The sequence below is a fragment of the Ixodes scapularis genome, unplaced genomic scaffold (assembly GCF_016920785.2).
Source record: "Ixodes scapularis isolate PalLabHiFi unplaced genomic scaffold, ASM1692078v2 PGA_scaffold3__209_contigs__length_174095766, whole genome shotgun sequence".
In the NCBI taxonomy this organism is placed as follows: Eukaryota; Metazoa; Arthropoda; class Arachnida; order Ixodida; family Ixodidae; genus Ixodes; species Ixodes scapularis.
This window is the reverse complement of record NW_024609868.1, coordinates 5,017,111-5,305,468: the sequence shown is the minus strand read 5'-3', so window position 1 is coordinate 5,305,468 and position 288,358 is coordinate 5,017,111. Positions and strand designations below refer to the sequence as shown.

General features: G+C 46.0%; 7 protein-coding genes and 1 long non-coding RNA gene across 10 annotated transcripts; 6 read left to right on the top strand and 2 right to left on the bottom strand.

Annotated features, from left to right (window-relative positions):
- Positions 1 to 38,470: 38,470 nt before the first annotated feature.
- On the top strand, positions 38,471 to 38,871 carry LOC120836950. The gene is made up of 3 exons (XR_005714757.1): positions 38,471 to 38,502; positions 38,564 to 38,620; positions 38,842 to 38,871. It is a non-coding gene; the product is annotated as an uncharacterized LOC120836950 (long non-coding RNA).
- A 10,809-nt stretch (positions 38,872 to 49,680) lies between these two features.
- On the top strand, positions 49,681 to 52,395 carry LOC115315718. Its single transcript, XM_040206072.1, has 3 exons — positions 49,681 to 49,686; positions 51,102 to 52,098; positions 52,220 to 52,395. The coding sequence occupies exons 1-3, from the start codon at positions 49,681 to 49,683 to the stop codon at positions 52,393 to 52,395; spliced, it is 1,179 nt and encodes a 392-aa protein (XP_040062006.1).
- Positions 52,396 to 61,345: 8,950 nt separating this feature from the next.
- On the top strand, positions 61,346 to 88,717 carry LOC8051304 (pancreatic lipase-related protein 2-like). Its single transcript, XM_040206067.1, has 7 exons — positions 61,346 to 61,394; positions 62,012 to 62,196; positions 65,537 to 65,668; positions 71,861 to 72,166; positions 77,362 to 77,614; positions 78,637 to 78,828; positions 88,485 to 88,717. The coding sequence occupies exons 1-7, from the start codon at positions 61,346 to 61,348 to the stop codon at positions 88,715 to 88,717; spliced, it is 1,350 nt and encodes a 449-aa protein (XP_040062001.1).
- A 5,948-nt stretch (positions 88,718 to 94,665) lies between these two features.
- Positions 94,666 to 135,621, top strand: LOC8027462 (sushi, von Willebrand factor type A, EGF and pentraxin domain-containing protein 1). Its single transcript, XM_040206073.2, has 15 exons — positions 94,666 to 94,782; positions 95,627 to 95,836; positions 96,925 to 97,098; positions 99,146 to 99,319; positions 102,705 to 102,890; positions 106,702 to 106,784; positions 108,255 to 108,396; positions 112,369 to 112,539; positions 115,289 to 115,471; positions 116,259 to 116,444; positions 120,566 to 121,051; positions 124,614 to 124,880; positions 130,778 to 130,857; positions 134,353 to 134,476; positions 134,585 to 135,621. The coding sequence occupies exons 1-15, from the start codon at positions 94,704 to 94,706 to the stop codon at positions 135,619 to 135,621; spliced, it is 3,582 nt and encodes a 1,193-aa protein (XP_040062007.1). The 5' UTR covers positions 94,666 to 94,703.
- Positions 135,622 to 143,762: 8,141 nt separating this feature from the next.
- LOC115327197 (sushi, von Willebrand factor type A, EGF and pentraxin domain-containing protein 1) lies at positions 143,763 to 150,562 on the top strand. The gene is made up of 4 exons (XM_040206068.2): positions 143,763 to 143,948; positions 146,350 to 146,526; positions 147,204 to 147,407; positions 150,092 to 150,562. Exons 1-4 carry the CDS (start codon positions 143,942 to 143,944, stop codon positions 150,361 to 150,363), a joined length of 660 nt encoding a protein of 219 aa, XP_040062002.1. The 5' UTR covers positions 143,763 to 143,941; the 3' UTR covers positions 150,364 to 150,562.
- A 17,354-nt stretch (positions 150,563 to 167,916) lies between these two features.
- LOC115324435 (neuropathy target esterase sws) lies at positions 167,917 to 235,339 on the bottom strand. Its single transcript, XM_040206082.3, has 31 exons — positions 234,995 to 235,339; positions 234,849 to 234,930; positions 233,921 to 234,015; positions 233,783 to 233,862; positions 231,634 to 231,771; positions 228,661 to 228,820; positions 226,030 to 226,110; positions 225,912 to 225,973; positions 224,478 to 224,625; positions 221,286 to 221,442; positions 218,244 to 218,347; positions 217,320 to 217,514; positions 212,810 to 212,962; positions 211,942 to 212,075; positions 209,778 to 209,909; positions 208,507 to 208,630; positions 207,823 to 207,872; positions 205,594 to 205,657; positions 198,161 to 198,233; positions 197,604 to 197,726; positions 195,544 to 195,776; positions 193,107 to 193,289; positions 190,895 to 191,170; positions 188,966 to 189,029; positions 186,969 to 187,091; positions 180,130 to 180,246; positions 176,310 to 176,461; positions 174,621 to 174,875; positions 170,044 to 170,137; positions 169,858 to 169,919; positions 167,917 to 168,376 (listed from the first exon to the last, which is right to left on the bottom strand). Exons 1-31 carry the CDS (start codon positions 235,115 to 235,117, stop codon positions 168,311 to 168,313), a joined length of 3,903 nt encoding a protein of 1,300 aa, XP_040062016.1. The 5' UTR covers positions 235,118 to 235,339; the 3' UTR covers positions 167,917 to 168,310.
- Positions 235,340 to 235,620: 281 nt separating this feature from the next.
- LOC8039443 (histone-lysine N-methyltransferase SMYD3) lies at positions 235,621 to 246,079 on the top strand. Of its 2 annotated transcripts, XM_029985036.3 has the most exons (12): positions 235,621 to 235,847; positions 235,926 to 235,989; positions 237,749 to 237,859; positions 240,257 to 240,326; positions 240,407 to 240,534; positions 240,600 to 240,667; positions 242,647 to 242,755; positions 242,841 to 242,948; positions 243,529 to 243,607; positions 243,684 to 243,870; positions 244,552 to 244,660; positions 245,263 to 246,079. In XM_029985036.3, exons 1-12 carry the CDS (start codon positions 235,744 to 235,746, stop codon positions 245,377 to 245,379), a joined length of 1,254 nt encoding a protein of 417 aa, XP_029840896.2. In that variant the 5' UTR covers positions 235,621 to 235,743; the 3' UTR covers positions 245,380 to 246,079. The 2 variants fall into 2 exon arrangements, with proteins under 2 accessions (XP_029840896.2, XP_040062015.1); XM_040206081.1 differs by having other exon boundaries at positions 237,749 to 237,923; positions 240,407 to 240,667.
- A 5,774-nt stretch (positions 246,080 to 251,853) lies between these two features.
- LOC8039444 (high-affinity choline transporter 1) lies at positions 251,854 to 287,195 on the bottom strand. 2 transcript variants are annotated; one of them, XM_029985037.4, is made up of 9 exons: positions 286,611 to 287,195; positions 271,322 to 271,533; positions 270,530 to 270,637; positions 266,839 to 266,994; positions 261,869 to 262,017; positions 260,862 to 261,011; positions 258,229 to 258,358; positions 256,139 to 256,356; positions 251,854 to 255,399 (listed from the first exon to the last, which is right to left on the bottom strand). In XM_029985037.4, the coding sequence occupies exons 2-9, from the start codon at positions 271,497 to 271,499 to the stop codon at positions 254,719 to 254,721; spliced, it is 1,770 nt and encodes a 589-aa protein (XP_029840897.1). In that variant the 5' UTR covers positions 271,500 to 271,533; positions 286,611 to 287,195; the 3' UTR covers positions 251,854 to 254,718. The 2 variants fall into 2 exon arrangements, with proteins under 2 accessions (XP_029840897.1, XP_042148157.1); XM_042292223.1 differs by lacking the exon at positions 270,530 to 270,637 and having other exon boundaries at positions 286,611 to 286,954.
- Between the last annotated feature and the right edge of the window lie 1,163 nt (positions 287,196 to 288,358).

Sequence of the window (288,358 nt, the reverse complement as noted above, 5' to 3'; positions counted from 1 at the left end):
CGCGAACGTTTTTCCTATCGAGCGCACCGAACGCTCGGGAGGTTCAGACGGTGCGCAGTCTTCGTTGCTAGCAGCCGTACTCCGCGGTGCATCTTCTTATTGCCGAAGACCCAGTTGCTCGCAGCGGACAAGAAGCTGGCGCTTCAATTCAGGGTCCATTTTGCGCGCAGTTCGCACAGAACACAGAAGCTACAAAAGGCTGTAATATGCACCGGAAGTCGAGACGCCGCGTCCGTCGTTCAACTCCGCAGCCAAGTCAATCCAAGAGAAAACCCAAGAGCTAGGGGCGGGGCGTACTCCTCCGCGCAAGGCGAAAGAGCGAGAGTTTCAAATATGTAGAGATTGTGACTCCGACTCAATTGCATCCTGTAACGTAAATATTGCTAAAACAATTATATTTTTTCGTGGAAAATTTGTTTTCTGACATGCTTGTCCCAATTAGGCTGTTAAAATAAAAACTCTTTTTTTCCTTTGCAGTTACCGTTTAAGGAGCAACCCCACCATGGAGGCCGTTTTTTTTTTTTTACGCTTCATAACTTTTTATTTATGCAGTCTACAGTCATAAAGTTAATGTCAAATGAAAGAACTGCTTTGTTACTATACTTTAATGTCTCGATGTTACGTTTATTCTTAGTTGTTCATTTATTATTTAACTTTTATTAGACCACAGGTTTTGATACTGAATTTTTTTCTCGACTTGTAACGGCCCAATGTCCGCGATACTTTACGTGAACGGTCTGTTGAATGTAGTGAATTAAAAAAGTAAGCAATGAACTATACAGAGGATGTACATTTTTAAATAAAAAATCAATTTTAATGTGGTGTTATTTTCTCGTGCTATAAAAACGGAATCACGTCAACTAACGAAAATAACCAGGCATTAAATTAGGGAGCATACTTTGATATTATTTTCCAGAAACTGCATATTGAAAGATTACACGTGAAGTTCAGTATTCAATCATAAACTTTTCCCATTCAGTTACGGCAAGCTTCAGTTTTCTAATATCAAATACAGATGGCAACACGTGCTCAAGAATAGCTTGCTTAGCATTTGTCGTCATGTTCCCCTAGGAACGCCACGTAAGAGACAGAAATGTCACCAGATCTGTGTGTCAGGTGCCTGCAGGATGCACACAGTGGGCGAGCCAGAGTTTTAAAAACAAGTGCGAAGTTGCGAATGGACAACAGCTGCTTTTACGTCCGTTCCACTGCACATCGGTATGCCCAAATGAAATTCGCGCCGTGAAAGGGGTTCCGACGGTTGCGATCCCTCCATGTTGACAAATTATTTTGTTTTTACAGAGGAGCTGTTAAGGGCTGGTTTCGCCTGTACCGTGCCCGAGGGCAAACAAATCTTGACACAAAACTCTGGACAGCTACCGCGCCATCTATGGGCGACGGCGGCAACCAGACAACCGGTTTTCCGGTTGTCTTGTTGCCACCGTCGCTCCTAGATGGCGGCAACTTTTCGAGCCTTTCCATGGCTTGCCATTTTGTGGCCGGCCATTACTTCATTCCCACCACAGCACAGCTTCGCTGATCTTCCTTCTTCACCAGAGTAAAAAGGCTAAAGGTTTATCTTTTATCAATTGCAGGAATTATTTTCGCAATCACACTGTAACTTGTCGGAAGGGTGCGACTATATTTTTTTTCTCAACCATTTTGGTGGCTTTTAACCGCAAATGATATATATAAAAAAATATCGGTGGCTCTGAGGCAAAGTACTGGCCTACGGGTCCCCCATTTGAAAGATTTCAATCACGTCCGAGTTGCCCGCAATCTGACGGAGGCCTATTACTGAGAAGGCGCCCTGCGATCGAGATGTCGGTTGCACGACAAAAGATCTCCAGTTAATAAAAAAATTAACACTCTGTTTGTTTTTTCGTTTGTTTTTTTTTGTTCTTTTTTTGTTTTTGCTGGGGCGTTTTTGATGTTTTTTGTTGGTTTGACCCCACGATCTGAATTTTTACTTCGCTTAACCTTAGATCAGGGCGCAGCTAACACTACGGGCCGATGAAGCCAATCAAAGAGCGCCCAAGTTGCACGGTCATGCAGTTCGTTCTTTTTTGTGTCTGTGCGATCATCGGCTACACCAAAGATAGTGAATACGTCGTGACATTCCGTCTTGAAAATGGGTACTTGCGTTTGTTTTTGTTTGTCTTTATATCTGTTGGCGTTCTTACTTATAATGAAACAGGGAATAGTTGTTGAACTTCTGGAAAAATATTCTATATTAAAAAAAACAAAAAAAAACATTTCCATGCGAATGAATAAAGAACACAGAAATTAGAACAATTGTAGCAATTATCCTTTTATGTGTCTGATCGTCGATTACCTGGTTATTCGTAGAGACGCTAACTGTTCACCTTGATATGGAAAGAAAGCCCCGACTGCTCTGAAACATTTTTTTATTTATTTATTTTTGTTATTGTTATGTTTGTATTGCGAATATTTTTTTCTTTCCATGTTGTCACAAAACAAATTCATCATTTTTACTCTATATTGCAATTAGGCGACCTTATTTCGTTTCCTAACCGCCTCAAGGTCAACGAGGCAAGGTGCTCTGTGGCCAGAACTCCGTGGCCGATATATGATGCACGACACACCTTCAAACCTTTGTCGCGGCGCCGATTCCTGATAGATATTTACCGGCGAAACTTGCTTTCGACGAGTTGTGCCTTTTTCCTGCGGCACTGTGCTTCCGCAAAAATTTCCACGTCTGCTCAACGGTCTATCCACTATCCTTCAATCAGAGCCAAACAGAACTCGGCGTTCTGACGGCACCACAACCCCTGCAAAAGTAGCAGACCAAGTTACACTCCGCATTCGCTGAGCTGGAACTCTGGCGTTTACGTGTAAACACACTGATCTCTATGTCTATTTGTTGGATCGCGTTTGACCAGCTCCTCCTATGGACCGGAATGCGGTCACTGGCGGCCATCTTTAGGTAGAGTTGATGCCATATTACTATGATGGCCATCTCTAGCCATCATAGTAATATGGCGGACAGTGCAATGGCGGCAGTCTGCCATAAAATAGCCGTAGATCTAGTACACGGTACCGTGGGTGACATTTCGTGCTTGATTGAAGTTGTTCGACGAAGCAGATTCTTGAAACCCGGCGTGAACGGTAGCCTCATCTTTGAGGACCCGGCAAAAGTTCTACGAAAGCGCAGCACCGGGGGAAAGCAGCGCAGCTCGCATCAAAAGCAGACTCCGTACCGTCGTCTGCTTTCGATGCTTCTTTCGATGCGACTTTCGATACGTGCTGTGCTGCTTTTCTCCCTGTGCTGCGATTTCGTGAAACTTTTACCAGGTCCTCAAAAACCGGACTACTGTTCACGCCGGGTTTCAAAAACATGTTTCGTCAAATAATTTTAATCAAGCACGCAATATCACCCACGCTATTTTGACCGCAGCCTGCCAACCCACCTGCCAAAACGCTACCTGCCATGGATGGATGATAGTGGCTGCAGCAGCTTACATTGGCTAGAGGTGATATAACTCTACCTAAAGATGGCCGCCAGTGACCGCATTCGCGGAGCGGGCAAACGCAATCCAGCAATTGTCATAGAGATCAGTTTGTAAACATATGACCGCGGGAGCTACCAGGCTTTCTCCCTAAATGGCTTTGTTTTATCACGCCGAAACTCGGACTGAAAACCTAAGTACGGACCTACATGGCATAAGAATACAAAGTCGTAACCTCCCTTAACCATTATTCAGACCCCTCTTAGCTTTGTCTTCATTGTCATAGAAAGTTGTCCCCGAGTGTAGCTTTGTCTTTATGTTTGTTCGGAGTTTGGACTCGCAGTACTTGAGGTACGCCTACCAGACGAGGCCATCGTGTATGACGCTCCGTTTGCCATGGGTTTTCGGTGTGACTGCAACTCTATACATTGCTGCTGACACTTTTTTTAGAACCAAAGCTATTCAATAGCAGTAAATTGTGACTATTTTTTCGGGAAGAGACGAATTCTTCGTCGCCATCATACACACTGCTGCGGCTATAGAAGAGATACCTTTATGTAGAGTTACCAGAAGCATCGTTTTGGCTGGGACAGTCCCGTTTTAGAGATTCATACCTGCCGTCCCGTAATTTTGTCTCAATGAATGTGGTTCCTACCAAGAGTGAGATGGGTTCTTTTCACGAGTGATATGGATGACCGTATGCAAGGGCGTCGACGTACCCTAATAATAATAATCTTTATTTTTATTTAAAGAAATGGTGGAGCAAAAGAGAAAAAGCTTCAACAAAAAGATTGACTGGCCCTCAGCGTCATCGGCAGCCATTGAGCAAACAGTTTTCGTGAAATTAAAAAATCAATCATGTAAAGAAAATTATACATTAGCAAATGGGATAACAGAAACAAGACTCGGTACGCTCAAATATATAGTAAGATGTTACGCAACTCTTTAGGAGATATCGTTTCTAAATTTCTATTTTTTGCTTCGAAGTTGTTTAGAAGCTTTGGAATTAAATACCGAATCATACGCTGCCCATAAATTCATCTGTATGTGGGAACTTTCCAGTATTCGTTATAGCGGGTCAAGTAAACCGTTTTCTTTTAGAGCGCAGCTCTTAGGCGCTTGTTTCCGGCTTTCCCCGCTAAATTTAGCAGAAAATTTTACCCGCTAAATTTAGCGGAAAATTTTCCCCGCCAATATCAGCGGAAAATGTTCCCCACCAAATTCAGTAGAAAAATTTTCCCCCTAAATTTAGCGGAGAAATTTCTTGGCTAAATTTAGCGGAAAATTTTCCCCGCCGAATTTAGCGGAAAAAAGTTGCCCGGTAAATTTAGCGGGGAAATTTCTTGTCTAAATTTAGCGAAAAATTTTCACCTAAATGGGAGACGAGCAGGAGAGGAGGGGCATAGCCTCCTCTCCGTACCTTCCCCTCCTCCTCCTCCTCAAGAGCTGCGCTCTAATTCGGCGTTACAGGGGATTGTAATCGTCCTTCAATTTTTCTCTATTGCAACTGTCTCGTTTAAAAGAACACTTTCTTTTCTGTTTTCATTCTTTATGGTGATTAGAAGTCTATAATCAAATAAGTTATGAATTTTTAATGTTTGCAGATTACTAAACATGGCCTCAGTGTAAGAGTCATAAGGTGCGTTGAAGATAGCTCTCAACATTTTTTTTAAGCAGATAAATATTGTTGAGATTGGATGCCGTGGGTGTGCCCCAGGCATGGTTGCAATAACTCAGGAGTGAGTAAAACAGAGCATGGTAAATAATTATTTTCACGCGAACTGGTAGAATTTGGCTGTGGCGATACGTTAAACAAACGACACATGACAGTTTGGAAACCAAATAATATACATGGCTATCCCATGACATATTTTCAGAAACAAAATACACCTAGTGTTTTAAAATTATCCACCATCTCTATCGGATTTTAGCTAAATACTGTAGGCCTTGCATAAACATTTGTTTATTTTTCGGACGAAATAAAATAGCCTTTGTTTTTTCGGTGTCAATACTTAGTCCATTTTCTTTTGCCCAGGCCGCCAATTTTGACAAAGTAAAACTAACAGCATCCACTAGTTCATCGCTATTTAAAGAGGAAATAAACATACTAGTGTCATCTGCATAAATTACAAATTTAGCAACAGGGTCTACATTACCAATATCATTTATATACAGGTTAATTAGAAGGGGCCCAAAAATACTTCCTTGTGGAAACCCTGAAATAATACGCTCTTTATCGCAGGAATGACCTCTAATGACAAGATATTGGAAGCGGCGACTCAAGTATGAATTTAAGAGTGATAACGGCAACCCTCAAATACCATGGTAATTAAGTTTACAAAGCAGCATTTTCTGATCCACGAAATCAAAGGCTTTTGTAAAATCTACGAACACGCCAGCAACTGTTCTTTTTTTTCTTCAACGTTTTGTAATATATAAAGCAATAGGTCTAATTCCGTGGAACGAATTTTTTTGTAACCAAACTGCGAAGATGAGAGTAAATCGTGCCTATTCGCAAATTGTACGAGACGGGACTGTATTAGATAAGGATCGATAATTGGGCGAGTTGGTGAGAGTTTATGTTGAAAAACAGCGCGACTGGGACGAGGACACACAGAGACGAAGAGAGCACAAGACAAAGCGCTGACTAGCAACTGGTTCGTTATTAAAACATAAGGAAGGATGACAATGAAATGAAAAAGTGAAAGCCGTTTACAACTCCCTGTAACGCCGAATTGGAGCGCAGCTCTTGAGGAGGAGGAGGGAAGGGTACTGGGGGGGTCAAGTGACCTTGGGTGGGGGTCACGTGACCTAGGGGGGTCACGTGACGATGACGATGCCGATGACGTCATCAGTAACGATGACGATGCGGATACCGATGACGTCATCAGTGATGATGACAATGACGATGCGGATGCCTTTGACGTCATCAGTGATGATGACGATGACGATGCGGATGCCGCTGACGTCATCAGTGACGTCACTGATGACGTCATCAGTGATGATGACGATGACGATGCGGATGCCGGTGACGTCATCAGTGACGTCACTGATGACGGCATCAGTGATGATGACAATGACGATGCGGATGCCGGTGACGTTATCAGTGACGTCACTGATGACGTCATCGGGGTCACGTGACCCCGGGGTCACGTGATTTGGGGAGCCACGTGACCTTGGGGGTCACGTGACCCTGGGGAAGGGGTCACGTGACCTTGGGGTGACCTTTGGGAGTCACGTGACCCCCGATGACCCTTGGGGAGGGGTCACGTGACCTTGGGGTGACCTTTGGGTCACGTGACCTTGGGATGACCTTGGGGTCAAGTGACCTTGGGATGACCTTGGTTACGCCGACGGCGACGCCGACGCCGCTCAAGCCGGGAACGGGCCCCTAAGAGCTGCGCTCTAAAACATGGAGTCAAATGTTCGCGCGCTTGCTTGGCGCCTCGTGGAATATGCCCCTTTCTCCTATTTTCTTTTAGAGCGCAGCTCTTAGGGGCCCATTCCCGGCTTGAGCGGCGTCGCCGTCGGCGTAACCAAGGTCATTCCAAGGTCACTTGACCCCCGAGGTCATCCAAGGTCACGTGACCCCAAGGTCACCCCAAGGTCACATGACCCCTCCCCAAGGGTCACGTGACCCCAAGGTCACGTGACACCCAAGGTCACGTGACCCCTCCCCAGGGTCACGTGACACCCAAAGTCACGTGGCTCCCCAAGTCACGTGACCCCCAGGGTCACGTGACCCCCGAAGACGTCATCAGTGACGTCACTGATGACGTCACCGGCATCCGCATCGTCATCGTCATCATCACTGATGACGTCACCGGCATCCGCATCGTCATTGTCATCATCACAGATGACGTCATCAGTGACGTCACTGATGACGTCACCGGCATCCGCATCGTCATCATCACTGATGATGTCACCGGCATCCGCATCGTCATCGTCATCATCGCTGATGACGTCATCAGTGACATCACTGATGACGTCACCGGCATCCGCATCGTCATCGTCATCATCACTGATGACGTCACCGGCATCCGCATCGTCATCGTCATCATCACTGATGACGTCATCGATATCCGCATCGTCATCGTTACTGATGATGTCATCGACATCGGCATCGTCACGTGACCCCCACCCAAGGTCACTTGACCCCCCTCAATACCCTTCCCTCCACCTCCTCAAGAGCTGCGCTCTAATTCGGCGTTACCGGGAGTTGTAAACGGCTTTCACTTTTTCATCCGATTGTTGACTGGTGTTCTTCTTTCCTCAGGAGCTTGGGTTACCCTGAATCCAAAAACTTCATCTCGCTGGGAGTCATAGTCACCGAAGGTTGGCTCACACAGGAACTGTTGCTCTTCATGCTGTTGTAGGTTTCTACCGTCTCTCGACTTGTTTGGTCGTGGTGTAGAAAAATATGCTGGTCTTTTCGAACTGTGGTTCGCAACCGCAATCCCTGCGATGCACCGCTAGATGTGAATTAGCGGTGCCTCTCAAGGAGCTGTGGTGCTCTCTTAGTCGGATGTTTAAGCACCGGCCAGTCTGCCCGATATAACAGCGCCCACAAGAGAAGGGAATGCGGTAAACCACGCCTTTGACGCACGACACGAACTTCATCCCATGGTTTACCTTACATGTGTTATATTCCGATCTTGCTATCCCCTCCCGGCGTGCACGCACAGCGAACATAATCTACTTTGTTTTTGGCTGCAAAAACAACGTTCACCTCGTATCTGGACGCGACTTTTTTAAGACCGTGTGAAATGCGGTGAAGATAAGGAATGACGGAAGCTTTCTTTTTTTCTTTTTTAACTGGTTCCTCCAGCATGAAATTATAACTATTCTTTGCGAGTTTTATTAAACTATCGCATGCTGATGCAATAATTGAGTCTGGGTATCCTGAATCCCTAATCCTTTGAATCTGGGAAGCGAAGCTAACGCCCATTGTGTGAACACATGATTTTGTTAAAGCGGATTTCAAACAGGAATACACTATTCCTCTTTTTACGAGCTTCTAATGCGCTGACTGGTAGTTTAGCAAACTCTTTGATGTTCTAGGATGATACAACCAGCAAATATGTTCTATTGTAAATTCAACGAGGAGATCTAAAAATTGAATTCGACTCTCTTTTGGGGTCTCATAAGTGAACCTAAGGCCTTGGCCAAGCTCATGGAATACTTTAGGGACGTAATCTAGTGTTTTTTCGCAACCGGAGGCTTCAACAAATACCAAAAAATCATCAACATATCTAAAGATCTTAATGGTGTGATTTTCCAATTTTTGAACTAGAGCTCTACCTATTTTCCCGAGGAAAATATCGCTTAGTACAGGTGCTACTCTTGACCCTATACAAAGTCAGGTGTTTGTACTCAAGTCAACCGGGTGTACGAATTTCGATTAATAAACCTAAACGCTCGAAGCATCGTAAATAAAACTGATAAACTTGAAGCTGCTGTTTTGAATACCCAACCTGATATTATAGCAATGACAGAAACTTGGCTATCAGACAGCATTCTAGACTGTAAAATCACGCCCCCAAACTATACGATTCTGCGCAAGGATAGAGGTTCTCGCGGTGGTGGAGTAGCGATTCTTGTAAAAAAATGACATTGTATGTACCCCCTTACCCGATTGCCCAGAAATTGAGTGCCTGTGTTGTAAAATTGCTTTTAAAAATACGTGCTGCTATATACTTGTTCTTTATAGACCTCCCACTTCTACTTCAGGGTTTTTCAAAAGAATGTATAATAATATCAATGATAATATTAATGTGAGCAGTAAGATTATAATTGCAGGTGACTTCGATCTACTTTCTTTAGAATGGTCCTCTCTACCGAAATGTACAAAATCTTCCCTCGGCGCAGATATCCTTACAGATCTATGTTTTCATTGTAGCCTCACCCAAATAGTTACTGAAAATACCCGTATTCAGGGAACGTCGCAATCAATGCTCGATCTCGTCTTTGTCACCGATCATTTCCTGAAAGATGAATACAGCGTAGAAGTTTTAAATGGCATATCTGATCATGAGATGGTTTTATGCTGCTTCAAAACGAACATGCCAACTTCTGGCAATCCCCAGATTTGTGAGGTTCTAAACTTTGACAGAGCAGATGACGTTTGCGTGTTCGACTTTTTTGGTACACACTTCGACAACTTGCTTATACTGTCCAAGAGCGACCGTACCACTGTAGATATCCTCTGGAACGACTTCAAAGCGGCAGTTAACACGTGTGTCTCATGTTTTATTTCACAACGAACTAAGAAAAACCCTCGGATAACGCGAGAAATCATTCATGTGAAGCGCAAAATAAATAGGCTTTGTAAGAAGGCTAAGAAAACCAGAACTCCTCTAAATAAGAACAAAATGGCATTACTCAACAGCGATCTTGGACAAAAAATCAAGTCGGCTAAATACAAATTTTTCAATATCACTCTTCAATCGTTTATTCAATCTTCACCCGTCAAATTTTGGAACTATGTCAACCCAAAAAACAAATCAAGTCTAGAAACGCTCTTCGGTGACAAAGCAAATCTCGCAAAAGCCTTCAATGATTTCTTTTTCAGTCTTTACAACAGATAATGGTAATGCACCCACATTCGCGTCCAATTCCCCTGTCTTGGCTGTGAATGACGTTGTAGTTACCAAACAGGGTATTTTATCTCTTCTACTCAACCTGAACACAAACAATAGTGGTGGGCTGGACGATATACCAAATAAATTTCTAAAAAGATACGCCGAATATGTAACAAAATATCTTGTTATAATATTTACACAATCACTTAACAAAGGGCAACTTCCTAAAGACTGGAAGTTAGCGAAAGTCATCCCCATTCATAAAGCTGGAAACAAAAACGAATTCGCGAACTACAGGCCTATCTCCCTTACCTCAACTTGCTGTAAATTGCTCGAGCACATTGTTCTGAAGCATGTCTCCACCCACATCGAGAATAACCAAATACTTACTCCATATCAGCACGGTTTCAGACGTCACCTTTCAACAGTGACGCAACTTATTGAAAGCATTCACGATTTTTCCACTACCATAAACAATAGAGGACAGGTTTACACCATATTCATTGATCTGACAAAAGCTTTTGACAAGGTATCTCACCCAAAGCTATTGTTTAAGCTAGAATCTATACTAGGAGCAGGAAAAATTCTCAAGTGGGTTGAAGACAACCTTTTAGATCGCTATCTGTACGTAGCACTTAATGCGCACTCATCATTCAAAGGCAAAGTTTCATCGGGAGTCCCACAGGGATCAGTACTGGCACCTTTTTGTTCCTAATATACATAAATGACCTGGTCAAAGATGTGAACGTAAAAATTCGCCTCTTTGCTGATGATTGCATACTTTATTCACAACTAAATAACCAAAATGACCAGATTAACCTAAATAATGCGCTTCAACACATCATAAATTGGTGCCATGATTGGCAGATGGAAATAAATTCGAATAAAACTGTATTTATTACCATAACCAATAAAAGACAACAATACTCCTTTCCTTACCAGATAGCCAATAACCTCTTGGAACAAGTCGGTGAATACAAATACCTCGGCCTCAACATAAGTCAAAATTTGCGTTGGGACTCACACATTCACTTTACAACAAATAAAGCTCTACACTAACCAAGTTTCCCTAAACGAGTCTTAAAATTTGCATCCCCTGCCACTAAATTACTAGCCTACAAAACTTTAATACGTCCTATGCTTGAGTACGCCAACGTCGTCTAGTTCCCCCACACAGTCTCCGTCATCAATAAGATTGAAAGTTCAGAGAATGGCTGCGAGGTTTATTCGCAATGAGTATAGTAGGCGCGTGTCTCCCTCTAAACTTTCCAGGCAACTGGGTTTCTCCTCTTTAGAAAAGAGAGCAAAAATCGCTAGACTTAAATTTTTATACGAACTAGCCAACGATCATTTCAACCTACCAAAAGAAAATTACCTCATCCATACAAGCAAACGATCAACACGGTACAACCATGGCAAGCTTTACGAGAAAGACGTCGCTCATAATAACTACTTTAAATTCTCTTTTCCCCCGAACCATTAGCGAATAGAACCACCTGCCTCAAAATATTGTTCATTCCTCTTCTATTGAAATCTTCCTCGATTACGTAGATGCCCACTTTTCATCATAAACTAATATTTTATGCTGTTTTTAAAAGTGCAATGTATCCATTGTATTGAAGTTGTTTACTAATTTTTCATTCTTGACTTCTATATTTGCTTTGAATATTGACCTGTAAAATGTGTGTTGAATATTTTTTTCCGCTTGTAATATTTCAAACTGTACAACCCTACAACAACCCAGAATGGGGTTAGTAGTATTGGAAATAAATAAATAAATAAATAAACATCACGCATACAGTCCTGGCCCAGGTCCCGATTTCCCAGTCGGCCGCCGTATCTGTGGCAATTGCCCCCCACACGCCCCGAATCTGTTTGAGGAGATTTTGAAGGAGCCGTGGCAGGCTGCACGCGCGGCTGGCGGCAAGTCCCCTGAAATGATTACTTCGCGGAATGTATCGGGGTGCAGCGGATCACAGCGACCGAGAATACACGCTTCGGCAAAAGGCGTTGATGTTGTTTGTTTGTTTTTCAATTGTGAGAAAATATTGCGCAGTTTGTGGAGCAAGTGAAACTTCATTGTTGTTGCCCCGCCACAAACAACTTCTTTGACAGCGATATTATACGTCGCAAGAAGACTTTCTGTTGCCTGTGCTGCCGAATCGTAGGAAATTTCAAATCTTGCGTGAAGGAGAAACCTAGCTCCAAAGGGCAAGGAGCTTAGCCGAATTATGACGGAAATTTGTAACGCTTGAAATTCGGAACGAAGAACCCTGCGAAAAATTAGAACTTTAAGAGAACTCTATGCGAAGGAGGTGTAAACAATTACGCTGTGCAAAATCGTTGTGAAGCCGTCACATCAATCCGGTAAAAAAAAAACACCCGGTGATTAAGTTAACCTATACACTTTAGCCACGCACATATGCTTTGTATACACCAGGAACAGGCATCACTTGTAATATCCATGCAGACTCTAAACTAAGCAGTAAAATTGGAAGCAGCTTGAGTTAGAATCTCTGGACAAATAGATCCGTGCTAACTCGCTCCTCTCTTTCTTTTCATTGCTGTTATGATTACGTCGTGTGTTTTCTAACGGTTTCGCGATAAAAGTACAAATTTTACCGCATGCTTACCTCCCGCAGAACAGCGTCAATGTATTGGCAAATATGGACGACCTCTGACTCAATCTTGCCCTGCGCAAAGCTGACCCCAACTTAAGCTATCTAACTGTACTCGCTTGCGGTCTTAGCGTAAAGGGCTTTAATCCGAAGGAAACGCCACCTACAAACTTCAAGCGGTGAAGCTAGAAAAGCGCAGATTTTCATTAAATTTCATAAATAACTGGCACCACCTGGTGAAAAACAAGGTTCGAGGACTCCAAGGAAGAAACACTGCGCTCGTTCAGAAAAGAGAGGGAATAAGCGTAACAAACATTCGGGTCAAAAATATGTCGGAAAAGTGACAGAATAAACTTTGGAGGAGCCTAATCTACGCCACTGCATCTCAATGGAGCCAGGAGGTGTCGAGGGAGTGCCAGCGCTCGCTTGAGCACGTGCTCACGCATTTTCATACCAGAACCTCCTAAACCTGCGATTTCCAAACATGGTCCTTCTGTTACGCTCTTTTTATTATTATTATTATTAGTAGTAGTAGTAGTAGTAGTAGTAGTAGTAGTATTAGTAGTAGCAGTAGCAGTCGCAGCAGTAGTAGTAGTAGAAGTAGTATGTTTTATATATATTTTTTATTTATTATTATTAGCATTGTCCTACTTGCGTACATGAACTTCTTTTACTAAGACCAGTACATTGTGCCGCCCAGATTGAGTTGGTGTGGACGAATTCAATGCACCTAATGATAGTCCCGTGGTTTAGTCATAACGACAAGATGCGCCTGGCCGTTTCAATATTTCAGCATGGAACCGGCATGAAAAATTGTCCCTTACTGGCGAAACACTCTTTCTCAAGCGTACAAAATAAGGAAATAACTCTTCTTATTTTTTCTTTTTTTTCTTGAACTTCTGTGACAACGAAAAAAAAAAACAATCTGAGAACTTGGAAATTTTTCGGAAGAGTAGGCGAAGAGAAAAGTTGGGGTGATAAGGCGTCATTAGCCATGCAGCAGCCGTCGTGCCTGAAGGACAAAGAGGGAGAGAGACGGAAGGCTAGACCGTGACCTTGAAAACTGGAAAGAAGCCGACCGACCACGTCTGGCGTAGAGTCACTAAATAAGCTATAGCGCTTTCAGAGTACCGTATTCATTTTCTTTGGCATTTTGCCGACAGACCGGTCGCTCTATTCAACAATATTCTGGTTCGCTGCGGCCTCATTGGACAGCGGCAGTCACGTGAGGCGCTATCATCATCATCGCGTTTTTTCAACACCACCATCTTGGGTCCAGCGATCCGCTGCCTTATGCTGTTTTACTAGTGAGTTTTAGTAGACCGTGTTTCCCGCTCCGCTCAGCCCCTCCGCTACCCGGAACTCTACAGCCAAGGCCATCGGCGCGCAGGCGCAGTGGCGATTCCGCGCTCCGCTCTGCAGAGCGGCTGCACGAAAACGATCTACTAAAACTCCCTACTGTTTACTGAGCGCGCGCGCTGAAGTCCGTCGCTCAGCATGCATTTTTTTCCTTCTCACGTCGAGGTACGAACAACGCGACCTTGATTCGCTGCCACAGCTGCGGCTACGGCAGCTGGCGCAGGCGACGGCTACAGCTCGGCTTGGCTCAGCTACAGTCACTCCTTCATCTACGCTCGAACCCAAAATGGCGGCGCCTGACGCGCTTCAGACGCGTAGTTTGGAAGTTTCAGTACTCTGAAAGCGAAGCTTCATTTAGTGACTCTAGTCTGGCGGTTCCTCGCAATTTCTTGGCTCCCTTTCTTGGACAAGATTGCTTTACGATCTCTGTTACGGCTTTTCATCTTGAAAGTTCATCTTGCGGAGGCTGCACTCGACAGCGGCAAACGTCCTTGCTGTGTCAAGAAGCTATTGTCTTGACAGTCGTCGTACGCGGCGTTGCACCCACGTGTTTAAAGCAGAGACGGAAAAAAGGAAGCGAAAATGTTCTGACGACGCAATCGTAACAATAAAACGAAACGAATCTTTGGTAATACGACGTGCTAGGGAATTCTTTCGAAATGCAGGAGTTACGGTCGCGTTTCGTTTATTCACATGACGAGAACGTATTGTTCTCGTCTCTGACTGTCTTTGTCCTAGTCGCGCTGTAACTTATAATGCGAACGTATTGTCGGCCAGCTTTCGCCTCTCTGATTCCAGATTTTAAGAAAGGTACTAGAATTCAAAGCACGCGCTGAGGGGTGTACAGTGAACCACTCAACCAATGAGTGCCAAGAACAAAATTGCTAACGCTTATAGTTTCACAAGGAAGGTAAAGTGCCAACAAGCGTGCCTAAGTTTTTGCTTTTCTTTTAAGTCCCGGGTGATTTTAACTTAATTTTAATTTTCCTGGTGGGGGAACTTCTGACGTTCTGTAAGATGGCAAAATCTTGAAATTCATAAAAAATATAACTAATTTATTGGTGCCTATTGTATTGACCTTAGAGTTGTCAGACATTAAACAAAAAAGTGTGAAAGCTTATGACTCCCATCCGAGGTAACCATGGCTGACTTGCTCCATTCAGCGGGCTCGAAATGATACCCCATTGTATGCCTCAAAAAGAGTAGGACTGTTGGTCTCATTCCTTTTGAGCAAGATGGGCCCTACCCAGTCATCATGCGATAGCACACTAGCAAACTCGTCTTTTATGCCTATAGAGTACAAATAGGGTATAAACTGCCATTCACGGCCAGTTCTTCGAGGTCTACGCAGCACACGTTGTAAAACCTCTTCATACATAAACAGAATGAGGGCGCAGATAGCTGGTGTACGTTTACCATTATGCGAATACATTTGAGTCTGGGTGTGTAGAAGTAGAAGAGAAGAAGTCAGTTAGACTACGCCTCAAACTCAGCTAATAAGTTAAAAAATTGTTTTGCTTGCACGTTTGGACAGCCTTGACGTTGGTACGCCTCCACGGGAGACCGGTCTCTTGCGCTTGTGGTCAAGAGATCCAATGAGTCAAAAGATCCAATGTGGGTCAAGAGGTCCAACGAGTTCAGAGATCCATCGAGTCGAAAGATCACGGCAAGTCAAGAGGTCCAACAAGTCAAAATGTCCAATAATGGATATTTTGACCCGGTGAATCTTTTGACTCGTTGGACCTCTTGACTCGGAATCGGTCTCTTGGGACTCCGAGTCAAGTGGTCCAAGGAGTAAAAAGATCCAACGCGTCAAAAGATTCATTATTGGACTTCCTGACTCGTTGGACGTTTTGGCACATTGGACCTCTTGACTCGCCGTGGATCTTTTGACAGGTTGGATCTCTTGACGCGATGGACCTCTTGACCCACATTGGATCTCTTGGCTCGTGTATGACGGGTCAGGAGGTCCAACGCGTCAACACATCCATTATTGGACCTTGTGATCCGATGATCCGATGGACCTATTGAGTTCCTGTAGGATCACCGGGAAAGAGAGGGGGAAGGGGGAGGAGGCTTCCAAGACAGTTGGAACAAGAAGAGGAGGAAAAGGAAGAGAAGCAAAACATGGATAAATGACGGCTTTCTGGTGGCAAGGAGAAACGTGAGGGCCACTGGACTGTAGTGCAACGGGTGGCATCCCGCAAAAAATAACAAAGTAACAAATAAAAAGCAACAGAGGAGATATGAGAAGAGGATACAGACTCACAACACCCGAGATGACAACACTCCGTCTACACTAAAATCCACTAAAACAGATCTGATAATAGGTGAAGTTGTTATTGCCACAAGCATCCCCGTTCGTTGCTGCACACTTATCATCTTGTCTCAGAAAGCAGTATGTATTTTTTTATGTTTCTTTCACCTTATTTGACCTTGTTTTAAAACCTACTTACTTTTTTGTAGTCCAACTTCTAGGGTTGGCCTACTTTATTTGTGAATTCTAGCCAGGTTATCTGACTTTCAGTCACCCTTTTTGTGAGTCAGCTTTTTGCGTACGCTTCGAAAACGGTAATAGTCTTCCGTTCCTCTTCTTGTTTTTACCCCAGCAGGACGCATGTTATCTCAAGCAGATATTTTTAAAAATAAAACATGATGGTGACTGACGTAGACTTGATATTCTGGGCTTGAGGAGAGAGTGAAACTCGTGCGTGGGGCCATAACGCGGCTTTGTTCTCTGCTCTTCGCTGCCGTGTGGCATCAGCGGACGTCTATTTGGAGAACACCGCAGTACCCTACTCGGTTCGTGCTCCGTACGTTTTTGAACGCCACCAAGAAAGGTACACAGACAAACGAGCGTTTACACTTCCTTGTTTTAACCAACACTTACAAACCTTTGCGCTAAGACCGCAAGCGAGTACAGTTTGGTAGCTTAAGTTGGGGTCAGCTTTTCGCAGGGCAAGATTGAGTCAGAGCTAGTCGTCCATATTTGCCAATACATTGACGCTGTTGTGAGGGAAGTACGCATGTGGTAGTGTTTGTACTCAAGACTCTTATCGCGAAACCGTTAGAAAGCAGTCGACGTAATCATTACAGCAATGAAAAGAAAAAGAGGAGCGATTTAGGACGGATCTATTTGTCCAGAGATTGTAGCACAAGCTGCTTCTATTTTTGCGGCTTAGTTTAGAGTCTGCACGGAGATTACAAGTGATGCCTGTTCCTGGTGTACACCATAAGTTAATGAGCGTGGCTAACGTGTATCGGTTAACTTAATCACCGCGTGTTTTTTTTTTTTTTTTTTTTTGACCAGTTTGATGTGTAGGTTTCACAGCGATTTTGCACAGCGTAATGTTTTGCACCTACTTCGCAGAGAGTTCTCTTCAAGCTCTAATTTTTCGCATGGTTCTTCGTTCCGAATTTTAAGCGTTACAAATTTCCGTCATAGTTCGGCTAAGCTCCTTGTCCCTTGGAGATAGGTTTCTCCTTCACGCAAGATTTGAAATTTCTACGATTCGGCAGCACAGGCCACAGAAAGTCTACTTGCGACGTATAATACTGCTGTCAAAGAAGTTGTTTGTGGCGGGGCAACAACAATGAAGTTTCACTTCCCCCACGAACTGCGCAATATTTTCTGACAATTGAAAAACAAACAAACAAGATCAACGACTTTCGCCGAAGCGTGTATTCTCGGTCGCTGTGACCCGCTGCACCCCAATGCATTCCGCGAAGTAATCATTTCAGGGGACTTGTCGCCAGGCGCGCGTGCAGCCTGCAATGGCTCCTTCAAAATCTCTTCAGATTCGGGGCTTGTGTGGGGCAATTGCCACAGATGCGGCGGCCGACTGGGAAATCGGGACCTGGGCCAGCACTGTATGCGTGATGCTTTAAGTCTGCGCACGTTCGCGAGCAGCCGAGCTTCAAAAATCTGCTCAACTTTGGGTGGGCGAAAAACTTTACGAGGGCACCAGTCCGGTAACCACGGGTTCTCCTGTGTACCACCGAAGCTAATGCCGGCCAGCGAGCGGCGGCATTTGCTTCGGGATCACTTTACCAAGGAGGTTATATGAAAACTTGATAGAGTGGAGGATGCTCATATCTTACAATGGCTGGGGGTGACGTCTTACTGTACCTTTATTTGCTCATTCAAGTGCAAAACAGGAGCCAACTATGCTTGCTGTATTCGTGTTGCATGCCGTTACCAAAAGCGTCGCTGAGATCGGCGTTCCACGATTGGTCAAACGATCACTATGACGTCTTGAGTATGATGAATTCTACTTTCATTAATGCAAATAAGAACAACTTGAGATTGTCCACCTTGATGGTTCCGGTTTAAGGACGAGGCGACTTCAAGCTTCCGCCATGCCTTTTACACACACCGTCGGTATCGTCGCTGGCAATAGATAATCTTGGTTATGACGTCACAAATATGAAGCACCGAAATGTCTATACTTCGTTTCAGCTTATGTCCGAGCGCGGCCGATGTTATGAGCCGAAGGGCCAATCAAACAGCGAAAGAGGCACAACGTCATGGCATGCTCTCTGCAGTTGAAAGGACTAGCCGGTATTTGCCGTTTCTCTGTGCGGGCTCCTCCACCGGCTAGTCCTATCAAGCGCAGAGAGCACGCCATGAGGTTGCGCTTTTTGCGCTGCTTGATTGGTCCTTCGGCTCATAACATCGTCCACGCTCGGACAGAAGGTGAAACGAAGTATAGTTGCCAGTACCGCACAAACCGGCATTGTCGTGCTACTTTCCCTGCCAAGATGACGGAGCGCTCCGTTCATTTGTATGGCGCGCCGCCATCTTGCCTTGGCAAGCGGACTCAGCACTCCACTAATTGTTTATATAAACTCGCGATGACGAGTGGTTAAGCGCAAAGCTATCTGCCTTTGTCTCTACTCACTGCTCGAACGCAAACGCCGAACACTTGAAGCCGGCGCTCAAAAGCGTTCGAACACTGGATAAAGAAGAGGGCAGCCATCTTCAGCACTTTCAACTCCTCCTCTCCCTCAGTTTCCACTCGTAGAGGGCGTCTGACCCGTCCCAGCGTAGAACTGGGAGTTAATACAGGTTGCCCGGGAATGTCCGGCGCTCAGCCAGTATTATTCGTTATTGTACTTTGAAATGGAAGCCGTCTACAACTTCCCGTAACGCCGAATTAGAGCGCAGCTCTTGAGGTGAAGGAGGGGGAGGTGCGGAAAGGGGACTATGCCTTTCCTCCTCACCAGCTCGCCTCCCATTCAGGGAAAAATTTTCCGCTAAATTAAGCGGGGAAAATTTTCTGCTAAATTTAGCGGGGAAGATATTCCGCTAGATTTAGTAGTGAAAAATTTCCGATAGATTTAGTGGGGAAACGTTTCCGCTAGAATTAGCGGGGAAAATTTTCCGCCAGTTTTGGCGGGACAAATTTCCGCTAAATTTAGTGGGCAAAATTTTCTGCTAACTTTAGCGGCGAAATTTACCCATCATGCAGCGCGCGGTTACGCCGACGATGATTCCGCTCAAGCCGGAAACGGGTGCCTAAGAGCTGCGCTCTAAAATGTAATTGAAAGTTACTAAACTACTCAGAAAAGTACTTAAACTACATTAACTCGAGTAGAGTAGTTGAACTACGTACAAGTCTAATTCAACTTTCGGGTGGTTATATGTTGAAAAGGGTACGATACATTATTCCTATTTTGTTTGGGGTTTCTGGGCTCTGACAGGCAGAGTGCAGAAAAGGAGTGAACAAAATTACGGGAAGATCCATTGGTGTATTAGAAATTACGCTAGCATGACCCTTGGGAAACGCATCACATGTCCACCTTGCTAACACTGACCCCGTAACAAGGCGACAAAGAGCCAGAAAAAAAAATACAGAAAGCAAAAAAGAAATCTAAGACAAAGAATTGAAGCGGTAAACGTTAGCGTCTCCCAAAGGTGGACGTGTTAGGCGTTTCCCAAGGGTCATACTAACGCATCCTCTAAGAATTCAGCAATGAATTTTCCTCGAATTTTTCCTTACAAACTCAGAGGCAGCAACAATGCCTGGGGGAAATCATGTGATTGATGACGTCACCGGGAGTTTTCGCGAACGATCACAATGCAATTTGCCTGGGAGTCCTGGTTACGAAACGTTGTTATATGCAAGGTAAGTTATCAACGATTTCCACCTCCAGACTGAAGTTGACTGCCTCCCTTCCTAAAAGTTCTTTACGTAAAGTACAAAAACTTATTTAATACGCCTCTCCCCGACCCCCCTGGGGCCCATTCCTAGATATTTATTGCAACTACGACCTAACTGGTAATCTTGAACGGGCTCTGTTGCTCGCGAACCTGCGCAGGCTCAAAGCATCACGCATACAGTCCTGGCCCAGATTTCGCAATCGGCCGCCGTATCTGTGGCAATGCCCCACACACGCCCCGAATCTGTTTGAGGAGATTTTGAAGGAGCCATGGCAGGCTGCACGCGCGCCTGGTGACAAGTCCCCTGAAATGATTACTTCGCGGAATGTATCGGGGTGCAGCGGGTCACAACGACCGGGAATACACGCTGCAGCAAAAGTCGTTTTTTTTTTTTTTTTTTTTTCAATTGTCAGAACACATTGCGCAGTTTGCGAGGGAAGTGAAACTTCATTGTTGTTGCCCCGCCACAAACAACTTCTTTGACAGCGATATTATACGTCGCAAGTAGACTTTCTGTGGCCTGTGCTGCCGAATCGTAGGAAATTTCAAATCTTGCGTGAAGGAGACACCTTGCTTCAAAGGACAAAGAGCTTAGCCGAACTATGACGGAAATTTGTAACGGTTGAAATTCGCAACGAAGAACCCTGCGAAAAGTTATAACTTTAAGAGAACTCTATGCGAAGGAGGTGTAAAACATTACACCTTAGTGACGGATATCGAGCACCGGAAACGGAATTCGCTTCATGCATGAGCCTAAGCAAGTATATCTTTAAAATCCAATTTAAATTTGATGTTTTAACATTCACTATTGCGTTGTCATTTATATTTGTTCGTAAAATTGGCACACGCGGGGCTGATAAAGCAACACTCGGTCACGGATTTCTAGGAGATTCGTGTTTATTTTTGCTCCGGACGTAAGTTCTATAATCTATTCCTGCTTTCTTGTTCTCGAAAGTGCCTGTTCATTGTCGCCCCGAGCGCGCGACGATAGAGCCATCTTTGTTGAATCTTCCAGGTAGTGACGCACCCTAGATACGAAGCCGCCCGCGACCTTGTCGAGTCAGTTTCTAACTTGTGAAGAGCCTAAGTCAGTCTCGCTCTCGCTTCCGCCAAATTGCCGTCCGTTTTTCCTGCTGCCTGGACGCTCGTACTTTATTTTGTTTGACACGGATTCGCTGATCAAGCCTTTATTTTCAGTTCACTATTCATGCTCTCGTCGCCTTCCTTCGTGACATTTCTGGTGGAGGTGCGGGGTACCGCAACCCATGAAACGTACCTCTCCGAGGCCTCGCAGCGCAAGCCCAGCCCCGGCTAGGAAGACCGTCCGTGGAGACAACCGAGACCCGAGGAAGCCGCCGCACTAAGAATCGACCCCGAAATTCGGACTTCTACCGGACCCCAGAGGAAGAAGTCGACGACACCAACTATGACCTCCCGGGGCCTGCAAACTGAGACTCCTGCCGCTGCCTTCCCCGTTATTTACGTGCCCGTCGCCCCCCGTGCGCCGACGCCCTTCCACGGCAATGTCCACGAGGACGTCGAGGACGTCGAGGACTGGATCAAGCACTACGAGCGCGAGGTACACCACAACGGATGGGCTGCCAAGCAGTACCTGGATAACCCCTACTTTTCGCTGTAGGGTACTGCGTGGTACTGGTTTGAGAACCACGAGGCTTCGCCAACTTCATGGGACTTCTGCGCGGCCGAGTTGAAGCGGACCTTTACGAGCCAACACCGACGGCAGCGGGCGGAGGATCTACCTCAAACATGGATTCAGGCCCCCAACGAGAGCGTAACCAGCTCCGTTGAAGATGTGCTACGCCTAAGTGCACGCGCCGAGCCGCAAGCCATCGACAAAAAGAGGTGACGATTTCTGGCGTGAAGTTTGAAATCTTCAGCAGACTTATTCGCAACCCCCCGTCGGCGGTCCGCTGCAGGGTGACCGCCAATGAAGCCAGCAGTCCTCCTGCACCCGATCGCGCCCCCGACTGCACCGTTCCAGCATATTGGAATATATCGACTTGTACCTTTCCCGCCGTCGACGCAGGGAAACCGTTGAATAATCGTGGCAACCAATTATCTCACCCGGTAGGCCAAGACAAAAGCACTCCCGTCGGGAACCGCCGTGGAAGTAGCCAAGTTCTTCGTTGAGTTTATCGCCCTCCGACACGGCGCTCCCCAAGTCCTGACTACGAGCCCCAATGGACCTTTTCCAAATACCGACGGCACCAGGCTGTGGCTGCACGAACTAAAAATCAAGGAAGTGACCTACCTGCGCTACCATCGATAACGGGAGCTACGTTACCAGTTGCTTCGCTCTCTGAGCAGCGTCGCGTGTCCAACGCAACGAGGTAGGCCTAGCGCGACGAAATCCGTAGCGTCCACCCAAACGTCGTGTTTTTCTTTCCGTCCACTTTCTTTTTTTGTGTAACACAATTATATATATGCTGCAATTACGTGTTCTACTCGTCGATTTACAGCCTCATTCCGAATTTCCTCGATTTTTTCGTGCCGACTTCCACCGCTTGGCATCGGGCGCTCGCGCGTGCGCAGAACGCTTCTCGGAAAAGGTCCATTCATGGCTCAACTGACACAAAAGGTACCCTGCCTGAGCCATACCGACCACCGCCGAACCACGGCATACTACCCGCAGACCAGCAGGCTGACGGAGCGACTAAATAAGACCATCGCCGCGACAAGATATTGATGTACGTGAACATAAAACACAAGACGTGGGATAAGGTGTTGCCCTACGTCACGTTTGCGTACAACACGACGTTGAAGAAACCACTGGGATTTCACCTTTTCAGCTTCTGCACGGCAGAAAGGTGACAACGATGCTCAACGCCATGCTGCCCCACGACCCGACGGACGACGGCACCGACGATGCCCAGCTGGTCACCCGACGGGCAGAAGAGGGTGTGGGTGTGGACGTCCATTCGCCGCCGCGGCCTCAGCGAGAAACTGTTAGAACGCTGCTTTGGACCCTACAATGTCTTTCGCCGCCTTGGGGACTTGAACTGCGAGGTACTCCGCGACGAAACCCGACCATCAGGATGCCGCCAGCCACGACCCGGAGTCGTCCATGTAGTTCGACTCAAGCCGTTCTACGCGACTAAGGATTGTGCCACTGCACGCTTATTTCGTCTCACCGTAAACTTTTCAGCCATTTTTGTTTTCCTTTCGGGTCGCATGGCGACGATGTGCTCTTAAAGCGGGGGGGGGAGGGGGGGGGGGGTGTAGTGCCGCGCGCCGGGCCGAAAAGTAACGCCCAATCACGGACTTCTAGAAGATTGGCGTTTATTCTGGCTTCGGACGTGTTCTCTCTCATTTATTCCTGCTTTCTTGTTCTCGAAAATGCCTTTTAATTCTCGGCCCGGACGCGCTACGCTCGAGCCTTCTTTGCCCAATCCTCGAGATAGTAGCCGCGTTCGATTTACTTAGCCCTCCTGCACGAGTGCAGAAAGTGTAGGGCGGTGTACTTCCGGTCGTATCTAAATACACATACCAGAAGTAGACTGCCCTACACTTTTCTGCACCGGTGCAGGAGGTGTAAGTAAATCGAACGTGGCTAGTGATGCACTCTAGATAAGAATCCGTCCGTGATCTTGTGGAGTCGGTCTCGCTCTCGCTTGCTGTTACGCCGCAAAATCGCTGCCCGCCTTTCCTGCTGCTTCGGCGCTCGTTCTTTATTTTGTTTGACACATGTTCGCGAATTAAACCTTTATTTTCAGTTCCCTGTTCATCCCCTCGTCGACTTCCCTCGTGACAATATTGCCTGCAATGACCGCATAGGTTGATACGAGAGCGTTCCTATTGTGATATATTTCAATACGCTGATCGATGGTCTTCTTTTTTTTCTCATGGGAACTCAGCTAATTTTGGAAATGCGAGAATGTTTGATATCGCTTTGTGCACCTTATAGGATCATGACCAAAGTATAACTTTGGAATGACCCCTGTATCCATATTAAAAATAGCATAAAAATGTAATCACTATAGTAAGTTACAGGTCAAGGTAGCGGCAAATGCCCCTCAAAGGGAATCATATAACCCCATCGTTTCCGTGACGTCGCAGGCAACGCGCGAAAGTGTCCTTATCTTCCGACTTTGACTTAGCATTGAGGAAGGCACGAGAGAAAGTTTAGAGTTTTCCCCCTCCGAAATATACTAACAAAATACTTGTGATGCAAAAGAAAATATTGCGAAGTATTTGTAACGTGTCATACGATCACCCTAGCGAACCTCTCTTTAAACGTTTAAATTTGATGCCTGTAAATAGATTATATAAATATCGTTTATCCATGACCTATAAATCCGAAGTACTATCGGGGAAAAATGAAATGCGAACAGAGGAGCGCGCGGCTCGCTGTACAGGCTGCGCCGCCTGGAAGTGAACCTAGGGGCGAGGGTGCGTAGCCTACTTCGATGTGTTCACGCCCCTCGATTGGCGCTCGCCCAGCTTCGGCAGTGCACCTCTCAGGGCGCTGAAAGCTGTCACCGCTATCTTTACCTGCTCGGCGAGTGCGGCGAGCTTCTTTGCACCGCACGCGCTGAGCCAGCAAAGATAGCGGTGATAGTTTTCCGCGCACTAAGAGGCGCACTGCTGAAGCTTGGGGAGCGCCAATCGAGGGGCGTGAACACGTCGGAGTAGGCCACGCACCCTCGCCCCTAGGCTCACTTCCAGGCGGCGCAGCCTGTACCGCGAGCCACGCGCTCCTCTGTTCGCATTTCATTTTTCCCCGATAGTACAAACAAATCTTCATGCCCTTAGTGAATTGGCGTCTCTCTCGCTAAGAGTAGCAACATATCCTACTCGAAACACAGAAATTTGGACGCTCCCTATTTGCAAAACTAACTACGGTGAACAAATGTTAAAGTATGCACTTCCTCGACTGCTTAATTTTCTTGTTACTCACAACATTGACCTTCCGACAACATCAGTAAAAAATCTCCGAGCATTTTTTTCTTTTCCAAATGTGATTGCTTAGTTGTAATGTTTCATAAACTAAAGTTTTGCTGAATTGTATAATGCTTTGCTTGCATGTGCTTTGATTTTGTTTGCCTTTTATATATAGTCGCACCTTTTTTGTAATATTGTCCTGTTCTTATCTCTGAAATTGTTATCTTTTCTCTTGGTTTTCTTTTTGGATTACTTGTGCCACTGCTGCCATGTGTAAGGAGGGGGGGCCGAGGGCCCGTCAAGCTGCATGATGCAGCTTTTTTCCTCGGTCTCCCTCCGTCATTTGTGTTTTGACGGAAAATAAACATTATTATTATTATTATTATTATTATGGAGTGATAGTAGTAGTAGTATGCGTTTTGTGGAGGGGGTGGAAAAGCCGACTGTTGTTGGGGCGTACTTTCTGGACACTTCATTAGCTTGGTTTTAGGGCGTGCCTTTTGTTTGTCTTTTTAGAGGTGATACTTCGTTTTTTGTGCTTTGGTTTTGGGTGTTTTTCAGGCTGATTTTCTTCTTTTTGTTCTCAATTGCGCCTATATATGGCACCGTTGAGTCCAATAAAAATTTAGTTGCGAGTCAGCGGTCTGTCCGTGTCCTTCTTTACCCTGTCCGTCGTTTTTTGCGCTGTTTTAACCTTTTAAGTATGTCATACCAACTTGCCCGGGCTTCAACTTTAGCAACATTTATTTCTAGTACATTGGGCCCTTTTAATTGTTTCTCTGTTCTGCCATGTTACATAGTCGCCATTTACGCCATCGCCGTTTACAATGCACGAAGGTTCTCCTATCTCGACCGCCACAAGCAGCTTCCGCCAGGGACCTGCTACTCTTCGGCTGTTTTAAACCTTCACAAGGACATGGGGTCAAAATGTGCAAGTTCCACTCGTCAGAATGGCACCGACAGGCTCGCTTCTACGAAGAGTACCTTTTCCTCATGCTTCAGGGTACTACAACAAATCCCCAAAAGCAGGAAGCGGCGAGAATTCCGCGATCTTGCTGATGCCACTGCGGAATTTCGTTGGCGGCTTACGCTTTCGGAACTGCGGGCTTCAACACCAAGGAGGGCCTCGCCAAACAAGAACCCCGTCCACACTTTGGGTCAAGTTTTCCTGCCGGAGAGCATCCGTCGTGTTCTGGACCAAGGTCCAAAATATGCCGTGGAACCAAAAAAGTCGCGGACGGAGCTTCTGAGCCTCGTCAGGGGTGTTGCAAGGAAGGTTCCAGAAACTGAATCTGAGAGGTGCGTCTCAGATGGCGTGGACGTGTTGATCAGGCGAAGTCCTTTTGCTGCCAAGGTTCTTGTCAAGCAAGCGGTGTCTTTTTGGAAAGATAACTCGTTGTCTCTGTTAGCATCGAATAAAGAAGGGGGGGGGGGGGGGGGGGGGTTCCTGGTCCTCCCAGTTGACCTCTATAAAGTCAAGGCACGAGAAGCTATTTCGTATGTGTTCCAGTCTAACACCGACATCTCCCTACTAAAGGTTAAATCCGAGGTCAGAAAACTCTGTAGAAGGCTAAACCTGGATCAGCTTGTCAAAAGAATCGACGCAGAAAAGGAGCAAAGTTTAGAATTATTCTTTACTGCTAAGACGCATAAGGTAGACTGCCCTTTGCGCGTTATTGTCTCGGAGGCCGGCACCTGGCAAAAACCTGTCTCATTGTTCCTACAAAAAGGATTGAATTTGTTAAAGACTGACGATTTTTTTCTTGTTAATAGCTCTGACGAAATCATTTCGTTTCTTAAGGAAAACCAACACACTGGTTATATGACCTGCTCGTTTGACATTAAGGATCTTTATTACTCTGCCTCACGATGAACTTCTTGTCTGCATTCGTGATTGTATTGACAGGTTTGGTGCTGTTGCTTACCGAAATACGGCTCGAATATCAGTAGAAGGTTTTATAGAGCTCCTTGACGAATACCTGAGGTCGACCTTTGCGACTTGGGAGAGTGCTATCTACTTGCAACGTCAAGGAGCTTGCATTGGATCTTGCATCGTCCTTGTTCTTAGAGACTTGTTCTTAGCAAGCATTGATCGCATCATTCTAGAACACCTTGAGGGTGCCAAGGTTGCAAGAGTTTTCCGCTATGTAGACGATTTTTTAGTCCTGTTGGAAACTGACGTCTTGTCCTTTCATTCATCGATTACTCATATTTTAGGCATCTTTTCTAACTGTCTTTCGACACTTGTTTTAACTCATGAAGTACCTGAAGCCGGATGTATAAGATTTTTGGATTTGACATTAACAATGTGCCCGGACCATGCATGCTGGGCTTATGAACCTCGGGCCGGCAAGCCTCTTCTGCCCTTTGAGTCTGCACATTTAGAAATTGTAAAACGTGCAATCGCGAAGACCTGCTACACACATGCTTTGCAAAGGTCTTGCTTTCACCTAGCTTCGATAAGCAAACTGAACGCCTCACTGTCGCTGGGTTCCCCTCACACGTGTTGACAGCTGTTACTGAGTCACTGCTCAAAGAAACCAAAACTTGGCCTGAGACGAGCGATAGCACTTCCAGCAGTAGAAAAGGACGAGAAAGAAGAAAATTCGCCGTTATTCCGTCTATGCATGGCGTGGCCCATAATCTCGAACGTATTGCAGGCAGATGTGATGTGGACATTTTGTTCACCGCTTTGGGTGAACAAAATGGAGTGTTTTAATGTTCGATTAATGTTGCTTCCCATTTTCAGTTGTTGGTGGGGCTGCTGCTAGCTGGCTCAGAACCACATGCAGTTGGATGAATCGCTGGAGTTTTTCTGCTCCTTGCGGGTAGTGATGCAGGAGAGGGATCCCATCTTGAGAAGCTGCGTCTTCTATGAGCAGAGAAAACTGAGGTTTTTGCAGTTTAGGAAATGAAGTGCAGGAGTGGTGGGCATCAGAAAGCGAGAATCGGTGAAGCCCATGGGCGTCTTCAAAGTGGTCCTAGACGCCGTCCTTGACGTCGTCCTCGAAGTCGTCCTAGACATCGTCCGTAAGGACTTGTCGTAGACGTCGCTCTGGACGTCGTCTTCCAGAACCTCGTTCTCGGCGTCGTCCATGACGCCGTCCTTGACGTCGTTCCTGATGTTTGTATGGCGTAGGAAACCGTACCATTTTCCTTCTAATTGTTCTCACTAACAAAATTTGTTCAAGGCTACCGCATTTCATCGCGCTGGGTGGATTAAACAAAGTTGTAACAATTTCTTTTTTTTACATTTTGGAATAGCCGTCTTGTTTAGTGACGATGACTGTTCAGTAAACTTTTAGTGTAGCAGTAATAATCAGATAGTGTAGTTATTTTCATTCTGTGCAGGCAATTTCGAAAAGTAAAACATTTCCACAAGTCATTTTTTAGAGCGCAGCTCTAAGGCGCCTGTCTCCGGCTTGAGCCGCGTCACCGTCGCCGCCGCCGTCGGCGTAACCGTGAGGTCACGTGATCCCCCCCCCCCCCCCCACCCTCCGAGGTAATGTGACCCCCCCCCCCCCCCTCCGAGATCACGTGACCACCTGAGGTCACGTTACCCCCAAGGTCACGTGACCCCTCCCCCAGGTCACGTGCCCCCAAGGTCACGTTACCCCCCCCCCCCCGCCCCCCCCCCCTCCCCCCCGAGAACACGTGACCCTCAGTACCTTTCCTTCCTCCTCAAGAGCTGCACTCTAATTCGGCATTACAGGGAGTTGTAAACGGCTTTTAATTTTTTAAAGCTTGCTATGAAATGAGTCTTGTTATGGGTGTTAAGGCTACACCATGTTAAATTTGGAAACAGTGATGTTAGTTGAACAAGACTGTCATAAAGCACCGGAAAAAGTCTCGAAAACTGCATCGACACCGCGGTAGCATCTTGCGCTACCAAGTTTGTATCGCAAATAAATATCACCGCCGGAAAAAAACGGTTTATCACAGTGTTGTACAATGTACTCGACAAAAGTATTTAAGTTTCTAAATACCTGCTTCATAAAGTATTTAAAATACTACTCAAGTTACCTTGACTGTCAAGTATCTTGAGTAGAGTACAAATACTTAGAAATGTAATCCAATTCCTTTTGAAGATACTTCCGCATTGCGTAATTTGTATCGACGTCAGTGACAACGACAATTATACAACTTCTCGAATTTGGGTTACCAGAGTAGTTTATTAGCACGCAACAACACAAAAGACAAAAGAAAAAAAAAAGTATCGTAGGGCTATTTTATGCAGTCATATTGTAAGGAGCAGGATATTGTCACGAATGACAGATGATGAGGCGGCGAGTAACTCTGGAAACTAAATGTTTCATGGGGCGAACTTGTACCCAAAACAAAATAGAGAAAGGCGAGCATCGCAGGCGTCGATGTCGGCGAAACGGCAGGAGTGAGCGCTGGTGCGAGGCTGACTTTGGACCACCACTCGGACCACCTTTTGTACCCGCGTGGGTTTCTAGAACATTCGGCGTAGAAACTTCGGCGCGTAGAGCATTCATAACTCGATCAGACGACAAGGTTCTCGAACTTACGAGAATGTCAAGTTGAAACAATAAATAGAAGAGGAGTCCACTCCCTGGTATCGAACCTGGAGCCTCCGCGCGAGAGCCTCCGCGTGAGGACCAAACGCGGTAACCATTCGGCCACGCGCTCGCTCGGCAACACGCGTGGCAATATCGCTGATAGATGTTACAAAACATTTCTGGGAGGAGATCAGATCGTGGCGCCCCAAGCAGTTAACTTTAAAACTACATGGATGGGGACAACAAATACTATGATTCAACGCTCGGCTGACTTAACCGAACGTGGCGTCAGCGTTCGGGTGGAGTTCGTGTTCGCCGGTGAAGGGGAGGAGGGGCTCTTTGGTTACCACTTCGGCCTGCATGATCAATGCAGCATGCATGGTGCCCAGCTCAGCACAAAAGCCGAAGTGGGTCAAGCTCGCATTCTCTGACGACTGCTTTCGGGGTAGATCCGGCACTTAATGTCGCTTCGTCGATTGTTAGTATTTCTTACATTACGCTGTGCCCCACGCTCTATTAAAAAAGATGTCATAAACATGCCCACAAGGCCTGTGGGCATGTGCACAGGCCTTGTGTTGGGTAAACACCGAGGTGTGGGGTGACAAACGGGTCAGAGCGCCTCACCAATAGTGACATCGCTGAATATCATGTCCTGCGGCGCACCTTAGACCCATCGTTTAACTACAATCCATATTTTCTATATGGGGAGTTCACTGTAAACGAACTTGGGATAGGGATATGAGTGAATGGATAACAAAGAGAACCCACATAATAGCCTTGGCAGTGGTTGCACCTTCTTCAAGTAAGTTGCGTTGAGAAGGGCACTCAACGTCGAGGGACACATTGTTGGCACCTTGAGAGGTCATCCAGCTTGTAGTTCGTTTCCTGCACTGTACTGTACAGTACTCTGCGTATCAATGTTCGCTTACAGACAGTGTTCGTGAGGGCAATAGGTGATGGACCGACGACAAAAAGAAAAGAAACAAAAGAAAACCTCGACGTATTGCCCGAGCGGGGTCAAATATACAAAAAGCAAAACAAAAATGTGTTTTGTGTGTGTGTGTGTGTCCACTTCCCATTTTTTTCTATCTGTTATTTTCTTGTCACTCAAGTCTGCATTGTTGTCGTAGGTCATTTCCCGTTCTGCGTTGGGCTCAGGGTGGCACCTTTACTTCCGTAAACCCACACCTTTTGCTTGAGCATTTTTTGGGGGGAAACTCTATGAAAACAAAAGGCGCCTTTGGGAAGGCGAGGGGAAAACTTTCATTGTACGTTCTTTGGGCTGAAATATGATTCAATATTGGCAAAAAAAGCGATGATTCTACGAGCTCAATCAAAGTCACCGTAGCTAATCGGAGCTAGCAACAGGATTTGGTTTCTCGAAAGAATGTTCACTTTTACTCAAACCATGCTTACGCCACTTCATACCGAAAATTACAGACGTTTATTATTCCCTTTAGCGCCGAATTAGAGCGCATCTCTTGAGGAGGAGGAGGGAAGGGTACGGCAAAGGCGGAGGAGCATGCACTCCTCTCCGTACCCTCCTCTCCTGCTCCCCTGGAATTTAGCGGGAAAGTTTAGGTAAATTTCCCGCTCTTGAGGAGGGGGGGGGGGGGGGGGGGGGGGGGGGGGCGGAGTACGAAGAGGAGGGTGTGCCCTTCCTTTTCCTCCCTATCCTCTCCCTCTCCCCTCCTCCTCCTCCTTTCTTGAATTATTTCGATTTTGCGATATACCTCGCTAAAGAGTTTAAGAAAGACATATATATACACAGGGTGTTTTTTTGTATTCTTTCAGATTTATTTTTAAAAAGCCGTGAAGGCTACAATTACGCGGTTTGTGCAGGTGAGTTTTACGGCCGGGGGTCATAGTATAGGGAGATAGTCGCAACTATCAGTCTTTTAAATATTACAAATAAGCATATTAGAAACTTGCTGAGCATCATCGAAAACCCCTAAATCAAATGCCGGGGCAGCACTCCACGGCGTTCTGTAAAAACGCTTCATTTGGACGCGTTTCTAGATTTCGGTTTCTGATCGGGAGCGCCTCTACGCGCCCGCCGTCCTGCTCCCCAGTGGCTGAGACGCGCAACAAACGTGCGCCCTACTTCCCTCCACTCTACGAGGGAGGCGAGGGGGTGGTTTCGCGCCGCGACCACCGGAGAGCAGGACCGCGGGCGCATAGATCCGCTCCGATAAGAAACCGAAATCTAGAAACGCGTCCAAATGGAGGCTTTTTACAGAACGCCGTAAAATGCTGCCACCACAACTATTCCAAAAATAGTTGATTTAGTGGTTTTCGGTGATGCTCAGCAAATTTTCAATTGGAACTATATGTCTATTTGCACTAATTAAAAAGTTAATTTTAACAAATCTTAGCTAATTAGCTGACTAATAGTTGCACTATCTTCCTATACTATGTCCTCTTGGGCGTATAACTCACCTGCACAAACTTCCTGAGTGTAGCTTTCACGGCTTTTTTAAAACAAATCTGAAAGAATAAAAAAAAAAATCCTATCTATATATATTGTGCGTTTCTCGCTCACCGCTTGTCCGGAGAAAGGAAACGTAGTTCTCACATCTGTCTCTATGTCTAACTTCTGCCGGCGCCAGGACACAAGACTGCACAAGCAAGGCGGGAGGACCAGACAGCGTTATAGTCAACACTTTGACGAAGCACGTGATACTCTCGATGTCATCCTACTTGCTCTCGGCTCTGTCGAAGACTGCTCGGCATTTTTGATTTCCTCAGCATTAGTCTTGAGCGTGCTCCCCCGAGATGGCACAATAGAACAGCGACTGCACGTCAATCGGGGCCAATAGGATGTTTTCCTGCATGACTGGTATGAGGTTCTTCTTTGTCTTGCACGAAATATTTGGTAATTGCCGTAGGTTAGAGAAACAGAGCTGCCACGAGCAAGCCGTTGTCAACCTTGGCGGCACACAATTTACCAACTTCGTCTGATGTGCCACAGAGATCGGTCGGTACAGCACAGACCTGTACACATATAGATGGCCACTTGACTGACGAGTTACACCACGTTTTCATACGTGCCTCCCTGCGATCTATGAATGGTGATTGCACTTGCCTGCACAACGGGTAGCTGGCATCTCCCTTTCTCTCCTCTCCTTCTCCCTCCCCTTCCTCTCCCTCCCTCGTGACCGTAGTGACGTCACTCGTGACCCTCGTGACGTCACGTGTGACGTCACGAGGGGCACGAGTGACGTCATTATGGAAAACGTCTCATAATGCAACGCGCGGCGTCGCCGAGGGCGCTCAAGCCGGAAACGGGCGCCTAAGAGCTCCGTTCTAAATTTACACCAGTACACTTAAGACAGCTCACGTGTAGGAAAGTGATTTTACAATTTTACAATTTTAACTTTAAAATTTTACAATTTTAACGTTAAAATTTTACAATTTTCAATTTCATAATTTTTTTTTTCTTTTTTTAGGACGCAGAGGTTAGGAACTGCTGCTGTTCCGCGTGCTTTAAGTCACCCTTGAAGAAAAAACCGGGTTGGGTCTCGAAACGTCGGGTTTCCTTTCGAATTTCGGTTGGAGCTGGATTTTTCGGACTTTAATTATCATCCAACCAGGCAGATTTCTGCCGAATATGTTTCTTTTGAAGGAACGCGAAGGCATTATAGTCCCGCGGGAGAAATGTTTTCGTGTAATGTTTCTACGCGTAATAAAGTTTTCGACGTCGTATAGGACGACTTTCTAGAGATCGATGCCAAGTACAGTGCCTAGGACGACCTCTAGGACGACGTCGAGGACGACGTCTAAGACAACTTCTAGGCTCGCTTGAATGTTCTTTGTTATTTCCATCAGAAAATTAAGGACGTTTACAATTCCCCGTAATGCCGAATTAAAGCGCAGCTCTTGAGGAGGTGAGGGTACGAGGAGGATATCCCCTCCTCCTTCTCCGTACCCAATCCACGTCCCCCTCCCTCCTCCCTCGTGACGTCACTCTTGAAGGCCTCGTGAAGGTCACTGTGAAGGTCGTGACCTTCACGAGTGACCTTCGGGACGTTACTCGTGACCCTAGTGACCCTCGTGACGTCACACGTGACGTTACGTGCGACTTTAATATGGAAAACGTCCCATAATGCAACGCGGAGTTACGCCGACGGCGACGCCACTCAAGCCGGAAACGGGCGCCAAAGAGCTGCGCTCTAAAAATGCTAAGAGTTTCCTTGCTAATCATTTCATAATCTGAACTTCAGACGTGGAATGCCATTTCAAACAGGTCCATGGTAGCCAACTAGGCGAAAGCTAGTGTGAATAATAAAAGACAGCACGTTGCTTTACGTAAGTCCGCATTTCTAATCGAACATCGTCGCGTCCGTACCTCCTAGTCAGCGTCCTTCTTTTCATCTTCTTCGAAAAGCTGGTGAATCTTCTGGTGCCTACATGGGAAAGATGAGGTATCAGTCAATCAATCAATCCGTGTTTTATTATGCGCCAAACCGATCGTAAGGCCTTAGGAGGGTTACACTCGCACGAAGCGAAAGACAATCGGACCAAAAATATTTTTAGACTACAAAGTGAGCATCAGTATTACACTCTTTCTAAAGCATGCAATGGTAGTGATAAGGTCCACGTCAGAGTTAAAACACTTGTCATTGATGGTCCGCATCCCAGTTAACGAAGAAATAGATTCTAAGTTAGAAAGATAAAAGTAACCAATTTTGTCGCTGGGGAACATGAAGTGAGATCCTACTCAATAACAGTGGGTAATCAATAGCAAAGTTGAGCAGTTTATATATATATATATATAAATATATATATATACATATATATATATATATATATATATATATATATATATATATATATATATATATATATATATATATATATATAAACATGTCGCGAACCAGTCGTCTAATTCGAAAGAGGCGAAAGAGCAAGTGTATCCAATAAGCGCACATAATCATAAAAAACTCTCCCTCCAATATGAAGATCATAGATCCTTCTTACAAATCTTCGCTGTACGCATTCTATCCTTAGCATTTGACTGACTCCCAACGAATTGCACACAGTAGAAGAAACGTCCACGCTTCATAAAACTAACGACCGAAATATGTGCGGTATGCAGGTGTAACTGCGGAAATTCCGGGTAATGCGTGCAATTACGCCTAGGATGCGTAATGAATCATCGGTAATTTCCGAAACATGATAAAAATTGAGCGGTGAGTCAATCAAAACACTAAGGTCACGTACAACTGAACATGCTGAAATATCTGAGTCGTGCAATTTATATGGAGGAACAATAACATCTGTTTTACGGGAGAAAGTTTAAAATCTTAGTTTTGGTGTGGTTTAAAAGGAGCTACATCGTTTTGGGACAGTTCACAGTCAGCAGGCGGGCTGATACTACGATAAATTCTCACGTCGTCAGCAAACTGTAGCATCTCTGAGTCACTAAAAATATTGAAAAGCAAAGATCCACGGTTTGACCCTTGGGGGTTTCTAGAATTTATAAAATGAGGATATGATTTGCATCCTAAGTAGGACACCAGATTTGAGCGATCATTAAGGTAGCTGCCAAACCAGTCGCTAAAATACGAAGAAAGACCCATACTAAACATCTTGTTCAACAATAGATTGTGATCTACTAGGTCAAACGCCTTAGAACAGTCAAAATAAATAACATTAACCTGACCACGGGACCCAACTTTTGAACTCCTAAAAGTTACACGGTTAGTCTCAACAGAACGTCCCCGACAGAAACCGTGCATTGGTCTAAAATAAAGACTCAGATGCTTAAAATAACTTTCTCAAAAACTTTGAAAAAAACAGAAAGCAGTGCAAATGGTATAATTATCGACACACGAAGAGCTTCCAGATTTGTGCACGGGCACAACCACAAGATTTTTTCACACCCGTAGAAATGTACTTGTCTTTCATGACATATCAAAACTGTACTGCAGCGCAGTGGTCAAGATACCAGAACACCCTTTAACAATGAAGGCAGAGACATTATATCTTCCCGACATTACTCTTTCGGGGCAAGTTCTTTTATGGCCGAAACCAGTTCATCAATCGTGAATACAAGAATTGGCATAAGAATAATATTATCAAGACAAACGGCCGTGTTGTTAAACTGGGGAACATTGAGGTTTACTATGGGAGGCACTCACTTGATCGAATGACGTTTTAGCGAACGCCCACGTTTCATCGAACGACACTTTAGCGAATAGTCGGACGCCGCGAAGCGGCGTTTTCGGGTGGGCCAAGTGAGTTCATATTTTTGTAATGAGTTGCCGTAGACTGTCGCCGCGAAGCGGCGTAAAGCGCAGCGCGACGGATGGGTTAACGCGCGCCCCCGTTATTCGCTAAAACGCCCATTCGCTCAAATGTCGCCGTTCGCTAAAATGTCATTCGCTCTTGTGATATGGACCCGGTTTACTATAGATGAGGATGTGTTCAGCGAATAAATTGCAGACACTCACAGTTTGAGCCAGAGACGTGACCGGTCACAGTCTTCAGAGTTATAGCCTCAATTGCACTGGATGATCTACTGTACACTGTTAGCAAAAATAACACGCCCAGACGTGTAAACCGTTGTCCCATAGCGGACACGTCGAAACGTGTTCGTTTTACACGAGGCCATCTGTGTTTTTCGTCTACACATGAGGTGCTGTGTAAACTTAACACGCTACACCGTGTCTGCCTTCCGCAAAACCGTTTCGAGCGTGTTCCTTATGAAACATGGCGGCCAGCGGCCGAGAACAGGCGAGAGACGAGCCCAGCGAGCCGCGCGCCTTTCAGCCGAATTGAAAGCACACAGGGCGCGTTAGTTCTCGTTCGATGTCTTTTATACACAGTAAAGTCAACCTCAGGACACAGAGCGAGTTGCGCGGCCGCAACACGGTAGGCGCCACCATCGAGGTGTACAGTAGCGCTCGCGTGGTCGGAGGCGCTCATTACTAAAAAATAAACAAAACAATGATAATTGAAGCTTACTGTTAGTTCCATAATAGTCACTTACTACTCAACACAAAATCAAATGAGTATAATTAAAAATGTAAAATATTTTTCTCCGACTTTCCGTGGCTTTCTTCTGTTGTCGAGTTTAAACCGAAACCGTTGCCCGCACGCTTGCGCGCTTATGCGCCTGCGCGATGCAAACCCGCGGCCGTTTCGCCCGGGCTCAAGCGCCGGCGCGCCGGCTCCCCCTCGCCCCTCTCCCAAAAAGAAAAAAAAAAAAAAAGAGAGATAGCGAGAAACAAACGGATTTATCTCCATCGCTCCGCGCGGCGCGTTCCGTGGTTTTTGGGGTGGAGTTCGTAAAGTCGAACTCAGTTTTGGTTTCCTCTTCATGAACTCGCTATGTCGAAGGGGGGTCATTCTGTGTGTTGCGCGAAATGGTGCCTGAACAGTGCAAGGGACAAGAGGCACCGTTTCTTTCGAATACCCACGGACGACAGGTGAGTCGGAAAGTTTGTATCAGAAACTGAACTAACTTTACAGGCACAGATCCCTGTGCTGCTAGTTCGTGTTTGCTTTACTTCACATATTTGAACATCAAATATATGATTTTATTTAGATTCATGCATTCGCGCATAGATCAACACGCGCAAAGCGTGAATATACGATCGCTATTATATACTCTAGACTCTACGTATTCTTTTTCGTTAGACATTGGATCGCGTACTTCGTGTTCTCCTTATGGGAAGGCATTTACATCCAAGGAAGATGTGTGTATTGGAGAACATAAAACTTTGTGTTCGTCACCCGCCTTCAGCATTAAATAAACAAGAAGATATTTAAAAAGAAAAAAAAAAATGACTGCGGGATTTAGACAGGAGTGAACGGGGACTCAGTTCAACAGGGAGGAAAAGGGATTTAATTTCACGATATTTAAAACATTCTTCAAATTTTTACATGTAGACATTTTTTATTTTTTGAACGCAAAATATGTTTAAAAAATACCAAACCGGGAAAGGACGGAGGGAGCCGTTTGGCGATTCTCACTTATGACATGCGACATTACATAAAATATGTTTTGATCGGTTATTCACACTGAAAAATAAATTTAAAAAAAAAAGTTTTTAGATGTCGTCGTGTTCGACGCACTGTGAAATAAAAAAAAAAAAAGGTTTTGTTGAATTTTTGTTTGCATTCTTTTTATGTGTTTAGCCCTTAGATATGACGAGCAAAGCGACGATTAATGTAGTGCTGAGCCTTAAAGTGTGCTATAAACCAGTAACTTATGACAGCCGGTTTTTGATATTTGCAACCTGTCAATTTTGGATGAGCCCCAAGCGTCTAGAAATTTCTACCAAATTCTGCTCAATATAATTAGAGAACTTGCCTGACTAGATTAGATGCACTACCCTAAAAAAAAATGAGTATCTGTCACCAAAAGCTTGGGATCGAGTGTGATTTAAAGATATCACGGATAATTATCCAAACTTGCCGTCCTTTCTAATTTTGCTGAGATTTTATTTCCTTGAAACGAAAGATGTCTGAATGTTCAAACAGAAGTGTTGCCTTTGTGCAGTATATGCCACAATTAGCATATCAAAAATTTAATAAAGATAAAAATAACATGAATATACCTTACAGCCTGAATTCAAATAAAATTCCCCACTATATGAATTATTTTGCTTATCAAGAGTTTGAAGATAATTTAGCAGGGTGAATATATTGTTCTGTTACTAATATTGATTAAAATTTGCAGATTTGAAAGGTGGCTCTCTTATGCCAACAGACCCGACCTCCTGGAGAAGCCTAGGAAAGAGGTAAATAAAGCTTTCCGGCTTTGTTCAGAACACTTCTCAAGTGACAGCTTCTGCAATGGAAAAACCAGATTGAAGGCAGATGCAACACCCTCCGTTGTTGTCACGAACATCAGAGTCCGGGCCCTTGTCACCCCTGGTATGTTTTCTGACTTCAGCAATCTGCTGCTTGAGCTGACGACTCTTTTGTTATAATTTAGGCTACTTCAGGGACCCACGCAGTGACGTGCCCGAGCCTGTTGCTGGCCCAAGCAAGGGTAAGTACTTTCATTTACCATACCGATGCATGCAGAAAAGAGAGGGAGGGCAGTAATGAAAAAAAAATTATAATAGAACTGGGCAGTCCAAGCTTTGGTTTTAAAAAAATACCATTTTCTTTGCCATCCTATCTCAGCCAAATAAATAAGGAAGAAAGCCTAATTCTCTCAAAAACAATTGAGACCTCAATTAAATGAAACTATCATTGTTCCTTGCACAGGCTCTCCTTCCTCACTTCATGCCCTGGAGGAACAAGGGACTGCACCAGAAATGGAAGCTGGCATGGAGTGCTCACTGCTTGACACAACAGATGATGGTGAGCTTTACTCAGCAATATGCTCATTACAACTAGTTTTACCCCAAATGGGATAGTCACACTTCATATGCCCTATTTTGTGTATCCATGCAGATCCTCATATGATGGACATGGACTTAAGTGTCCCACAAGAACCGAAAACGCCAGAAACACAAGGTAAAGTGATTATTGGCACAGTGCACGGCCAACAAAATCTACTGTAATATACCGAGCGAGCGCCCACTCAAAATTTGAAGATAATCGCGATAAATAGGGGATGGGTGCATGTGAGGTCGTCAATTTGACATACTGTATATGTACTGTGCATATTTTTTTCAGATATTTCAAGTTTTTGGGGGTGGGCACTTAGTGCGGAGTGGGCGGATGCATGGTACTCTACAGTACCGTAAATTACCTGGCAAGCACCCACTCAAAATTTAGAGATAATCGCGAAGAAAAGGGGGATGGGCACTTGTCCGGTCGTCAATTTTACATATAAATGTACTGTGCATATTTCTTTCATATCTTAGAAATTTGTATATGGGCGCTTAAATGTGGAATGGGCGGATGTGTGGTATTCTACGGTAGTGATAGAGGCAATCTTGCCCGTGGTAAGCTTTATTGAAAACAGCTATGGCATGGGCTTGGCTGGGGATAAATAAGGAGAGGAGTCCTACGCTTAGAGAAAATCATTCCGCATTTTTTAATCTAAATTTTTTTAGGGCTATTTCTTTGTGAGTGTGTTGTGACCAGGGACATAAAAGCTGTTCTGTTACATGAACTTTTGTTTTCTATGCAGGTCCTAAACTTATGGAGACTAGCTCTGATGTGCCCCAAGAACCAGGAGCTCCAGAAACACAAGGTATGGTTTCCTTAGGCGCAGTGCTCCCTCCTGCCGGTCGGGCTTGCATCTAACATGATCAACAAACTCTAGTGGTGTAAGCTACATTGCATGTGGTAAGCTCCCAAGAAAGCTGACTGTGGTGTGGGGTTAAAACAAGAGTCTAAAGCTTAGGACGTACCTTACTAATGATTTTTTTCAACCAGATCTTTTAGCCACTTTTCTCCTCTGTTAGCGTGTCGTGACTAGGGAAACCAACATTTATGTTATTTTATGCAGATCCCCCCAAGGTAGCTGTCAGTGCGGACAACGAGGTGCCTGGCCCTTCCCACGGGGGCCATAGGACTCCCGTGGTAACTCCAAAGAAGGCTGGGCGGAGGGGGCGGGTCTTTACCCCCCGAACACAGCGACGCCTGACAAAGCTTCGGAGTGCAAGCAGCAGGTATCGGAAGGCCCTCAATAGGCTAAGAGGAATGAAAGGTTCCAAAAAGGTGTCGAGACAGGAAGCCCTAAGGAACATTAAGGACTATGTCCCAAAAGAGCTTTTTAAATTGCTATCAGCCCAGGTGCAGCTCAGATCTCCGAGCAAAAAAGGGAGGAGGTGGTCTGAGGAGGTAAAGCAGTTCGCTCTGAACCTTTACTTTCACGGGCCAAAGGCCTACAGGGTCCTATCTCGAGTGTTTGAGCTGCCCACGGAAAGGTCCCTCAGAAGGTGGCTGTCATCCATCTCTATGAAACCAGGAATAATGACTTGTGTCCTAACTAAGCTCAAAAGTATAACTGAGAATTGGCAGTCCACTGATCGGGTATGTACTTTAATGTTCGACGAAATTTCACTGAGGCGGCATTTGCAGTACGACATTGCACATGATGTCGTAATTGGCTTCGAAGATGACGGCACCAGAAGGACCAAAGATGTGGGCAGTACAGCACTCGTGATACTCCTCGCTGGTATTGTGAGGAACTGGGTGCAGCCTGTGGCTTTTGCCATCTCGAAAAGGCAGACAAATTCATCTGCTATTCGGACACTCTTGATTGGCATCATAGAACAGCTGCAAGAAGCAGGTATTACTGTCAAAGCTGTAATCTGCGATCAAGGGACAAACAATGTCAGCTTGGCTGGTCTGCTAAATGTGTCGACCGATGAACCATTCTTTGAAGTCAAAGGCACGAAGGTTTATTTCCTCTATGACACGCCACACCTGATGAAGTGCACAAGAAATAACCTTCGTGCTCACAAATTGCAAATCGGATCAGAAACTATTGATTGGACTTACATTGAAACACTGTTCAAAGTGACTCATGACACTTCTGCTGACAGCATTGCTGCACCTAATTATCATCTAAAATCCAGATTGGCAAAAAAACTAACGGAAAGACACATTTATCGGAAGCCTTTCAGTGACATGAGAGTCAAGTATGCCACACAGGTGATGAGTGAGTCAGTTGCTGTGGCACTCTTGACTCTCCTTGCCATCGGGGAATTGCCAGCTGCAGCCAAACCAACAGCTGACTTCCTCGAAAGGATGGACAAGCTCTTCGATTGCTTAAACAGCTCGGTTGTCAAGCAACCGGGGGACAAGCTGCGTTATGCAATCAAAGAGCAGTCCGAACATGCCTCCTTTCTTGAACAGTGCCTGCCTTGGATAGACAGCTGGAGGTTTGGTTCTGCAGACAAACGGCAACCCCACACTATCAAAGGATGGCAGGTCACAATCAAGGCTGTTCTCCTCCTATGGGGCGAACTCCACCAAGATCTTGGCTTTGACTCCCTCTTGACCCGCAGATTGCAGCAGGACCCGCTCGAGAACCTTTTTGGGATTGTTCGCCAGCAGCACGGCTGTAACGACAACCCGACTGTGTTCCAGTTCATTGCCGGGCTGAAACACATTATGCTTGGGAAGTTGTTTAAGCTATCCGAGAGTACGAACTGTGAGGACGACACCAGCTTTCTCCTGGCCGAGTTGAGCACTTTTCCTGTGTCTGTCCTCACAACAGGAGCTGCCCAACTCGGCCAGGCGTCAGGTGATGAAGCTGTTCAGGTCTATCCGTCTGTCAGCGACACTTCTCCAGAGGTCCCTGACATAGTAAAGGACAATGTTGTCTACTATGTCAGTGGTTCCCTGGTTAAGTCATTCCTTCGAAGCAAATCCGCAGACTGCGTCTGTGAGCGTTTCCTGACAGACGAAGGACCTGAACAGCTCCACGGTTCACACCAGTTCTACAGCCTGCTGGCGGCGAACAATGTTCCAGAGAGCCTTTTTGGGGACCTCACTGCACCTTCCGATGCATGTTATGAGTATGTGCAGCAGCTAGAAGCTCGGTTCCTAAAGAAGATTGACTCTCTGATACACCTTGGTGAGGTATGTCAGACCATCTCTAAAACCATCACAAGTGAGACTGCTGTGTTCTGTAGTAAAGAGTGTCATGAGCGGTTTGTTAATATGTTTGCTAACACACGTCTTGGGTGGTATTTGAAATTCCGTAACCAGTCATTTCATGAACAAAAATCTAAGCACTCTGTCGGAGCGAAGAAAATGAGGAAACTGGCTCACTAGGCTCAATGTGTATTTCACCAGTATTCTTTGCCACATGCAGCACCACAGCAATACTTTGAGGATTAATTTTGTGTTCTGCTACGCCATATAAAATAGGAATAATGGAAAATAGTTCAATGCAAATCCCACCTGCACAGTTACTATAGGGAGTATTCACTGGCGGTCATAGCTGAGCTCGCTGCCGCTTTCTTACCACCGGAGAAGAGAGAGAGGGGAAAGATGCTTTTGGTTCGAGTTTTGAGTGGCAAGTTAATCTTCTATAATTTTCTGGAGGGAGAACAGCGACGTTTGGGGAAGCCTGGGACCTGCAAAGGAGAGTCCTGGTGATGAGAGCACTTCTCCTTGTCCTCTTGTCGAGCGGTTGCCCGAGAGCTGACGAAAAACTCTTCCCGGGCATGCGCTGTGAGCAGTTACCTCAAATGTGGCGTCTAGTGAATACCTCTTATAGTGATTTTCACCTCAAGAACGATAGAAGAGTTTGGCTTCTAACAAAGCACTGCCAATTTCCCCTTTTATCGGGTGAACTTAGGTGCTTGTATCTGCAGTTAAGATCACATATTTGTGACTTTAATAAACCATACACATTTCCTATCCAAAAGCATATATTCTTTTTCTGATAAGCTTTAAAAAGAACTTTGTGCAGAGACTAAAATATGTATACGTATCACTCAATTTTTTTAATGAGGATGAAACATGATGCACGTTAAAGACCCCAGGTTTGTCGTCATACTGCGCTAGCAAACATTTCATCCACTATGAGCATAGGAGAGACAATTAAAAAACACGGTTCCCACCCCGAGACGAGGAGAAATGAAATAAAAGACAAGACACCTTTCTCGGGGTTTAGATTATGTTTCCTAACCACCTTGCCTGCTTACTTTCGCCCCTTACAGTTCCCACTGTGCAATTAAGCAATCAAGGCAATATTGCCGCACGTGTGGCAGACTTGGCTACGCATTTGGCAGCCACGCGGAGGAGCGGGTGTCAAATTTTGCTTAACTCGGTCCTTTCTTTTATATCTGTACTTTGCTGGAAGGTCCTAGCTCATTCTCAGCTGTCATTGTGCGTTCTGATTCGGAACATTCCTGCACATATTGCATGTATAAAATCAACGGTAATGTTCTATTTCGTGACAGTCGCTGCACAATATGCTTGGTATTTGTTATTTTTAGTTTGTAGGCACAAGTTGGTTTATTAGGTGTTTATTTTCAGTTTTCAATACATCCGTTACTTTCCATCTGTTTTGAAAACATGACTGGCTGTGCTGCAGAAGTATGGGTTTGCTAGCTGCTGCACATACACTTCTGTCGAGGCACTCTGGAGCTAAAAATCGGTCCACCTGCAGCTAAATTATGGAACTGGTGCTAGTTGGCACCAGTTTATAATCCGGCGGCAGGTGGACTGATTTTTACCTGGTTTTTCACGCAATGTCGTCTATTTATAAAGGGCCAGGTTATAGTTTGTCAACAGGAACGCAATGACCCAGGCCCAACACCTGTCTTTTAATCAAGCTATTCAAAGAACCGCTTTTTTCTTGTCCATTTAGTTTTAAGCTGCATTACGCTCCACTTGTCTTTGAAGCTTCACAGTATGAAGGTTTTCATATTGTTAGGAAAATGCTTGCAACTGAAATCACCTTTTTATGTGGCACCTGTGTAATTGAACCCCCCCCCCCCCCCTAAAAAAAAGCACTCATATTTAAGTGAAACCTTTGGCAATACTAATCAGCACTTTTAATGTCACTTGTAAATTATATGTATAGCGTGTGCATATTTTAGTACAAGTGCATTTGAATACGATGTATGTACAGTATGTGTATGTGTTTCGATCTATATGTACAGTATCTGCGCATTTTAATGTACTATGTGTACTGTTTGTGCACACCTCAGTGATATATGTATAGTTTGTGTGTGCTTTTCAGTGATATATATATACAGTGTGTGTGCATATGACTGTGATGTATATAGTTTATGTATATTGCAATAGGAGTGCATCGTCAGTGTGATCTTGTACATGATTATCATATTGCCATCTGAATGCTTAAATAAACATCGAGACAATGCTGCATTTGTTTCGATTCCCTGAAAGACGCCGATGACAGCTCCGTCAGGATACGGGCTGTCAGCTGCTGGGCGCAGGAAATCTGCGACACACGAAAAGACCAAAAGGTAGGCAAGGGCAAAACTTACAATTCTTCGTCATGAAAAGTAACACGGAACGCGCGAACCGCAAATTTTTAAGCAAAACTTACCGCAGGAGCGGTACTTGCGGTACCGTGGTAGGGAGCAGCATGACCAACTGAGGCCATATGCCACACGGCAGAACAAAGCGGGACAGGGAGTCCGCGACATCGCCGCCGACGGCGGCGATGTCCCGGACTTTCAGTTCCGCTTAGTTCCACCGTGTAGCATAGGGCCCGCTGGGAAGCTGCGGCGGTATGTGGCTGAGGGCCGGCGCCATGTTGGATTTTGAGCGGCTTCGTCTTCGCAAACGGCTAGGAAGCCGCTGCACGCAGCTGGATGGCGTCAAAAGTCACAATTAAAACGTCACTTTTCCATTTTATGAATATAATGCTTGCTTCTTATTTTAGTTTCACAATCTACCGATATAGCAATAAGAGGCCGATTCATTGCAGTAATGAGCGCCTCCGACCACGGAAGCGCTGCTGAGCGCCCAGTTTTCTCAGAAATCGACTCCATTGGGTCTATGGGAGTGACCGGGCACTGGTAAAGTCTCCAAGCGGCGGACGTAGCTACTTGCAAAGGTACGTACGTGCGTTGTCGGCGGTCGGCGGCGTCAGTAGCTTCAACAAACCGCTAGACACAAAAAAAAAAAAACGAATGCCGAACTTACATGGATAAATAACTTGAGCAAACTATTTAGAATTGGGCGGTAACTTGCGCCACCTATCGAGATTTCTAGCAGCCTGTTTTTAAAAAAAAAACGAGTCTGTTAACACTGCGAACGACCACGACTACACAGCAACCCTACATACAACGCAGGCAACACAGCACACAGCTACACAGCACCGACATGTACATAAACACAACGACCGACACTACGCCCGGCACTTCCTACTGGACTTGCATTTCTCCCCGCGGCGCATATAAGCTTGACATGTGCGGGTGAACTCTTTGGTCGCTGACCATTACAGATTTTCAGAAGAATACACAAAACACGGCGCAATGGACAGCCGTGTGTTAGAACTGTTTGCATTTAAAAAGTATGAAGGCAAAATCTATAATGTTAGTCCGTTGCAATAAATAACGATATGTTAACAATAAATCTTAAACCGGTCATGAAAAAGCTCAAATTTTTGTTATTTTCTTGCTTGACCAGTGTTATGAGCAGTCCGACTAGCTTGAATCAGATAGGAAAACAAATTATTGGGATTTTGTCATTACGTATACAATAAATGAAAATGATCCTTGCGCAAAGCATTTTTTATATATTTTTGAGAAGGACATCCGGACATCCGCCCAACACTTCACTTCCGCTAGTTGCAGCAGTTCCAGTACGGGAGCAGACGCCTTCACTTTTGGGGCGTTTTGATGCAGTTTGTTGTCGTATGTCGTGTCGGTGTCGAGATGAGCGGTGGGGCTTGAGAGTTTGAGACCGGTGTTATTCGTGAACACTGGTGTGGGGCGCTGATGCGTCTTTTTTTTTTTTTTATACTGCCACCACCCCGAACTTGGAAGATACACGGGCCCGTAGCAGTGCATTATGCTGAATCGCGAGCTCCTTCTCTGTTGACGTCGCTTTCCTGGTACCACTTGTGGATACTGCAAGCGTTTAAACAGTGCGCACCGTCTCGCCTACATCCCCGGTGACGTACTCGACCTGTTGAAACTTATTGCTTCCGTCATTTTAGAGTACGCAAGGCAGTTATCTCGTTGGTCTGGTTTCGGTTATAAAAGCAAGGCAAAACGCTCGAAGTTCCCGCCCTCAGTACACGTTGGACATCTTCCACACTTTGACACCGGATAACTGAATAAACGAGGATTTACATTCACTTCCGAGGTTACTCTCGCCGCTTCCTCACCGTTGAGCAGCAGGATGAGCTTTCGACAAGCCGCGGATGAAAATATTGAGCATCAACAGCCCAAGCGCACTCGGTGCCGATGCGGGCGACGCGGGTTTCTGTCAACCGGGAGGCCAGCACAAACCGTGACCATTCCAGCTCTTCGTCATGACACGGTGTTGCAGAGAGCAGGGTAAAATACAGTTTCGCGGATCACCGAAACAAACGACTGCTATCTTAAATCTTGGCTTGTAATTGCGCGTTTGTAGTAGATCATCTTATTCGTTTTGCTGGAGAGACGCAAACGACGGGCATAACAAAATCGCTTGCATATTCTGCATATCTCACAAAAGCATTTACCCTGTCACCTTGAGAATAGCGCGAAACACGGAGTCTGCACCGTCCTAAGCTTCCCGTTTTTTACCTGCTTTAGAGCAGTTTGTACCTGCTAGTAGATATGCCTACTGAAACTGAAACAGGGCAGTGCCAGAGAGAAAGAGACAAAGTTGAGAAAGCTTGCTCGCTCTCCAATTTCTCAACTCTCAAGTGATTGTACCATAATAAATGCACCAACGCGTCTTCATAAATTAAGAAACAGCACTACGTTCACAACATAAAAAATGGTCTCAGTACATGCATCTGTGGGCAGGTAGGAAACCTTGCCCTAATTTATTCACGCCGCATGATTGGCGCAACAAACTCGTTGCAGGACCGAATCATCTACTCGAGCGGTGTGCGTCGCTATGCAAACGCAGTCCAACACGAAGCATAAAAAACGGCAGATTTAAGACTACAATCCGGAGTCCATTATTCAATTAAAACGACGTAATTTTGTTGAAAACGCCCGCTGCTTCTTACTCACGGTATGTGTCGGGATACTTCCACAGTTTGAAACGGAACGAAGGAAGATTTACTTTTAAAAACGCTCGCTGCGTCCTCCCGGACCAGCTGGACCGGATCAGCTGACGACGACGGGACTGTACCCGTTGAACCTCCACCACGCAACAAACAATTTGCGCTCCGTGTTAAAAGCGTGGTTCAAACAGACCCGGAATACAAAGCACCGCACCACACATGACGAATGTTTCAGCTCTTTTTCGCATCGCCGGGTTGCACCAAACAGAACGAGATCGCCGAAGTCAACGCCGCGCTGTCGTGAACCTTGGCTTGTGGTTGCGAACTCGTGGACCCTGTGACTCCCTTCGCTTTCAAAGCACACACGACGATTACGAATGCTACTTTCCGTCTTCCAGGAACATCACAGGGGCACTTCTCCGGTCACGTCTTCACTATGTGCTCGCAAACTCCGAAGCTCTATGCGAAGCTTCTCGCGTCCCGTCAAACCAAAACAGTAGCGGCGCCATGCGCACTTGCCAGATTTTCTCCGGTCAAACAAAAACAACGAAAGCCAACCGGCGCTTGCTTCCAGCGTACATCGGCGTTGCGCTTGCGCCGTGGCCAGATCGCTTGCAGTTGAAGGTTGATGCAAAAACGAAACCAACTGCAATGTCACGTGTTCACATCGAGGACACGCTTTTTATATCCATTTTAACTGTTTGGAACGAATAATTAGACCCATAACTTTATTTGTGGTGTCTAAGAAACTGTTATCAGGACCCCTAAACTAAATACAAACATGGGCGACATGAGCGAAGCCGCGTTGCCGCATTGCCATCGACCAGAAGATGGCGGCGAGCACGGTAAGCGTGGGTTTCGCCAACGTCCTGCGACATGGCGCAATTGCTTTTGGTGCATATCTGTCTCCGAGACATGCTTCTTTCACCGGCATTTGTCTCGACGGTCCTTTCTAAGTGTGTCCCCAAGCATTCCGGTGCTTCGATAGCCGGCAATGCCGCGGTCGTCGCCGGGGGCGATGCGTGTTATCGAGGTCGGCTGCACGGTTATGCGTGTATGACCGAACCAAAACACGTTTTTTACAACCTCGCATGATTTCTGAACGAATTATCCGTTACTCATCGTGTAAATGTATGGTAATTTGTGTAAATAGCGTGTTTTTCACCCCAAATATTCGCCAAATACACGGGACTTGCTAACAGTGTACCTCACATATTCCTAACGTCGGTCAGGAGAACGGCTGAGGTTAGACTCATTAGAGTCGTGCAATGGGTGTTTGTCTCTTTTAATCAATCGCCTCACCATAGAGCGGTGCTCCTTGAATAAAGAGTGCCATTTGTCCAAGCCGGATGTTTTATATCTCTTGTGATAACTCGATTTCAAACCACTGCCCGCCGGAGATCACGTTAGAACCACCAAGCACTTCGGATACTATACTTTACCGGTAAAAAGCTCTCCAAAACAGACTCGACAATATCTGTCAGCCGAGAGACGGCACAGTCAACGTCGGTATATTTCAAAGCAGTGTCCCAGTCAGTATCGTTCAGATGCCTGCACTGTCCCAAGTAGTTAGCACGAGCATATTCAAACACAGGAGTCTCTATGTTTCAGCTATTAAATGAAAAGGAGGCCGTAGACCTTTGCAAAAATTGACTTCTGCGCGCTGCCATCTTTGTCTGCTGGGCTGTGGGACGCCTTCTGAGCATGCGCTGTTGGTCTACCGTGCGGTATGTCGAATGCTGCGCATGCGTCCACAGCTCGGTGGCTCAGCATTTCCCGCCCGGGCGCTTCGTTCGAGAGTGTCGCTGGAAAGGTCTAAAAAAAGGAGGTGCCACTTATCAACAGAAAGGACTGAATCGGCAACAGCGCCCTGTGAGGACGCTCTGAGGTTAGTCATACACAAATCAAGGACATTACAGGCAGCATTTACGGCACGCTATTGTTTTCTTTATTTGTTTTCCGGATTTGATCCATCCGCAGAGGAAGCAGAGATAAAGGCGCGATGCCCGAGCGGCTCTGTCCCCTTCAGTTCATATAGCAGAAATATGATTACAAACAAGTCACAAAAAGAATAAATAACACGGACGCCATTGTCATAAAAACAGATAGAAACATTCATTATAGAAATATCTAAAAATACATGGAATACAATGGCGCAACTCAAACAACTACACAAGCGGAAACCTTGAACAACATGGTGCGTCATGCTTTTCATAATCCAGAAAACACAATAAAATAAATATAAGGATAAATATAGACACCAATTTTTACATATATGTATAAACATTATAAGAGAAATATATATGAAGAAATATAAATAAAATATAAATTTATTTATGAAGGGCGTTAAAATTCACGAAATTGAGTAATTCCTGTTCACATCCAGCGCTCAGATCCGTACTGGACATTGTTCTAATCCCAGTTAATGCCAGGTATATTAAAATTCCCGAAATTAAATATTGTACACTGAAAAGTCAACAAAATTAGAAATGTGGGTGAGAGCATGACCTAGCGTGACAGAGGCATTACAAGGAGGAAAGTAATATTTTCCGATAAGCAATAAGCTTTAAACTGATTTTTCTGCTAGGGGGCGCAAGCTACCGGCTATTATAAATGGTACAACCGGTTAGGTCCGTTGGTGACTCGAGCTTCGATCCAAACGCATTCATATAGCTCAAGGTCAGACCGTCGAAAGCACGATAAAGATTTGCGTACTGCCGTAAGCACGCGTCTCCCCAGAGTGGAGATGGAACCTGTCGACTCGCGATCACATCTAAGAGCCCAGTGCGAGAATACCGACAACTAGAGATAGATACGGTTAGCCAATTTTCAGTGATACGCAATATATAAAAATGCGAGATCAAGACCGATGCAAAGAAGCTGTCCGACTTTGTTCACAATCAACGCACATTTTGATAGTAGATTTCTGTACTGCTAGTTTTGGTACGTTATCGGTAGTTTCAGAAGATGCGGAGTCAAACATGTAGACTCCCAAAAGACCTAAATAAGCACCCTTCGGGCTGCTTATTTAGGTCATATAAGTAGCGGTGCCACTTATATGGGAAGAAGCATAATTACCTTATTTGCTACGAAGCTTCTCACAGGTGAAAGAGCCTACCTCCAATGCGGAAGGCACAAGTTCACTTAGGACCTCACACGTATAGTACAGACGGATGAAGCCTCGAGAGGGACAGGGCACAGTTAGCAGGTAATCGAGGCACCGAAGACAGATGGCAGTCTTTGCGCTCGCCCAATCCGGGCGGCGGACAACGCTTGGTAGAACTGAAGAGTTTGTACCCGTCACCTCGTTCATCCAGTCCTTCCGTATTTTCAGCGGCACTCGGAACCGGCACGGCAGGGGCAGGTGACTGGCAACATGTTTGCGGTGCTCAGTGGAGCCAGGCGCGACGACCAGCGCCTTCAAATGAGGACGAGGCGCAGAAAAAGCGTTCCTTCATGCCACCTTGACGCAGGTACACTTTAAGAAACGTCTTACACCCACTTGGTCCTATATAATGCACCTAAAGTGTTTAAGTTGGACGTACAGAGCATAACTGACGGCCCCAGCGTTTACGTGGGGCTTGATAAAGGTACGAAATAACTAATTAAAAAGCTGAAGTGCCTATCAAAGACCACAAAAAGAAAACGCGGGTTTTGCGGTAGGGCCAAGAAAACTCTGATATCTATCTATATATATATATTGTAAGGAAGAAGAAGTGGCACGGACAGACAGGCAGGGGTTTGACCAAGCGCGCGCTCGGCACGGGCGCTTCTTGAATGCTGTACCGCCATTCATACTGGTCGCATTTTCCTCCTATCTTCTATTAAATCTCTTTTATCAACGTCTCAACACTTGGTGGAGGTGCGCTAGCGATCCCCAACCTGATCATCTGGTAATTCCGACCTGGAGCTGCGCAGCGGACGGTCGACTCTCACAACCATGAACGACGATAACGGGAATGTAAGAGACCAGCGCCCCACCAACACTTCAACGGTCAAAACTCGTCAACGTGACCCCCAGGATTTCACCGGTTCAGCCGACGCTGACGTTCTGGACTGGCTCAAAAATTACGACCGGGTGAGCCAACACAACCGTTGGGACGACACCATCAAACTCGCCAACGTCGTATTTTTCCTCAAAGGGACTGCACTCCAATGGTACGACAATCACGAGGAAGAAATTAATTCATGGGATGCGTTCAAAACCGCCTTCGCAGACGTCTTCGGTACACCTGAACGCAGAAGACAACAAGCGCGGGACAAACTCTCCAGGAGGTACCAAGCCCCCTCCGAAACATCGACGTCCTACATCGAGGACGTCCTTCGCCTCTGCGGACGTGTCAACGCAGCTATGCCGGAGGACGAAAAAATCAAGCACCTCTTCAAAGGATTATCCCAAGAGCTGTTTTCCATCGTCGCACCCAGGTCACCTCAGACCGTGCAGCAGCTCATTGCAGAATGCAAGCATTATGAAGACCTTCAAAGTGGTCGGATCTCCAACACCGGATTTGAACGGCTCCCTGAAGTTTCAACTACAACTGCCGACACTGACCTCCCCAATCTCATCAGGCGAATAATTCGAGACGAACTACGCGACTTCTTGGGATCCCTGCGCCTCTCAGCCAGTTCTTCCATCTCGCAACCCGAGGCGCCTAAGATTGAACAGGTAATCAAAGACGAACTTCGTGCTGCCCTTCGTCCTATTTCTTCGTCGTCTCCCACATGCATGGCACCATCGACTTCCTCACCACCCATCTGCTCTTTACAGCACTCAGCACCACACATTTGCGCTCTGCAAACTTCTCATAACGTCTCAATTCCATCCACACGCTACCTATCACCCCGGCGGACAGAGGAATGGCGCACTCGAGATCAACGTCCGATATGCTTCTACTGTCACGCCCCAGGTCATATCATCCGCTACTGCCGACGCCGCATGAATGCTGAAGCCTACAGTCGCACCCCACAGAATCAAACTCGACACCCTGACGACCACGACACGCGCCGAAATTTCGACAACCACGGCAGTTCCAGTGACCGCCGCAATTTTGACGACCATCGCAACACACGTCCCTTTCCAGCTGCTGAATTCCGACGTGGTCGATCACCCTCCCCCTATCCTCGACGAAACCGCTCCGTCTCGCCGTTCACTGACGCTACTACCGGACTTCCGTCGTCAAACTAAGCAGCGCAGCCTGTCTTAACAATGGAGGTCAGGCTGCACTACCGTCTCCGGTCCTAAATCCTCCTTACCTTGGCCCTACAACTATTACCGTCTACATTGGAGAAGAAAAACTTTTAGCATTAGTTGACACAGGTGCTGCAAAATCCTGCATTTCTAATCAGCTTCGCCGCCGTTTACACAAAGTGCTCACCCCTCCACCCGCTGGACATTTTCTACGGATGGGAAACAGTGAACTTGTGCAACCTCTTGGCTACTGCACCATCCCTATTTCTATCGGAGGCACTTCCTATATCATTTTGTTTACTGTACTTGCTAATTGTGTCGTCGACGTTATTTTGGGATGGGATTTTTTGTCGGCCACCGAGGCATTCATTGACTGCGCCAGCCGCGAACTTCATTTGAGCACTCGGCAGACTAGTTACGACGTGTACGAAAATTCACCCATTTCGCTTCACACCGACGACGATTACCTGTTGCCCCCCCTCTCCGCTATTGCTATCACACTCCTGCCGGACCGTCCATTCGAAAGCACCACTGGTTTCATTGAACCCATTGCCAAATTTGTCGCAAAAAAGCCAGTTATTCTTCCCTACTGCATCGCCACGACAACTGAAGGACAAGTTTCTCTTTTCGTCACCAACACATCTACTGAGTCGCAAATTGTTCCCCGTGGTGCACGTTTGGCCACTCTAACATCTCATTCTTATACCACGCTTGCAACGCTCTCTGAACTTACATCTACGAGGCTACCGTCAGCTGCCCAAAGCACCGCCGCACAAGTTGCTAAAATGGTAGACTCTAGCTTGCCTCCTCACCAGAAGGAAGCCCTAACAAAGCTTCTTGTTTCGTATGAACAAATCTTCGATTTTAATAGCCACTCTGTAGCTCAAACTTCGGTAGTCTCTCATTACATTGACACCGGCACAGCATCTCCCATTCGAAGCCGCCCTTATAGAATTTCACCCACCGAACGTAAGGCCGTCGACGATCACGTCAGAGATATGCTCCAAAGAAACATAATCGAGCCTTCATCCAGCCCATGGTCGGCCCCTGTTGTTCTCACCAAGAAAAAAGACGGATCATGGCGATTTTGTGTAGATTACCGTCGACTTAACAAGATCACCACTAAAGACGTCTATCCCTTACCTAGAATCGACGACACCCTCGACACTCTTCAGGGATCATCATTTTTTTCGTCCATGGACCTTAGAAGCGGTTATTGGCAGATACCCATGGCCGACGCCGACAAGCCAAAAACTGCTTTCGTTACACCCTCCGGCCTATACCAGTTTAATGTCATGCCGTTTGGCCTGTCCAATGCGCCTGCCACGTTCGAACGCATGATGGACACCGTGCTACGGGGTCTCACGTGGAGAACCTGCCTTTGTTACCTCGACGACGTAATTGTTTTCTCCGCCTCATTCAACGAGCACTTGCACAGGCTAGAAGAAGTGGTGAATTGCTTTCTCACCGCCAATTTGCAACTGAACACAAAAAAATGTATTTTGCAGCTCGCCAAATTCAGGTCCTCGGTCATATCATTAGTGCAGATGGCATTCGCCCTGACCCATCTAAATTACAAGCTGTTTCCGAATTTCCATCTCCGAAAAATCTAAAAGACCTTCGGTCCTTTCTCGGCCTTTGCACATACTTCAGAAAATTTATACCCGGATTCTCCCACATCGCTGAACCTCTCAACACGCTACTCCGTAACAACACCGCTTTCCAATGGAATCGCCCTCAAAGCAATGCTTTTCAGGCCCTGAAAACCGCCCTAACGACTGTCCCAGTGCTCGGCCACTTCGTTCCTGGCTCTGACACTGAGATACGTACAGACGCCAGTGGCCATGGCCTCGGCGCCGTACTGGCCCAGAACATTTCCGGTGTCCAGAGAGTAATCGCCTACGCCAGCCGCACATTAACGAAAAGTGAACGTAACTATACCATAACTGAACGCGAGTGCTTGGCCGTTGTGTGGGCGATCTCGAAGTTCCGTCCCTACCTATACGGCACACACTTCACTATTGTAACCGATCATCACGCCCTATGCTGGTTATCCACCCTAAAAGACCCTTCAGGAAGACTCGGACGTTGGTCCCTGAAACTCCAAGACTATAACTACACGATTCATTACAAATCTGGAAAACGACACCTTGATGCTGACAGTCTTTCCAGATGCCCCCTTCCCCATGGGTCGCAATGTTCGAACTCCTCCGCCCACGAAGACACAACTGCTGTCCTGAGCTCCGTCAACATTGCAGAAGAGCAACGGTTCGATTCTTTATTGCACCCCATTATTCAATGCCTTGAAGGTGCTTTGCCGCATCCTTCTGTGCAAATTCAGCGCCGTGCTCGTCTTTTTCAACTCAGAGATGGCATACTTTATAGGCGAAACTACGACACACAACAAGGACGGCCATGGCTTTTAGTGATTCCCCGCCGACTACAAAAGGATCTTATCCAAGCAAACCATGACGACCCTACAGCTGGCCACCTTGGATTTTCTAAAACTTACTTTCGCATCCGAGGCAGTTACTTTTGGACAGGCATGACCCGCAGCATCAGCAAGTACGTTCGAGCGTGCCACCACTGCCAGACCAAGAAACGTCCTACCACAAAGCCTCCAGGTTGCCTACAACCCCTTCCCCAACCGCACCGCCCATTTGAACGCATCGGAATTGACTTCCTTGGCCCCTTTCCCCAATCCATTCACAACAACAAGTGGATACTTGTTGCGATTGACCATTTAACACGCTACGTCGAGACGGCCTCCGTTCCCGCCGCTACCGCCCACGAAGTCGCAAACTTTTTTATCCACTCGATACTGCTGCGCCATGGAGCTCCACAATACATAATCACCGATCGAGGCACTCCCTTTCTATCCAACGTGCTCGAAGATGTCCTCCGCCTTTCTTCGACTGTTCACAGCGTCACAACAGCCTACCACCCACAAACAAATGGATTAACAGAGCGCTTCAACCATACTATCGCTGACATGGTTTCAATGTACGTAGCCGATCATCACGACAATTGGGACATCATCCTCCCCTACGTAACCTATGCATACAATACTGCACGACAATCTACCACGGGACACTCTGCCTACTACTTGCTCTATGCATCCGAACCCCTAACACCTCTTGACACGATATTACCCTACCAACCTGACGACTTCATGCAACCCTACCCAGAGGAGATTGTCTCCAGAGCAGAAGACGCCCGTCAGCTTGCCCGCATCCGCACCCTTAAATCCCAGCAACAACAAAAACTGCGCTATGACGACCGCCACCTCCCCACTGCCTATAACATAGGTGACGAAGTCCTCTTGGGGTCTCCCCGGCGAGCACCGGGCAAGTGCGAGAAGTTTCTCAAACACTTTGTTGGCCCTTTTCGTGTCATCCGACAGCTTTCCCCAAACAATTATGAAGTCGAGCCCGTTACGCCGCACCGCGACCTTCGCTCCAAGTCCTCCGACGTGGTACACATCAGCCGCATGAAGCCCTATTACCGCCAAGACTCATAATCTAAACGCGCCGGATGACCGGCGCTTACAACACCGGGGGGATATTGTAAGGAAGAAGAAGTGGCACGGACAGACAGGCAGGGGTTTGACCAAGCGCGCGCTCGGCACGGGCGCTTCTTGAATGCTGTACCGCCATTCATACTGGTCGCATTTTCCTCCTATCTTCTATTAAATCTCTTTTATCAACGTCTCAACACTATATATATATATATATATATATATATATATATATATATATATATATTGTACACGTAGATCGGTTATTTTAACAAGTATTACGCGGCTTCATACACGCGGCTTCATAGCCGAGTGGCTTCATAGCCACTCGGCTATGAAGCCGCTCGTGAAATTTCGTATCGTCAGGTCGACGTCAGTGCGCTGTACGTTGAACTGAAGTTTTGGGGTGTATAGATGGGACAAGAGGTTTAAGTATTACACCTCGTATTTCTGAAAGTGTAGGCCAACTCGCTGTAGCCCCAGTGGAACCGGTGGTATCAGGCGGATTTTTTTTCGGTAAAGCACACCATCATCAACGTACAATCTTATATTGAATTTGATACAGTGCGCAAGGTCGTTTATGTAAACAAGGAACACTAGGGGTTCAGACACGGTTCCCTGGGGCACACCGGATTTGACAGAAAGAGAAGAACAAGTGTACCTCGTGACATACTGCGTTCGGTTGGTTAGGAATGCTTCTATCCAACATAAAACACTCGGTTCGACTCCCACTGGGTGTAATTTGAGAAGAAGACGTTTGTCTTCTTGTTGTTGCCAACATTGTTTTGGTCACGCCTTTACCTACATAAAGCACACTTGTATGCACCCCCTCCGTCAGTCATGCAGATGATGTAGTGGTCCGATTGAATGTTAAGGCATTTGCAATGAAAAGAGCGCTCGCATATGCCACTACAAACGAGGAATTGTTGCCGACCAAAAAACTGGGTGGAGCACTTTCCGCACACGTCCGTAACCCTCATTTTATTTATTTATTTATTTACAATACCCTCAGGGCCATAAGGCGTTAGAGAGGGAAGTGGGTGTTAAGTACAATGGTTGATACTGCTTCTCGGAATCTGATGAGATCCTGAATGGTGACGATGTCTTCGGGAAGGTCATTCCAGTCCACAATTGCATCAGGAAGAGGGGCGTGCTGATGTGCTGTGGAAAAACACTTTGGCCGGGCTATTTTATTGCAATGATCGAGTCTGGAGGAAAGATAAGCTTGGTGGGGAAAGAAGAGACTGATTAAAAACTGGTGAATGAAAACTTTATGCAGAAGGCAGAGACGGGATATTTTTCGACAGGTGAAAAGCAATGGGAGAGAGAGATTTGATTTAATGAGGGAAACAGTAGAAAAACTGGAGTAATCAGACTGAATAAAACGCGCAGCACGGTTTTAAACATATTCAATGTAGTCTGTTAATGTGGCTTGATGAGGGTGCCAGATTGAAGATGCGTATTCTAATTCAGACCGGACTAGGGCAAGATAAAGGAGCCGTTTTAGTTGAGAAGGGGCGGATCTGAAATTGCGACGAAGGAAACCCAAGCTTCTGTTAGCGGAACTCACAACTGAATTAATATGGTTTTCCCAGGAGAGGTTTGAAGTTAGAAGAACGCCGAGGTATTTATACATATCCGTGGGTTGAAGAGGGATGCCATTGAGGAAATGAACAGGAGAGGTTTGAAAAGAGGAACGAGAGAAGCCCATGCATTTACATTTGCTGACGTTAAGCGTCATCTGCCAGTTAGTACACCAGCTCTAAATTAGGTCGAGGTCATTTTGTAGGGTTAAAGAGTCATGAGGGGATGTTATTTTTCGGTAAAGGACACAGTCGTCGGCAAATACGCACATGGATGAAGATACCTGAAGAGGAAGATCGTTGATGTAGATAAGGAAAAGTTACGGACCAAGCACCGTTCCCTGAGGCACGCCAGATGTTACGGGGGCTAAAGTAGAAGAACAATTATTAACATGAACTAACTGATGACGCTGAGAGAGAAAAGATTACATCCAGGAGAGAACATTATTATCGAGGTTTAATGAAGATAGTTTTAGAAGCAGTCTTTTATGCGGAACTTTGTCAAAAGCTTTAGTGAAGTCGAGAAATACAGCGTCAGTGGGGTAGCCAGAATCAAGGTTTGCGAACAGGTCGTTTGTTAAGCAGAGAAGTAGGGTTTCGCAGGAGTAGTTTCTACGGAAGCCGTGCTGCGCTTTGTTAAAAAAGGAGATAGAATCAAGGTGAATAGATAGTTGCTTGTGGATTACGTGCTCAAGTATTTTAGAAGGTACAGAAGTTAGAGATATTGACCTATAGTTTAAAGGAGAAGATTTATCACCGCTTTTGTGGACCGGAATGACCTTGTCGATTCTCCAATCCTCAGGAACCGCCGCCGTATCTAACGATTGTTGAAAATTTTTTGTTACAAATAGGCTTGAGGAATATTTAGTGCTTTGTAAGACCTTAAAATGTATGCCGTCACCTCGGGAAGAGGACATTTTCAGTGACTTAACAATACTAACAATACCTTCGTAATCAGTACAAATGGGATCTATAGGTAAAACATTGCTAGTAATAGGTAAGGACAGTGTTAAGGGACAGTGGGTGGTGAAATGGGAAGAAAATATATGATTAAGAACTTTGGTACACTGATAAGTCTCGATAAGGTTCTCAGAATCATCAGTAAGCGCTAGTGGGGAGTATGGTGCATGATTTACAGCATTCCAAAATTGGCGCGGGTTGTTTAGTAGCATAGATGGAAGGGTCTTCTGGTAGAATATACGCTTCTGCGGCTGTAACATAATTTTATATTCAGTGGCGCATTCATGATATTTAGACCAGGATAGAGCAGTGTCTTGTTTTTTGGCTACTCGAAAACGTCGTTTTTTCTTATTGTTAAAGGTTTTCAGTAAGCGCGAATACCAAGGGTTAGAAGACCGGAAACTGATGTTAATAGTTGGAACATGAGCTTCAATGAGTTGCAGTAATTTGTTTTTAAAAAGACACCAATTTTCATTTATATTCCTATCGTCAAAACCCTCCAGGAAGACTGAGAAATAGCTTGAGAGGTCCTGGTTAAGCTGCTCATAGTTCCCCTAATTATATAGCCTTATTTGCTTGGTCAACCTGACTGGTTCTGGTGCTTGAAATCCTAGGTTAAAGAACACTGCTTTGTGGTTCCTGATGCCTCCAAAACCGGTAAGAGAGGCAATAAATTTCGGATGGTTAGTCAAAAGCAAGTCTAATATATTTGAACATGTGGTGGTTACACGGGTAGGGAAATAAATCATCTGGGAAAGGCTAAAATCCAGGCAGAGACTGATAAAATCGCGACACTCACCAGAACTTCCACTACCAACAACATCTGATAAATTCCAATTTATCTCACGGAAGTTAAAATCGCCTACTAAGAAAACAGAATGGCCAGTATATTGTGTGAACAAAATTGACTTCTCATCATGCAAATGATGAGTTGCCAAAATTGGCAACTCATTATTCCAGGAGGGAATAACGGGGAGTAAGGACAAACGATTAAGGAACCGAAACTTGTGGAAGCTAATTAAGGTATTTTTGCTGCGTGTTCGTTTTGACGGTGGACTGCTCCATGTCTATACATTCACTTGTTCAAGATGAGCAGGCTTCTTTTTCAGTTTTGATGGTGACACTATTTCTGTTTACACACGACAAAAAAGAGTGAATTTTCATTTTCTTGTACAGGATAAGGTCCGGTGTAATGTAAACGTAACAGTTTTTTTTTGTGTCGTTTAAACAAAAAAAAACACACATGAGTGGCGTTCTGTAGTAATGCGGAGCGCCAAGCTCTTATTGACTGATTAAAAAAAATGGTGGGTAGACCTCAAGGCATCTACCATTGAGGTCAACCCACTCCTCTTCTAATCAAAACCAATCAGAACTCGCCGTCGTTCTGACGTGACTGCAACCCCTGCGGAAGATGTAGACGGTTTGCTCTCCGGGTTGGGCCATATAAGGAGCTTTAAACGCTGCTTGCTGTGTAGTCTCCGGTCGTAGATTTAAAATATTTGCTCAAGATATTTTACATGTTCGTATTCACTTCGTTGTTATGTCCATTTCATCTGACGGTAGGCAGCGTATCGTGCCCTAGGCCCGTAGGCAAGTTCGGCAGTAGCGAATCAAATTTAAGACTTCAGGGCCCCTCGGGTAGATGACGAACTCGGTAATCAACAGATAAAGCTTCTGGTAATCTGTGTGGTATTCTCGCTCTTCAATAATGACTGCCTTATCGGTTTGTGCTTCGCTGGTCTCCCAGGGAGTGACACAACACAACGAGAAGACAGCGAATGGGTCGGTGCCTCCCGGTCGCCCGTCCTCGAGAGCCGGTAGTCCGGGCCCACCGACCCTGGTTGTCGTCCGTCGTTTAGAGCGCGCAGTCGGAGTCCGTGCCCAGGCCTGCGAATCGTCCTTCCCACGCCAGCGCTGCGTAGGCTAGCTACCCCGGGCTATCACAGCCCGAGCCTCGCTGCGGAACCACTCCGGGACCGTCATGGCCCAGGCCGGTATGTCCATGTCCAGGGCTCGCCGTTCCCTCCGGTCTTGCTCCAAACCTCGCTGGTGGAGCGCTCCGGGGTTCGCCATGGGCCAGACCAGCCAGAACGGCTCCGTCGTTCCTGCCCGGCCCCAGCCTCGCGCGCCCTGTCTCGCGCCAGCTCGTGTCTTCTTGGCCCACCGCCTGTCACGTGCCCTCCGCCCTGTCTTCTTCCACCCTCGTCTCCCACAAGCTTTATGTATTATTTTTGCCAAAACTAAACTAAACCTATGTACACCCTCCTCGATTTGCCAAACAACACTCACACGACGAATAAATATTAAATAAGTTGCGAGCTAGTGTTGCGCAACAGGCTCATTCCTGTTAAGAGGTGCGCCAATAGCCTGTTGCAACATAATATCGGCTGTGGAAGCTCTGCCTGCATTGCAAGCTTTTCTTTCATAACACTTCCGCGTCTCGTGAGAATGCTCTGCTAAAAGACGTGTGAAGGCAACGAAGGAGCGCCTCAGGCGGAGCTCCTTCATTTCCTGCGGTGCAACAAACATTTTTTTTTTTTTGCGATATTAATTGTTCACCCATGCGTGATCGTATGGCGTCTTTGTCAACATTCTTCCACAATAGAAAGAGTGGAATCCTGTTGTAGCTCAATCATTCTACTTCGTAGGGGGAACAATGCTAAAGCAGCAAATAAGGTGTGTCTCCATGTGACAGGAAGGCAAACTCCGTAACAATTTCGCTTTCCTGCGTCGAGAGCCCGATGATGTTTATAAATCACAATCAGATGTGTTTTACAATAAACAATCCAGTTCTAAGAAGCCCTCGGTGTCGTCGTGTTCTCTCTCTCTCTCTCTGTCATTGAGGCGCTTAATGTTCTTTCTTGGTACTCCCATTTATGCCTATTCGGTGAAAGCAATCCGCGATCATGATTTTTCGGTGTAGTATTGGATGCAGTACAAGATCAACACTCAAAGGTAAGCACTTTTTTATGCACTACGATTTAGATTTTTATCTTAGCATGTTTTAAACATTTGTGATACCCTTGCCATTTGATGAAATAAGGCGCAATCAATGTCATCGAAATTAATCTGCATTGATCAATCCGTAGTGACCTTTTGTAGCAGGCAACTCATGACAAGCGTGCTAATTCAGTAAAAGTTGTCATTATTTGTACTGAAATATTTTCTCACTTGGAATAACTGTTGGTTTATAAATCTAAACGAATATTCTTTTTTAAACAACCGGACAGAATAAACACAAATTCGGGACGCAAACAGACGATACAACTTGAAAGAGTTGTATCGTCTATTTGCGTCCCGAATTTGTGTTTATTCTTTCCGGTTGTTTAAGTATTACCAACACGCTGGTTTTTAATGTTAATTCTTTTTTATTTACCTATTCAGTAATAATAATGATTCCACAAGGAATCGCTACAAAAAAGTAGTGTTGACAAACGCCATATAGAAATATATAGGTCAACCTTCAAACATGTTATTCTTGGGATCTGGCGCTCAAACAAGTTAATTATAAATAATCTTTAAGGATTCTATAACACAATTGACAACGCATTGACATTACTGTTTCTTTTTAGTGATAATTTTTACGATCTTGTTTCTTGTCCTGCGTTGCGAAAATGACGCTGATATGGAGCCAGACGATGTTCTAGGCGAGATAGATTTGCTTAATCTGAAACGATATGAGGATGTAATGAATGAACAAGATTTGGAAGACTTCGAAGAAGCGCTTTGCATATTCATCGCAGAAGAGGCTGAAGAGGCAAGTTTGTGTTGGCTTCTTTTATTTTGCACACCGTGAAATTGCTTAAGCACAGGTGGAAACCTTCAATACGATCCTGAAATTAAAAAAATTGTAGAAATTGAGATAAAATTGATACACCTTCATATTTCCATTAAAGTGCTCCCAGCAAATATGTTTGTCCATAATGGCTCTGGATATAACCTGATTACTTTGAATCAATTGTGATAAAATTGTTTTTGAATAGCCCGGATATAACCAATATTCGTAGACTAAAAAAGTGGTGCAGAAATAAAAACAAAAGTCTGCAACCGATAAGGTTAAAAAAAACTGCCTAACAAGGACACTTTAATCCCAAGTCCTCTTTTTTCCTTCAACTTAAACCAACATAAATGCAGTTGCATTGTCAGGCTTTAAAGTTTACCTTAGCCCTTGACTACACCATCTACGCTAAGCAAAAATGTTCCAGAAGACGAAACTAATGGAGATAAAAAAAACTACGCCGACTGGACGTAACAAAAATAATCGTTTAATCAGACGTTTCCTACATCAGTCAGATATAAACCGTGATATCAAGGTGACGGGAATGAGAAGACACGACAATCAATTGTGCTATAGGTACACTTCGTACACTTCGATTGTACACTGCGAGAAGGGGACCGCGGTTGGCGATGCAGGCCAGTGAATTACTTTAAATGCACCACGACTCTGTAACTTCGTAGGACCCACCTTTGTTCATGCGTCAAGGTTGACGGATTCCTGAAGCAAAAATTGTTACCCATTGTCCAAAAATTATCAACAAGTTCAAGCTTTGACTTTGTGGCATGAGTGGCTTTCGACAAGCCTTGCTTGTCTTCTTTAAGAAGGGTAATACGTTTTCGGTTGGTCTCCCCAATATACGGCGGGTCACAGTTCATGTACTACGATTTTTAGACAACCCCATACTGAGACTTTGAGGGGTTTCGCCTTTCGGCCTGGCTAACCAGCGGACAGAGGGGCCTTTGAAATGTCTTGTGTAACTCTCATCATATGTTTGAATCCCGGAGGAAAACTCACCACATTTGTGTGCGTCTGGAGAAAAGCTCACTAGAGTTTTCGACAAACCGGGAGAAAAGTTTACATGATACGAATTGTTATGTAAGGTCGTCATTACTGTTTTAAATTGTAACCAAATCTACAAGTGCCTCTGATGCAGCCGGTGCCCATTTCAAGGGAGGGTGCTCTGCTGCAACCTACGTTCCGCTTTCATGTCGACCGTTTTCGCGTGACTATTTAAATCTGACGTAGCCGGGACGCAGAAAATATCAGCGTACTTTATTTCCGATATAACAAGATATTCTAATTTAACTAGTAACTTTGTAAATAAATTGTGAAATGTGTGAAGTTTTGACAATGCGACCGAGGTATACGGCAGCCGAAAAATACTTCAATTAAATAAACATAGATCAGTTCAGTGAACGCCCGGTTTATAGATCTTAGGTGAGCTTTTCTTTGCATCGGCCAAAAGGTCGGTGAGCGTTTCTTCGCATCCGACGTTTTGGCGATAAGCTTTTCTCCTGTGAGCTTATCTTTGGTGAGCTTTTCTCCGGTTAGCTACTCCTCGCCGCCCATATGTTTGCCTTCTACGGAGAATGGTTATTATGGTAACATGTGAACGTTAGAAATAACAGCATGAGTAATTTACTATTCAAAAGGAAATAGTGCAAAATTATTACGTTCGCGGCTAATACTAGGCTCGCTTCCCGAGTCTGTACTGTATACAATGCTCGTGTCTTTTGATCCGCACATTGCACGTGGCGGCCCATTTAATTTGAGCAAGGTGCCTAGGCCATTAAACAATAAAACACGAACACGAATCCCCGTGACAGTGACCATCACATACACAGTTGCAATTTGGTATCAGAATTAATTGGGGACTAGTTGGTTGAACATCTAGACGGTGGTTTTAAAAGCGCAAAGGACTAAGAAGAGCTGTCCCCTCCTTCTCTTCTTAGTCCTTTGCGCTTTTAAAACCACCGTCTAGATGCAATTTGGTAGGCGCATTTTAGAGTACTCTCCTCATTGGCTGAATTCGCTTGCAGGAGAGGAGTGAACGCTCCTTTGTGTTATGAACAGAGGAGTGCAACTACCATGGTCATTGTCTAAGAGGGGAAAGTTTAATTTATGTATTATAAAGTGTATCTAGTTACTATCGTAATTAGGAGTTTAGGCACTTCCTTCCTACAACTTCGCCAGTACCAAATGGCAGACTGCAAAATGTTTAGCTACACTCGCGGTCAGCTTTCTGTGGAAATCCGAAGAGAGGAGGAAGCGAGCGTACAGCGGTTGTTGCACCCTCTCGCCTAACATTGCCTGCATTGCCACAGAAAGCTGACCGCGAGTATTGGCGACGTGAGCAATCGAAAGTGTCGCTGTGGTCGGGCCACTACAATTGGGTGAATGCTGAGTATGACGCCAGCGTAAATGAGTGGAATGTAGGTACTTCAATTTTGACGGTGTTGGCAGTGTTTCTTTGAGACCGCTATGATTTCACGCTTCCAGAATGCTCATTACAAACACCATTGAGCTTGCTGTTCATAATGTAATGCCGTCACGAAAGGTAACCGCACGAGGGCGCCACCGAAACATCTCGCCACTAATAGTAGAGATTCCTTTTTATATTTTCTTTGTACATGGCTAACTTTTCAAGATTAACTAAATCTCTGTCCAATGGCGACTAGTGAAAGCAGGAGCTTTCTGGAATTGTACACGTTTCAACTGTATGTCCCCGTATTTAAACGCTCCTGATTTCAGTATATATTGGCAACGTGCGCGATCAAAAGCGTCGCTGTGGTCGGCCTTCCACGATTGGCCGAATGCTGACTGTGACGTCAGCAAAGGTTTTCTTATGGACAGAAATAAGAGGAATGTAAGAACTTAAATTTTGATGGTGTAGGCAGTGTTGGTTTCAGAGCGCAACGAGCTTCCACCATGCTAATTATAAACGCCGTCGAACTTGTTGTTCGTAAGGCAATGACGTCACGAGAGTAAACCATAGAAGGGCGCCACCAAAACACCTCGCCGCTAATACTCGCAGGAGATTAAAAGTGATGCTTCTTACGTAAATACAAAAACAAATATTTTGCAGTGCTTTTTATACATTCAAGGTATGTCCTTAATAAATAAAGAGGTTGGCATTTTACGCGTGCACGCTACTACTAAAAAACGTAAACTTGATTCCCTTGTAGTTATCATAATCTAGAGTTTGAATGACAGTTTGATGTGCCCTTCACAAGACACAAGACCGATAGGGAAGCTAGACATTGTAGTTAGAGTGCTTTTTTTTTCCTCTGAACTAACACAATACATTTCTGATTACTAGATTGTTGGGAAATTCAAGGAACTTGGAGAAGCCGCATCAGCTCTCCAAGAAATAACGCTAAACAAGACTGCCACCCGGTTTAAACGTGCGGCCTCGAAATCGAAGCTTGAAGCCGGACTTCTCTTTCTTCGGGTAAAAACCTCTGGAGCCTAAATTTTTACCTCGAAGGCATATCCTCATTATTGTTTTCTTTTTCTTTTACCTTTATGCGTTATCGCAAGTAGCAGAAGAGCGGGGTAACGCCAACCGTTGGAGAACACTGGCCACCCACACTTCGAAAAATAGCTTCTGAGTTCACTCAGAAGCTATTTTTCTGAGCAAAGTGCTCAGAAAAATAGCTTCTGAGCAAAATAGCTCAGAAAAATAGTTCTGAGCAAAATAGCTCAGAAAAATAGTTCTGAGCAAAGTGCAACTGCGACAGACTGGCCGGCCAGACGGCGAGAGAAAGAGAGAGAGAGAGATCGCGTTGTCATGCTGGAAGAGAATAAAAGGGGGGGGGGGGGGGAGGAGAGCGCAGCGCGCAGCCAGACGGCGAGAAGCGCGGAGCCGGAACTAGCTTGCCCTCCACCGATTGGCCGGGACACAGGAGCGCCCTACTACGTCACCGCGCGTTTTTGTGCGCGTTGAGAAAGAAGTTGAAATCAACCAACTTTTTTATGCGCGCCCGGAAGGAGCGAAGAAGTGGCGCGACGTCACGAAAATACGTCACATCCGCAGCCGCACGACCTACAGGCGCAAAAAGAAGCGTTGTAGCGTTGGTTTGGATCGCGCTTTATTCCCCGTTCAAATGTAGCGCCAGCGGTCCGAACCAAAGGCCAAAGTTACAGCACTAATCGTTTTCTCATCCAAAAGTTAGAAGTAATTTCTTGAAATTTTTAGTGGGAAAATGGGAACGATTTTTGCCCATTTTCGGTAACTGGCATTAGAAAGCTCCACGTATTCGAAAGCCAAGTCGGCGGCCATTTTTCAATCGAAATTTTCACAAAAGAAGTCATAACTTTTTAATAAAACAGCGGTTAGCGCTGAAACTTTGGCATCTGATGCGAACCGCTGACGCCATATTTGGGCGGAGAATGAGTGTTTTTCGATGTGTAGCTGATTTTGCAGTAAAAAAAAAAAACCACAAAAAGTTTGAGGTACACTTTGTAGAAGGGTTTAAAGGCTCTGAAGGTGTTCCGGAGAGAAATGTAATTTCATACCGTTTTTTCCAGAGTTTCAAAGCTCTGGCACAGAAGTTCAATGTAAATGTCGTTTTTAAGCCGGATTTACGGGTAAACAGTCTTACACCGTTTGAATCTGAGCGAGAAAATGGCTGTGTAAAGAAACGTTTGGATTACCCAATTAGTTGCGTCCAGGATATGTGTACCAAATTCCGTTCGATTGTGGATTCCGCTACGGGAGCCAGACGGGTTGGTTTCGTAAATGGTCGCCTCTTAGAACGCGAAAGAAGTGTAAAAATGTATCTCCTTCATTTGAACTAGGCAAACGCATTGCGGAATGTAATGCGTGCTCTCCATTATGGGAAGAGACTCCAATCTTGTGTAGAGGAAGTTATTAATTTTGAAGAATCTTAAGAAAGCTTTAAGTTTAAGGGGCCACGGACGTTGTGAAAGCCAGCCGTCTATATTTGAGCAAACACATAAAAAGCAACTCCTGTTATGAACTTTCTTTTGTCGAGGGGTGGATGGTCGAGGCAGGGGGGGGGGGGGGGGGGGGGGTTGTTTTTCGCTTGGTCCATAACTTTGCCCAGGAATAACCTTCCTGGCGTTTTGGCGGCGGGTTTGTGGTGTTAGTGCGGTCAGTCTGTCTGGCTGAGTTCCACCTAAAATTTTAGGGGGCATATCTTTTTCCTCCTCTCCTTCCTGTCCGTGTAGACGGCTATCCGCAAGTTCCAGCTACGGAGGCGCCCCTTGGTGTCCACCTTTGAAACATCAAGTGGGTGATTGGTTTCGCTGTATATACGCTCGGAAAAGAGGAACGTGGTGCTAATGAAAATATATACCAACTATTAGCAGAGACAAGGCGAATACTAAGCGCCGCCGCGTGCGCTAAATAAAGGTCCCGAAACCTCTACTTGTTTTTTGTTTGTTTTTTTTCTATTTGTGTGAGACGGCATTTTTTGCACACGATCGGCCCGAGCCCTTCCCCAGTAGAATCAGGATAGGTCTTGCTTAATGCGGTGATCACGTCGTGCACGATAACAAAAAGAGAACTACACAATTAGTTTACTTTACATGTGACTGGTCTCCCGGCACGGCGGTATGCCCTCCTGACCGCTACGTCGGCGCGATCAGCGCGCCTCCCATACTCGCTGGAACTTGCGGACACGATGCTGTTTTCTGGCGAATTGAAATTTTTAGGAGTCTTGTCTTTTATTTCTCAGTGTCTCAAGGTATAAATTATAAAGGGAAACATCATGCTCGTGCGTTGTGCCTGTGGACGTCGCATTTTCTATCGTCTGATTTTCTTTCGAGCTTTATCATTCGCTGATATCAATCTATTACACGCCGTGATTGGTTGTCTGTGTTCTGCGAAAAAGTTAGTTCGGAGACATATTTTTTTCTTTTAATGCGTGTTTCAGGATATTTTTGCGTTGCTGGCTTCTTCAAGTCAGTAGAACAACCTGCAGGAAGTGCCGAGTCATTCGACCGATGTGTAAAGGAGAGATTGCATGCTGACTGAAAAAGTGTACTTTTATTATTTGATTTACATGGTATTAGAATTAATATACTTTCCACGGTAAAATGCTTATCAGCATAAGTCTCTACTCACATGTTTTTATGAACCTTATCGAGGGATGCACAAACTTAATTTTTGCCCTTCACTTGGTGGATTAAACTAACAATGCAGTTGCTGATGAGGAAATGGGGTTCACACCGAGGACAACAATTTGGTGAGGGTGAGCGGGTTATTTTAGCAGCGTTAGTACAGAACGTGTGACTGCAGCGGATAACATTACGGAATGGTGTAAGTCTCTTCACAAGATCATAATTTCGTTAATTTAAGAAACAACTTGTCTAGTCTCACCTTTATAACTAGGGCTCCGTGTTTTCGGAGTTTATATTTTTTTTTAAATTCGGAGGGTGTTTTTCGGAGTTTATTTTTTAACGAAAATTCGGTGTTTATCGGAGTTTATTTTTTGTAAATACACCATTTTCCGAAATTCGGAGATTAATTTCGCAACGTTTTCTATTAAAAAATAATCAATATTAACCGGATGCAAACGTATGCCACATAAAAAATAAAACGCGCTTGTATCAGTCAAGATTTCTTCAGTTGAATTTGGCGTTGATGACATTGGGAGTACTAATTTGTCCCACGACAAAAGTCGCGCACAAGTGTGGTTTCGATAAACGTCGATACCTTAAAATCAATAAACTGCCGGAGGTAGCCGCAAGGAAGCTCGTAGTCATCCCATCAATCTATCCCGCGGCCGCGCGAGGTGGAGTGGTTAAGAAGGATATAGTAGAGAAGTTTCAACTGCCCCTCTTCCCTATTTTATAAAATCTCTGTGGTCCATGCGCTTTCACTGTTACCCCCAGAAACATACCCTCTCCTTTCTCTAAATCCCAAATCCATTGGCCCAAACTGGAAACCAAAAGAGTGGCTTTCGTCGTGACACGAATGGTACTATGACATGTTTCCCTGAACCAACCTTGACGAGACAAGCTGCAAGACCCCCTTTTGAAAATGGTCCGAGGCTTGAAAGATAATTATGGTGTCATTTTCCCAGGACCATTGATCCTGCGCTGCTCAAATTGAAAGAAAAAAAAAAAAAAAACTTTTTCTTGTTGCTGGGGGAGGGGGGTTGGGGTGGGTGGCATGGACACATGACAATTCGGAGTTTATCGGATAAATCGGAATTGGCAAAAATTTTACCGGCGGGTGTTTTTCGGAGTATTTCGGATTTATCCGAAAACACGGAGCCTTATTTATAACTAACACTGGTCTTGCGCTAAAGAACAAAAAAAAAAAAATCAGATTCATCTTCGACGGTGTTGTGACGGAGTGTATTACCGACTCATTCGGTGCTGTGCGTGCGGGCACGTGTGTGTGGGTGGGTGTCCCATTGGTGGCGTTCGCGCCAGACTACGAAGAATCCTCGCCTCGCGGCTTTGGGTAGAAAAGAGGACAAAGAGGAAGGACCGCAAAAAGGGCGGTTAGCCATCGCAAGCCTTCGGACGGAAAACGTTGTAGCAGTTGTCTGTGTCGCGAACTCAAGCCGAGTTTAGATAAAGTTATATGTGCCGGAGCTAGCGCTGGGTACTGTCTCTCCTCAACGTTGGGCCCCGACGACGGTGTGTGTGCAGCTCCTAACCAGAGTCTTCACAGTGTTGTAATTTGTTTTTCCCTTTAAATATTAAAATAGTGCACCGGCCACCGTATATTTAATACGTATGTTTATCTACTTGTCGGGTCAGTAGCTAGCTATGAGGCGCAACACCTTGAAGCGCTCACCGACACTTCTTTTATGGTTATTTCTTGCGCAGGATTAGAAATATAATTCTCGTTCATGACGGATGCCATGAACAAGAATATCCCACTCAATGCCCCAATCTCGTTCCCAATAAACCATATGCGAAATTACTCAAACGTCTGGCAACACTCTGTGCTCTGCCATCTTTGTTGCATTGAGATTCCTCTGCTGCTTATCAATTTCGTCGCGCTGTCGGTAGCTATTGAGCCCCACTGCTCACCGTCATTGATCCCCACCCGCAACTGCGAGCTAAGGGTTAGTATCGTTTTACGCTCTTCTTATGTGTCGTGCTCGTCGCCCCGCCGGAAGCTGGATCCTCGCCGCAACCAACTTGGCGGACGGAACGCTTCAGCTCGAAATTTGACTTTAAGAGCCGGCAAAGACACTGGCGCGGCCGCCTGGTTTTCGAAAGCGCTTCCTCTGCGCGAGTGCTTGAGCCAGCGAAGGATTCTTTGGAAACTCCGCTTTCGCGCCCTGCTCTTTGCCAGCACCGAAGCCAACTGGTGAGGCGGAGCATGTACTTCGGAGCTCCACTAGATGGCACTACCTGTGCCTTTCGCATATGGTCTATTGCTGAGCGCGCCTTGAGCGCCCCATGCGGAATTTTCAGAACTTCAGAAGGTGATCCGATTAAAAGCTTGAAACGCCACAGTATCCCGTGGCTGCGAGCCATCGCACCCATGTTTCGAATATTATGCCGCTGCATGCGCCATAATAGTCTTATGTCGTCGTCACCTCATTTTTGTTCGAAACAAAAGCTCCGCTTCTATAACATGTTCCCAAATTTAGCTTTTTTTTTTTTTTCTCTTTGCATTGCGTTTCGTCTTCAGTTTTGCTTCTCAGCTCTTTGTTACCCTAATCACCTGTATGCTGCAAGCACTAACTCTTTTGCTCCTCGACTGCACGACCTATCTATCGCTCAGCACGAGCATCGTCCAAAAATAAAACTATAAGCTCGCGCTTGTAGTTATCAAGAAATACAATTAAAATGTTTTATTTTACTATTTTTCTATAAAAATTGTCACAAAAACCAAAACTGTTTTTTTTTTTTTTTCTCAAGACACGTTGATCTCAGTTTATTCTCGAGTAGATTGAGCAAAAGGGCAACGACAGTGTGCTTCTTCTTCTGTTTTATAGGGAAATTTCAGCAATTTGGCGGAGTTGTTCTTTTTCTCATTTTTGAATCATATCAGGTAGGGACTGCAAGAGAAAGAAACCAGATAGAGCAAAAGATGTCTCTGGCAAATCTGCGTGTTTTAAAAAGGCAGATAGCACGAGGCCCCTTCTCTCTGGGAAATCTCTGTGGTGGATCAGAAAGGCTCGCCTACCTTGCAACGTAAAACAAGATTGCTGCTTTTTGTTTTCTCGCTCTAAACGCTTAAACGATGGCCTGGAGTGTTTCCGTTTTCTGTTGGCCCTCGACCATTCTTGGGTGGACTTCGTGGCAACCATCCATCCTGGAACGAGCTTGAGACCCTTGAATTAGTTCATAGTACCTCACCCGTGTGTCGATTACGTTATCTGAAAGTTTTGTTTTATAGATAAACCACGCCGCCCGTCGACCGGTTTCTCATGTTGCAGTATTGGTCACCATGTCTGTTTAACGTGGCTCACAACCAGCTAAAGGAGCAAGTATTTTATTATGTTTAACCAGAAGTTTAGACTTTATTGTTCTTATGAAGCTGGCAATAACTGCTAATTTATCTTAGTAAGATAAAGTACAAACAGCAAACATATTCGCAATAAAACATATTCGTTAGAGTCAATAGCAAAACGTCTAAGTATCATTAGTGGAGGAGCCTAAAACAAAAATATATGTTAACTCTGATATGTTTCTTATGATACAGGTGGCTGAGGGTCTATTCGGTGGTTCTGACACCGAGTGTTATGGCAAAGTCGGATGCTTTACAAAAGGCGACAACCTGACTCTTCCCGCTGGCCTCCCAAGCACTCCCGAGAGTGTCGGCACAATATTCAATCTTTATTCTAGGCAACACAAAAACGAAGCTGTCGTAATTTCTCAATCTTCGTCTCAAAAAACCTTAAAAAAATACTTCGGCACCAGGAAGGACCTTGTGTTTAAAATTCACGGTTTCGGACAAGGTGGACACAGCACGATGCCCATTGAGATGAAAGACGCATTTCTCGAAAAGGTAGGTATTTATGACAATATTGTGCTTCTGTGGCTTAGACTATTCCAATCATCTTTGGAAGCAACTGCACGGTTAGCCGCGGGACGAGCCATTCGGCCACTACTGCCGCTCAATGACTTGACAGATTCACCCAACTTTTGTTTCTAAAACTTCTGAGTGCGTACAGAGATGACCAACCAAAGGCTATGCAAAAATAAATTGGCTTTTACCTGAAATACAACGCAGCTCGCGCCTCCTAAACAACCGTTGGCCGCTAAAAAAAAAAAAAGTCCTGGGTTTGTTTGTTTGAAGCGCTAACCGCGGCTAAAGTTAGCCGCAGTACCTAGGAGAGAGATTTAAATCACGTGACTGGCTCGGTAGGGATGCGGGGAAACATGGCGGTGCCCCGGTGAGTGAGCGCCGCTCGCTTTGGAACTAATATTGCTAATATGTCGTAGTAGCTGTAATATCGGGCGCGTTAATCAGCAACGAATGGTGCAGGAGGCTTTCGCTTTGCCTTACCTCACTTAAATCGCAAAGCATGGGCAATGATTTCGCCGCATTTTTTAGATAATCTTTCGATTCTGGCCATTCCTAAGCCTAAATGAACGCGATAACTGTCGGCATGGCATCGTCTTTGGACGTTGCCATGCCGACTTCCCTTAAAAATCATGATGTTTAATCATTAAAGTCTGATCTCACCCTTGCTGTGGCTAAGATGAAGACTAGTTACTAGTTACTGCTAACTGCAGGCTGTCTCAATCGGGAGCACTCCAATAGTCTCGGGAAAGGTCCTACGGTCAAATATCGGACCGGGCAGGTTTTTTCAGTGGCCATCAGTGCCCTATAGACTCAGGCAGTGTTGTAGATCTTGCCGGAAAAAAGTGACGAAATGCGTGGCTCGGTACTTGCAAAATAAAATAATGCATTACCGACCTACGTTCCCTCAAAATAAAAGGAACGCGTTACCGTTACCGATTGAAAGTAGCGCAAGTTACTTTTGAGTTTCTTTTTATTTATAAATTTACGGTAACACCGTTTTCTTTCTTTTTCTTTTTTTTTCTTTTTTGTGCAACATTGTCTTTCAATCTTCTAACAAAGGGCGCGGGCCTTTTTTTTTAAGCAAGACTTTTTTTCGTGGGGAAAAGGCAAGCAAAATTTAGAAGGCTTCTGGGATGATTGTAATAATTTATGACTTGACGCCTCGAGAAAATTAAAAACAAGACAGTACTGTGCAGTGGGGGTGCCCAGACAAATGGCACGTTATACTACGTTCCACTTTAATTGCAGACGCAGTCGACGATAGGAGATTATGGCACCAATCAAGAAGCGTCAAACGTCCAAGTCACTGGGCCTTTTTGTTTATGATTGGTTCAGCGATGGTAGAACACATACAGAAACATTTCGAACATCATGATGCTGCGCGTTTGACGCTCTCTGATTGGTCCCATCAACTCGCAGCGTCGGCTGCGTCCATACGTCAGGTGAAACGAAGTATAGAAACACAAACTAAATTTAAGTGTACTTTTTTAAAGGCTATCGGAAAACAAAAGGTGTAACGACTAACGTAACCATGTTACCGGTTAATTAAAACAAGTAACGTAATTCCGTTACCCGGTAGTGGTTTGAAAAAGTAACGGGTACGTTATACATTACAGAGGAGGGTAGCGCGTTAGCTCCAACTCTGACCCCAGGGCAGGGAACAGGAGGCGCCTCGGTCGGCTGCTAGTCAGCGCGGCTGGTGGCAAAAAAGGGCAACTTCGGGAAGGTCGCATCACCGTGCCATTGGACACGAGCGCTGCGTCACAGTTCGGAACGGCGCTCGAATATTTGAGCTCGAGATGATCGCGGCTGCCTCTCAGTTGCGAAAATTCTCCATAAGACGGCGCCTCTTGTCAAACCAAACTTGATTGCCGGGCGGGTAGAGGGCGCGAGTTATGCTCATTTTCAGGTAGAAAGAAATTTATCTTCGCATAAATCTTCTGCAGCTTGGAGACTTCCACCAAAGAATATTATATCTAAGCTGAAGGGTAGTTCACGCACCTGCGTTTGAGTGGGACTGGGTGTATTTCAACATCTAGCGGCCACTTACGATGAGAAAACCGGTACACTGGCGCCACCTATTAGAAAGCCCTGGAATACTTTTTTCCTTCTTTAATACAGGAGTATATACTAAAGGTTTTGCAGTATTCTGCGAGATGAAATCTGCCAGCTATCTTTGAGAAATGATCGAATATGTAATTGTCAAAATTATTTAAGCCCATGGTAAAAAGAAATATTATGCGTCAAAAATATAGATATATTGCCATGCGCGTTGGCGAGCAAGCACGTGTGTGGCCGAGTGGCTAACGGGCCTGACTGTCGCGCGGAAGTCAATCGTCGCAATCGACATAAAAAGCCCAGAAAATAAAAAAAAAAACAGAAAAAACTTCAGATTGTTTTTTTTACAGGGCACTGTTTCTTGGTCTCCGTATTCGCCTAGTTTCTTGTGTAAAACTCGACAAATGACTGTTTGTGGGCCCTGTGGGAAGTTAAAAGTGCGGTGTACTCTCCGGATCGCACGACGTGGCACCTCGGCGAAAAATCACTTTTTTCATCAAGCATGAAAAACACCTCATGTATCATTATATACGTTATCACTAAACCGCATCTAACACATAACATTGTATATTCCAGAAATATCCGTAAATTTAATTTTCTGCAGAACATTCGGAGCTCCAAGCACTGTTATCTACGAAAGAGGCTCAGTGAAGGATGCAGCCAGAAATGTTAACCCCAAATTGAAACCTGCGAGTTTAAAACTGAGGATGATGTCCCACGTGTCCGCATCATTCTCAGAGCGCCATCCTAGATTCTATGTTTAATAACTGCAATCTTCTGTTACTTGCAGTCATTGACTCTACGAGTGCTCCGAGGCAAAGTGGGCGCATAGACATTATTTTCAAACTCAAACTCAAACTCAAACTTTTTATTTCTCTCCGTTTGGAGAGTTTGGAGAGGGGAGACAGAGAAAAAAGCAAATCAGTTGTTGCTTGACAAGCCTCTGCCTCCCCACAGCAGCGAAAGAGGACAGCATGTACATACACATAATGGTTTTTTTCACCATCACACTTATAGCACAAAAATAAACAACATTAGATGGGGGAGGGGAGAGGGGGAAAAGTAATCAATTTAGCCAAGTTTACAAATTCAAGGGGCACTCTCTCACAAACATGGAACGTACTTTTTTTTAATTCAAAACTTCTACATTCAACTCACTCAGGCGATTTAAAAAAACGAGGTACTATATATTTCAACGTCTAATTACCGTAGTTTATTCTGGAGTGCGGCTCTAACCATGCGTCTGCAGACCTAGTTTCATAGGTAACCTCCCTCATCCTAAGGTTGGAAATAGACATGAATATATTTTCTTTTTGGCAAAAAGATCTTTTCAATGCAAGAAAAAGTTTATAATAATGCTGATTATGAATCTGTACAATATTCAATTTACTAAATAATGGACTAGTATGTCTATTATACTCAGTATTACATATAATACGAACCGCTTTTTTATGTAGAGTATGTATCAGTTTTATATGCTTGTAGCGGACGTATTCCCTTCATACCAAGAAGCAATAATTATATTTCGAGCAGAAGAGGGAATTATATATAAGAAGCATAACCGAAATCGGTATGATGTGGCGATATTTGTACATAATACCTACAACTCTTGATAATCTTTTACATGTCTGTTGCACAGTCTCGTCCCATGACATGTATTGATTAAATATAATTCCGAGAACTTTTACGCTTTCAACTATATCTACACAGTGTGTTTCAAGAGAAAGAATGGACGTATAGAAACAGTTTGTATTTCGTGATCTAAATAACACGGCTTTTGTCTTACTGCCATTTATTTTTAATGGATTTGAATTTGTCCAAGTATTTAACTTTTACAAATTTATAATTGCGGCACTTATAATTTGATCAGTATCATCACCTGAAAAGAATATACTGGTATCATCAGCGTAAATAATGAGACTTACATTTTTATCAATATTTACGATGTCATTAATGTATAGATTAAAAAGAAGTGGTCCCAGAATGCTCCCTTGCGGTACACCGGCAGTCTGTTTCCTAAGATCCGATTGTTTTTTTTATTATTATTTATTTCAGCACACTGGTATCGATAACTAAGATAACTTCTAATAATATCTAAAGCAACGCCACGAATGCCAGAATATGCAGCTTTTGAAGTAACGTGTGATGACTGATCCGGTAGAACACCTTTGAAAAATCTATGAATACTCCGAGTGCTAATAACTTTTTTTCAATATTGTTTAAAATTAATTCCTTTTGTTTTAACGAGGCAAGTTCGGTAGAGAAATCCCTCCTAAATCTGTATTGACAGGGCGTTAAGATAAAAAACCTTTCGCAGAAACTATACAGCCTGTGATGTATTATGTTTTCTAGAGCTTTTGAAAATATCGGTAAGACAGAAATCGGTCTATAATTTTCGAGGTTGTTTTTATCTCCAGCTTTATATAGTACAGATACCTTTGCTACCCGCATTTTTGGGGGCAAAGTTCTGTTCTCAATTGCTAGATAAAAAATATGTGTTAAATAAGGAACAATCCAACGCAAACATGCTTGATAGGTTTAATTTGCAAATCATATATATCGGAGCTCTTACTATTTTTTAAGCTTTGGAAAACATAAAATACTTCATGTTCGTCAGTTGAAAACAGAAACATGCTATGTGAAACCTTCTGGACATACCTAATGGCATCCACACAGTGTACACTCTGGACAAGTGTAGCAAAATGATCACTAAACGTTTTGGCCAAAGCAACCCCTTAGATTGTTGTACCGCAAGAATGCTATACAGTGTCTATATCACCTCCTACAAGCGGGTAGAGGTATCCGTTATAAATTTTGCTTCCCGAAGCAAAATTTATAACGGATACCTCTACCCGCTCGTAGGAGGTGTCTGCTCTTGCCCAGTACGTCCTAATTCACCTCGGAGTTGAGCGACCGATTTCAATTACGCTTAGTCTTATAGCAACGCAGTCTAGGGACGGCATAACCCCACCTAGTCAGTCTACAATCAGATCTGCTTAAATAAATTGTAAACGAAGCTTCTTCCAAGCATTCCTTTTATGCATCATCTTATCATTTTGACTCTATAAGTCAATTGACACAACTGTAGACATTTTAGTTGTATTTTTTCTTTACAGATAGATTGCAACTTCGTCGTTGTACTGTGGACTGAAGGTGCAAAGAAACCTTTGTACAATATCGCTGCAGCAAACACGGCCCTTGTTGGAAGGCAGATTGCGTTGCTTCTTAGGAAGCTAACCGAGGAATTTCCAGAGACTGTTTTAAGTTCAGACGTTCACTTGATTGGCTTCAGTCTTGGTGCCCATATCGCCGGATTTTCTGGAAGGACCTTTACGTTAATAACAAATAAAACTATAGGAAGAATAACTGGCAAGTATATTTTATGTTGATACAGTTATGCCAGAATTTCATACGAATATAAAAGTGGCAAGATTTATTTTTTAACAAAGACAGCCGTGTAGAAGTGTTATTGCAGAGACGGCCTGGAATATTAACAAAAAACGTACACGTTTGTGAAATGTGAACATGAAACAAATCAGTAAAGGCTGTCAAATGAATATAAAATAGAGTTAAAAACAAGCAAGTTAAAAATCACAATCTCTTCATGAAATAAGCGATCAAACGTTAATAGAGAGTGGAAGTCTCAGGTAATACATGACACTCAGTGATTGTGCGAGGAAACGAACTAGTATTTCTTGTAATTGGGTATACATTTTTTTCTCGTTTAATTGAAGAATATACGAGAGTTGACACTTCCTTGGTGCTTCCAAAAATCGATTTTTGTCAATTCCCGTCGGGGTGTTAAACATAGCGTGCAAAAACTTCAAGCGCAGGTTTCTTCGCCCTAAAATTAGGGGTTCCCATCCAATTATGTTTTATATCTTTCACGCAGGCATTTCTACTCTATTTTTTTATGTAAGTCTTCTGACATGGATCATCATTTTTTTACAGATTACCATTAAGGTACTTTTGGTGCGGGTCCCACAAAACACACGCGTATTCAAATTGTCGTTCTCACCAAGCAGCAAGAGGCTCAATTTTCCGGCAGCACTACGCAGGTTATAAATAAGAAAGTTTAACGTACGATTAGCTTTTTTAATGGATTATTTTGCAAACGTTATTCAACATTAAGTGTTGCACAAATCCCAGATGCTTACATATATGCCTTGTGTTAGTGGGAAAACGTACTTACCACGTACTCACATCTAGTTTATTATCGGATTAGGTTACATCGTTGAGTTGGAACCTCATGGCGGTTGCGTGGTTTTAATATTCGCTTCTAGATTTCATCTTAGGGTGCGTCTGCACCACATACGAGTCCCATGTGGTTGTCTCTGGGCGCAAGAAAAACAAATAAATACTAATTGTATATTACATAAATTGTTTTTCAGGGCTCGATCCAGCCAACGCCTTGTTCACAAACTCGGGTGTGCAGTTGAGACCCAGTGACGCAGATTTTGTAGACGTCATTCACACCAACAGGGGAAAGGCCTCCAGTGGAAAAATGGGGATTAATAAGCCATGCGGTCACGTCGACTTCTATCCGAATGGTGGATCAAAACAGCCGGGGTGCAGCTGGCTCGGTACGTTTATAATTCTTAAGTTACTATGTTTTTGTTTTTCAACTGGAAACGCTCTTTGGCCCTGTGTTCGGAATGTTATGAAGCCGAGATAAAAGCGTGGACTCGAGCTTGACGCTGGTTGGTTTTGAGTGGAGGAGAGAGGGGCGGGGGAAGGGGGGGGGGGGCAGTTTAGTAGAACAAGCTTTTGTGCCAGGCGGGAATTGAACCCAGACCATTTAGATTTTTAAACGAGTGTCTTTCCAGCATATCACGACACACTTTTATTTTTGTTTTTTTCTCTTTATTGCTTGCATACACCATACAAAGCATATATTTAGAAGACGCAATGGCATTCCAGTAAGCGCACAAACTGACATTTACAAATCTCGGCAGCACACTTCGGCTCTCATGAAGTCATCAGACGGATCTTAAGGTAACCAGGTCGTCTAAAACTGGCAACCAATCTGGAGTTTCTTCTAAAACGGAATACATTTCTCTAAGTTGGCTCATACTCGGAGTAAAATAATAACACGCGGTCGCATATCAATGTCGGCGTCTCGCACAGCCAGGCGACTTTTCGATAAAATGTACAGGCCGAGGACCTTATGATTATATCACATGGAACAGACTCTGCTTTCTCGACTAAGAGGAGAGATATCCCACGTGTGTCTAACAAGGGCGTTTTTTTTTTTTTTTTTTCGAAGTCCGTTGCAGAATTTTTTAATAGAACACAGCGTCCCAACTGTCCAAGATCCAGTTTTCAATGGGCTCAGGTTGCTTACACAAAAAGGCAATTTACAGTCCATGGCACAAAGGTATCCTTGTGCTGTATACCCTTGTCTTAAGCGGAAGTGTCCCGTTTTGTAAATTAGAAGGGAAAGTTTTAATGTGTGTTCGTGTCAACATTTTCGTTACAATGCGAGAGACAGGATGTCCCTCGGCACGTACGGATGGTGCGCGTTAATGGGTAACTCCGCTCCATTCCGAATATTTTGAGATAATGAGCGATCTCCCATTAAATAGCTCGCGTAAAAGACACTACGTCATTTGCTTCGCAAAAAATAAAATATAGATTGTTAAATCTAATTTTCCACTCAAGCAGAAATCGAAACCCAAACTGCGGCTTCGACCGGCAACAATGGCCTCGGGCCGCCAAGAACATGGCCATCACGTGGTACGAGATGTCACGTGATCCTCTATGCAAGTGTCGTCTGCTCCGCAATCTTCACCGCGTTTTTGGTGTCTACGACATTTGACGACGTCTGCAAATCTGCGGCATAAGTCTGCGCACGTAGTGTCCGTAGTGTGAACGAAAGAGATAATAACCACAAACTGTGAGACGACAACGGCAGTTGTTACGCGGGAGACAGCGGTAACCTCGGCGAGACGGCCGGACGGCTCCCAAGAAGCACGCTACACAGGCGCGTTACGCCCATCACGTGGACAGCGGGGAGCGCCGCGAGGGAACGTTGCTGACATCACCCGTTACGCTTGCCCGGAAAAGTAAAAACAAGCAAAAGGGGGCCATGGTGATAACCTTTAGCTCAAAGTTGGCTTATGCCCGCGCCGTAGCCTTGACTGCGCTGTTGATTGCGCCTCAATTGGTCCGCTCGGGTCAGCCGATTTCGGCAACTTGGCGAGTTGCAAAGGTTGCCGGACTGTTTAAGAAGCATTTAGACAGAACTAGGTCCTAATATTCGACATGTGGCCATCCCGTGTTACACTAAAAAAAACGGTACTTTTTTTTTTTTCTAAAGCCAGAAATGAAGCTGAGTTGCCCTTTAAACTATCTGATGAAGAGCGTCGTGAACATAGGCATCTGTCGTCAGAAAACTAAGAGTATCGCCACACGTTTGTGATGCCAGGACGTTTCACATGTGCAACGCAATTGAGAGGACGTAGGCTGGGGCGACTTTGTTGTTCATGCTTGGGTGAAACAGCGCGCAAGATTTACACACAGAAGGCAGGCACGCAAAAAATCACACGTATATAGCGCTGACTAACAAACGTTTGTATTTCTTCTTTCTCTGATCATCTTCTCTCAGTTAAACGACACATTAGAGAAACGTATGCGGTGAGGATTTAAGTGTGTAGCAGACAGCCTGCTATCATCATCGAAGGGACCATCAAGCCAAGTGCACGGGCTCGCTTGGCTGGCAGCTCGGGCGTTCGGCACCGTATGTCCTGGCGGCTGGACATGCTTAGTTTCGGCTCCTCGAAATAAATATATTTGCCGTCTGATCGAGGTTACAACATTGGCGACGAAAGCCAAGAGCCCCTGATGACCAGCGGCAGATCCAACGACCGAGACGTGGGAGACAGCAGCACCCACCGCTTCCATGGCCCTGGGGCGTTCGACTCCGACAATGAGGAGTGGAAGCTCTATCAGATTTCAAGCTTGCTTGGACGTCGCGAAAATAACCGCCGACGTCGACAAGAAAAATTTATTGATAGCTTCACTTGGATCGATGACGTTTCAGCTGCTGTACACCCTGGTTCAGCCTCAGAATTTCTCCGAGCTGACGTATCAAGACCTCGTTACACGGCTGCAGGACCACTTCGCTCCGAGGAAATTCAAGGAGTTCGAGCCAGCCAAGCTATTTTCGGCGCGTCAAGAGGAATCGGAGAACGTAAAGGAACTCCTCGCAAGATTACGGTCCATTATTGCAACTTGCGAATATGAGACCAAGACCAACGCCAGGCACTGTTCACTCTTGACGGCATTCATTGTTGGCCTTCACGATTCCCGCATCCGGGCACGCTTGGTAATGGAGAAGCACTTGACGCTAGACACTGCACTGCGGCTGGTCGAGTCTTATCCCAGGGCTGAAACGGAGTCCCTCCAATTGAATCGTCCTGACCAAAATGCGCTGCACGTCGACAAAGTAAAGCATCCTGCTTCTACCCCAGCCGAGTGTTTCCGGTGTGGCAACAGCAACCACGTAGAGTCTACTTGTCGATATCGGAATGAATCCTGCAACAGCTGCGGCAAGCAACGCCATATTGCAAAGATGTGCCACTCCAGCGACTGCAACGAACAACAAGGAAACCGGAAACGGGACGTCAAAATCGTCACGAGCGTTTTCGCTATTCACGACAGAGACGGCGAATTTGTCACCTATCTCTACCAAGGAATCCCCGTTAATCTGCAAGTGGACACCGGTTCCAAGCTGACACTACTGAACATTGACACCTGGGAGAAGCTCGGATGCCCGCCACTCAAGAAAAGTGAGTGCAACCTGTGTTGTTTCAACAACCAGGCAATTCCTCTCGAGGGACAGTGCGTTCTTAACGTCACACTACACTCTTAGAAAAAAGGGTCAATAGTCCTCCCTAAAGGGAGAAACGCTCTTGACACATATGTTCCTTCAGAAAGGGAGAAACTTTCGTCCCTCAAGCAGGGGAGCAAAAGTTCCTCCATCGACTGCATCTCATTATGGCGGCCACGAATCGAGCAAATCGAGCTCGATAAGGCTTAACGAGAACACCAAGTCTATTGTACGAAGCAAGAGGAGCAGCAAATAAAAACGTAACACGAGTTTTCCGCGAACTGCATTTATTTCCGAAGTTTCTTTACCCCTGCAGGTAAAGAAACTTACGTTTCGAAAGCATGCAATCACTCAGTCTTCTCATCGTCAGCACTGCGATGTTCAACGGAGACAACCGGCACCCAGTTCGCGCACTTTATGTCTTACCTTTGCTATTCCTCGAGCCACAATTCCTTCCTCAACCGTTGCGTCAACCGCACATCACGGAGGAGTAAAAATCATTCGCCCGCAAAACCAAAAGCCGCTCTCAAAAAAAAGCAAAACCGAAGCAACCTCTTGGCTTAGCTCAGCACGGTAACACGAAATTATGGCGCAGCCGCGTAGCGTAAAAGAATGTTAAATCGCTTGCCACAAGATGGCAGGGTCAAACAGAGTAATCGCAAGTAGCTAGGCTAGGTGGCGCTAGGTACCGCCCAATTCATGTTTTACAAAAAATATTTTAATTTTCTTACGCTACAATTGCGTTTCCTTTTCTTTGGGAATCTCTAACACATGTAGACACGTTACGCACACTACAAGCGTAAGGTGAACATATGTTGAGCGCATACACAGGCATCGCACATACAAACATCAATACAACAGCCACAAGAGCACACTAACCCGATCACTACTCCCAAACCCTGCGTTTCCGTCTTTCATACTGGTCGTTTTGAACGTACGGAATTTTTCAGTGACTCCCTAAGCAATAAAAAACATTCCGAACATGTTCATTTTTTTACAAGCAATGTTATACATCTGAGACTATTTTTAATGGCTCAGGGGATTAATCTCTTATTAAAAAGAAAACGCTCGATCATGCCGTAATTATTTGAAAACCAATAAATCGAGCCGCTCCAATGTGGTTCCAAGCCATGAGTTTGTTTTCCCGCACGGCCCTTCGTAGCCAGTATTTATATTGTAGTGTTTGTTTTTCTATTTGTGGTGTTCGCGCACGGCTGCAATTGCCGTCTTGAATTAATCTTTGTAGAGCGGATATTCACTCAGCTGGAAGTGATGCTTCACGGGCAGAGAAATCGCTTTTCGATCAACTTGAATGCAGTCAAAGCCGCGATTTGCGGCAACTGTTAAAGTGTACGGAGCTACGCCGTTGCGAGCTTGAACACTTCTAGCGCTCACCCCAGCGCGCCACTCGGAGGGCAGTTTCTACAGGAACCTTAATATATTTAAACAGTAAAATAAAGGATAGCGTTTTTTGTTTTTTTTTCGATTTTACCTGTTTTTTTTTATGCTAAACTTCCGTTGTAAATATACGTACATTTCCGTCATACTTTCGTACTGTTCAGTCTTGTCCCCAGAGCGCAATCGCTCTCGGGGACCGACAGTCACATTGGCCACTGTACATATATAGGAGCTTACCGTTCAGACCAGCGTTCAACATGACTATCCACACGTCGATCGACTGCACCTAATCCCTCAAGTGGTTTTAAACTCTTTTATGTAAAGCGGAATGTCATCCTGCGACACCCCGCCCCCTCCGTACACGGCCCGACCAGCCGCATCAATGCCCGACAGTTTACGTCATTTCATCTTGTTGTTACATCACTGATACGCGAACACACGGTCACATCGGCGACAATTCCAGTCTTCTGTTCACAACCCACAACACTGCCATCACGATGTCGCTGACACGCAGAAATACAGAACCACGTTGACGATGTTGCTGACACGCAGAAATACAGAATCACGTTGAACGCCGGTTGGCACTTGGCACGGGACAACACCACCGAACTCAGCATGAAAGGCATCCAGGCAGCCGGCAGGAAAACCTGCCTTCCTTGGACGCAGTTCCCGCGATTTCCATAACGTCGAAAACGTCGACACAGTTCCTCGTGGTTTCGCTGCTGTAGTTCTGCGTGTGTCCCGCAAATCGGAGACGGCCACGTCCGTCTTACCCAGTGTATGTAGCGCTGGCGCTGCTAGCACTGCTCCGGAACTTCGCTGTTTCTAGCGGCTTCGTTAGATCGTTTGATAAAATTTGTGGTAAAAACGTCAATGCAACCGAAATGTTCTGCACGTTTGGACTACAACACGGAATTACAGGCGGCCTTCGCTGCCGCTGAAGCTCAATCAACTCAACATTAATTTATTAAACAACGTGCGCGATGTGCTCGAAAAACGAAACCGAAAGAAGATGAGTCGGGTGGGCGAAAGCTTTCTCCCGTCTGCCTGGAGAAGGAGGAAAACGTCTCGCTGAATAATAAGGACTTTAATTTTCCTTTCATCGGTCAGGGTTTGTTTATGTGTGTTTTGTTAAATAAAAAGAAAAAGAAAACTTTACAAAAAAAAAAGGAAAAAAAAACGCTTTTCTAGAGATTGAATCTTTGACCACTTGGTCAGTAGCGCGATGTTTTACCCCTGCGCCAACTGAACAAGGAGGACCTCGCCCTCCTCCTTTCACCTAAACTGCCGTTCCTCCCTTCTCTGGGCAACTTGTCCGCAACAAGGAGGAACAGTCGCTGTTGCTACCTTTCTCCTCCTTTTTTTCTTAGAGTGAAGGCCAACAGACCTCTGCGTTGGAAGCCGTGATGACAAAGAGACACACCGACTTGCTTGGAAGAACGTCGACTGATGCGCTCAAGATTGATCTGAACCGATTGTTTGCTAGATCCGTTGAACTGACTACACGCGCCATGCTGGAATCAATGCTCACGCGATTCTCGCGCGTGATCATCGACAGTTTTGGCTGCTGCACGAAGCTGAAAGTTCAGCTACAGTTAAAGCCTGATGCAACACCACGCTTCTTCAAGCCGAGGCCTATTCCGTTCGCGACACGTGCGGCGGTAGAAAAGGATCTGCAGAAACAGATCAACAACAAGGTTATTTCACCATTTGAAGTATCCAGATGAACAACGCCAATCGTGGTAGTCCACAAAGCTGACGGTTCAGTCCGCACTTGTGGAGACTTCAGCATCACCGTAAATCCTCAACTGGACATCGCTCAGTATCTTCCACCACGACCTGAAGAACTGTTTGCCAAGCTCAACGGAGGCAATCGATTCACGAAATTGGATCTCTCCGAAGCGTACCTTCAGATGGAACTAGACGACGAAGCCAATCAAGCCCTTGTAATCAACACCCATAAAGGACTGTTTCAATTCAATCGAATGCCTTTTGGAATTGCGTCGGCACCAGCCGTGTTCCAACGAACAATGAACCAGGTCACTGCAGGTCTTGATGGCGTGGCTTGTTATCTAGACGGCATCATTGTAACCGGGAAGGACACTTCCGATCATCTTCGGAATCTGGAACGAGTCCTCGAGCGCCTCAAAGAATACGGGTTCACTATGAAGAAAAGCAAGTGCAGCCTTCTTCAAGAGCAAGTAGAATATCTCGGACAAGGGATTCACGGTGAAGGGTTCAGTCCGTCCCATAAGAAAATTTCTGCTACCCTCAACATGACTGAGCCCAAAAATGTCAGCCAGCTGAGATCTCTTCTGTGGATGATCCAACACTACAGTACGTTCCTGCCAAGCTTGACCGAGATATCCGCACCACTAAACGCCGTTCTACGAAAGGACACTGCCTGGAACTGGACCTCCGATTGTGTGGACGCTTTTGACAGGATCAAACACCATCTATTAGCAATTGAAGCTGTTGCCCACTTTGACCCTGACAAGACGATCTACCTTGCGGCAAATGCTTCATCAGAGGGAGCTGGAGCAGTGATCTACCATAAAATCAATGGAAGGGAATGTCCCATCGCTCACGCCTCGAAGATACTTACGAAGACGGAGCGGAAGTATGCCCAAATTGAGAAAGAGGCTTTGGCAATCATCTTTGGTGTACGTAGGTTCCACCAGTATCTCTGGGGACGCACGTTTGTCTTGTACACAGATCATCGACCTTTGACCACCATTTTTGGACCAACCAAGGGCATTCCAGCCACTTCAGCTAACAGACTTCAACCTTGGGCGCTAATTTTAATGAATTACGCTTACACCATCGAGCATGTTCCAACCGAAAAGTTTGGAAACGCTGATGGCCTGTCCCGGTTTGCTGAAGGCCCTGATCAAACCTTTGACCAAGAGATGTCACAACAAGGTGTGTTTTCCATTCAATTGCAGTCTGAAGATGTCTTCGCACTCCACAACGAAAGTCTGGCAAAGCTTCCCATCAGGGCAGCTCACATCGCCAAGGAGACAGCTAAGGATAAAACGCTCTCTCAGGTTCGCACACAGATCTTGGAAGGATGGCCAACGAAGATCGTTGACCCAAATATTCAACCGTTCCACAAGAAAAAAGCAGAACTTGCCGAGCTCGACGGTTGAATTCTGTGGAATGCTCGAACGGTAATTCCTAGCAAGTTCAGGCCATATATCCTCGATCTGCTTCATGAGGGTCACATTGGCCAAGTGAAGAAGAAGATGCTCGCGCGATCTTATGTTTGGTGGCCAAGAATGGACCATGAAATCAAAAAACAAACTCAACAGTGTGAAAAGTGCGCATCAATATCAGACACTCAACCGCAAGTCCTTTTGCATCGTTGGGAAGATCCAGGAACACCCTGGCATCGCCTTCATGCAGACTTTGCAGAATTGGACCAAAAGCACTACCTTATCGTCATTTATGCTTTTAGCAAATGGCCGGAAGTCATACCGATGACATCTACAAAAGCATCAGCAACCATAGATGCCTTCAAAGAAATATTTCAGCACCATGGTCTTCCACAACAGTTGGTAACGGACAGTGGACCTCAGTTCATTAGTTCCGAATTCGAGTCGTTTCTGGTTCAAAACGGCTTCTCACGCCACCGTATCATCTGAAATCAAATGGTCAAGCCGAGAACTTCGTGAAGACGTTCAAAACCGCTCTTCGTCGCGCAAAGGGAAAGGACAGCCGGAAGAGCCTGCAAGACTTCTTGATGCCATGCCGCATTACCCCTCATATATCCACTGGGAAGGCCCCATGCGAACTTTTGAACCAGAGACACTATAGGATGGTGCTTGATTTGGTAAAACCCTCGGCCAAACCGTCCAAGTCTCCACAGATCTGCCACTTGAACTCGCGCTCGTTCGCAATTCACCAAAGCGTCTGGATCAAGCACCCTCTGAGAAAACAGCATTGGATTAAGGGTGTGATTAAAAAAAAAGGTAGGCAGCATGATTTTCGAGGTCCTGGATGAGAACTTTAAAGTTCGCCGTGTGCATGCTGACCACCTAAAGAACAGAGTCCCATCCGACGCTTCTGAAGGCCGCCTGTTTCCGGTCAGCAGAAGTTCACCGGTGGAACGCACTGCGTCTCCAACAGAATTTCCAACTCCAGCAAGCCCAGGAGGTTTACACCGTAATTTGGTGCACATTCCAAGGTACCCTCAACGAAGACGCATGGCACCGGAGCGCTTTCGGTCTTCGTAATCGGGGAGATGTAGTAGATAGCCTGCTATCATCGTCGAAGGGACCATCAAGCCAGGTGCACGGGCTCGCGTGGCTGGCAGTTCGGGCGTTCGGCACCGTAATATTCTGGCGGCCGTTTCGGCTCCTCGAAATAAATATATTTGCCACCTGAACCAGGTTACAACAAAGTGTAAGTTGATAAAGAATGAAAATAATAAGTGATATTACGAATAATAAGTAGTAATAATAAAATTAGTAAAATATATTTTTAAACGTAGTATTTCATATTATTTCAATTCTTTTTTACTTTTTATCCCTCATCAACTTACACTTAAATTCTCACCGTATACGTTTCTTTAATATGTCGCTTAACTGAGAGGAGAAGATCAGAGAAAGAAGAAATGCAAACCGGAGTTGTTAGTCCACGCTACGTACGTGTGATTTTTTGAGCGCCTGCCTTCTGTGTGGGAATCTTGTGCGCTGTTTCACCCAAGCAACACAATTGCCTAGCAATTTACTATAATTAGGTTTAATTGAAAACGAGAAATCTCAGGTGGCACTTCGTAATGAGGGCCAACGCCCTCACCCCCTCCACTATTTTGCACGCACACACACGCACCCACGCACACACACAAACACACACACACACACACACATATATATATATATATATATATATATATATATATATATATATATATATATATATATATATATATATATATATATCCAGTATAAGTAAACCGACTTATGATCATCACTCTAATATCAGTCAATTCATAACTTTCCTTTTCAGACATTGGCTGCAGTCACAGGAGAGCGGCGGAGTATTTCGTAGAATCACTGACGGACGCGACTTGCAAGTTTGTGTCTTATTCCTGCACCAATGGGCTGCAGGACAGTGTGGGCGCGTGTAAAAAAAACCGAAGTAACAAATCCGAAATGGGATACAACAGCAAGGACACACTAGGACGGGGAGCGCAGATGCTGCCAACAAATAGAAGACCCCCGTATTGCAAAGTGTGGTAACGAGAGTTTATTAAAATTTACACCCAATCCATGTATGATTATATATGGCACCAAATAAAACACCGAAACTGTATTCAAGCAACACAACCACTTACTTTTCAATTTATTTGCCTGTTGAGGTGAATTTCGTCGTTCTTATTTAGTCCCAACTTGCGAGGAGCTGAACTCTAATATACAGCGTTTAACTTGTCTGAACCTCCTAAACTTAAGCCTAATCACAATCAGGGCAATGAACCGACTTAGAACCGGACACGAAACGTGGAAAGACACCGTTTCTATTCACTATAAGTCTGACGTTAAAATAAATGTAACAAAACCGGGTGACTGGCACTCGCTCGACACGAACCGAAATCGAGTGTCGATGAACCCGAACCGAAACAAACGCGCGAACACCCTTTCCGGTTAAAATGTCACTACCAAACAGTTATGCAGTAAGTATGTACTAGCTTTTGATTCAATACCCAGCACCGTTTTCTTACTGCCCGCGCAAAACAAACTTGAATGATAGCCGAACAGCGGACAAAGAGTTCTCAAATATGAAGTGAGGAGGGGGGGGGGGGGGGGGGCAGACAAGACTGTCGTTAGCTTTTGAGGTGTCATGGACAAGGGAGATGAAGAACACTTTTACGGTCCGGTAGACCTTAGTACATATCTCCATCAGACATCGTGGTTGTTCTTTCCGATATTAGATTTTTTTTTTCTTTCAATCAGGATATTTTTTGTGATATAAAAACTCTCGCGAAAAGTATTGTGACACATATACTAACAAAAAAAAACATGTGTGAGGAATAAATATATCGTTTCCGCAGTATGCAAAATGACTACAAAAACAATACATTCCGCTGGAAAAAAAAAAATCGCGTGGTATTCGTGAGTGCGTTGCCTGCAAACAAATCCGGAGAGAATACAGCGTGTTCGCGCCACGTCCGGCCGCCATGACGAGGGAGAGAAGTGCTTCCGGTCTCCTATGTTTACTTTGTGTTTTGGCTGGGGGCGCGGCGGCTTTTGGCTCACTAGCGAGCAGTTGCTCGAAAGCTCCACTCTAAACACCCGTCTCCTGTTTCTAAGTTGCTAATGCGCACCGGCACGAACACACCGGGGGCAACGAATTGTGCAATGTTGTCAATAAATGCTTTTGAAGTTGTGTTTTTTAAAGATCTAGAATGTTTTGGTCGTCATTTCTTGCACATATGAACCTGACCATTTTTTTTTTTTGCTTTTATTTTAGAACGCAGCTTTTAGGCGCCCGTTTCTAGGTTGTGCGGCGACGACGTAACCGCGCGCGTTGCGTTATGGGACGTCAAAGTTTCCCCGCTAAATTTAGCGGGGAAACTGAATCGGCGTTGAGGTCGGTCACATGACGGCAATTTCCCCGCTACATTTAGCGGGAAAACTCAACCCGCTAAATTTAGCGAGGAAATAGACAGTCTTAGTATAGCGTTGCTGGGTCTTACGTACGCAATACGTAATAAAATAGCGTGCACTAAAAATGACCTGCACGGACCAAATTTAGTTGTGCGTTACTTTTCCGAGTGAATACCCCGGATAATCTTTTCTATTCAATTCGCCAGAGCCGTAAATTTCACGTGCTTATAGCGCAACCATGCTCCTGGAAAGAAATATTAGACAGTTTTAGTATAGCGTTGCTGGATCTTAGGTACGCAATACGCAATAGTATAGCGTACGCTAAAAATGACCTGCTGGGACCGAATTTAGTTGTGCGTTACGTTTTCGAGTGAACGCCGCTCATGATCTTGGTTAAATTTGCTAGAGCCGTAGAATTCCGCGTGCTTATAGCGCAACCATGCTCCTGGAAAGAAATATTGAAAAAGAAAAAGTGTCCAATCATTTTATTTCAAATTAAACCAAGTCACAGCTGCTTCGTCAAGCGCGCTTTTCTGCGGGGTACAGAGGCTACGAGTACGAGTGCGTAGCCAAATTCAATCACGGGGCCTCCGTCAGCCGTCCCGTGGAAACGGCACCTTTTATCGATGCTATCGCGGAATGAAATTCATGACCCTGATGTCCAGTGCATAGCGAGAACTTCGGCGATTTCTTTTAGAGTCGTTCGTCCGTCGGCGATGAACTGTGGGAATAGGCTTAGCGTTGAGCAGATCGCAGCGTCGACGCACACTGCGAGCGGCGAACATTTCCACTGTGCACTCCTTCAGCTGCAGGGCGACCTGATTCAACCGCGGTAGGTCCCAGAAAGAATCGCCGAGCTGAACACCACGCAATTTCACGTAACACAGAACTTCGAAAACACCACGTCGCCTTTGCTGCGCCAGTCGAGGCAAACACCATCTTGAAACTGGCGCTCTCGTTGGCTCCGACATCTCTCGAGGGCGTCCCGCAAGGCCCGCTAGCCAGCAACGCAAAATCCCTATCGTTGCGTGCGTACGCAATACGCTAGCCCTTCTATTGCGTTCTGCGCATGCGCACTCACGACCCGCAATCTCCTTGCATACGCAAAGCTATAGCCTACGGTCCACTAAAACTGTCTAATGTTCGCTAAATTCCCCGCTAAATTTAGCGGGAAAATTTCACTGAATCTCCCGCTAAATTTAACGGGAATATGTCCCCGCTAAATTTAGCGGTTACATTTTCGATAAATTTAGCGGGAAATTCTGCTACATTTTTTTTTTAATTTTCTGCAAAATGGGAGGGGAGCAGGAGTGATGGAGGGGAGGGGGAGGCGGGGCATACCCTCCCCTCTTCCCCTCAAGAGCTGCGCTCGTTCCGAGTGATATAAGTGCACTTGTGGTTATTTCTAGCTATGCCCCTGCTGGGGTTCCTCAACTGCAAATCACCTGATGTCTACTACTCAACCATAAAAACTCGTTTGAATCTCTAATAAAGAGACAAAGGTTTGTCAAACGAGGGAACTTAAGTGCGTGTCTAGCGGGTAAGCTCAGAATAATGGATATTGAGTTCTTAATGATAAAACCCATTTCTAATGAGTAAATATAAAATAATGTACATTGAGATTTTAATAACGGATTTGAAAAACTTGTGAATAAACTCGAAATAACGTATATTGAGTTCTTAACAATAAAACTCGTTTGCAGATATAGCGAAAAAATTCAAAATAATGGATATTGAATTCGCAATAGCCAAACTAAATTGCTTATCTAGTGAGTAAATTTAAAATAACGAATATAAAGTTTTAATGACCTAACTCAATTTTATACCTAATGAATAAATTATATATATATATATATATACGTATATATATATAAACGTCAAAGATCCGTACTTTGAAGTTGCTATACAAGGACGTGTGTTGCATATATAACGACAGTTTCCCCGAGATGCTCGGCGAAAATGTCGTCATGTTTCCAAGCTGCAAACTAGCTTGAAAACATGTACATTTCGAGCTGCATCCGACTTCATACATTCTAAAACCGAAACAGGTGAGAAAAGTATATTCCGTCAGGCGAACACAATAATGATATACACACAGACACACACACAAAGAAAAAACAATAAAGAAGCTTATATGGAAGCATTCAGGAAAAATTACAATTAGTTACAATTACAATTAATTAGAAGAACATGGCGCAAATATAAAAGTAGAAATTGCTGAATTTATTGAAAGTAACAGATTCTTCTGAACTGGGTAAAAAAACTGTGTGGATCGACTGAGCTTCAGTTATTTTGCCGCTTCACGCTTCTGTACTCTGGCATGATTGGGCGACCTAACAAAAGAAATGCAGCCCGATCATAACATAAAATACCATAATCTCTGCATGTAGTGCTTTGGAGAGATAAGCAAATATGCAATTTTATAGACAAACGGCGTCTTCCAAGAGCGCCCGATGGAGAAAGCAGCCGATGCAGAAGTTTTCTCCTCCAGTTGTCGACCGACGGCCGTCCGCTTTTTTCGGCACAGCGCCTCCCATTGGCGCTGGCCTCGCTTTTGCCACTACTCGTACTTCTAGAACGCTGTAGTTTGCATGCAGCGGGCAGCGGGCCGTGCGTCTCTGGAAAGACCGCAGCCATTCGCGGCGCGGGCTGGCCGGAACGCCTCCGCGGGCCGGAGTTAGGCGACCCCTGCCACTGAGAACACTAGAGTAGAGAGCCCGTAGAGAACACCCTGGTACGCTGCCGCCATCTATGAGGTGACCCTGGAACTGTAGTTCACTAGAGCGAAGGGTTTGCGACATTCGATAGATCAAATGTACGCACTATCTATGACAAATGGTCCTTCGTAACATTCCCAACCGTTTTTCTTACTAAGAAACAAATAATGATGCGGAAAAACAAAAGGAAATATGCGGAATTACCGAATGTTCCCCGATAGATGGGCACACGGTCGTAGGCGGTCGCAAGTGTGTGAGACAGACTTTACAGCTAACTGGGGCAGAGGTGCTCGTTAGGTCCAAGAGATGCAGAAGGAGCACTGTTAGGGTGGACTTCACTGCTTTGCACCGGGGTGTTCGGAGAAGTGGCTGACAAGGAGGTGCACTTCGGTTTTGCCAGGTGGACTCAGAAGTCTGGGGGTGGGCGCTGGATATGTTCTCTGCTTAGGTCTCAAACATTTCAAAAGTTGCGGGTCTGTGACCTGGGCGCACACTTGCCATTTTCAAGTATGGAAATTATTTGTTTTGATTAGATTTTTATGCTTCTTTTTTTTTTCAGATTCGGCACATTTTTTTCGTTTTTTATCTAAAAATATTTTTTCTTTCGGTGGTACACGTTAAAAGCTTACCGATATTATTTTTTACGTGGTTTGTTTTAATTTTGTTGTTTTTGTGAGTGCTGGAAGAATATTAACAAATGGTAGTGCTCAGCATGGGGCAACGTCACGCGGAGCTCGTAACTGCCAATCGGGAAACATGTCATTGGGACTAAAATGTAGCCAGATAAATTCATAAAATAGCATTTTTATTTGTCACGGTCGCATGCACAGCATTAAAATTATGACTAAATATCAACAGTAACTGGTTATACCCAGCATCAACAACCCTTAGCAGGCAACAACATATTTCACTGGTCATCTAGATCGTAATTACTTTATTGAGTGTAATTAAAAACACAGTAAAAAATTGTCAGATTTTCTGGACGCCGATTAATTCTGTTTATAACTGTCAATTTAGAAAAATCCTGAAAAACTTACCACGGCAGGTTGATTCTAGCCTTTCGTACCTGTGTATTTACACTCCAAATTGGCACACTGAAGAATTACAGTAGATCAAGGTGGATAAAGTGATCAAATGTGAACAACCGGTACCACGTTTTAAACCACTACATAATAGACAAACTCAGGAAACTGGCTGTGATGCTTGATTCTCATCATTAGTTTTGATAAAAATATTGAAAACGCCATCATACATGAGAAAACTGGGGGCAGTTCGGACAATCAAAAGAATTGAGTCACTTTCACATCTTCAAAAAGGGCAACGAACTTTGCACTCAAAGGCCGAATACGAAAAACAGAAGGTTAACTCCCTGGACAAATTATTGTTGAACCGTTCCCCAACATAACATAGCCTGATCCCAAAGATATTTCTGGCCACTCTATAAGGAAGTGCGTAGTTGTACGAAAATGTATGCACAATAGTACACTATGCACCGATCAATGTTATCATACATATCGCAGAAGAAACACGCAGCTAGGTTTTAAATTAAATGTAGGATTGCTCGCAACTTCGCGCTCAGCTGGTGGTGTCAGTAACCAGCTTCGCAAATCCCGCCATAGAAATAAGCGCCATTCTGATAGTCTTCGAAAGCGGAACTGTTCTTCTAAAAATTTCGCAAGAAAGGAAAAAGAGGGGGGAGGGGACCGAAATTAGACTCTGCACATCAGCGCAGTTGCGCGCCCGCAAATCTCGTCCCCGCCTTGAGCGGGCGTCGTGTTTCAGTTGGCGGCTATCGCCGATAATCTGCCGCAAGCGCAACAGGACGGCAATAGGGCTTTCTCGGTGGCTCGGAGCGACCTTACACATCTGAACTCCGTGCGACGGCAAGAGGTTCGAAGCTCTCCATGAAGTGCTGGACGTTCCTGGTTCTGCAGGTGCTCATCACAGCCGCTGAGGATACCTCCGTGGCGCCCCAACAGGACTGTAAGCAATCCTTATTAACCCTTTGCCTACCGCAAATATTTTGAAAAAAAAAAAAACGATTTGAAAATACCGAATTCTTTTATGTGCCTTATAAATTTAGTATGCAATCCAAAGGCCAAAAACAAATGCCAAAATATTCATCATATGAGAAATCTTTCACCAGACTGCAAAAGAAAAAGGAATTAAAGTTCCGCTTCACTGCATTACCGCAGAGAGTTCACGTCACCCTGCACGCAAAGTGAACGCAAAACGTGGAGGGGCTGGAGGGGGATTTTCTACATTGATTCTAGTCCAATGCCGACGCGCCAACACGATGTCCTCATCGAAATCGGAGTCATCTTATCTAAAATCCAATAACTCAGCTGTATCGCTCTCGCTGTTCGATGAAAGAGTCATTTCCTCGTCTTCTTTAATCTGAAGAGACGTACGTCACATTATCTTCGTTTTCGCCCCAATTTTGAGGCAAGGTCGTCACTACGAACGCAGCGACCAGAAGTTGACGACGCCATTTTCAAAACCCCCGTTGTCTGCGTTGGACCAATTTTCTGCCAAATTCATAATGTACCAGGATTTTATTTTCCGCGAAGCGCCATCCATCCACGGCAAAGCTCACTAGAAACACGTCGACGAGCCCAGCTCGTCTTCGGGAGGAGCGGTCCAAACAGTGTGCACGAACCCAGGCTAAAGATAACCTTTATGGTGCAAGCTCATTTGTTTAGGTTTATTTGTTACGACTGTCACCGCTCACGAAAGGAACACGTTCGCGACAACGTAAACGCTGCTGACTCCCTACAGGATCTGGATCGTACTTGTTCAGGATGCGTTCTTGCTTTGCTCCTCCCAGACTGCCCAGAGCCTCCGCACGAACGGATCCTGTACAGAGTCCACGAGGACGCCGTGGGAGATGACGGCGCACTGGCCCAGGGCAGCGTTCTTCGCTACCGCTGCGGCGCTGGCTACGCGTCCTCGGGTCCGATCAGTGTGTGGAGCGTGACCTGCACGAGGTCCTACGACGGAGTCTTGCACTGGGTCCTCCCGGACCACGACTGCAGACGTAAGCGGTATTCGAATCTTACGAAGCAGATACACGGTAAGAAACTGACGAAAAGGAGCAGACGAGAGGACGTCGGAGGGCCGAGCTCTGACTGGAAGGATTAAATCGGTACACGCAAAAGGATGGTTGCCTTCGTCTCCAGCCAGTTTCAAGTAATCACTCTATAGGTTTAAACAACTTTTAACGTTTCTGATACACGTCGGTGATCAGTCAGAGCTCGCTTCAAACTGAGCAGAAACCAGTTTTAACGCAGGATGTGTCTGTGGACCGGATATCATGCAAAATAGTGTTACGCTATAGAGCGTAATAAAACACGCGGGTCAAGGCAACATAAAGCGTACATAGCCTATACCTAGGGACGCATAAACGAGCGTACTTAGTTATAATTAATCGTACGTAAGCGTAGTCAGCTACATTCACCAATCGCTGCAGCGGGTATCGAACCCCAAACCGTGCGACCCGCAACGCAATGCCTTTGCTCGCGGCACTCTACGGCCCGAGGGATGCTGCGGTAGTAGACGACTGTTGGCGCGCGCAGCCGTGGCTTCCGAACGACAAAGCTCAGCTCTTCACGTTATCCCAGGACGTCACGTGTCCAGAATAAATGTAAACCTGTCTCGGATATTCTCATAACCCCGGAGAGCACATGAGTTTGCTGTACGTGGTGCAACACACACCGAAACAACCCAAATCATTCTGTAACGAACCGTAACAAATCACAGTGCCGCAGTTAGACTGGTTACGAGTATATCTAAGACAATGTCCGAGGCGTGTTTCTTTCATTGTATGACACTCCCGTTACTTCAGTCCTCCAAACAGCGCCTGCATATATGTTGAAAACATACATATATGCATACAAGCTAACATGGCTTCGAACATCCGTGAGGAGTGCCCGCAGATACTCATGTAAATCATGTCAGCGGCGGACACAGTGTCCTTTTTGTGATGTACGAGCGGCGTTGAATTAGCGCGCGCATAAGATAATGCGTTCACGACAGGTTCCGCGCTCTCGGGGTTTCTCGGAATTAAAACAGACAAGTTCCAACGTTGTCAGTCTGCGCAAGTCCGCAAAAGCCTCGTTTCCGCAGCCATCTCGTGCGGCCACCCGGGGGACGTGCGGCACGGCCGGCTGCTGGGTACCGTGTTCTCGTTCCCGAATCGTGTGACGTACGAGTGCGACACCGGCTACCAGTTGGTCGGCACCGCCGACCTGTACTGCCAGAGCGACGGAAACTGGGACGCCCAAGTTCCCGGATGTCGCAGTGAGTACGCAGTCCCACCCTCGACCGCAATGTGTTCTTTTTTTTTCTTTTTTTCTTTTCCCAGCGGAGCTGTAAAGGGCTAGTTTCCCCAGGATCGTGTGCCCCGCAAAAAAAAATGAAGACACCGAACTCTGGACACCTACCGTCATCTATGAGCGACGGCGGCAAGCCACGTACCTGGTTGCCACCGTCGCTCATAGATGGCGGTAGCCTTTTCACTCTGGCTTGCCAACTTGCGGCCCGCCATTACTTTCCATTGTACAGCTCCGCTGGTCTTCCTTCTTCACCAAAGTGGAAAAGCTGAAAGTTTTTTTTTTTTTCGTTATTTCCCTGTGTAGTATTTAGACACCTGCTTTAATGCTCGAAGCAAAAAAAAAATTACAAACAAAACAAATAGAGATTTATTTGATTTCAATCACTGTAGCTAAAAAATAGTGATTCTCTACCAGTGGATTAATTTTTCAGCATGGCAGATATATCTATAAATTCGTTCGATTATTGATAGCGATGCGGAAAATGTTATTACTGTGAACGTAAAGTACAGTTTAATTAACAACGTTTTATCGCTGCAGCCCCCGCCATGCTAGAAAAACAAACTTGATTTCCTAAATTAGTTATAAAGCTTTGTTCGATTTTTTATTTCGAGTTATCGCTTGATTGTAGTAGGAAAATACATTTCTAGTCGGCCTTTTTTTCATTTCCGTGTTTATTTTATTGTAATAGGACGGTTACATTGCTGACAAAAGTAGTGTAAGGTAGAGTTCAAGCCCAACCCTCCGATTGTCTCGAAAGAACACTTTTATTTTTTTTGTGTGTGTGTTTAGTTTTATACAGGAATAATATTTTTTATTCGAAACAAATTTTTAAAAAAGACGTCTTTACTGCTACGTGAATGCCGTCTTCACGATATGTTTCTTGAGCTCGGCGGACATTCGAAGTGCGAACAACTGTCACAGTCTGGTGAGAAATTAAATAAAATTTGTTCATTAACTTTATAATTATTGGTTTTATCGCGTATGCACGTTATATATATTTAAAGTTTGATGACCGCGCCTCGGGGTTCCTGTTGAATTTTATTTGGAAAATGCTATAACACGAATATTGGCTACCAGGTAATTGATTCCGATGTTGATTCATCGTCCAGTCAAGTATTGCTTCCATCCCAATTACGGTAATCAAAAAAAAAAAAAAAAAAACTTCGCTCTTTGTTAGTTTTCCGTTCGAGTTTCGGTTCCTCTACTAGAGTTTCTGGTAGAGGAAGTACAGTTTCCAACAATATGAAAGATTCATTCGACGAGGTAATTTTTGTCAGCTGTGCCGAATTGGCTGCGCTTGACGTTTTTACCGAAAGAGGCAAAAAGTGCAGATCGCCTTGAAGGAAAAATTGCTGCGTTGTCTCCAGCCTGGCAGCGGTCTTTAGCGAGTGGCTTTCCCTGCTCAGACTTCATGGAAAAGTCCATTGGCGGCCTCCAGGATAGCGCTTCCATCAGATAAGGCGCCGTTCGCCTGTTCCAAACTACATTAAAGAGCACTGCACTCTCAAGAAAAGAAAAAAAAATACGGAAAGCACTGATCTCTCTAAAAAAATGAGAAAAATGTCTAGAGTAATTGTTTTGCAGAAGACGAGACAAGAAATCACGGCGAACAACACAAGGATCCCCCCAAGTGGCAAAGTTCAGTATACAGTTAGGGCAAACATTTCGATACGCGCAGGGACAATGAGCGTGGCGTTTCACTTAATGTCTGATCGCAATACAAGCAGTCGTCATTAGCTACGATCCTTCTATTTTCGCCACGACTGGATGCCTCCGCGTTCTGTAAAAAAGAAAACGCACATAGTTTTTTTTTTTTTTGTTTTAGAATGTATGACACACGTCGGTGTCTCGTCTAGAACGCTACGTTTTTGGTGAGACAAGGGCAACGAAGATTTAACGAAGTTTTTTTTTTCCTTAAATTAAGAAGTCACTTGTATTTGGCGGATGAGGAGCTCAATCAATGATGGATTATATGGTGGAACCTACGATTTTTTTTTTCTCTCATCCGACAGTCGTGACCTGCGAACCCCTGGAGAACCTTGCCAACGGTTTTGTCGAGACAGAGGGCAATGAGTACGGCTCGACTGCTCGCTACCAGTGCGAACGGGGATTCCGACTCCAAGGCGAGGCGGAGCGAAAGTGCGGACCGGATGGACTGTGGACGGGCTACGCTCCTACCTGTCAGGGTAAGCTGTACACACTTTGCCGTTGGTTTAGGTATATAATAAAGTACACACGCGATTGAGATGTAATTCAAATTCACCACTCACTCATAAACGAGCGCACTTGATCAAGCGTTGAGCCAAGACCACCCGGGCTAATCAAAGCCTGCCAGCGAACTATTTCGTACAACGACAACAATAGAGCTTTTGCTGAATTACCCAAGCATCAATTATAATGCTGGAAACGTAGGTACAAGTGCTGCACGCATTCGCCTTATCTGTATTAAGTATTCGAAGTATGCAACCAAATTAAGACCTTGATGAACGCGCGTGCAAAGTGTCATTTGTTTTGAATTTTTACTTTAGAACAGTTGCTACATCTGAAGGTAGTACGCGCAGCGCGTCTAACTGCATTCGCGCTCGCTCCCTGAGCCATGGGTAATTCAGCACTATTGGGCCCGAGCCCAGTGCCGAACGTCCTGCAACGCGTTGATTGGACACGAGGCCAATTCGAATGCTGACGCAGAACTCGTGTCCAATCTGCGCCCGATTTCACTGTCGAAAGGCTGTAGTACATAGGCTTTTATTACTCCAGGTGGTCTTGGCCGAGGACGCTTGGTTTGCAGTGGTCGTCGAACACCGCGCTAGCTATAACATTCCTGGGTTGCAGATTTGTATTATGTCGATACGTCGAATGTACTCGTCGATTAAATTAAAAACCTCGTTTTACCTGGTGAAACAAAAACAAAAAAGAAGCCACAACAACCATAGTTTTCCCAGATGCCAAATATGTTTTGTTATGGCCGAGCCTCTTATTATCGTGGCGATGGGGTTGATGAGGTTTCAGCATTGGCCGTTAGGAAGGTTGGTGGGCGAATCCCGAAGCATAGGGCCTGAACATGATAAACCACGTCCTGCCTTTCATTGAGTTTAGGAAGATGCGGCTAGAAGGTATCTGAAAATTCGTCTTGAGCGCTTTGGAACGCAAGGAGGTCCACGCCAACCAAATGACAACGTAGAGAAGGCGCAGGGAACGCAAGATGACGAGGCAGCCAACCGCTCGTCGTCGTTGGTTGAGGTAGGGGGGAAACAAAAGCTCGTGGGCGCCTTTGAAGAGGAAACAAATGCACCAGGTACGCAAGGAGCAGATAAACTTTCACGCCGTATATTTGGCCTTAAACAGCCTCCAACAGGAGATAAAGTAGCACGCTTTACTGGCTGATATTTCTTTGATCACCATATAGCAGTTTTTTTAGAGCGCAGCTTTTAGGGGCCCGTTTCCGGCTTGAGCGGCGTCGCCGTCGACGTCGGCGTAACGCGCGGTGCATTATGGGAAATGTACCATAATGCACAGCGCGAGGCCTCCCAGGGTCACGTGACCCCCCCCCCCCCCCCCCCCCCCAGGTCACGTTATTTCTCCGAGGCCAACTGACCCCCACCCCCGAGGTGTCACGTGACCCCCTCCCCCGAGGTCAGGTAACCCCCCCCCCCCCCCCTGGAGGAAATTGAAGAATGAGGGGAGGAGAAGGATAAGGGGGTGAAGAGCAGGGAGGAGGGGTATACCTTCCCCCCCCCCCCGTACGCTTCCATCCTCCTCCTCAAGAGCTGCGCTCTAATTCGGCGTTACAGGGAGTTGTAAACGGCTTTCACTTTTTATATAGCCAATTATAAATGAGGTGTGTGTCACCCTAGATAGACTAATTCATTTATGAGAACGAGTTTTGTTGTGACAGTAATATGCATCGATCCTTGTTTGAATCGTCGTAATATTAAATGGGGTATTACCCTGTGCACTTCCTTGTACGTCAATGTTTCAATGTTTTTGCGACCAACGAAGAGAATGCGCATGTGCGGGAGAGTGATAAGGAGGTACATGGAGAATAAACTTGCAAAATCCTCTAAGAGAAAACGATCCAATGACTCCAATATTGAAAGCCCGACACTCATCCACTGCGCTTCGATTTTTATGTTGTTTTTTTTTTTTGTTTTTTTTTACAGAGAGTAAGATAAAAACATTTCAAGTGCACTAATGTTACGATGAAATTCGTTGGCAAGATCGCGGGACGCCCGTCCGTGGGAAATTAACATTCAGATGGAACAGTTATATGAAACAGTTGTATGAAAACAAATTTCGTAGGCATCGACAAAAAACATTTCTCGAATTTCCGCAACAGTCCCTGAACAGTTCAATAGACAGTTTTAGTATAGCGTTGCTGGATCTTACGTACGCAATACGCAATAGTATAGCGTACGCTAAAAATGACCTGCTCGGGCCGAATTTAGTTGTACGTTACGTTTTTGAGTGAACACCGCGCATTATCTTGGTTAAATTTGCTAGAGCCGTAGAATTCCGCGTGCTTATAGCGCAACCATGCTCCGGGAAAGAAATATTGAAAAAGAAAAAGTGTCCAACCATTTTATTTCAGATTAAACCAAGCCACAGCTGCCTCGTTAAGCGCGCTTTTCTGCGGGGTACAGAGGCTACGAGTACGAGTGCGTAGCCAAGTTCGATCACGGAGCCTCCGTCAGTCGTCCCGTGGAAACGGCACCTTTTATCAATGCTATCGCGGAATGAAATTCATGACCCTGATGTCCAGTGCATACCGAGAACTTCGACGATTTCTTTTAGAGTCGTTCGTCCGTCGGCGATGAGCTGCGGGAATAGGCTTAGCGTTGAGCAGATCCCAGCGTCGACGCACACTGCGAGCGGCGAACATTTCCACTGTGCACTCCTTCAGCTGCAGGGCGATCTGATTCGACCGCGGTAGGTCCCAGAAAGAATCGCCGAGCTGAACACCACGCAATTTCACGTAACACAGAACTTCGAAAGCACCACGTCGCCCTTGCTGCGCCAGTCGAGGCAACCGCCATCTTGAAACTGGTGCTCTCGTTGGGTCCGAGATATCTCGAGAGCGTCCCGTAAGGCCCGCTAGCCAGCAACGCAAAATCCCCAGCGCTGCGTGCGTACGCAATACGCTAGCCCTTCTATTGCGTTCGGCGCATGCGCACTCACGACCCGCAATCTCCTTGCGTACGCAAAGCTATAGCGTACGGTCCACTAAAACTGTCTAATAACGTAACGTTTACGGAGTACAAGACGCTGCAAAATGCTACCGCATTTCAAGGGCAATCTGCGGAGCGATTCCGGTAACAATAAACCCTTTTCAAAAGTCCGCGCCAACGCCTGTCCGCCATTGCTCGCTCACCTACTCCGAGCGTGCATTGGACACGAGCGTGACGTCAGCGTTCGGCGAAGACTCGGATCAAGTCACGCGCTTCGTGTCCAAGCAATGGCGGCCGCCAATGTTGCTCGATGGACTTCTGAAAAGGATCTATTGTTTCGATAGTACTGCCTTATTTGGGAACCTCCACGCTATGTTCTTACCACTGCACTTTTACACCCTCGTAGAGGTGACCTGTCCTGCTCCTGAACCTCCCGATGGAGGCTTCAGCGACATCTCCAAGGACGCTGGGCCCCAGAGACTCGGCACCGTTGTGCATTACTGGTGTCCCCAGCTTCTGATGCTTGTGGGCTCGAGATCGAGCACCTGCCTCTCCGTGGGCGTCTGGTCATTTGACCCTCCCAAGTGCAAACGTTAGTATATACCCGTTACTGCTACCATAGAAGGCCGCGCTTCGGGGAGTATGGACTTTATTTTATTGTTTACTTTTGCCGTTTCTTTTCACATAGAAATGCAACTGACAAGAATTCCGAAGGAACCCTTTTCAAAAATGCGCTCCATCTATACTCCATTGGAAGTTCGACCGCACAGTAGCTGCGGGAACACGAATGCCACTGTAGCGCATCGAGTCGATATGTGACGATTGTGATTGGGTAGAAGGAAGAGACAAAGGGACGGGGAACGTGTGATTGTTTTTTTTTGTTTTTTTTTTTTCAATTCGATGCGCTACTGCCGCATCCGTGTAAACGCACCGCGATCCTGCTCTTTTTTCGTTTTGCGTTTGATTGGTTTAGTTGGTTATACCAAACCCACAACGAGAACGAGCGCCGTGACGATTCACTTTTGCTGGTGCTTGATTGGATCCACCGAATCGTACCGTCGTCTGCGGTCGAACAAAGTGAAACGGAGTACAGCAGCTGCTGCGGCAATAGACCTTTTCCCAAATTCTGAAATGATGCATAGATTATGCGCAGCCGCCATTCGTTGGTCTCATCACTTCCGGTGTAAAGCCCGTGATTGGTTCCGAGTTGGCGCCGAGCACTGACGCAGCACTCGTGTGGAATGCGCTCCGATCCGAGTACACTCCGAACGCCGACGAAGCGCTCGTATTTAATGACTGCTCACGGTGCATGACCAACTAATGGCGGCCGCGCGTTATCTATGCATCATTTGAAAGTTTCGAAAAGGGTTTTTAGCAAGGAGGTTAGAAGTGCTAGGAGGGGCAAGGAGGTTAGAAGTACTAGGAGGGGGCACGTTGCAATATTGGTGAAGCCTAGTCATAAAAAGTTCAAACGATTTTGTGCCCAGCGTGACCGCAGATCTCTCTGGCGATTGGTGGGCGTGACATGTCACGTGTGAGATGGATGGTTGATTGTAGAAGGACTCCTGCAGGTTTGCGCGCGCTCCGTCCGGTAGGTTTTATCACATCGAAGTCTAGACTGTGGTGTGTTCTAGCACCCCATAGCAAGACGAAGGCTAGCTACGGTCACGTGATGTGGTCACGCTGGCATGGTAAGTGAGGTGAGTAAGGAGGAAAATGAGAAAGAGGCGAGGCGTCAAGGGAGCTTGGCTTGTGGAGGCTAGGCGGCCGACGTCATGCCCTCTCCTACCCTTCTATTCTCCATGAGGAGGGGACACGTTGCAATAGTGGTGAAGTCTAGTCATAAAAAGTTTAAACAATTTTGTGCCCAGCGTGACCGCAGATCTCTCTGGCAATTGGTGGGCGTGACATGTCACGTGTGCGATGGATGGTTGATTGTAGAAGGACTCCTTGCAGGCTTGCGCGCGCTCCGTCCGGTAGGTTTTATCAGGTCGAAGTCTAGACTGTGGTGTGTTCTAGCACCCCATAGCAAGACGAAGTCTAGCTACGGTCACGTGATGTGGTCACGTTGGCATGGTAAGTGAGGAGAGTACGGAGGAAAATGAGAAAGAGGCGAGGCGTCAAGGGAGCATGGCTTGTGGAGGCTACGCGACCGACGTCATGCCCTCTCCTACCTTTCTATTCTCCATGGTTTTTAGACACGTACTATGAGTGTTGATTGGACGCGAGGGCTGCGTCGGCATTCGGCGGGAACTCGGATACAGTCCCACGCTTGGTGCCCAAAAAATGGCTACCGCCAACATTGCTTGATGGGGTTTTGAAAAGGGTCTATTCGAGATTATTTAGGACGAGACTCTCGTGTTTTCTAAAAGTCTTAAATACACACTGAAATTACCCGAATGGTTTTGTGTTGCGGTTGTTAGCATGCGCCAGAGGGAATCAAAGAGAATTAAACGTGAGTTGTAATTGTCTTCTTACCGGAATCTCTGGGCTATTCTTGAGATGTCTATGAGACTACCTTGTGACTATTTTGTGTTGCCCGACCTGTTTACAGACCAGATACATTATATATGATTTTAAAGAACCTGCCATAACTATAGACTGAGTTTTTGGGTTCGTGCTCAATTGGTGTTATATACTACATTTATTTACTGTCATATTCTGTTTTTATTTTGGAAAATTTACTTTAAAAGATTGTAATTTACTATTTCACAATGTTTGACTTATTCTATGGCTATTTTATTTTAAATTAATCATCATGAACATGTTTGTTGAATAGGCTATCTCATATTAAACCCTGTAAGCCTAAAGAGCGTGAAACTCTTATTAAGTTATTGTTTAGGCATGCCGCATGGTTTTTACATGAAGGAAAGTAAGAAGCATATCAGGTCCTCATTCGCCTTTTCTAGAATTGCATGTTCTGCCTTTGAATGAGGGTCATGCTTCTTATCTAACGAAAGAAAATAGAGTTTGGAATCGTAATGAAGAATGCGCAAAATTAGAAATTTCGAAGTTAACACAGCAACCTTTCTTCCATTTGGGTGCACCCAAACTTCACCACGAGGTCGCTGAGCTATGCATTACCCAAAGTTCAGGAATCAGTTTCTAGATATTATAGATTATATATTTTTTATCTTTGCTTTCAGTCATTTCGGTTTCAAAACTGTCTTATAGACAATTCTTTATGGCGATCTTTTTCCTCTAAAAGCTCTGCATCTCCAATGGAGGCTATATCTGAGAAAACTCTGAAGCAAGCCTTTTAATACAGAACATTTATAAAATGCGTAACTAGAACTGATGGGCATCCAACTAAAGTTTATCGCCCTAGCTTTGTTGTAGAAGAATAACAAAAGTGGGGACGGAAAGGGGGGGGGGGGGGGGGGGGGGGGGGCGGGAGTAATAACCTCACCACCGCCGAAAAGATATATAAAAATGCTAGACAAACCACTTGACCATCTAGAGTAAGACGATGAATCACTAATTGGTAGCCTCTGATTATAACTTTATGAGACAGAAGATGTCTACTAAAGTTATCCTGCGTCAGGGAGCAGAAGGTGTCCCGTGAAGCAGCAATAATTAAGGTGTTTCCAAGAAAATAATTTATTTCAGCGTACGACGACGCACATCCAATGGCACTTTCATGGTTCCAAGAACCCTTCCCACCAGCTTAAAACGAATCCATCGGTATAAAGCCTCGGCCGTCTAGAGCGGAAGAACGCAGAGGATAAGCGGGTGCACAAACCCGTATTTGATTGCCCCCGCATCGCGCAGACAGCCAACAATAGTCGACCGCAGTATCTGCGCTTTATAATGCAGGAACGTTCCCATAGACACCCGCATACAAACGTGTGCTGTGTCGACGGTGAATAAAGAAATAAAAAAAAAAATGTTTATTCCACTTTCTTACGCTGTAAAGCGTCGCGGTGGCTGAGTTTTGACGGTGAATTATTAAAACGTAGTGCTGTAAATGACTTTACTTTTGTGAATCTAATCTTTTGCGACCTTCTTTTTCTTTAGGTGGGGATCTTAAAATATCTGGCAGGCACTTTTTTTTTTAATTTAGAGAGATATGTTATATATACCGATATACAAGAATGAAAGAAAGATTAAAAACAGTTAGGAACAAGGACAGACAGCACAGTTCTTGTTTATACCGATATATTCGCGTGATTCATTTTTTCCGATGTATTAGCGAAAAGTCGGTCCAAGTAAAGATTAGGTCATTTAGAGTATATCTTCAGACTAGTTCGATGTAACCGTGACCTATAGCACTTGCAGCCTCTATAGAGCTGAGCGTACATCCTGCCAGGATGTGTCACTACGCGCACACTCAGGATTACTACGCAATTCCGTCTTCAAATCCTCCACTGACTGACTGACTGTGAAACAAATGTTCCCTACAGCTCCATGTGAAGTTCCGAAGCTTGGAAACACGCTCATAGTGGAAGAGGAGACGTCTCACTGGGGCAGGAGAACATACACTGAGGTATAAAATTCGTCCAGCACGGAAAAAAAAAGAATAGTAGTTTGCAATGTGGACAAACGCTCGTGAACCATTTCGGTCCTGTTCAGAAATTAGTCAACTTTTATTTTTGCTAATTTTTGACGCGAATCATTGGGCTTGCTTTTAAGGTTTTACGAAAAGAAGAATGGCCTCATTGAGTGCAGCCAGCATGGAGAGGCTGCCGGCTGTGAAGTCTTTATGCAGAGCTCAAGTTCGTCTGCTACTTCCACAGGGGTTGCGGTGACGTCATAACATCAAGCTCTGATTGACTCTGATTGAAGGAGAGTGGGTAGACCTCAATGCTAGCTGCCTCGAGGTCTACCCACTATCCTTCCAATCGAGCCAATCAGAACTCGGCGTCTTTCTGACGTCACCACAGGCCCTGCAAAAGAAGCAGACGAGCTTGCGCTTCACATAGGTCCCATTTTACGGATGGTCCGCATTTTGCGTAATATGGGGCGTGAGGTTTTAGGCATTCCCTGTCTATTTGGGCACACCGCCTTTTCTAGGATTTCCGCGTGGTCTTTGAGCTACGAGTATTGGTGTCTTGTATAGGGACCGAGAGCTTAAAGGCCGACGAACAGGCAGAAAGAAGGAGACTCTCCCTCAATTCCTCCTCTCCGCTCAAGAAAGGAAGCGACCTTACTCCTTTCTGCGGGGAGTAGTACTAGTACAGAGACCCGCTCCTGTAGGGAGAGGAGGGAGAAGAGAGCGAGAGGGAATGAAGAGAAGGAAACTGGGAACCGGTTTTCTGCTCGGCACAAGACAATCCTGTAGGTCGGCCTTTAAGAAACGCGTCAATTATTATCCTCAAGCATCTTAGTGTAACTGGTGTAACTGGCAACGCCTTGTTCGGCGTTCTCTTATCGCCGGCAATCTCATCGGATGTGATCATGAGATGCTGGCCTTCGCTTGGTTGGGTCTGCCTTCCGAAATTTAAGAACCCAAAATGAAGCAACCCCCGGTTAATACTAAACAAAACTTGAAGAAAAAAAAAAGGAAGCGCTATCGCCATTTTTTAACCGACCGCAGCATTCCACGATAAGACTATTGCTATCGTTCGTTCGTGAAACACGTGAAAAGAACAATGAATACCAAAAATTCAGGCTATGCTAAAATGTACAAAAATATACTAAGCACGAAATGCACGTCACCTCCATGACCGGGTGCCAATCGTGAGAGCGATGTACATTCGTTACAACAAAAACACCAGATTTGATGTCCGCTTCTTACGAGCTCTGTCCTCCAAGCCCATATCGCTGAACAAACAGTCTTGCGTGCTGGTGCATCTGGCAACGCCGACTGTATCCGAACTCTTCTTTACATTTTTACGTAGCTTTAAAGCCTCGCCCTTCCCCTCGGTTCCACTAGTTATGATCAGGAAAGATGTTCCTCTCTTCTTTATTTATTTCTGCTTGAGATTCGTGAAACTCTCTTGTCTGCCTTCTTTAGATTCCTCCCGGCACTCAACTACTGAATAAGGATAACCTATTCCTCAAATGCGAAGAGGGATACGAGTACAACGGTCGGAGTTTAACTCCCCTATCTTGTCGTGATGGCCACTGGGATCCACCCCAACCATGGTGTGAAGAGAGTGAGTACGTTTTGGTTGGTGCTTTCCTAGCGCAGTCGGGGCGTGCAATAACGAGTACGCATTATTTTTCATTAATGGTGGAAGAGCCTGTTGGTGCGGGTCAAGATTGAAGAAAGAGTAAACACGTAGGACGAAGGCGACACGAAGAAACGTGACAGATGTGGTTGTGTCGTCTGCGTCCTACACGTTTATTCTTCCTTGAATCTCGATTATTTTACGCTGCATTCCTTAATTGACACATATGAGGGTGGTCTAAAAGTTCCGCTCCCCTTTCCCCGATCACCTGTCTTCAACTTTGAACCTGATTCTTCGTCCTGCTTAGCACGTACACTGAGCTCCATGCTGCCTTGAATCCCGACTAAGAGTTCGATCGCGCGCGCTGAAAAAAACTCTTGTAACTGACAGTATTACACTTCATTTCGGCTTAAAGGGCACTCAAGTGTTTCCTGAAATACGGTCTTTTTTATGGAACAAACTAAATCGACGCGCCCTAAACACAGGCCGCTTTATCTGATGTGTCCAAAAAAGGGTTCTGTTGCGATGTTTTGTCGCGTTTTAATAAAAAAAAATCGCCGCGCACGATCTTCATTTTTTTTTTTTTATTTCTAGGGACGCTTAGGGTTGAGTTGTGTTCATTAAAAGTTGAGCTCAAACTTTTTTTTCTATCTCTTTAACGCGGACTATCCAAAAAGAATAAAAACGCGAGTAGGTCTTTGACTGGGTGCTTCTAATGCGCGATTTTTTGTGCAGTCGAGACGCGATCAAACGCAAGGAGCTCGTGTCAGATTTAGGCTTAGAAAACCGTTGGGTCCAAGCTAGAGCCACTAAATAAGCTATGCTTAAGAGTATCGACACTTGTGGGATTTCCCTTGCTGCTACCCGTCTCGGGGAATGACACAGCACACCGGTTGAACAACACGTAAACATTTAATGAGCGCCATCGCCTGCGCCGCGATCCCAACAGCCCCCGCGCGTACGGCCCTTTATCAGCGGCGGAGCGCCACTCGCGTGGCCAGTTGCCCTTGGCCCCCTCGTGGTCAAGATGAACACTCATGGTTGTCGGGGGACGCCTTTTTCGGAGATCGATGCGGGGCAGTGACGTCCGTGACGTCACTGCTAAAAACGCAACAACAAACAAAATTTTCTTCTTTTTTCCTTTTTGCGCAGAGTTTGTTGCGGGTTGTTTGTGTCCAGTGTTGGGGCGGAGGGAGGCGGCGGTTGCGGGTTGCGATGTGTTATCTTACGCCAAAAATGTACGTATGACAACAGCTCCGGAATCGTCTTTCTACGATCAAATCAACATGACCGACAACGCCGCTCAGTTACTTGGTCGCGACGACCAACGGACATTTCTTTTCCTACGTGCTCTTCTCGCGAATCCCAAATTCAAACAGCAAAAAAAAAAAAAAAAAAAAAAAAGGAAGGAGGAAGTATACTTGAAACCGGCCACGACGAACACAAACGCTGGATCCACAAACACCCGGGAAAAGCTACAACGGCAACGATGACACCGACCGAGCGAGCTCGGCAGAATTTAGGCCTAGCCGGCACTCCGACTCGGCGCAGCGTTGCCGGCGTTGCTCGGACGGTCCTTGGGCAAGACCGTCTGCCCACGACCAGCTGGCTTGCTGAATGGAATACGCGCCATCGCAACCCTTGTGGACCCTTCCCGTATTATAGTTTGATCGCTGACCTCAATTATAGGTGAAGAGGTCAATCTCTTCCCCTTGTCATCTCCTTGTTTTTCCGAGGCAGGGGTGACGAATACTGTCGTCGAAAAGGGACTGTCATCTATTCTATCTCCTTGTTTTGTGTAATATGGAGCTCAAATAAACGCCGTATGGATTTCCTTCGCAAAACGGTATGTACGCACGTACACTTTGTTATTAGTATGCCATTTTTATTCTGACACGACTGTACGTCACTGTCGAGTAACAGTTTGTGGCAGCTACGCAATGCCGGTCCCAGCTTTCTTTGCCGAGTTTCACGTCAGTATCGAGTGGCAATTGTAAAAAATCGGCCCCGAAGCACTTCGATCAAACGCACGCGTCCGCTGCGAGTGTGCAAAGGTATTTACGTGGCTCTTGTTGACACTCTCGTAGTTAAAACTTTTAACGTCGGCTCGCTCCTGCACCTCCGAGACTTGGAAAAACGCCATCTACGTCGCTTTGCAAACTACTGGCACGGGCCGTCTTTTACTAACTATGACAGTTGTGTTGACTTCGGAGGAACAAGCTGGGAGCAAACTCCGGAGAAGTGCGCGGAGTGAAGGGGTGAAGATGTCAAGGTAACAAAATAGGTACAAATAGGTCTATTTGACGAAAACCGGGCATGACGTCACGAACGTCAAACTACTGCTCTGCTTTTTTTTTTTTTTTTTTTTTTTTTTTTTGCTCTGCCCCGTATCGACCTCCGAAAAAAGCGTCCCGATTGTCGGAGGGGCAACCTGGGCCAAACGCTTGGAATCCCCATGTTGCCCACACACTTCAGCCGTCTTGGGGTTTAAAATCATGGTTGACTGTCATCTGAATCTTCGTCTGAATCGCAAAAAACGCTTTTCCGTTCTCCAGAAATGTGTTAAAACCGTTCGCAACAGAGCAATTGGATATCAGCTGAGCTTCCTAACACCGTATCTAGAGTTGAAGAAGTCGCATTTTTTAACTGTGACGATCGACAGTTGCGTCTGCTCTGCAATAAGCACCAAGATGGCGGCGCCCACTAGCAGATCGGGGAACGGAGTGCCGATACTCCAGGCGTAGCTCACTTAGTGGCTCTAGTCCGAGCATATGAAATCACTCGCGAACGGTACGGGCTTCTGGCCGGAGCCATTTTCAGCGTTCGAGCATGTGGAGCGTGCTTTGTTCACAATCCGAAGCGAAGAACATGTGTTTCGGAAAAAAACGACAGAGTGAGAACGGCAAGGCGTGTTTTTGGAACGCCCGGCCTCCGGTACGTACTCCATGTCTTCCACTGTGCTTTGACTGCGAACGCGTGCTTGGTGTATGTACACCAGACGCCGAAGCACTGTCGAAGGTAGGAAGCTCGCGTGGGAGGCGGGACAGCTGAAGCTCCCCCCTGCCGTTCTCGCTTTCTGTGTGACTATAGTGACGCAAAGGTCTTGTATCGTACAACTTCTTGTGTCATACGTATATGTGCAGAGTTTAGGCTACCAAAAGAAAAGAAATACTGTCCTAAAAATTGTGTTTTTTCACGAGAGATTTTTATATTTTTATTGGCAAAAGCCCCAAAGGTGCAAAGTATTCTTTTTTCGGTAATTTATAAACCAAAAACGAAAGAACATTTCAATATATTCGCGTTTTATGGGCTGTTTTTCTACATTGAAGTGGCCGTAATCTCTTGCAGTTATGTCTGCTCGTTAATATAAATTGTTTGTCCCGAAAATCTTCAATTAATAATGCAGTAGTTAAACGAACCCTTTAATTTGCTGTTAGTAAATCTTTAAGAAAAGCATTGTTTATTTAACACCGTGCTTTGTTGTTTTTCATGTGGCTTAAAATAAAACAAAAACCGTACTATTTTCATTCTTATACCTTACGGTCGGTGTTAATAGATCTAGACGGAAATAATAAATTCGACCATTCTTAAACTTACGTACCGAATATCACGAGCCTCTAGTGATTATTTCTTTCTTGAGTTTTTATGTGTTTGCTATAACGCAAATATCATTTGTTCACAAAGCAGTCACTGGCAACTTAAAAAACGCACGGCACGACGAGACCCGACGATTTTATTATCGCCCTGCAACTAATCAGATCCTGGCACTAGTCGATAAGAAGGTCGAAGGACGAATCACGAAGCAAGAAACGTGAGCATATTAAGCAACGCTTTGCGTTTCCTGTCATTGAGTCCCAATGGAGGGTGCCTGTGTTGACCGAGGAAACATTCATCTGCAGTTGTTTCTTAAGCCTGCCTATGACATACAATCTGAAGCCACGCTTTTCCTTTGTGCAGAGCCCTGTCGGAAACTCCCCGAGGTGAAAAATGCCAGAGTCATCGGCCCTGTTCCGCACGGACAAGAACTTGAGTACAAGTGTAACCCAGAGTACAGGCTTCTAAGTAATGGAACTGCTGCGTACTGTTGGCTGGGCCAAGTTACTGGAACATTACCAAAATGTCACCAGAGTAAGTTTCCTTATATTTCTTCGTTGAAAATGGTTACGGATGTAAGACACACGACAACAAAAGAGTAAAGCCTTCGAGAGATTGTCAAAACAACAATGCCAAGTTATCCCGAATAATGGCACGGAGTGAAATAAGGAGTTAGCAGACACATTGTGGATTTGTAATAATTTATGAGCACGTTAAAAACGTTCCTATTTTGACGCGTATTTTATTTACTGTTAGCAATCCGCTCGAGTATACTTTCCCTCACTACACGAAAAAAAAAAAAACTTAGCACGATTTGTTATTTAAGGAAATAAAACCACAATCATTTTTATTCCCTTTCCTCCGTGGAGGGGAACACAAGGAAACTGAAAGCTGAAAAACGTAACTTGACCGTGTCAGCCGTCAGTAGAAGGTGATGAAAGTATGTAATTGAATGAGGCGTCATTTGGTGTAAATGCCCCCGGAAAACGAAAATGTTACGCCAGCTTGATCATGCTGCCAAAGACCGCGATGAGTGCAGAACGCGTTGGGCGCAGTTTTTACCTCGCAGGAATTGACATCACATGATTGGAGGTGACACGATATGGTCACTTCACATTGATTTCGCCGCTGAATTTCGCGGGTAAATTGACGACGGATCACGAGGTAACTGCACGTCGTGGTCAAGTGACGCCAATCTCGCCGCTAAATTTAGTAGGGAAACTGATGTGACGGCCCTTTATGACGCTACTTCGTGACGGTTCCTATTGAATTCAGCTGATAAAACTCTCCTAAGAAAACAATATGTCTGTCTGTTCGGTGTGTTCCAAAGGTGCTCACATGCATAGCGTTTAGAGGTCCTCCGTGACGTCACGGTGGGATTTGACATAGGTTGCAATCAGGAAAGAACGTGGTTCACGCAACCTTATGTCACGGGACCACGTGATGTGACGTCACGGTGTCACATCAAGTTGTCAACTGACGTCGTGTGACCTTACGACACGACGTCAGGTAACGTCACGTGACGTCACAGCATCACGTGATGCCAGAACATCACGTGACGTCACGGCGTTCGCGCTAAGCCAGCTATCTCTGTCTTTACTCAATCTTGGAACGTGCACGAAGGCGTTGGAACAGCCTGGAGAGAATTAGAGGCTTGGCGTCAACGCGCGATTTATTCCAACCAGAACGCGGTATTGTTTTGTCCCCGGGGGCTCTCTTTTCCTCCTCTTTTCCTCATTGGGTATTTTAATTTATTTTATTTTGAATTACTTTTTTATTATAAAATTGCAAATTGCCTGCTCTGCATATGCATGACACCATTCTTTTGTTTTACTTTCAAAATAAATAAACTTGCCTCGATTATTCGAGTAAGCCCGGGGAGCACAGAATGGCTGTGCTCCGAATCTTACCCAAATAGGTCCGAGTGACTCCGGCGGGTCGTGTCACGTGACAACACAGATAGAGCAACGCCGGTACGCGGGTAGGTTTTGGAACGCCAAGGTACAAAACCCTCACCCTTCAGTAAAATCGAGTACATTTCGGAACAGGACCAATGTGTCGAACACGTGTATTACGCGCAATAGACGCACGACGCGTTGATTTAATAAAGTTCAAGGTAAAAATTGATGACTCATTACGCTTGGTTGCCGGGCACTTTGGGTGGTTTTGGACGCGCTGTGCACGCGACAGGCTCTCGTGATCTCCGGGTTCATCAGAATGATCGAGAGTTTAAATTTCTTCGGGAGTAGAGGGTGTCATGGGCACATTTTAAATTTCAGTTAGAAGTTTTCCACGGTTCCTGCTTCTTTGGTGAGCGCATGTATAGGGCCTTGAATTCTTAGTGCTTTTGAATGGCGAGCAGCCCCTTGTGGTAACTGAAGTAACCGCGAGGGAGGCGATTACTTTAGTAATCACCTGCCGCTGTGAAGCGAGACAAGCCCGACGTCCCGGTAATAAACAAACAACTGGTGGCCAGTCTCCAGATTGCCTCCATGCACTCGCACTCGGCGAGTGGCTGTCACTGGCCACCGTACACACCGAACGCATCTTAGAATCGAGCTCCTGGGCCTGTACACCGTGGCCTGTAGCATGCCTGTCGGCACCTGCCGGCTTTACAAAGACCCCCTCTCGTTCCCTGGCGTTAATCCGCTTACTATAAAATGCGACCTGTTTAACGAAAATTAGGTTGTTCCACAACCTGACAATAGACTGAATAATTACTTCTTTAATTTTTCACATAGCACATGTTTGGTTCTTGTTTAAACTAAACTCACATAGATTTGCTGATTCGGTTAAGCTAAGTTAAATTAACAAATTTTAAGAGAAATAATTTTGTGATGTATTCGTCTTAACAGCGTGCGTGGAATGTTGGATGCACGTGAGTCAACATGTATCGAACCATAGCCTCCTATATACTGACAAAGCCTGGCAGATCGCCACGAGAAGCGGCCGCCGAAATGGAAAAGGTGGAATGGCAGACAACGGGTGAGAGGAGAGACACGTGAATGGCGCCCCGCTGCGGCGAGACGACGAAACACACTTCTCCCGAGCGAGCAAGTGTGTTCCGGGTCCTCGCCGCTGCAAAAAGCTGTGCGTTGACGTCCAGGTTCCCCGAGAAACGGCTCTTTGATGCTCCGTGCTACCAGATCCTCGCGCTCCAAATCTGCGACCGAGCACTCTATGGTTCTGTCGCCGAACTGCCAGGCTTTGTGAGTATAGAGGAGGCTATGATCGAACACAAAATCGCCGTTAACTGCAGCATTTTGATCAAACTATTTTTCAGCCTTTTGCAATGAAACCGGATTTCCAAAAGAGGCTGTTCACTTGATACTACAGAAGGCTGTTTTCTACGATGGGGAGTACTTGGACTACGAGTGCGACCACAGTTTTGACTCGACCCACTCCAGAATGAAGTGCACTGACGGACGATGGATCCCCGAGGATGAGCAGCCTTTTTGCAAAGCCAGTAGGATCAAAGCACCCGTTATATCTTTATTATTTTTACTTCTAAAATTCAATCGATGGGCATACAATAGTTATTTTCGCGCTTACGAGCATGTTCAAACTTTCTATCTTTTCTGTGCAAGCAATTGTCAATTATTTACATGCACGAGGAAAAGATGTCGTGTCAAACAGCTGTAGCGGCATGGGCTACGATTGGCAACATTACAGTGTTCGGCCTAACTTTCGCGGAGCTTTCTAGTTTAATATTTCACTCTTTCAGTCAAAATACAGCGTCCACTTATATTAGAGGAGCACTATCTCGCTGTGTCGTCTCAATTATCGACGATGTTTCCGTCTGCCCACTTGCTGAAGCGATGGGAGTCGGTGCCGAGGGACTTTACTCAGCAGACTTGGACCTAACGCATTACTTGTATCTAAGCCGACGCTACGAGCTCATGGCACCAATGAGACCCGCAGCGCCAAAAGCGCACCGTCATGGTGTTCGCCATCTTTGTGTATACGTCATATGACGCAGTGAAAATTTGTGAAATAAGGAGCGCACTCATCCATGTGTGCAGCGAAAATTGGTGTGCTCTGGCGGCCAAAATGTGAAGCGAAAAGAATAGCACGAAACGACCAGCCGGGATAGTGCTTTATCGATATAGAAGGACAGTTGCGAAAAGTTCCCCTAATGAACTCTAGAGTGTAAGGTAAAAAAAAATATTTTACTACAGTTGGCGTGTTGTTCTTAGACACGGATATTTCCTTCCTCTACTGAACACAAGCCCGGTCCATGTTTCCTGGTGCAGAGGACTGTCGCTTGAAAGACATATCGAAAATCCAGAATGGGTTCCTGGAAGGCACTCCCAATATTTCCCACACGAGTGTCATTCGGTTCCGATGCAACGAAGGTTACTCGTCCGACGGTCAGCAGAGTATGCAGTGCTTGTACGGAAAATGGGAAGGTCGGCGTCCATCGTGCCTGGAGCATAAAGGTGTGAACCTTTACAATTTAGTTTTTTTTTTTTTCCTTCTACATACATCAAACTAAGCACACATGGTACGTGAGACGTCTAGAACTGTCCTTTTTTTATTATTAGCTCGTACGAGTTGCTGGTGGGGTATCGCGCTGGTTACTTGTTTTAGTATTTGGCGAATATTTTCAAGAATGCAAGGGATGCATTGTATTATACTTTACTATAGTAGGGTGGCATGAACCTAAGGTGGACAAATATGTTGACCAAGGTCCTGTACCCCATTAGGTTTTGGAATAACGGTGTAAAGTAAAATTTAAAAAAAAATGAGTGATATAGAAGTACTTTTTACGATTTTCAGCACAAAATGATATACACTATTGGTTTGAAGGTATGATTATTTGATTAAGAAAGTACTGTTTTTTGCAGCAACATTCGAAGCTTGTGGGTGCTGGTTTAAAAGTTTGATATAATATAGTACGTTCAAATTGTACTAAGACGACAAGTTGCGCTAGTTAATTGTACATTCTTGAAGTAAAACGCCTAAAGACAGGGACAGAAAAATATAGATGCTAACAGGACCTGCGAGCATCTTTATTCTTTGTCCCTCTTAACATTTATGTCCCTGGTTTTAGGCGGTTTCAGTTCAAGAACGTCAAAATTGGTTCGCCATAGTAGATAATAGTTTTTGTCCGATAAAGTTCGTATATTGTTTGTTGCAGTAATTGACTGTAAAATGACACGTTATAGGTTTTGAGAATATATGACGAAAAACTTTTATGAACTCGAATGTCATGAGCGGATAAGGAATAGAAATTAAATGCGTCTGATTACTGTATACGAAGCTGACGCGATCATCGCAAGCCAAGCGCTCAATTTACTAAATCGCGCTTTGTCGATCACTAGCAAGGTTTAAAGGCTGCTTTTTTTTAGGAATTTCTAAAACCAATTAACAATATTGCGAACAAAAGTAGGCAAATGCGCTTGTATACAAGAATATTTTTTTAAATACAGATTTTCAAAAAAGGCCCTTAAAGCTACAAAATTGTGGTCTGCGCAAGTGAGTTATATGGTCAGGCGGACATTATGTTCAAGAGATAATGACTAACTAACGAAAATTTACCAATTACTTTTTTTAATTAGACGTTTTATGCCACATGCTCATATTGAAGAAATGGAGGCGATCGAGCGATGTTGAAGGCTAGCCCGGTTTTTAAAGATCTTGGATCGAGCAGGCAGTTCGACTTCTTCATTGCCAAATTTTGTTCTGGAAACCTGTCGATACCAAGAGAAAACGCGCAATGCCCGCCGGAGGGTCAGGTGCGAATAATGAAATATTCGTCACTCTTGCATCACAGAACGTGGAGGCATTCACTCATTGTTGAGTATAACTTATATTCTCTTTTTTTTTTTTACTTGACTCGGGCACATGATTAAAACGTTTCTCAATGATATCGTGCAGCAAAGCAAAGCAACTTGTCGCGGCCGCTAAGGTGACTTACCCGTTTAGTTCGCCAGCTAGGGAATACCGACAGCAATCAGGTGCGGTACGCAGTGACTCAGATGTGACACAAATTTCGTCATTAACACGTGACCCTCCGGCGACAAACGAGGGTTGTCCTTCCACTGGACATCGCGCGTCTGGTTTCGGTATCAACAAATTTCCATCAATTTTAACAATGAATAACTTGAACTGCCTGCTCAATCCAGGATTTTTTTTAAAAAACCGGCTGGCCGTCAACATTGATTGCCTCAATTTCTTCGATACGAGCATGCGCCCTAAAACGTCCGCTTGAAAAGTAATTAGTAAATTTTCATTAATTAGTCATCTATTAGTTGCATTCTCTCTTGGACATAATGTCCGCCTGGCTGTATAACTCACTTGCGGAAACCGCATTTATGTATCTCTCACGGCCTTGTTTTTAATTTGTATTCTATAAAAAAAGGTGTTTATAGAAAAAATTAGAAAATCGTAGCTTCTGTGCGACTGCCAGATCAAACACATCAAACGGGTTCCCGACGGGCGATATGTTTGATCGATTTCAATGGGCCGTCTCGTGCATAGTTATTATAATGCACGCTAGAGGTTCAACTGGCGCGAGAGTGCTGTCGCAAATGGAAACAGACAGTTACCAGTCGAAAATTGACTTCCGATAATGCATTTTTATGGAAAAAAGAGAGCGCATTTTCTCCCTGCGCTCGATCATAAGAGCAAATATCCCGAATAATTCGTGCGTACTAGGTAGCTTGGAACATTTCTCAGTCAGGCAGACGAAATAATTGGTCAGTTGCGGCGTTTTTCTTGAAAATTCATCGCATTAAAAATGGTGCTAAAACGGCTTCGTACGTGTATATTTATGTGCACTGTCGGACACTGTTAGCGCGAACACGACGTCGGCGCTTTTCAGCATGAGGGATATGCGTGCCAAACGAACGTAGGACATCTGGAAAAGCAAGAGAGGCGGCAAGAACTACCCAGTAACACTGGATCAGTAACTCCATGAGGATGTACGATCAAAATAAATTGAAGGCCACGTGATATTGCTTGATTTTCAATAAGTACTGCTTTATTCTTGCTGATCAGTGCGAACATGCTTGTCCTGCGTTCAAAACATCGCCCACTTGCTCGAAATTTTTGTGAACAAGTGCCTGATAAAACCGGGCCGACATAGAAAATAATAAAGAGACACCTTCATAACCCACATACTTTATATTTTTACGTTTTTTATTGCTTTAATTGCTTTTACTTTTACAGTGTTAATAAAGGCACCTATTATTCGGTACGACCCAAATAGCAAACGTGTTCCCTGTTATTTTACTGCGAAAAAACAAAATGCACGCGCGTTTTCCCGTAGGAATGCACAGGAGCACCGCAAAAGTAGACTGGTTGCTGTCTGCTTGAATTTGCCTCCCGGAAGTCGCATAGACACTAGCGGCAGTTGAACCTCTAGCGTACATTATAATAACATTATGGTCTCGTGTTTTCCCATACCTCTAGACACCTCGTGCAAAGTGTCTATTACTATGGTGTCAGGAATGCGTCTCTGACTGGTCTGTTTAGTGTCCTATTTCTCCCACCCATCTGAAAATCTCCCGAAGTTGCAACAAATGTTTTCACAAAAGCCGGAGTGTCGCGCTGTCGAATGTCGCGATCCTGGTGGTTGGGCGCTGAAGTTCCGGGAAAAAAGTACAAGAGAATGCGAGTGCGGCTGATGTCGCAGAGATTAACTCTTGGCTACTGAAGCTGGACAGTCGACTACGCTGGAGAGCACCTGCAGCAGAACAGGCGTCTGCCACATCTGCTGCTGGGGCACCGCCAGGGTCGCGGCCTGCGACAGCATGACAATTCTATGACGTCATCGGGCCGAAATGGAGGGACAAACACGCGGTAAACACGACAGTACGAGACGCCTTCCCGGTAACATGCATGCTATTACTACTAACCTGACGAATATTATCGGAGGCAACGTTTAAAAGCATTTTAGCACATGACGCAATAATATGCAGGTCCATGGAACAAGTTTGTTGCGGGAATGAAGAACTTGTTAAGCTTCGCATGGCTGAAAGGTGGAGTAATCACTCTGAGAGAACCCCCCGAGGAAAGCGAGCGAGGTAGATATACGTAAAAGCTAGGTGTAAACAAAAACTTGGAAGTTTAGGGTGGCTTGTCAGTGATATTTTTCACTGAATTACAAAATGCAGCGACATTCCAGGCCTCACCGAAGGTTGAAGACGCATATTCAATATGTCACACAGTGCAAAATAATTAATATATTCAAATACACGATACTTATTATCAAGTTCTAAATGTGATTCAGAATTGGCCATGTTACATTTCGCGTGCTTAGAAAATAGGCATGGGCTATGCGTTAGAAGTCGGAGGAGTCTTTGTGATTACAGATTAATATTGCGTAAAGTAAGGTTTACAATACTAACGAACGAGTCTATGGTGTTCTAAAGTACGAATTGAGAAAAGAAAATGGAGGAGGTGGGGGGATTCATATATTTTCTAAATTTGCAAAAGGTGATGAACTAGTCCTTACGTTTGCTCACTTTTTCTTAGTTCTTTGAGGTCGAAATATGTATTATTGTGTTAGTATGTTCTTTGCTTTGAAATAGAATTCTTTTACTATCCTATACAGCACCACCTCAGCCAGATGTGGTCGTGCAGCGTGGCGGCGGGCATGACACGAACACTTACGGACCAGGCGAAGATTCATACGAGATCGGCAGCTCCGCTAAAAGCCCGCAACTCAGGAGTTGCAAGTTTCCAGAACGTCAAATGCGTTTCTATGCGGCCGATGGAAACGTCCGCGTTCTCCCGAACGACAACGTCGCTCATGGTACGGTGCTTCGCTTCCACTGTAGGCCCCTGGGCGAAATAAGGCTCGGGGGGTACGAATCGTCCCAATGCATCAACGGCACGTGGAGCAACCAGGTGCCGTACTGCTATGAGCCAGGCAAATTTGATGTTGTGATTCGCCTTAAGAATACCGCAGGGACAGCCGTGAGTCCGGACGGATACCTTAACATTGATCCTCGATTTGAAGTGGAGATGGAATGCGAAAGCTACTATTACCATCCGCAACTAGAGATGATTGAGCCGGTATCCTCCTGGAAGAGGGGAGGTGAGTCCACTTTGTTGAAGTTTTATTTTTCTTATTTAGATACTGTATACGGCATATAGGAAGCTTCACCAACCGCGAAGTTGTAAAAAGAAAAAAAGATTAGACTGTTGAAACACCGCACTACAAACTAGAAAAAGTACCTATAGTTTTTAATCAAAAACAACAAGGCGGTCTGGCAAAAACATGATTCGTTTACATCATAGTACAATACTAACTGCCCGGAGGGACTATCATGATTGTAAATAAATAAATAAAAATTAAATCAATCATATTAGTATGGAACTTACCACTTTGCCGTGTCTGAAATAAATAGTATGTATAATTACTTCATACCAGTAAAAAAACAAATTGGTTTTAATAAATATTTCACTGCAAAAAAAAGTAGTGAATGAAGATTAAAGCAGTAATTTCGAACACATGCTTTCTAAAAACTTCAATCCTTTTAAAAAGAAAGAATTAGACTAAACATCTGCAGAAATTTAGTACATGCCCCCTAATATTTCTACAACAACTAAACTGATTTGACATTATATTTGCCTGATATATTAAAATAAATACGCATTTAAAATTTGGACGTTTTGGCTCTATTTTGGAGTATTGTATTCCAAGTGTAGCTTTAAATGTGGCATGCTAAATAACAGCATTGTGTTTTCAGTAGCGACTGGTCCTACGTTATATTAATTTCGTTCCTCAGAAAAACATTACTTTATAACCAAACAAAATTAATGAATTACAGTCCGTTACCAAGTCCTTTTGACCAGAATAAAATACATGATTTGACGTCTTTTAGCGAGTTAAAACTATCAATGTTACTCTAGTTAACTTCCTGCACATGGAAATATTCCAATCAAGGGTTACTAGCAACCGAGGATGTGCAGTTTTTCAAATACAAGTATATGAAAAAAGTGTTTACCATACACTTTGTGTATTTTATATTTCGCATTTAATTGCATTTTAGGGAATGTATTTGCCGATTGTACGTAAATACAGAAATTATGTATTTGAAATACTTGTATTCCCAATACCGCCCAAATACAATTTTGGCCACTGTTCTTTGCAAATAAATATGATTTTGGCACTCTTCGTTGCGATAAAAAATATAAAATCAAAATAAGGAAGAGAAGAACAAGGGGTGAGCGAAATAGGTATATGATTGTTGACTTATTAGTTGGATGCTTTTATTTTTTTAATGTCATGTTAACAAATGGCTGCTTGAAAGGGATTTTGTTGTTCACAAATAAAATTTTAAAATTAAACATGCTTTGAATACATCTTCTTTATCTTGACCCGCCTATCGTACGTCAAATAACTTTTATTTTTAAATCTGCAACTTTATTTTTTTAGAACTTGATATACACTCCACGTCTTATTTCGGCGCTGACTTTTTTACCCGGGATAAAATTGAAGTTTAATATGACGAACTATGGGAACACAACAAAAGTATTTGAAGATGGTAAAATATATCCCGCTTTGTATTTGCATTTTGTATATAATTACTTTTCTAAAGCCTGTACCGGGGAATGTAATTAAATATATTTTGCCTAAGTATTTGGTATTGGTATTTCGATACATTTTTGCAAGTGTTTTGCCATCCCTGATAGCAACCTTTGCCTAACTGACGCAGACAAGGAAAGAAAACGGTGCCACACGAGTTTTTTACAGCTGGGCAAAGCTATTTGACGCCTGTCTGTTTGTTTCTTTTTTGCTCATTTGTCCTCGGCCAAGTTAAATATGCTTAATACAAATAAATGGGTCATGTCATAATACAACCCATCAATGTTGTGCACAATGTAACAGCTTCAAGATTCATTCATGGCCTGATGGTAACATTCTTTTTTTTTTCTCTTTAAGGTGTACGTTCAATTCTCAAAGGGCTTTGGAGTATGCATTACGTGTCAGCAAAATTCATTCTTCCTGAGGATTACGAGGGAATTGTTCGTTGCTCAAACCACAAAAAATATCCCCCTCAAATAATTAAAATTCGCAGCCGTTGTAAGTACTGAGTTATTTTTATTGAATGTGACGGAGCTGCAAGTCTCATATTTTATGAAAAGACACCATGTACATCACAGTGCCCGTAAATAAATCATCGTAGAATTGGCCACGAGAAATTCGTAAGAAAAGCGGAAGTACTGAGCATCAAGATCCACAGAGCGTACCACACAGATTGCATTGTGATTGGCACGCTCAATTTATTTAAGGCTTCTTGGCTTGGTGAACCTTAAAGGGTTTATTGAACGGTTACAGTTGGCAACGCCTTTTTCAGTCGGCTCAGACATATGAAAGCCTTACAAGATATAGCAGTCCTGCGGAGCCTACATCAGCAGTGGCGTAACTAGATATGACGGCGCCCATAGCAAATGAGATTTCGCGCGCCCCCCCCCCCCCCCCCCCCCCAAATGGCAGCGCGTAGCCCCGCTGACATTTTTTTTTTTCATCGGGCACATGTTGGGTGGACTCGGCTCGGCGCCCCCTCCCAAGTGGCGCCCGGGACACTTGCACCCCCTGCCCCCCCCCCCCCACCCCCCCTAGTTACGCCACTGTACATCAGGTATTGAAGGGAAGTTTATGAAGTAGAAATATATAATAAATTGTCCAGCTAAGAACAAAAACGCCCTTATGGACGAAAAAAGATACGCGAGAACTGTTATATATTTTATCAGAATCGCAGTTGATATAGACTAACGTTTTACTGTATCTATAAGGGAAGGGAATTTATTCGGTTAACCTATGCGATTAATCAACGATTGCGGTTTTGAACGACTTTATTTTTAACCAAATATTCCGTCAAAAGTGGACCTTTCAAGGGGGTTGTCATAGTCTTAGTGATGCTTCTATCAACTGCTATATTTATAATTGTCAAAATCAGTCAGTAATATAAGACTTACACTGCCTTGATATGTATCCTGTATGTAAAAATGTATTCACATAAATGTGCCTCTTTTCTAACGGTAATTGTTTTAAAAGATCAGTTAATCACTGATAACCTGCCCTTAAAGAATATAAACTTGCCTAAAACCTACACTGTATTTTCTGATTGACTTTCTGCTGGAAAATATGTATTCTTATTGGAGTTTTGCATGTTGCTACTGCATTCGGGGGACGAGGAACTTGTACAAACTGTGCTGTCTCTAAGTCCACTGCCTAATACTTGAAATAAACTTTTCCCAGCAATTAACACATATCTCACATTTCTCAGTTGCATAAACAGTTGTAGAATCTGGCAACTTGATGTCTATAGGAGGTGTATGCATTTCCTTCTGTCCTTTATCCTAATACTGCAAACAGCCCAAAGCATTTAAATGTGTGCCAAAAAAATGGCTCCCACTACACTTCTCGTTTCTGCACCGTAAAGACTGCAGATTCTACCAATTGAGACGTAAAAAATATAGTGCTATAATTTCTCACTACATTTAGGAATTTATTAACCTTCATGTTTTAACCGTATGAATTAAGTTATTTATCATTCAACTGAAGGTCACGAGTTAATCGGTTATACATTCTTAATCGGAACACGCCCCCAGTTTCTCTTTTAACTAGAGCTTCAATTTTCACGCACTAGATCTACACTCCTGCAACATTCCTGCCCATCTGGATACGACTGTGGTCACACGGGTAAACAAGGAGATTGTCACAGTCGGATGCAGACCCCCTTACGTTCTGAGAGGCGAAGCGAGAGCTGTCTGTCTTGCACACAGCGAATGGGAGAAACCATTTCCCGAATGTGTGCTCCCGGCACCTTCAAACGTCTTTAACGAACACGGGAATGTGAACATGCAGTCTGCCAAGCCTGTTCTTGAACAAACTACTGAAATACCACGCCTGAAAGGTACGCATCACATATTCAGTTATACGAGATGGGAAAGGGGCCCCTTCCCAACGCAATTTTGTCCAAAGAGAAGATAAGCTGCCTTTCACCTTTTCAATACCCCAGTCCGATGGCAGCTTAAAAGTTAATTTCATAAACTATCCTGTTTGCTAAAGTCTCTTCTGCTACATTGGCTGCTGTCGCATGGCCGACCAAATGCCATTTACCGCTGATGTTGCCTGAACTGGAGTGGGACACCATTGTGGTTGAAACCCAAACTACAAACATTATTTCAATATCTTTTAACACCGTTTCAAATATTTCACGATGATTTTATTTTAAACTTAATGTGTCTTCTCACGTGATAGCATATTTTCTGCGATGAACAAAACTGTATTAAGTACATAAAAACCTAGCAGTTGTTTAGGAAAACAATCGGAAGTGCGAAGCCATAGAATGCTCCAGAAACTCGACCTGAGTTGTGGCAAATTTGACCGTCGTTCACATACTGTTTACTTTACTCAGCCTGCTAATGTTTCTTCACGTATCAAGAACTATAGCACACATTTGTATGAGAGCATAGCTTCTTTTTTAGCTCTTCTGATAATTGCTTTACAAAGTAGTAAACTTGCTGCCCAGGGCAATTGTGTCTCATATTCAGATTGTAGAAACTCACAAGCCCCACAAAAGAAAAAAAGGGGGAGAGGGTGAGAACCCCGAAGAATGCTACTTTCCACCAACGTAACCTCTGACTAAACAACAAGGACAACAGACTCTGCGTCATGCACTTCTCTTATCTTTGACCCCTCGCTTCCCGACCGTCAAACACACTGGTAACCCCAAGCCCAGTAACACATATACAAAAAAGAAAAAGAAAAGAACGACAAATCGTCCCCTCTACCCGAAAACCGACAGACATAAACCTTGAACGTCAGAGCTTTTCACAGCCTAAGAAAACGCCGCAGTTCATTGTCCAACCCAAACGACGGCTTATTAACTGCATTCCCGTGACCTAATATCGTTAATGACACTTTTATCAACCGCTTATGATCATCTTTTTCCCGCAACTCTACTGAAGTTAGATGCCACAACGGTACGCAGTTTGTACATTCGATAACATGTTTTGACACTTCGGAGTACGGGTCTTTTTTCATTATAGAACGTTTGTGTTCCATCAAGCGCTCATTTATACAGCGTTTAGTCTGTCCAATATAACAGAGGCCACAATCAAAGGGTATCTTGTAAACGACACCCGACGAACATTCTACATCCCTTTCTCTGTGTTTTATCGTGCAACCTGAAACAGTCGAGGCAAAAAGGGGTCAAACGGCTCAATCTATAATCTGTAGAAAAGGCAGTGCCAATATTAAACCTGCTGGCTAGCGCTTTGATGTTGTGCGAAATTTTATGAAAATATGGAAGGACTACTCGCTTTGAAGGTCTAGGATTTTTCCGAATTGACTTCTTTGGACATATCATATACATCAACTGGCTTAATATATGTTCCTGAGGATATCCAGCAACCTCGAAACGTTCTGTCAGTCGACGAAGAGAAGAGCCAATAAAATGTGAGCATGACTTCTGTACTGTTGAATTGTCGAGATTCCGAATTATTCCCAGTTTGACATGTTTAGAATTGAAAGGAAGAAGAGGTTGTGCTGCGAACTTTCCGTACTCCCAACAAAGGCCTGAACTATTCCTAAGTTGAATATCGAGGTACTGTAAACGGTCGTCATTCGGTCTCTCTAGCGAAAACTTTAATTCGGGCGCTGCTTCGAACACTACTTTCTCCAAAGAATCCGCCAAGGAGCCATCTGTTCAACAAACCAAGATATCGTCTACGTACCTCCTCACCAGAATTTCCTTAGGGGATCTATGTCTAAAAGACTCTAGAAGACGCAGATCTAGGTCTCTTAGATAAATATCCGAGAGGGTTGGGGCTACCGCCGATCCAATACACACACCCTGTTGCTGAATGTAACTTTGACCGTTATGTTGCACCACCGCAGAACCTAGATACACTTCTAAAATCCTGAGAACATCCTGAACAGATACCCCCGACTGCGACTGGAAACTGACGAAATGTTCTTCCAAAAAGCTGCTGACCCTAGCCAATAACGTCTTAGGTTCTAAAGAATTGTACAGATCTTTTATGTCAAGTGAAAAGATCGTGCACCTCTTTCCGTGGAAAGGTTGCAATTCAGCTACTAAATCATCAGAACACCGCAGTGACAACGGGGATCTAGTATCCAAGATCGTGAGAGTCTTCTGAAGAAATGAGGACACTATTTTCTGCCATGTGCCATTCTCGTTTATGACTACTCTTAGAGGAAGATCTACCTTATGATCTTTAAGGAAACATTTAATGCCAAACGTGTCTTTAGAAACATTATTAATTCTGGTGGTCAAAGCTGCTAGATCGGGGTCCTTACAAACCCTCACAATTTCCCTTTTGAACTTTTTCAAACAACCGTCAAAAGGTCTATATAGTGTCCTCATTTCTTCAGAAGACTCTCACGATCGTGTATACTAGATCCCCGTTGTCACTGCGGTGTTCTGATGATTTAGTAGCTGAATTGCAACCTTTCCACGAAAAGAGGTGCACGATCTATTCACTTGACATAAAAGATCTGTACAATTCTTTAGAACCTAAGACGTTATTGGCTAGGGTCAGCAGCTTTTTGGAAGAACATTTGGTCAGTTTCCAGTCGCAGTCGGGGGTATCTGTTCAGGATGTTCTCAGGATTTTAGAAGTGTATCTAGGTTCTACGGTGGTGCAACATAACGGTCAAAGTTACATTCAGCAACAGGGTGTGTGTATTGGATCGGCGGTAGCCCCAACTCTCTCGGATATTTATCTAAGAGACCTAGATCTGCGTCTTCTAGAGTCTTTTAGACATAGATCCCCTTAGGAAATTCTGGTGAGGAGGTACGTAGACGATATCTTGGTTTGTTCAACAGATGGCTCCTTGGCGGATTCTTTGGAGAAAGTAGTGTTCGAAGCAGCGCCCGAATTAAAGTTTTCGCTAGAGAGACCGAATGACGACCGTTTACAATACCTCGATATTCAACTTAGGAATAGTTCAGGCCTTTGTTGGGAGTACGGAAAGTTCGCAGCACAACCTCTTCTTCCTTTCAATTCTAAACATGTCAAACTGGGAATAATTCGGAATCTCGACAATTCAACAGTACAGAAGTCATGCTCACATTTTATTGGCTCTTCTCTTCGTCGACTGACAGAACGTTTCGAGGTTGCTGGATATCCTCAGGAACATATATTAAGCCAGTTGATGTATATGATATGTCCAAAGAAGTCAATTCGGAAAAATCCTAGACCTTCAAAGCGAGTAGTCCTTCCATATTTTCATAAAATTTCGCACAACATCAAAGCGCTAGCCAGCAGGTTTAATATTGGCACTGCCTTTTCTACAGATTATAGATTGAGCCGTTTGACCCCTTTTTGCCTCGACTGTTTCAGGTTGCACGATAAAACACAGAGAAAGGGATGTAGAATGTTCGTCGGGTCTCGTTCACAAGATACCCTTTGATTGTGGCCTCTGTTATATTGGACAGACTAAACGCTGTATAAATGAGCGCTTGATGGAACACAAACGTTCTATAATGAAAAAAGACCCGTACTCCGAAGTGTCAAAACATGTTATCGAATGTAGAAACTGCGTACCGTTGTGGCATCTAACTTCAGTAGAGTTGCGGGAAAAAGATGATCATAAGCGGTTGATAAAAGAGTCATTAACGATATTAGGTCACGGGAATGCAGTTAATAAGCCGTCGTTTGGGTTGGACAATGAGCTGCGGCGTTTTCTTAGGCTGTGAAAAGTTCTGACATTCAAGGTTTATGTCTGTCGGTTTTCGGGTAGAGGGGACGATGGGTCGTTCTTTTCTTTTTTTCTTTTTTGTATATGTGTTACTGGGCTTGGGGTTACCAGTGTGTTTGGCGGTCGGGGGTCCATATCACAAGAGCGAATGACATTTTAGCGAACGGCGACATTTGAGCGAATGGTCGTTTTAGCGAATAACGGGGGCGCGCGTTAACCCATCCGCCGCGCTGCGCTTTACGCCGCTTCGCGGCGACAGTCTGCGGCAACTCATTACAAAAATATGAACTCACTTGGCCCACCCGAAAACGCCGCTTCGCGGCGTCCGACTATTCGCTAAAGTGTCGTTCGATGAAACGTGGGCGTTCGCTAAAACGTCATTCGATCAAGTGAGTGCCTCCCGGCGGTCGGGTAGCGAGGGGTCAAAGATAAGAGAGGTGCATGACGCAGAGTCCGTTGTCCTTGTATTTAGTCAAAGGTTACATTGGTGGAAAGTGGCATTCTTTGGGGTTCTCACCCTCTCCCCCTTTTTTTCTTTTGTATCGAAGTGCCTATATAACCAGATTTCGGAAAATTAAAATTTCAGCTGTGTTAGAGACTTTTTAGTGTTGTGTCGTTTACTCGCAGTCTCGGGGTTTTTTCAACCATGTGCAATGGTTGAAAAGCTCGTTTGCGCCCTTACTTTTTGTACACGCAGCATGCTCGCGGTGGTACCTTCGGCAGGCGTTTCTTCATACGGTGCTCGTGAAGTAAACACGAATGATTGGAGGCCTGCCAAAGGTACCCTCGCGTGCATTATGCTCGTGTTTGAGCATAGCCTCCTTTATTCTACAAAGCCTGTCAAATCGCGCAAGACTCCAGTTTGAGGCTTGTCGGTGTCGTTTGTTTCTGCTCGTCGCTCTAGTGGAACTCGGGCATTAGTCGTATTGCCGGCAACAGAAATGGCCACGTGGCTTAAACTACTGCGTCACTTTTCTAAGCGTCGTTGTGGGCAAGGGTTGCGGCGCTTTTTTGTGCGCAATGTTTAAATCGGTTGAAGAAACGCGAAAGAAATATTAATATCTCAAATACCATTATTATTCTGCAAATGTTTACATTAGTCTGACCTGCAATAGTAACTGTCGTCAATAATGCCATTGCAATATAACCCCTAAAACCAATAATAAGGATGGTAATATAACACATGTTGGTTAATTAGTCAGCTTGTTACGATTATTACCTAATTATCTAACGTCCGCCAAGCCTCATACACGCATGGTAAAGACGGTACTCGCCTAACCCTCACCCCCTTGAAGAATCTGTTCAAAATCAAATTAAATACCCTTTATACAATTCATATGGGTGACGGTAATTGAAATAAAAATTATATCCGGCTCGAAACTATAGTCAAAACTACCTCAACTTTTGAAATGTTTGAGGTCGATATTTCATTTTCTTCCAATTTTTGCTACTGGTTGCCCATTGCCAATGGATATAAACATTGGTTGACCTCATTTTTATGCAGCCATTTAAATATGCCCGTTTCCTTCTCTACACTTGTAAAACGCCTAAAAGACTAATATATTCAAATCAGTATAAATATTATGTGTGTGTGTGTGTGCGTGTGTGTGTGGTTTTTTACCTTTTTCTGTTGATTTTTCATATGGCTCAGGGTCACTAAATACAAACATTGACTGAGTTTCTTTTTTTTATGTATCGGTTATGCCGTCTGGCTTGGGAAACGGTTACGCGATTTTGGCAGTGCGTGTTGTTTGTGGCAACACTGATTTCTGATTAGTCCTCAATCATTGCTTGCGTCCGCACATTGATGTAAGAATTTTGGGGAATATCTATAATCAACTCAGAATATCTTACGCTCAAAAACAACAAAATGCGTCTTACTTTTTTTTTTTTTTTCTTTTTTGCTAAAAAAAAACGGTAGTGACGGTTTAAAATAATTCATACACTTCATGGCAGTGCTGAATTCCATCGGTTTATTTTGGAACATAACTTGTGAAACGCAGCACAAGTCTGCATTATTTCAACGCGACTCTAAAAAATCTATTATCGTTTTTTTGTTCTTTTTTTCTCGGTACTTTCAAGGGCCGTCAAACCTGAACTGTAAGGTTTTGCCAATTGAGAACGTAGTTTATCGGCGCAACATGACTACCAGCTCTCGCGAGGTAAGAACCGCAGTCTCGTTATTCACGTTTTTCTTTCTGCGCTACCGAGTTAATGAACCCAGTACGCAGATGATCGCCCTCAGCGCGCCGCCATCTTTGTCTGCTGGGCTGTAAAAGGCGCTGTGAGCGTGCGCAGTAACTCTCTTCCTCACTAAGTCACTTTAATTTTTTTTTTCACTTATGTGTGTTTTTAATCACGCCACGCCACCTTTTGGCGACGTCACCACTTTCTCCCAGAGTGTTTCTTCCCTGAAATACGGTCGATTTGCGGTCACGTTTTGAAGCACCCTTGTTTATATACTTATACAGCATTAAAGCCTTATTGCGATTGCTTTACTATTGTGTCATTCTTCAGTTGATATTTGAGCGAAATGGCGTGCAGTTTCTCAAAAAGCCTCGAATATCGTTCTTTATTTTTTTAAGGCGAAAGCCCTTACTTGTTTTATTACGCGAAAAAGCGGCGTCATTGTGACCGAAAGACGGCCATAAAGATACGTCATAAAGCACGCGCCGCTCAATCGTATGCGCAAGTGCGCCACCGCCCTTGGCATCGTCCTTGAAGTCGTCTAGGTCGACCTAGACGTCGTCCTAGCCGCCATCCTCTGGGCGTCGTTCTAGAGGTCGTCCTCTAAGCGTCGCTCTCGACGTCGTCCTATAGGTCATCCTAGAGGTCGCCCTAGACGTCGCCCTTGAAGTCGCCCGAGAGGTCGTCCTCGGCGTCGTCCTAGACGCCGTACTTGGCGTCGATCTCTAGGACGTCGTCCTATACGTCGCCCAAAACTTTAATACGTGTAGAAACATTACTCGAAAACATTTCTCCCGCGGGACTATAAGTGTTCTCCTGTAATTTCTTTTTAGAGCGCAGCTCTCAGGCGCCAGTTTCCGGGTTGAAGGTCGTCACCGTCGGGGTCGGCGTAACCGCGCTCGTTGCATTATGGAAAATTTTCCCGCTAAATTTAGCGGAAAAAACTTAACCCGTTATATTTAGCGGGAATATTTCCCCACTAAATTTAGTGGAGAAATTTTCGCAAAATTTAGCGTGAAATGTAGCGAAATGTTACCGCTAAATGGGAGGGCAGCTAGCGAGGAGGAGGCGAGGGTACGGAAAGGGAGGAGGTGCATATCCTCCCCTCCTCCTCAAGAGCTGTGCTCTAATTCGGCGTTACAGATTGCAAACGTCTCTAATTTTTTTTTACTCTACTGCTTTTACGGCGGGTTTTTCAATGCGCCTGCACACGAGGAGTACTAGCTTGTGTCCAAGATTTGATCTCCTGATCTTTTGTAGCCGCGTGGGTTTCCGGAAGATCCGGCCTAGAACGTTCGGCGCGTAGAACATTCGTTACTCGATCAGACAAAAAAGTTCTCGAATTTGCGAGAACACCGAGTAAAAAGAATAAGTAAAAGAACATTCCGCTCGCGGGAATCGAACCCAGACCCTCCGCGCGACAGCAAAGTACGGGAACCATTCGGTCACGTACACGTGAGTTACCATACTTTACTGTCGCGCGGAGGATCTGGGTGCACGATCAGCGACACGCGTGGCAATCTCACTTGCCTGCACAATGGACGGGTAACTGGCATCTCCCCGCTCCTCCTCTCCTCTTCCTCTCCTCCTCCTCCCTCCTCCTCCTCTCCTCCCCCTTTCTCCTTTCAAAAGGGAGGAGGAGGAGGGAGAAGGAGGTAGACGAAGGAGATGCAACGCGCGGGTCACTCGGGACCCACGCGCTGCATCATGGAACGTTACCCATAATGCAATGCGCGGGACCCTCATAGCGTCATTAGGGAAACATTCCATAATGCTACGCGCGGGTCATGAGTGAGACCCGCGAGTTGCATTATGGGACGTTTTCCATAATGCAACGCGTGGTTATGCCGGCGGTGACGGCGGAAACGGGAGCCTAAAGCGAGATTCAAACCAACGCGTTTTTGTGCGCGCGTCTGTCGTGCGCTTCCCGGAAATTGAGTATTTGGTGGCGTTTTTGCTGTTTCCGACGCGCTTTCTGAGTCACAACCATGCGCGTTGGTTAGGCCCGCTTCACACGGGGCAGTTCCGCCCAGCATCTTGACGTCGCAACACCAGCAACACGGGCCGCCCGCGTTCACACGCAGCAACCGAATTGCTACGACTTGCCATCATCATCATTCAATTTGATTTTTCTTGCACTATTTAGACGCACAGCTACGCGCTAAAACACATTTTAATATCTTTGAATGTCGTTGGGAGAATACTTACTCGTCTTTCTAAAAAGGTTTATTTCCAAAAACGATCTATTTCAAACCAGAACCGAGTCTTCAGCTGTCATCTTCACCACCAGAGGGGCGTCACGTGAAAATATCACGTCCCTGATTGGCTGCTGCCGCTTCAAACGTCTCCGAGTTGTTCGAGTTGCTCGTCCGTTTCGAGGCGGACCCGATTTCAGCAATTCGTGTCGATCTGGGGAAAGCGCCCTCCACCGATTGGCCGGGAGAGGATACGGGAGAGGAGCGTCCTACTACGTACGTCACGGTGCGTTTTCGTGCGCGTTCAGAAAAAAAGTTGAAATCATCCAACTTTCTTATGCGCGCCCGGAAGGCGCAAGGAATCAGCGCGACGTCACGAAATACGCAGTTTCCGGGAAGCGCACGGCCTACGCGCGCACAAAAACGCGTTGTTTTGGATCGCGCTTAAGAGCTGCGCTCTAAAAAATTGCGGTGGCTTAGCTCGGCTATGCCAGGATATACGTAGCGTGAGCTTATGCGCACAAATTGAGAGGCGCTATCAAGCAGCTCCCGTGCAGCGTCAGACTTGGCTACTGCGCAACGAAGGAGAACAGCTGGGCACACAGCGGCGCCAGTGCGTCTGCCGCGGCTATGACGTCACTCCTCTGGAATGTGCAGACCGGCGAGGCGCGTGCGGCGGCGGCGGAGCCCGCGGTGGCGGCGGCTCCGCCCCGCCAGCTGTGCGCCGTGTGACGTCACTGCTCCTCGCGCTTGAGCAGCACGGAGCACGGCTCATTATGCGAGCCACGTGAAACTGCTCAACCTCGGCCAGTGTAGCTTACGCTACAAAGCATTTGAGAGCGCTTCCGCTTCGTCATGGTATGGCAAAGGAAAACGAGCTTGGGGGACAGAGGTAACCTACAAGTGCAGCGTAGATGATTTGAGGTTAGATGCAAAAGAAACACTAGGGTAACTAAGTAGCTAAAAGCCACTAAACAAGAGCGGATTCATTTTACGGCAGAATTTCAGAACCCATTGGGCGGACCAGTAATGAAGACAACTGAGGCTTATAAATTTATAAAATTACAATTCGTACATTAGTTGTTTTAAATTCAAATGTTACTCTACTGATGGGGATTAGACGTATGCAGAGCAGAGTATTGCTCGCGTTGTGTCTTTTATTACTTAGCGTTGTAAAATAAATAAAAATAAACATCAGTCAACCGGTTTTCGCGCATTAAATAAAACATTATAATTCCAGAAAGCCTATTTTGTCTTGAATAATCTTTGTTTCAGATACAACTCGACAAAGAGTTTGCCAACGGCACCTTCATTTACTTCCACTGTCGCGGTGATCGAACAAGTTACAAAATACGTTGCTTGAAAGGTTTTTGGGAACCGGCTCCAAGCTGTCCTCCAGGTAACGGTGTAAAATTTACTTTCGTAAAAAGCTGATAACAGCAGTCAATCTGTGCTTTGTGGAAACGTTTACAGAGTTCATGTGTTGTTGTTGTTGTTGTTGTTTCAGACTTATCAGTTCCTGCCACAAGTCATCAAAACAACAAAGAACAAAGTGAGAGGCGAGATCATGATGGTTTGCCAGTCCAAAGCGATCCCAGGGCAGTGGTCCCAGAGACGACTCAAGTGGAAGCCATGAACTCTTCAGAACACACGAATGCGACCGCAAATGCTGAGCTGTCCCAAGCACCAGATGCAGATAAACAGATAGCAAGTGCTGCACCACAGAACAAACAACCGCACAATCTCACTGTTTACACGAGTACGCCAACATCCACAAAACCGCCCGACGTTAGGGGACCTATCCCCGTCCCAGCCTCAAATCAACCTTATAAAACCCAGGAGTTGGTATTACCCGAGAATATGACAGCGGCGCCCAATTCTCGCGAACAAGGCCTTCCAAGTCGGGGAGGGACACCTCCTGCGGGAATCACGGCAACCTCCACAGCTGCCTCTCCAGGTTTCGGTGAACTCCTAGATACCAGGCCCAACGGCACCACTACACAGTCTGCAACAAGCGAGGATATCGGGGGAATAAATCCGATCGAGAATTCGTCAATAAATCAATCTAGTATGATGGTGAAGGGGCAAACGGAAGCAGCGTCAGGTCGGGCACCCGGCCAGAATGAAACGTGGCACATGTCTTGCGGCTTCGCGAACTTCGATTCCAGAGTGAAAGGTTTCATCAGGTACCAGCGTGTTAATTTTTCGGCCCAGATTCCGCACAACACAACGGTTCAGTTTCATTGTGAACCCGTTGAAAGGACCTCGGGGTCTGTTGTTGCAGCCACCTGCCTGGATGGGACGTGGACAGGGAAAGCCGAGGTGCCTCCAAAGTGCGACCTATCGGGGGAAAATCCCACCGTTCAAATTTCAGGTGCCGAGTATGAAGTGGGCCCAAACGCCTTCCTTTACGTGAAACCCTTGCAATGGATACGCGTTGAATGCAAAATAAAAGAAGGATCGTCGCACTGGGAAGTTCTTGTATCTAATTGGAAAGGCAAGTACCTGAAATCAGAAATTATCTACTTGTATTTTTTCGTCTAATATACTTATTTTCTGCTCTGTTACAGGAGAAGAAAACAGCCGCGTGTTTGAAAAGTCCGTCATAGATTTTTATATTGAACGGAAAATTTATGTATTCAACTGCCGTGTCAACGAGGTTGTAAGGAGAAGAATTGCTGTGAAAGGAAGTGGTGAGTGCTCCTGGTCGCACCGGAATGTTCCTGGCTTGACGATGGCCTACCAAAAAGTACAGTTATCTCTGCGTTCAACCTAATTAATCGACAGCTCGTGTTGAAGATCAAGCTTCAATAGCGTCTATCGTGAAAAAAAAAAAACTTGGAATGAACTTAACAAAGTAGGCGTGGAAGCTTGAGCTCACCACAAGAAATTTACACTCGAGTTGAAGCAGCAAAATTACCTCGGCGCATACTGGCAAGTACATTACGTGGGTGTGGAATAAATGAGTATTGGAAAGTTTGTCTGCTTGACTGAAGCTTTCGCGTCCATGCCGTTCGAGGAATTTTCGTAGACTGAGACGAAATTGTAATATTTATTTTCAACATTAAGACAGACATGCGCGCTTTTACAATGAACTTCCCACGTCGCAACTCCAGCGGAAGAAAGTAAATCTTAATGCGACTTTGTTTTATTTCCTATATATTTTCATTTTTCTACCATCACAACGTTAGCTACTTTCTGGAATGTGTATCTTTTATAGAAACGTGTTATTTAATAAAGAGTGTTGCAATGTATATTTGTTTAAACATGTTTACTGTTCGCGGTAATTTATAATTTGTCTGGTTTTCTACGTTTTTTTCCAGACCAGCGTTTTTGTACATATCCGTCTCTTGAGCACGGAGTGAAGGTCATAAGTCAAACGGCTTCGGAGATTCGATTCGCTTGCAACGACAACTTGTTACTCAAAGGGTTCGAACTGATTCGCTGCTCTAAAGACGGGCAATGGGACAATCTACCACCCCAATGCGTGGAGCCGAGAAGTAAGCCAAAGTGCTTCGTGCATTTTGTGTGCTAGGTTAGGGTTGGAAAAATAAGACATTTCGCTTGCTGTCCTCTACTTGCGTCTCTACTTATTCACTGCAGGGGGTGAAACTTTTCACTCTTCTTAAGATCTGGTAATGCTTGTTATAGGTAATTGGAGTCAGCATCGTCAACACGTCCTTCTTTCCTCGACTACGCAGCCAAAGCTACAAGCGCGAGCTAGTGCTCCTGGCTTTAAGTGGTGTCTCTTGCGCGAGCGCTTGTTCTGCGGGGTACGCTTCAAGGCCGGGATTTCGAGTTCTCGCGCTTGTAGCCTTGGCTATAATCGCAGCTGAACGCTTTGCAGCAGCTGTGCATGGACGGCGCCATAACTGACCTTCAGTTTTTGTTTCCTCTTATTCCGTTTATTTCACTTCATCATTACCATAGCAGGCCAGGTTATTGCCATTTTAGATTTAACTGTGTCCTTTTCTAAAGCATCGGCCTTTGTAGAGGATCGTCAACTACCGTTTCAGTTGCTCGGCATCTCGGTAAGACAAGAGAAGGTCAGCAATGGCGGCTGTAATTTGACGCGTGTGTAAAGCGTCTATAGTTTTAGTACACTGTAGTATAGGGAGTATTCACTGGCGGCCATAGCTGTGTGCGCGAATGCTGATCGCGTGGTAACGGCGAGCTTCCACAGTTCTTTTGCCACGTGCATTCCACAAGATTGCCGGTCTTAGCAACCTATAAATGTGAGCTCGTTCTGAGCATGCGCTCTAAACAGCACCAACAAATATGGCGTCCTGTGAATAATCCCTATAGCATTAGATGTTTTCCATGTTTGCCTAGGGTGCCTTAAGGTCCTTCTGTTTATATACCGAATTAGTATTTAAACATATGTGATCGACAACTGCATTTAATAGTATACGTAGTTAAATACAAAATACTCAGTGTTTTAATTATATATTTGAAATACTGCCCCCGGGTAGCGGCTTGCCCCTCAGAGAAGCCTATGTCTCACCCAGTTTTTTTTTTTTTTTTTTTTTTTTGTATTTTAACATTTTAGTTTTACTCTACTCCATATTGTCTAAAGCCACTTTAATACTGCCCATCCCTGTACACTCTGCGAAACTGTTGACGCAAACGCGCCATCGGCTGATTTCTTTTTTTTTTTTTTCTCCTATCAAAGAACAGTCATCAGAACTACCCAGGGATGGGCAGTGTTTCAAATACAAGTATTTTAAATACGTATTTCAAATACTTTGTGTATTTTGCATTTGTATTTAATTACTAATTGGGTAATGTATTTGACGTGTGTATTTAAATACTAAAACGTGGATATTTCGAATACAATTGTAATTAAATACAATTTTGTGGGCGAAACTACATCCCTCAAAAATATTGTCACGACTCAATTTGCTCATCCTAAGACGTGTCCAGGGCAGGAAGAAAACTACGTTCTGCACCGAATGCACTGTATCTCAATCAAGCACACGCGTTTAGTGACTTTGTCATTGCGGAGCTAGTCCAGGGCAAGAATAGGGACGAAATCGACGTTCACAGGCAGACTGGCTAAACAAGTGCCTGTGACAACTTGTGATGCTTTCCAGCCTGATTTCCATCCATACTTTTGCCTGGAACATTCTAAATGCGCGGGTCGTCCAGATTTTCGTAACTGGTGCGAGTTGCGACAATAAAAAATTCTCTAGCTAGTGCTGCGCGTCTTGGTTGTCTCGGTTCTTTGTTGGTCTATACCAAAATGTAATCGACAAAAAAAGCTGCTTGAAGCTCTGTACTTTTTTTACCTATTACGTCCAAGCTGATAACATTTTTTTTTTTTTTTATTATATTTTTATTACATTACTAGAGCCTCGCACACTAACTCGAGAGTGTGTGATGCGAAATTAAAATGAGATACCCAGAAACCCGCTGCAGGTGCCCTGAAGTCGCTGACGCAAATTTTGAGGAATGTATTTGGAAAAGTATTTGGAGGAAACCAAATACATTTGGTTGTATTTGTATCTTGTACTTAAATGCTTTTTTTGGAAATGTAATTAGATTTGTAATTATATACATTTTTGACGAAATATTTTGTATTTGTATTTCGATACATTTTTGCATGTATTTTGCCCATCCCTGGAACTACCATAGAAATGGAAACTGTTCTGTTTGGGTACTAACCTAAGCGTTAGATTTTGATGCCTGCCAGTACCCCTTCAAACTAAAATTCGAAAAAGCGCCGAGGTTGTGTTTGCCCTAACAGTGTCGTTCAGCGTACCAGGATTCCGGAAAGCCGATGTGCCACGTCCAGCCGGTTCGCTGCCTTCGCTCATATTGGGGAATAGTAGTAGACCGTTTCCGCAGCCCTCTAAGCACCCGGATAGTGCTCCGTAATTCGCCACAAGACCTTGAACTATGCAGATAAGGCTGGCGGCGCGCTTGCGCAGCTGCGTCGTTTTCTTCAGGGATACCGTAGCGGAGGAGGAAAACGGTCTACTACAATGGACCTTTTGTAGAAACATCGGTTCGAGAGTAAATGGTTCCAGTACCTTCTCTCTCTTCCTTCCGGCCGAGCAGAGAGGGAAGATGGTTTCGTTGGTTTCGTTGTGTCGACTTCGGGGCGGAAGATTACGCACGATGGGATCTAGGTCACAGTGCCCCAATGGGTGAACAGGATGTAGCTGACGTTTTGAGTGTGGAACGGGTGGGAGAGCCTTGCGCGCGCGTTGTTTTCTTGCCACTTAGCCTGGAACCCAGTCGCATGTCTAGGTGGCAGCACATATTCGCCAAGAGGTCCATTCCCTATTAGGGAGCTTTCGTAGCTCGTTTCCGCTGTCCCGCAATGCACTACGCAACCAGCTACGCTAGCCGGAACTCTACTGTCAAGGCCATCGGTGCGCCGGCGCAGTAGCGGCTGTTTCGTTGCGGAGGGCTTAGCGGAGGTGGAAACGCGGTCTACGAAAACTCCCTATTGATGCGAAGGAGGGAAAGGGAGGGGGGGGTGAAGGAATAGATTGCATCAATAGTGAAAGATGGGCTAGTGGTACACCGTTCTATTTGACAAAAGCGCTAAAAGACAAGGGCATAAAGTAAGAGACCTGTGCTGTCCTTTTCATCTCAGTAGTTACCCGACCAGCTGACAGAGGGCGCTGACGCACTCGGCGCCATTGGGTGGCTTCAGTTTGGTTGGTTTCGGTTTCAGCGTGCTATCGGCTGTGTTGGTGTGTTACACTGTTACGTCATTCTCGCCTAATTGCGTCATACAAATGTACCCGTTATAGCGCACAACTAATAAAACTGTGGTACTGAGCCAATTCGAGAACCACGAAGTGGTTTCGAGTCATATTCGCGGAATTTTTTACGAACGCTTTACGATGCATCTGGCCATATTCGTCGCTAATTTCGGTCAGGTTCGGCGGCGAAACGACTACGATGCACAAGCAGGGTTCCCATCGTCTACGGCCTGACCCACTTACCCTAGTTTTCAAAAATAAACTAATGAGAAGACTAATGAGTAGATATATAGCAAAAATGCAGGTCCACAACCTAATAAAACGCCTCCTAAATCGCGAAAAACACGAAGTCGCAATTTCACTGACTGATTTTCGCGGACACCAACTTTCTGCGATATTTAGAAGCTCGAAATGTCGCCAGATATTCTAAGAAATAAAAAATATTGTCTCGGACTGTTTTCTTAAAAAAACAAATAAGTACTCCAGATATATTTCGATAAACCGCGTCCTAGGTCGGGTGTGAAATTCCTTTAGCTATTGACTTTGCTAAAGTACTTATTAATAGCATTTAACAACGTTGGCGTTAGAAAATAAACTATTTGTTTTAACATTTGATTACGACGTGCTTGGCACATGAGATTAGTGAGGCCCATCAAGTGAAATCTGAAATTTTGTCTTTGTGTAAACTTTTCCAAATAAAATTGAGGGTACCAGAGAAGTGATCTCTCCTACGTTTGGTTGACGTCGAATGCTAGGCACGACTTCATGAACCTTCATGACAGATCTCCATCGAAACTGATGCTATTTAAAATCAACCCTGATCTTCGGTGATTTCCATGTAGATGGATTTTTTTCGGCATGACATAATACGAGCCTTGGGCACTGTCAAGCTGCCCGCGACAGATTATTTCACAGGGGTCTTTGTGTTTAAAATAAATAAAATTCCTTAATCAAATTCTGTATAAAAATGTAACACAATTTGATGCCTGCAGATGTGTGACCCAGCATAGTGTACAGTTTCTCTAAATTCATAAATAAACAAATCAAGCAAACGTTCCTATTGCGAAAACGATTTAAGACCGTCTAACAGATTTAGGTGTAATGCCGTGAACAAACAAATCGCCCGATGTGGACGTTACCATTAATCCAAGCATCAGATAAAATTTGAGTTAAACGTTCGTCACCTGTATATCTTATATGTCGTATATAATCAAAAACAACTATTCTAAATTTGTTATGAAGGCAAGGCCGGAGGCTTTCAGGAAACACACATCGCTTCATATGCTGAGTAGTATTTTGGTCACATTCCTTAGAGTCTAAATGCGCGATTATACATATACATATACATTGCGCTATACTTATTTCAAATATTCCACCACTATGACTGCGTAAACTTCAGTTGTCATACATAATTGGGCTTAATATGCGCCAGGTCTGACCCTGATTCATGCATCTCCTCCCTCCTCACGCGTATCTGGTACGCCAACGGTGAAAATAGTCAAAATCGGTTACAAAGTTAACTGCATATGTCGTCGTGCACATAATGATTGCATGCAATTAAGTTGTAAATGTAAACATCGGGCGGCCATTTACAATAAGGCGAAAAACGCGAATGCAACGCCTTCGCCAAGTCACGGAGGGGAGAGTGGAGTGACGAGTTGAAGCCACCTTATGGCGGCCGCGTCACGTGATTCCAAGATGGCAGCGCTCATGCGATGGAGGCCGAAAAGGTCTATATGTCCTTGTCTGTGGCGCTTTTGTCGAAAGGAGGAGAAGGATCTGAGAGATTCATTTATGCGGGCAATGTGGATTTTAATTAGATTTTGTAATAAAGGTAGTAGATCAGTTTATAGATTTAAAAAAAAAAAAAAGATGGCTGGTATCTTTTTTAGTGCACGTTCAGAGGTAAATATTGCACTATTCACCCGGCATTTAGAGATGCTGCGAGAAAAGAAGAGTCTTGCGAACTGTCAACTGTTTAGCACGCAGCAATGGGAGAACAGTCTGTGTGAAGTTGCATCTATTCGTTGGCTGATAGTCACCATGATTAGCCGCTCATAAATTACCCGCTATTCATCAAAACTTTGAGCCTGTCAATCGACGAAGTGAGAAAGTTTACTTAGATGACGTGTTATACTTGTCGTCATTTAGTTTTGCCAAAAACGATCTCCCCAGGCTTGTTCCAGCATGCAAGTCGAGGTGTATCAGCTACGAGAAGGCTTTTGGAGAAAGCAGTGTGTTTAATATATGTACTTTTCTTGTTATCAACTTGCCTAGTCTTCATCTCTTCGAACGACAACCTAGCAGAATAAAAATAAATAACTATTTAATCCTTTAAAATAGCAATTGCTATAATTTCATTTTTGATGCCAGCTTAGAAAGAACGAGTAAAAAAACCCCAGTAAATTGTAGAATAACTTTCAGTGGTATTCAAAGCGTCTGAATTGTATGCATATATTAAACATCGCTTAACCATTAAGTTGGGAATCGTTGGTTTGGGCGCATATATGTGATTATTCTTCAACATTTTTACTTTGAGAATTTTAATCTACTTTTGATCTAAAGAAAATTTAAAATAGGTCATTCAAAAAAAAAATCATTACTGTTTTATAAACATCACCTTTTTTTATATCTGAGCATTTCGGGGGGATCCTCAGAAAAGCCTCGCAGTGGGAGCTGTCGTTTTGTTAACAGCCTTAGCTAAGGCTCTTGACAAACATCGGCTGCCGGTCTGAGGCTTCCAGGAGGCTTTTTTCCAAGTTCTGCTTACCAGCTTCTACAGCTCTTATATGGTTGTAGCTTCTTTCTACCCTACCTGCCAGAGCGTCTTTTTTTTTTTTTGTGTGTGTGTGTGTTTTTGTTTTTTTATGTATACGATTTTGTTAGGCGCCAGTTTCCGGCTTGAGCGGCGTCGGCGTCGCCGTGGGCGTAACCACGCGTTGCATTATGGGAAACGTTCCATAATGCAACGCGCGGGTCTCACTTGTGACCAGAGCGCTGCATTATGGGACGTTTCCGATAATGACGTCCCACGTGACGTCACGAGGGTCCCGCGCGTTGCATAATGGGAAACGTCCTATAATGCAACGCGCGGGTCACTCGTGACCCGCGCATTGCATCATGGGATGTTTTCCATAATGACGTCACGAGGGTCTCAAGTGACGTCACGACGTTCACGAGGGTTACAAGTGACGTCATCAAAGACACTCGTGAAGGTCACGCGAAAGTCACGACCTTCACGTGACCACTCACTCGTGAGGGTCACGACCTCCACGTGACCTTTACCCGACACGAGGCCTTCACGAGTCACGTCACGAGAAGGAGATAGAGAGGCGGAGGAGGGATGAGGACGAAAAAGGGGGAGAGGAAGGATGGAAGGGCAGGAGGAGAAGGAGAGGAGGAGAGCGGAGGAGGAAAGGGGGAGAGGAGGAGGAGAGGGTACAGAGGAGGAGGGGCATACCCTTCTCTCCGTACCATCCTCTCCTGCTCCTCAAGAGCTGCGCTCTAATTCGGCATTACAGGAAGTTGTAAACGTCTTTCTTTTTTCAGGTAATCGCTCGTGTGCTGTTCCATCTCTCGCACCGGGAGTAAACGTAGTGCGGTGGACTGCGGCGGAGATGAGATTTGCTTGCCAAAGTAACTTGGCACTCGAGGGTCCCGAACAGATACATTGCTCACGCACCGGAGAATGGGACGCTAAGCCACCGGTGTGCGTCCAGCCTCAAAGTAAGCAAGCCGACTTCCGGTACATTGATTTCGCAAGAATCGACTTTGTAAGTTAACCCCTAGCTACAGCGTTGAGCCTGTCAATCGACGAAATGAGAAAGTTGACTTAGATGACGTGTTATAATTGTCGTTATTTAGTTTTGCCAAAACGATGTCCCCAGGCTCACCTTCTGATGTTGATTCAAGATCCCTTGTCAAGCATCGTATGAGTTCCTCTAATTTTTCCCCCAACTACAGAGGAACAGACATGTGATGTGAATAACTTTCTAAGCCGCGTACCTCCTGAAGTCGTCATTGAAGAAAATGCGTCGGAAGTTGCCGCCGGGACTGTGTATCACGCCTTCTGTAAGACGGGTTACATCTTCGATGGACAGAGCAGAGTTGTCTGCAACGCCGACGGCACGTGGAGTTTCGATGCAAGCATGAGGTGTAAGTCCTCGCGGCTTTTATTATCAGCTGCACTCGTTGAATAATAATTGGGGTTGTGTGGATATTTATACAGCGTGTAGTTGGTCAGCCATATCAAAGTTGCGACGAGTCACTCGCTGTAGATGAGCAATTTAGGCAGTGGAGTACAACCGCTAGCCTGGGGTCTTTAACGTGCACGACGCAGTGATGATACACGACCGCATGCCTGTATGATGCTCATCCAGACCGAAACGGGCAAGGGTAGGGATTGAACCCAGGTTCCCTGGGTTCTGCGGCGCAATTCACTCGTTAAAAAAAGCCTGTGCTTCGAAGTTTTGGCGAATTCTTACTGGATATTTTTACTGCGATAATAACCGCGCTGACTTCAAGGTCAAATTGCGACACCGTAGGTGAGTCTCAGCATGCAAGTCGAAATATATCGGCTACGAGAGGGCTTTCGCAAAAAGCAGTGTGTTTAATACGTAATTTTCTTATTATAAACGTGCCCAGTCTTCATCTCTCCGGAGAGCAATCTAGGGGAATAAAAGGGAAAAAAACTATTCAATCCTTTAAAATAGCAATTGTTATTTCATTTTTGAAGCCACCTTAGAAAGAACGAGTAAGAAAGCCCCAGCAAATCGTAGAAAACGTTCAGTGGAATTCGAAGCGTCTGAATTGTATACATATATTAGACATCTCTTAACCATTAAGCTAAGAGTCGTTGATTCGGGCGCATATATTGATCCTTTTTCAAATTTTTTTTTACTTTGACAATTTTGATCTACTGTTGATCTAAAATAAATTAAAAGAGGTCCTTATAAAAATTCAAATCAACAGTAATGGCCCAAGAACCGACCCTTGTGTTCCACAAGGGTTGGTCCTTGGGTCCATTACTGTTCTCAATTTTTATAAACTATTTAGCTGCTAATATTCCAGTACGTGCTTCGGCTGTTCGCAGCTGATGTGGTTTGATTTACAGAAGGTAACGAAATAAGTGACCAGACTCTACTAAGATGTCGCACTGATGCGACTCGTGGCAGAGGTCACTAAATGTCAAGAAATGTGTTCGAATGCATATAACTCGAAAATTAAGCCATCTTTCTTTCGATTATTCTATTAATGATACTTCACTAGCAGAAGTTACTTCTTATAAAAACTTGGGTGCCATTATATCATATTCATATCATATTTATTGCGCGCAAAGCATTATCCAAGTTTTGGTACTTAAGACGAAATCTAAAACATGCCTCTTTCGACGACAAATTGGCAGCCTATAAAACTTTTATCTTACCCATCCTAGAATACGCTTCGGTGGTTTGGGATCCGTTTACGAATACTAAAATAAACCTCCTTGAAAATGTTCGAAGAAAAAATGTACGCTTACTTCGTAATAAGTTCCAGCGAAAGTATCCCGTCTCTAAACTGTACACCCTTTCTAGGTTGAACTTACAAAAGCAGAGACGCATGTTTATGCGAATAAATTTCCTATTTGATTTAATAAACAACCGGTTCGATATGGCCAGCTCTAAATAAATTCGACCCGCACTTCAGAATGATTTCATGCGAGTTATCATTGTGAAACACTCAAAAAATTTAACTGTCGGATTAATGCATTTAAGTATTCTTTTCTTGTTTTTTTTTTCTGTTTCTTTTTTTTTTTTTTTTTTTTTCAAGGACTGTTTACGATTGGAATTCCCTGCCGAGCGATATAGTACCAGCACCGCCCGAGTCGTACTTCATAAATAAACTCCGCGATTTTTGTATCTGATGTCCCTTCATTCGTTTTTACAATGAGGATAGTCTTTGTATAACGCTGTGTTTTTCGCATGTTAAACCTTTTATGTGTTGTTGTTGTTGTTTTTTTTTGTTTTTTTTTGGGGGGGGGGGGGGGATCAGCTAGAATTAATATCCTTGTGCTTGTAGCCTGCTGTATTTTGATTATTGTTTTTTGCATAATGTGTTGTAAACCACTTCTATCACGTCTCCTGAAATAAGGGGACAGTAGTATCAATAAATGAATTAATAAATGTCTCCTGAAATAAGCACAGTAGTATCAATAAATAAATTAATAAAATAAATAAATAATCTTTCTTTTCTTTCTTTTTTAAACTAGTGCATCACTAGGCATGGGAAGCCTCCTTGGTTTAGAATATTACGTCTTCTGACCATTTCGGAGGGATCCTCAGGGAAGCCTCGCAGTGGGAGCTGTTGTCTTGTAAACAGCCTTAGCTAAGGCTCTTGATAAACATCGGCTGCCGGTCTGAGGCTTCCAGGCTTCTTTCCAAGTACTGCTTACAGGCTTTTACAGCTCTTACGCGTTATTAAGAGCCTTTCGTAACCTCTCTCTACTTGACCCTTTAAATGCCAGTGCGTGCTTTTTTCTTTTTAATGTTTATCTATACGGTTTTGGTTTCCTCTCCAGGTAATCGCTCGTGTGCTAACCCATCTCTCGCATCAGGAGTAAACGTAGTGCGCCAGAATGCGGCGGAGATGAGATTTGCTTGCCAAAGCAACTTGGCACTCGAGGGTCCCGAACAGATACATTGCTCACGCACCGGAGAATGGGACGCCAAGCCACCGGTATGCGTCCAGCCACAAAGTAAGCAAACAAACTTCCGGTACATTGGTTTCGCAAGAATCGATTTTTTGAGTTAACCCGTAGCTACAGCTGCGCGAAAGGCGGTATGACCGGTGACTGCTCTCTGGAATGCATTCCCGACTCGTGTATTTATCGTCCTGTGCCTCCATGCGTCAAGACTGGCCGTTATGAGGCGACAACTTATGGAACAGAATTAAACACGCGGCTCATTCAATCGATTGTCACGATCTTGGCGGTTGATTTTATAAGTGCTGGCGAAGAAGAAGAGCGAACGCAATGAATCGCTGTCCGCATCAAAATGTGCCAGTTGTGACGTCACGAGGCGTTACCCAAAGAACTAAAATGAGGAACTTACCAGTGTGAAGAACTTAAGCGAAATTTCAGAACAAAAATGGCGTTTCTTAATTTTTTTTTTTTTTTTTTTTTTTTGTGAAAGAAACGTGGTGCATCAATTTACTTTATAGCCTTTCACGGCAGCCTTGAAATTAAGAATAAAATGAACTTCGACATAAATTGTCCTTGAAAGATGATTTTACGTCCAGAGTGACGATCATCTATACAGCGACAATATCGCTTTTGTTCGGATATTTCCTATAAAGCTATAGAACCAGAATGCAGAACATTTCAAATGGGCTTCGCGCGGACGCTTCTGGGAATAAATTGAATTTCTATTTCAGCTACGCCGGCGCCGGGCTGTGATGTGACCGACTTTCTCATTGCGGCGCCCTCCCGTGTCGTCATTAATGCGAGTGCCTCGGAGGCAGCCTTGGGCGCTGTCTTCGAAGCATTTTGCGATGACAAAGGCTACATCCTGGAGGGACGCAGCAGCCGAGTTACGTGCAAAGCCAACGGAATGTGGGACTTCGACGCAAAAATGACCTGTAAGGCTTCAGAACTTTCTTTACGTGATTTTGGTAGGGTGACGCTTTCCGGCGATATTCCAAGTGTTTTTCACGCATGATAGCTTTCATGCCACCCCCCTTCTCGAAATCATGTAGTTGTCGATATCACCAAATGCGTGTAAAAGATCACAAAAACACCCCTGCGTTTCTTTTTTAGATCGCAGCTTTAGGCGCCCGTTTCCGGCTTGAGCGGCGACACCACACGTGACGTCACGTGTGACGTCACGAGGGGCTCCAGTGACATCATGAAGGTCACGACTAAGGTCACGACCTTCACAGGGACCTTCACGAGGCCGTCACAAGGGTCACGAGTGACGTCACCAGGGAGGAGGGAAGGAGGGGGAAGAGGGGGGAAGGAGGAGAGGAGGGTGAGGGAGGAGGACGAAAGGGTACGGAGGAGGGGCACGCCCTCCTCTCCATACCCTCCTCCTCCTCCAGAGCTGCGCTCTGATTCGGCCTTACAGGGAATTGCAAACGTCTTTCATTTCTTTTCTTTTTTTAGGATTCAATTTCGGGTTTGCCAATTGTGAAGCAACATCTGCCTTCAATTGGCCGCCCAATAAACAGCCTGTGTTAGGAACAGCGACGCGTTTGAGTGCTCAAACAGCGCCCGCAATATGGCCGCAGTTGCGGCCACATTGCTTCACGCCACCCGAGTCTCACGCCGCATTCCTTAGAGGACTTTTGTGTGTATAAAATAAGTGAGCATGTCACCCCTCCAGCAGACATCAGCGATGGCTCCTCTACATAAGGCGGAAGATACATCAGTGCAACACATAAGCATAAACTAAAAATTACCACAGTTCTGCCGATTTTTTGTTTTTGGCATGACAATTATATATAAGCGTGAAAGGTTTCCGCAAGACTTTATAAGGTTAGCTGTTACTGTGAACGTTTTTGGTGCGATACCGTATTTACTCGAGTAACAGCCGCACTATTTATGAATAAGGTCCTTGTGCCTACTTTACCACAGAACACATATACGGTACAGCAAATCATCGCGTTGCGCATAAATGACTTAGCGAATAACTAGATCGAGAAAATGATTCTCCATACAACTGCAATCATCACAGGTGGTATCTTCGCATGAAGAAGTTATGTATGTCCTGTAAACAGCTGGAATCATGCCGTCGATCGCGGCGATTGGCAATCTGCGTGCTCCGCGGAAAAGCGAACCCTCAGGTTTTCTTCATAAACAGTGCGGCGATTACTCGAGTAAATACGGTATATGCCATTTGTCCTTGACTGCTTCGCTTGAAATGCGTAACAGGTAGTGATCAAACAGTAATTATGTACGCTTCTAAGCAAGTTTTCTTTTGTTGTCGTTGTATTTTGCAATTAATTAAACCATTATCACATTTGACAATATAGTAAAAAGTCTGAACGTTAGTGCTGTATTTCTCGAAGATTGTTTATGTCCCACGACGTTGTGAAAATATCAGTCGGCTGATTTAACTACCCTATGAACCATGGTTAGTTCTGAATTTAGCTGCACCTTTTATTGACATAAAACACAAAGCACTGTTTTTAGTATGTAGCTTTTTTTTTTTTGTAACTTCGTTGTTGGTAAAGAATGTGGTTAAGGAAAACAAGCAATATAGAATCACTATGAAGTTTAACTGATCTCCCCCGTTTCCCCACTTTATTTATGCTGCACTTTGGGAAGTCAATTTTGATTCTGTGAAATCCCAATATTCAGGAATTCAGAAGGTTGAACGGATGTACAACAGTGTTTCTGCATGTGTCCTTCTTTCTCGGGTATTATAAAGCGGAACTTTTACCAGCTCACTTGGCTTGTATGTGTCCCTCTATTTATCGAGTTTGTGTTTTGTGCGTAATAAAACTATTACGTTTTGATATGCTACTTAAACTCTTCCTATCAGACGGCAGACTGAGTAACTGCTTATAAATCGAAATTACTGTGACAATCTTACGCTGTTTTCGCGAGTATGGAAATCGCATTCACAACCAATTTATAAATGCGTGCATTGCCTTGCATGACTTTGCCTTCCAGTATGGCTATTTGTCCGTACGCATTTAGATAAAGTAACGCTGCAGCTGGAAAAATACCCCCTTACAAAAAAATGCAACATGACGGTTCGTTTCCCCAAGCAGCAGCCGTGAGAATCCCTTCTTTGAAATTTTCTGCGGGTAGAAATAGCGAAACATTTACTCCAACTACTGAAAAGCGCTGATAATAAGTTGTTCGCCTTTGTAAAAACTTAAACAGGCATCAGAATATGCTTACGCACGTTAGTATTCGCTCACTAAAAATTAGTAAGGCTCAGAGTTATCACTCGTCTTAAACAACCTCTCCCTCCAGCAACCTAACTGTAAAAAGTACACAATAAATCGATTTCTTTTTAGAATAATATTATTAACATGAAGGCATGCTTTGGATAAAAGATAATCTACTCTGTCGGCCTCATCCAAGATGAGACAAACGATGCCTAACATTAAATGCTCGAACAAAACACACACAAACAAAAAAAAAACGCTGCTTAATTTTGGTGTTTAAAACTAAAATCTTCCCCAAAAAAATAAAAGCGTCAACTCACAAAAAAAAAAGAAAAAAGTCAGGTTTTACGCGACAAGCTTTTGTTTCATGGTTCCTTTAAAGGTTATTTCGACTAAGCTTTGCATTTACGTGCTCTATTTTTCAGGTGTGAAAGGTTGTACAAACTTCGCGGACCAAGACGAAAGACTCGTTATAGAAGGTTTCCTTCCCAAGTATTACCTTGGGGACAGTATCACCCTCAGCTGTCCCAACGGAACTAAGTTGGACCCCCACGTCGAGAGGATAACCTGCCTTGGAGACGGGTGGTCCGAGACCGAACTTCCTCGTTGTTCGGACACAGAACAAGAAAATCCCAAGCAGAAGACGAGAGGATCTTCCAAGTCGCGTGTTTCAGGTGTCAGGAAAGGTGGCCGCTAGCCAGCATTGCCCTCATTCTGACGATGCCAACGCGTCAAAAGCAAAGTTCGCAGCAATTCACGTGATACCTGATCAGACGCACGGCATAGGCTAAAGTGATAGACGCATGACGCCAAGGAGCACCAGTGGTAATGCGGATTTCGGTCTTCAAAACCACCTACTCCCTTACACGAAAAAAATAAACGAGTTTCAATAGCAATTCTAAAGAATTCAGTGAATAAGATAATGCAAAGGTGCAAGAATGACGATAATAATCCCTGGAGAAAGGGAACAAGGGGTACAAAGGACAAACAGAAATCTCCAAACACAGCTATAGGTGACTGGTGCGCGACTGAAAGAATCCGCCAGGTCCTGGTATTATTGAACAATGGGCCTCTCCATTTCCAGTGAAGCGCTCTACCTACTAATTTTTTATAGCAGTTTGATTTTTATTTATTGTTTAAAAAATTACGCTTTTATAAGCGGAGACGATGTACACCCACAGGCTCACAGCAGAGAGCAGCAAGGGTACAATTATAGATGCAATGAGCACCGCCAGATATCCAAAGGTCAAAATGGGAAAATCAATCTCCGTAGCGCCACTTAGTCAAACGCCTTTGGAAGACCTTCCATTTATGATATATCCCAAGCACTCTTCGTGGAAAGGACTGATGAGGCCTAGAGAAAACCCTCGACAAAACGGTGCCAAGCAGGTTTCCCTCTCGGCAACACCAGTAAATGGTCGGTCCTAAACCGCCGTAATGCATGTGGGTCAAGGAGAGTACGATGCGCGCTTCATTTGCTCCTGTTCCGAACTCCAGATATTTGACCCTTTCCCATTCAGGCTGAAGATCGACCTTAAGCATTTGCCTTAGTTGTAGGGTGACCAGACGTCCCGTTTTGGCCGGGACAGTCCCGTTCTTGAGGTCCGTTTGGGCCGTCCCGTCTTTTTGTCCCAATAAGGAATCATGTCACGTTTTCGCAGGAGTGCATAATTTCGAACTTGGCACAAAGCGAGTTGAAGCAAGCGAAAACTATGCCCACTTGTTATAAATATATTTTACAAAAAAAAAAAAAAAAAGAAGAAAAAAAGTAGGTACTTTAAAACATTTACCCAGTAAAATTCGGAGAACTGTTCTTGCCCACAAACACGTATTTTTGTCAAGACTCGTGAATAGAAATATTTTTTTTTAGTTAATGAATACAGCACGCATGAAATATGTTAACGCTTTGAAATCGCAAATCTGGCCTTAAATTTGTTCTCCCTATCTCAACCTTTACTATACCCATCCCCGCCTTCCATCCCCTCCTCTCTCTCTCTCTCCCCTTCTCCTCCTCCTTCTTTCTCCCCCTCACTCACTCACTCACTACCCCCCCCCCCCCCCTCCGGGCTGGGATGTCCCGTTTTCTACCTTGAGAAATATGGTCAGCCTACTTAGTTGGGCCTAAAACAGTTGCGCATTTGCGCAGTCAAAAAACGGAGGTCTTCCCTTTATGGGCAAAGCACACAACTGGTAGACCAAGGCACGAAAAAGAAACTTTGCGTCCAGCCATGTTTTGACAGTGTGAAACCGAAACACAAATTTTTTGTGCCTGTTTGGACGGTAGCGTGCGAGCCTTTTGAAGACACTGGACAAAGTATTGCTAAGACACGCACGGTACGTGGGCACTGGGGTTGACATTTCCAGTACATCCCAATTCAGACTGCGACATTTCGCGTTAGCAAAATATTCCTCTGAAAACATTCCGTAAAAAGTTTTTAAAGTTCTTTCAATTTCTTTGTACACTGTTAGCAAGTCCCGTGTATTTGGCGAATATTTGGGGTGAAAAACACGCTATTTACACAAATTACCATAAATTACACGATGAGTAACGGATAATTCGTTCAGAAATCATGCGAGGTTGTAAAAAACGTGTTTTGGTTCGCTCATACACGCATAACCGTGTAGCCGACCTCGATAACACGCATCGCCCCCGGCGACGACCGCGGCATTGCCGGCTATCGAAGCACCGGAATGCTTGGGGACACACTTAGAAAGGACCGTCGAGACAAATGCCGCGGAAAGAAACATGTCTCGGAGACAGATATGCACCAAAAGCAATTGCGCCATGTCGCAGGACGTTGGCGAAACCCGCGCTTACCGTTTCTCGGATGGATGGATGGATGCTACTGGCTATACCCTTTGTATCGGGCGGTAGCTTGCGCCACCTAGCCTACGTCTAATAAAGACAAACATTTGATTCCCCCGCCCTTCTAAGCCAATTTTCTCTCCCCCCCCCTCCTAACTATCACCAGGTAGTGCGGGATATCGCCAGGCTGACCTTTGGGGGATCGGGCAAAAAAACTAAAAACATCACCCCCCGCCTCTTCCCCCCGGCGAGGGAGTCGCCAATTTTCCTCTGGTCAAACCTTGTCGGCGTTACCCCTGCACCCAACCCACTGGGGGACAGGGTTGAGACTTTGGGCCTGAGCCACGCGGGAGGGAGTCCCAATTTTCCTCTGTCCCGCCTGTCCCCAGCTGTGCTAGTTAGTTGTGCATCATTCAATTTTCCCTAGATAATTTCCACCAATCTTCTAACCGCCTCTTTGTTATTGTGATCCTCTTCTCCTCCGTCCTTCCATCGTCGCCAGCAAAGCCCAGGGCCCCGGCCAAACCCGTCACACCCTCAGGAGGGGCAGGACGAAGCCTCGTGCACCTTAAAACTAGGTGCTCAAGTGTCTCACTCTCATCACGGCATGCAGCGCATAATGTGTCTATCTCCTGAAATTTAGCCCTATACGTCTTCGTCCTCAAAACTCCCGTTCTCGCCTCGAAAAGTAAAGAACTTCCCAGCGAGTTGTCAAACACATTTTCCTTTCGTATGTCCTTTTTTTGTGACCTGTAAACCGTTAGAGTCGATTTTTCCTGCATTCTTCCCTCCCACATTTTCCTCTCTGCCTCTTTCACTCCCTTTTTCACTGAAGTAGTCTGCTCAGCCCCATCATTAGTGAGTAGGTATTTAAATGTAAGCTTTCGGGTTCGGTTTGTCCATTTTGTGTTTATGCTCCTCATGTATAAATACTTGTACACCTTACGTGCCCATCTCGTATCATCCATTTCAGTCAACCTTTGTTCAAATTTCAACTTACTGATTGCTTCCCTGCTCTCAAAAGACGACCAGCCCATGTCCCCCTGCACTCCCTCATTTGGTGTGTTTCCATGTGCTCCCAGTGCCAATCTGCCTACGCTTCTTTGCCGAATTTCTAATCCTGATTGAACCTCTGATTTCATGCAGAGCACCCCATTGCCAAAAGACAGTCCAGGTACCATCACTCCTTTCCATATACCCCTGACCACTTCATATCTGTTATAGTTCCATAGTGCCTTGAGCTTCATAATAGATGAATTTCTTTTCCCTTTTCTAATTATATTCTCCTCATGTTCTTCTAGATATTTCTTTCCCTCATTGAACCAGACTCCCAGATATTTGTATTTTTCTACATGGTCTATTAAAATGTCTTGTATCCGCAGGGGTTCCCTCTTTTCATCATTAAACACCATTACTCCAGATTTGTCGCTACTAAAGCTCATGCCCAAGATGTCCCCTTCCTCTCCACACATGCCGGCTAGTTCCTGTAACATATCCTGGTTGTCTGCCATAAGTAATATGTCGTCCGCATACATCAGTCCTGGTATTACCTGTCTTACCTTTCTCCCTCCTTCCATATAACTCACATCAAAACCTAAGTTGCTCTGCTCTAATTTCTTTTCCATTTCCCTGAGATATATCATGAAGAGCAGAGGCGACAGTGGACAACCCTGCCGGAGCCCTCTTTTTATTGCTGCGGGTTGTGTAATTTCTGCTTCCCATGTTATAACTACCTTATTGTCTGTGTACACCTGCTGCAGAAACCTAACCAAATTTGCATCCAAATTATACTCTTTCAGCCGACCCCAAAGTATTTCCTGGCTCACATTATCGTATGCTCCCTTGATGTCCAAATAAGCTAACCACAACGGAGTTTGGTTCTTGATTGCTATTTCTATACATTGAGTGGTGACGAATAAGTTATCTTCCAGTCTTCTATCTCTTCGGAATCCATTTTGAAGCTCACCCAGTATTTGCGTATCTTCTGCCCATTCCTGCATTTTCTGCTTTACAATCTGCATAGCTAATCTGTAAAGAACTGAGGTTACCGTTATCGGGCGATATGACTTAATGCTGTCTTTGTTTCCTTTGCCTTTATATATTAGTCTCATTCTACTTAGTTTCCAATCATTGGGTACTTCTCCTTTCATAATTGCCCGATTAATCACCTGCCGTAACTTCAATTTGCTTGTTTTTCCTAGTGTCTTTATGAGTTCCATGGGTATGTTGTCAGGGCCTGTTGCTGTACCTGCTGGAACCTTACTTTCTGCCTTATCCCATTCTCTTGTGTTTGTCTCCATTGTTATACAATTCTGCTCCTCCTCTACAGTGCTGCTGACAGTGCTATCCACCGTCCCCCTCTGCTCAAGCTGGGAGAAAGCCTTTTCGATTGTCTGTCTAATATATTCCTGTGCCTCTTCCCCCTGCACTCTTCTCCCCTCCTGTGTGGTCAGCGAGTGTTGGAAATCCTCTGTTTTTCTCCCCTGTGCTTTAATGTGCTCCCAAAACCTTTTTGCCGCATTCTTATCTTTTTTATTTATTTCCATCATCCACTGCACTCCTGCCCTCCCAATTTTGGCCTGTATTAAAGCTGACGCCTCCCTTTTCCGCTCTTGGAATCTCTCCCATTTTGATGTTACCTCAGCTGGCAGAGCTCCCCTTTTTTTTGCCCACCTATGCTCCCTAGATGCCTCTTGGCGCCGCAATATGGCTGCTTTAACCTCCTTATCCCACCAGCTTTTTGGTTTGTGTCTTTGGTTTTGCTTTCCTCTTTGTTTAATTCGATGCTTCTCTAATTCTCTCTTAAAGATTCCTATTAAATCCTCATATGTCCACTCTTTTTCTGGTTGTTTCGATACTACGTCCTCAATACTTTTAGATACTTTTTGAATTTGTGCTTGACTTAGTTTTTGTTTACCCGCTCGTTCCTGGGCTTGTTCAGGTTCAGATGTACCGAATTTAATCTTAATTCTTTTGTGGTCACTCCCTAAGCTTTTTGTACCTTCCTCATCTATTTCCATACTTTCTAGCCTGTCATACAGTTTGTGGGACATGAGGCAATAGTCTATCGTTGAGTGTGAGTTGTTTCGTTCCCACGTTATTTTCCCTTCGCATTTTACTTGTGCATTAACTAACACTAGGTCCAGGGCATCACAGAAATCTTCTAACATTTTTCCGGTTGTATCTGTGAATCCATCAAACTCTTCTATGTGGGCATTCATGTCTCCCATGATAATTATTTCCTGATTAAGGCCAATTTCCCTAATGTCCTTCGAAATACATGCAAAGTGTTGTGAATTTTCCTCCCTTGAGTCACTTCCTGTTTTTAAGTATGCAAACCCCAGAAGAGTGTTCAGACCTGTTACCCTACCCTTCAGCCATAAATGTTCCCTGCAGTCTTCTCTCTCCCTTTCCCAGTCCTGTCCTTTTACCAACGCTCCTAGGCCTCCGCCTTTCCTTTCCCCTGCCCTCCGGTTGCAACTCACCCAAGAATAACCTGGTATGTGGGGCGGTTCCTCCTCATCCCTAAGATGCGTTTCTGCGACACCATAGACTGTAGAACTTTCTGTCCCTAATTGTTCCCCGATCTCTTCCCATTTTAGCCTGTTTCTACCCCCCTGCATGTTGATAAAGCTTATATTTAGTTGTTTTCTTTTCTTTTTCCTACGAGGCTTCCTCCTGCCCCCCCCTCCCACCCCCCTTACCAAAGTTTTGCCCGAGTTCTCATCTACCTTCGGGCCCTCGGTGGGTCCAAAAAAACCCTTGCCCTGTCTCCCATCTTAGCCCCGATACGCCACCCCGTGTGCTGTCCATAGTGTATCCCATCTTTTTCGAATCGGGGTGATGGCCCTCTTTGGTACACTCCCTTGTTCACCTCCAGCACCTCATAGCCCAGCTTCTCTCCCTGTTGCCTGATAGTTCGGTTGGCTGCTACAACATTTTTCTCGGTTGCTACCGACTGTTTCTCCACCTCCGGGATCGTGCACATTAAGATGTGCACCCGCTCAGAGACAGCCCTAAGCTTCCTCACCCCAGCCTCTATCTGCCTTCCCAAGTTGTGGCCCCTCCCATTGAGGACATCGTTTAGTCCAGCGTGTACGATCACCAGGTTTTTCCCCTGCTCATTTTCCCACACTATGTCCTTTGCGCTCTCCATCACTTCGCTCATGCACTTTCCAGGGTGGGCTAACACCTTCACCCTATCGTCTCCACTCACCCTGCTCGCTACCCCTGTGGCACACCTGGAGACATTAGAGCTACCAATAACTAGTACTCTCCGAGTCCCTGCCCCTGCATGCTGCTGCTCCCCTTCTGCCGGCTCCTGATTTCCCACACCTTTGGGTGCGGACGCATTGACTTGCACACGCAACCCCGATCTGGGTGCGGGAATAGGGAGCTCTGTGCCCTTGTTTTCTTCTACTGTGGGGTTCATCCCAGTTGTCCCCTGTACGTTATTCTCCACCTTCCTTTTCAGTTCTTCAAATTCGATCTGTGCCACCTCTCTTTGTTCTGCCTCGCTTCTCCATCTCCCCTCCATTTCCTCCAGTCTCGCCTTCAGGACTACAAGCTCTATAAGCTGCACTTCAAGCTTCCCACGTTCCTCCCGCTCTATTTCCAGTTCCTTCTGCATCTCTTCCAGCCTCACTTCGGCTATCCTCCCTCCCTGCCCGGTTTCCTCTGCCTCCCTTTTCTCCACTGCTTTCCTCATGGCCTCCGCCATCTCCTCTAGCCGCGTGTTTAGAGTCGCGGTCTCTCTCGCCTCTCTTTCCAGCCTCTCTCTCTCTTTCCGTTCGGCGTTGAGCTCCTGCCTCATCTTCTGCAGCGCCTCAGTCAGCCCCTCGATTTTTATGCAGATCCGGCATAGGTATTCCCTATCCGTAGCCTCCTCGATCGAGCTGAAAGGGGTCTCCTCGAGGAAACACCACCTACCGCAGCCGCCACACTCGACGTTCGGCACTTCCGGGTCATCATTCCCTCCTTTCTTTCTTTCCTCGTTCGCCATGCCTCTGCGTCTCCCACGTCCGCGGGAACTTACCCGGCTACGTGACCACACGCGTAGACTAAATGGCAGCAAACACTAAACTCATTCGTCGCTCTTCAGCGACGTGTCCCGCCAAAAATTCAAACGGCACCGTTCTAGCACCACGTGGCCCCGCTAAGCCAACTTCCCTGTCGCTACCGCCACATTTAGCCAAACTACCCCAACTAAACAATATCCCACACTCTGCGCTACTACCCCATACACAGTTGGATAACAGACTGCAAAGTGTGAAAATGAAAAAATCAAAGGCTACTTAGCTACGCAGCAGATCCGTCGCGATGTCGCATCCGTCTTCCGTCGCATCCGCATCCGTCAGAAGATGGCGGCGATGTCGCCGCCATCTTCTGGTCGATGGCAATGCGGCTTCCCTCATGTCGCCCATGTTTGTATTTAGTTTAGGGGTCCTGATAACAGTTTCTTAGACACCACAAATAAAGTTATGGGTCTAATTATTCGTTCCAAACAGTTAAAATGGATATAAAAAGCATGTCCTCGATGTGAACACGTGACATTGCAGTTGGTTTCGTTTTGCTTCAACCTTCAACTGCAAGCGATCTGGCCACGGCGCAAGCGCAACGCCGATGTACGCTGGAAGCAAGCGCCGGTTGGCTTTCGTTGTTTTTGTTTGACCGGAGAAAATCTGGCAAGTACGCATGGCGCCGCTACTGTTTTGGTTTGACGGGACGCGAGAAGCTTCGCATAGAGCTTCGGAGTTTGCGAGCACATAGTGAAGACGTGACCGGAGAAGTGCCCCTGTGATGTTCCTGGAAGACGGAAAGTAGCATTCGTAATCGTCGTGTGTGCTTTGAAAGCGAAGGGAGTCACAGGGTCCACGAGTTCGCTACCACAAGCCAAGGTTCACGACAGCGCGGCGTTGACTTCGGCGATCTCGTTCTGTTTGGTGCAACCCGGCGATGCGAAAAAGAGCTGAAACATTCGTCGTGTGTGGTGCGGTGCTTTGTATTCCGGGTCTGTTTGAACCACACTTTTAACACGGAGCGCAAATTGTTTGTTGCGTGGTGGAGGTTCAACGGGTACAGTCCCGTCGTCGTCAGCTGATCCGGTCCAGCTGGTCCGGGAGGACGCAGCGAGCGTTTTTAAAAGTAAATCTTCCTTCGTTCCGTTTCAAACTGTGGAAGTATCCCGACACATACCGTGAGTAAGAAGCAGCGGGCGTTTTCAACAAAATTACGTTGTTTTAATTGAATAATGGACTCCGGATTGTTGTCTTAAACCTGCCGTTTTTTATGCTTCGTGTTGGACTGCGTTTGCATAGCGACGCACACCGCTCGAGTAGATGATTCGGTCCTGCAACGAGTTTGTTGCGCCAATCATGCGGCGTGAATAAATTAGGGCAAGGTTTCCTACCTGCCCACAGATGCATGTACTGAGACCATTTTTTATGTTGTGAACGTGGTGCTCTTTCTTTATTTTGAAAGACGCGTTGGTGCATTTATTATGGTACAATCACTTGAGAGTTGAGAAATTGGAGAGCGAGCAAGCTTTCTCACCTTTTTCTCTTTCTCTCTGGCACTGCCCTGTTTCAGTTTCAGTAGGCATATCTACTAGCAAGTACAAACTGCTCTAAAGCAGGTAAAAAACGGGAAGCTTAGGACGGTGCGGACTCCGTATTTCGCGCTTTTCGCAAGGTGACAGGGTAAATGCTTTTGTGAGATATGCGGAATGTGCAAGAGATTTTGTTATGCCCGTCGTTTGCGTCTCTCCAGCAAAACGAATAAGATTATCTACTACAAAGGCGCAATCACAAGCCAAGATTTAAGATAGCAGTCGTTTGCTTCGGTGATCCATGTAGCTGTATTTTACCCTGCTCTCTGCAACACCGTGTCATGACGAAGAGCTGGAATGGTCACGGTTTGTGCTGGCCTCCCGGTTGACAGAAACCCGCGTCGCCCGCATCGGCACCGAGTGCGCTTGGGTTGTGGATGCTCAAGCCTTTCATCCGCGGCTTGTCGCCAGCTCATCCTGCTGCTCAACGGTGAGGAAGCGGCGAAAGTAACCTCGGAAGTGAATGTAAATCCTCGTTCATTCAGTTATCCGGTGTCAAAGTGTGGAAGATGTCCAACGTGTACTGAGGGAGGGAACTACGAGCGTTTTGCCTTGCTTTTATAACCGAAACCAGACCAACGAGATAACTGCCTTGCGTACTCTAAAATGACGGAAGCAATAAGTTTCAACAGGTCGAGTAAGTCACTGGGGATGTAGGCGAGACGGTGCACACTGTTTAAACGCTTGCAGTATCCACGAGTGGTACCAGGAAAGCGACGTCAACAGAGAAGGAGCTCTCGATTCAGCATAATGCACTGCTACGGGCCCGTGTATCTTCAAAGTTCGGGGTGGTGCACGCAGTATAAAAAAAAAAAAAAAGACGCATCAGCGCCCCACATTAGTGTTCACGAATAACACCGGTCACAAACTCCCAAGCCCCACCGCTCTTCTCGACACCGACACGACATACGACAACAAACTGCATCAAAACGCCCCAAAAGTGAAGGCGTCTGCTCCCATACTGCAACTGCTGCAACTAGCGGAAGTGAAGTGTTGGGCGGATGTCCGGATGTCCTTCACAAAAATATATAAAAAATGCTTTGCGCAAGGATCATTTTCATTTATTTTTGTATACGTAATGACAAAATCCCAATAATTTGTTTTCCTATCTGATTCAAGCTAGTCGGACTGCTCATAACACTGGTCAAGCAAGAAAATAACAAAAATTTGAACTTTTTCATGACCAGTTTAAGATTTATTGTTAACATATCGTTATTTAATGCAACGGACTAACATTATAGATTTTGCCTCCATACTTTTTAAATGCAAACAGTTCTAACACACGGCTGTCCATTGCGCCGTGTTTTGTGTATTCTTCTATAAATCTGTAATGGTAAGCGACCAAAGAGCTCACCCGCACATGTCAAGCTTATATGCGCCGCGGGGAGAAATGGATATCGAGTAGGAAGTGTCGGGCGTAGTGTCGGTTGTTGTGTTTGTGTACATGTCGGTGCTGTGTAGCTGTGTGCTGTGTTGCGTGCGTTGTATGTAGGGTTGCTGTGTAGTCGTGGTCGTTCGCAGTGTTAGCAGACTCCTTTTTTTTTTTTTTTTTTAAACAGGCTGCTAGAAATCTCGATAGGTGGCGCAAGTTACCGCCCGATTCTAAATAGTTTGCTCAAGTTATTTATCTATGTAAGTTCGGCATTCGCTTTTTTTTTTTTTTTTTTTTTTGTTTTGTTTAGCGGCTTGTTGAAGCTACTGACGCCGCCGGCCGCCGGCCGCCGACCGCCGACAACGCACGTACGTACAGTGCTAATCACACTTGTCTATAACGCGCGAGCGAGCGGCTTTCTCCGGGGAGCGCTCGACTGGTGGCATTCGAGGAAACTAAGCTAGTCACGTGGCGCAACATGGAACGGCCCGCTCGAGGGGTGTCCTGCCCGCTCTATCAGCTTGATAAGCGATAAACGTAAAGTGCTTTATGATATATTTTTGTTTTTTGATGACGACATCGTTGATACGTTTTCATGCTTTAGTGTGTTTATTGTTCGAGCAATGATGTTTGTGAAAAGCGTGCGAGCAGCCTTCCGCGTTCGCCGCCAGCTGGTAGAGTGGGCAGGACGACACCACGACACCCCTCGAGCGGGCCGTTCCATGTTGCGCCACGTGACTAGCTTAGTTTCCACGAATGCCACCAGTCTAGCGTTCCCCGGAGAAAACCGCACGCTCGCGCGTTATAGACAAGTCTGATTAGCACTGTACCTTTGCAAGTAGCTACGTACGCCGCTTGGAGACTTTACTGTGTATAAAAGACATCGAACGAGAACTAACGCGCCCTGTGTGCTTTCAATTCGGCTGAAAGGCGCGCGGCTCGCTGGGCTCGTCTCTCGCCTGTTCTCGGCCGCTGGCCGCCATGTTTCATAAGGAACACGCTCGAAACGGTTTTGCGGAAGGCAGACACGGTGTAGCGTGTTAAGTTTACACAGCACCTCATGTGTAGACGAAAAACACAGATGGCCTCGTGTAAAACGAACACGTTTCGACGTGTCCGCTATGGGACAACGGTTTACACGTCTGGGCGTGTTATTTTTGCTAACAGTGTAGAACCTGAACGTGCAAACGTCTCCTGTCAACTCATTAGGTGCGGGCAACCAGGGGGCCGTTTTTACAATTATGAAAGAAAAGAAACCTTTGAACCAGGAGTTTCAGTTCGGCGTTGACTGAAAATCAATTAATAAATCGATCAAAGGGGGCGATTAATCGGGTTAAAATATTAATCGACGCCAGGCCCTAGTTTTTTTATATTGTTTGTCTAGACGCAAGTGAGAATCACAAAGGAAAAAGAAAAAAACAATTATATCCCAATCTCCAGCCGCGTGTGGCGGTTACGGAAACTACGGTGCCACGTCACAAGTACAGGCTACAAAACCTCTTGCCGCCGCCCCCCCCCCCCCCTTTCCCCATCCTACATTCGCTGTCAGCATCGTAGCGAACAGTCTTTCTCGTCGATCGCTTGCCGCAACCTTCGGCGTGGGAGTTGAGGGACACTATGTCCTCCAATAATATAAAAACTAGCGTTTGCAAGAAAAAAATGGTTTTCATTCCTGCATTTAATTGGCCAAAGTCTGAAAATTGTTGCACCGCCACTTTAACCAGGGGCCACCAATTAGTGTGAAGAGACAATATGCAAACGTTTTACCCAGCCCGACATGTGGATTAATTTTCTTCACTATACTCAGTTTTGCTTTAAGCGCAAGCGAGGTTGAAATTACAAGCGCATGCATGCGGCTTCTGCCATACTCCCACAAGTGAAACGAAGTCTAGTGGATTGTACTCTACCTTTTTCGCAAGGGCGCCGCCATCTTGAATTGTCGTCACTTCCAGTATGGGCGAAAACATTGTTTTGCCGTCGTTACGTCAATAGAAGGCATTTAGGAAATAAACGCAACAGTCACAGATTCTCGTTTTGCCTCCCCTAATTTTTTTTTTTTTACTATTTGCAGGTTGAAACGTTCCGATATATTTTCGTTGCCCATACCGGATATGCCGACTTGGCGGTCGGGCGCGGGAGTAAGCGGAAAAGGTCTTGACTAGGGGTGTTGCGAACTTTTGTCGAACCGGATTTTTAGGTCGAACTTTCGGGGTTCGACTGGGTCGAACTGGTTCGACGAACCTTCAAACTTTTCACCAGATTCGACCGGTTCGACTTTGCGCGGACAGTGTGGCCAGGCCTTGATACAAGCTTGTCTAGGTTTGGAGAATTTATTTTTATGCAAAGGGTTATTTAATTTTATGAAGAGTTGCAATCAAAAGAAACCCATTCTAATCACTGAAGAAGTTAATAACTTCTAATGTTTTTGTACTGTATTAACTGAAATAACCAATCAGCGGTGCCCTTAATTAATCCCTTAGCCATCACCATCCAATCCGAAGCCAACTGGCCAGCCTGTCGCGGATCCGCACATGAGTCGAACTAGGGTGGCTCGAACCTCAATACAAGGTACGTCGAAATTTCCACAAAAAGTTTGAAAAAGTCGAACCTCGTCGAACTCGAACCTCGGCCGGTTCGCGACACCCCTAGTCTTGACTCATCAAAACTTTAGGCAGGCTAAGGGCTGAGGTGACCACATTTTCATTTATATTGCGGCTAGGGGTGTCGCGAACTTTTGTCGAACCGGCTTTTTAGGTTGAACTTTCGGGGTTCGAGAACCTTCGAACTTTTCACCAGATTCGACCGGTTCGACTTTGTGGACAGTGTGGCCAGGCCTTGATACAAGCATGTCTAGGTTTGGAGAATTTATTATTTGTGCAATTTTTGCACAAATAATAAATATTGTTTTGCAATTAAAAGAAACCAATTCTAATCACTGAAGAAGTTAATAACTTAATTTTTTGTACTGTATTAACTGAAATAACCAATCCAGCGGTGCCCTTAATTCATCCCTTAGCCATCACCATCTAATCCGAAGCCAACTAGCCAGCCTGTCGCGGATGCGCACACGATTCGAACCTCAACACAAGGTTCGTCGAATTTTCCACTAAAAGTTCGAAAAAGTCGAACCTGGTCGAACTCGAACCTCGGCCGGTTCGCGACACCCCTAATTGTGGCTTCTTTATATTTTTATATTAAATGTCCTAAACACTAATAAAACAGGTTTATCTTGAAATTTCTTTTTATTTTTGAAATACTTATATTTTTAATCTGGCAAGCAAGCTTTTTTGTAAAGCATCTTAATAATGATATCTTTTGTACAAAATCAGCCATCACACAAGCATTGCGGAGTATAGGTTGTTTGCACATGACGTCAATTGGCCATTTTGTTGTTAGTTTGTTTTTTCAAACAAATTTACCACATTGAAGGATTACATCGTAACCGATTGAGATGATGTCAGCGGTCCTCTACGCATTTGAGGGGGCATGTAAATCCTTGGAATGCTCGAGTCTGTCACACCCAGACAGCTCACAACAACAAAATGGTGGACGAAATTACGTCAGTGAAAACACCCTATACAGGGTGTCCAAAATTGAGTTCTACAAATAAAAAACAAAATGTGAGCAAAACCTGTTTTAGCATCTAGGTTAGGCTCTCAAATGGACAACAGTGCAAGGGTAGTTGTAGCAGTCAATTTTTAAATTAACTAAAATTCAATAATACCCTTTTTAACTGTCGTATAATTAGAGGATGTGTTTACCATAATGCCCCTAGAGATAGCCGAGCTAAAATCGAAAGCAAATCGGGTGAATATAAGAAGTGGGCTACCTTTCAGTGTACAATCAAAAAAGGTTGAGAAGCGACAGTTTTCGATTTTGTGACCTGGGAAACTTGTAATCGCAGGGATGGGCACTAAACCAAAGACCACTTTCGTCCCCAGTCAGCAATGTTTGTTTATCTCCTGCCACGGCTAAATGACACCATTTCTGCAGAGGTCACCATTGGCCAGGGCCCTGCAATTACTAGATGTGGGCTACTTTCGTCGTTTTTGAAAATATAGAATAGTATTGTGCCAAAAATAGAGGTGGGTTATCGTTCAGGATTGAGGCATCTCTAGGGATATTACGGTATATTGAAATCTTCAAGGTGACTGTTTTCCAAGACTGTTCAATGCTAAAGAACTCTCATAACCTAGCCTGTGTCCCGACATACCCATCTCCGAATTCGCCACTCAATCTGGCTAATTATACGTACAAAAACGCAGAGACTGGCACAAATGCCCGCCCTGGTGCGATGCAGGTGGTTACCTCTGACATTTCGTACGACATTTCGTAGGTAGCTCCACCCAGGCACGTAGCCAGGATTTTGGTTCGGGCGGGGGCCCGCCCATGACAAAATGCTGTATGAGGGAGAGGGGAGGTCCCAGCAAAATGAAGGATTTCGGGGGGGGCTTGGGCCCCATAGGCCTCCCCCCTGGCTACGTGCCTGGCTCCACCCATTGTCGTACGAAATGTACGACAATAGGTGGAGCAGTGACAGTTAACAGTAAACGATAGCAGTTTCTCTCGGCTGGCAAAGAAGTGTCGCCCTAGGGGCAGGAGAGAGGCCATGCTCGTGACGCCACCTCCCGATAGACGAAGCAAGCATACGGTGGCGTAGTCTGCTATAACAGAGTGATTTTGTCTGTTTGTTGCACCTATTGTGAGATGGTGGGAAGTCAACCATTCTTTGACCACGATTATAGGCTGACCTCTAATTTTAAGCAACTTTTGCTGGAAAAAACGTCAACCTAAGTTCAAACAAATAGGGTAGTTTGTTCTATGTCTGTTAAACTGCACACAATTGCTGGTACCAATTGGCACCATTGAAATTAATTTTAGAGGACTATTTCAGTTTGCACATGATTGCTGATACAGTTGAACCTCGATTTAACGAAGTCACCGAGACCTACTAATTAAATCGGGAACTTCGTAAAATCGAGGAAGGGAGACCTCGCGCATAGGCTGCACGGGGAATCCAAATTTGTTCGTTAAATCGGGAAATTCGTAAAATCACGTTTCGTAAAATTGAGGTTCAACTGTACTCAGTGCCATTGAGACGGTCTAAAAATGGATCGGGGGCCAAGTGACCGCGAGCGATGCATCCCTCGCAGCCGAATGTCACGAGCCAAGGGGAGACAGAAGCTAGGAAAACAATAATCGGGCCTTTATTCTGCGCATAAAAGGCAAAGAGCAAAACGCATACCTATGAAAATAGAATTGAGACCGCCACTGCTGCAGAGCAATTGCATTGACACGCACAAGCTCGATTCTGGCTTGGCGCACCACCGTCTATATTTACAAATGTGAAAAACGCAGGAGTAGCCATTATAAATAGTAGCACTGTCTCGCAGACGTGCAAAGAGTCATCACTTTGACTTCTGACTAGGTTCTGTACATGCACGGGGCTTAGTATATGACCCTGCAGACGGCAAATCGGGGTGCACTTAGTCACTGACTACTGAGTCTCCCGGGGTCTCTGGCGAGCCTCGTGGCATGCTGTGATATGGCTTGTTCTATGGTGTCGGGCCAAGCTGCCTTCAGGATTGAGCCAGGACAGCGTCGTTAGGGCTATTTGCGTTCAAGAGCTCTTCCATCTCTTCGTCCTGGGCAGAAACGCAGAGGAGTCAAGGTTTAGCCAGTGTGCGGGTGGCAATAACCAAGCAGCGTCATGAGCGTACAAGCTGGTTGTTTCCCTAAGTTCTGCACTAGCGTGAACACTTAAGATGGATTTATGGGAGCCCCTGCTGGGCACGATCATCATTTATAGCCTAGTAGCCTGTCTACTAGGCTGGAGATACCCTATCAACCCATCTTGCAGAGGCACCTGCTTTTTCATATAGTGACATCAATGCAGCAGACCAGCTAATGAGTCTTTCCTAGGTGGCAGCCCAAAGTGCTAAAGTCAACAGTTTATCTACTGTTTCCTCGGGGCCACATAACCATTGCCTCGTCCACACAGAGCAGAAAAGATCATACACCCGTGGTACTGGTACAGAAAGCACACTTTGTGCTTTCTTTATTTGTGTGCTGGCACACTGAATCTGTGCTTATCTGCAGCAGTATTCAAAGGTAAAAGCACATGAGCGAGATGTGCTCAGCTCGGTTTTAAGCAAACTGGTATTTGTGACGCATGTTGCAGTTCTTGTCCGTTCCTTCAATAAACTCAGCAAGTCAAGTCCTTCTAACTAGGATTACGTGTTTTCAGAGTTTATTTCTCGCGAAATTTGTAGAGTAGTTTATCAGAGTTTATTTATGATGAATTCACGATTCTCCGAAATTCGAAGTTCCAATTTTTCTGTGTGTGCCCATTTTTTCAGAATTCAGTATAAAAACAAATATGATCCAGACACAAACTTGCCCTGAATTTATAACAACTCACCTATATCAAATAATAGGCATTTCTTCAGCTGGATTAGACATTCATGCCCTTGCCACCGGTATTACTAACAGTCCCACAACAAAACTTGCAAACAGGTGTTCTCTTAATAAATGTTGCTACTTTGAAATCACTAACTCTTGACTTAGGTCTCTGGAAAGCCTGTTTTCTTCCCATCCCATACCACCGCTCCACCCTACAGCTACACAGAGGGGGGGGGGGGGGGGGGGGGGGAGAGGCAAGATGAAACCTTTAGCTTCTCACCTCTCCATGATCATAGCTTTCATTGTTATAAAGACAGAACCCCACCTTCCTCCAAGCATAAACTGAAAACTTGAACAGTGGCTTTTGTCATTACCCAAACTTACAATGACCCATTGTCCCGATAAAATCACTTGCCGAGATAATCGGTGAACACCTTTTTTCTCTCGGCTGGCAAAGAAGTGTCGCCCTAGGGGCAGGAGAGAGGCCATGCTCGTGACGCCACCTCCCGATAGACGAAGCAAGCATACGGTGGCGTAGTCTGCTATAACAGAGTGATTTTGTCTGTTTGTTGCACCTATTGTGAGATGGTGGGAAGTCAACCATTCTTTGACCACGATTATAGGCTGACCTCTAATTTTAAGCAACTTTTGCTGGAAAAAACGTCAACCTAAGTTCAAACAAATAGGGTAGTTTGTTCTATGTCTGTTAAACTGCACACAATTGCTGGTACCAATTGGCACCATTGAAATTAATTTTAGAGGACTATTTCAGTTTGCACATGATTGCTGATACAGTTGAACCTCGATTTAACGAAGTCACCGAGACCTACTAATTAAATCGGGAACTTCGTAAAATCGAGGAAGGGAGACCTCGCGCATAGGCTGCACGGGGAATCCAAATTTGTTCGTTAAATCGGGAAATTCGTAAAATCACGTTTCGTAAAATTGAGGTTCAACTGTACTCAGTGCCATTGAGACGGTCTAAAAATGGATCGGGGGCCAAGTGACCGCGAGCGATGCATCCCTCGCAGCCGAATGTCACGAGCCAAGGGGAGACAGAAGCTAGGAAAACAATAATCGGGCCTTTATTCTGCGCATAAAAGGCAAAGAGCAAAACGCATACCTATGAAAATAGAATTGAGACCGCCACTGCTGCAGAGCAATTGCATTGACACGCACAAGCTCGATTCTGGCTTGGCGCACCACCGTCTATATTTACAAATGTGAAAAACGCAGGAGTAGCCATTATAAATAGTAGCACTGTCTCGCAGACGTGCAAAGAGTCATCACTTTGACTTCTGACTAGGTTCTGTACATGCACGGGGCTTAGTATATGACCCTGCAGACGGCAAATCGGGGTGCACTTAGTCACTGACTACTGAGTCTCCCGGGGTCTCTGGCGAGCCTCGTGGCATGCTGTGATATGGCTTGTTCTATGGTGTCGGGCCAAGCTGCCTTCAGGATTGAGCCAGGACAGCGTCGTTAGGGCTATTTGCGTTCAAGAGCTCTTCCATCTCTTCGTCCTGGGCAGAAACGCAGAGGAGTCAAGGTTTAGCCAGTGTGCGGGTGGCAATAACCAAGCAGCGTCATGAGCGTACAAGCTGGTTGTTTCCCTAAGTTCTGCACTAGCGTGAACACTTAAGATGGATTTATGGGAGCCCCTGCTGGGCACGATCATCATTTATAGCCTAGTAGCCTGTCTACTAGGCTGGAGATACCCTATCAACCCATCTTGCAGAGGCACCTGCTTTTTCATATAGTGACATCAATGCAGCAGACCAGCTAATGAGTCTTTCCTAGGTGGCAGCCCAAAGTGCTAAAGTCAACAGTTTATCTACTGTTTCCTCGGGGCCACATAACCATTGCCTCGTCCACACAGAGCAGAAAAGATCATACACCCGTGGTACTGGTACAGAAAGCACACTTTGTGCTTTCTTTATTTGTGTGCTGGCACACTGAATCTGTGCTTATCTGCAGCAGTATTCAAAGGTAAAAGCACATGAGCGAGATGTGCTCAGCTCGGTTTTAAGCAAACTGGTATTTGTGACGCATGTTGCAGTTCTTGTCCGTTCCTTCAATAAACTCAGCAAGTCAAGTCCTTCTAACTAGGATTACGTGTTTTCAGAGTTTATTTCTCGCGAAATTTGTAGAGTAGTTTATCAGAGTTTATTTATGATGAATTCACGATTCTCCGAAATTCGAAGTTCCAATTTTTCTGTGTGTGCCCATTTTTTCAGAATTCAGTATAAAAACAAATATGATCCAGACACAAACTTGCCCTGAATTTATAACAACTCACCTATATCAAATAATAGGCATTTCTTCAGCTGGATTAGACATTCATGCCCTTGCCACCGGTATTACTAACAGTCCCACAACAAAACTTGCAAACAGGTGTTCTCTTAATAAATGTTGCTACTTTGAAATCACTAACTCTTGACTTAGGTCTCTGGAAAGCCTGTTTTCTTCCCATCCCATACCACCGCTCCACCCTACAGCTACACAGAGGGGGGGGGGGGGGGGGGGGGAGAGGCAAGATGAAACCTTTAGCTTCTCACCTCTCCATGATCATAGCTTTCATTGTTATAAAGACAGAACCCCACCTTCCTCCAAGCATAAACTGAAAACTTGAACAGTGGCTTTTGTCATTACCCAAACTTACAATGACCCATTGTCCCGATAAAATCACTTGCCGAGATAATCGGTGAACACCTTTTGTCAATATTCAAAGATTTAAAAGTAAACTGGAGAGACCTTTCCTCTAGACCACTGACCCTGAGACCTGACCAAGCTTACTCATAAAATACAATTTCTTTTTTTTTGCCATTGTGACGTTGAAACTGAGTTTTTCCGGGTAAATTTGAATTAACATAAATTTTACCAGCGAGTATTTTCAGACTTTATTCGAAAACACTGAACTCTACTTATAACAGAATGGGATAAGCACAACTGTTTTGCTTTGGCTTGATCAACGCTGGAATCGGACGCAGCCTACAGGACCCACCTTGTCGGTGTCCGTGACAAATTCTTGTTCGCTGTAATCGTAGTCATCCTCCTCGTCTGAGCCTAACAAGGTAAATGAGGAAAAAACAAAAGTTCATTCAGGGGTGCACTGCAAGAAGAGAAATGTGTCGAGCTTGCACAAATTTCCTGCGCAAAATGTGCACGCAGTCGATGTCTGACCCAGTACCTGGATAGGAAGGCTGCCCCTTGTAAGGTTGCTTGATGGCGCACACCATCTCGGCCAAGTCCGTGAACGTCGTAGGTCGGCCCTCTTTACCGGCCTACGGGTGGGCACAGTTGCAACATGGGTTAGCCAGTCGTCCAAGGTCCAATACAAGCCACAGCTGACACACAGTTCTAGTGCCTATCTGACGCGTGGAACACGTCTTTCCCCCCCGTGCCCTATATTCCGTTCAATCCTCAGGCGACAGTGCAGTGGGAGCTATGCACTTATTGGACCTATAAACTGCCTCCCTTTCGTCACCTGAACCCACTCTGTGCGTGGGCATGGGCGGGAGCATGATCATGTGGCGAAGGATATACGCACGACTGCTCTAACGAGCACATAGCTGCCACCTTACTGTCAGCTTAAGGGTGAGTGGAATATAGCGTCCTGTATGATCCTTGCATCAAGCTGTCCCCAATGTGGCAACAAAATGTCGCGGGAGCCACTGGGAAATGCCACGGCTTGTCGCGATCTTGGCGGTCGGTTGTATAGAAGTGCCACTGGGAAAGACGAGCGGACGAAGTCGTCGCAGCGTCCCAACCCTCGGCCGCTGGGGACTGGGGTTTCGTCGATTGGCCCACTACAGAGCAAGCTACCGTGGAACGTGCAACTGCCGTCTCCAATCCGCCACTATGCAACCGCACCGATCGTGGCAAACCGTAGCCTCATGCAGCTGCAACGTCGCCAGGCAGAAAACGAGCATAAAAAACAAAAAGACGGTAAACACAGCAGCTGAAAACAAGTTCCAGACAATTTCATTAGATGCAGCGGCACAGAGTCTTACAAAAAGGACCTGCCGTGGGCAACCCAAGCCATCTGATGTAGGCCTGCGTGCAGAATTAAAGGAGCTGTGCAACGATTTTAACGTTGAAAGAATTGGCATCTTCTACTTTTGACATTGTTCACCTTGTCAAAAGGACAGAAAACACACCTCCTTCCTTCAAAATGTTGCGATTCCACCGCATAATCGCGAGGTAAAAATTAGAAAATTCCCCGACCTGCAGCCGCGAGTGGCGGCCATGAGAAACACGCGGCGTGACGTCAAGGGGGGTCTTGTAGAAAGACAGCAATTTGTGCGAATACCTGCTCAATAAAAGGTAACTTTTCGATAAATCTTGTCAATCCAAAATAAATATAAATGCATCGAAAACCTGGTATCATCGAGAAAACTATTATTATATGGAGTTTTAGTGGCGCCATCTATCCTAGGTCCACAAAACCGTCAGCTCTATATGCTACCGCGAACAGCCGCCAGAAGCCGGAGGGGGAGGGGGACAGAGCCGGACGGGTATGGCCGGACCCCGATAAGACTTTCCTCCTTTCACCATATTGTTCGCGCTGCGCCCGCCAGCACGTGGTCACGCGGTCGCGAGCGGATGAGTTCTCGCTGCTCACTGATGGCTCTAGAGAGAGAGCTTCACCGAAACCTCGCGCAACCCCCATTGACGTCACGCGCACGTGACTCGGAAGATGGTGAAGGTGTTGAGAGGTGCCGAACACTTCAATCTTTGTCCATTTTTAAGATAAAAACTAGGACATGCAGGCAAAAGCGGTTTTTCGTTATCTACTTCAGAAAGGTCGAGACACCGAGTCCCAAATTATTTAAGCAAAGCACTGAAACTGTTGCACAGCTCCTTTAAGTCCCTTGGCTGGAAGACGCAGCGAGGCATACAGATACCCACGACCAGAGTACAGTCAAACGCCTTTATTACGAAGTCCGCGGGACCGGAAAATTATTTTGTAGTACAGGTAACTTCGTTGCAGCAGTTGAGCATGAAAAATAGATCACGTAAAACCGCATTTGCGCTATAGCACATCGTTTTATCGGTGTTTTAGAAAAAAGTATAGCACCAAACAGAGTATGAGCAACATAAAAAATGAGGTTTTGTATGTAAACAATTAACTTATCAAAAGTCTGCTAGCGCATCGCAGCTCGGAGCATGTGGGGCGAAAGCTCGCACTGCAGAATCCAAGCATCTTAGCTCAATTGCCATTTTCTTTTTTCCTGAATAAAAATTGTAGTTATGCTTTTGTGTACTCACCGCTGTGTGACACAGTTTAAAGACACCAGCTAGCAATCGTACCTCCAGTACCACCACTGGCAAAGTTTGTCATACAGTCAAACCCGACTATATCGAACCAGTTTACATCGAATTATCCCTTATATCGAATAATTTGTGTGCGCAGTAATGTTAGTGATAATATATAGCAAAAACTACGGTTACATCAAACAAAAATAGCAACTGCTACCGATTGCTCTGCAAGCTGGCTTTCCCCCAACGCAAGCGGCCGCATTGGGGGAAAGCCAGCTTGCAGAGCACGCTGGCTTTTTCTTCTTCTTTTTTTTTTTTCGAGCGGCCGCGTCGATTGTTTGGAAGAAAAAAAATCTCTTTTGCGGAGGGAGTGGGGAGAGGGTGCTCCATACTCCCTCTCCGCGCTCCGTCCGCAAAAGAGAATATTATTTTTTCTTCCGGGTGGTTGACACGGCCACCCGGAAAAACAAAAAAGCCAGCTTGCTCTGCTACCTGGCTTTCCCCCAACGCAGCCGCCTTACTTAGGGGAAAGACAACTTGCAGAGCAAAACGGCGCTCTGCAGGAGAAGGTGCTCCTGCTCAGACGTGCTCCGTGCTCTCGGAATAGTTTGGCGCAAATATAGAAGGCAGCGGCCTCAGCATTTTGGAGCCCGTCGATAGCGTAGAAACTTATCGTTATCGCGGATGCAATGAAGAAAAAGCTGCAGAAGATGCATGACTATTTTGTTGTGTAATATGCCAGCAGAAAGGGGATTTTTGAGTCAAATTCATTGAAACTTTTATGTCGAATTACACGCTATATCGAACTGGTAGACGTTTTTCTGCAAGTTCGATGTAAACGGGTTTGAGCCAAGACACCAGACGGAGCATCTGGTGTTTTGCGGCTGTGCAGTCAGACCCGTCTAGTCTGCAGCAAGGAGCTTGCTGCAGACTAATTTGCCGCTCGCTGTCCACACTTCCACACAACAAACTTAACTGAGTTATCAATATATGAATCGCTACAGTCACCAAACCACCGACAACGACCCCAGATCATGCAGCGAATGAGAGGCGTTCACCGACTGTGTAAATTTGGTCTTTTTTAAATCGGTCAGCAGCTTGTGCTGCCATGTGTCATTCGGAGGAAGCTCTTGAAGCAGTGCAGCGAACGTGGCAGCCGCGACAGCATTACCGTCTCAGCGCAGCAGAATCGACTAAGCACTCGGCAGGAGAATGGGGAGAGGTGCACAACCGAGCCAACTAGGCTCTTTTTCACGTCTGTCTGGCACAAAGAAGGGGGCACATTTATCTGTGTGGCTCTGCTCATTTCGCTTAGACTTTGGCGTCACGGGTAGTCACTGATCACGCTCCCTCGACCGCATATTATCGCACCAAGGCAGAACAATTTGGGACTCAGATCGAGCAAGATTGGCAATGTTAGATCCTGAAGAAAATTGGTGTCGGTTGAACAAATGTCAAGACAGCATAAAAGAGTTGCGACTGGCCATGAAAATACTTTTTTTTTCTTTTTTTATATACTGTCATTCGCACGAGTCCTTCAAAAGGCACTGATGCACATGCAAAATACAGTTGAATCTTGTTAATTCAAACTCGAGGGGGACCGAAAATTTGTTTGAATAAAGCAAAATTTGAATAACCGGGAATTTCCTCCCATAGAGACGCATAGGATGGGACCTGCATGTTAATTTGAATTATCCACAAGCTTGAATTAAGAGTGTTTGAATTAACGAGATTTGACAGCAAGAAAATGAGTGTGCACAATGCCCAAACGGAGTGTTGAAAAAAAAAAAAAAAAAAGAACTCATGTTGGAGCAAAGTGTTGAAAATATGCACGAGCGCACGCAGTGGGAGGCGGCGCAGTGCCATGCATTCTAGGTTTTGGGTACAAATAATTTGTTAGTGTGGAACCTTATGTCTAGATGGCGATATGTGATTAGTATGCTGCTGCGTACAGGCTTTTTACGCAGCAACATACTTACGTAGTGCCATCCAGACACAAGGTTGCACACAAACAAATTATTGGGACCGAAAACCGAGAATGCGCGGCACGGCAGCGGCGTCAACTGTTGTTACTGCGCATCACTTGAGAGCGACAATTTATGTAAAACCAATTACTTTTCACCGAGAAAATTCGTTATACAGTAAAACCTCGTTATAACAAAGTTGAAGGAGCGGTCGTAATTATTTCGTTATAACCATTAGTTTGTTATAGCCAATGTCCATTTCTTCCCACTATTAGCAAGCAAGGGGAATTATGATTGCTTTGTTATATCCATTAGTTTGTTATATCCCGTTTTGTTACAACGAGGTTTTACTGTACCGGTCACCTTTGCTTTGTTAAATGTTAAAATTGCTTCATTAATAAAGAGCAGGAATTTGTGGTAGTAATCAGAGGCACAGATAGAACACATAAGAGACAAAATGGCGGTACCCACAAGACACTTTAGGACCTGAGCTTTTTCAGTGGCTCCAGTGCATGCATCCGCAAAAAAAGAGTTGTCTCACCTGGACGGTGCTGGTTCCATCGAGGTTGAGCACCGAGCGCAGGGTGTGCTGGCCGGCCTTCATGCCGGCAAAGAGGGTGCGGCCGTGCACGTAGCCCACCTCCATGATCTCGTTGAAGGAGCCGAACTGGAGCGTCTTGTAGCGGTCAATGGGCGGCCGCACATACTGGCAGTAGTCGCTTGACTTGACCTCCTCCAGCTGACGCACACAGCTCACGTATGCCAGCCGCGACTGGATCTCCGGCAGGCTCGGGATCTGGGGGTGCGCACCGCCCGGCAGGCGTTATATTGGGGAGCGGGAAGCCACGGTGTAAGATACTGTTTAGGCGGGGATACACGGCACAGCCAACACAGCGACGCTATCGACCGGATAAAGTCCTACTGGCACGCGTCCGTGTAGCCCACGCAACAGCGTCTACGCCAACCAGATGGCGCAACTGAAGAAAAAAAAAAGTTGTCTTATTGCTATGGCATTTGAGCTTGAACGGCTCGGAGAGATCTCTGGCGTGCAGTTCAAGCCAGCGTCCGTCGAGTTCAAAGCAGACGCTCGGCGCGTCTGCTCTGACCTCAATGGATGCTGGCTTAAACTGCACGCCAGAGATCTCCCCAAGAACCGTTCATAGAACTGCTCTTGCCGCCGTTGAGGCACGACACTGGGGTCAATGACGAAGATATGTCTAAACGACACACATAGTGCAAGGGCCAAGTTCTACATAACATGGCACACCCAGAAAACAATTTAAAAAAAAGCTTGTCTTCCATAGAGAAGCGTCGGACACCGGTCCCACGACAGGCTACCAATAGCAGCTTATCAAAGACATCTGGTGGCGCCGTTTGCAACCAATGCGAGGAAAGGATTATACCTGGCAGCTCTGATGCACACTGTGTCAACACCTACATGTATCATACAGCACGAGGGAGGCAGAGAGAGGACCCAGAGGAGGGCCATCTAGGTGGCGATCTTCAGGCTGAACCAAGCTAGTAACCGCTAAAACAGTCGAACCCTGTCGATAAGTTTTTTCCAGCAGACTGTGGTAATATACACGTTTGCAAGTCCGGTCTCAGGGCGCCGAAATCTTTCTCCGTGGGGTGCGCTCTTGGGCGCAGCCATAATCCGATTACGACGCCTTAGCAAGGCTTCGTAATCAGGTTATGGCTCGTCCAAGCACACCCCAGCCAAGCAAGATGGCAGCGCCCTGAAGCCGTACTTGCAAACGTGTATACACTTAAGATCAGCTTCACTGTGCCATATCTACCAACCCTGCTAAATGATTGAACTAGATTTGTATTGCTGCAACTCTTCACCCACATTCCTGTGCAGTATTTCGGGCCTCGAAGTTAAATAAATATAAAAACGAAACTGCTTGCACAGCTTTCTCACCCTTGTGGGGTCACACCTTGTCCAGTGTGGCTTCAAAATTCGTATACACTTTTCCCAACCCACATGGTCACGAAAGGTGATACACACTTGGCTTTTCTCTCATTTCTCCTTACCTTTCTTCCTCAAACTCGCATAGACTTACCGAGCAACTCTTTCGACACAACGATACCAAAAAAACTGGCCCTTTAACTTATTGAAGACACATGCACACTGAGGCACTCTTAAGAACCTCCACGGTTATTTACAGACATCCAAACATCCCCGTATAAAGCCATTAACGTGGCCGCAGGCAAGGAAGGGGCGCCGCACCTTGACTGACTTGGCGAGGGGGTTCCAGCGCTTGAAGAGCAGCCACCAGCCGCTCAGGGAGTCTCCGTAGTTGGTCAGGTCCGTCTCGTCCTGGCTGCCCACGTCCACCGCTATGATCGTCTCCGCCCCCATCATCTCGCGCATTATGTCCGCTACGCCAACAGGGAGGGAGACAAGTGGTCAAATTTCCTCTTTGCAACGCCCCGCAAAAAAATGCCCTTTGCTTCCCGATATTCGCACACATTGCTGGCATGAACCATTCACTGTTTCGCTCTCATCACAATAAACAAATGAACTTCTTTCCAATAACCGCAACGCAAGTCAAAAAAAAAAAAAAGACTGCAACGGAAAAATTTTTTTTTTACTGTTTATTGAAAATGCATACGTGAGTGTACTATATATGCAGAAAAAAAAAATTGCAATTGTTTGAGATTTCTATGCGGTAAACAGCCTTCTGTGGTTCGACTCTCGAAAAACGGTGCAAAACGATTTTTGCACATTTTTATTTCTGTTTGATTGTCAGTTCCTTTCCCCTGGGTGTGTGTTCTAGTCTTTCAATTTTTTTTGCCGCTGCTCCTACTCCTAGTACGTTCAGTCTTCGTGCCACTCTAGCTTAACTTAATAAACTTACGGCTGCACCATGAACTTGATTCCCAAGCAGTTAAATCTCCTTAGAAAAAAAATGTTGGATACAAGAAAAGTTTTCCCAAGTTCACTTTGCACTATTGAAATACCATTAAATATCTTGAACCTCCGGGACGCCCATGAGCCAAGAAGCCCCCATCAAAATGCTAGTTTGATGGCACCAATTTTCAAAGGAGGTCACAGCTTGATGATAGACAAGTGCAAGCAAGCAACGGCATGGCTTTCCTGAATGCATATAAAAATAATGCACTTCCGTGATGACACTGGCAAACTAAATGAAAAATGCCACTGGTTCAGACACAAAAGACAAACACATTCATTTTCAAGCCTGAAGAAAAATCCAACATAGCATAACAAACACATAACAAATTGACCATGTTTCAACATCAAGAACCAAAAGAGGCGACAGAAACAAATGGAAGCACGCAAAATGCCTTTTCTGCAGTGTGTATATGTTATACTAATAGGCCATTACATGTGAAGTGAATGTGCAAAAAAAACTGGTGAGACTTTCAGTCTTATGCAGCTAAAAGCCCAAGGATACAACATGTATTTTAGCAAAAGTACAAATTTGTTTTTTTGCCACAATCGCACTGTGCCTGGACAAAAGTTGCACCATGTGAAACAAGCTTAAGCCTTTATGGCAATCTTAGTTAAAATTGGATATAGTATTTCTATGAGAGGAAGCAGTCAAGCATTTGACGTGCTGCAGAGAACAAAACTACTGCCAAAAAAACATGCACAAAAAAGCTGCAGGCAGGGTGAGGTGGACGCAACACGACAGACATTTGCCACTCTAGAGTTTGGGCAGGCGTGGGGGTCGAGGTAAAAATAACAAAGAAACACTCCTGCAGGCCAGCTTAGCTCGGCTTCGTAGATTGGTATGCCTCCGACACCTCCAAAACCAGTGTGCCACATGTATGAGAGGGATATGTAAGGGAAACCTTTTCATCAATTCTGGCTGTGATTGTGAACAATACTACACCTCCTTTGAAAAATTAGTTAAGAAAATCCACCTATAATATAACGGAAATTTCTCGTGGGTTTGTGCAACAAATCACAGTTATTAGAGAAACTAAACAAACTTTCTCGTCACCAAGACTCGTGTGCCGGGCCTTTGCGGGTGCCACCGTCTCCCTGCTCTTTTTTTCTGCTCCACTGTACAGACCCCCTCAGTTCGATTGGCAACAGCATCTTTGAGCCACCAAAAAGTCTCAACCTTTCTAGGGCGCACTGAAAGCTACTTCCTTGCGTAGTGCATTTAAAAATAGTGACGAGTGGAGAAATTGCCCCGTGGCCAGTGTCCTTTGCCTCGTCCCTTCCATCTTCTCAACTCTCCCCAAAACACACCATTATGTATAAGCCTGTGCCTGTGCCCCTGTAACCAGAGATCCAGACCCCCTCCTTTTTACATAAGCAACAGTTCAGTCCATAAAGTCAAACAGAGAGGGCACTGAACATGCTTGAAATCAACCAAAATTAATCGATTCAACGGAGCTTCAACACTACATTGGGTGATGACTAAAAGCAGCTACATTTGCTATATGTGACTATGTTATGCTAAATTACACCGCAAGTCCACGAGACATTCATTCTTTGTCCGTCGCATGTATAGCTATTTCTCAGATAGACTGATCTCACCGAGCATTCCAAGCATGCGTGATGCCACAATACCTTTAAGAGGCAGGTGGCAGTGCTCGTACCACATTGCGCGCTCCACAATGGATGGATGAATGTTAATGGCTATAGCCTTTGTAACGGGTGGTAGCTTGCGCCTCCTAGCCTAAAGGCCTTTCACACAATTGCACTTGACTCCAACCGACAGAGACAAGACCAGTTTTTAAGCCTTTTTAGACGGCTTACGACCGGCTGCATTGCTGCGCATCTGGTCGTAAGCCATCCTAAGAGGCTTAAAACCGGACTTGTCTCAGTTGGTTGGAGTCGAACACAAGTGTGTGAACGTACCTTAAGCCTGTTGCTCTGCACATGCAGAGCAATAGCGAGGTTGTCAAGCATGAAGGAAAACAAACATTCCCTCGATGCATCGCAACTGTGGTGGCAGTGTCGTTAAACTGGCTGGTGAGATCGGTCTACCGGTTACCACGTGGCATACAAAGCATAGATGTCCCCGTAACCCACAATTGTAACTCAATGAAAGACCTTGCAATGTAGTCAAATGCTACTGTGCGAATGGGCCTTAAGTGCAATTTGACTGCAGAGGAAAATCTGCGACGGCTTCGGTTTAAACTCTCTTCTGCGCGTTCGAGTCCAATTGCTTGGCATATCCGCTTTATGGAAAGAAAACAAGACAAGGAGCCTGAGCCGCGCGGTCCGTCACATCCAAATTGCCGCAAGGTCGCGCCGCGAGGTGCGTCTCGGTTGTTACCTGGGACATTGTTCACATAGCAGCCGTCGACCAAGAGGTGGCCGTCCATGGGGTCGCAAAGCGGAGGCAGGGGACCCACGATGCTCATGCTGGCCCGCACGTAGTGCCACAGGGAACCTTACGGGCCACACACACAGGTGTCGACAAACCCCCCCGCCACAGCTGAACAGATGCAGGATGCTCTCAGAGTGCCAGGTTCCTAAGTCTTCACCCAACGTTCCTCGGCTCAAATGAGAAGATATTTTTCGGAGGTCTTCAACACAAGGTCCCTCGAAACGAGCGGCATTTCAAGAAATGCCTCGGCAAATACTTCTCGGGGAACAGCTGAGCTAGCTTCCATAAGGTCCCTGAGCTTTGTCCCACGTCAAAGTCGACGTTAGACCAAGGTTGGCACCGATGTAGGCAACCATCCAGTGAGCTCTACACTCGCTCCTGGCAAACTACAAGAAACGAGGCACTCTGGAACCATACGGCGACTTCGGCGCACCCCCCTCGTCACAGCTCCAGTCCTCAAGTTCACGACAGAGACTCTCCGTGCTTCTTCCGAAGCTGAACGGGCGATCAATTCGGGATGGTCGAGGAGAACGTCTCGCAGAGATGCGCTTGCCTCCCACCTGGGAGTATCCCCTAGGACAGCCCACAGCCATGCGGGGCATCGCACAACTAAGAACAGAAATGCCCCACGGGCCCAGACATGGCAACAGACAGACAGAGGGTTAGTGGGCGGGACGGACAGCATGCGGGACACAGCAGACAACGGTGAGGGGTGGAGCCCTCCGAGGGGCTCACCTGGCAGGTTGTTGACGTATCCTCCGTCCAGGAGCAAGTGTCCGTCCATGGGGTCGCACATGGGAGGCATGTAGCCCGACAGAGACATGCTCGCCCGAATGTACCGCCACAGAGACCCTGAAACAAGACCAACTCTTGCCAGTGCTCGTCACTCCCAAGCAGACGCGCGAGGCTTGGAGGCCCATTGTGCTCCTCGCAACTTCATTGGCTACCACTGGGCTAGATGGCAGAGGTGCCGGACGTTCCTTTCTTTTCTGCTTTCTTTCAGAGCCTAGCTTAGTGCCTCAAATGTCTGCTCCCCTGTATTATCGAGTATAAATGAAATGCGGGATGGAAAGGAGGATATGAGAGCACGCACCTACTCTAAAGCGCACACCTTCGTAGCCCCTCTTTCCATTCCGCAGTCCTATCAGTTCCTAGTGCCCTCCAAGTTACACAGCAGGTATCAAAAGAAACGTGCTCCGCTGTTTGAATTTCATTTGAACCCGACAGTGCTCGAGGTAGCTGGGCCAAAGACATTTTATAAAGCTACGTCGTTTACCCTTTTGTCGACACGACAGCCAAGTGTTGAGCTAAACTACAGAAAGGTCTCAAAAGACCTTATTCATTATTAGCACCACCTCTCAGCAGCCTCGCATACTCCTCTCAGCGGCCGTAACCTCAGCAGTAGCGAAACGTGGCCGTCAACGCCAGTGCACCGCAGACGAATTAAGAAAAAGGAAGAACGTCATTCATTCTTTCGCATTCACAACTCGTAAGAAGCGCTTAGGTGTCGTCGGAATTTTTTAATCTTGCAGATGAAAAACTATGTTGAAGATTCACTATACTATAAACAAAAGCTTAAGCAAAGTACAAACACGAAAAAAAAAAAAACACCGACGTGCCTTGGCAGCGTAAGTGCACAGCATTTAATGTATTCAAATGCAAAAAACACTATCGTACGGAAAGCCAAAACCGAACAAAGGGCTTCTGCGGTGTTTTAGGGTATACCCTTCGGCACATCCTCGAAAATTTGTTATTAAATGTCAGCGACATTTTAATGTGCTCCTCCTAAAACTCGGTCATCTTGCTCAGCACGCTTTTCAATTTTATGCTCATTCACAACAGAATATAGTCAGTGCTCATAAAAGTGGTCGCTTGCAGTATAGGGATTAAATAGAAAGCCTTCTCCCGCAGCGCGAAGCCAATCTGTTGCGACTCGCCAACACGTCCTGGTTAGTAGCCAAAAGCCCGCTTTTAGGCTTCCGCCTACATCTTGAAATGTTTCCCGGAATGCGAGAGTCACGTGCTAATCATGCTACAACGTAAAGCAAGCAAGCGTTCATCCTGGCGTGTTAGCACCACTGTCTTTATATTCTTGTGGAAGACAAAGTTGTTGTTACGTTGCCTAGTTCTTCTACACTTAACATCAACTATCAATTGGGTGTAAAAAAAAGGAACCTACTCAAGCGGAAAAAAAAACAAAAAAACAAGAGACAAAGCAGTATAGTATTTAAGTAATGTTCATTGGGCCTCGCCGTTGTTCTGCACGGGCATAGCTATGATGATAGCCAAGATTAAGCTCAAAAACTTTCATGAACGAACAGATGCTCACTGATGTTACTTTGGAATATAAAGATGTAAAGATGTAAAGTGTCATTAAAGAAAAGGTTAGGATCCCACAGCGCTAATGCTACAGTTGCTCTTTCAGGAGCATGAATCGAGCAGGAAAGCACCACGCCTATTTAGATGTTGGTTATAATGCCTTTAACCTGAGAAGAAAAACAACACAATCTTAATTTTTACGTCGGTTGTTTTTAATTTTATTTCCTCGTCGGTTACGGGGCAAAACACAGCAGTCGTGCAGTCTCTGCGCACCGCTTCCATGTGCCGCTGACGACCACGGCACTTTGCCGGTCGCCTCAAAGACTGCGTCAAAAGGAAGGTTGGCGCCACGTCCAACAGATGGCGAACGAATTCGCACAAGGTCTACTGTCCTCTAGTAGGGGAGCTCTCAGACATTCTGGCCTCGAGAGACAACTATTTGCCTCCAGCAACCACCTACTCTAGGCACTGTTATAATAAAGCAGTGCAGAAGCTTACACACTTCATAAATAGCCCTGCACGCAGCTATGCGCCAATGCATGGCTCAAAAAATCTAATTTGAGAGGTATTCCTTTGTGACGAACCAAAGAAAGGCATCTGGGATGTCCCAGTGAAGAACCGAGGATTATGATTCTCATTACTGAGGCTCTTCCGACGTGCATCCAAAATCTCAGTTGCGCGCCACCTACTCTGCAATAAGCCTCCATCAGATGGTGAGCACCTTGGTCAAGTTCCACCCCATCAACTGAGAATCTGTAGGCCGCCTCTCTTGCTTCAGAGCCACCGAGGTGGCATCGGCGCGTGGCTCGGCTACAATGCAAAGGCAGTACTTAACTTGGAAACAGGCTTCGCTTGAGCAGTGGGAACTCGCATCCCTGAAACTTGATGCCGCACAGTGCGCGCGTTCGAAGACACCATGTCATTGCACAAAGTGTAGGGAGGGGAAAATTCTTTATACGACTGTTACAACAGTCACAAACCCAAGAAAATGTCACATCACTCTCACCTGGCACCGAAAACCCCATTTCTAAAAACAAAAAACAGTGCAGTTTCACAAAGCAAAGAGTGTTAGGGCATTCCTACTGGCACTAAAAGACTGCAGGGAGGGGAAGCACTGCCCAAGCACAAGGAGATTGCTTCGGAGAGAAAAAGAAAAAAGAAATCGGCCTAGCAGCCCGCAAATAAAAAGTGCTGGAATTTGCGGGGCAAGGCAGAAGCAAGCACACAAATCCTATTCTGTCGCGGCATTTTCCAGCAGCAACGAACGACCCTGATGAGGCAGACGATTCTCCGCCCTAGTGCCGTCCACCGTCGGCAGGCGGAAATGACGACCCACTCCGAAAGCAGCTCTGTTTCAACACGGAGAGTCTATGTCGTGAACCACACAGCCTTCTTCGAAACCACATCTTTCTACGAGCATACACAAAGCAGCAGCTTACCCATGCAAATGTCTGCACAGATCTTCAAGACACCTAACAAGGTTTCTAAAATGATCATAATGTCAAACAAAGCTTGTGAAAAAAAAAACATTTTTCTTGCCAACATTGAATTACGGCAGTGCCTTATTCAACGGGTGCAAGGCTGACAATGTCAAAATGCGCATGATGAGACAAAAAAGCTGACCAGGTGCGTTTTCACACCTCCAGCCTTGCGCCTGTTGCACGAGGAGTGATTTTAGTGCACACCACCGCGCTTCCCATGTGCTCCAAGTCTTTCTATAATTTACCGATGTAGTGGTTTCCAATAACGATCAGCAAATTTCTAACTGGAATTATGTTTATCTTCTCTAATTAAAAAGTAAATGAACAAACCTTAGCTAATTAGTCGATTTATTGCGACAACTAACTCCCCCTGGCCGTATAACTTGCCTGCACAGACAGCATTAGTGTAGCTCTCACGGCTTTTTTTTTAACCAATTTAAGTCTAAATAAAAATAAACACCTTGTACTCTAGCAGTCACACTTCTATCGTGCATTATATACTTCCATTACATGTAAAAGCGATTTTAGCAATTTATTTGATGCAATTTATCAACTCTCTTCCCTAAACCAGAATTGTCCTCAGGAAAGACGTTTCAATTGTGCAATGTTATGTTACTCGCTCCAAGGCCCCATTCAGCTGCAGCTGACAACTCTGGAAGTGTTAGTACCATTCCGCAAGGGCAGCCAACAAAAGCCACGTTTCTCATTACAGAATGTCATTCACCACTATAAAGCGTTTCATCGGAGGCACTAGCCTAAGCAAGCCACCCAGCTGGCAGCTGTCTAGTCACAAATCTGCGCGTAATATGGAAGTCCTTAAAACTGATACATTGCTTGCTTTCAGATCCTCACGAGCGAAATACATTTTCAATGGGTCGCGCGACAAAACTCCAACTGCTCACATGGTTTCGAGATAAAAAAAAATTGTAGCTTCATATTTTTATGCGTTACAGCACTGTCCTACCCCACAAAGTAGAAATAAATTCGATGTTGGGGCAAGGGCACATTAAAGACGTCCCGCTGCATTCAATGTGCCGAGCTAGCCCCGAGTCAAGCAGATGGAGTATGTGATTCAAAGAGTCCAAGTAAAGAATTAGTAGTAATCAATTCAATTTGTTTGTTTACTCCCATCTCGTTGGCCACGTGTGCCAGTGAGCCCTGTCCCACGAAATGGGTAAGCAGCCGATGGCCAGGCGGTGCCGTACGGGGACCGACCTGGCCCCAGGGGCCGCAAGACTGGTACAGTAATCAAATTATTCGTAATCGATTACTTTTTGGAGTAACTCTGTAATCATCTGATCACCTTATTATGTAGTAATCACATTACTTTTGAAAGTAATAAAATGACTTCTAACCATTACTATTTTTCGATCCCCTTCCTAATGGTACCCTTCGTTTCTACTAACCTTTCTGCCAAGGAGTCCTCGAACCAAGTCACTGACAGGGGATAGTCTACCAAAAGTCGTGGATTGAGATGTTAAGTAGTCTGTAATCCCATGCTTCTAACCCTATGAAACGCCCATTTTCAAAACCGCAGCGACTTAATTAAGGGGGGACATGGGCTTACATTTCAAATTTTTTTGGAAAAATTTGTTCTCAGTTTTAGAAACTAATTATACACCTTTCCATTAAATTTAATACCCATACGGCAAATAGTTCAGTAGATATAAAATATTTTCAACACATTGTGAGGCAGTAATGAAGTAAACAAGTTAAAGTCAAATTGGGGGGTTTTACGTGCCAAACCTACAACGGGCATCTGGCACGCCCCAGCGGAGGACTGAGGATTAATTTGGACCACCTGGGGATCTTTTGACGTGCAACCGAAAGCTCGGTTACACGGCGCCTTCTCCGCAATAAGCCTCCGTCATATCGCGGGCACCTCGGTCGGGATTCGAACCGCCACCTGGGGATCCGTAGGCCGACCCTCTCGCCTCGGAGCCACCGAGGCGGCTAGTAAACAAGTTCAATGTTTGAATGTATTTTTCTCAGCTCCACTTTTTGCTGCAAGTTTCGTACGAAGGAATTTTTTGTTCGAAGGTAAAGGTATCCCGATACCACAATCAAGATGTTTCTTAACTTAAATTTACTGGGGAATTGGGCTATCTACAGGGTGTCACAAAAGAAAATTTACACTGTCTTTTTTAGCGCAAAAATAAACTAGGCATCACCGAACGCTCATTCTCCGCCCATAGGTAGCGCTAGAGGTCACAACGAAATGCCAAAGTTTCAGCCCGATCCAATAACTTAATAAAAAATGATAACTGATTTTCTGAAAATTTCAATGGGAAAATGGCGGCTGACAGAGTTTTCGAACATATGGGGCTCTATGGTACCAGAAACCAAAAACGGGCAAAAATGGGCTCCATTTTCCCATTGAAATTTTCAGAAAATCACTTATAACTTTTGATTAAGTTATCGGATTGGGATGAAACTTTGGCATCTGGTTGTGACCACTAGCTCTACCTTTGGGCGGAGAATGAGCGTTCGGTGATGCCTAGTTTATTTTTGCGCTAAAAGAGACTGTAAATTTTCTTTTGTGACACCCTGTACTTCATTTTGTTTTAAGTTGAAGTCCTCATTGAAAAAAAACTATGTTTTCAAAAATTGACATAGGACAGATACAGTCAAACCCGTTTATAACGAACAGCAGGAAGCGCCACGATCAGTTTGATATACTAGCAAGTAGTTCGATATAGCAAAAACCCTATACAGCGAACTTCCACAATTTGTTCATTATACACCGGTCATTTCGCCAAAAATAAAGAACTCGTACCACTTACCACTCAAGAAATACATTTATAAAAATGTTTGTGCATGCGTGCAGTTTTTTTCTTTTTTTAGCTTATCTTCCCTTTTGAATCGCTTCTCTTCTTTAAAAAAAACGCTTTGTGCTGATTTTCTTTTTTTCTGTGCCCCTTCAGCGGAATTGCTTTTCTTCGCTCATTTTTGTTCGCGGCTTGAGCTTCTGGAATTTTCTTTCTTTCCTAATTTTGTCTGGAAGGGGGGGGGACTTTAGTCCACTCCACGACGGACTAAAGACAAAAGCTACGAAGCACCAGATCCAATCACGAGCCACTTAGAAATTGCCTGGTATTTGGCTTCAATGCATCTGTCGGTGCTCGCGTCTAATGGGGATGGGTGGACACTGGTTCAAATTGAATAGCACTGAGTGACTGACCAATTTTACATCGCAAAGAAAGCCACAACATACAGGCTCTTTGCAGTGTGGAAGCTACAGAAATGATGCAGCACTCTTTGATTCGGAGCATGATTCGTCCACCCCTAATAAATGTTAATCATGTCATAGTTTAACGTGTAACGGGATTGGATCTGGTGGCCTCTGGCTTTGACCTTTAGTCCATCGTAGGATGAGACAAAGTATAGGAGAATAGGAGACGATTGTTTGCGCATTTTTGGAAGCCTTCCCGGGGGGAAAAAGTTTGGTATAGCCAATATGTTGTTTGTTTTAAAAAGTACTTTTTACACACATTTTTATTTAAATTTTCTGTGAGTTCGATATTGACAATAATTCGCTGTATGTGGGTTCGTTCTTAACGGGTTTCTCTAGCCAGTGTCCCCCCTTAATCTGTTTTGAACATCGGAAGTAACCGGAAAAGCGAATGACAGGTACTTTATCAAGCAGTCAATCACCTTTCCTCTCGAGTAATCGAGCAATCTAATTGATTCATTTTTAACCGAGAGTAATAGCGTGATAATCTATTACTTTTTTCGAGCAATGTGTACAAGACTGCGCGAAAGAGAGAGCCCTACCGTGCCGGTGGATCCTCATGCAGCTGCTGGTGATGTCGGTGGTGACAGTGAAGTAGGGCAGCCACAGGTCCTCCACCTGACGCTCGCCAAAGAGGTCGTAGATGGTCTGGTTGAAGGCCGCCCCTACGAGTCACCAAGGGCAGTCAGCTTTGCCGCTTTCTTCACTACCTTCTGCCCAAGAGCACTGCACGGGCCCAAAGGTTCTATGCCAATTCAGTACAAGTTCCCCCCCAGCACATGCTCGTTGCTTTCCACTCGGCTTTGGCAGTGCATGCGACAAAGAGTTATCGAAGGGAGAAAGATCACGGTGCAGCGTCTACCGAATCCTTAACTTGTCACCGACTAGAGAGGGCTGAATTGAGCCCAGCCCTTCCCAGCAGGTTTAGTAAACATGAGCCAGAACCCGGCCCAATTATTTTCATTTTTGCGACTCGAACTCCTTATGCCGTATGATCTGAAAGGGATGCATCCTGTCCTACCTAGGGATCATGTCGTCGCTAGTATATCCCTGACCTGCCCCAAGGGGCAGATCTGCTCAAGTTCAACGAGTGTGGGGCAAAGCAATGGGTGAGGCATTGCCAGGCATATTTTACAGCGACATGGACGCGAGCTGGCTGGCTGTTTGTGAATCTATTAATGATGACGTTAGAGCAGGAAAAGTGCAGTCCTTGCCTCGTAGGTCATATTGATGCAGCCCATGTATTAAATGCCCAATCTTAGTACGGCAATTGGGAACGGAGCAGTTTTTGTAGAAATAGAATGTCATAGTGCGATTTGGACGAACAATTTCAGAACATTCAAAGCTCGAATGAATGACTCATCCAAATATATAAAAGTGTCAAAAAAGACAGGGACAACAAAGAGTGGAAACAACACAAGGCACACTCGCAACTGAAGTTTGAAAAAAAAAAAAGATAATACAAGCTGTTGCAGAACGCTTATTAGTCACGACAATCGATAAAACCACTTTACAAAATCAAACTCTCTCCTGAGAGGGCAAGGGAGGGTTCGCTGACGCACTCATTTCCTTGTGCCCTAACCTCAAACGCCTCGTGAACTTCTCGGCACACTTTTTCTTTATATTTTGCTAGAATCTTAACATCATGCAGAACTGGTGAGCATGGACGACGACTACAATAAATGGCGAGATTGCCAGAAGGGCTTGCTTTCATAGCTGCCACATGTTCACGTGCAGTCACTGAAACACCTACTCGTCACGCCAAATTACACAAAACCACAAGTCAGCGGATCTTGTACGCACATCACTCCCATGGCAGACTCAGCATATTTGGTTCGGTGTTTCATGTTGCACTGCTCTTTACTTGGCAAGGGACTATTGTTTCTGCAGTACAGACAACAATGACTCATCCATTATACGAAGCAACATCACACCAAAAACTAAACCTGGAAGAATGATGCCTGTACTTTGCTAGGATTGGTTCATGATCACCAACACAAACAAAGCCAGACACCCAGGAGCAAAAAAGAGGCTATTCAGCCATTAATGTCACTCGTGTCTCCCCAGGAACTCGTACAATGCTGTGTTCCGCTGTCTTGCCTGAGCTCACTTTGTAGTCTCCATGCAGACACAAAAGAAGTCTTGTTGTTCCCTTCGAGCCGATTTCTACCCTTTTTCTGCCTGCTGCCCCGCAACACATTGCAGTTTGCTCTTCACTTGTTTTGCCTTTCTTCAAACTTGAAGGGCCAATCAGCTCACATTCTGTTTTTATTGAATTACAAGGTGCAACTCCTGGAAGCATCCTTGTCCAGACTCAGCCCGAGCCAACGAGAAATGTTTAGTACAAAACTTAAGTGCGGTCCAAGCCAAGCAAAAATGTGCGATTCCTGACCCAGTCCCGTTCTGCAAGCTAGGCTCGACCGGGGTTTTCGAAAGGCCTAGGCCCATGCAGTGGCCCACTCTTCACAGAAGCATAAACCGGTCAGAGTTTAAGAAAAGTTACAAAAGGCACACAAAGAGACTAGTGAATCAACCTCACCAGTGAACCAAGCAGTAATAGGGTAAGTGAGATCCCACAGCTGTCTCCATGGTGACGTCATTTTCTGCGAAAGAAATGAAAGATTCAGACAACTCTACTGCAGTGAAAAAAACTCAGTAGAAAGCCAATTTTGGGGGCCTACGCGTTAAAACCAAGATAGCTGATTTGGTAAGCCCCACCAGAGGACAGTATTTATATACTGACTGCTACGAGGATCTTTCAATAGGCACTCAAAATCTGCTGTGCTTGGCTGAGAGCGAGCACGTGCCTTCTCGGGCGGGAGGCAAATAAACGCCCCTCCAGGGTGAAGTTCTACGGTGGAGTGGACCCTTCGACATTAGAACTCACCCGCTGCACCAGCACCTCACTGCTGTAAAGATAATTATGAGGAGGGACCTAAAAATAACCGGAATGAATTTCGTAGTACCAGCTTCCACCATTAGCAGCACTTAGCGGCACACCTTTAGAGTCCGTTTGCCGATCATCGTCGTTTGCTAAAGTCGGCACGATGTGAATTTTTTCCCCAAGCACTTCAAAATCTTTTTTTTTTTTTTTTTTTTGCAATGTCTGATTTGAAGGACATACCACATCCACAAAAAGTTTTCTTTCATACGGGCGAACAGAATAAAGTCACATAGGCGATGTCCGGTGAATCAGGGGGGGTTGAAGAAACGGTGCCATGCCATTTCTGTTTAAAAATTGTTGCAGTAACAGGGCAGCCTGTGCTAAGGTATTGTCGTGGTGAGACCACAATCCCCCTTTCCCAAAAACCGGGGTGTTTCTGCCTCACTGATTTGTGCAAGCATCGCAAAACTCCCAGGGAAAACACCAAATTAACAGTTCAACCAGGAGGAACAAACTCGGAATGAACAATGCCCGAATTTTCCCGATGTTTGCATCAGTTGAAGAGGCTGAGGGTCACCTCGAATGAGGTTGGTCGTCGATCGATAATTTACCGGCCTTGAAACGAGGAAACCACTTGTAGATCCGCAATTTCTTCATAGCAACTTATTTGTAAGTTGTCTGAAGCAGTAAAAGAGTTTCCACAAGCTTTCTCCCTAAAGAAAACAAAATTTCATAACCCCATGCCGGTCCTTCAAATCGGACTTTTCAAAAGACAAGAAACGATTTTGAAGCACTTGGGAAAAAGTGAAAGCCGTTTACAACTCCCTGGAACGCCAAATTGGAGCGTAGCTCTTGAGGAGGAGGAGGAGAGAAGGGTACTGAGGGGAGAGTAGACCCCTCTTCCTCCTCCCCTCATTTGTTAATATGCTCCGGGGGGGTCACCTGACCTCGGGGGGAGCGGTCACGTGACCTCCGGGGGGGTGTCACGTGACTTCGGAGGGGAGGGGGGGTCACGTGACCTCGGGGAGGGTCACCTTGGGGGGTCACGTGACCTTGAGGTGACCTTGGGAGGGGTCACGTGACCTTGGGGTGACCTTGGTTACGCCGACGGCGACGCCGCTCAAGCCGGAAACGGGCGCCTAAGAGCTGCGCTCTAAAAAATTCGCAACATGCCGCTAGAGCTTTAGCAGACGACGCCGGTAGGCAAACTGACTCGGAAGGGGCACCACTGAACGCTGCTAGCGGCAGAAGGCGGTACTATGAACAGCCTGTCCTCCAGAAATTCATTCCGGTCACTTTTAGGTCCACCCCCAAACACCCCAATAGAGGTGCGTAACAAAGACTCCGTCGTCGTAAAAGGTCCTCCTAATCAGACTGACTTTGCCGCACGGCAGCACGAAGGAACCCAGCTTCTCGATAGCAGGACATCCCACACAACCTTTTCTCCAACCGTGGAGTCCCTCACTACTGTATGAGCCCTCACAACATGCGCACGAGCAAACAACTGGTGCAAAGAGGCATCCGCCATTATATTTCAAACACACTACGTGGTTTGAGTTGCTCTTTATTCTCTCCATGCCTCACCTTGGACCAGTGGCGCCCCTTCTGGACGAGGGTGGTGACGTTCACCTCCTGGCACCAGAGGGCCCCCACGAGGGATCCGATGCTGACTCCGCCCACCATGTCAATGGGGATGCCCGCCTCGTAGATGGCCCGGATCATGCCCACGTGAGCACAACCCCTGGCACCGCCCCCTCCCAGCACCAGGCCAATCGAGGTGCCCGTCAAGAAGCGGGCCAGGCGGGCAAAGTCGGAGTGCACATTCACCACACCCTCCTCCACCTTCTTGTACACCTCCAGCTGGCAGCAAAGCAAGAGGGCGGTATGACTCAGCAACTGCAGCGGGCTCGGTTGTGAAAGGTATGGAAACAGAATGCCACTGCTACCTCCGACTTCACCACCAATGTATAGGCAGCTGTAGCACAGGCCTTGCTTGAAAGATTTACTGCGCCGAGATATTTTTATCTCCGATGCTTTGAAACTGTGACCAGAAAAGTCATTGGGCCACATTCGCTGTGCTCCAAGAAAAAGTGTGCGAAAAGGCAAATTTGCTCATGGGAGAAATTGACGAACTGAGATTCATTGCTGCGGTGAAGCATGCAATTGTTTTCTGTGCAGTAATTTCTCGCTCAGCAAAGCAACGAGAGTCCCTCTATGCGGCAGACTAGGAAGCCTTTCCGCTACACTTTCTCCGGAGACAAAGTGAACCAATGGACGGCCATTCACATAAGTGGCAGTACTATCAACCGACCACGCGGAGTGGCGACGAGCATAATAGACAAACAGCCTAATGCCTAGCACACCACATTTCAAGATTTCATATAGCAATTATTAAAACCATGCAGCTCTTTTTTGAGAAAAAATATCAGTGGTTGGCACCAACACATTGCACCAATGCACCGACAGTCATGCATCCGCGGCCGCTGGTACGCACAAGCTGGTACCACTCCACGCTGCTGCCACCAGAACACAAACCGGTACGCCTGGAGCTGACAAAACAGCACACGCCGAAGGCAGGCATCAACTATGGTGGAAACGTGTAACTTTAGAGCTGAAAACTAACTCACTACTTTATGCTAACCTGGTGAAAACTATGCCAGCCATGAAAATTAAGGGTTTACTAAGGTGGGTGAAAATGAGTGGATTTGACTATTGCTGCGCAAATATTCATAATTTCAAATAGTAGTTTCAAATATAACTATTCGATATTCACTTCGGGATGAACTGCGATATTCATATTTTTCGAAGTGTTGATCGCGGCAGGTTAGCCCTGTTGAGTGCGCTTCTTACCGAACACCCGTGCACTGCGGAGAAGCAACACCCGTGGAGCTTGCTTCCGTGGGTGTTGTTTCTCCGCAGTGCACCGGTGCTCGGTAAGAAGCGCACTCAACGGGGCTATCTCGTCCCAATCAACACTTGGAAAAGTGAATATTGCAATTGCATCATTGGCAGAAAAGCATGCGCCACCGTGTGTATTCAAAAATAAACAAACTTTGTGAAAGTTTATGTCTTCATTGAAGTAAAATTTTTATAATTAACATTAGGCAGAGATGTCCTCACAACCTGCATTCATCATCCGTGATTCTTCTTTTCGTTCAAATTAGTGATTGAAGAAAGAATATTTTTGTATAGCAAGTTTCGTAAACTTACTCAATTAGGCATAACTAGGTATCTTCCTAGATTTCATTTCATGTCAAATCCATCATTCGCTTGCCATCCCAAAGCATCAGAATTTCTGAGGTCGCAGCTCCATAAATTATAGTCTGGTTTAAAATTGGCTTATATTTGCGGCAACAAGTTTGGGTATCGCCACCTGTTGGAATTTTCTTTTCAACTTCCTCCGCTGGTGCAAGCACATGCAATGCCAAACTTCTATGCACTATGAAAATTAAAACATAACTGTGTGGATAGCACGTGCGCTAACCATAGTGAGGAAAATAGAAGTGCTCCTAGCAAGTGTCTCACCAAAATAAATGGACAAGAGGAAGCTTGGGAACAACCTTCACGACTTTAGCCAAAATTTCGTCTAAGTAGTGAAAGGCTCGGAGAAAACTATTCTATATTCGATTCGAAAATATTCGGCCAAAACCACTATATTCGCTTAGAATTCGCTTCGAACTAAGAACCCACTATTCACGCACGACAAGATTTTACGGATGAGAGAGATACAAGGACCGAGTGGCAACAGGAACGGGGGGAGGCACAAAGAAAAGCGTCGCCAAGAGGAAGCACTCACGATCCTGGACGGGGAGCGTCGGGTGAACATGCGCTTGGGGCAGCGCATGTGGTGGTGGGAGGAGCACCAGGAGCGCATGTTGAGCCAGGCCACCGTGTTGCGCGGCTTGTCCGCCCCTTCCCGGTGCAGCAGTACCAGCTCCTTCTGGGTGCGGTGCGCTATGCTCTCTGCCTGCTTTTCCAGCTGGAGACAAGAATAGGCCGGGCTAGAGTCCGCCCTCTCGGCAACACAGCCGGGGCACTTGGCACACAAACAAACGAGGAATCACGCCGCTCGTACATCGTACAAGAGACGCAGACACGACGACCAAAGTATCTGCTTCGTACATTCGTGTGCTACTAAAGTGCCATGCAGAACGTTTTCACCAATGTGCCAGGGCCGTCAGGCAAGAAAGAAACACGCCTCAGACGGTGTGTGTGTGGACTGTCTTGTATGATGTACAGTCGACTTTCATTAATTCGATCTTGACGGGACGTGCGAAACTGGGTCGCATTATCGAATTAAAAGATGCGTGCGAAATTCTGAATATCCAGCGCTTTAGATCGGGTGTGCCAACATTTTTAGCCTAGCTGCAAACACCCCATGCCTACAACAACATTAGTGTCGCTTGCCGATAACTCCCACGAAAGTTCGTAGCCTAACGAGCTAAAAGGCACCTCTACGGTGCGTCCACGAAATACCGGGACCGCATCATGCAAAGGCCTAACACGTCCCGGCACTCCGACGACGCGAGTCTCAAACAAACAAAACAATGAGCCGCCGCACACTGCCGCATGGCAGTGGCAGCAGCCGTGCATGTTCTTCGCACGTTCGGTGCGACGGCGGCGCCGGCGCCACTGCAAAACAGTTGCAGAGCAGTGCTCGCTCAGCGGTGTTGCAATGATTGTTTTGGTTCCGTGTGCCGCTGCCGCCAGCAACCATTGCAACACCGCTTCTCCGCAGCGTTTGCTTTTCCGCAGCGGTGTCGCAATCGTTGTTTTGTATTGAGACCCAGACGGGTCTCGTGTCCCAACATGTGCTCTCTTTTTCTCTCTCTTCACAATCGGCGCATGCTTCAAAATTTGAAACAGGGTCTTTTTCGTCGATGGGCGTGGCCAATCGCGCCTTGGAACTTCATTACCGCGTAATTCAAAAAAAAAAAAAGAAGGCCCGTTTTTGTGCGTCATGCATGGCCAATCATGCTTGAAATTCGCCCATCGCCGGTTTTCTCTAAGTCGAATTATCCAATATTTTATATTTCAAAATTGAAATAAGAAGTTTTTTTTTTTTTCTATAGAAATGTATGGGCTTTTGCCGGAACCTCTCAGCAGGGTCAAATTCAACGATAAGTTGAATTAACCGATGTCGAATTAACGCTATTCGACTGTATTGGCAGTGTGACCACGGCCTAAAGGGACAAAATTGGCTGTCCTTCAGGACTACATTCTCCACTCCAAACTTTATGAAATCCCTTCCCACAGGTCAGGGCTGTTTACAGCCATGCAGCACTATTTTGGTATATACTTCAGAAGCCGAGCAAATCAAGCGCAATGTCAAGGGTGTGCTCTGAAGTGGCCTCGAGTCTTGAGTGGCAGTGCAAACGTAAAAAGCACCCCAAAAAAATAGACATGAGCAGCTCTCGAATCTTTAACGGCTCATGAACACAAATATTGAAAATTGAACGCGAATAGAATGTTTTCCGTGCTGAGCATGGACACTCAATTCAATCGCAACAGCAGTCTCTTTTGGTTCAGGCTGTCTTATGATGTAGAGCCATAACGACAAGGCTATGCTGCAACTGAGACCCCTAATTTATTGTTGTTTACTTATGGCTAAAATTCCACGGATGGTCTTTGCAGCTTTATATTTTTTGGCAGCTTCTGCAACATAAGAAGTAAAAAATCTCCAACAAATGGTAACAACAATTTGGTGACCTTATTCAAATAAAACTAAAACTATAACAAAGGATATTTGCCAACAGTTTGGAGGTGGTTTTAGCATCTCTAACACAAAAATGTCAGTTGACAAAGTTTTGTCGTGGTAATTATCTAATTGCTGCAAGGCACACAATTACCCCCCACTTATGGGCCAACCAAAAAACGGGAGCCATATTCCCCGAGAAAGTGTAAGAGCATGGGCTAGTTGGCAAAACATAGAAACTTCACCCTAAGACAAGACTGGACCAAGAACAGGATAACCATTAGAACCGTCTGCACAGACAGCTATAAGTCTATTTACCAAAAATCTCTTACCACTTTACAATGCTAGGTGTACATTTGTCTACGGTCGCACAATTGTCGAGCTTTAAAAGTCACAGCCCAACTGCGTTATGGCCGAACTATGTCAGCCAAATTGCATTATGGCTATATTGCATAACGGCTAAATTGCAAGACGACCAAAATATTGCGGCCTAATTGCAATACGGCCAAGGGGGTGTAGAGAGAGAGAGGGTTCCTGCCTGTCCCACAAGAGGCTCCTGGTCGGCCAGGGCCACGATGAGAATGCAGTCTGCCTGGCGGATGCAGCGCTGGGTCCACGAGCTCATGTGGCTGTCGCATTGGTAGAGCAGCACCTTGTGCCGGTCCTCCTGCTGGCCCAGCCAGTTGCACAGCCGGTACTCGTTGGCCGTGTCCAGGGCAGAAGGCCCCAGCTGCCGCCGGATCAGCTCAGAGGTCAGCCGGAACACAGAACCTGCCCACACGAGAGCCCCGTTCCACATAGTGCGACCCCCAGCATGCGGTGTGAACACGTGCACGACAAAACGCCAGGTATGTCATACGATGCGTCGGAAAGACAGCCAAATCCGGCAGAACTTGGAGTGGTCGAATTCGGCCACCTTTCCAATGTGTCGCATGATGTGTCAAATGTTTTGCCATGCATGGTTTGCTTAAACACACTTGAATGTTTGGGTTGGTCTTCTCGGCTGGAAAAAGGCGTCAAACTGACACCTTTCTTTTTAGATTTTTGGCTTTGCCCAGCCACCACCCAACACCATCCTAGATGCTAAATATATGGGTGTCTTTAGGCATGTGCAAATGGTAAACAGTGAAAAAAAAAAACACTCGAATTGGAGTGAAAATTTTAAGCTTCACAAAAAGACATTTTTTTACAGGTTTATTTTGTGTTGACCTAGAACACAGTTACCCCTGCCAGTGAGGCTGCTTTTTTAAAGGCAAAGCTCTTTAGGGTCTAGCCTTGTCCGTCCGGCGTCTGTGCTCACATCGATCGCCATCCCATCTGTCTTCTTAAAAAAAGAAAAAATGTTTGTGCAGTAAACAGGATTCGAACCTGTGCGGAGACCCCAATGGATTTCTAGTCCATCACCCTAACCACTCGCCCACGACTGCGGGACGAGTAGGGGGCTCTGAGATGTGGTAGTAACTTAAGAGCTGGGGATGTCATGGATGAAACGTTGCATGTAGCCGCTCAACGTCTATAAAGGAGAGGGCGCTGCGAACAAACGCGTATATAATCGCGTTAAACTTTGCATGCATCGGCTCAACGTTTATAGACGAGGGGGCGCTGCGGTCAAATGCTCAAATGCGTATATAACCACGTTCCATACCACACAATCTCTTTCTGACATGGAAAAAAAATCAGCATCATCAGCACTACCTATGAACCAAATCAGTATCATCAGCACCACCAGAGCTTCGCCCCAATCAACATCATTCACCACGTGGAGATGGTCATTTTTCTTTGGAAACCACCTCCTTGCTTTCATATCCTATCTGTACCAGGAGGTTTTCACAAGTATATGAGTTACATATGTGTTCCCTGGAGGTTGGAGAAGACCATGCCTAGGACTTGTTTCCTTGAGCCTGATAGATGCCAATTTTTGTCCGACACCGAAGATTGACACAAAAAAAAAACGCTGCATCGGCATAGCTGGACAGAGGTTAAGAATTCAGAAGCACCTCCAAAGCAAGCTTTAAATGTAAACATTTTGGCAGAACTCCGTCTGGTTAGGTAAGCAATGAAATGCGTACCAGGTGATCTCTAACCAATTTCATCATCACACCCGCCGTTTCAAAGCTGGCTTGGCATATTGTTCAAGGGTATGTGGTCCCAAGGGTTGCAATCTGTTATCTTGTTTCTGTCAGTATTGTTTTGTTTTTTTTTGTTTTTTTTCTTCCGTTTTTATGCGACACATCACAGCCCGTGTATATAGCAGCCTTTGGGCCCACATACCCACGAACATGGGGCCGAGCCAGCTTTCGAAACATCGGAGACGATGAAGAAATTGGTTAGAGCTTACTAAGTACCCCTTTCATAGCGCAAGCTTTCTGCCTTTGATAACACTTCATCACATGCACAGCGAAAAGCAACAAGCGCATGTTGGAGGCTTGAGCTTCTACTAAACTCCTAAATTTTCACCAATTATTAAAATAAAAAGGTTTTTTCGGGGTGATTTTAGTTACTCTCAATCGACCTAGGCCAGGGCTCTGGCATTCCAGTCCCGAGTTTCACCAGGAAAGAAAGGAATAGCGTTGTGCGAGTTTCCCCAGGGGGCCTCACCGATGCTGCGCAGGGCGTGGCACAGCTCGAGGGTGAAGGTCGACAGGGGCACGTCTTCGTTCACAGCCAGGACAGCAATTGTGGTGAAGTTGGAGCCCGATGGCCGGGAGATCATCGAGGCAGCTGCGGGAGGGAGGAGCACACCGTGCTTCCAAAGGGCACTCGACATTCCCGGCAGGTTGTAACGAGGCTCCGTCTTAAGGACAACTCCCGCTAGGCTTGCGAGGAAGAGATAGTGATAAGACTCATCGGGCATTACTGAGTTGGCTATAAAGAGAAACTTGCACAATGATACTTTGTTCCACTAGCTAGGGCAACATTAACCTCTGCCAATGACATGCTTACACTTTACTTTTCAGCTTCGTGTCTTCTTAAAGCTTGGGACTAATTCGGTTCCTTAGAAACACCTCAGTCCTTTAAAATTTCTATTTCATGTCAGAAGTGCTTGCTGCTTTTATGTTGCTAGCTGAAGTAGTCGAAATGTTACGACCGAGACGTTGAGATTGACTGAAGTGCCGAGAAGTAAGCAAAGACCCCCGAGTGCCCCAAGAGCCCACCTGTGACCTTGTCTCCCCTCTGCAGGCTGCCCAGAAGTCTGTGGCCCAGCAGGTGAATCAGGCGAGTCACCACCTGCAACAAAACTCTCTCACCACATGGTCGACCGCCCACCACGCCAACAGAGCACAGCCAACATGGGCTTATGGTTGTCCGCAATCGGCTCGGGCATCTCTGTAACACGAGCTGCAAGCTCCTCGGAGTGTGCGACACTCGAGAACCAAAGGGGCAGTGTCGGGAATGCCTCGTCCCTTCGGTTCTCTTTCTTATCTCAGAAACGCACCCCTTTAGCTTCGTGTCCATAAACAGAAAATATTTGCAGTCCCGTGTTTGTCAACAATACAGTCACGGCAAAGTCGTTGGCTGGATTGGCTTCGTTCTCACGAGCATACACCTTACAGTTCTCCCTGCGATAAACGGCGTCGGCGTCACCACCGGTGCCTCTTTTAGCAGCTCCCAACAAGCGCGACACTAGCACGCGGCGACCCGCGTCTGCCGCACCCGCGTCTGCCGCCCGCGACACCTGCAAGACACCCGCGTCTGCCGCTTTGCGCCATACTCGTGTCGAGTTTCAGTGCAAACGCCTCGCCGCTTTGGGGCTGCTCGGTGATTCGTTAACAATGACGTCATGACCAGGCCCTTCTAGAGAGTATTGGATGGATGGATGTGAATGAACACCTTTAATCGGGCAGCGGATTGCATCACCTAGCTGAAGCTTTTAATTTCAACAGTTAACTTCGATTAAATTTAAAATGAAACAAGAATGACAATTTTCTACTGCAACATCACAGCAACTGTGAACATCTAGTGGGCACTACTCGAGACTCATGCCGACGTTTGTTCCACACAGACTGTATAGACGCTTTCAGGCAGCTATGCATGGGTGCCGCCATAACCGACCTTCAGTTTTTGTTCCCTCCTATTCCGTTCGTTTCACTTTCTCACTACCACAGCAGGAAAGGTTACTGCCATTTTAGGTGCTACCTCCCTAGCATAGGCCTTTGTGGAGGCTTGTCAACGCCCGCATCGGTGGCACACCATCTCGGCAAAACTAGAGAAGGTCGACCATGGCGGCTCAATCTGGCACGTGTTTAAAGTGTCCATAATAAAGTGGATTGCCAGTACTGTTGTGTAGTTCTGTGGTAACGTAACCACTTCACATGCAGAAGACGTAGGTTTGATTCCTGACAGCGACAGGAAATCTTTTTTCGAGCTGTTTGCAATATCACAAAGGTCGCCCTACACCCTATTACATTAACTATACGACATCAACAACTAGTACAACGACAATGGACATCATTTCCAGTGACGGAAAAGTCCATAAGAGCTCTTACTGTAAAAGAAAAGGAGAGAAGAAGCAGCCATGCCTGCCTTACATGCTTAGTTCATAAAACACATCACTAGCCAACTACAACATCAACATCAATAACTACTACAACTACTACAATGACAATGGCCATTACTCCCAGGGTTGGGAAAAGCCCACAACAGCTATCGCTGTAAAAAAAAAAAAGTAGAGCAGAAGAAGCCACACTTTTCTACACGCTTCCTTTATATAACACATCGCTAGCATGCCTGAGCACACCAATTTATGCAACATCCATCACTTTGTGCCCGAAACACTTCCAGTAGGGATCATTTATACCTAGCCAGGCCACATATTCCATTTATAACCCGACATACGGGCTGGACGTCATGGAGCTGCGGTGGCGCTGTGATCGCGCCGGAGCAGGGTGGTGTGGGCAGAAGCGCACGTTTTTTATGAGCATCATAGCATTTCAGCATGCCGCAAAGCTGTGTAGCCATTAATTGCACCAAAAGGTACAGCAAAAGGAGTGCAGTGAGTTTCCATAAGTTCCCAGCGGACTCTGAAAGGCGCAGAAGTTGGATAATATCCGTAGACCGAAAAAAAAAAGGTTGCCTTGTGCAGACGACCGTTTATGCGGCAAGCACTTTCTTGAAGGCAAGTGTGGCTTCCAAATCAATCACCGTCCCGAGGCTTCCTTATGTGCTGGGAAACCATCGTCTGTTTGAGACCACCCAGATTATGTTCCCACGGTGTTTGCGCACAAAGCATCGGCCGAGTGCTTGTCGGTGGCTCGCTACGCCCGTGCTGCCAAGCAGAAAGAGATCTTGGCAGAACAGACGAAGTGTTACCACTTGTCATGCCTTGTGGTCATGAGGGTAAGAAAAATATGATACCTTGACTCGAAGGACGCTGTGTGTATTTAATCAATTAAGATATACACTTCCACAAACTCAAAGTCTCCTGATCCCGCCGGCAGCGCAGAAACAGGCTCGAAGTAAATGTAGGCCTTGAGAGGCTTCTACGCCTGCACCGTGTCGGCCGTGAACAGGCTTGGCACAGAAAGGCTTGCGGTACACCTAACACTTCTTATGAATTGTGAATGCGAAAGCGAATGTCTTTCTTCGCACAGCTGCCACTTCTGATCCTCTTGGTGCCAAGTCCACTTCTGATCCTCTCGGCGCCACGGCCGCTTCTGATCCTTTCGGTACCGAGACCACTTCTGATCCTCTCATCGCCACAGCCGCTTATGATCTTCTCGGTACCGAGGCCCCTCCTAAACCTCTCGGTATCGAGATCCCTTACGATTTTCTCGGCGCCACGGCCACTTCCGATCCTCTCGGCACCATCGCCACTTCTGATCCTTTCGGTACCAGGGCCACTTCTGAACTCCTCGGTACCGAGGCCGCTTCTGATCCTCTTATACCGAGGCCACTTCTGATCCTCTCAGCACCACAGCCGCTTCTGATCCTCTCAGCGCCACAGCCGCTTCAGATCTTCTCAGTACTGAGGCCACTTCTGATCCTCTCGGCCACTTCCAATCCTCTCGGTGCCAAGGCCGCTTCTGATCCTCTCAGTACCGAGGCCGATTCTGATCTTCCCCGTACCAAGGCCACTTCTGATCCTCTCGATACCAAGGCCGCTTCTGATCCTCTTGGTACCAAGGCCACTTCTGATCGATGCTCTCAGTACCGAGGCCACTTCTAATCCTCTCGGTACCGAGGCCACTTCTAATCCTCTCAGTACCGAGGCCACTTCTGGTCCTTTCGGAACCGAGGCCGCTTCTGATCCTCTCGGTACCGAGGCCACGTCTGATCCTCTCGGTACTGAGGCCGCTTCTGATCCTCTCAGTACCGAGGCCACTTCTGATCCTCTCAGTACCAAGGCCGCTTCTGATCCTCCCCGCACCAAGGCCACTTCTGATCCTCTCGGTACCAAGGCCGCTTCTGATCCTCTCGGTACCGAGGCCACGTCTGATCCTCTCGGTACTGAGGCCGCTTCTGATCCTCTCAGTACCGAGGCCACTTCTGATCCTCTCAGTACCAAGGCCGCTTCTGATCCTCCCCGCACCAAGGCCACTTCTGATCCTCTCGGTACCAAGGCCGCTTCTGATCCTCTCGGTACCGAGGCCACTTCTGATCGATGCTCTCAATTCTGAGGCGACTTCTAATCCTCTCGGTACCGAGCCCACTTCTGGTCCTTTCGGAACCGAGGCCGCTTCTGATCCTCTCGGTACCAAGGCCACTTCTGATCCTCTCGATACCAAGGCCGCTTCTGATGCTCTTGGTACCAAGGCCACTTCTGATCGATGCTCTCAGTACCGAGGCCACTTCTAATCCTCTCGGCACCGAGGCCACTTCTAATCCTCTCAGTACCGAGGCCACTTCTGGTCCCTTCGGAACCGAGGCCGCTTCTGATCCTCTCGGTACCGAGGCCACGTCTGATCCTCTCGGTACTGAGGCCGCCTCTGATCCTCTCAGTACCGAGGGCACTTCTGATCCTCTCAGTACCAAGGCCGCTTCTGATCCTCCCCGCACCAAGGCCACTTCTGATCCTCTCGGTACCAAGGCCGCTTCTGATCCTCTCGGTACCGAGGCCACGTCTGATCCTCTCGATACTGAGGCCGCTTCTGATCCTCTCAGTACCGAGGCCACTTCTGATCCTCTCAGTACCAAGGCCGCTTCTGATCCTCCCCGCACCAAGGCCACTTCTGATCCTCTCGGTACCAAGGCCGCTTCTGATCCTCTCGGTACCGAGGCCACTTCTGATCGATGCTCTCAATTCTGAGGCGACTTCTAATCCTCTCGGTACCGAGCCCACTTCTGGTCCTTTCGGAACCGAGGCCGCTTCTGATCCTCTCGGTACCAAGGCCACTTCTGATCCTCTCGATACCAAGGCCACTTCTGATCCTCTTGGTACCAAGGCCACTTCTGATCGATGCTCTCAGTACCGAGGCCACTTGTGATCCTCCCCGCACCGAGGCCACTTCTGATCCTCTCGGTACCAAGGCCGCTTCTGATCCTCTCGGTACCGAGGCCACGTCTGATCCTCTCGGTACCGAGGCCACGTCTGATCCTCTCGGTACTGAGGCCACTTCTGATCCTCTCAGTACCGAGGGCACTTCTGATCCTCTCAGTACCAAGGCCGCTTCTGATCCTCCCCGCACCAAGGCCACTTCTGATCCTCTCGGTACCAAGGCCGCTTCTGATCCTCTCGGTACCGAGGCCACTTCTGATCGATGCTCTCAATTCTGAGGCGACTTCTAATCCTCTCGGTACCGAGCCCACTTCTGGTCCTTTCGGAACCGAGGCCGCTTCTGATCCTCTTGGTACCAAGGCCACTTCTGATCGATGCTCTCAGTACCGAGGCCACTTCTAATCCTCTCGGTACCGAGGCCACTTCTAATCCTCTCAGTACCGAGGCCACTTCTGGTCCTTTCGGAACCGAGGCCGCTTTTGATCCTCTCGGTACCGAGGCCACGTCTGATCCTCTCGGTACTGGGGCCGCTTCTGATCCTCTCAGTACCGAGGCCACTTCTGATCCTCTCAGTACCAAGGCCGCTTCTGATCCTCCCCGCACCAAGGCCACTTCTGATCCTCTCGGTACCAAGGCCGCTTCTGATCCTCTCGGTACCGAGGCCACTTCTGATCGATGCTCTCAATTCTGAGGCGACTTCTAACCGGTACCGAGCCCACTTCTGGTCCTTTCGGAACCGAGGCCGCTTCTGATCCTCTCGGTACCAAGGCCACTTCTGATCCTCTCAGCGCCGCGGCCACTTCTGACCCTCTCGGTACCAAGGCCACTTCTGATCTTCTCGGTACCAAGGCCACTTCTGATCCTCTCGGTGCCAAGGCCGTTTCTGATCCTCTCGGTACAGAGGCTGCTTCTGATCCTCTCACTGCCGAGGCCCACTTCTGATCCTCTCCGTACCGAGGACACTTCTGATCCTCTCGGTCCCGAGGCCACTTCTGATCCTCTCGGTGCCAAGGCCACTTCTGATCCTTTTGGTACCGAGGCCATTTCTGATCCTCACGGTACCGAGGCCGCTTCTGATCCTCTGGATACCGCGGCCACTTCTGATCCTCTCAGCGCCACAGCCACTTCTGATCCTCTGAGTACTGAGGCCACTTCTGATCCTCTCGGTGCCGCGGCCACTTCTGATCCTTTTGGTACTGAGACCACTTCTAATCCTCTCGGTACCGAGGCCACTTCTGATCCTCTCGGTACCGAGGTCACTTCTGATCCTCTCGGTACTGAGGTCACTTTTGATCCTCTTGGTACTGAGGCCATTTCTAATCCTCTCGACGCCGCAGCCGCTTCTGATCCTCTCAGTACCGATTCCGCTTCTGATCCTTTCGGCGCCACGGTTGCTTCTGATCCTCTCTGTACTGGTGCCACTTCTGATCCTCTCGGCGCCGCAGCCGCTTCTGATCTGCTCGGCGCCACAGCCGCTTCTGATCCTTTCGGTACCAATGCCACTTCTGATCCTCTCAGTATCGAGTCCACATCTGATCCTCGCAGCCACTTCTGAACCTCTCGGCGCTGTGTGCCCGCGCCGGAGCAGAAACGGCCAGGGTGCCGAGAGGATCAGTGGGCGCCTCGGCCGTTTCTGCTCTGGCACGGGCACGCAGCGCCCCGGGGTGGCGCTAATTGAAACTGACGAGCGGCAGCTACATATCACTGCCATTTGGTGTGGTTTTCTGCGTGGTTTCAAAGCTGGGATGCCTTTGCCGTTCAGACCAGTTAATGACATTGACTCGCTCCACGGGACAGTTAATGCTTTCACATATATAAATTAACAACGACAAGGGTCATCGCCGTCGGTAGCAGCAACTTCACGTCGGAACTCCAGCAGTCCCTTGTTTACAGCGCACGGATCGTCTAAGGCAACGCCGTCCCCACACAATTCGTCTCAATACCGCTGCCGTTCGGGCTCAGGTAGCAAACTCAAATAGTCGGGCATAACATACGTTGGCAGGAAATATGACGCACAAATAAAGCTAGAAGCATCTCTACATTGTCAACAATGAGCACACGCCACACAAAGCAATGGTGAAATTACAGAGACTGGCCGCTTGTAAACAGAGCTGTGCCGCGTTTCAGTCTATTAGACAGTAAATGGATAGGTGGGCTAGTGGTATATGTTTAACTTGTAAAGCGCATTAAAAACAAGGACACAGGAAGAAGTTTGCCTTTTTGTGTTGGGCGCCCGAATTTATGTACAATTTCAATAAAGATTCATTTGTAAGTTAGCACTTGGTCCTTCCCTTCTTCCTCGTATCCTCGTTTTCAGGCGCTTTACAAGTTAAATATTAGACAAAAATTTAAGGTGACCATACAAGCACTCTGAAGTCAATTAAGCATTTTTTACGGGGGCAATCAGTATGCATCTATCCTTTCAAAAATATGAGAGGCTTGTTCCGCACTAGATAGGTCTAAAAATTGTTTCGTCAAACTGTAAGAGGGGTCTAGTTTCTTTCAAATTTGCCGAAAATAAAATAATCCTCATATTCAGCGGTATAAACACCAAAAGTTTGACGACACCTAAGCACTTCATACGAGTTGTGAATGAGAAAGCATGAATGGCATTCATCCACTCCCTTAGTTTGTCTGCGGCGCAGTGGCATGGACGGCCACGTTTTGCAACTGCCGAGGTGGCAGCCGACAGCCGAGCACGCACTCACGTGAAGTGGCCGCGCCACGCTGAGCTCGGCCGTGTGACCACTCCGGAGTTTGCCCGAGCGGGCTGTGCAGCCAGGCCCGCATCGCCGCACCTCTTAGTGGTGGCCGGGCCGCCGCGTGCGCTGCGCCACCATGGAGAAGGCTTCTCCAATGCCGTATTTTTTTAACTACGTCGCGCACGAGAGCCAATGGCAGCCTCCTTCCTTGATGACGCACACCAGCCAATGGGAGCCTATTCATCAGATTTCTGCTACAGACAACAGGCTTTGCCCCGTTGGGATAGGGGAAGGTGCCGTTTGGCACGGCTTCACACCTGGTGACGTCGGTTCGCTCCATGGGACCCAGTTAATGCTTTCACATTAAAACACTTTGGTAGAGATGCGACCTCATTAGGCCAGAGAAGACTCATCTTACTTTGCACAAAAGAAATACAGGGAGGATGCATACCACGGGATACTTTATCTTGATCACATTCAAAAGCCCCTCTGGAAGCTTCGCCAGTTCGGTGTCCCTGCGAAGGGGAAACAAACAATTCGACACCGCACAAGGAAAGGTCGGCCACAGGTCAAGGGGCTTTGGCACATCGACGCACAGTTCCTTGCCCGACGCCTTTAAAATTCCAAAGAAACAACAATAAAAATGAGACATTTACAAATATATGTAATGCGAAACTAGAGTGCAGCTCTTGAGGAGGAGGAGGGGAGGGTACAGATGGGAGGGTATGAGCCTCCTCCTCCTCCATACTCTCCTCCTGCCGCTGAATTTGTCCATGGGTAGCGTGTCACGAAGTCATGACGTCATTTTCCCCTCTAATTGGTATAGAGGTCATGTGATGTCAATTTCTCCGCTAAATTTAGCAGGGACATTTTCACGCTAAATTTAGTGGAAAATTTCCTCGCTAAATTTAGTAGAAAACTTTTCCCGCTAAATGTAGCAGGAAATTTTTCTCCTATATTTAGCGGGGAAACGTCCCCTAAAGCAACGCGCACGGTTACATTGACGGCGACGCCGCTCAACTTGGAAACGGGCGCCTAAGAGCTGCTCTCTAATAAGAAAAAAGATCCCTTCAACATATATCAATAAGACCCATGAAGCATGGCCATCATGGAACAAACATGAGGGCATGACGCCAAATGGGACTCCACTCCGAAAGACCAGGCGACCCAGACGAAAAATCTACCTTTGTTTCAACCACATTACAGTAAAACCTCGCTAATTCGGATCTCATGAGACTGGAAAAAATGTCCGAATTATCCGAAAGTTGAAATATCGAAAGGACAAAGAAAACTGAGCGAAAACGTTTCCCTGCGACATACCTTTATTTTGAGAAGAAATCTGTTATTGCCGCCTGCTTTCTGGACGACATTTGGGCAGAGACGACAACTTTCCTTAGCGCAATCGAGTGCTCCACCCCACTCGCACTGTCAGAGCTACGCATCCCGTGCGCTGACTTTTTCTTTTTTAGCGCAGCAAGGCCTCTTCTAGTTTCAGGTGCACCGCCTTCCACAGCGACTTTCTTTTCGCGTTGAACTTCTTGCTCTCGAAAGCCTGTAGGAACTCGGCCTCAATTTTCATTTATGTGACCAAAGTGCTTCTCTTGACGTCGTAACTTTCCGTCACTTGTAGTTGAGAGAAGCCGTCCTTCAAGGCCTTCAGTATTTCCACTTTCGTCACTGAATTCTTGGCCTGATACAGCTGCAGCGGAAAACGAGTAGCACAACTGACCGATGATCGGAGCGGCAAAATCGCAACACCTGGTGCTATTTTTTCCGAGCGCGCTGATAGCAAGAATGCCAGTCACATTGCACGTTCCAACGTGGGCACGTGGGGTGACCGTCAAAAAACTGAGGGATAAGATAGCTGTTAAAATGCAGGCTTTAGGATGGGCTGCTTTCCGCCGGCCACCCCGCGTTGAGGCATGAAACGTGACTGTCACTCTCGCTATCGGCGCACTCGGGAACAATAGCACCGCGTGTCGCAATTTTGCCGCTCTGGTCGTCAATCACTTGTGCTACACTTTTTCCATGTCAGGAGAGTTGCACGCTGATGCACGGCAATCCAGAGCAAAACTGGTGCAAAACACGAAGACCGGAATAGCAAAGAACCATGGGAAAACCGGAAAAACCATGTGTGCACCTGGGATGGATAGCGGTCATACCTTTTGGAACGGACGGTAGCTTGAACCCCACCTGCCGAATTCACCCAAATTAACCATAGCGCACCACATTCCCTCCGAATTAATGAGCGTTTGGTGCCATTGACTAATACACACGTTTGACGGGACCGGATCGGCAGTTCAAATTATCCGAATTTCCGAATTAGCGGAGGTTGAATTAACGAGGTTTTACTGTATATCCGTTCCTGTATCACGTGAATTCATAGCGGCTGCCCACGTGTTTATCGCTCACTTTTGTAAAACATTCCAATCTTTCATTCCAAAGACCACCCACACCATATTCTTTGCCACTTCTTACTTCACTCTAGGGGGCATCTGTTCAGAATTTTGTGACATCTTTTTAATTCGCTGCTCCCAAGACACCCGAGGATAATTTTTTGAAGCTTGAAATAATACAAAAACCATGTAAACTGAGACATTGAATCTTTAATCGGGGGATCCAATGCCACACATTTGGTGGTGGATGCTGCTATAAAACGACGTCCAAAGAAAGAGCTCACCTGACAGCCATGACAGTGGTGGCACGTTTGGCTCCTGTCAAGAGCTCCACCTGCAGATGAGGAAAAAGGAAAGAAAATCGGAATCTCCCACTACGACTGTTTGCAGTGCTATGGCCAGGGCTGCCTACCCTTTCCTTGGCTCAACATTCCGCAGTGGTCAAGGTTCATGTGGTAGTGCCAAAAGACGCACGAAAGCCTCCTACACTGCACTTGATTCGGACATGACGGTAGTGGTCGGAACATGTACTGCTAGCAATCCCAAAATGACTTCCTAGGTCAAATCAGTCCTCTTACAGCTAGATTATAGAACTGGTCTTAGCTGGATTCAGCTGGGTTGTCTCATTTCCAGCTGGATTCAGCAAGAACCAGTTCCGCAATCCAGCTGCAGGTGGACCGATTTTCATCTGGGTTAGACTTAAAAGAAAGTATACCCTGCACCCGCTCAAAACATGCTCTCCCCAAGAACGGATGTTTTGAGAGAATTTTAGAGCACCTCAATCCACCCGAACGCCAAGCCTAAAGGGCCGAACGGCGGAGTCACAACAGCATACTTCCCGAAACTTCTCGCGATTGACCCACAGCGAAGATTGGGCACTTATATTCGCGGACAGAGTGGGGCTCTTGTGTCCCGCCCGTGGCGCTAAGTAATGGCCGATGAGAAGCGAGAAGAAGTGGAGCGCTCACCACGCCAACGAGGTCGCCCCGGCCGTACTCTCCCACCATCTCCTTTTTGCCGTCGGCCCGTGTCAGCACCGAACGCAGCCGCCCACTCAGGACGATACAGGTGGACTCCGCCTTCTCGTCCTGCCTGTAGTGGCCAGAGACGACACGTGGTGACGATAATGCAGCAAGAAAAAAGTCGCCCCTTCATTAATTCTCTGAAAGGGGCAGAAAACCATTTTCCAACTTTCACTATGGTCGGTGACAGGTTAAGAGAGGGAAGCCCCTCCCACCTCTTCCCACTTAAGCAGAATGAATGCTGGATAAGTGGAAAAAAGCGGAAGGAGCTTCCCCTGAAATTGTCACCGACTACACTGTTCAGATTTCCCAAAGATGATTTGCCATCATACCCTTGGGGTAATCTTCCTATACCCGTTTTCACCACAAAAAAAAAGGAAGTTTTGCTCAATGTTCCTACGCCGCTCAAAGTAGTTCTCACAAAATTTGGTCGTCGGACGCAGGAGCGATGCTTTTGGCGTTTGAAATGTGCACGTCTTGATAAGGTAACATATATCCAATATAAAATACACCTACATATATCTTAATTCTCAGCATAAAGAAGGAGATTAGTAATGCTCCGCGAGAAGCCATACTTCTTTTACTGTGGTTCTTGAGGTGAAAACGAGTAGACTACAGTGCAACCCACTTATAACGACACAACATATAACAATGTGCTGCTTATAACGATCAGTTTTTAAGAGTTTCCAGACTAGAAACGCTCAGTTTTTAGGTCAGATACAATGATAATCGGTTATAACGATTGAATTTTCGGGTTATCAACAGGTTTGAAGAAAAGAGAGAAAAATACAGTAGAACCTTGGCGACACCGTCAGAGTTTTTATGCTTTCCCAGACATTATGCTCAGGAACGCCAGTCCTGTTAAAATGCCAGACATATGTGAATTAGTTTCCCGTTTGTCGAGTTTGCCTTTGCACTCTAACGTCCAAAAACCTGCCACGCAATGCGTCCAATGTGATGCGTCGAGTCGCTCGGCTGTGACCGCCGTTTTCCTTTTGCGATTCACTCCGCTCCACGTATTTTTAGCTCTTTGAATCCGTGAGCCGAAGAGCTTAGTTTATCTTTCCATCCCTTTCAATGGCGCACATGCTTCTGTTGTACTTGGGTCTCCCGGATTCGCTAGCTGCTGCCAATACATGCAGGGTTGTCCTTCCTTGTAAGGCATTTTGACGAAATATGACTTGGGGATTCACCCGCGTCCAAGGCATGCCGCTCACCTGTAAATGGCCCGACCAGACTCGATGTACATCCACTCGAGGGCGAAGTCAATCTGGCGCACAAACGGCGACAGGCGCTCTATCACGGTCCTCGCAATGTGCAGCACCGCGTTGGGGTTCAGTCGAAGGATCCTGCCACGAAGGACTCGGTATAAGCATGGGTGGCACGCCTTCCTTGTTCTCACGTGTTCTACCATGCACACTTTGTGCACCAGCACCGTGCAGGGAGCAAAAATGCCTTCTTCACAGTCTTAGGTAAGTCACTTTTGAAAATTAATTTGTTACAGTTACGGTTACTTTGAAAAAAAATAGCAACCTTACCGTTATACTTACCACAACCAAAATGTAATTTGTTACAGTTACTTAAAAAGACTAACTGCATTACTTTTTAGTTACTTTTCTATTACACAAGAACGTCGTAACGGTGAAACGATGAAAGTGATGTCGTTACTTTCCTCGTGACTTCAGGAAAAGTAAGAGAACTACAGTTGCAAGTTACATTTTCAGAAAGTAATGTGTTACAGTTAAAAGTTGGCAACAGGGTAATGAAGTTACGGTAATGTATCACTCCTAATGCAATACTACTACCCAAGACACGCATTTTTGCATTCTGACTGGAGTGCAACCGCTAAAGCCTCTACTATATGCCGTATTTATTCGCATAATGAACACATTCGCATAATGAATGCGCTCCCACGACGGGCACCAATATTCTAACTTTTTTTCCCCCCTCGCGCAATGAACACACATCCAATTTTCGGCTCTGCGAGTCTTGAATTGCATTCAATTTAGCTAGCCACCAAGCCAATTTTCTGTTGCCGCCAAGCAGTCAGGCCAAGCCAAGCCAAGCCGTACCGCTCTCATAATGGCTGCAAGTGCGTAGTTGCGGTAGTGATCAACCCCCAGACATTCTTCACCTATTGGATGCAAAGTCAACAAACACACCGTTTTCTGTGGTCTGCTTTCGGACAGTGAAATCTTAAAAGTGGTTCGGCCTAAAAATGGTCGCGTTGCTCTCCGTGCTGAGTGAGCTTCGCAGGGCGCTTCTCCTTCGGCAAAAGGAACGTGGAAAGCACCCTAAAAAGGTTCGCAATTTATAAAGCACGGTTACTGTGGCGCGCCCCCAACCAGCCGTGGTTGCACCTCCATCAGTGGAGATGTGCCACAGTACCTTCCCGTGTCATATTGGCAACAAATGACATTTGCAGGAAGAGTGTAAATGCAAAATTTTTATCCGTGTAATGAACGCCTCCCCTAAATATGTGTACATTTTTCGGGGAAAAAAGTGTGTTCATTATACGAGTAAATACAGTGCTCAGCGTCAGCTATTTTGCACTATGTTGCTGAAACTAGCGTAGCTTCTGGAGTGCTCCAACGTTTCGGGTCTCCTTCGCGCAAGAGCGCATGAGACACAGGAAGCAGCCTCATGCTCTCACAGCAGCGCGGGAATACTGTGGAAGCTATGCTACCCTCGACAATGTAGCACACGACAGTTAACTCCAAGCACGGTTCAGAGATGGATGCGAGAGAGGGGACACGAACAAGCGCTCGTCCCCTCTTCGTGTTTGTCTATGTTTGCGCTGTTTCCCAAGCATGGTGCACCAAATAGCCCAATGACAAGCCTCATTACTCAACCAGTTGTTGAGTACTTTGGGTGATAATATGTCACTCAACTCCTTGTTCAGTGGTGCTTTAACTTTAACAAACGGCGAAATAAACGTAGCGATAAGGCCTGCCCATGTTCTCATTGCAGAAGCTGCTTCTGAAGAACATACCAATTGATGAAAGGGCACATCTGGAAATTTCAACAATGGTTAGAAGATTAAATTTTTTTTGGGGGAAATGGACTTCTTCAAAACCCAATCGAGCAACATTGGCAGTCGCCATCCCTTGGGCATAAGGCGTGCGATTGGACCCGAATCCTCGCCAAACGCCGATACAGAGCTCGTTTTCGATACAAATTGAGTTCACGCCAAACACCGACGCATCCCTCGTGACCGGTACATGCTCAGAATGCGTGCCCAAGCAATGGCGGACTTTGATAATTGGCGCAGCAGCTCCTAGGTAGCCCACTCTTTTGAAAAGGGTCCACCGAGACGGCAGAGCATGGGCCAGCCCAGGCCGACCGTTTGGGCCGGCCCAGAAGGGAGACTGGGGCACTCACTCGTAGCAGTGGGTAGAGGCGATCATGCCGACCCGGGTGGGCATTTTGGCCCGCCGGGTGAAGATGGGCGACTCGCCCGTCAGCACCTCCAGGGCACCCGTCATGTCCCCCACGTGGGCCACGTACAGGATGTCCTGAAATGGTTACAGTTGTCCCTTGTAGGGAGCATCACCAGGCAAGGCAGAAACCGCAGGACTCCCACTGGCCTTTCACACGGGGGAAAGCACTTGTCAAATTATGGTTCGTGTGTCGGCTGGGGGGGGCCTCACCAAGACAGTACACACATACATACGTAAGTTTATTGCATAATGAACTGGTACATGAATTATCCAGGCCAGCAAAAGCATGTGTGTGCTTCTGGGTGGGACACGAGAGAACAGCAACGCAAGGAGGAGTGCCTTGCACCCACTATCTGCCTTTTTTCACCTTCATATTTGTATTTATGGCACGCGTATAGTCCGGAGATAAACTCACTAGCTGAACAATTCTATCTCTTAGACTGCATAGGCATTTGTGGAATTCAGACAAGATCCTAGCGACAGCTGAGTGAGCTTTTCTACAATTCACATGAGCCGGTGCACATACCGTAGTTACTTTCAATTTTTTGCACAGACTGACATATTAAAGTATATTTTTCTCCCATCCGTTCCGACTGGAATATCCTGCACAATTAAAAGAAAGAGCTTTTTTTAGTTTGTACCTTTTTTAAAAAGTTGCATCATTGTTGCTGGTATGACAGTTTATTGTATCTTTAATCAGCGAGTTATTTGGGTTGGTTCTGCGCGACATCACTCATCAGTACCCCCTCTAAAAGTGCCACTCTCCCCGGCTTGGTAACCGGGGGCCGGGCCGGAGACGGCATACATACATCCGTGTCCTTGGCAGTGGTCTTCTGCGACACGGAGATGGCGCCGGCCAGGATAAAGCAGAGGCTGGCGGGCTCCCCGGACTCCTCCTTGCTCAGGTACTCGCCGGGCATCAGCTCCTTCACCAGCACCTTGGTGCGGATCAGCTCGCTGTCCTGGGGAGGGGCACAGACACCGTCAGCTCAGGGCCACTAATCAATAGACCTTTTGCAAAATCCCTCGAGCGCCCCGGCCCGCGCGCGAGGAATGCTGGGAGAGATTGTCCCTCGCCTGACCGCTCTGCCTTGAGACCGCAATGCCTTGTCGCTTGCCTCCTCTGAATCATCTGCTTTTCGATTCCATTACCTCTTTTTATCTATTCCAGTGTGTTTTGTATTGCTTCTAAGTGTTTCGATTCTCTTCTCCGCACAATATTTCTTGTATATATAGTATTTGTGTCTTTATTTTGCCTTTTTTGACGGGAGTGCCGACAGACAACACGCCGCTTCGCACGTCATTCCCGGGATGAGTACTACCATTGCAACCGATTCCTATCGCGCTGTTAGCTGTTTATTTTGGTTCATTTGACCCCCGTGCAGTCGAGAAAAGCCGTTTATGAATACTTGCGCACATGTCATAAGGGTAGGCAGAGCTCTGAAAAACAATTGCAACGCGAGAGCCGAGTGCACTGTGATTTGGCCACCCGCACTTGCTCCGTTGACTCGCAATGTAGCGTGTGCCTTCGCGATCCCTTCGCAAACGCCGACGGCTCATTGTCACGGCTTGAATGCGCCGATGGCATGCCTTCGTAATCTATCTTCTAAGCGGCTGTCAGTTTCCAACGCCTTTTTTCAAGTGCAGAGATGTGTTGCCGCGAATCATTTGTCCCAATGCCTGCGAAGCCGTAACACCGTTTATCATAACCAACGTGCAGTGGCTGACAAACTGCGCGCAGCGGCACGAGCCCTTTGAAAACGCTGGTGACCCAACGTCGCGGCTTGTATGCGCTTATGGTATGCCTTCTTAATCTATCTGCTAAGCGGTTGTCAGTTGCAAACACCCTTTTTCAAGTGCAAAGATGTGCTGTCACCCAGGCAGTCATCTTGAAACTCATAGTTCCTTGAATAATTTTATTTCTCAAATCAAGATGTCAGCTGATGCTCGAGTCAAGATGTCAGCAACTGACAACCGCCGAGCAGACTGATCATGAATGCATGCCAAAGGCGCATACAAGCCACGACGTTGAACCGCCGGCGCTTGCTAAGGGCTTGCGTCGCTCCATGCAGTTGTCAGGCGCCGCAACGTTGGATATGCCGAACGGTGTTAGGGTTTCGCAAGCATTCGGACAAATGATTCGCGGCAACAAAGCGGCGTGCTGTATCTTGGTCAAGTAAGCGGCACTCGAAGGCACACGCTACAGTACGAGTCAATAGAGTGAGCGCGGGTGGCCAAATCACAGCGCACTCAGATCTTGCGTCGCGATTGTTGATTCAGAGCTCTGCCTACCCCTATGATATGTGCGCGGGTGTTCATAAACGGCTGTTCTCGACTGCACGCGGGTCAAGTTGAACCAAAATGAACAGTTAACAGCACGATACTAATCCCTAGCAACGGTATACATACTCACCCGGGGAACGACGTGCGAAGCGGTGTGTTGTCCGTCGGCACTCCCGTCGAAAAAGTCAAAATAGACATAAATACTATACATATACAAGAAATATTGTGCACAGAAGAAAATAGAAACACTTAGGAACAATAAAAAATACACTGGAATAGATAAAAATAGGTAATAGAATCGAAAAACAGAGGATTAAGAGGAGGCAAGCGACAAGGCAATGAGATCTCAAGGCAGAGCGGCCAGGCAAGGGACAGTCTTTCCCACAATTCCAAGCGCGAGAGCCGGGGCGCTTGGGAAAATTGCAAATCATCTATTCGAAGGCAGGTGCAACAAGCGCATCAGATAGTATTCACGCGGGAGATATATCCACGGAGGGACGTGCATGACGACATCGGTGAGTGTAACTCCCTCATCATCTCCATCATTCACACGGACGAGGTGCGGCGGAAGCGACGTTGGCGTAAGCAGCCAAATTCGGTTGCCTCTATTCTTAACATTGCAGCAGATGAATCTAGCAACATCTACAATTGACACCAAAGTTTTTCACAACAAAGTATTCTTAAAAGCAAAGTGATCTGCCGCAAGCCGGTATTTTTTGCACGAGCCTTCCCTCCGCCGTATTAGAAAAGCGTGACATCTTCGTTACGCGAGGCGCACTCCGGGAAGAAATGGCGGGATTTCTCCCTCGTGTGAATACCGCCATGGTCCTTAGATAAACTTCCTACTGGTCTGGAAAGCAGTTTCAACCCTAGTAAATTTTATCACCGCATGTGGCACTGATCCATGTAGGAGCAAAAGAAAGTTTTATTTTCATACTTTAAAGTTAAAAAAAAAAAAATATATTTGAAGCACATCTTTTATGCGGCTTTTCAATTAAACCAAAATAATATGTCCCCTAGGAATCGAGCATAAATTGTATTTCCAGCGTCCACCTTGTCGACAGGTCCGTAGGGTTCTATGAGGGTAGGCGCATCCAAAGACTTTCTCCACGGTGGCTTCTCCAAACCCAAATCCATCCGTTAGGTTCCCCGAGCGACCCGATTGGCTGACTCCTAATGTCGGTAGTGCACTTTATGGCACTTCAATTTGTTCCTAAAGAAAACAAAATTCCAGACCAGGGGTCCATTTTTGGTCAAGGTGGGAGCGACGGCATTCTTGGCTGCCAATTAGATGTGGCATCGCAGCTTCCTGCTGGGCGCACAAAATCGACAAATGAGAAATTTTTTACTCGCTCACGAGTTTACAATTGGGCAATATTTTGATGAGACCATTACACCATTACACTAATAGCAAGAGGGGTCTCATGGCCTCTGATCAGTTTGTGCTTAATGCTTCTTCATAGACCAGTTGATTTCAGCTTGTGCATGGCAGCAGAAACACTGGAGGTTCACAAAAGAAGCTTGGGCTGTCAATGGCTTCCAACGTAAAATAGTAGCAGACAATCACAATTTCAGCCTGCGTCCTACCTTACTTCACCGTGGCAGTCAGTTCGTAGCAGACGATCCACTACTTTTTGGTTTGTTACAGTATAGACCACTTACAACGTAATCGCTTATAGTGCAGGACCGGGTATAACGCGGTTTTTTTAAACCACCGGTTCGCCTCCCATAGAACTCCATGTATTTACATACCGCTTAAAATGCGGGCACGCGAAGGGAGATACCGGTTATAGTGCGGTTTTTGGAATAGCCCGCCGACCGCGCCGACGCGCAGCGAGCACGCTTCCCTGTGCGACACTAGATAACGGCGCGAGCCGCAAGCGGCACTCGCGGGGCCAGGAGGTCGCTCGAAGAAGCGGGGAGAAGCAAAGAGAGAGGCTTCACGGAGGGACGCACGCACGTGTCATTCACGTGCGTGCGTCCCTCCACTGTGTTGGAAACCAACAACCGCAAGGACAGACCAATTGCAGGTCGAGGAGAAGTGTTCGCGCGCGTTGCATGCCGATCGCGGGTCGGCTGATTCTATCCGCGAACATGGCATCGGTTGTGATCGTCGACGTAGACCAACGTAGACGGCGTGTTGGGAACTCATCGTCCCGCGTAAAAGCGCTATCCTTGACTGTGAATTTTCGTTGTGTGTCGCTATGATAACCCAGCACGTACTAGAAGGGAAGATACACCTACTCGTGCGGCGATGTTGTGGCGGCACTCTCAGATGGCAAAAACGCCCGTGTCGTCGTGTTTAATTCGACTATAGTGGTGCTTTCTAAGCATTTGTGTTTTCGAACATCGCTCAGATTTCTTATTTGGAGCATTTCATGCCTGTACTCAAGTTGAAGGTATTACTGGCGCGTACCGTATAAGGATGCGAATTTTCACGCGTTTTTATCGCCGGAGAAAAGTGATTAGGGTTAACCATCCTGAACGCTCGCAACGTCCGTCCGCAACCCGTGACGCCGTTAAGCTGCGCCAGGCGAAAGTCGCTCATTTCTTTCAAAATGTGTGACACACTTGAGAGAGAAGTGTACTAGTCTGGTGAAATAAAGACTTTCCTCAAACTAAGCTTTATTTTTCATCTAACATAAAATAAATTCTTTACAAATGTAAGTTGTTTGATGGCATGTATTTTGGCCTGAAAAATTGATGTTTTGGTTATAGCGCGGTACCGCTTATAGTGCGGATTTTCGCAACTCCCGCGACATACGTTATATGCGGTCCACACTGTAGTAGACAATATGCGGTATTTTCTTGTTTTATTTTCATGCTAATGACGCTACGTAGCAGACAAACTGCTTTTTTTGCTAGTGTTAGCAGACCAACAGTCTATGAACGCTATCTTAGCTTGCTTTGCGAGAGGCAAACTAGATCTCGCAGTGACCTAAACCGGACCTCGGGTAATCTAAGGACCATGATACACCACTTTAGCTGGGGAGCTCCTCTTAGCAGTCGCATAAAGAGGGTCCCGAAAGAGCGCACCTGAATGTCCAGCCTGGCCATGAATCCCTGGACAGCCTCCTCCAGGTGGTCCCGGTACTCCTGGGCAGACGAGCAGGAGGCCCGGGCGCTCTCCCCGAGGTAGAAGGACGTCTTGCGCGGAGGCTTGCGCGCAGACGTTCCTTCCGAGGACAGCGACGTCTTGCGGCCCACGGGCGCCGCGGTTGTCGGAGGTTGCTATTCCCCAGAGGAAGGTCCGGCCTCATAAATTAAGTCGGAGGAGAGAGCACTAGGAGGACGCAATTCCCAAGCATAATGCTCTTCATAGGCCCGCACAAGCGTTCCCAATCTAATGTGATATTTTTTTGGATAAATACCATAACGTTGGAATAAAGGCTTCGCAATTTACGATGCAACTTTGAAAATAAGTTCTCAGATCAGAAGAGAGGAAATGACCGATTGGTTTGTATTCAATAACACCGCAGCCGTTTCTCCCCCCATGGTGCCTGTTAAAAGTGCCACTGCAGGACTCCATTTCAACACTACTTGGCAAAAAGCAAACGTGATAGTCACAGTGCATTGGAGCAATGGAGCTGTAGCATTGGAGTGTTGGAACGGGACACATGACAATGTATCATCGGAGAGATACGTGCAACAGAAAGCTGTGACATGCTTTTGCTTTGTCACTCTGATTCGCTCCAGGGAGCCATAGCATTCGCTCTTTGCCTAGTTATAATGAAATGGAGTACAGCCCTTACTACAAACCTGCATTTTCTCTCTTAAGAGTGCGTCGAACTCCGCCCGCCACAACTTGGGGATCTTGTCCTACGATTCAATCGTGCACTTCGTGTCATGTGAGACAACTGCTCATTCTCTCTTTCAGCTCGCGTCGTGTGAAACCACTGCCGGCAATCTCTGAGGTCCCTTTAACAAACACCCACGACACCCAAGCACCAGTGTACGTACCGTCCTGTAGATGGAGCCACACACCTCCTCGCTGGGGTACTTCTCGGTTTCCGTTATCTCGTCGGAGAGGTGGAAGGAGCCCGTGTCGGGGAGGCTGGCAGACTCTGCAAGGCGGGGCATGCCATCAGCCGGGTCCCCATCCAAACTTCGGGGCAGGCACGCAGCCAGGGTGGGGGGGCCCATGGGGCCCAGGCTTCCCCTCCAAAATCTTCCATTTTGCTGGGGCTTCCTCTCCCCCTCCCCCTCATACAGCATTTTGTCATACGCGAGCTCCCCTCGAACCAAAATCCTGACAACATGGCTGCCTCGGGGCACAAACATTGGCATGGTGCAGTCTCTCGGCACAAGGTCAGACTCCTGCCCACAATGGACTGATACCATTTACCCCCAAAAGGCAATGGTAGGAAACCATGCCATCGCCAGTTCCAAGATGATTTCAGGCGGGGCATAGTAAATAAGCGTACAAACCGAGGAAGTGGTAAGCTGGTACATTCTTCATAAGTGGTGCGGCAAACAAAATAAACAGGAACCAATTGGTGACCATCGGTCTACGAGAGTGCTAATTTCCAACCCAGGTCAATAATGTTTCTAGATGCCGTCAGTTGGCAAGCTCCCATGCACACTGCCCTGTAAAAACATAACCTCTTCCATTTCGATTCTAAAGTTGGGTGGCAATAAAATGATTATAAAGGACCACTTCTTAAAGTGCAAAGTAGCTACTGCCCTTTGAATTGTCGCTAAAGAAATATGCCAGCAGCTTCATTCACCACTGGTGTCGCAAGATACCAGTAGACAGCTCGGCGTCGACGGTGGGCTGAGGGAGTCATCGGAAGTTTGCCAACCGAGTTGATCCAATGTTGTTGCACAAGTTTGAAATGAGTTCTCTCCGTCTCCCATCGTCTTCCGATTTGACACTCTCTCGGGTACCATCTTTTACCGGAAAGAAAAGCTACCTTCCCCTCACAGTGAGGCCCACTGGGCACAACTATGTATCCAATAAATATATTGTGCATCTTTCGATAAACTGGAATAAAACAGCCACACTTGCTTCTTTATCATCTTGTTCTTTTTTTATCTTATCGGCACATTGCAAGGACAGTAAGCATGATACGTTAAAAAGGCAAAAACTTTATGTTTAACTGTATTTACAAAGACATACTGATGATCTAAAGAGATTGACCGGGTCACCCCAAGTCGCTTGTTCCTGTTCAAATCCAAAACAAAAAACCTCCTCCGTGGCCCGGACATGGGCTTTCAGGGGTGGAACTCATGAAATGTACTTGGGAGCAGCCACGGGAGCAGCTGAAACAGCTGTTTTGGAGCAGGTTGGGAGCAGCTAAAACTACATTCTGGAGCAGGCTAGGAGCAGCTCAGATCAGTTTGCATTGCACTTCAGCTTGTATCTTAGACAAGCACGAAAGCAATTTCAATTGTGCTTAGCAGCAGAGATGAACATGAGCGGTTAGGGACCTAGGTAGAGGGGATAACAGTGTAACAGATGCGAAAACTTGAATCTTTGTGAACCTTAATGAGAATCAAACAGCAAGTACCCTATGTTTCTGAAGACAGCGTCCTTGATATTTTCTGAGTGGCCTTCAGACGCTCAAGATGCAAACCAGCACTGCTTATCGCACAACCCACACGTGCTCGACATAGTAATTATATGTGCGAACCACGTGACGTGCGTAAACAATGGACGTGCAGTTGCACGGAGGAACAGGGCAACAAATTTCGAGTTTATCCTATTGTGCAACTCGATATCGAGGCAGCAGGCTACGATTAACGAAGTTATCGTATTTAAAGCGATAAGCAGGAGCAAGGTTAAAGTACGCCGAGCAGATAAGTAGAGCCGCTGACCGGCAAGGTTTCGGATCGGACCGCGTTTCAGTTCTATCAAATCACGATTTATCTTGCAAGAATGCGGTTCCAACTCCTAACGATGAAGCACTAAAAGGAATATTTTGCTCATTTGCTTTCGACTGGATGACGTCCGGATCCTGGGCCGCAGAGCCTCATGCAATTTGACGCTTAACGACTCGACCTCACCTCGGCCTACTTGCCCTACCGCTTATGGTTGAAGAGTAACAATCCAGTCGCAGGTGGTGTAGCGCTTAGAATCCGAGTTTTTTTCGCGCGCTTCCGACTCGGGATAGACAAGGGGAATAAACAGAACAAGGGATTGCAAGGCCGACCAGGCTAAAGGCCCTCATTGTTGACAATCGAGTCGATAAAAACTGAAACCAAGACAAAATAAAACGTTTTTTTGGCGCACGTTTTGCGATTTGGCGCATAATGGCGCGAGATATTGTCTGTGGCGCAGTTTCTGCAACATGGCGCAGGATGGCGCAGACACATGCGTCTGGCGCAAAATGGCGCAAATGGCGCAGCCGTTCCACCCCTGGCTTTTGAAAGCCCCAACTTCCTCACCCTTGGGTAGAGGTCGACCAATTATTTTAAACCTTTACGAAGGCACGTGATTCCGAAAGACCAATGGTGGATCGGAGGTTGACACTGACATTCGTCAAGCCGGCAACCGACTTCGACTGACAGAACCACAACGCTCGTAGAGTTCACTGCACAGTCGGGTCCCGCCAGCACGGCGCCCTGGCCGAAATCTTATAGGTCCCCCAGGGGCGTGCAGAAGCGCGACCGTCCCCATAACAAAAAGCAAACTCATAAAAAAGCTAAACTTCCCCCCCCCCCCCTCCCCCCGTTCTGTGTCAGCAAAGAAAATGCGGGCACGGTGCTCCCCTTTCTTAACAAAACTAGACTATTACTCCTTGCCTGATCAGCGGTTCTTTCAAATATGATGGTCAACACAAAAATAAACAAGTCTGAGCAATATTATTTATAAGCCGTTAGGAAATTTCAAAATTGTCCCAAACTTAACACTGCCCATGTATTTACCTACTGCGAGTTGTCCGTGTACCAATCGAGTTTGTCTCTCGGTAAGCCCAACTGGAACTCAGAAGGTGCTACATTTGACGCGCTAAGATCTCTCCTGCTCCACGGTGAACCCGAAACTGACAGTCGCCAACTCACCGTGGAGGGGATCCTCGTGGTGCACCATCTCACCGGGGAAGCTGGCCATGGACACCGGGGCCATCACAAAGCCACTGGCTTGGCTCGTCTTGCGACTCGAAGCCCGGGACGGGCTAGACTTGGGCGACAGGTTTGGGGCACGCTTGGCCGGTGCCGTCTGTCAAAGGAGGAGAAATAGCCTCCTTGGTTCCTGCTCACGCATCTCTGAACGGCTTCAAATCTACAACTTCAGTGACATTGGCGAGAAGAATGTTTGATCTTTAAGATGTTAGGAGGATGGTCTACTGTCATGTCTGCTCAAAGTTAACCCACCTCCCCCCCCCTATTTATTGTTCCAGGCAACTGCATCAGTTGGCCTTACAATGAGTATTACCATCCCCTGGCAACAGCCCTTCAGTTTGGAGGATGTCAAGCAACAAGGATTCCCATGTCAAGAGCCTTACCTGGCCAGTCATCCACCTCTGCATAACCAGCCTTTCAATGCAGCAGTTCTCACACCATTGTAACTATTGCTTCTATGCTAGCGGGAAGCCCGCCATATGGCAAGTGTGCTTTTTTTTTTTGAGTAAGATAAAACTATGAGGAGGCTAGAGAAAGCAGTTATCTTTTTTCATGCATGTTATCGGAAGCTCCACATCAACATAGGTTAGGACATTACACTACAATGACTAAGTCTGGAAGCTGCAAGCTGGGTTGCCAAATCACCTGAATGGGATACGGTCCATTCGTCACATGCGCATTCGTCACAGGACGATTGGTCATAGGACGATTCGTCACACAGGAACATTCGTCATAGGATGACTCGTCAAGCGGCCAACCGGTCCTACAATAGTTCTTCCCCCCAAAAATGTATTGTCCAATTTGGTTCGGGCGGACAACGTGCCTCACCTCATATCTTAGTATGTCATTGGCTTCTGAAAGGCGAAGAATTTGTAACAAACGTTTTAGCTTCGGGTTCGGTCCCGAACATTGAATATTGGTTCGGCCTGACAAAGTGGGTCACCGCTTATCTTAGCATGCCTTTCGCTTCTCAAGGTCGAAGAATTTGTAGCAGACGTTTTAACTTCTGGGTCCGTCCCAAACGGTGAATGGGGAGGCCATATAAAAGCGACTATTTTCGAACTCGGGCTATATTCAAAAGGATGGAGGTGATCGCAACAGAGAGAGGTGGAGCCATGCAGCTGCACGAGGGGAGGCACTCACTTGATCGAATGACGTTTTAGCGAACGCCCACGTTTCATCGAACGACACTTTAGCGAACAGCCGAACGCCGCGAAGCGGCGTTTTCGGGTGGGCCAGTGAGTTCATATTTTTGTAATGAGTTGCCGCAGACTGTCGCCGCGAAGCGGCGTAAAGCGCAGCGCAACGGATGGGTTAACGCACGCCCCCGTTATTCGCTAAAACGACCATTCGCTCAAATGTCGCCGTTCGCTAAAATGTCATTCGCTCTTGTGATATGGACCCCTGCACGAGGGGTACTCATACATATGCATGCAGCAGAAAGGATTCCGATCTTATTGGTTTTCTCGAAGAGGTGTATGCAAGGCAAAGTAAAAACTTATTTGGCTGCCAGTCGGGTCATTGCTCGTTCAACCCAGTAACTTAGGTCAACCTGCTGAAGAGTCTTAATATGATGAAAGGAAAAGCGGATGAGTATCGTAAGATTAGTTTTTCTAATTATTGGTTTATGGTCACTGTGGGAAGTCGTGAAACTCCTCATCAGGGAAGGGCGGTCGTTGAGATTTACAATTTACTATCGTCCCCAGCCCGATCGATGTGACCAGTTGCCCGCATGACGAGTCATCCTGTGACGAATGTTCCTATGTGACGAATCGTCCTGTGACCAATCGTCCTGTGACGAGTGCGCATGTGACGAATCGCCCTCATCCCGGGTTGCCAAATCACCTGAATGACATCACACCTCTTCCACAGAGACAAACCTCAAGATATATCTGCATATGTTCTTTCGCTTTCGTGTCTGTTCGCAATTAATACCCATTCTGAACTAACGGCCTACCAGGTGTGCAAAGGAGCCGGCAGCAAACCAAACAAAGTACCCTACAACAGCCACAGTCAAGAGAAACAAAAATGACCGCGTCTCTACGTGGTGAATGATGTTGATTGGGGCGAAGCTCTGTTGGTGCTCATGGTACTGATTTTGTTCATAGGTAGTGCTGATGGTGCTGATTTTTGTTTTATTGCTCATAGGTAGTGCTGAATTCCGGGTTGCATTTCGACTTCATTATTACTGCTTTATGGTCGGTAAAATGCAGAGCCAGTGGTTCTTCCAGCACAGGGGTGGCCAGGCTGACCCGTCTGTAGAGCCGCAAACAAAACCATAAAACTTCCAAGGGCCGCAGGGGGGGGGGGGGGGGGATGCAAGACGGACTGTTGTCCAGGGCAATAAAAACTAAAACTACTTTTAATCTATCAATCAAAAGCAGTTCAACTGTACATAAGGAAGTAGTAGCACAAGACTACCATACCGCAGCCTGTCTTTTGATTTAAAACGCGTTCCATTTTTCTTTCTGGGGAAGTGCTCATGTGACCGGGAAGGAGGCGGAGAAGTGGAAAGGGGGGGGGGTTGTAGACAGGGAGCCGCCAGCCGCACTTTAGCACGGAAAGAGCCGCAGCTTGGCCACCCCTGTTCTAGCGGATCAGCATGGATCCGCTAGAAGCCGTGGGAATGCATCTCCACCACTTAAGTCGACAGTCCATGTCGGAAAGAGAATGTGTGGTATGCAACGTGGTTATGTACGCATTTGAGCATTTGACCGCAGCGCCCTCTCGTCTATAAACATTGAGCCAATGCATGCAAAGTTTAACGCTAATATATACGCATTTGACCGCAGCGCCTTGTCCTGTATAGACGTTGAGCGGCTACATGCAACGTTTCATCCAGGACATCCCCAGCTCTTGAGTTACTTCCACACCTCAGAGCCCCCTACTCGTCCCGCAGTCGTGGCCGAGTGGTTAAGGCGATGGACTAGAAATCCATTGGGGTCTCCCCGCACAGGTTCGAATCCTGTCAACTGCGCAAACATCTTTTCCTTTTTTTAAGAAGACAGATGGGATGGCAATCGATGTGAGCCTGGACATTGGACGGACAAGGCTAGACCCTAAGGAGCTTCGCCCCTAAAACAAGCAGGATGTTAACCGTTCCAACACATCCGCGACAGGTAGGGGACTCACAGTGCGCATGAGCTGGGTGGTGAGTCCCAGGTAGTTGTGGAGGGCCGTGAAGGTGACCCTGTGCAGCCGGATCATGACGATCTGGCACAGCCGCACCATGGAGTCTGGGTATTTGGTTAGCAGGATCTTGAAGTTGTCGTACCGTAGCCTGCAAACCAGGAGCCACGCTTTTGGAGCCACAAAGCAACCGAGGTCAGAGCCCACGAGGACGATGGCTAAACTTCGGGAGCTGGCACGTGCAGTAAAATGCCAAAGACCCGCCCACCTAGCTAGCTGGAAGGAGTCCGATGCCTGGAAATCTCCTTAAGACTAACACATATGTACACTAGAGGGAAATGTGGAAGAGTTTGGCCCACGGTTATGCATCGAAGCGACACAAACTAGGAAAACAGGGAAAGGCACAAGCCGAGGACAGAGACCAAAAAGAGAACCCAATTCGGAGAACTACAAGGGCCAGTTTAGAGCTGAACAAAAGTGAATATTGAGAACGGCTTTTTATAATCTGAACTTAATCTATGTTGCCAGCGCATCTTAAAGAACACAAAATTAAAATCATGTGACTTATTTCCCCACTAAAACTGCAACCAAACATGTCAACATGACGAAAATAATCCCTGGAGAAGGGGAACAAGTGGGACAAAGGACAAACAGAAATCTCCAAACACAGCTAGGTGACTGGTGAGCGACCGAAAAAATCCGCCTGGTCCGGGTATCGAACCCGGGACCTCTCCATTACAGGTGGAGCGCTCTACCAATTGAGCTAACCGGGGGTTAGACATCAGTAGAGCAAACGGGTTTTTATCAGCCGCCACCAGTCTAACACCAACAAGGGTGAAGCTTGCAATTTAAGGTTATGATTATAATGAATTGCAAGCTTCACCCTTGTTGGTGTTAAGACTGGTGGCGGCTGATAAAAACCTGTTTGCTCTACTGATGTCTAACCCCTGGTTAGCTCAATTGGTAGAGCGCTCCACCTGTAATGGAGAGGTCCCGGGTTCGATACCCGGACCAGGCGGATTTTTTCGGTCGCGCACCAGTCACCTAGCTGTGTTTGGAGATTTCTGTTTGTCCTTTGTCCCACTTGTTCCCCTTCTCCAGGGATTACTTTCGTCATTCTTGTCCAGCTCGCTTGCACCTTTACATTTAATTGCATTATAATCATGCCAACATGCCCCTTTTCTGACACATATCTCAGGAAAGGGGCGTGCTGCAATGTTTGGTCACGTATTTAATGAAGGAAAAGGCCTCGCATGATTGCATTTTTGGGTTTGCTGAAGCGCTTAGGACACGTAGATCCACTTTACTGCCCTTTTAAAAACAGACGGAATAAGCCTCTCCCACTGCCAGACTCCCCATCTAAATTGCAGGGGAAAAAAAGGATTTCGAGACAGAACCGGGTAGAAAAGGGGAGAGAGCCAGGAGGAATGCGCCCACCTGAGAACTGAAGAGTCTTCGAGTGCACGGGCGGCCACAGTCTTGAAGGTGGAGGGGACGCCCTGCGCCATCCAAGGACTCAGTCAGCCACTCTCAGCTCAAGCAGCCAGCCACTTACCGTCAAGACCACGAGAGCGCTGAGCAGACTGGCAATGTTCTCCCCGGCCGTCACTTCCTTGAAGGTCAGCTCCGTGCCGTCCTGAGAAAACATTGTCCGCACGCCAGTCATGGGTTTTCTTTTTGGCAACTCAGAACGACGAGATAACCGAAGGGACCACTTTTAATTTGGGAGGCCAGCATCGAAGGAAAACCCCAAAGCGTCTGCTCGTCCGTGAAATATTTTTGTGCGTTCTCGAGTAAGTGCACCCCTCTTCGTAAGCTAGGGGAACCATCTAGTGAGGCTGAGAAAGTGAACGAAACAGCTGCCTCCTCCCAAGGTTGGCACTGAAGTCACTGCTTGCTTCCTTCCCATCTGTCTGGGGCCTACCCGCCGTCATTCACTGTTCCAATGTCCCCCACTTCCAACAGCATCGGCTTTCTTTTTAACTGCTTGTTGATACAACAGAAAAGACTGTCGGTGCTTGCTTCCACAGAGCCGGCTGTTCTGCCGTGAAACCACGCTAGAAACTATACAGGCAACAAATTGCATGACCGAGTATCTGGACTGTCATAGTGTTCTTGGAGTCTTGCCGGAGGCTAGATACCACTTGCTAAGGAATATGCCCAAGTTCCTAGGCTACAGGACACTGCGGGACACAGTAGATCAGCTAGCAACAGTCTCAAATAGCTTGACCTTGAGACCTCGGCTGCCTCCAACAAGCAGAAGAGAGCTCCAGATACAGCCTATTTCAAACTTTTGGTGTCTCGATAAGCACGCATCATAAAAAAATTCCAGGGCTGGATCTATTTCTAATCCGACAGTAATGCAGCTCAAGTAGTCTAATTAATATGCAACAAATTTAGAAACTTAGAGCACACATATTTTTTTTTAGTTTAAAGGCCGAACGGAATAGATCAATAAGTCTAATGCCTCGATGACGAATGTCACTACAGTATAGACCACTTACAACGTAACCGCTTATAGTGCAGGACCAAGTATAACGCGGCCTTTTTAAACCACCGGTTCGCCTCCCATAGAACTCCATGTAATTACATACCGCTTAAAATGCAGGCGCGCGAAGGGAAATACCGGTTATAGTGCGGTTTCTGGAACAGCGCGCCGACCGCGCCGACCGATTGGCGCAGCGAGCACGCTTCCCTGTGCGACACTAGCCTGGCTAGCCGCTAGCGGCACTCGCGGGGCAAGGAGTTTGCTCGAAGAAGCGAAGAGAGAGGCTTCAGTTGCCATAGTGACGGGGGGACACACGCACGTGTCGTTCACGTGCGTGCGTCCCCCCGCTGCGTTGGAAACAACCGCAACGACAGGCCAATCGCAAGTCGAGGTGAAGTGTTGGAGCGCGTTGCATGCCGGACGCGGGACCGGCTTCTTCTATCCGCAAGCATGGCGTCGGTTGGGATCGTCGACGTAGACAGCGTGGTGGAAGCTCATCGTTCCGCGTAAAAGCGTGAATTTTCGTTGTGACTGTGAATTGTGAAATGACTGAATTGTGAATGACTGTTGACTGTGAATTTTCGTTGTGTGTCGCTATGATAACCCAGCATGTACTAGAAGGGAAGATCCACCTACTCGTGCGGCGATGTCATGGCGGCACTCTCAAGACGGCAGAAACACCCGTGTGGTCGTGTTTGTTTACTTCCGCCTACAGTGGTGCTTTCTAAGCGTTTGTGTTTTCGAACATCGCCCAGATTTCTTATTTGGAGCATTTCATGCCTGTTCTAAAGTTGAAGGTATTACTGGCGCGTACCGTATAAAGGATGCGAATTTTCATGCGTTTTCATCACCAGAGAAAAGTGATTAGGGTTAGCAATCCTGAACGCTCGCAACGTCCATCCGCAACCCGCGACGCCGTTAAAAGAATGCGCCAGGCAAAAGTCGCTCATTTCTTTCAAAATGTGTGACACACTTGAGAAAGAAGTGTACTAGTCTGGTGAAATAAAGACTTTCCTCAAACTAAGCTTTATTTTTCATCTAACATAAAATAAATTCTTTTACAAAGGTAAGTTGTCTCATGGCATGTATTTTGGCCTGAAAAATTTATGTTTTGGTTATAACGCGGTACCGCTTATAGTGCGGATTTTCGCGACTCCCGCGACATACGTTATATGCGGTCTACACTGTACTATTAGAATGCCCGTTTACTGAAATAGAGCACAAAGCCCTGGCCCATTTCCCATGAGTTCAAGGAGTTATGACCGCTACAACGAATTCCTATTTGACGAACAGAAAGACTGATTGAAATATGAAAAGGAGGATAGCTATCTATGAGCGGCTTGCCTTAAGACAGGGGAATCTAAGTTAAACCGACAGAAACAATGGAACCACACCAAAACAGCCTATATGTCACGCAGGCGCACCATTAAACAATGGCTCACATTCGGGAGTTCAATTTTTCGCACTCAATCCTTCCAACAAAGTGACTTGCACAACAAACATGCTTTGCCACTCCCGTGTAGTTCCTCACCAAGGCAACCTGACTTGTTCAAATCTCTACTTAAAACTCTAGAATATTTGCATGGATCTAACGCACAATGCTCCGTTTTTGCCAAGCTCTCCAAAGGCCGAGAAAGCTTCCCAGACCTGCAGGCATGAATGGCAGCGCTGCAAAAGTGCAAGAAGGAGGGGACTCACCGGTTCCACGATGTGCACGTGGATTCGCCCCGACTGCACCACATAGATGCTGTCGTCACTGTCTCCCAGGGAGAAGAGCATGGTACCTCGCGGGACGAAAATGGTCTCAATGTGCTTCCACAGCTCCATGAAGACGGGCTTCTCGAAGAAACCGAACACCCTGCAACCAGCCGAAAGTCCCCACGCTCAACTTCCTCCCACCCACAGGGCCCCGTGGCCACTACCCCGCTACATCTCTCAAATGAACAAAACATCAGCTACCGTCGCAACCGCTCGGTAAACATTTGTCGAGGCAAGAAAAGTAAGAAAGGATTAAATCAGACACTTTTTTGGACAACATCGGCGATGGTTGGCTTCTGAATAGTCTTTTTTCCAAGAAACTAATTTTATATCTTCCGTCTGTGTTTTTTTAAAAGTTCCAGTCTATTTAAGTATAGACTAACTCGCAGGGCCGCCCCTACTCCGCCAGATTGCGGGCACCTCGGCCGGGATTCCAACCCGCCGCCTGGGTATCAGTAAACTGGTGCTTTGCCTCGCAGCCATCGAGGTGGCTACAGGACCGAACCCACGAGACAGAGAACTCAAGTATTCCCTGAAACTGTATTCTAGCAATCGGTTTCACCCCTTAAAACTTAGAGTAGAAAGGGTGAGAATGTGTAGAAGCAAGCAGCTAAAACGAGGAGCTAGATGGCATGTCATGACGAGTGCCATTCATTTGAAAGTCATCTAGGACATCTACAATGAGCCGACCACAATTTTAAAGTCGGCATACCTCATCGTGAAATGTCAGTTTACATTCATTCCTTCATGCCAAGATACTCCGGAAGAAACCAGCTTCCAGCATCTTTCGTGCACATACCATTCGCTTATTGATCTAAAGGGGTGTTAACTAATCGTCTTTGCTAATACCACGGCAGACTGATTATTTTTTAACAAATTTGCTTTCTTAGCTTGTTAAGATGGAAGCTTGGGCAAGTTAGTGATTTACTATGGGAAGAAACAAAGCAAATAGACCAGGACGACAGGGGAGACATACAGAAAGACATACAAAGGTGCTGACTAACAACTTACCTGTATACAGAGTAGTACAGATGAGTACAGTCAAATCTCGTGATTGCGAACGTCATTATAACACATTTTTCAGATTTACAAACATCTCAAAAATCCTCTTCCAAATGCCTATTGGTTTCAATGCAAAATATTTCAGTACTACGAATTTCAAAATGCCGAATATTTCAGAATAACACACGTAATTTAAATGCTCTTATATGCGAACAACACCTCACTATTAAAATTTATATCGCAAGAAAACGGTCAAAAGCAACGATGGATGGCGAAAACAATTTTAAATTACAGAAAGACGCACATTTTGGCCGCTTGGCGGCTCCCGCAACGCCCAACCATCATCAAAGATCGAGCCGGGAAACAAATCCTAACCTTACCCACCTAACTTCACATTCCTGTCAGACCTCTCCTTCACGTGGACTGTTCCGGACGCAAGGTGTGCTGCTCGTACACTCCTGTCCGTCACGAATTTGGTCATCGTCACGGATCAGCAGGAAGAATCGGTCTCCACCTCCGATGTCCTTAGTGCCATCAGCAAGTTGTGCATATTTCTTAGAAGGTGTACTAGTGCGACCGAGGCCCTCCACAGGAAGGTGGACGACATTGAATCGTTCACCCTGCAGCGTTTGTGCTACACCTACCAGAAGAAGATTTCGGATTTCTCCTAGTAACTGTGCCGTGTTCAATCGCGTGAGTGGTGCCAGTATGACCAAGGCCGTCAACAAGGTGGACGACATCAAATCGTTCTTCCTGTAGCGTTGTGCTAGACCTATCAGAATTTTTCTGATTTCTTTCAATTAATGTGTAGTGTTCAATTACGTAAAGCATTTTTTGTTTTGTGTTTCGGATAAAACCAAGCGTCCGGATATTCCTATTGCAAAGGTAGGTCATTTTTGCTCAGATATAATTACAATTTACGAGTTTTTCACTATAACGATAATTTCAAAATAACGAACGATTTTCGCGAGTCCGAAGAAATTTGTTCTATCGAGATTTGACCGTAGTAACTATTCATCTAGTACTAGATACAAACTACAGATGAGGGATTCAGTGCCCTTGTTTCTCTTTCTGTATGTCCTCTCTGTTGTCCCGGTCTATTTTGCACAGCTGCTTCCCATAACTTTTAGTTCATGCTTTGACCGCTTATTTAATGCAAATTTTTACATCCATCCCTTCAGTCTGGACAAAGGGGGTATTGAAATATATAAATGTCAAATAAAAAAAACATGAAAGACATCTAAGCACTTCTTATGAATTGTATATGCGAAAGCATGAACGTCACTCTTCCACCCCTTTAGTTCATCTGCGGTGTGCAGGCATGGACGGCCATGTTTCACTACTGCCAAGGTTGTGGCCGCCGCCGATATAGATGCCTCAGGCGCCACCATGTTCCTCGGCGCCAAGAGGGGCAGAAGCGGTTGCAGCACCTTCCCCCCCCCCCCCCCCCCCCCCTCGAACCCTGACACAAGAGCAGCGGCAGAGTGTTAAGAGCAGGAATTTCCAGCTCCCCCTTACCCCCTCGCCCCCCTTTTGAGCCTCCGGCAATGCCTGACACGTGACCCAAGAGGGGGGAGAGAGATGCCAAGCGCGTGCCACCCTCGCTTTAGTTGTTTGTCTTTCGCGATCACAAACAATGCCAGCTGCGATCCATGGCTGTCAAATTAGTTGCCCGTTTGTAAAAGTCACAAACAATGCCGGCGGCGCTTCATCGGATAGCTAATGCTTTCGCATTAATATATAAACTGAGGAGTTGGCTAAGGACCTCGGCGGCTGATGCAAACCCCAAATGTGAGCATCAAGATGCGAGTCAAGATTTCGGTTCTGTCTTTCCAAGATGGCTGGATGACGAGCAGAGACGTCTGGGGCACAGCCTCTCAAAAAGTGCAAGGAGAAACAAAGGGGGCGCACCTGACGCTGCGCAGCATGTAGAGGACATCTGGAGGCAGCCGCTTCTCCATCTGCTCCGTGTAGTCTTCCTCTAAGAAGGCCTGGGAAGGCTCCTTCACCTGCAGGGTGAGCGGCTGCTCCCGCTTCAGGCGCAGCAGCCTGTGGGCAAACAAGGGGCACCGTCACCCGGCGTGTCCACAGCAGCAGCAGCTTTACGGGTCAGGCTTGTGAGAGGAAGTATGGGTCAGGCTTGTGGGAGAGGGGGGGAGGCATTTGGCTGGGGGGTGAGTGGTCTGCAGAGAGATCTGCAGACCACTCACCTCCTACCCCCCCACTAAGGCATGAGAGCTCTATAGTCGGCGACAGGTCAAGAAGGAAGTGGAAGCTCCTCCCACCTCTTTTCACTATAGCAAAGCTAACGCTGGAGACTCATTGGAGGGACCTAACAAAGCAAACAGGCTACATCTCCATAATATTATGAAAGACTTTTTTTTTAATCCCTTAAGTGTCTTGGACGAGCTGAGCTCGTCGGCCACTTTCTGGCTAAAAATGCCGTGGACGAGCTCACCTCGTCCAGTAATTTTTTCGGTAGCCCTCAATTCCACGGACGAGTTAGGCTCGTCCGAGTAGTTTTGCAGCGCTGATCATAGATGGCAGCACTCGTTTTAGTTGGCAAATATTTTTTTCGCCTCCGCTGATTTTTGCGTAATAAACTTTTCAAATTTTATGTGTAATACTAGAGGAAGAACAATTAAAAAAAAAAAAAAGATATGGCCCTCTTAGATTACTTTTGGAAAAAGAAATTTGGCGCTTAAGGGGTTAATGCATTCGCAATAGAACAATTATTTTGACGGAAATCCAGCGATGTCTGTCAGTTTGTCAGCACCGGGGAGAGAGGGCAACAGAGGGGAGAGGGTGACGCGAGCGACGCTCCCATTGGTCCGAAGCGCTGATGTCAGCACGCATCACCTTCTCCCTCTCCTCCCAGCACTGACAAACTGACAGACACCGCCGAGTTTTCGTCAAAACAAGCATTTTTGCTTTTGTCAAAAAAGTGTCGCAAAGCTGGCACGGAGCCAGAAAGGAGGAAGCACCAAGGTGTGGTGGATTGCAGGCATGCTCAGTTGCTGCTCTGCCGTCGCTGGATGTTTTTCGCTATGGGTTTTTTTAGTAGTAGTGTGGTGGCTGTGCTGCGTGGGTGTAGTCAAAACGATGGATGCAGTTCCCTCCCCGAGTGATATGGATGTGGTTCTTTCCACAAGTGATATGGATGACCGTATCCAAGAGCACTGACACACTTTGACAGGCGGAGTGCAGAAAAGGGGTTAAAAAAATTACAGGAAGATCTATTAGTGGATTTTTAGGGAATGTGTTAGCATGACCCTTGGGAAACGCTAACACTGACCCTGTCAGAAAGCCAAAAAGAGGCAGCAAAAAATAGAAGTAAAAGACAAAACCAAAACAGAAAAGTGAAGAAAAGCGCACTGGCGTTTCCCAAAAGGGAACATGTGTGGCATTTCATAAGTCATGCTAACGCATTCTCTAAGAATCCACCAATGGATCTTCCTGCAATTTTGTTTTTCTTTTCACTTTGGTAAACTAGCATTTAGCATAAACCCTCCAAGTTCACTAAGTATCAAACAGGTAGTAACAGTTTTTGTTTACATGCACCGATTTTCAAGCACGAAAAGAAAAGCTTATGGCTCTCACATTGTCATTGGCCCACTCTGTGGATAATTGACAACGCTGATTATTGAGATGGGCTTTATGTCTTGGCTCTGGGTTATTTGCTTGGTTCAACTCGCAAGATGCACTTCTGCATCTGCGACTTACGGTCGCAGAAGCAGCGAAGCGGGGAGAAGAAAAAATCTCTGCGGCCAATAGCAACTTGGAAAGTGCACATCACAAGAAATTTGCAGAAGGGAGGGAAGGATCATATGCACCGACTTCCTTTCCACGTGCCTTCATGTGGCTCCAGAAAGTGCTTCACTCTAGCAAACGAGGCATTCCGCAGAGCTCCATTCTCACAACCAAGACAGTTGTGCAGCACTCAACAACCAAGATGGAGCATAGACTGCAAAGGTGGCCCAAAGATTTATAGCTATTGATGTCGCCCTAAAATAGCATCATGCTCGGAGGATATCTCTCGAGTGGCCGACCAGCGCCTCACTTTTTGGCGAAGCGGAGGACCATCTGCCTCTTGCGCAAGCGGGTCCTTCCACTGGAAGCCTGGTCTGTCAGAAAGTTTACCTGCAAAGGGACACAGGGATGAGGCATCGAGCAGCAGAAGGTGTTTCGAGGGCCTCACCTTCCTCAGCATCTTCCGGCCGTAGAAAAGCACCTTGTCCCTCTTGCGGAACCGAGGCCTCGACGAACCTAGCATCTGGGCCCTGACCCTGTCCACTGCGAGACAACAAACTTGGGGTTTTTCGCGAGTCAAACCAAGGAAGAGCATCTGGCACGCGCCCCAGCTGAGGACTGAGGATTAAATTTAACAAGCGAGGGCTCGGTTTCAGAAAGCCTTCTCCGCAAAAGCATCCATCGAATTGCGGGCACCTCGGCTGGGGTTCGAACCCGCCACCTGGGGACCCGTAGCCCGGCCCTTTGCCTTAGGGAGGCTCTAGTGAGGGTGGGTGCAACTCAAAACCTGGAGAGCGTTTGCAATTTAATGGCGGCACCTGAGGGAGAGGATTCGGGAAAGGATATGCGCCAGTGTTGCTTGCACGAGAGCAGACGCCCGCTCTGTTGCAACTTTGTTGCTCCGTGCACGTTTCCTTCTCTCGCCTCCCATTGCAAGCAACGAATGCCCTGGCGCAGCCTCTCTCGCTTCCTTCTCGCTCAGAGTATTGCAAACGTCGAGAGAAGAAAGCAGGGTTGCCAGACAAGCAGCAACGTCCAAGATGGCGGAATTTACCATTTTTCGCGTTAAAAAAATACTTAACCTATCGCAACAAAACTGGTGGCTATGGAAAAGTACTCATTTATACCTTGTGTAAATTATTCAAGCACATTAATGGGTTCCTATGACCTGAGTTAGGAAATAAAACGACCCTTTTCCCCATAGACTCCCAGCAAAATTTAGCAATTAAATGGCATCCATGTCCCGTGATCCCCGATCTAGCAGTTGCACCCACCCTCACTTGAGCCTCCCTACTTTGCCTCCGAGCCACCGAGGCGGCTCCACAGCGAGACAAAGCGAAAACCCAGGGCGGGAACCCGAGCGATCGAGCGCTCACCTCTGCTTTTTATTTTCCTAAAGAAGAGTACGACGCCCAAGACGACGGCGAGGACCACCAACGCCAAGCTGCATATCGTGACCTGCGAGGAAGCAAGAAGTTACACGCGAAGGTCGGTGCGGCCGTCGGCGGCCCCGCGAGCTTACCAGGTGATGCTCGTACAAGTGCCTCAAGACGAGCGGAAAGGACGAGTGCACTACGTGGTCCCAGTACTCCCAGTACGGAGTGTTGAAGCAAAGGTCCTCGAAGTGCTCCAACATTGACGACATGTCGAAAGAGCACTCAAGAGGAACCGCTCGAGCTACGAGTCCCCTACCCCGGCGGAATATCACATGCCCTCGCAAGGCGTCAATGAGGCGACTAAAAACGCGGTGCTAGGAGTAAAGTAAACGGCGAAAGGGATTGCTCTCGGTCACGGGGCATGGATTTCGTAGGACAAGAGCACCGAACTCCGGAGGACGGGAAGAGTTCACTGGATGCGGCTATGTTTCCGGCTACACTCGCAACTTTCATAACATAAACAAAAGCCTTAGCGACCGTAGCGACCCATAGTAGCGACCTTGGTCGGTCGTAGCGTCGTAGCGTAGTGCGTAAATAAACAAAACCCATGGTTCAACCGATTGGTATAGTTAATATCGCTTAAGTCCTTGCGATGTTGAGTACTTTCAACGCATAGTTGGGACAAACTGGTAAACATGGCAAACTCAAACCTCTCAAATCGAGTCGTTGTTTACGTTGTTTACTTTATATCCAGTATCCTATCCACGATCACATCCAAGCCAAGCTAGTGACTCTGAGCGCTGTGTGAGTGTTCTCGCGATTTTGCCCGCGGTGATACGATTCACGCGAATCGTTGCTCTAAAGTCTGTCCTTGCAGTTAGCACTTTTGCCTGCCATGCTAAAGTACGCGCGAGGAACGGAAATTCTGACCTCCCATCCGTTTGTTTACATCTCAGAAAAAGAGCGGAGGGGCCGGATCTGCGACTTCTGTTTCTCCGGGTAAGCGCGCGCCTTCTGAAGAAGCGACACGATCTCTTTTTGACTTTGTGCTAACTGGCCGACGGCTTTGGCATCCAGCTCGGAAAACCTTCGGCGATGTTCGAGGTGCAAGATACTCTACTTCTGCGGGAAGGAGTGCCAGGTGGGTTTGGCGTGTCGTCGAACGCGACACCACTTACCGGTTTCGTCTGCTTGGCGGCCTGCCTGATGAGCTGCGTGACTTTCGGGGAGGGTGCAGGCTTGTGCTCAGCGTGAGAACGAGTCCACCACCACATAACCGAGACGGATGGAAAAACGTTTCCCTCGTCTCCGTTTGGAATCGTCAAGCGCTCGCTCGTGGCAATGCTCGTGGGAGAGCTCTGCGCGTCTTCCTTCTCGTCGGATATCTCACTACGGTCTTGACTGGTGAGATATTATTACCTTGACCGCGGGGCGCGCGCTTAAAAGCATGCTTCAAAGGCTTTTGCCTTTGAAGTGCGGTACGAGGAATACGGTAACGGTTTGCTAAAAGTCCCTATTACGCCACTACTGCGTGATGCACGTTACCCCAGACTAGCAGTCCTACTGCACTGGTAAAATTTTCAGGTCGACTAAACTCCTGCTGTATAATTAATAACTTTTTTCTTTTTTTTTAAGCGATGATAGAATTTTTTTTTTTTTTTTGCTGGTGGCAGCTCTTTTCCTCTCTCGGCTTCCCTTTGCCCTCTACTCTGTCTCATCCTACGATGGACTAAAGGCCAAAGCCACGGGCCGTCAAATCCAATCACGTTCCACGCTATACTATGGCACGCTTAACACTGATTAGGGGTGGACGAATAATGCTCGAATCCAAAAGCGCCGCATCATTTCTATGGCTTCGACGCTGCAAAGAGCCTCTATGTCGTGGCTTTCTTTGCGATGTAAAATTGTTGAGTCACTCAGTGCTCTTCGATTCGAACCACTGTCCACCATCCCCTCATCAGTGATTCGAGACGCGGGCACCGATACGGTCATCGAAGCGAAATACCGCACAATTTCTAAGTGGATTGTGATTGGATCTGGCGGTCCGTAGCTTTGGCCTTTAGTCCATCGTAGGGTGAGACGAAGTATAACAGACAAACAAAAAACACCCCTCAAAGGGAGGAAGAGGGCTTGCCCTTTCCACAGACATCACCTCATAATTATGTGTTCTGAGGTGGTGTCGAGTGCCTGCTGGACTGTTATGTTATGGGAGTGTCTAGAGTTTCGTCCAGACAGAACAATATCAGATGCTGTAGACTTCTGTCCAGACGGAACAATAGCAGGCCCAGCAAAGTTCCGTACAGACGGAAAGTTAGCAGATGCAGTAGAGCTCCACCCAGACGGAACAACAGAAGACCTAGTAGAATTTCATCCAGACAGAACGACAGTAATTGCCTTTTAAGGCTGTGGCTAGGGTTCCGCCTGGACGGAGCCCTAGCCACAGCCTTATTTTATTTATTCACAGTCTCGCCTTTTTTTTTTTATTACTATTATTATGGAGTTAATTTACTAGCTCGCCTACATATTTTCACTCTCATCATAATTATGTAGTACTCAAGATTTGGGCAGTTTTATGTAAACTAATCGGTGGGAAAGTAAAACGCTGTTAAATATCTGACTGTTTGACATTGGCAGTAAAAAAGAAGTTGTATGTTTGCATCTTCTTTATGCAATTTTCACCCATTTTTGTATATCTGAGGGTTGTGTCAGCAAAGAGCAGGCAAAAGTAAAAGCGTAAAATAGATACCTTTGATCACGGAAAATACAGTCAAAAATTTACTTTGCGAAACGGAAGCTGTTATTGAAACATACTTTATTACTGCACACGCCTGGCTTACCGACCTCATTTTGTCTGCAAGGCCTGAGCTATTAGCAACTTCCGTACCCCCATTTCTGGGCAGGCTGCAGCCTGGCCCGACCACAAGGTGGAGTGCGCTTGCCTCGAGAAGGTTTCCCCAGAGGTGCCAGCTAACCCCGTGAGGTTCTTCTGCCGTCTCCTGATCAAGCTTAAGGTACGACTGGCTGCCGCCTGGCCCCCGTTTCAGTGCAAGTGCAGGCACAGCAGGAGCTACAAGAGTGGGTTCCCGGCTATCAGCATGCCTGCCAAGTGTGCGTGCTCATGCAGTGCAGGCATCATTCGGGGCAACATGCTCGTGCTTATAGCTTCGGCTTCACTTGCACATAATGTGAAACAAGCTGTAGGTAGTCTCGGTACATATCTTTATTTACCTATTTACACAGTGCCTACATCGCAACGAGGACATTATTGTAGGGGGTATATGTTACAGAAAATAAAACAATTTGTCACTTATAATGAGCGTGTGAATAAAAGACTAACAGTGCATGAAGGAAGTGCAATAAGACTGTTTCAAGCATCATAAGACACAGTAAAAAGAAATGGACTGCAGCACATCAATATTAAAGCATGTGCGATAACAAAGAAGAAAATACTTCATACAAAGTCTCGGTGACCACGTGCTGTAGAAGACAATTTCAATCACTAATCGATTTGGAAAAAAAAGAGTTTTTAAATATTTCAGTTCTGCACCTAATATTTATTTATTCTTTTTTTTTTTAATCTTTAGCAGATGGTCTTAAGGAAAGGTAATCAGGATTATGAAAATAGTTATTCATTATTATACCTGATTGTTTTAAGGAAGCATTTCTTAGAAGTTTTATTCGAAGACAATTTCTCCACAAATCTAACGGTTTCCATTCCGTTGTTTGTTCAAATGTGTTACGCTCGAGCGAAATTCATAATTATTTGTTTGACAAAACGAGCTGCTCTATTTTGCATGCGTTCTAGTTGGGATGTTAAATTTAGGTAATATGGGTCCCACACTGGATATGCATACTCAGATTAGCCTAACATTGGCTATGCATAACAGCTCTTTAATATTGGCCGGGGTCTTTTTGAAGTTCTGTTTGACAAAATTTATTATGCAATTCGCCTGCTAGATGGCTGCTAAAATAAACTCTTGAATATTTTACATCTTTAACTTCCTGGAGAACAACACCGTTCAGTTTGTATCTCGAATGAAATGGTCTCTTTTTTGTGGTGAATCTAACATAATTATATTTATTGATATTTAAGAACTTTTCCCATTTGTCACACCAATTCATTACTTTTTCGAGGTCTGACTAAAGTAAAATAGAAAAATAGAATCATCCTCGCTTTTAGCCTGTCTATAAATAACACAAACATCATCATATGAATGTCTGTTGCTTGTTCAATTTTGTGCTATGTCGATATATATCAAAAACAGAAGTGGCCCAAGTACGGACCTTTGGGGGACACTTGAGGTTACATCAGTGTACGGAGAATTTTGACCGCCATTGACTACATTTTGTATATGATTGGATAAGCAATTATATATCCACCCAAGAAGGTTTTGTGCATGAGAAGTGAGCGAGGTACCTTATCGATTGCCTTTTGAAAGGCTAGAAGCATGCAATCAACCCAAACATTTTTGTCTAGGGAAAGTGAAAGATCATGTGCAAATTCTATCAGCTCCGTGGTGCACGATAAACCAGACCGGAAACCGCGCTGGGCGATGGGCCTGTGATTAGAAACTTGTCTTTTTTGGCCTGACTTATGAATAGGCAGAGCATTTGCACTTTTTCATATTGATGCCAGCCTGCTAGAAAAGAGTGATTTGTTGAAAATAATAACTAGAAAAAGGTGAAATTGCTGCAGCACACATCTTTAGGACATGATTGGGTATGCCGTCAGGCCCCGTGGTTGAATGAGATTTAAGATTGCGAAGTAGTTTATGTACTCCATCATCCTCAAAAACAAACTCAGGCATTGCATCAAGATTAGTCTCAAAAGATTTTGGTGCAACAAATTTCGTTGCTGTCGAGAAAATGGACTGAAAAAAACTATTGACGTGAACAGCCTCGATAAAATCATCAGTTTCGTAAATACTATACAACTTTCCTTCCTTTTTTTTTTTTCTTAACGTTTCACAGGTTAATTTTTACACAAGCCAACAAGGCGTGTGCGTGGGACGTGGCAAGAAACAAATTAATGTAACAAGAGTAGATTTGAGATGCTCAGTGGAATGAACATAACGAAAAAACATTGCTGTAGTAATATTCCATGTTATTTCGAGTATTTGCAGTGACCAAAGCATGGAAACGAGTGATACCTATATGTGTGCATATTAAACATATGGTGACACTGTATCGGTTTGTATCAATACTGATTTGTTCGGCTCAGAAATACAATTTATTAACATTTTCTGGAGATTACTTTCATCCTAGAATGCTCTTCTTTTTTACTTTTCCTCTCTTCTTTTTTTTTTTTTTATTGTACATCATTTTGTTGACATTTGGAGGTTTTTTAGGAGATTTTATCAAGGAGAGTGTGGATGGGTATTACACAATTTGCTGTTATGGGGACGCAGGACACGTCAGCTGCGGCTCGGACCGAACCGGTGTTTGGGCGAGGGCGTTCCTTCGCAGACCTGGTGGCACGTGAGAATGCTTGTTGACCTGTCCGCATGGGTGCAGCCGGCGCATTGCGTCATGTTGCGTCGACTTCTTCCGCTCCACAGACGTGGAAGAGATCAAGAGGGACGCCAAGCGCGTGGCGCAGTTCCAGAGGCTGTGGATGACGGCCGGGGCGTTCTTGGGAGACGAGTACCTGCCTCCTGCAGAAACGGGCCTCGAGATCTTCGGAAAGGCAAACTGAGAAGCTTTGCTCGTCACCTTGTGGTGATTCGTGTAGCTTTTTTTCTCCACTTTCAGATGGTGGTGAACACATACACCATCACCAATTACGAGGAATGTCCCATAGGTACGGGCCTATACATTGGGTAAGCTGGTGGCATTGATGGCCATATTGTTATTCTTTGACCATATCAGTGACTCGTCCTCATATATTTTGTAAATAGATCCTTGGGTTTTCTTTGCAAGTAGGGTGGAAATATAAATTATAACATGTTTGATTCAATTTAATTTTTTATATGCCTAATTTCAGATATTTCTGCATTCTTACATTGAATTTTTTTGTATTTATTTATTAATATTGCAATTTCTCGATGGGATTTTTGTAGTTGGGTATAATGGTAAAGAAAATACAACAGACTGCCAAGAAGAACACAAATGAAAACAAGTTGTAGTACACTTGAACAAATACAATACGAAAAGGAGCTACTAATTTCAATTAGATGCAAAAAACGACAACGACGGCTGCATAACAACACTCTCAGCGAGGTCATTGCACTCAGTTATTGTTCGTGGGAAAACAGAGTACTTAAAGCACTTATTACGCGATTGAAGAGGAGTTGTTGTTAGAGCATGCCTTTGTCAAGTAGCATATCCTGATGAGAAAAGGAAATATCTTCTATATACGATTCATAGTTGAAGTCAGATTGACCTGTTCGGCACCTCCCTAATCACCAGCCGCAGCTGAGCTCTCAACCAAGTAACGAACAATCGGACAAATAGAAAAGAAACTGTCACTTGGCAAAGGTCCAGAGAGTATGGAGATATTCAGTTAACTAATAAGATCATGTACCGTGTCTCCCATTTGCTGAGCATACTGGTGCGTCTACGGCAGTTTTTGCAGCGGCACGAGAGGTTTCAGCTTCGAGTGTCTACTAGCTGGTTCTGGTTATGCATTGCCTGCGTGAAGCATTATTATGCGTTCATTTCTAAAAAAGGTAAAACTGGAAGACGATTTGTGCAATTGGAAGTAGGGCTTAAAGGACATATGCAAAGGAAAACAATATTTTTTTTAAACAGCCTCAATGGAAATGGGATGTCATTAACAAAAATGTATAACGAAATAAATTTTAAAGCTATATTGAAAAGAAATTTGTAGTTGGCACTTGCGGGAGCCTGCGGAAAAGTGGCTCCTAGAATCATGTGGCTGGCCACTATAGTCACGTGGTACTTGCGCTCTTTTGGGAGCTTCCTATGGGCTCTAAAAGTTGATTATTAATCTTCGTTCTAAGAAACTAAGATTAATGAGTAACTTTTAGGACCCATAGCAAGCTCTTGAAAGAGCGCAAGCACTATGTGATAGACCTTTGCACCAGTCAGAAATTGACGGCGGCAGCGGCGCGCCGCAGTGTACCCTTCCGGCTGCGGAGTCGACAAAAGTCGCTAAGTAATGATCATGATGACTTTTTCTCTGAATTTTTGTTTTAATTAAATAAAATTTGTGAAGGTTTTGCTTTTTTTTAAATATATTTTAAATTACTTTTTGCATATAAAGCAAAAAAAGTGCTCAGCTGATGGAGCGCCACGCTCAACATGCGGCGGCGGCGGGGGTGTTCTGGGGATTTCAGCGGCGGCACTGAACGGCTCTGGCATAACTTGCGGTGGCGGCAGCGCACAGGTCTACCACGTGACTCTAGCCAGTCACGTGTCTGCTATTAGCCATTTTTCCATGGGCTCCTGTGGGAGCCAACTACAAATTCGTTTAATGCCGTAAATATGGCTCTAACAAAAAAGTTTTTGTTGTAAATTCATTGTATGACATCCATTTTCCATCAGAACAATAAAAAAAAATGTTTTTTCTTTTTTTTTTTTTTGCATGTTTTTTAATATTCTGGGGTAGCTGGAAGGATCTGTTGCGCAAGCATCGAATGAGCTTTCATCGTGACAGACTTGTATCTAGATGCGGTAAAAACGGAAGCGAGCCGAGCTTCATTCTCCCGACGTTGTGCACTCGCTGGTTTACGGTCGCATTTAATCGCCGCTCGCGTCTAGTTTAGAAAGCAGCCTCCATACTGGCGGGGACAAACAGAGCGGCAGGTTCTCACCGTGCTGGCTGTTTTCTCGACAGCCCTTCCATTCTGGACCACTCCTGCACGCCCAACGCACAGGCCGTCTTTGACGGCCGCACACTGCGGCTGAGAGCTGCGGCGGACATCGAGTGCGACTCCGTGGACGGAGTATGGGACTCATTTGAAGTGTGCACACTTATGCGGGCCAGAGTCGTGGCTGTGCGCCAAACGTTGCCTTTTTTCTCCGACATAGATCAGGGTCTCGTACATCGACCTGAAGGAACTGAGGCGGACGAGGATCGAAGAGCTGAGGGAGCGCTACTACTTCAGCTGCAACTGCCCGCGGTGCAGTGCGGATGAGGTGGGTTCCCTTTACTCCGTAAAGTCCATATAATAAAAGAAAAATGTCTGCCGTCTTCCCACTCATTTCGGCCGTATTGGAGCGGCAAAGCATAGACTTGAGTAGTACTGGTGGGTTCAGATTGCTGGTGAAGCTTTAGTAACATTAAGCAGCAAGATGCCAATTGCAAGGTCAATACGTAGTCTTTTCTAGCATCATTTCGCGAGTGAACACCGACGTCGCACATTGTATGAAGGAAAGCGGAAGGTGACGAACACAGCATCCTCAGCGTGTTACGGAAAAACAAACACACCTAACATATCATCTGCTTGTTCTTTTTTTTCCCATCTTTGATGCTCTCTCTCCTGCTTTGCTCCCCCCAAGCGTTGTAGAGAGTTTGGGTCTCATTTCTCGTTGTTGGCCACTTCAATTCACACCGAGGTGTGCTCATTGCGTGCGGCTCATCGACTCTCATGTCGTAATCAAGAAAGGACATTAGACATCTGCCAGTAATGAAAATGTGAAATAAGTAAATAAGAGCCATGAACGGTGTAACTGAGGACCCAAAGAATGTTTCAAGCAACTTTGCTTTTTTTCTCAGGCGCAGGAGTACCTTACTGAAAAGTCCCCATCACTGACTGCCAAAGCCAAGGAGCTTCTCGGAGAGTTTATGCGAGCAGGTCCGTGGCATGAGCTCGTGGCCCACTCCGCCCGCTGCGGATCGGGACCAAGAAGGTCGCTTTCTCCCGCCCGCAGAGGTCCACGCAAGGGAGGACCTAGTGCGCCTGCGTGGGCAAGCCGAGGCCCTTCTGAGCTCCCACGAGCTCCCCGCCACAGACGCGGCCAGGAGCGAGGCGCTGGAGCTGCTCTCGAAGAGCTGCCTCGAGATGGGCGACTTCGACGCCGCTCTGCCCTACTACCTTGCCAAGGAGGAAACCTACAGGTACACTGCCCGGAACCCATCTTTTTGACAGGCGTGTTTAGTGTCCTGTCCCGCTCATATACCGAGAGCTGTTCCCAAGCGGCGACAAATGGCATCACTGCAGAGTCGGCGTGTCCCGCTGTCGCACGTCACAATCCTGGCGGTTAGTCATAAAAGTATGAAAGAACGTGAGTATCGCCGTTGTTGTAGCTTCCCGACCGCTGGCTGCTGAAGTTCTGCGAGTTCTTCGAGTAAGAGAGTGATTTGCAGCGGAACAGGCGTCTGCCTTTGCTGTTGCGACATCGCCAGGATCATGGCAGGCAACAACATGGCACCTCTTTGATACCGACCTTGGGAATCTCCAAAGCACTTTGGCGCGTCACTTGCTCTACAACGCAATTGGAAAGAGGCTAAATTCATTTGCTACAACCGTAAACTCTGCCTTTTGGCGTTGAAATGTTTCGGCATAAAAAGAACATTTCTCACTTGACCGCCAGTGAGAAATTCTTTGTCACCCGTGCGCTTAGGTTCCGTCTTTCGGGATGCTTTTCGCCACTTCTTAGAGGCGTTGCAATCGCTGCATTCAGGTTGGCCCCCTTGAAATGAATCATCATCTGGCTCTGATGCGAAGATAATCCTGCAGCTATCTGCAAGTTTTGTCGCATATGTGTTGCTCACGTCTCGTTCGCTCGCTCCGTGCAGGCGCTGCTACGGCCCCTACAGCCTCGTCTATGGCGTGCTGCTCTTCACCATTGCCAAGCTTTATCACCACAAGGCTTTGCTCCAGGAGGCACTGCAGTACTTCGAGAAGGTGCGGTGCTTTGCTTCGAGCGCTTGGGGCAGCTACAGTCGCTGCATACTGAAACACCCCTGGTGTTGGTGACTTCTGCGAAATCGTCGGCGCCTAGCGGCTAGAACGGAAAGCTGTAGCGGTAGGCTTGCTCGCCAGCTTTCTTGAGCTTATCGGATATTCAGGCCGCCTGGCGGTATAAAGACGAAACCGCGAAAGTAGGTTCAAAAACATGCAACGAAAATTGCCAAGAGACACTTTTCAAAACTCAGCGCTGCCTGGTAAGGTCGGTCTGTTTTTGAGGTATGGTGACGCTGCTTCAAGCCGTGAAGGAAATACCTAGCCAGTGCAGTACGACTTCTGTAGTAGGGGGCAACGTCCTGTGGGAACGCAGTCAGAGGTACAAGCACACGTGCTCTCTCCCAGACTGAGTGCCGCTTAAAGCTGTGCACGCTTTCTCCTCCTATCCTGGGTAATGCCACAGAAAGTTGCCCCTGAGTATAGCCTGAGGCCTTCCATCACTTACTAGTACATGATTGCACGCCTAAACTAAGAGTCCCATCTGACACATCTTCAGGGTTGCCGGGATACAAACTTGTTGACGACGAACCCTTTATATGCAGGCCTCCGAAGTTGTGACCGTCAGCCACGGAAGAAATCACCGGCTGTACCGAGACCTTTCGGAGGCCCTCTGCCACTGCAAGCTGGAGCTGCAAGCACAAAGCGACCACGCAAAGTAGTGAGAGCTCGAGACAGGACTTCAGAGTGCTTTCATTTTCCGTCCCTCTTCTCTACTCGCTCTGCGTCATGCCCTTCGGGGCAGTGCTTTGGCCGGTTCGTAGAGGCTGCTGTCACGTCGGTGGCTTCGAGAAAAAGCGCCAGTTTACGGACTCAAGGTCAGTGGGCCTACATTCCAGTCGAGGTGCCCGCAATTCGACGGAGGCTTGTTGTGGTGAAGATGACGGTTGCATAGTGCAAGCCATGAGAGCCAAATTAGAAAAGCAAAGTGAGTTGTGTGGCGTCGCAACCTTGTCACCGTTATAAAATCTGCAAGGTGGGTGATGGTCCTGCAGAAATGTCCAAACAGTCGAGAATGTCATAAATTTCGGCACCCGGAAAATCGGTCGGCATGCCATACAACCGAAACTCGGTACGGGAAACCAATGAAACAAAATGTGCTCCGTGCCATACCTGTGGAAATTTGGAGGTAATTAAAATAACTTGAGATATATGCTCGCGATAATTAAAACTCTGATATTTCATTCTTTTGATTAATTCAAACTAATTTTAAAATTTTGGTCAGCTCAATATGTTTTAAATGTATTCATAAGCTGCTTAATTTGAGCAGCGTTTATGTGTAATTGATACTTTTCATTCTTGCGGCTCAGTTGAAAGTGTGCTTCTTTCCGAGCACCGGTGCACTGCAGAGAGGTAACGCCCGCGGGGCTTGCTTCTGTGGGTGTTGCTTCTCCACAGTGCACCGGTGCTCGGTGAGAAGTGCACTCAACAGGGCTCAAGCAGGGCACGCATAAGCTATGAAAACGGGTACCACGCAGAAATTGTCATAGCAACTTGCGCAAAGGCTGCGACATGGCGACATGGCATAGGTCCACGGCACAGCGTCCACACAAGTTGCTACGAAAGCTGCCGCGCTGTGCCCATTTTCATAGCTTATGTTTTCTTTGCCTTGCTTAATAGTCCACATTGGACAACTTTTTCGCCTAATGTACAAACTTAATTTTGTTTTGAGTTGTCATGTGCTGTCTAAGCAGTTCTCAATAAACAACATTTTGAGGGATAAATAAACTTATGTCATAGATTTCACAAATGTTTCATGCGTGACATACCTTATGATCAGTAGACCGACATAGAGGAAATCATCAAATATCTGCTTTGTATGTGCTTTGTATGTGGTAAATCATAATTCTATCTCGCATCATGTTTAAGGCCCGTTCACACTCTTGCGACCGAGTGCGACCGAGTACGACTGAGAGAGACGAGTTCTCTTAAAACTTGCTAAATGTTTTTAAAATGAGGGAGCAAACTGGCATTGTGGCGCCATCTATGTGGTGACCCTGGAACTGCATTTCACAAGGGCAAAGGTTTTGCGGGATTTCCGGGGTCAAATGTGCGTAATACCCATAGAAAGGCTCGTTTATAACATTGACAAAAGTTTTTCGAGCCAAGAAAGAAAGGATAATGCGCGAGAAATAAAAAAAAAATATGCCGGACCGCCGAGTTTACACTGCTTCCCAATAGATGGCACCAGTGTGTTTTCTGGTTTAAGAAGTTGTAAGGAACCTAGGTTTAAGAGGTTGCAAGAGTGTGAACGGGCTTTTAGATGAATATCTGATAATGCAAACAAAATTCGTGGCTTCCTGGAGTTTGAATTAATGAGAGTCTACTGTAATTACATTCTGACAGGTCTGTCCAGTTCTGGCTACTTGAAAAAAGTGGTTTCAATATATTGCTCCTTCAATGTCGAGGTGTGCTTCGAATGTTGACCAGTGGCTCGGTTTCCAACGGGGAAAAGATAGTTACAGTTCGATTTAGCGCTCTGCTCATGGCAGAGTTTGAGATGCCTTGCGTTGACATCAAGTCTAAATCAACCTGAATCAACGGTCACATAATTTTAAAGAGTATCGTAGGCGCTTCCCTATGAAGGGAGGGTCAGTCAGAAATGACAATAGCATTATAACAAAACCATCTCTTCAGTACACTGTCAAGCAAACAGAAACGAAAATCACAAAGTCAGCGAATAGCACCCAGGATTAAGCTAACTACCGAGAATGCCGCAGAGAAAAAGAACACCACGGCCAGTCATTGATTCTTCTTTGTCTATTTCCTGTTAAAAATTTCCAATGTAGTTTGTTTGTTTTTTTTATTTTTGCTTCTTCAACTGTTTCTGCTTTTACTCCGTAGGACGGTTTGAGCAAGCATGAAAACATGTTAGGCTCTCGTGTCGCGAAACAGAGAGGGTCTGCAGATAGACGCTCTGCCGTCAACTAAAGAGTTCTCTACAGGCCTGACCTCGGAAGACGACTTTCTGCATTTCTGAGAACTGCAGGAGAAACAAGAATCATGCTACCAGCACTACAACATGTTGACTTTTTCCCCACTTCGATTGCTTTCTAGTTTTGGTGTCCGCAAGGACTCGCAAATTTAACGCCTAAGCAAGTTTAGATATTTTGCCTGTTTACAAACTTGTAGTCTCAAGAAAAGCACAGACTGAGAAACATTTACAGCAAAAACCTTGATCATTGTGGCAACGAAAAGGATGCACTATTGCATTGGCCCAAGAAATTGGCTGGTAATCGGGAGGAAAAGCTACCGGAAATGTCGGGAAACATTGGGAAGGCATTGGTGAACCATCTCATGTTGAAAGGCGCTCAGCACTCCCAAAAATCTGGTAGGCTCCTGGTTTTCATTTCTTGCACATATTGTGTGAAAGTTGAGAAGGAGGGGGGAATTCCTGTAATTGTATTCCACGTAAACTGTACCATAGTTCAGATTCACGTGACCTTGCTTGCATCTAATGGGCACAGGGACTTGTGTGATGGTATCATGCTTGTTTTACTAGAAGAAAAATAATAATTGCACAATTTGCCTTCATGGGTTGTCTTCTTTTACCTCGTTCAAGCGGAAAAATCTACGGCGTGACGGTTCCCACGCACAAATAGTTTTTAGTATTCTGAATCCTCGACTGTGCACTGTTCTGATTCCAAACTTCTGGGTGTAACTTCTTTTTTTTTTTTTGTGTATGTGTGTGTGTGTGGTACAGGTGGAATAAGGAGGTTGTTAACAATGCATTCGATAAAAGCAGGTCGAAATGATGCGCATCTTGGTTCTACAGACCTTACCATTTGGATCGTAGCAAAAAAGGAAATTTTTGCCCTCGGACCAGAGTGCTAAGCCTGCATTGGCTATAGGCAAGCACGGTCCAAACTTCCGTCAGGTCGGCAGTCTGAAGCGCAACTGCAGGAAATTATGTATGCAAGCTAGCAGGCAGTATTGCCACAAACGTGGCAAAGCTGGCAACGCACGTGACTACCACATGCAGGGACGGGGTTCGAATCCCGCTCGATCCAGATCTTGGATTTGGGACTTTGTACTTTTCCGGAAAGTTCCAGCACATTCTCGACAGTCATCGAGTGTTCTGGTTTGAAAAATTCCCGAACGCACCGCGTGCATAAAAGCAGCGGTAACGTCCTGCTTCGGGGCAGCTGCTCTTTCGTCGCCATCGCACAATGTACAGTTCCTTTTTTGTTTTTGTTTGTGGGCACAAGTCTGCCTCAATAAACATTTATTTTAAGTTTTACATTAGTCTCTAATTTTCCGTCCGTGACAATATGATATACTCAAAAATGTGATTACCCGTGCACCACTGCAGTGTCATCTACTGTTAACTGTATAGCCCGTCTGCTTCGACGAGAAGTGAATCCAGAAGTGTCGCGCTTGTGCTACATCGGCCCCCAATTATCCAGGCTTGGAATGGCCCCATTGGACATTGCTAATGGCCCATTACAGAAACCCCGCTTTCTGCTTAGTAGACCCTCTTCAGCATCTCTGCAGCTCTTACCGTCGAATAAAACAACATCCATGACGGACTCCATAGACTTGCGCTTGAGACAAGAAACAGTTGGGGACAGCCATATTTTTATTTCATACCTTGTTGTCACATGGCTTGATATTTGTCAAGTACTTACACGGTCGTCGGCACGAGAGAACACGATTGTCGTTTACGCCGTCAACTACACACAAACACAACTAGGCGAGATAGCAGCACTGAAGAGCCTAACATCGGCACCCCCTTCACACATAACCTTGGTGCACAGGCGCACGGACAACACTTGCCACAAAGGTCGGTTCAGTGCTCGCAGCGCTGCTAAGTAGACAACTCTGGTGACCTGGTTTTTATGCTTGGCACTACTAATGGTGGCGTTCTGCAGTTTTACACAACGACCGTGCCTTTTCAAATGTAACAGTCTGCCAGATGCCTCTGGGAGCTTGTCCGTTAATGGCAGACCGATTTCATTTTGCCATATTCCTAGCTCGCAAAGTTATTATAATTAAAAAGTTGGAAAAAAAACTGAGAGCCAGATTTTTACGTTTTAAAAATTCCTGGACGCCTACTTCTCTGCAGTTCACACAGTGGGGCTAATTATTATGATGTCGGGGCTAACTAATGATGAGGACAAAAAAAAAAAAAAGAGGCTAGGTGTGCACCAAATGGGGCATTTCACGCCATGATCAGTGTTGCAGCGCATACTTAATTTTTCGATCAAGATATTTTTCTTTTTTAACTCATCATTTGTCGGGCTCCTTCCTTAGATTCTGGTGATTGGCTTCCCCTAGTGCTCCCGGGGAAGTATAGACGCAGGAGTACCTTTAAAAAATGTAGGACCGTTCTTTCTTTCTTTTTTTTCTGGGATTCGTGCCACTATGCTGAGGGACACTAATTATGCGTCTGTAGAGCCATTGAGAATACGTCCGATTGCAATCAATTATCCAAACTCATATACATATTCTAGAACTGGGAACTTTGATTGAGCACAACTGAATCTATCGCGTCAGATTGGAGGCATGGTGAGGAACACACACATACGCACGCAGGATTTTCGTACGGCACAAATGAATGACTAGCTGTTCTTGTAGTTCCGGGTGCAAAAACAGTGTAAAACATAGTTCGCAGGAGCTGGCAGTCATCAAGCACATTGCAGTTTTCATTCGCATGAAATCAACAAAGCAATTGCGAAATGTTTGACGAAACTGGCTCGCTTGAATGCGCCCCCGCATTGCTGGAATATCCTAGCTCCCGACCAGAAACACAAACTAGACCAAGAACACATTCTATGTCAACAAACACACTGAGAACATGCCACGACAAAGCCGGTGGACACCAGGCAAGGTGGAAAGTGTCCGCAAATCAACACTTCACAGATACCATGCTGCTTCGAACTAACCATGCACTCTTGGATGATGGGAAGTGTGCCCGGGGTGTAATTTTGGTCACTGTGAGAGCAAGAGCAAGATATAATTTGTGTCCCACAGAGCAAGATAAGATACCATTCGCAGATGGTTTTTCCGCTAATGCGAGCAAAGAATGGGGTTTGCCCGCCACGAAGCGTCGTTCGCAGCCATAAATGAAACAAGAAAACACCATATGTCGTCACCTGACAGACGTAAAAAAAAGTGGATCGTTGGCTACGAACCGAGTGCCTAGGGCAAGGTGATGCCGGATGCAGGCTGACATTTCAATCATCTGCTAGTTTGTATCCAAAAAGATTGACAACCCAAGCTTCTTACACAAATCTCGAGCTGTTCTGCTGTCTCACACTGGCCGAGAGTGACCAGGGGACAGGGGAGCTTTTGGAACGAGCGCACCAAAGGCCACGAGACCTCTTTCACCATTTATTCACTATTGGTAAAGTTCTCGGCAGAATACTGCCCGATCGTGGACTCTGGAAAGAGTCAAAATTTCTCACTGGTCGAATCAGCAAATGTGCTCCCAGCAGAAAGATGTGACAGCAGGTCCAATCAGCGATTGAGAAGGCTCTCGCTCTTGCCCGGGGACCAAAATCGAACTCCTGGAGTTTTAAGGGGAGACCCGGTCTTGGACATTTTTTTGCCATTTCTGATCTAATTTATATTAAATTTTCACCTTGGCCCTAAGTTTTTGTGCCAAGTGCAGGCATACGCCCATTTGTTTTTCCTTCTAATATAGTTTTCAAAAAAACCTCAACTTTATCACAAATGTTTCTGTCCAACTTTTTTACAATGCCCCCATAAAAAAATATGGCACAAAGTATATCAGCATGTTCCACAAACAGTAGGAAGTGCAAGAAAACTATTCTAATAATTTTACCATCATGTCCAACTTTTTTACAATGCCCCCATAAAAAAATATGGCACAAAGTATATCAGGATGTTCCACAAACAGTAGGAAGTGCAACAAAACTATTCTAATATGTTTAACATCATTCAAAAGAAGTTATCAGAAATTGAAATGTTTTCGCTGATAATTAGAAATGGAGTCATTGAAGTCTTTACCAATTAAAAAATTTTGCAGTTAACATTTTCCAAAAATATCAGTCTCGTCGCACTATCTGATTTATGAAGTATTCAACCCTGAAAAAAGTTTGCAGATTCAAATTTTAGATCAAAAGATACCGGGGCAACATTTTGTGTTGTGATGCAAAAATTTATTTTCAGAAAACAGGAAGGGCTTTTCGAGATGTGCTAGCAAGCAGCCTGGATGCGAAACTTTGAATCGACGTAACTATATAAATATGCGCTTCCTGGGTATAGTATGTGCGGCATATGTTGTTTGTAACTTAAATATTTAAAAAAAAACTTTTTTTTTATATTTTTGTTTATTAAGACCAGGGTCTCCCCTTAAGCGGGCATGTGGCTTACTTCGTCATCCAGTAAGTTGCGCCAGAAGAGGTGTTTGCGCACAGGCCTCGCACGATTGAGCAGCCGGATGTTTGCCAAACACTCATGGCCATCCCTTAGAGTACATTATTAAAAGCGGAGATGTTCGGAGAGGGACACTTCAGTGACTTCACAAGTTTAATTTTATGCTTGCAACAAGCAGCAGGGGTATACTTAAATAATACTGTCCGACTGCTCATCCACTGAGACAATTTCTTGCCCCCAGAAATAGTGATGATTCTATCTCAGAGTTCAATTGGATCATTGCATTCAGTTTTCACCTATTTTCATGCGCTTCATTTTGGGAAGAATTATTTGTCATAGAATTCTGGCGAAAACTTGGACAGTATATTGAGACCATCAAAAAATGAGTAGTAGTGATTTTATAAAATAAAAATCTTTTGAGTTGTCCTCAGAGTCCCTTGAAAACCTTCCACCTGTGTTCACCCTCGAACCTTACCACCTCACACATCTTTGATTGTCTGCTGCAGTGTAAATTGTAGTGGGTAAATGCAATTCCTACGACATCGCGGGACAAGTGATCGACAAAATCGTCGACAAACACCAATCAGAGTCTCCTTGGTGGGCCAGAGCTATAATTATGCTATCGGCATTCATAATTTAATATCTAGGCTCTCTGTAACAATGGCTACTAAAATAGGGTTTATGTATTGGCCGTAGTGCGCCTCATAGTTGGGAACAAATTTTCGCAGCAACGGCGCATCATCCCACAACATTGTATTTTTCGTCTCCACATCTAATTGCACTTTATATATGTTTCTCAAAAAAAGCAACTCGACCCAAAAACGTGTATAATACAGTCTATGTCATGCACACACTAAACACTTGATTGTCAACTGTTTGTACGTCACAACAGCAAACACATTTTTTTAAAGACCATCGTTTACACAAATGCACACTCACATCGACAAGACGGAGCAAAGAAGCCAACAAAACACGCATGTCTTGCTCCTTGTAATGACGGGTCAAGGAATGGATACAACAAATTAAAAAAATAACAACTATAATTATTTGGAGACTAACGGTCTCTTTGGACAATGTTGACCTTCTCTTTGGGAATGGTTCTCCTATGACATACACTTGCATTCCAGCATGGAATGCAGGAGGGAACTTCCTACTTCATTTGCCACCTGAAGCCCCATCTTGCTGTAACCAGCACTTCGAAAGAGTTTCTTCTGCTTCAGAAACTCAAGCCGGTTTGATTGTCTCAGCATCAAAAAGGCGAAGGTTTGCAATGATCACATACCAGCTGTTCTAATTGCGTGCCAAAATAAATCATTTTGTTACGAGCTTAATGGTTGTATATACACTTATTTCTCCTTCACAGTCCAGGATATGTGTATATATATGCTATATATTAAACAATGTTAAGAAAAAGGAATCTGCCTCAGCCAACAGTGTTATTGCAGGAAACCTGATCGTTTCGAATCACAACTGCTATCACAGTCACTGACCAACAACCTGTAGCTGCATTCACATAAGAGGGCAAACTGACCTGGAACAGGCCAGGACAGCACAACTTTTTACTCCAAGGGCTTGGGATAAATGCATTAGAAGTGCAACAACACCAGAGCAGTTGGGCGGTCCTGAACAGGAGTGATTGTCAGAGCTATATGCTCGCTTTGCATTTCCCCTCGATGGGAATACCGTGGGTACATTAAAAAAAAGTGATTGTCATCGTGAGCACACTGCAAGTGCTGGGGCATTTAGTGTTGCTCCCAAAGGCAGCTGATTTGCGTTCTGCCATAGGCTTGTCGGAGCCTTAAAGCGATCTGCTCCATGTTTTAGAGTGGGATATGGGGTTTCATTTCAGCAGTTTGCCAATTGCAAGGAGACAAAACAATGTCTGTGAGGAGCTCTTGAAGCTCCTCGCTCCTCGCGCATTAGTGTAGAGAGAAAAGATTGAAATCAAGAGCTCCCTCTTGATTGTAAATTGCTTAGTCATAATTAACAAGTTTCCGCCCCCCTCCCCTGTGAGCGGAAATAACGGAAATAATGGCTCTATAGTATACTAAAACTTTGCGACAGGAACAACCTGCATATATTTTAGCCCGGGTCTGTACAGTATTGCGGGCAAAGAATCTGGGAGGAATTCCTATAGTTCTGAACTTGACGTGATTGTCTCGCGCCACTGTCACCTATCAAGGATATCTCTGCGTCGGCTAACCTTGTATATCTCTGTGACGTTATTGTCATTTGCTGTGCTGTGCAATCGTTACTTTTCTCCCATCTCCGCAACATTCAACCTCGGATGATGCGTATCTTGCGGTTTTACTCACGTCGTGTTGTTTGATAGTCCAACTGCCTATGAAACCCCTCGCACGATTTAGAACCGTGCTTGGGTTCTTAACACATGGTGTAAACATAAGTGTATACAACGAGACGTCACACTTTTTCCGCCGATAAAGCTGCAGACGCAGTTGTTTTCTGTTTTTTTTTTTAACAAGTTTAAACCTGGTAACAATAGATTATTCTTGTTTATCAAGCTTGATATGGGGTCTTGCCCCCTATCGAGCTTGACAAGCCGGGTGCCTGTTTTTTTTGCAACCTCGTTACAACCCCTGACCCCAAACCGGGCCCCAGGCCGGGCCCCGAGCTGGGCCCCTTCCGAACATCTGCCGAGCTCACAGCTTGTCCTCAGGCAGGTCTCGGGCGGCGCCATCCGCCAGCGGTGGCGGGGCCCCGAACGGGGGTTCCCGCCCCCCGGGGGAGGTCCCGGAGAAGCCCTGCACGTCCTCCTCGGGGTGCAGGTTGAGGGCGGGGTTGACCCTCCCATTCATCTCGGTCTGGTAGCTCTTGAGCCCGCAGGCGTTGAGCACAGTCATCTCGCCTTCCTGGGGCTCCTGGACCTTGATGACGTCCTCTGGGATGTTGACAATGCAGTGGAATATGTCGAAGCGCGCGGGGATCCGGCCGGACTCGAAGGCCCATTTCAGAGAGGTGGAGATAGACACGATGCTGGCCAGGCTGACCAGCATGGCCAGGGTGCGAAAGGGGAAAAGCTGCCCGTCCACCTCATTGTAGAAAGGGTACCTGATGACAGCCGGCAGGCCCAGGATGTCCTCCCCGCCCAGGCCCCGCAGGAGTAGCCCGATGATGTAGGCCCCCAGGGAGCCGTACGTGTTGCAGTGCTGCTTCATGTACACGACGGACACAAGCTGCGGGAACAGGATGACGTACACCAGGTCTGAGGACAGGTACCACAGGCCATAGATGGACTTGACTGTCAGGGCCATGGCAGTGGCCATGGCGCCCACGAAGAGGATGGCCACGCGCATCACCCAGATGACCTCTCGTTCGGATGCCTGCAGGGAGAGCCTGCTAGCGCACTGCCCCTGCTCAAGCACCAACCAGTGTCGCGGATGCATCAGCGCCAGCACGGTATTCGCTGGACATCCTATGGTTCACGGCACATGCTCCAAACAAATCCCCGCCTGTCGCCTACCAATAGCAACAATGTGAGTGATGTGGAAGCATGTTGCAGAAGTTTAAGGAAGCTTGCCATTAGGACGTGCTCGGCAACAATGAACTTGGCTATGGCGGCCATTGAGCGCAACTGGATCGTCTAAAGGAAAAGGCCATTCACCCATCGCAACGTCTTTCTTGATGACTGTATTAGTAAGGACGTACTTTGCCCAAAACCAGAGATGTCGGCTTGGTTGGCCAAACAGGTTTAAACACGTGCATTTAAGTCCATGTTTGAAAGTGATACCTTCATCACTAAACCCAAAGACTAAAGTTTTGGGTATGGGTTGCATCACTGTTGCGGAAATTTAATAGCCATTCCTAACGTGCATAAAAGTGGGAGGTGGCTCTGGCATGAAATAAACATTGTCACTAAAGTTTCACGATTCAACTACTAGATGGCGCCATGAGGCATGCAAAGCTTAAATGGTAAAACAAAATGGCTAGGTGGCGTAAGCTACCGCCCGATCCAAAGGGCTCAGCCGTATTCATCCATCCATCCATCCAGGCGTGCAAAAGTGGCTGGTGACAGTCATTCAATCACCGCTGGAGGCCCATTAGGAAGCTTAGCACGCTCACGTTTTGTCTGAAGATGAGTTTGTAGACGTTTCTGGCAAACATGGAGGCCGCGCTGAGGATGGAGGAGTCCGACGAGGACATGACGGCGGCGGACACGGCGCCCAGTCCCACGAAGGACACGAAGCCGGGGGTGAGGAACTGCAGCACCATGGGCAGCACCAGCGACGTGTGCTCCTTGTCCAGGGGCAGGGGACCCGTGAACTCCGTTTCGTTCCATCCTGCGCCCGATGCTTCCTCAAAAGCCGCTCGATCCACGCATGCAAGCACCAAGTGTCGCGGCAAGCAAGAACGGCAAAAGCAAATTGAAATTTGTGAATTTTAATAAAGATCAAGTCGATTTGACTTTGGAATCTTGTTGATATTGCAGACATGTCTGGTTATGTCTTTGTGCGCGCTACCTCGGTGTCTCCGAGGCAAAGCACCAGCCTAAAGATCCCCAGGTGGCGGGTTCAAATCCCAGCCGAGGTGCCCGCAATCTGACGGAGGCTTATTGAGGAGGAGGCATGCAACCAAGGTTTCGGTTGCACGAGAGAAGATCCTTATGTGGTCAAAATTAATCCTCATTACCCCACTGGGACGCCAGGTGCACTTCGTTGCACATGGTTGAAAAAACCCCGAGACTGCGGGTAAACGACACAACACTAAAAAGTCTCTGTGCACTTCGTTGGTTTGGCACGTAAAGCCCCTAAACTGGACGTTGTATGTCTGTACGCGTGCCCATGTGCACTTACATGCATACATGCGTGCACGTGCATGACTTTTGTACATGTTTCTATATATATTTTGCGTTGCTCTCTCTGGGTGTGCGTACATGCTCTAAGTGTAACTTAAAGGGCCCCTGAAAAGAAAAAAAAAAGGTTTTTTTATAAACAGCCTGGTAGGGACACTCATGTCAAAAAATTAATTTTACACACAAAAAAAAAAGTGTAATATTGACGGCACGAGACGCAATTTAGTTGGTAGTCAGTCACCTCCTTTCTACCGGTTTTCTCTCGGAATTTCGAGCGCATGGAGGAGAGAAGCTGTGGCAATGAGAAGCTGTGGCCATCACGTTGAGGTGGAAAGGGTGTACAGTATTACCATTCCGTGAGGTCATGGACTGTCGAAATTTAAAATAAATCTCGCGCTGTCAATATTTCTTTAAAAAATCTTTTTTTTTTTTTTTTCCATGAAAATAATTTTTTGACACACATGTCCCAACCAGACTGTTTAAATATGTATATATATTTCTTTTCGGGGACTTTTTAAAGTTTCTAGAGAGAGAGAGTCGGGCAAGGAATAGCAGAGAGGTTAACCTAGGTCAAAGTCCTGGTTGGCTACACTGTTTTGGGGAGGGGGTAGTGGGGAATTGTAGGCACCCTAAAAATTCTGTCTAAAGTCTTCTTTCAATTTTATTAGCAGGAGCGACGTGATCGTAAATAGACCTATTGATAAATTACCCAAGCATCAAGGAGAATGCAGGGAATGGTGTTCCACGTGCCGCATCTGCTGGCCTCAGCAGTAGTAAATTTTCTAATGCAAACACCTAAAACAAACTGCATCTTGCACGCGCATTCATCAACGCTTTATTTTGGTTATTTGCTTCGAATCTTTTTTACGGGGAAGGCGTGCACGTGTGGCGCGTGGAACACTAGTCCCTGTATTATCCTTGATGCTTGGGTAATATAGCAATAGATCTATTAACATTTGGCCGCAGACCCTGCTTGCTGCTGCATGCCGAGCACAGGGGCAGGGAGTAAAATCAGCGAAAGTGACGTCATCAGCGGGGTCAGATGACCTCGCTGATGACGTCACAGATGACGACATCGTCGGCAAAGATGCCGACGATGACGTCACGACGCCTTGGACACGTGACAGGCGGCAGAGAGGCTCGCTGCATGCCCTGCAACGATCCCAGCATGTTTGTTGGTTTTCTTCCTTATAAAAAAACATTTGACGTTTACTTCAGCCCAATCCCAGTACGGTATCTAATTCACGGGACAAAGGACTACAGATGTCTGCTCCAAGCTCACTTTTCTTAGAAAGTGCTTTAGCTTTCCTTTAAGTGTGCTCTTCTGCATGCGTGACGTTTCGTGCTCGAGGGTACGTACTGGTGGCCTTGGCCACAGCACCCATGATCATGGCGGGGATGGCCATGATGATACAGCCGAAGGCAGCCACATAGGAGAGCAGTTGCGCCTTGAAGGCGCTCTTGCACGATAGCACCCGCTGGAAGTAGACCTGCGGGGAGGAGAATCGCTCTCTCGCACGAAGCTACTTTTTCGAAGTCCTCGCGAAGGTCTGTTTGACAATACGAATGCGTAGTGAACAACAAATTCTAGTGCACATGCACACAAATTTAGCTCTCCTCAATGATAATTTATTTCAATCTATCTCGTCTATTCTCTGTGCAGAAAGTCTTAAGAACGGCTGAGGCCTGTGCGTTTTGTTGATTTCGTTTAACTACATCTGCACATTTTCACTATTACCCTTTGTTTATGAAAAAAATCCCTTGCATTTAAATTCTGCACTGCAATGGTCAGATGCAAGTGGTAATTCTAGGTAGGGAATCGAATGTACACCAAGCAGTATTTTACCTTTCAATTAGCATTATAGAATGTCTGAGTATAACGTTCGGTTCACATTCTGAAGGTTTCAGTGAAACTCTGTTCTTATTTTAGCGAAGAAATCTTCTGTTACTTAGTTATGCATATCAAAGGGCATTGTTCCCTGACACAGTTTTATGGAAGTACAAAAGCAGCGTGTGCGTGCCAAATATTCTTTCTCGGATAAAAAATCTCGAGGGACAGTTTTGTTTTTCATTCGCCCTGTTTTAAAGTGGGCGGACCTATTTTGATTAAACTTGTTATTCATCTACTAACCTCCAACGGTCGAAGGCTCACGTAGAAGCGGCAAGTGAACGATCCAGAGCAGGGAAAAATCGTCGCAAATACCCTTTCTTAAATGCTTAATATGAAATGATATTGCGACGACTGACGCACACAGATTTTCTAGACTTCGCCACTTAAAAAGCAGTCTCACATTTCAGGAATGGCTGTTTTGAAACGTACTGCAAAATGGAAATGCAAACAGCGCAACGACACGGAAAGAATGAAAAAGAAACTGACAGACAACAGGACGGTCTTTTTTTACTCTGTCCGCGTCGTTACGCTGTTTGCACTTTTAAGAATGAATCAACTAGCACCAACGTTACTAGAACCACACAGTTGGGAAACTGCCATAAAGACTGCTCTGAAAAAGTGGCCCCGATCTCTCCTCGAGCACCGAGCTGATGGCGAACACAGCGCCGCCATTTCTCCCACAGTGGCCACTCGAGGAACCGCACGTGACGTCTATTTTGGCTTTAATCGGCCATTTTGGCGCCGAAACAGATACAGCGGAAGAGGATACAGGGGTGCCACCCCCGTCTCCCCGGCGGACGCGCCGCGTGCTGCTACCGAAGTTAAAATGCACCTAGGTCGGGACGCGCTACCTGAAAGCACCGCTGAGGCATGGTTGTATAAAAACAATATTAATTGTGCCGCAAAACCCTGCAACCTAAAGATTTTAAAAATATCACGCGCCCATCATTTGGTACTAAACTCTAATAAATTCCATACAAAAAGAGTCTTTTCTGTTTGTTTTTACACAAAAACATGCTTTCTAAAAGCTCAAGGTGACCAGAGTACAGACAAATGATAAAAAGGGGCGCTGTTGTCGCATTTAGCTCGGTCTCGGTGGACGCCAGCGGCCCAAGTTTCGACGGCGAGTTTCCCAACTGAGTGTTCTAGTAACGTTGACTAGCACAATCGTCAACGTTACGTTACTCAACACGAACATTCACCGACGCTTCCGCTGCGGAGGTGTCCGCAGCGTGAACCCGGGACGTTCACTCTGCATATGTCGCTTCTCCGCATCGCACCGATGTCCGTTGAGAAGCGCACTCAGCGGAGCTAACGCACCTACCCAAAGGGACATCGAAGAAGGGGAATTGTAGTAGACCGTTCCCGGAGCCCGCTAAGCACCCGGATAGCGCTCCGTAATCCGCCACAAGACCTTGAACTACGCAGGCAAAGCTGGCGGCGCGCATGCGCAGCTGCGGCGTTTTCTTCACGGATGCCGTTGCGGAAGAGAAAAACGGTCTACTATAATTCCCTAATAAGAAACATTGCGAACCCTTTCTCCTTCAAAGCTTCGCAGAAAAATGCCTCGGCTCTGGCCAAAAAGTCTATGATTATCGCCCCGCCCTTGAGAAACGTGAATCTCTCATTGGCTGCGCTCATAAGATGCTCAGGACACAGCCTGCCACAGCCTGCATTTCTTCAATGGAAACTGAAGCTGTTCTTCATTTAAAGAAAAATACTTATGTTGTCTTCATTTGGCCTCCAGGATCACGAATATCCAGATTATTCTTCAATCTGGTCCACGGAGGCTGCAGAAAATCAGTTTCAAAGTACTGCTGAAGCCTCTCCTTCCCGGAGCGTGACGTCATATCCAGAGTTATCGGAATCTCCGCTCTCGCGCATCTTCAGCGCCTATCAAAGCTATGAAGTTTGGGTACCGCCACCTGGTGGAATGTTTTTCAAAATTTAGAGTTCGGAGAAAACGAGCGTGATATTCAGGTTCACGGGATAGAAATACTCTAAAATTCGCCTCTAACTCGTTTGTTTGTTTTCTTTTTTAGTTAAGTTGTTCGTGAGGGTTTGGGGCAAGCGCTTGGACGTGGCGTGTTGGGTGCACTTGCCTGCCAGGGGATTCCGCCGAGGATGAGTAGGAGTCCGAAGTCGACGTACTGGCCGATGAACTTGGGCTCCAGGGACCCGACCCAGTCGTTGGTCGGGTACGTGAGCGTGCCCACGGACTCGTTCAACATGCAGAAGGGGATGCACAGCCACTGCGCCCGGAAAGACGCTTTATTTATTTTAAGGGAACTTACCATATACGTATTAGCGGATTTCTACGGTCAAAACACGTAATCGCAAGTAATATATAGGTTGTGCTTCTCGAAAAAATATGCTGACAAGGAGGTATAAACGACGTTGCGGGCGGACGCCCTTCTTCGTTCGTTCGTTAGAATTATTAACAAAATGTTTGCATCATTCGTTTTACTTTTTTTTTTTCACTCGTTGATTTATTTGTGCAATAATTGTTCGGATGTGACGATGCAAGCGCGAGAGTTTTGCGCAACATCCTAAAGTAGAGGATACAGGCACATACCTGCGCAATCGCTCCCGAGCTACCGTTCTCACATTTGGCTGTGAAAGCAATTTCGCGAATAGCTTAGGCATTGAGCGATATCGGGGTCAGAGGTAAAAATTTCGGAATGCAACTCCTGGTTTAAAGGATTGTATCAACTTTAGCGATATTTTGAGGAGAAAAATGGGGTCCTGCAGATTTCGGAGATGCGTGGATACGAATCGCGTCATTTGCCATATAAAAGAGTCGGCCAACCATTTAAATAATTGAGCAGTTCTCCACGGCTATCAAAGTTCGTGTGAAATAAATTACCTTGTTTGCCGTCCGTTAATACTGTTTTCAGATCATGCGTTTTTTTTTTTTTTTTCTTTTTTTTTTTTTTTTTTTTTTTAACTTGTCGACGGAGGTCCAAATCCCATACAAGTGTCATGGATTCGGTGACGCAACTTGTGAAACTGTCATCCTATGATGACTAGTAACGTTCCGATTCGGTTCAGTCCGCGAGTGTACCGGGTCAACGAGAGAGAGAGAGCGGCATGCAGAGCCGGGGCGCACCAGTCCGACGAAGATTAAGAAGAGCTGGATGACGTCCGTGTAGGCGACCGAGTACAGGCCCCCGAAGAAGGTGTAGAAGAGGGCGATGCAGGCGGACGCGATGATTGACGTGTTCGTGTCGATGTCGATGATCACGCCCACGGTGGCACCTGGAACATTGGACGCTGAACTCAGGCGTCTGCACTCTCTCGGACCACCAATGATTCGCTTTCCAGCGGACGATCTGTCACTCGCGGCGTCCTATTATCACTCCACCGCCAATTCGATGTTGCGGTCTCAGCCGAGAGGAAGAATGAAGCAAGAAACGTCATCACCACACTAGAGTATAGTGTATACGTACTCCGATGGTCGTGCAGTCTCAGTGGCAAGCCATATACCCTTTAGCTGCTGAGACTACAGACGATCAGTCAGTACGACACCGATCACTGGTTTAAAGGGACGCTGCAACCCCCTTCTCCAAATGCTTATTTTAAGCTGTCCGGATAATCCTCTGTGTAAAAAGATACTGCATTCTACTTTAAAAAGACTTGCTAACGCAACATTTACGCCGAGAGACGAAACGTGACAGAACCGTACGAATCAGTCCTCTCTACTCGTTTCTCTCATGCCCTTTCGCAACGCGGGGACAACGGGGACAACGGAAGAGGATAGCCGCACCTTCCCTTCGCGCCTGTCCAGCCAACGGGAGCGGATGCTACGAGCGGCCGCGAGCAAACAAAATCACTCCGAACTAAAAATAAGTTGTGTAGGGTTTAGGGCGGGACTCCCTCTTTTGAGATTATGCTCGAGTGAACGCGTCGCTCCAAAACCAACAAACACACACGCGCGCGCGCACACACACACACACACACATACACACACACACATATGTGTGTGTGTGTGTGTGAAAAAGAAAAAAAAATGACGTTCGTGTTTTTGACAGTGTAAGGTTGGTCTGCCTTTGAGGTGCGACGACACCAGTTTACGCTGTACACATGAGAAAGTTAATGAGTGCAGTACAATTGCTAGCCTGGGGTCTTTAACGTGCATCACGCAGTAGTGATACGCGACTGCACGCTGCTACGGGTGTGTATCACTACTGCGTGATGCGCGATACGTCTAAAAGTGCGGTGCCCACTTGGAATAGCGAGCGGCAGGCAGTGAACAGCAGTGTCGGCTTCAGCAGAGAGCGAGTCGGGCAGACAACACCCTCCAGATAGCGAGGCCGTGTGGTGCTGGAGGCCAGCTCGGGACACCACTGATTAGGTGTGTGTGCGGACTCCCGTTCATGTGGTGAGAACACCACGCTGACGCAGCAACCGTGGCCAATCTGCGACGCGCGCTGGCAGTACCAAAGTGCTGCCCCAGTTGCGCCGTTAACGATAGTTCGCTACATTCCGCGCCAAAAGACCATTTTTGCTCAGAATTGCGCCACACCTGCGAAAATAATAAAAACATTTTAATATTGGTCATTCCTGACATATTCCTAGAATATAAAAATGCTTATACTGTTCTTTTTTTTTTTTTTTAGAAAATTGTTGGTGCAAGTTTTGGCGTACAGTTACTTACGTTACGGTATAACAATCTTTTCTGGTTGTTCTTTGTTTCGGCAAACCAGAACTAACTCTCAAAAGAAAAATTGAAAAGCATGGCACTTGATAGACCTGAAAGTACAAGTACACCCGCCGGCAATATGAAGGTGAACACCTTACCTGGTTTCTTGCCTGTTTTACAGCTCCCTAAAGCTATATTAACTCTCAACGTCTCAAATGGTACGTGGCCAAGGGTCTAAACTTTGCGTTCTAGCCCTCTTCTGGAACAGAGGTTGTTCCAAAACTTGCAGGAGCGTCAAAAACAAGAAGAGGGCTGTTCACCTTCATATCGCTCACGGGTGTACATGTGTATTTAACACAATTAATCTGCCATCATTTTTCGGACTTTTTAGAGAAACAGTCATACTTAAACGTTTATGGAATGCTGATTTTAAAACGCCGCACACTGTGCAGCGCGGCCACTGAGACCTTCTGTTCGATTCATTAGATTAAATTGGGTTTATTAGATTTCGTTCCGCAATTGCCACTCTTTACACAGTATGTAAGAAAGGGCGGAAAGAGGAAGTGATTCCTAACTCTTGTTGACTTCTATGTGTATTGTTGTTTTTGCCCCTCCACCCCCTTTTTTTATGTAAAGCCCGGGCGCTATAGGGGTATATTAAATGGAGGTTCCGCGAGTTAGAACAAAATGTTGCGAACGTATGCGCATGTATTATTTATGTACGACATCTTTTCAATGACCTCCCAGACAACTTGTTTCTTCAACTTCTAGACAGAAGCTCAGGCAATCGTTAAAGCATTTAAAGCAGTAAGATGTTTTTTTTTTTTTTTTTTTGTGTCTGTGTGTGTGTGTTTTATCGGTCTCACTAATTGCTTTGGATCTAATATATTGCTCGCTTTTGATTGTTTTGCTTGGTCTTTTTGATATATGTCTAAGATGTCACTTTGTAGATGTGTTACTTTGAATGCAAACGCTTAACATAACTATGTATACTTTTAAATATACCGAATTTTCGCCACCTGCCGAGCTAGACACGCAAGCCCTTTAGGCTTCTGCCAGCTCGTTATTGTACTCTAGTACAAGAAGCTGTATGTTGCAAGTAAAACCTATTCTATTGATCTAATATTTAGAAAAGTAGAAGGAAAGGAAATTGGTACAAACGTTAGCATGGCCCTTGGGAAACGCCACACGCATACCCCTTTGGGAAACGCTAACAGTGATCCCGTAACGAAGCCAAAAAGAAGCAGCTTGTTCGCCCGCCTTGCACGCGGCATTCGGCGCCTGACGCTGCTTTCGCTGTTCACCGGCTTCCCGCGCGCTCATTGGCTTCCTCCCCGTGACGTCGCCTCCCTCTCGCCTTTTTCCTTCTCTACTCTCCCCCTCCCTACGCGGCTCGCTTCCCTTTCCACTGTTTTGTCCGCAGACGGACGGCGTCAGCTTTTCCCTGTCACGTACACTACGCACTAATGCTAACGCATTAATATGTATTTCGGAGCATCTCTACTCACCATACACTTCGTTTCATCTTAGCTCAGAGCACAGTAGAGTGTTCGAATGCCATGAACACACAATAAATAAGCGAGTCACGGGGCATTTGCTGCGCTTGATTGGTTTAGCAGATGAAAGAACGCTTACACAGAAAGATCAATGGTAACAGATGAAAGAGCGCGTATACAAAAAGATCAATGGTAGCAGATGAAAGAACGCGTATACAAAAAGATCAAAGGAACGATGTCGCCCTTTTGATGCCGTTTGATGGATCCCATTGGTTCGATGGGATCAAGGCTGCGTCGCTCAACTTCCAGACAATATCGACAATCTAAAAAGTCGCTAGAACGATTGACGAAATGGTGGAACGGCGACTGCTGTGATAAGGCAGGAGCAGATTACTTTAATGTTGACAAGATCGCTGGCATTTGCGCCGCTTGTGTCAACCTTCACCGCCTCACACCGGTACGCGTGCGTCAAACCTAACTGCTTTGCACCGTCGCGCCTACGTCGAGCTTCACCGCCTTACACCGGTATGTTAGCAGGAGCACCTGCGTTGGTGCGATGGGCTCGTAAATTATGCTCGGGTACTATTACAGCTCGACCTTCTGCGGTCTTCGTTTTAGGTTTACTTCTCATTTGAGAAAGCTGGAGAACCTTTCATTCGAATGTAACATCTTTCAATTCCATCACTAAATAAAAAAAAGTCACAGCCTAGGAGGCTGTAACTTATTGATCATCCCTCGTATATTCCTCGGTCGACTTTGAGCGCGTATGCTGGTTTTGGCCGACATTTTGGAGAAATTTTATTTACAGGCTAAATAAATTACGAATGTAGAAAGGGTACAGGTGGTATTCACTGGACGCCATATTTGGCGTCCAGCGCTCTTGTCTTTCTACTTCCTCGTCCTTGTATTTTTTGCGCTTCTTTAGGTGGCCATATTTGAGGTGACTGCTCGCAACGCATGCTCGAGAGGAGTTTCCCGTAAACTCTCCGGCAACCACAAGAAAAGAGGGGAAGGTTAAACTCTCTTCTCGCCGAGACTTTCCTTTGTGTGTTCCAGACTTCCCCTGACGTCGCAATTCTCCCTCTAGAAGATTAACCCGTCACTCAAAATACGTACAAGAGCAGCTTTCCCCTCTCTCTCTTCCCCGGTGATGCGGAAGCAGCAGCAAGCTCTGCTATGGCCGTAAGTGAATACCAGCCCTTATCACGACCGAAGTGTTGCGTACAAAAAAAAAAAAAAAAAATAGTGTTTTGTGTACGTTTTATGTACTTTTTTTTTTTTTTTACAAAATGCTTCAGCATCAAAGAGGAACCCTGAATTATTATCAAAGGCGTTTAACAATGCAATAATCTTTCTTTTTCTGTTTAAGTGGTGTTTTGACAGGGGTTGACATCTGCTCCAAAAGCGTCAGTGGCTGCCCCAAGAGAACCTGCTACCGTAGGTTAAATGCCGCTTTGATGACTGCCTGACCTCCGGTAGTGAGGTAGGAGTCCAGCACTGTATCGCTGGATTTCTACGTACACTATCCCCACCCCTGCCCGTTTTGATCTGAATGAGCATCGTACCGGCGTGCGGTCGTGTATCACTACTGCGTGATGCACGTTAAAGACCCCAGGCTAGCGGTTGTACTGCACTGGCTAAATTGCTCATCTACAGCTGGGAGACTCGTCGCCCGTTGAGGCAGACCAAGTTCTAGGCTGTAGAAACACACACACAACCCAATTTTTTTTTCTATGTACACTGGAAGACCCTACGTCAACGTCATCTCTAGTGGATCCAGGCATCACAGCCTAGGTCGCGTCAACGTTGCCGCCAGTGTGTCTCTCACAACGAGTGCGACGCTAGCAATGCCAAGAGTCGTCAAGCGTCGCTTGGGGCGGTCCTAACGGTGACGTCATGAGGAGGGAAGGGGGGGGGGGGGGGGGGGGGCGCGTGTCTCACCGAGGGCGGCCAGGATGGCGGCTGACCAGAAGACCTCCCCGCACAGCGCCGGGATGAAGAGCAGGCCTCCCATGCGGCCCCCGAGCAGGTCTTGGAACGGGTCCAGCATGGTCACGTAGCCCTCGGCGCGCATCTTGTTGGCGAAGAAGTAACCGCCTGGGCAGATTGACCAGACGCTGTTGGTCCAAGCGGAGGAGACTCGGCAGAAACCGAGCGGTCAAACCTCAAGCTGTCCAAGCTCCGTGCCATCCGAAACTCGAACTCTCTGACGTCACACCACAGCGGTGGCGCCGCTGTCGGCTCTGCGCATGCGCAGACACTTCGGCTCACGCGAATTTGGTTTCTACGTGGTGCCCACGCCTGGTCTGTGCAAAGGGTTTGCAAATAGCGTTACAGTGACAATCCTGGTGTGCTCGCGCGGTGGCCTTGAGCGCTTAATGCATTCGAGGCACTCGTGTTTCTGTCTCCTCCACCTATGATGCTTCTCAATCTGATTTCCATCACTGCCGCCAGCTTGCTTGCAATCTTCCAGTTTTGCTTTATTAACTGCGTCTATTCTTTTTACTATTATTATTATTTAAGATTGTCAAATGGGTTGACGGATATGAAAAAAAGAACGTTTGGAACACTGGCTACTTTTCGGCCCATTCCTCGCAGAATCTGGAACTTTATGACTGGTGTTCACGCAACGTCATTCCGCCATCCTGTTAAGCTTTTCTTCTTTTTTTTTTTTTTTTTTTTTTGCACTATGACGTTTTTGGAGGACGACACACCAAATAGCGTCCAAGAAGGACAATGAGGCGTCTACTAGTGTACCTCATCAACTCACTCGAAATCGTTACTGAAAGCTGTATCGTGTCTTAATTGCTTTTTTTATTATTTATTTATTCTCCGTTTGGGGTAACTTACCTTACACCATACCTCGCATATCTCAACGCACCGGTCATCCACATCAAGTTGCTCGCATTCACATTCGGATCTCCTGCGCCTCACTCCTTCACCGTGCAGCTTCAGACTGGAACAACCTATGCCCGCGTATCGCTGCCACACGTGTTCATGACCTTTATCACCTTTATGGGAGGTGTGATTACTCACCTTTCACGCTGATCACATGGCACCCTGAACTCATTTCTCTTCTGTAACCTCACCCCTTATGTAACCCTGTAATACTGCCAAAAAAAGTCTTCGAGGTGATCAAGTGTAAATGTCTATGTTCCGCTTGCAAACCAAAATACTGTTATGGCTCTTTTTCTTTTTTAAGGTGTACATTGTTCATGTTGTGCTCGGGCAGTGCGCCGGCGGTAACTCTTTCGCTCGGAAACGCTCGCTGCTTGCATTTGGATTGTCTGTTAGCGAGGGACCCCATTTCCATCATTGAGAAGTTGGCGGCGAAAGGAAAAGCCCTGCTTTGGCTTCGTCGTTTGGTTCCTCTGAAGATGTAAAGAGACCACGCGGAACGTCCGCTCTTCGCCTCGGCAGGGAACCAGAAATGCACAGACCGCGGTACTCTTAACGCGAACAAGATATCGGCAATATATTTTTTTTTCTCGAACTTCAAATGCTGTCATAAAAAACGAACAGTGTGGTTGAATGCATAGAGTTATTATCATAATGTACGCTAGAGGTTCACCTGGCGCTAGTGTTTATGCGACCTCCAGGAGGCAAATTGAAGCAGACGGCAACCAGCTCTACTTTTGTTGTGCTTCCGTGCATTCCTATCGGGAAAAGCGCGTGCATTTTGTCTCTTCGACGGAAAATAGCGTGGATCACTTTGGTCATTCGAGTCGCACCGAACAGTATGTACGTACCTCTGTTATCATTGTAAACATGTAGCTGCTTTAGTTAGAGTATTTTTCTTCATCGATAAGCGCTGTTACACTTGGCTATATTTGTGGCCCAAAACTTCTGTTCCGCAGGAGGTGTGTAAAAACATGCGACCATTTTAAGCACAATAAATATCGAAAAAAATGTAGTGTGCGCTCGAGGTTTGCCAGCATTCCGGTGGCGCTTAGCTACTATATGACAAGCCTGTCCCTTCATAAAAATGACCCCGTCGTGCACCTTTACGATCGGTTAAAAACATTCAAAGCGTAAAGAATAAAGTACGCGGGCTATGAAGGGTGCCTCTTTTTTGTTATTTCCTATGCCGGGCACCTTTTCTGGCTTTTTCGTACTTTCACATATTTAGAGCGCGCGTGGGATGTTTTGGACGCAGAACGAGCATCCTCGCACATATGCCTACGCAGAATGAATAAGTCAGTACTTACTTATTGGAAATCCGGCTATATTACTTGGCCTTTACTTTATTTTGATCATCTACGTGCACGGGGAGTTACTGATCCAGAGTATGCTTCGCAATTCTTGTCGTCTCTCTTGGTTTTCCACAGGTCCTTCGTTCACTTGGTACTTGAATTTCTCATGCAGAAAAGCGCCTACGGCGTGTTCGCACTAATAGTGTCCAACAGTGCACATCAATGCATGTGTGAATCTGTTTTAGTGCTGTGTTTACTGTCATGAATTTTGTGAAAAAAGGAAAACGACTATACTCTAACTGATCAATATTTTGACTTACGCTATTGATAAATGTTCCAAGTCATTTACTACATGATAATTATTTGTAATATTTTCTTTCTGGACGCAAAGGAGGACGTGTGTGCCGTTTCCCAAGGGTTGTGCTGACAGATTCCCCAAGAATCCACCAACGGATCTTCCTGTGATTGTTTTCACCCCTTTAGTGTACTCTGCCTGTCAGAGTACGTCGACGCCCTTGGATACGGTCATCCATATCACTCGTGGAGTGAACCGCATCCATCTTTTTAACTACACACACACATCACAGCCTACGCACCGCTACTACGGAGACCCAGGGTGAAGAACAACCGGCGATGGCGTAGCGGCAACTGAGCACGCCCGCATCCCACCGCGCCGCGGCGCAACAGCAACACCTCGTGGATAACAAAGCCGTAATGCTGAACGAAATTGCGTCACCAGAGAAAGCCAACGCTGGGCACAGATTGGACAGGTCGATTGCGTCAGCGTTCGGCTCAAACTTGACTCGAAGCCGAGCTCTGAAGCAGCACTCGTTACCGATCTGTGGCCAGCGCTGGCCTTCTCTGATGAAGCCATCTCATTCAGCACTACGGCTTTGCTATCCGGAGGTGTTGCGCGGCGCCTCTTCCTCTCTGGCTCCGCGCCAGCTGTACGCGTGACTTTGCCAAAAATGAAAGGGCTCGTTTTTACGAGATCCCGGCGGTGTCTGTCACTTTGTCAGAGCCGGGGAGAGAGGGAGAGGTTGACGCGTGCTCACGTCGGTGCTTAGGACCAATGGGAGCGTCGCACGCAACAACTGACTAACGAAAGACACCGCCGGGTCTTCGTCAAAACGAGCGTTCTAACGCTAACGCATTAAAAATGCACCCGCGTTTCCCTATAGAAATGCGTTACTGGAAGTCAGTGTTTGGCTGGTTGCTGTCTGCTTTAATTTGCAACAGCACACTAGCGCCAGCTGAACCTCTAGCGTACATTATAATAACTTTATAGATGAATGTGCTCATGGTGGGTGTTTTCATAGGCGCCCACTATGTGGCGCTTACACAGCACTTTCCCCAAAAGTGCCGATGTGTTCGCGCTCACTGTGTGGCGCAGTGCACGATGGCCCATGCGCCAACGATGGTTCACGCCGAGCACTCACCGACGACGAGGCTGAGCGCGTAGCCGACGGGCGCCTGGCACCAGATGATGCCGTTGCTGTAGACGGCCTCGGCGGTGCCGTTGATGTAGCCGCCGCCCACCCAGGTGGCTGCGAGGACGCGCTCTCTCAGTCCCACCACTCGTCACCTTCTCGAAAGCGGTCTCGTCCTCCTTAAAAACTCTGTCTACCGCCCACTTCTTCTTCTGTATTTTTGAACGATGATTGCTCTAAGATATAAACCAGCCCGAAATCGAAACGTACGTTGAGAGCCGGGTAAGACGATCCAATCAAACTCCGCGATTGAAACTTCATGCTCTTGGCTCTATAGCTAGCTTGCTCTTCGCTTGGCAAGGAAGAGCTATAGGGCTCCCGTTAGTTGCGGAGCTTAGCACGCGGTATGCTCTACACACTCCGAGTGTACGTTGTCAGGTGCCTCATTCCGACGCTGTGATTGGTTCGCCGATCCAGACAAGTCCTCGTGCACAGAACTTAAAAACTGTCCTTCCAAATGAAAAAAAGAGTCAAAAGTTGTTGCAGGGAAGCTTGAACAGTGCGAAGTTATTCTTTCTTAAAATGGCATGAGGTGTCTCTGCAGTAGAGGAGACATTTGTCCGGTTCCCTTGCCGGCGTGAAGCGGCCTCGAAGTACGCTTCACGCTGCTAGCCACTATGTTTTTCAATCAGCCAATAAGAGCTCGGCGTTCTGACATCATCGCAGCCCCTGTACAAGAAGCGGACGAACTTGCTGTCCGCATCGTGGTCGTAGCCCCTCCGGGCGGCGACGAGGACGCACCGGTCATGGTGAAGATGCCGACGAAGATGCCGATGTTCCTGCCGGCGAGCATGACCTCGTCGGCGTCGCCCGGCTCGCTGCCCGTCTTCTTGCTCTTGCGGCCGGCCCAGATGCCCACCGCCAGGATGACGATGTAGAAGAGGATCACGGACACGATGCCCGGGATGTTGATGGCCATGGCGGGGCCACCCCGAGGGACGCTTCGGTCGCTTCTGAAACGTCGCAACGAGTAGATATATCAGCACGCGCTCCACGAGGACGCTCTAAAGCCGCGCTCACACTGCTGATGTACGTCATACAAGAGAAAGTCTGCAGACGTGTGAACATGCTTCGAACATGCATTAAGCTTGTCCGCAGGTGATTCGGTCACGTTTGTGTCTTTTGTATGGTCTATGAGCTGTGGGACGGCTGAACGTCACTGGAACAAAAGGCGCGGCCGCCACTGGCATTTGGTAGAGGTATGGCGACATTGGAAAATAAATAACGTCTCAAGAAAAGGAAAAGGCTCGAAGGATAATATAATATAATCAGAGATATATTCAGTCTGGTCAACTTGGGTGGACCGCGTACGCATTACTGCCACATTTGAGTACGTGTATTTCGATTATTTATTCGTAATATAAGTGAGGAACCTGGGAGAAAAAGATGTCCGAACAAGTGAACTGCAGTCTAGTCTCCTCGCGGGTACACAACACTAATGGAAATATACCCGAGGATTCACATTAAAAAAAAAAAAAGAAAGCAAGTAATATGTCGGGTGTTTTACCGAACATCGCCGGCCGAAGTTTCCCGCAAAAACTGTACGCATCGCGGGGGGAAACGACTGGCGCCGTTTAAGTTACTGCCCAGGGACCCATTTCACGAGGCACGTAGCGTTTCCCATAATTAAGCCCTTAATGAGTTTGGAGCAATTAACTTTTTTTAAACATTTATATTTCTTTATTAATTATACTGACCCTAATTTAAGGACCGAAAGCATTACGTAAGAGACCGAAAGCATTACGTATTACGTAAGGTTCACAAAGACAAAAGGGCAAAGCATACTAACGTGAACTTAGTCAAACGCGATAAATTAATTATGTCACGTAACTTGTTGTGCCAGATCTTGACGAAAAAACAACAACAATCATATCAGGGTAAAAAGTGCTCATAAAAGCGAGAGACTTTCCTTGGAAACACTTCCAACTATGCTTGGCACGATGATAATCTGCACATATTCGGTTCCAATTAGAAATTAGAGACCAGTAAATCAGACAATTTAAAATATATATGGAAAGCACGTGGTAAGTGTAGTCGTGTGCATAAGTCACCGTTGGGGTTACACTAAAGAAAACGCACGGCCGCATCCAAGACTCCAAATTGGGCGAGTTTTCGGGGCGCAGAACAAGGATGCACGCGCTCTAAATCCTTCTCGAATTGATAGTGGTTTTAGATTATGCTTATCAAATTTATACTTTGAACTATCTGTTTATCTTCGCGAATGAAAAAGTTAATTATGCAAAGATCTAGTTTAAAACTTTAATTCACCACAAATGCTGGATACCTCACTCAGTAGGCCCCTTTGACATTGATCAGAACGGCAGAGCTATCTTCTTTCTGAGCTCTGCGAAGCTTTTGCACGAAACGTTTGTCCGATGTTTGGTGAAACGCCCGTTTGGCTGCCTCTGTCGCGTTTCGTTTTGATGTCCATGGACGTATATCTGCAAGCGTCCTGCTTATGTTGGCCTTCGATGGTGCCAAAGGTATCATTTATTTGAGAATTAAGTTTTTTTCCGGGCCTGGTAGATAATGACCAAAGAGAGTGGGTGCCGTCGTTCCGACAACTTAATATCATTTCGAAGTGTTTTTAAAGTTTTGCGGTCCGCTACGGCGCAGTGCCCGGTGTTCCTATCAGCCGTGCACATTGTTCATTAGTAATACCGACGCAGTTACATACGGTGTAAGTGTACCCCATGTCCGCTCTTTAATTGTGCGCTACAAGATTTGGCCGCGTATGCTAGATGCCTTGTGCTGCCCGGCTGGGTCATTTATTGACTTGGTTCGCCCTAAACCCTGGTTTCCTTGTTTTCGAGAGCCCTCCCCTGCCTCGTTTGTGCGCGGCTATAATTTAATTCATGCAGCTGTCGATAAAAAGTATGCGCTCGCTTTGAAGGATAGTGAGATAACGTACTACATGTCTTCGTTCGTATAAATATCAATAAAGAAGTATCGATTAATATATTTTTTTAGAATAGCAGAACTGTTGCATTATTTATTTATGCACACGGTGCCCTCTCACTCGGCCCCCTATCGCCCCAGAAATGTTTCTATGTTACATGGAGACGTGATCGAGCGGCCCCACTACACGCTGGTGAACGTGAGCAGCGTGCCGCCTGACGAACGTTTGGTGTACCCGTGATATGCATAAGCATAGCCTCCTCTACACTCACAAAGCCTGGCAGTTTGACGACAGGGCCATAGGTCGAAGATATGGAGCGCGAGGATCTGGTAGCACTGACCATTTCTCGGGAAACCTGGACGTCAGCGCACAGCTTTGGCAGCGGCGAGGGCCCGAAACACACTCGCTCGAGAAAAGTGTGTTTCGACGTCTCGTCGCAGCGGGGCGCCAGTCACGTGGCTCTTTTTCATTCGTTGTCTGATTCCGATTCGGCGGCCTCTTCTCGTGGCGATCTGCCTCGCTTTGTCGGTATATAGGAGACTATGGCATAAGCCCCGACGCGTCCTTAGTGAACGCATTTCTTTGTGCGTTAATATCGTAAGCACAAGTGTCACTTTCGCTGTCCCTCGCCAATAGCCGACTACCGAGAAAATTGTATTCACGGTAGAAAGTCGGGAGAACTTGCGCCTCGAGTGCTTCGTGTGTCTTTAAAGACTTACAGCCCATGGTATACAACTCATCGCAGTGTTGGTCTCTCGCGCTATACATATTTAGATTTATGACTAACCAACTCGCCCAAGCTTCCGTACGAACAAGTCTATTACGTCATGAAGTTCCGGTACCCGATAGATGGCGCCAGTAGGTTCTCTCGTTGATCTAAGGTCCCCATTCTCGGCGTAAGAGGTCACAGGGAACTCGGTCGTGAGCAGTCGCTAGTGTGTGAACCAGAGGCCGACAAACATTCTGCCACGTGTTATAGACTTCATCTCGTCGGAAGAAGTTAATGTGCAGATATTTAATGTGGGATTTATTTTAAGGAAATCGGACCCACGATTCAAAACATTTATTGTGGGCGTCGCGCAACGTACTTATTTTTCGATTAACAGATTTTTTATAAAGTTTTGTGTGTGTGTGTGTGTGTGTGTGTGTGTGTGTGTGTGTGTGTGTGTGTGTGTGTGTGTGTGTGTGTGTGTGTGTGTGTGTGTGTGTGTGTGTTGTGCGTGTGTGTTTGCAGAGTTGGGATTATTTTGGCAGTACTCACCTTCACGATGTGTCTCATATTGTATATTCGTGTCTGTATGTGTGTGAACGTATATCGAATGTATGTACAATATCGAAGGAAACTTCGAGGCTTTGATATGAGGGGAGTAATCTTGAAAATTTGTTTCGCTCTAAAAGCTGTCCAAGTGTATCTCTTTCTGTGGGGTGTCCAAATCAGCTGACACATGAGCCTATACTTAAATTATAAAAAGCCGTAAATAAAAGAAAAGAAAGCTTAGAGTTATTACAATTTAATCAACGTGTTTCAAAAACGCTTTTTTTTTTTAAGAGGGTGTTAAAATTAATTTTCAGTAATTCTCGTTGCAAATAGATCCGAGTATCGTACTTGAGAAGGCTCTTGAATTTGTGCAGATGTCTTGCTGGGAAGTATGGACTGTAAAAGGTTCCCGCGCGTGCACCTTTCCGCAGAGCACTCGAATCGCTCTTCAGTGCAACTGAACCGTCAAGCCCAGTGTCATCTCGTAGACTTCATTATTAAATCTAAAACTCTTAAGACAGTTTGGCATCGTAATATATATATATTTTTTTTTTTTTTTTTTTTTTTGTGTGAATATTGTTCATTTCGAGTCCGGGGATTTAACGGGTGCGGGGTATAAGAGAACACGCAAACATACAAGATCAGGACTACAATACAGTAGACATTCAGCGACGTCTACTTATTATGAAGGGGCTGAAATAGCAGAAAGATTCAATATATTATCTAGCACTGAACAAAATCATTCTCAGCACTCCACATTCACTATTTAGAAAAAAAATATTAAATACTATTTCTCAGTCCATCTTACACATATTCAGTTTGTCGAGTTCTAAGATAAAGTGTACAAATCTGGGGGGCAAAATGTCTACCGCAAAGCTTTCCGCCGTGGGGCATCGTGCAGCTTCATGTCGTTCAGCTGACCTATACCATGTTGTCAGGTCGCCAAGGTGACCGGCTTAAAAATAAAGAAAAAAGAAGTAAAGTATCTGGTTCGTTTGTATTGGAACACGCAATCGACTGATGCAGAGATGCGGCGTTCGGTCCGTATATCTGTTTCTTTTTGTTCGAGTAAATAATTTCCGCGTTGATTTCACGATAGCATAATCTTTCGCTCAATTATTTATCGGATTGCTTCGACATCATTTTGGCGCTTGATTCCTCGTTTCGAAAGCTTTAGTTCCATCGCTTTTCTCCAATCGAACCGAGACGCCTTTGTTCAGGTTGAGGGAGGGACTTGTCCGTCGACTTCAGACCTTTTCGACAATACAATTACGGGACATCCTTCGTGACGACACCGCGATATTTACGCACGATTCTGTCGTTGCTCTTGTGGGCTTCGAGAGCAGACGACGCCCGCGTTTTCCGCAATTTCGCATACCGTCAGACGAGCATCGGGTCGCGACGTTGATTAATTCGTCCGGCGAACAAGTCCATTTGCGGACAAAGGACGCGTTCGCTACGAACGTAATAACAGAACTGTTTGCGGACACGTTTCGTTCGGAGCGTGTTTGCGTCCAACATGTCTCCAGACAGTTTTTTTGTATAATGTATTTTATTTTCAGGGGCGGATTCAGAACCCCATTTTGAAGGGGAGGGCGGGAAATTTTTAAGGATACTATTCTCCCATTCTTTCTTGTGCACGGGGGGTCCACCCATGTCAAATTGCCCTCCGAGAAGGGGGGAGGGAGGGGGGTCGACTTTGTTTGGGGGGGGGGGGGGGGGGGGGGGAAAGGGGCGCCCCCGTTGCCCCCCCCCCCCCCCCCCCCCCCCCCTTGGATCCGCCACTGCGTATTTACTGAACGACCACGACTTTAGAGTTCTATGTCGCCGCTTCCATCTTGCGCGAAAAATGGTGAACTGACAGATTATTTTCTCCTGACGTATACCCACGTAAGCTTTGTACTTCGCTGAACTGGTTCTTCGCGCGTGAGCCCTTTAGCTTCGTTGACTGCCGCTTTTTAGAGTGCCAAGCTGTCCTAGCTGTAGAAGATTATTCTTACGAGATAATTAGGCCTTACTTGAGTTTATTTGGTTGAAATGTCAGTAAGTTATCGCGAATGTATACGGTATATTCACGATTTGAATCATCGTGGGCCGGGGCTTCTAAAATGTTATATTTTGTTCCTTATGGATACAGTTAGAGCTAGCTATACTAAAAAAAAAAGTGCCAAGGTTACGTTTTACCTTGTTTCAAATGTCCTCCGATATCGAGGCGCGCGAGCAATTGATGGCCAACGATTCAGTTACCAGCGCGGAATAAGACATTCTGTCTTCTCCATTCAAAAACTCCGCTGGAACGCGTGATGGTGGTGACAAATGAACAGCACGTAGCGTTGATCATGATCAGTCTTAATGTGTGCACTTAGCAACAGAGAAATGAAAGAAAGTTACTGCTGAAGCGCAACGTCCAAGTTATTAAAACATTAAGAGTATTTAAGAGGTTTTTTTTTTTAATTATAACTCGGGAGGTATGTTTTTATCTCAAATTTCAACTAATTACATTTACTGCGATACGTTTGACCAGAGTAACTACATATAGATCTATTTTTGACTCTAGCGAATTTACTGCGCTGCTCGGTGCCGGTGATATCGCCTTCGAGCGCCTCCATCGCGACCGGTTTGGCCTGGTTTGGATATGGGCAGTCCGGCTTTGACAAGGCCCGACACGTACAGAAATGCCCTACATGGCCTCATCAAGAATCGGTCAAGTAAGGTCATATGGTATAGCCATATTGTATATATTGCCATAGAGGGCCATTTGCGCAATTCTTGGCCATATATGGAATTTTTTGTACGGGGAGCCGCAAGAAATACGGCCCGTGGCCCGGGTCCAGTGTGACCGTAACTGCTGGTAAATCCTTGGACATCGTAGAAAATGGACAGTCGGGCTTCGACATGTTTCGAGACGCGAGAATGGATCGAGACGGGTGGGTAAAATCGGTCCTTACTGTGTTCGAGGGGTCGGATCTCCCAGCGGCCCTCGGCGGCGACCTTCGCCTCCGAAACGGGCGCCCCGAGCGGAAAGGTCGGTCTCCCCGCTAGCAGAGGCCGGCAGAAGGGCGCTGACAACTGTCGCCCCAGCGCAGGCTAGTGCGTTTCGACGGGAAGTTGCGCAGCCTGCAGCGTGGCGCACTCATCTAACCGGGCCAGGGGCAGCGCCGAGACGTGTCCGGCTCCGAGATTCCCCTCGTTGGTCGCTCGCAATGGCCGACCGGCGTTTAAGCTCGGGTCCGCGGTCCCTCCATGGCCTCCGAGCCGACGGCTGCCGTCGCAGGCTGCCATTGGCCCGTCCCAGATCGATCGCCGTGACGCGCCGCGGCCCCGGTGGCCAACGGCGTGCCGCTGACGTCGTCGTTGACGTCGGTGGACGTCCCGAATCCTTTTGTTTTAAACGCCGGAGGAGACGTCTGCCCCCGCATGGCAGCCATGCGACTGGAAGCATAGAGGTCATGCCCCCCCCCCCCCCCCCCCTCCCTCATTTTTTCCCCAGTGCTGTTCTAGATTCTCGCGCTCACTGTCTTGGTGACCGTCAGTCGCGGTCGAAAGGGTCATCCCACAAACTAAGAACGAGAAAAAAAAAAGTGGGTATGTTTGAGGGTCGGGGACGGGACGGGGGGCTGACTGTTTGCAAAAATCGTTGACCTAGCTTGCTGGCCTGTTTTCACCCAATCGCCTGCGTCGTCTCCGCGGTCTGCTACAGTCGGCTTATTCAAACACAAACCAAAATTTCTTCCGGCGCCGGTAAAAAGCGCTGCGGGTTTTGAAAACAAAAACCAAAAAACAAGTGGAGTCATCTCAACTGCAGGCCCAAGAATCTTCTTGTGTTGAAAAAGTCGGGAAAATGGAGCAGTGCCGGGAGGTTTGAGGAGGGGGAAAACCGGAGAGGGTCAAAGGGATGTGGTGTAGGGAAATAGTTCGGGTTATGAAGGAAATAGGCGCTCATACAGAAAGTATCACTTCACTGTTCCGAACATGCCTTTCACAGACTGTCTGCGAGTCCTGTCTCTTGGGGGAGTCGAAGAGGTCTCGAGGATCGGTGGACGATCCATACATGACCATCAGGGATGGTCATACTTCATATCTAAAAGCGATTTCCTTTTTTTTTTCTCCTTTTTTTGTGTGTTATGGTGAGTTTGTTGCAGAATGGTGGTGCCTGCTTTTGCACGCGACGCGCACGGGAAAAGTAGCCAAGGCCATCACCAGTGGTGTGGCGATGAAAGGAGGCCGTCCTTTCCCTCCCCTATTCTACGCGCACAAAGAGCACATATGTGATGACCTCATCATCTCCGATGCTTAGCCGGTTTGCGACGGTGAGGAGGGACAAAAAGTTCCACGGTCTCTGTTCCTGTCACCGGGTTTGTAAAACCGTCAGCTGGCGAGTGACTCTTGGAAACTCTAGCCTTATAATGAACCTGTATGTACGTATATATAGGTATTTCTGCGGCGCATTATCTTTGAATCGAAACTCTATAAATTAAACACGACAATAAAAATAAATTGGGTTCCAGATTTGAAGTATGACCATCCCTGATCATCATGTGTGGATCGTCCATCGGTCCTCCGGCCTCCTTTTGGAGCGTGTCAGGCTGTTCTTCCGTGAACGCCTTGCCCACTAGTGGTGCCCGCCTGGCACTGAAGTAATGAATTCGGTATTCCGCGCCCCCGCATGCACTGCAGAGCGTGTCCGTCACGTTGACGTCGTTCTTGCGGGTTCGCCAGGCACCGCCACAAGCCTCGATGAGAAGTCGGCTGTCCATTGCTACAAACGTTGATGGGGTCGCTGTCCATTCCCATTCCATTCTGGGGTCGCGAAAATGCGGAGTGATTCGGGAATCATTCCAACTCCGGAGTGGCAACTCTGCAACACTGGTATGAACCAGGTCACCCGCAAAGCTTTCGGGGTGACTGCATGCGATCTGCGGAGCGAGTGCTCAGTGAATGACCTTAAAATATAGACCTAGAAGGGCCTGAAATTTAATTTCACTTTTACATTCACTGACAGTTTAAGAAACGCAGGACGTGGCGAGGCATCTTCTTATCGCCTCGCAGCACATTGCGGCATCACCTGGCACGAACACCACGAATCAAGTCCATAAGTTTTGAGTGGATTGAAGTGCTTTATCGGCCTCATTAGTGCCACTAAATAAGCTACGCTTCAGAGTAACAACACTTACTCATCTTGTGCCTCAAAATCATGGTTGAGTTCTCTGAAGCTTTATCTCAAATCACGGGAAACGCTTTTCCGTTTTCCACAAATGTTTAAACGGTTCGCAGCAGAGCAAAGCAATATTACGTGAGCTTCCTAACACCGAATCTAATGCTGAGAAAGTCGCACTTTTGAATCGTGACGATCGGCAGTTGCGTCTGCTCCGCGCAAGCACCGAGATGGAAGCGTCCACAACAATTTCGGGGAACAGAGTGCCGATACTCTAAGCCTAACTCACTTAGTAGCTCTATAGCAGCGGTCTCAAACTCATTTGTGTGTAGGGGCCAGACATCCTACACCTGAAAGGCCAATGTAAGACGGGGGGGGGGGGGGGGGGGGAGAGAGAGAGAGAGAGAGAGAGAGAGAACTTGCCAGTGGCATCTTTAGATTTGATTTGTTTAATTACAAGACTACTTTCAGCCCTGACCTGATGTGATAAGAATTAAACTGAGCCTCATCGTGCTGGCATTTTTAATTAAACAAGTACAGTGTCGGTCCCGTTGCTCAATTCACCCAGGAATTAACCAAGCTCAACATGTCTCTAAAAAAACAATCAGTTAATATTGCCGCGCGCAGGGTCACGGACTTCTAGCACTTTCTCGTTTATTCTTGCTCCGGACATAACTTCTATCGTTTATCCCTGCTTTTGTTGTTCTGTAAAGTGCGTGTTCATTCTCGCCCCGAGCGCGCTACGCTCGAGCCTTGTCCGCCGAATCTTCGAGATAGTGACTCACTCTCGATAAGATGCCGCCCGCGACATTGTCGAGTCAGTTTCGCCTCAGCGTTCGATCCTGCTGCTTCGCCGCCTTCGACGCCCGCGACGCTCTGTTGTTATCTTTCTTTTCCCTTTTATTTTTGGGCACAAGTTCGCCCCATTAAACGTTCAGTTTCTTCAGTTACTATCGTCTCATCGCTTGTCATTCGTGACAATATGACAGTTGTTTTCCCAACGATTTTACTACAACACTCGAACAAATACTTCTTTTTAATGGTGATATATTTTTGAAGGCGAGAATCGCGAGCTCGCTTTATCTTTGGCAGTTGCTCCTGCTGATCGAGAGTTCGCGAAGCCCGAAAGGCATCCTTCAACGAATAGCTTGCGCTTGCAGCCTATTGGTGGAATTGTTGTACATTACAAAAAGCTGGGAAGCAAGATATAAAGCGAAACAAAGGGCAAACGAACACACATAAGTATAAACTCTGTGAATACGTTAAAAGAGCAGGCCTGCTTTACGAGCGGAAAGTAATCGACGAGATGAGATCACGATGGCGCGTGCCATTTCCAGCACTCGAGACATGGGAACCGGCACCCATACCAAGTTGCTTGCGGGCCGCGTGCCAGCGGGCCGCGTGTTTGAGACCCCTCCGCTCCCTTCTCCATAGGACTCGGGGATTGGCTCGTCTAGTGCTTTGTGGAAAAGTACGCGACAGAACAGAGCGTGTAAAACTATACATGTACACGCAAGAACATTTTAGAGCGTACGAAATTACGCCCACGCAGAACGCCTTGACCTAAGAACCAAAAGGGAGCGAGAAAACAAGCGAAAATAAAGAGACTCCCGCCCCGATGTCAAGAGATAAATCGGTCGCAAGAAAGCACTGACTTCGGTCTCCTCTGTGGCCTCAGGCAGACGCAGAATAGCTCGCGCATCGCTGGTGCCCGAGTATTCGCGAGCTCGCTATAGGGCGCTTCTGTTTTCCTCACTATTGCCCAAGCGGTTATGTTTTAATTTTCATAGTGCATAGAAGCTTGGCATTGCACATGCTTGCACCAGCAGAGAAAGTTCAAGTATCCTCACTCTGGGTTGTGAAAAAATTCCACTGGGCGGCGATGCCTAAACTTCTCGACGCGAAATAGACTATTGCAAGCACGGCATCTGGCCGCCGCCATGTTCGTGAGGGCAAGTTAAAGCCCTTCGATTTTTTTTCGCATTTATTAATGGACTTTAGGGCAAGTACGTGCAATACACGTTTTCAATGTTTCCAAAAATCCAAGTCCAGACGTGCTAAATCACAGTTTGCAGCCAGCGCTCGCTCGCAGTTGCGGCCAGCCAGAAAGTGCGCGTGCAAAACAAACAAACACAGCAATGAACGCGCCCTCGTACGCTTTTCTGGAAAGGTGTATTGCAAGCTTGCCAAAGCTACGTTTATGCGCACGCTGCACCTGCTTGCACGCACGGGGCACCATCCTGTACTGCGTTTCAATTTTCTGCAGAAAAGGCGAGATCTTATCGCGCTGCGGGGCTTAAAAAGACTTTTCCTCCGTTTCAAAAATAAATAAAAGAGCTCGTTTTTTTTGTTGTTGTTGTTGTTGTTGTTTTTTGTGATTACAAGTTCGATTTTGGTACTGACCACCCAAGCCGCGCTAGTTAAAAAGTTAATTAGAACGTTTTAGTAATTAAATAGCTAATTAGTTTGTTTTTGTGCAATGCCTGATGTCCGTCGTGCATGGATGTCAATTTGTTTTGTTCCCAAAGAGTTTCTTTCTTTTTTTTTTTCTTTTTTTTCTTTGCAACCATCGTATTTTTAAGAATGTTTCAAAACAAACTAACCAATTAGACGTTGTTTAGAAAGCAGGAGTTTAGTCTACCACAGTATGGCGACATTGTAACCAGTGTAGATGAGAAATTTAGCCAGTGCCACAGTACGACTGCCGACCTGGGGTCTTTAACGTGCATTACGCAATACACGTCCGCACGCACGGGCCGGTACGACTCCAGTACAAAAATCTGTCTAATAAAATAGAATATCCCGCTCTTTGCCGCGCTACATCTGCCACCGCGAATAGGGTGTATCTTTTTTTTTTATTTATGATTTGGACAAAATAATATTGAGAAAGAAATGTATCATCAAATTGTTAATCGGAAAGCGAAATTCGAAAACTTCTCGCGTGTGTGGTAAACACTTCAGTGAAAGCGACTCCGTGTATCCTGCTGGTTGCAGTGTAATCTATGAGTGCTGGTTTCTTTTTAGTTCCAAGTTGATTCGAATTTTGTAAACCAGTAAACAAACATTTCCTTAAAATAACTGGCAGGAAGGAGCGGTGGCTGCCTTTCGGAGTAGTTTCAACTAAATCCCTGCTTGTTCTCCCGGACGACGGGAAGCGTGCGAGGCCTCTTCGTGATCGAGGTCTGCTAAATCTCGTAAGTCGGTGACACTTCAGCGTCCCAAAAAAAATGAAATATACAACTGCTATGATTTACTACCGTTTGTTCGTTTGATTTGGCGGACCCAAGGAATTGTGTGTAATACGTGATGCGCTTCTCAGCGAGCGATTTGAAATTTGTAAACAATTCTTAGTAAAAATTGAATACAACAAATTAATCGATCGCCTGAATTTTCCGTGTCACCGCCAACAATTTAGCGAGTTGCGAAAATTTCTGCTTTTCTTTCGAGCAGAAGTCGTGTAGTAAAAAGTAATGCTCGAAAATATAGCCACCACTTCCCAGCAATAAACCTGCTAATTTTCGTTGCCAAACCTTTGGGAACACGTCTAAATCCACTGTCGGGAATGATCATCTTCGCATCGCACATGCTCTGAGAAACAACTCTTGGCGCGACCAAAAGCTCCGCTGTAGTCACCCTTCCACGATCGACCAAACGTACACAATGTCGACTCTAGAAGGGTTAGTCAGGCTTCGTGGAGGTAAGAGTAATGTCAGACTTTTAACTTTGACGGTGTAGGTTTCAGAATGCGATGACCGTCCCCAAGCTTCCGTCGTGCTTTTCGCATTATAAGAGACAAACTTGCAGTTCGTCACTGATAATCCTGGTCCTGAGGGAGAGAAAGCATAAGACGGGTGCCACCGAAACATCTCGTCCCCAATGGCTGGGTCGTCACGCGTGGGAAGGCAGCGTAGATTGGACTCAACGCGGTCACTCGGCTTTCGGAAACAATAAGAAGTTATTTAAATATGCGTGTTCAATGTTATCTTAATGCGGACTTTTTTTTTAACGCAATTGTAACGTTGTAACTTTTCTCATCACTGCCAGGGGAATTGAACCACACTGAAAATTTACTTAATTGAAAAGCTATGCTACCTTTACAATCCATACTGTGTTTTAAAGGTTCCTCAGCCCCGAATCTTCGGCATAAACCAGAAATCGTGGCCCCGGAAACTATATTTGTTTGCAAAAACACTCTCGCCAGAAAGCGCATTTTCGTGGTGCCAGACGCTTGCGCCGTTCCTCAGGGCGCTGCACCAAGCAACTTAATAATAGTTTATGTCTTTCAAATACATGGGTTGCGCGGAGCGCGAACCTAACGTTCATTTTCCACCACCGGATTTGATTTTCTCAGCAAGAACAAATCGGAATAACCACCAGCTATATAGTGCGATCACATTCTATGCAAACCGTGTTATTGAGTTTCCTGGTGAAATGTGATGTTCGAAACACTAGCAAAAATAGATGTCCAAATTTTAAAGTTGCGCAATATGCATATAAGTTTGTTTTGTTTTTTTCTTAAGCTTTACAAAATAGTTTTAAAGAAGCCGTGAAAGCTCCACTTATGTTGTTTGTGCAGATGAGTTATACGGGGGTCACAGTATACGGGGCCAATCGTGACTATCAGTCGGCTTATTAGGTAAAACTTGTTAATTATCTTCTTAATTAGTAAAAATAGACATATGGTTCTAATTAGAAACTTGTTTAGCGTCATCAAAAACCACTAAATCAACTTTTTTTTAGAAAGATATAACGGAGGGGCAGCATTTACTGCGTTCCGTAAAAACGCTCCATTTGGACGTTTTTCTAGGTTTCGGTTTCTTAACGGAGCGCAGTTTTGCGCCCGCAGTTCTGCTGCCTAGTGGCTGATACGCGAAACACATCCTACGAGGGAGGCGAGGGGGTGGTTTCGCGCCGCCGCCACCGGGGAGCAGGACCGCTTCGTTCCGATACGAAACTGAAACCTAGAAACGCGTCCGAATTGAGCGCCTTTTTTAGAACGCCGTGAAATGCTGCCCCTGTCTAATATCTTCCTAAAAAGAGCTGATTTAGTGGTTTTTGATGGCTCTCAGCGAGGGTCTATAATTGGAACCATATTTCTATTTTCATTAATTAAAAACTTAATTAACGAATTATACTGAATTGTCCTTATTTTGGCCTCCAGGATCACGAATATGGAGACTATTTTTCAATATAGTGCACGGAAAATAACTTTTAAGGTACCGTGGAGGCCCCTGCTTTCCGGAGTGTGACACCATATAAACAGAGCCTTCGGAATCTCCGCTCCCGCGTATCTTCAGCGCCTATCGAAGCTATGTACGCGCAATCTCGCAGTTTTCAAAAAGGTCAGAGGACACCACGGCCGATGTCAGACCGTCAGAAAGGGACAAATTAAGTAGCTATACCGTGTCGAGTAGAGCATGAAATACTACTTTGTTCTATCTAACAAAAAAAAAAAAATTCATCAATTAGCAATTATTTGCAAATTGAATTGACCGGCATCTTGTCAAGAACAAACCACTCCAGCCAGGTTTTGCCAGTTTATCCTGCATAAGACTATGTTCAGTACAAAGGTGCGTATGATAAAACAATTTTGATCACTCCTTTCTGCATGCATGATTCTTCGCCTGCATTACGGTGCTGAGTGTAAAGATATATATGGTGACGAGGTGCCCATTCCGTGATTTTATGCACCGTCTGTAATTGGTTCATTAGTTAAGGAGCATAACTACGATTCAGTTTTTAATACTGCCACACAAAGGTTTACCAATCACTGATATTTTTGAAGCGACCTACCACACTTTCTGACAACCTTTCGATTCAGGTCAAATATATGTGACTGAGCTATGGATGTTTGAGTCTGTTGAGTCGAAATTAAATAATGCAATTTCTTATTTCTGGCACCTGCAAATAAAATTGGATTTTACGAGTGCATATTGTCAAAAAAACGCGGAAAATATATTCTAAATTTAGCGTTTCAAAAACTTGAACTGAACCGAAAGCCGTGAACCCGAACCGAACCGATAAAAATCTCGGTTCGACACTCTGGTACTTACACCCCTTGTCCGATATACTTAACACCCCCCCCCCCCCCCCCCCACACACACACACAAACATACAAAAAAGAAAAAGAAACTACAATTTGACGTTTAGTCCGCGTCGAACCGACCATACCAACTTTCACGAGCGGCTTGATAGTCGAGTGATACAACTTATTAAAATAGCTAATCTACGCATTAAAGACTGCAGGAAAACACTGAAGGTTTTGTTGACCACGCTATACAAAACTTTTTTTTTTTTTTAATTATTAATATTTATTAAGTTTAAGGCGCTCGTAAAAGTTGGTATCGTCAGTTTGACGTCAATGGACTCAACGTCGAAATGTGGTTTTGGGGAGTTACATATGGGACGAGGAGTGTAAGTACTACACTCCATATAATTCCGAGAGTGCACAGCGTTTACGTTGTGTTATCTGTATGTGTATAAGTTGCAAGTGTGACGCGCACTTTCTTAGTACACACAACGAATGAATGAATGAATAGCGGTGGCTAGAATCTAAACTTAGGATCGTAAAACTAACGAAGTGCAAACGACTGTGGTGGACTGAACGCTGTATACCGACATCGCTTGCCAGCTCAACGTCAGACTCCAACGGGTAACGGACTGTGACTCGCAGGAAAACTCGGCCCCGCAGTGCTCAAAACAAAGAAGCCCCACTCGCCTGCTTGGATGTTCGTCAGTCCATCGAGGTTCTCCGGTGCGGCACGCACGAGGGTTTGACGTGGAGTCAGCACCGTTCGCGCATCCGCCTGGGAAGTTCCATCGTGCGTGCGGGATGTGCTTCTGCGCGCGTAGAGCCGTGGCGGTCGCCGGTTGCCGCGCGTACCTGCAGTCGTTCCGACGGCGTTCCCGGCGTCGGCCGGCGGAAAGGCAGGCCGAGGCACGCGCTGGCAACGCGATTGGCCCTCGATGACACCATCCGAGAGACGACAAGGAAAACCCGTTCGGACCGCGCGACTCGCGCCGCGCTTTCCGCAGCAATGATGGGCATGCGCTTTAGACGTCCCCCCGTCCTGCAGCGGCCGAAGAATGTGCTGGCTACGCGGAAACGCCGGACGCGTCTCCGGCCTCTGAGTCGCAGTCACGGCAGTGGCAGCCTAGTACGTCGCAGGAATCACGTATAGTCACGTATAGTTCCTGGCGGTTCGCCGTATATAGAAACGCTGGCGAAGAACATGCAAGCGGAAGCAGGCGTCACTGGCGTCGTGGCGACGTCTCTGCAGGGCCGTTTATGCTGGGCGAGTCCGGTTGTCTTTTCAAAAAATGCAGACAATCTAACAACCGCTGCTGGGAGTCTGGCCACCGAGGATCGGCATGTTCCCTCCGCCGTCTTGCGTTATTGGCTTATAACAAACCGTGGCCGACTTTCGAGAAGGTAAGACGCCGTGGACATTGTGGTATCGTCGAGTCTGCTTGTTCCAGGCTTCCAGCGGGCTATACTATCTCCGTTCATTGGCCAAACTCTCCCAATATTGACGTTCCTGGGCGTCTTTACCCTTGGCTGCTCGAGTTTCTGCCCAGAGGCCAGTTGCAGAGCGCGTTACAGCCGCGGGACAGGCGTCTGCCGAATTCATCTTCGCTGCTTCGCCACGGCCATGGGATTGCACGGTTGAGGCGACACGAGGCGGAAACGGAGGGGACAGGAATGAGGACGCGCGTTAAACGTGCCGGTCTGAGTTGCGTTTACAGGTACCGTAGGCAAGACTTTTTGACGGATATGCCTATCCGAGCGGCCGCGTCTCGGTCCTCGAATATCTCGCAAGTGGTGTACGCAGTCTGCGGACTGCCGGCTCTTGCTGCTGCCCGCCCCTCGATGGACCCAGTCAATTGTTCCAAGTGGGACCTTGACCCCCCCGCAGGGTCAAGTTATCTCACTTGGTCCTGCGACCCCCGCGGCGTTCCTTACGGCGTGTCCCAGCCGTGAGGCTAAGATGAAAAATCCGACGTGCTGTTGGTGGAATGCGTAGAAAACCCAATTTGATTTTTTTTTTTTCCCTCGAGTTGGTCGTTGTCTAAACACTGTTTCGTTTTTTTTTTTGTTTTTTTTTGGTGTGTGTATATGTGTGTTTTTCTCCCAGGGCTTGAAGGCATTACAGTAAAGAGGTGAGTTTATTGTACAGTTTGTATAAAAGTAAAACGAGTCCGAAAAGGACGCGCGTCCTTTTCGGACTCGTTCAGACGGCGCAACCATTTCGCGAAACTACGTTTCACGACACTAGATGCGCGAGAAAAATGCATCGTGTGAACGGGCCTTTACTATATTCTCGTGATTATTTTTTTAGCAAGAATTGCTTAAAAAGCCGGGAATTCACCACAACCAAAACCAGGATTTAGCTCGGATCACTTTTTTTAGTGTTCTATGTTATTATCAGAGTATTTGAAGCTGTACTTGAATGATAATATTAAAAG

Excerpts from the sequence above, each read along its gene's own strand:
- LOC115315718 (XM_040206072.1), top strand. Across the intron at positions 52,099-52,219 it reads CTTCTACTGTCACGCCCCAG|TTCCAGTGACCGCCGCAATT; the intron begins GTCATATCATCC and ends CAACCACGGCAG.
- LOC8051304 (XM_040206067.1), top strand. The coding sequence starts at position 61,346 with ATGATTTTTCGGTGTAGTATTGGATGCAGTACAAGATCAACACTCAAA. Across the intron at positions 65,669-71,860 it reads CCGGACTTCTCTTTCTTCGG|GTGGCTGAGGGTCTATTCGG; the intron begins GTAAAAACCTCT and ends CTTATGATACAG. Across the intron at positions 78,829-88,484 it reads GCCGGGGTGCAGCTGGCTCG|ACATTGGCTGCAGTCACAGG; the intron begins GTACGTTTATAA and ends TTTCCTTTTCAG.
- LOC8027462 (XM_040206073.2), top strand. The coding sequence starts at position 94,704 with ATGAAGTGCTGGACGTTCCTGGTTCTGCAGGTGCTCATCACAGCCGCT. Across the intron at positions 102,891-106,701 it reads TGACCCTCCCAAGTGCAAAC|CTCCATGTGAAGTTCCGAAG; the intron begins GTTAGTATATAC and ends TGTTCCCTACAG. Across the intron at positions 134,477-134,584 it reads GGCTCCAAGCTGTCCTCCAG|ACTTATCAGTTCCTGCCACA; the intron begins GTAACGGTGTAA and ends TTGTTGTTTCAG.
- LOC115327197 (XM_040206068.2), top strand. Across the intron at positions 146,527-147,203 it reads GGTATGCGTCCAGCCACAAA|CTACGCCGGCGCCGGGCTGT; the intron begins GTAAGCAAACAA and ends TTTCTATTTCAG. Across the intron at positions 147,408-150,091 it reads CTTCGACGCAAAAATGACCT|GTGTGAAAGGTTGTACAAAC; the intron begins GTAAGGCTTCAG and ends TCTATTTTTCAG.
- LOC115324435 (XM_040206082.3), bottom strand. The coding sequence starts at position 235,117 with ATGTCGTCAATGTTGGAGCACTTCGAGGACCTTTGCTTCAACACTCCG. Across the intron at positions 212,076-212,809 it reads CCACTGCCAAGGACACGGAT|GACATCCTGTACGTGGCCCA; the intron begins GTATGTATGCCG and ends TAACCATTTCAG. Across the intron at positions 193,290-195,543 it reads AGGAGCCTCTTGTGGGACAG|CTGGAAAAGCAGGCAGAGAG; the intron begins GCAGGAACCCTC and ends TCTTGTCTCCAG.
- LOC8039443 (XM_040206081.1), top strand. The coding sequence starts at position 235,744 with ATGCTAAAGTACGCGCGAGGAACGGAAATTCTGACCTCCCATCCGTTT. Across the intron at positions 240,668-242,646 it reads GGTACGGGCCTATACATTGG|CCCTTCCATTCTGGACCACT; the intron begins GTAAGCTGGTGG and ends TTTTCTCGACAG. Across the intron at positions 244,661-245,262 it reads CACTGCAGTACTTCGAGAAG|GCCTCCGAAGTTGTGACCGT; the intron begins GTGCGGTGCTTT and ends CTTTATATGCAG.
- LOC8039444 (XM_029985037.4), bottom strand. The coding sequence starts at position 271,499 with ATGGCCATCAACATCCCGGGCATCGTGTCCGTGATCCTCTTCTACATC. Across the intron at positions 266,995-270,529 it reads CGCGCTCAGCCTCGTCGTCG|GCGGTTACTTCTTCGCCAAC; the intron begins GTGAGTGCTCGG and ends CAATCTGCCCAG. Across the intron at positions 261,012-261,868 it reads TCTTAATCTTCGTCGGACTG|TGGCTGTGCATCCCCTTCTG; the intron begins GTGCGCCCCGGC and ends TTCCGGGCGCAG.